General features: G+C 41.4%; 2 protein-coding genes and 1 long non-coding RNA gene across 6 annotated transcripts; 1 reads left to right on the forward strand and 2 right to left on the reverse strand.

The window, feature by feature from the left end:
• The first annotated feature begins 39,002 nt into the window (after positions 1 to 39,002).
• On the forward strand, positions 39,003 to 146,756 carry mkln1 (muskelin 1). 2 transcript variants are annotated; one of them, XM_003220747.4, is made up of 18 exons: positions 39,003 to 39,217; positions 60,313 to 60,382; positions 62,751 to 62,893; positions 63,361 to 63,449; positions 73,733 to 73,842; positions 76,295 to 76,487; positions 83,007 to 83,084; positions 84,885 to 84,950; positions 96,676 to 96,788; positions 109,738 to 109,950; positions 111,280 to 111,501; positions 112,690 to 112,819; positions 126,028 to 126,175; positions 129,298 to 129,412; positions 131,561 to 131,700; positions 134,078 to 134,180; positions 138,091 to 138,145; positions 140,425 to 146,756. In XM_003220747.4, the coding sequence occupies exons 1-18, from the start codon at positions 39,018 to 39,020 to the stop codon at positions 140,544 to 140,546; spliced, it is 2,310 nt and encodes a 769-aa protein (XP_003220795.2). In that variant the 5' UTR covers positions 39,003 to 39,017; the 3' UTR covers positions 140,547 to 146,756. The 2 variants fall into 2 exon arrangements, with proteins under 2 accessions (XP_003220795.2, XP_062839387.1); XM_062983317.1 differs by lacking the exons at positions 39,003 to 39,217; positions 60,313 to 60,382; positions 62,751 to 62,893; positions 63,361 to 63,449 and having other exon boundaries at positions 73,750 to 73,842; positions 76,292 to 76,487.
• On the reverse strand, positions 90,019 to 100,416 carry LOC134299674 (uncharacterized). Its single transcript, XR_010006941.1, has 4 exons — positions 100,308 to 100,416; positions 98,545 to 98,660; positions 98,077 to 98,201; positions 90,019 to 91,902 (listed from the first exon to the last, which is right to left on the reverse strand). It is a non-coding gene; the product is annotated as an uncharacterized LOC134299674 (long non-coding RNA).
• Positions 146,757 to 147,796: 1,040 nt separating the features above from the next.
• On the reverse strand, positions 147,797 to 239,654 carry podxl (podocalyxin like). Of its 3 annotated transcripts, XM_062983320.1 has the most exons (9): positions 239,359 to 239,653; positions 184,046 to 184,152; positions 176,117 to 176,602; positions 174,246 to 174,622; positions 172,595 to 172,666; positions 158,872 to 159,031; positions 155,238 to 155,293; positions 154,892 to 155,056; positions 147,797 to 154,306 (listed from the first exon to the last, which is right to left on the reverse strand). In XM_062983320.1, exons 2-9 carry the CDS (start codon positions 184,104 to 184,106, stop codon positions 154,112 to 154,114), a joined length of 1,572 nt encoding a protein of 523 aa, XP_062839390.1. In that variant the 5' UTR covers positions 184,107 to 184,152; positions 239,359 to 239,653; the 3' UTR covers positions 147,797 to 154,111. The 3 variants fall into 3 exon arrangements, with proteins under 3 accessions (XP_062839390.1, XP_062839389.1, XP_062839388.1); XM_062983319.1 differs by lacking the exon at positions 184,046 to 184,152 and having other exon boundaries at positions 147,797 to 154,303; positions 239,359 to 239,654; XM_062983318.1 differs by lacking the exon at positions 184,046 to 184,152.
• Positions 239,655 to 288,358: the final 48,704 nt, after the last annotated feature.

Here is a 288,358-nt window from a genome sequence, read left to right on the forward strand (position 1 = left end):
ATCAGTGATTGGAATGATGGAATAGAAGGCAGGGAAGGAGATGCCACCTAAACATTAGGAAGAGCTTCCTGGACATGAAGAGCTGTTTGGCAGTGAAATATGCTGTTGCCTTAGAGTGTGATGGAGTCTCCTTCTCTGGAGGCTCTTAAACAGAGACTGCATGGTCATCTGTTGGGTGTGTATTGATTGTGTGTTCCTGGGTGGCAGAATGGGGTGGACTGCATGGCCCTTAGGGCCTCTTCCAACTCTATGATTTTATGATTCTAAGGCAGTGGTTTCCAACCTTTGATCCTCCAGATATTTTGGAGTTCAGCTTCCACAATTCCTAACAGCTGGTAAGATGGCTGGGATTTCTGGGAGTTGAAGTCCAAAAAACTTGGAGGACCAAAGGTTGGAAACCACTGTTCTATGGTCACCATAATTCAACTTGAAGGCACACAACAATAGAAAACTACTTTTAAAAAGTAACCTACAATGCTCTTGAACATATATAAGATGACAGCTCTATTTGATTGAGAAACTGGTTAAGCAAATAAAACTTTTGGGGTCAGCTGATTATTCGGATGTCTTTGATCCACTGAGAGCACTAATATTATTATTATAATAAGGCTTTCTAAACTGGCTTCCTTTGCAATTGGCTGCACAGCTAGGGAGCTGTCCACAGCACTGGAAGACAGACAAAGTGGGGTGACTATTTTGCCTTCTAGCTCTTTAGTAGTTGACACACAGCCTGACATAAAAGGCAAATCAAATATGTTCCATCAGAATGCAGCCGTTACATAGGCATGAGCTGATCAAAGGCCTGCAAAGCAAGATCTTCCTCATTTTAACTTGCTTCTCCAGGTATCCCTCAAGCCTGGCTCTGGCTAATGATGGGGTAGAAACTCTCCCCTTTTCTCTCTCAGCTTTCGCTCCCAGATCTGGATATTCTACTAGTGATTATTGTGTTCAGCAGGTCCTTGGTATCCACTGGGGGTTGATTCCAGGATGCCCAAATATGTATGCCCATGGATACCCTAATATGTAGGTGCCTAAGCCCCAATATGTACAATGGCATAATAAAATTGTGCCCATATATAAAATGGAAAAATCAAGGAATGTATACACACACACACACACACATATATAAACAAAGCTGGGGATAGTTGAATCTGTGGAAATAGAATCTATGGATATGGAGGGCTGGCTCCCATGCTTGCCCAGATGTGCTTTTTCAGGTATTTAATTTTTGCTTTCTTTGCCAGCATTGTTTACATCTTGCAAAAATATTTTTGGGGTGAGGTTTAAAATACTATTTCTGACCTCAAACCCCTTGGAGGTTTGAACAGCAGTGTCAACAGATACAAATAAAGCAACACAAAGTGATATCTATTTAACCAAAAAGGTAACAGAGAAAGTTGCCTTAGACCATTCGTTAATCTAACTCTGGAGTGGGCAACTGTGGAAAGCTAAAACCTCATTATCTCCCCCAAGACCTTGGAGGAGCTCAACGCTTTAACACAATTGCTCTCACAGCAAATTCCAAACTTTCTGCCCCTCTTCATTCCCTCTAGGAACATGATGGACATTTCCTCCATGTTTTGAGTTTACCTGGGATATTGTAGGCCCTGGAAACAACAGGAAATGAGCAGAAGTCACAAGATAGAAGGTGTCCAGAGGAGGACAACCAAAATGGTAAATGGTGGGGAAACCATCAGTCACTGTGAGGAACAGCTTAGGAAGCTGAGTAGGCTTAGCTTAACTCAAGAACAAACCTACATAACCTATCTTGTTCCTAACTCGGGGAGAAGAGATTCCCCTTAAACGCTGGGAAGAACTTCCTAATGGTAAGAGGTATTTGACAGTGCTGGAGTCTAGTCATGTCTCCCATTCGGACGTTTTTAAACAGAGGCTAAATGCCTGTTTGCTGGGATTGCTCTAATGGTGTATTCCTCTGTGGCAGAATGAGGTTGGATTGGGTGCCCTTTGGAGTCCCCCCAACTCTATGATTCTATGATCCTAGATTTATACGCAATAGCAACCCCCATTGAAACGAATAACATCTAGCAGAAGTTTGCTATAGAATTGCACTTTAGGACATAGAAAATGCTTAGAGAGAACACTTAATGATAAATTCAAAACAAGCCTGCCAGTTGAATGCCTGAATTCCTTGCAACTAACGCTGCTCTGACAGATGCTTGTTCAGCTTTTCCTTGAAAACAAGCAAGGAGCGGCTGCAAGCTTGCTTATTCATCTTCGGCTCTTCCCTCCTCCTTCTTTTAAAGCAAAGATGCTTTTTAAAGAAAGGGCCTTCAATAAGATTGAAAGCAAATTATTGCTCGAAGGTACAGGTAAACCAAAATTGCTTTGCCCTGGCAATCCAGCCCCTCTCGACCTGCTGCTAATTCTGCTGCGTCACATAAAGGGGCAGATGAGAGCATTATCTGGTCACAAGATCTGAGCAGGATTAGAAAGTGGAGGAAGAAATGCCAGCGGGACAGCAGCCCTGTGGCTAAATAAAGTTAGGCCAAGGCAAGTCGAGGGGTGCCCCTGCCACTAAACGGGCCCTCCATGGAGGAAAATATCTGCTGTTATTTATATCAGAGCCAGGCTTCTGTTTGGGATGATGGGGGATTGGCACAGAGCAAGGCAGCAGCAAATGATTGCTAGCCAGGGCTAGGACGGCCGATCAACACAGCTTTATCTTATCCTCTCAAGCCAAAACTGCTTCAGGTTTCAGCCAAGAAAGAAGAAGAGGAGGAAGAAAACAAAACAATATGTTCCTGTGAAAAGGACTTGCTCTGGATTTCGTTCTGAGTGCTCAGAGCTGCAAGAAGGGCCTGGATGGGGTTTTTTGTTTCACTCTCGGAAAATAAAATAAATACAGTCCTTGTTATCAAAGCTTTTCAGCCCTGCCTTTGAAACCTATTCATTTGTGCTTGGTTTTTTTTTTAATCGACTGTAGAATGCTACCTGGAAAGGTGCTGAATACACCACAAATGAAGAATCCAGATTGGACAGAGAGGAAGCTGAAATCCAGTCTTAAAAACAGGCTCAGCTTGAGATGTTTCCATACCTGCGGTGCTGGATAATCGAAGCGGCCATCCTTCCCATTTCAGTCTGCAGGGATTAATTGTCAAGAATAGCATCATCTCTAACATTTCCCAGGTGAGGAATTGGGACACATGCTACCAAGCAACATTAAACTGGCAGCAAAGTTATTAATGTGGAAGAATGCACAAGCTAGATGCAGCACTTTGATTTTCTGAAGTTTTTAGTGGAAGGTAATATTCTCCCTCTTTCCCCCCTGCAGACTATTTTTGCATTTTGAACTCTATCTGCAGTAATTGAGATAGGCTGAGGACAAAGGGGGAGATGAAGGAGTGAGAAACTGGGACATTTTAAAAGCAGCTGAAAAAGTGGGATGACAGAGGATTACTCGGCACTGTTCTTGCCAAATCCATACAGTTGGTGGGTATGCAAACATGCTGTCAATACCACCCAAGTGCCAAGTTTAGAAGGTAACAGTGGAGTTTAATCTTAATTTTATTTTATTTTAAAAGGCAGCTGATGCCAGGCACATTGAAATGCAAAGCTGCATTCTCCAGAGGCATCTTGGGAAAGGAATTAGGAAGGGGAAAGCTTTGATTTCTAGCAGCCTGGCAAATCAACATTAAAAAATCAGAATGAACTTCCAAAACTACAGAAGGTATGGGAGACTTGTGTGGGACGCACAAGAAAGTATCTGGGAGAAGCTTATTATTGAGGGAAACCCTGGGAAGCCCAAGATTGTCTGCTAAATCATAATTCACACAGAGCCAGATATTATTATCTTAGAGGCAGCTCTGCTTTGAGGTAAAAGGCAGATTGTAGATACAGTACGAAGGCTGCCAGAATGGAAGATAAGGAGAAATGACTAATGGGCTCAATCCTCTGAGATGTTTTAGACTTCAAGAAAAAGTGGGGGTAAACAATCTGGAAAGAAACTAATGGATTCATTCCCTTACTCCAATCTTGGGGAACATGTTATCTTTCAGACATTGAAAGACTTCAATTCAGTTAGGTTCAGGAGCAAATGAAAGGCCCTCTCTCCACCCCAATTGCCACTGCCCTGGTCTTGGAGGGATTGAAGAAGCAGGAGCAGTTTTCTTGTGGAGGGGTTAATTTATCTCCACAAGACTCCTGCCGATTTTGTCAACTTTTGGCTTTCAAATGTCTCTTTGGACATCTCCATGAATAGTGGGTTGCCATTGCCAGATCTCACGGCTTAGCCCTAAGTCTCTAGTTTTCCTGGGTCATCTCCAGGCAGGAGACAATGCTGCAATTTTGGAGGGTTGTCAGCTACAAGCAAGAAAAAGGGGCTGTGTGCAGATCTTCCATTCAACTCAGAGAGAAGCCAGTTGCTACTCTCTGCAAAATTTAATTTATTTCTTGCCACAACTTGCAAAGACTCTGTGATTTCCTGCTTCTTGGCAGGGGGTTGGACTAGATGGCCCATGAGGTCTCTTCCAACTCTATGATTCTATGATTCTAGGGGAATAACTATTTAGTTATTTTCTTCTTTCTAGTCATTGCGGAGCCAGGGGTCACTCTTTGCTTTGTACCAACCTTTTAGCTATAAGCAAGCAAACTAGATTATTAGTTCCTTTTTCTCTCAGGGAAGGTTGACAATAGAGTCAAGCTGGAAGACCTAGAAATGCTTAGAAAAGGTATTTTTCTCTCCGCATGAATTTCTGGTGGAGGACCTAGAGATTGATGGAAGGAATTTGCTGAGTGATTTCACCTCTGCTAAAATTTCAGATTTGGGGGCCAAGGGTGCCTAGCTTCTCAAAAGGACAAATCAGACACAGACAAGTAGAAGGCAAAAGCAGAGATTTATTTGCAATGGCCAGAGAGGATGTCAGTGGAGAAAGCACTCCAAAGTGGTGGTGGTGGTGATGATGATGATGATGATGATGATGATGATGATGATGATGACGATGATAAAGCAGCTAGATGGTCATCTGCTTTGATTGTCCTTTTCCTGGCAGAAGGAAGTTGGATTGGATGGTCCCTGGGATTTCTTCCAACTCTAGGATTATATTAGTATTATTATTAAGCAGGAGTTGGATGGTCATCTGCCTGAGATGCTTTGATTGTGTCTCCCCTCCCCGCCCAATAGTTGCAGGGATCGCAAACCAATCATCTGCTTAAAAAGTTTGAGGACTCCTAGCATAATTATTCAAGACATGGCAAAGGGCTATATCTAAATCTCAGGTTTTGACCTGGAAATCTCCATGCTTGAAATGATCCTGGCTCCTCCTTGCAATACATAGCCCCTGCATGTAGAAATACAGCATTTCAAACTGAAAGTGACACAGCTTGAATCTTGTTTTGATGTTTGTCCCCTTCATAATCCCTCTTTCTGGACTCCTTGATTCATCTGTATGGTTTGGCAACAGCTTCTGACACCGAAAGGGGACACCAGAATTTATCACAACTTCTGCTCGGCAGAGTCCTGCAAGTGTTTCTGGAGTTGTTTACATACTCAGTTATGCTGCCATAACATCTCTTGTGAGTTATTTCTCCCCTCCATGTGTTTACAGGACAAGAGGTTAGGCTGAGCCTCAAAACAGGATCACAAGGATTGTGTGTATGAGTGAGTGAGAGCGAGAGAGACAGACTGGGAGGGAGAGAGAGAATGAGAGAGAGAGAAGAGAATGAGAATGAGTCAGCAATGCAGTGCAGTTGCACAGAAAAACAAACACAGTACCAAGTTACATTAATAGCCATCAGGCCAATGGAACATTTTCAGAGCAAGCAGGGCTGGTTTCGTGGTGCCTGCATCATGCCCAAAAGGAACTTTAAAAAATTCTCCCGGAGCACAAACTCCCTTCATCCAAACAAACATCTCTCTCTCTCTAGTTTTTTTCCAGTGTTTTGAGCCAGAAGAAAGCTGGTTGAGGACAGCGTTGGCTGGCCAGCATCTGCAACGTCACCAATACAAATCCCCTAAGCTGTTTTGGACCTTTTAAAAAATACAGTCGGTTCTCTATAACCATGATTCAACCAACCATGGCTTGAAATTACTTTGGGGGATTACAAAGGAAACCTTGCTGTTCATCATTTGTTTATCATGGCATTGTATATAATGGGATTTGAGCATCCACATAATTTGGTATCCACGGGAGGTCCTGGAATCACACCTCAGTAGATACTGAGGGACCATTGTATTACATTTTTAGAAATGTTTTATGGTGATGAAAATATAGAATCATAGAGCTGGAAGAGACCACAAGAGTCATCCAGTCCAACCCCCTACTGTGTAGCACACACAATAAAAGCACTCCTGACAGATGGCCATCCAGCCCCTGCTTAGAAACCTCCAGAGAAGGAGACTCCATCAGACTCCCAGGCAGGATATTCCACTGCCAAACAGTTCCTACCGGCAAGAAGTTCTTCCTAATGTTTAGGTGGAACCTCTTTTCTTACACTTTGAATCAATTACTTAATCTCAGGAGCAGCAGAAAAAAAAGCATGTCCCATTCTCAATGTAACATCCTTTCAAAAGACTAAACATGTCTATCAAACCCTGTCTTAACGTTCTCCAAGCTAAACATATCCCTCTCCCTAAACTGTTCCTCATAGAGCTTGACTTCCAGACATTTTGCTACTTTGGTTGTCCTTCTCAGGACGTTCCAACTTATCCATCTTCTTCTTGAATTGTCATGCCCAGAAATGGACACAGGGTTATTCCAGGTGAGGTCTGACCAAATCAAAACAGAGTGAATTTGGAAGTGAGTGATCTCTTAACAGCATTCTTTAAAAGGTTTCTAAAACAAGACAGACAGTGCGGGGATGGCCAAAAATGGGTGACACTGATGTCAAAACCAGTAGTTGCATTTTTTAAGTCTGCCTCTCTTCACACAGCTTAGTTGCTGGGCAAACAAGCCTGACAGTTTCCAAAACCTATATGTAAGATCGGCTATAAATTACAGTGCAGACAGCAGAGGTTTTCAGTGCCAAGCAAGAGAGACTGATGTGTTTCAAATATACAGGATTGGCAATGACAGGTATGTTCCCACAGAGGACAGAAAGCCTTCCAGCACCAGCCGTAATGGGAATGGATGGAGAAGCATCAATGCGCTGGTGAGCAGATATAAAAATTGGAGGAAGCTGGACTCTATAGTGTATAGTGTATAAACAAATCTCATGCCCCCTGAGAAAATTTAATTATGGATTTAGAGAGAAACATTGTACAGACACAGGCTAGTGTTGGGCTGTGTCTGAATTCCTTTGCATAATTTCTTCCTTCCTTCCTTCCTTCCTTCCTTCCTTCCTTCCTTCCTTCCATCCATTTATTTATATCTCACCCTCTCCCCAATATTGAGTCTCAAAGTGGCTTGGAATTTAAAAGTAGCTCACAAGTTTTTTTTTTTTTTTGTGTGTCAGGAGCAACCGGAGTTGCTTCTGGAGTGAGAGAATTGGCCGTCTGCAAGGACGTTGCCCAGGGGACGCCCGGATGTTTTGATGTTTTTACCATCCTTGTGGGAGGCTTCTCTCATGTCCCCGCATGGAGCTGGAGCTGGTAGAGGGAGCTCATCCACACTCTCCCCAGGTGGGATTCGAACCTGGCAGCTTTCAGGTCAGCAACCCAACCTTCAAGTCACTTAGTCCACTACGCCATCTGGGGGCTCCTAGCTCACAAGTATCATGGTACTATACAAACAACTGTTCCATGCTATTAAGTTAAAATATATAACACTAAGATTACCACAATATGAAACACCAGCACATTTGAAACTATTTAAATTTTATTTTAAAATACAATATAGTACCAGCTCACAAGTATCATGGTACTATATTGTATTTTAGAATAAAATTTAAATAGTTTCAAATGTGTTGGTGTTTCATATTGTGGTAATATTTTAACTTAATAGCATGGAACAGTTGTTTGACTATAGGGCCAGGATACTGGGATACCAGAGTTCAAATCTCTGCTTGGCCATACCCACCAGGTGATTTTGAGTAAGTCACAAGCCCCATTACACTGTCATATAATACAGTTTCATAATGCAATTAAATTGCATTGAACTGCATTATATGGCAAGGTAGATGGGGCCACACTTTCTCCACCTCGGAGAAAGGAAAGGCCAAGAAACACCAATGATAAGTCCACCATTAACATCAGATGCCAAACTGTTCATAAGAAGTATCCTGCAATATCTTATTACCTGAGATTTGTAAGATCCAAGAATCTGAGCCGTTTAGATATGCTACCAAAGTGTTTGTCTTGAGGCAAGGATTTAATTTTTAATATGATTGGAGGTTTGATCTGAGCTGTGCTTTGTTTTTTCTCGGGGGTGGAGGAAACCTCTGTTTCAGATGTTGTTACAATTACCTTCAGGTTGGCACTGTAAATTGCATTTTTTAAAATGATGTTGTTCTCTCTGCTTTGAGACTTTGTGTGTAGTGGAAAGCAAAGAATGCATTTTAAAAAAATAATGTTTCAAAAAACAGGCTGCAATATTTAACTGATCAACCTGTTACTTCAGTTGACTTACAGATCTATTCAAGCAAATAGAAATGATGAATAACCACATACCTGACCAGCAGGTATTATTTTTTAAAAAATTTTATTCAGGTAAGGCATAAGTTGCTCTGGGCAGACTTGGCATAAAAGCTAAGAGTTCAAAGGAGCTACAAAGGCCATGTAGAAATATCTAAGCACCCCTGCAGAAATGCTCAGCCATCCTGAGTCCCCTTCGGGGTGAGAAGGGTGGAGTATAAATATAGTAAATAAATAAACAGACCTCTATTCAAACACCTCCAAAGATTGAGTTTATCTGTCCTAAGGCAATCCACTCCATTGTCTAATAACTCTTACAATAAAGAGGTAATTCCTAATCTTTAGGTGTAATCTTCCATTTTCTAGCCATTAGGCCAAAGTGAAACAGGTGCTTCTTCTGCAAACATTGGGAGGTTTATTAGAATCACAGCATCACTGAGTTGGAAGGGACCATAAAGGCTGTGTAGTTCAACCCCTTACAATGCAAGAATACACAACTACAATATTCCTGATAGCCATCCAACCTCTGTTTAAAGACCTCTGAAAATAGAGAGAGTCTATCACTGTCCATGGCAGCATATTCCATTGTTAAGCAGCTCTTACCATCAGGAAGTTCTAATTGTTTAGGTAGAATCTCTCATCTTGTAATTTGGTGATCTAATCTCTGGATTGGCAGAAAACAAACTCAGTCCATCTTCTGTATGAAACATTTTCAGAAATATTTAAAGATGGATGTCATGGCTTTTCTCAGTCATAACTCCTTCAAGCTAAACATAGCCAGCTCCCCAAATTGTTCCTGATAAATTTTGATTTCTAGACCTTGTTGCTCTGCTCCATGACACCCTTTTGCCTCTATGGAAGGTGGCCGTTCAGGACAGACCTTTCTCCATAATGACCTTAAGATTATGGAATTCGCTCTTTTGGGAAGCTTGCCATGTGCCTTTTTCATTCATATCCAGTATTTTCCCCAGTTATGGGACTCAAGCTTTCTTTTAAAAAAAAGTATGCATTAAAACTGTGCAAAATCACAGAATAAAAATATAAGGAGAATGAATAAAACAAATAAATTTTAACATCACAGCATTAAAATTAATTAAAAACAATATAGAAACAAGCACACCATTATAACCCAAAATCCTGATAGAATCAGAATATTTTAATTTGTCGTTGGAAGGAGAGCAAGGAGGGAGCCATGCTGGTCTTTCGAGGGAGGGAGTTGCAAAATATGGGAGAAGTCACCGAGAAGGCCCTGTTTATTAGTCCCTTCATATAAGATTAAGGAATCATAGCATCATAGAATCATAGAATTGGGACCACATGGGCCATCCAGTCCAATCCCATTCTGCCATTCAAGGAAAGCACAATCAAAGCATCCCTGATGGCCATCCAGCTTCTGTTTAAAAGCCTCCAAGGAAGATTCTCCCACCACACTCTGAAGCAGAGACGTCCACTGTGGAACAGCTCATATGATCAGAAAGTTATTCCTAATGTTCACGTGAAATCTCCTTTCCTGTCATTTGAATCCATGACTTCATTGAGTCCTAGTCACCAGAGCAGCAGAAAGGAAGCCCGCTCCTTCTTCCTTTCAAATGTATCCTACATTTTTTCTTGTTGGAATCCATGTTGTTAGTTTCCGCCCAGTTCTAAGGAGCAGGCAGCATGGTGGAGAATCTTCTGAAATCCTTAGAGCTCTGATAGGTTTATACAGGGAAATGTGGTCCTTCAAAGAGCATGAACCCAAGAGGCATATAGGTCTGGAAATTGACCAGCAGCCCATAGCTGTTGCAACCAAGGCTTTGTATGATCCATGTTGCAATTCCTAGATAATATTCTGGCTGCAGCTCTTTGAGCTTTACATAGATTCTTTGAAATCAATGAGATTTAATATTGTCATTACTGTATTATATTGCACAGGTTTAATTGGACTGTTGAAATTTCCGAGTGCTATTCACAAGCAGTCCTTGGTACAGCACATTACAGTGATCTAAATAGGATGTGAAAAAATTATTATTATTATTATTATTATTTTATATTTATGCTATCTGTGAGAGTCATGCTTTCAGCAGCCCAATTAAACCAATGGGATATAATATAGAAATGATTAGTTTCAATCTCATTGATTTCAAAGAATCTACTCAAAGCGTGAGCGAGTTTGATTCAAACACAATGTTTCTATTGATTCATTGTGGTTTCGTTGTTCCACTCCACCCTTCCCCTGTTAGTATTTAGTATTCTTAGTTGACATCATTTAATCTTTGTATCTTGTGTTTTATGGAAACATTTGGGGTCATAAAAGCGGGGCTGAAATATCACATTAAGTCAAGTTTATTATGCATCAGCCAACCAGGCTATTGCATAGATAATACAACATCAAGAAAGAAAATGCTTATAACAGCTACAGAGGGCAAGTGGTTTCTGCAAAGTTCCTTTTTTTGGCCTCCAGTTACCAACATCCCTCAGGCACTTTGGCCAATGGCAACCATCCATAAAAGTAACTTTTCCAGAATAAACACCCCTTTCCGCCTCTGATAGCAAGGAGGGGCCTCTGTGACTCATGTGTCCGTTGTTTAAAAACAAAGTCTGTTTTTTATTAAACTGATAATTGTGTGCGGATTTATGGAGATTTAACTGACGAATTAATCAGCCCAACCCCAAATGATGATTCCACGAAGATGTCAGCAGTTGTAAAAACATTATCAACAACCCCGTTCGACTTGGGGAGAGAAAAGTAGGATGCTTTTATTTTGAGCACACTGTCAACAATGAAGTCAAATGCAGCTCTGTTTACATGCAAAGGGCAGGGTTTATTATTCCCATTCCTAAAATGACGCAGCAGCAGCTGAGACAGGACTTTCATCCACCAAGGAGCGATAAGGGGGGAATAATATTGGCTTCTTCTTGCAGGGTTGAAGTGCTTCATCATCTTTTCGATCGGTTGCAACTTTTCAACTGCTTCAGAACCTCACTCCTGAATATTAGCACTGGTATAGCATACCCTCCAGATGTTCTGTTTTGGCAGGGACAGTTCTGGCTAATTCTCTGTTGTCCCATTCTTTAAGTTGCTTTTAAAATATGCCAGTTTCTCTTTCTTTCTTCCCTCTATCATCCTCCGTCTCCTTCAGTTGCTGCAAACTGTGTTCAGAAAGCTAAATGAATCTTCAATGAAGAGAGAAGAAGAACGGAGAAAGAAATCTCTTGCCCTTCCAGTCATGTCTGGTAAAAAGCAAATTGCTTCAGCCCTTCCCATCTTGCATGTTTCCCATCTTGCATGCTTAATATTTTTTGTTACCTCTTGATGCTACTTGGCCCCATGTACTGTATCTCAGTTTCCATCTGTGATGTATTGGAAAGTATGTATAATTTCCTAAAGTATTTCATCAACACCATCAACATCTTGGATTCAATGCTTCAGAAAGCCTTACTTGATTTCTTTTTTTGGCATGTACTAACAGTCTTGAATCTGTTGCATCAATCAATCAATCAATGCTTGTCAATTATCTTTATTGATAATGAGTTTCACCCATTCTCCTTTGTTGCTGCAAGCTTAGGCTCCTGCTGCACTGTCATACAAAATCCAGATTATCTGCTTTGAACTGGATGATATGGCAGTGTAGACGCATATAATTCAGCTCAAAGTAGATAATGTGGAGTATCTGCTTTGATAATCTGGATGATATGGCAGTGTATATCCAGCCTGAGTCTCATTTGCTCTTAAGTGACCCATTCTGGCAAATGTATATAAAAGGTTTCCAGTCTTCAAATAAAGGATATACTTTCTACTAAAGGATACCTGACAGCTCTATAAGAGATTGGTTTTCTGGACCTCAAATACTAACTGGCAACTCTATGAACCTGTGGTTTGAACTTGGGACAAAGCAGATCACAATTACAACTCAAACCCTCAGGATATCTTTTTGAAGATTTTCCCAATCATTGACTGAGTAATAGAAAACATAGAATGAAAGAAGAGCCTCATAGGCTATTGAGTCCAATACCTTGCTCAGTGCAAGGGTCTCCAGCTAAAGCATCCTCAGCAGACAGCTGTCCAACCTGTTTCTGAATAAGTTCACCATCTCTCTGGGCAATTGGTTCAATTGCCCAACTGCTTTCACTGTCAAGAAGTTCCTTCTGATGATCATAGAATAATAGAGTTGGAAGAGGCCATATGGGCCATCCAGTCCAACCCCCTGCCATGCAGGAAAAGCACAAAGTACCTTTGACAGATGGCCATCCAGGCTCTGTTTAAAAGCCTCCAAGGAAGAAGCTTCTACCAACCTCTGAGGCAGATCTTACAGTCAGGAAGTTCTTCCCAATATTCAGGTGGAATCTCCTTTCCTGTAATGCGAATCAATCTCCAATCAATGTCAACCCAAGAATTAACAATTCAAAATAAAGGGCAGCCTGCAAATATAATTTGTATTTCTAGGACAGACTAATACGACAATGTAAAAATGCACATACAGATTGTCAAGAGTTGTGACAAAAGGATGGACCCTATATTTAGATACTTATAAGCAAATTGAAAATCACAAAAACCTTAAGAGATCATCTAAGTAGGTAGAATTGCTCCAACAAGCCACAGCTGTTCACACATCTGTCTACATTTGGTTAATACTGGTGGTTACACATGAATGACCAAATGCTACAACAGGCACAGCACTCATAATATTCAATCAGGTTTTCCCCTAGGCTTCAGATGTGACCTATTAGAATCAGAAGCCTGGATGGTAGATACCTCACAGAGCAAGGAAACGGCATGTTTACGTTTAGGAGAGAAAAGGAGCCAATATTCATTTACACACAGAGAGCTCTTTGGGGGATGTTTCTTCTCCATCTCTCCCATAAAGCTGCAAGGAAGTAATTAATTGACATGGCTTTTAAGTTTACAAGATGTAATAGTCAGCAGCCGGTGCGTCCCATGTTAGTAGGGCATTGAATCTCTTCTGGATTTTAGCTTGATCTTTCAAGGAGTTAATCAAGGTATTGAATTTGTCAATTCAAAATTGGATCGACTCTTTTGGTTTTAGCACCTTGGATAACTCCTTATAGTTGAGACTAAAACCCAGAGCAGATCTACCACTGCACTGTCATACGAGACACCTTAGAAGTTATATGTTCTACCATGTTACATGTGAGATGAAAAGCTGAATAAACCTAGATGTAATAGTCAGTTGTATTATTATTATTATTTTATTATGACACAGTAAACAAGATAGATATGCTGGATTTCATATCACAAAATCACAAGTCGAACACTTCCCAAGTGTCTAGGACTGTGTGATTATTTTCGGATGATGCGTGCAGATCCCAGTAGGGTGGCCGTTTGCAGTTGGCAGATCGTAGTTTTTATTGTTGTTGTTGTTGTTGTTGTTGTTGTTGTTATTATTATTATTATTATTATTATTATTATTATTATATCCCTACTTTATCTCTCCCGGGGGGCCCTAGTGGTACAGTGTGTGTTAAAGCGCTGAGCTGCTGAACTTGCGGACCAAAAGGTCCCAGGTTCAAATCCCGGGAGCAGAACAAGCACCCGCTGTTAGCCCCAGCTCCTGCCAACCTAGCAGTTTGAAAACATGCAAATGTGAGTAGATCAATAGGTACCACTCTGGCGGGAAGGTAATGGCGCTCCATGCAGTCATGCCGGCCACATGACCTTGGAGGTGTCTATGGACAACGCCGGCTCTTCGGCTTAGAAATGGAGATGAGCACCAACTCTCAGAGTTGGTCATGACTGGACTTAACGTCAGGGGAAACCTTTACCTTATTTTACCTTATCTCTCCCAAAGGAGACTCAAAGCAACTTAACATAAAAGCATTAGTATAAGTAATGCAATGGTTTGAATGGAGGCTTATGTGGAGAAAGGAAATAAAACTGAGACTCCGTTAAAAGGTTAGCTAGGGACAGGATGAAAAAGAGTTAGGAAATGAATGAAAAAAAAGGCTAGCAGAAGAATCTAAGCACCCAACTACAATACCAGAATTGCGTAAGATGGAGCCATGATATTTAAAGTGATGATAATTCTGTAGTATGCAATAACCCAGCACGCGTTTCAAATCAAATGTGAAAATGAAAAAGCCATTTTGGCAATTGTTAGCCCCTCAGGATCCCATTCTATGCATCATAGCTTTGTTACCCAGCAGTTTACAGTTGAAAACCCTATTCTGCAAATCTATACAGTATTTCCTAAATTTACGAACGAGCAGATATTGGTGGAGCTGCAGCTGGGTTACCTAAGACACCAATGCAAATGTGCATCTATCTCTCTGTGTGTGCATGCATGTACGCACACAGTTAGTCTAATATTGAATCTTAAAATAGCTGCGATTAAAACAGAAGAGAGTGGGAGGCAAGCTGTGATGTCTCTCTGCTGAAGAAAAGGCAGAGGATCTGCAAATGGAGAGGTCTGCAGTTCTTAAAGTCGCAACAGTGTGTTGTGAGTACAAGTCAGGTTTTCGTAGCTGTGTTTTGTGCATTTTTGAGATTCATCCAGTTGTGTCATTCGAGCACTCTGTACCTACGGGCAAGATAAATAAAAATGTAGGGGATAATTCATGGCAGCTGTCATTCATGCTGGATGGGGTGAGCTCCTATTGCTAGCCCCAGCATCTGCCAACATAGCAGTTCGAAAACAAGTAAATGTGAGTAGATTAATAGGTACTGCTTTTGCAGGAAGGTAACGTTGCTCCATGCAGTTATGCTGGCCACATAACATAGGAACCGTCTATGGACAACGCTGGTTCTTCGGCTTAGAAAAGGAGATGAGCATCAACCCCCAGAGTCAGACAGGACTAGACTTAATGTCAAGGGGAAACCTTTACCTTTTTATTCATTTATATCAAGGACCAGTATGGTATAGTAGCTTAAGCATTAGACTGTGGCCTCTTCTACACTGTCATATATTCCAGATTATCAGGACCTGAGAAACTGCAATCTATAGATTTCATGAAACTCCTATGAAAATATTTAGAGACTCCAAAACTTAATTCATTTTGTAGCCTCTGGATATTTTTATCCTTCACTATATCAAAAGATCTCAGAGCTGTATATGATACAATCAAATCGATGTTAAAAAAATAAAACATTACAAATAGCCTAATTTTTTTACTATTATTAATAATGGTTTTAAATCTATGTACATTATCATTTTGGTATACATTAGAGAGGTCCAAAGGCTTTAATAACCATCCATGTTTTGGTCTCAAGCCAGTGTTGATGCCAATTAGACATCACTAGGAGGCTTCCCATAACTGGAGTGCCACTGCCAAGAAGGCCTGTCCCACATCTTCATCTACACTACCATAAAAAATCAAATTATCTATGGCCTTTTCTACACTTCCGTATAAATCCAGATTATCTGCTTTATTTATTTATTTATTACATGCATTTATACCCCGCCCTTCTCCCTGAGGGGACTCAGTGTAGTGGCAGTGTAGACTCAGATAATCCAGTTCAAAGCAGATAATGTGGATTATCTTTTTTTTGATAATCTTGATTGTATTGCAGTGTAGAAGGGGCCTCTGTTCTACTGCTGATTTATTATAATGACTCCTGGATTGGCTGATGACCATCTTCTTGTTTTGTTCTTCATCTTGATGGACCCGTGACTGATGAACTGACGTAACTATCCAACAATTCTTGCAATCCAGCTAGTGGTTCTTGGGACAATTCCCAACTGGAGCAAAGGGCCACTTGTATTTGAGGGGTTCCCCACCCTTGATTTATATCTCCTAAAAAGTGTTTTACCATTCTCTAATGTTGTTTACTTTCAAGTCATTTCTGACTAAGGTGACTTCTTCAGCGAAGCTGTCATTGGGTTTTATTGGCAAGATTTATTCAGAGGGAGTTACCTTGACTTTCCTCTGAGGCTGAGAGAGTGTAACATCCCTAGGTTATCCAGTAGGTTCCCATGGCTGAGCATGGATTCAAACCCTAGTCTCCCAGCATCTAAGTCCAACACTCATACCAATATACAACTCTGCTTTTCATTCTGAAATGCATTGACAGGAATGAACAACCACAAAACCTAGAGTGGATTCAGAGCCCCATTGACCTGCGAGCCAACTGGTTTTGCTGCCTGGAGGTCAATATGAAGCCACTGTAGCTCATAGAGGCATCTGTGCTATAAAATGTCTTTCCCTGTTGTTCTGCGTTCATTCTCCTTTATAAAAAATTCCACAAAGTCTTCCACCATGTGAGAATGAGGTAATGCTGTGAAACAGCTGATGTTCCAGTAAGTTGCTAAGAATTAACGCCTTGGTAAATCTTCTACTAAGAGTGACTGGCAGCTATTAGTAATGACAAAGCTGGGCCTTAGGGCACAGAGCAGGAAAGCATATAGTAAATACATCCTAGTTCTTGGGGCATTTGGGATGACAAAAGAGCCAAAGAAGACAAACTACACCAAAAGGGTTTCCATTAAATTTGTATATCCTGTTAGGAATTGTGGGACTTGAAGTCCAAAACACCTAGAGCAGGGGTCCTCAAACTTTTAAAGCAGACTGTTGAGGGGCCGAATTATCATTTGAAAAAAAAATCCAACAAATTCCTATGCACACTGCAAATGTCTTATTTGTAATGCAAAACAACAACAACAACAATGAAAGAACAATACAATATTTAAAAATGAAAACAATTTTAACCAACATAAGCCTATCAGGATTTCAATGGGAAGGGTGGGCCTGCTTCTAGCCAATGAGATAGTCAAGTTAATTAGGATTGTTGTTGTGTGCTTCAAGTCATATCAGACTTTGGGCGAGCCTAAGTCAAAAATTATTTATTTATTCATTTACTACATTTATTTACTACATTTATATCCCGCCCTTCTCACCCCGAAGGGGACTCGGAGCAGCTGTATGTACATACAATAAATTATATTATTAGCATAGCACAATATTAGCATTATATATCATCATGTTGAACTATACCACTATACTGTCATATTATATGTAATATATAACATACTAGCTGTGCCCGGCCACGCGTTGCTGTGGCGAAGTATGGTGGTATGGGAAATAAAGTATTGAGGAATTGGTGGTAGTTAAGGTCAAGGGTAAAGGTTTTCCCCTGACATTAAGCCCAGTCATGTATGATTCTGGGGGTTGGTGCTCATCTCCATTTCTAAGCCAAAGAGCCGGCGTTGTCCGTAGACTCCTCCAAGGTCATGTGGGATGACTACATGGAGCGGCGTTACCTTCCCGCCGGAGCAGTACCTTTTGATGCACTCACATTTGCATGTTTTCGAACTTCTGGGTTGGCAGAAGCTGGGGCTAACAGTGGGGGCTCTCTCCGCTCCCCCAATTCAATCCTGTGGTCTTTCGGTCCAGAAGTTCAGCAGCTCAGCGCTTTAACACGCTGCGCCATCAGGGGATATTATTTCCTAAAGGTTGTGAATATACAATATTTCTGATTGGTTTTGTTTGTTTGTTGGAGGCAAGTATGAATGCTGCAATTAGGAAAAATGATTAGGATGTAATGGCCTTGCAGCTTTAAAGCCTGGCTGTTTCCTCCCTGAGTGAATTTTTTGTTGGGAGGTGTTAGCTGGCCCTGATTGTTTCCTGTCTGGAAACCCTTGTTTACAGAGTGGTGTTGTTTGTGATATTTTATGTGCTTCTACTGTCTGTGGCCCTGAGAAAACAGAGGATTTTCCAGACTTTGATGATAGGAATCCTTTGTTGGGAGGTGTTAGCTGGCCCTGATTGTTTCCTGTCTGGAATTCCCTTGTTTTCAGAGTGGTGTTGTTTGCGATATTTTATGTGCTTCTACTGTCTGTGGCCCTGAGAAAACAGGATTTGCCAGACTTTGATGATGGGAATACTTTGTTGGGAGGTGTTAGCTGGCCCCGATTGTTTCCTGTGTGGAATTCCCCTGTTTATTTACTGTCCTGGTTTTAGAGATTATATTGTTCTGCATTATTCTATCCCAGTAATTATTTCATATTAAAGAAGAATCTCACTTATCCAACATTCGCTTATACAATGTTCTGGATTATCCAACGCAGTCTGCCTTTTCATAATCAATGTTTTTGTAGTCAGTGTTTTAAATTCATTGTGATATTTTAGTGGTAAATTTGTAAATACAGTACAGTAGAGTCTCACTTATCCAACATAAACGGGCCGGCAGAACGTTGGATAAGCGAATATGTTGGATAAGGAGGAATTAAGGATAACCCTATTAAACATCAAATTAGGTTATGATTTTACAAATTAAGCACCAAAACATCATGTTAGACAACAAATTTGTCAGAAAAATAGTTCAGTACACAGTAATGCTATATAGTAATTACTGTATTTATGAATTTAGCACCAAAATGTCACGATATATTGAAAGCATTGACTACAAAAATGCATTGGATAATCCAGAAAGTTGGATAAGCGAGTGTTGGATAAGTGAGACTCTACTGTAAATACTACATAGCATTACTGCGCATGGAACTACTTTTTCTGTCAAATTTGTTGTATAATATGATGTTTTGGTGCTTAATTTGATGTTTAATTGGCTTTTCCTGAATCCCTTCTTATTATCCAACATATTCACTTATCCTGCCGGCCTGTTTACGTTGGATAAGTGAGACTCTACTGTATATTGATAATCTTAAATTATCTGCTTAGAACTGGATTATATGAGGCTCCTTCTTCACAGCTGTATAAAATGCACACTGAAGTGGATTATATGGCAGTGTGGAGTCAAGATAATCCAGTTCAAAGCAGATAATATAAGATTATAAATGGGTTATATAGCTGTGTGGAAGGGCCTTGAGTCTACACTGCCATATAATCCTGTGCAAATTAGATAATCTGTGGAAGAAGCCTAAGTGAGGCCTAAATCTGCCTGTCCCCTAACTGAAGCCTGGCTGTCCCTTGGTTGCTAGGCAACCAAGTGGGCAGAGATTAGCCCTCTAAACTGGCAGCAATTGGATAAAAAAAATTATTGCTCTCCCTCTAATTAGGACTTTATTTTTCTTTTCTTTGTGTAGTATCAACCTTGAGGCGTGGATGATGGGTTGTGTTGTCAAATTTTGAGGTTGGGGGGCCTGTACTTTTGTTGTTTTGTGAATTGCCGTGATGCCATCACTCTTTTATATATATAGATAATTAATATTATTATATGGTATTATTAGTATTATATTGTATAACATAATATTATTATCAATATTATATGTATATACAATATATTATATTATTAAAACTGATATAAAAAAATTATATTATAAAACTGAGGGCAGGGGCCAGGTAAATGACTTTGGAGGGCCACATCCGCCCCCCAGGCCTTAGTTTGGGGACCCCTGACCTAGAGGGCCCAAGTTTTCCCATGCCTGATATAGAATAATGGAATAATTAAGGATCAATGTCTCTTATCTAGCCCACATGTAACTCAAACCAAAGCAGTGCTGGAATGGAAACAGAATAAAACATCTCACTCAAAACAAGGCGGCGGAGACCACTCCCTGGCAAGTGTCACCATCCAGCAGCTGTTGTGTAGCTGTTGCCCTTGAAGCTGAACACAACAAGCACAGGCCTTGCCAACAACGTCTGGCTAAAAAGGTGCTTTTGTTTTGAGATCTGCTGAATATCGGTCCAGGGAAGGGCTTCAAGGTGAAATGTTGACAGAGCGGCTTCACGCATTTCCTGTAGGCATATCGCTTACCTTTTGGAATTGGCTTGTGAACGCTGCCCCATGTTTAACAATCCATTTTTTCTTTATCTTCTACCTTCTTTTTTTTTGTTTTGTTTTTTGCAAATCTGGGGCACGAGGTGGCTCACCGCCTTGAGATTTTAAAAATAGGTACGAACAAAACAAGGCACCCAAGTAAATTCTTCTACCACACAACAAATTATAAGCCAAATATGTGTACAAATAAACAAATATGTATTTGCTGGTGCAAAGAGGGTGTAGAGAGGACTGAACGTCCTGTGGAAAGAAGTCCCATAGTTACAGAAAAGGCTCTCCTGTCCTTCTCAAATAAAGCTGTGAGTGTGTCCAGGGGACCTGAGAAAAAGTCCTCCTGCTAAACTGTAAGACTCGTAAGGTTGATACAAGCTTTTAAATAGTCTGGAACTAAACCATGCAGGACCTAAGTAAAATAGGGCTTTATAGGTCATAACTAGCACGTTGAATTGTGATTGGAAGCAGTCCATGTGTCAAGCTGTTTCAACAAGGCAATTAAATGCTCTCTGATCCGCATTCTGGACCAGCTGATGTTTCTAAACAGTTTCCAAAGGGAGACCCATGTTGAGTGCAATAGTGTAGTCCAACTATGATGCAATCAAGGTATGTCTTATACGGCCTGATCTGATTCATTTAGGAGCAGGCACAATTGGGGTACTAATTTTGATTAGGTGAGTGCATGTTTCACCACTGAAACCTGGGCCTCCAGGTTCTGCGTTGACTCCCAAGATTATGCCCAAACTGCAAATCTGGGGTTTCAGGGGAAATATAATTCCATCCAGCACAGGTTGCTTATCTGTTCTCTGATCTGCCATCAGACAGACAAGGAATATGTTCTGATTAAGATTCAGTTTGTGTGCCCAATCCGTGAGGTGCCAGTCCATTAATCTCTGGTCTAGTAATGAAAAAGTTCCCTTGGAGCTAAATGGAGAGGAGAGACAGAGCTGAGTCTCACCATGCACGTACTATCTTTCCATCATCCTTCCTCAAGGCAGGCATATAAAGAGTGGTAAGAGGTATGCGTGCTAGCAAAATGTGAATACATTGCTTTTGGAGGACTGCAATTCACAATGTCTCCCAGCCAGTATGTATTAGGGAAGACCTGTACAACTTGACCATAAATAAGGGGCCAAAATTAAATAAGTGAAACCTCTTAGGGCCGTGATAGGTTTTTCAGCACCTCACTTTTCAAGTAAAGGTATAATTAATTAATTAAGCTTGTTCTTGTTGTTGCTTCCAATTTAGGTAAAGGTAAAGGTTTCCCCTGACGTTAAGTCCACTCATGTCTGACTCTGGGGGTTGGTGCTCATCTCTATTTCTAAGCCGAAGAGCCAGCGTTGTCCGTAGAGACACCTCCAGAGTCATGTGGCCGGCATGACTGCATGGAGCGCCGTTACCTTCCCACTGGAGCAGTATCTATTGATCTACTCACATTGGCATGTTTTCGAACTGCTAGGTTGGCAGGAGCTGGAGCTAACAGCGGCTGCTCACGCCGCCCCCGGGGCTTGAACCTGGGACCTTTCGGTCTCCATCTCAGTGCTTTTACACACTCCTCACCGGGGCTCCTGCTTCCAATTTAGGGCACCCTTAAAGTGATTCTTTCACTGGATTCCAAATCTAGGTTCTGGCTTCTCTCTTTCTCTCTGCGCTGGGATTTGGAATCCAGGCCTCGGCTAGCTTCCCTCCCTTTCCTTCTCTTTCTAGAGGCATAGCATCAAGGGGATGGGGAAATGGGAGGAAGAAGGCCTGTGTGTCAGGAGCATGGAGCAGATGCTGATGGTGGTGCTGTGCTCTTGTTGCTTCATCCCTCTGTGGTCTGCAACAACTCCTTGTGTGGGCCATATCCAGCTCCCAGGCCACATGTTGTGATTCCTGGATTAGAGGATTCTGGTAACTATAGTATAAAATTGTAACATTCCTCAGGTCTGCTCAGTGGCCAAATGTGATAGAAACCAGCATCAGAGCAAAGCTCTCAAGCTGAGCAGAAAATAGCTTGCCTTTTTATGCTTGAGACACAACCTATTGGGATTTTGCTCCTTTCACCAGAGGCTGGAGAAGGGGGGCTGAGATTCTGAAATTTTGGCTTTTTTCATGTCAGGAGTGACTTGAGAAACTGCAGATCTCTTCTGGTGTGAGAGAATTGGCTGTCTGCAAGGACGTTGGCCAGGGGATGCCCGGATGTTTGATGTTTTATCATTCTTTTGGGAGGTTTCTCTCATGTCCCCGCATGGGGAGTTGGAGCTGATAGAGGGAGCTCACCCACTCTCCCTGTATTCGAACTGCCGACCTGTCAGTCAGCAGTTCTGTCGGCACAAGGGTTTAACCCATTGCTCCACCGGAAGCTGAAGAAGAAGGGCTGAGATTCTGAAATTTTGGCTCTGCAACCTCAGCAGGACAGGCTGCGGGTCTGAGATCCTCCCTGCTGCCTCTCAGGGACAGAACTGCCCATGCAAGGGTTGCTCACCGGCATCATCACATGGCATCTGTGAGTCAGCTCTGCTGCTGGTGGAAGCATGAGCCAAGGCGATGAAATCCATTAGAATAATCAGGCCAAGCTCCAGGAGCCAACGCTGCAGGGAGGCCAGGGAGAGGAGGCGGCCCACAGAGCTGCACCATCGACACAAAAATACAGACAGGCAAGACAGGCAGACAGGCAAGCACAAACAGATTGCGGGGGAAGACTGAAATCCTGAGGCTTTGGCTCAGCAGTCCTGCACCTGAACAGTGTTGCTGAGTGAAAGTTTCAGGATTTCCATCTTCTTCACAAGAAGGCAGGGAAGCATAAATAGTGGGTGCCAGGCAAGCACAACTTAAAAATGCCTTTTAAAAAACTTAAGAAATAATGCGTGAGAAATAATGTACTGCAACTTCTGGTTAAAGTGCTTAAAAACTAACCCATCTGCACTGTAGGATTAATAGAGTTATCCCTCCATGTTTGTGATTTTGGATTTTGCAGATTTGATTATTCATGGATTTGGTTAGAAATGTTCCCTCTAGTAATCTCTAGGTTCTCCAGTGTGAGTCTCTGGTGAACTTCTTCCAGTCATGCTGTCTAGAGACAATGTGGAGAGGTGACTGTACACTTTAACTGCTATGGCGCAATGCTATGGAGTTGTCATTTTACAGGGTCTTTATCCTTCTTTTCCAAAGAACGTTGGTGCCTTGCCAATCTATAGACCCCATAATCCCATAGCATTGGAAAAACCAGTGGTTTTGGTTTTGGGCTGGTTTTGGGGTTCAGGAAAAACCAGTGACATCCAAAGGATTCCATGTTTGTAGGTCAATTAATGTATTTCGGGCTTTGGTCCAAAATTTAAAGGGCACTTCTAAGGGGTTAAACTCCATTTCTATGCAGTTGAATCTTTGTATCCATAGCTTCAAACATCCATGTCTTTGGTTTAAAAAAAAATCTCAAAAGCAAACCTTGATTTTGCCATAAGGGTCTGTATATAATAACATTTGAGCATCCATGAATCTTGGTATTCTCCTAGTCATTCTCATAGTCTATTCTGCTTGTAGTGGTGCAGGCATCTTTCAGAACATGGTTGCCAGTCGGCAACAGCAACATGAACCTGATCCATCCTCTTTTGTCTGTTCTGATGAACATAGGGAAAAGGGGAGGAAGACACTGGTTCATGTGGACAGCAGATCAATTTACACTGGAGACGATCATGCTGCCCACACTCTGCCCAAAGTGTAGGGCTTTTCTAGAGCTTTGATGATACTCTGGAGTATTCCCTGACTTTCCTTACCATGGGCTAAACTGGTTCAACTCAGTTTACCCTGCACTAAGGACCAGTCCATGAAGATCATATAGACATCCAGTAGGATCTTCTGGGCCACTTTGGTTTTATTGGGCTTGTGTAGATAAGAAACTTGTCTCTGGAGCAGCAGAAAACAAGTTTACCCCATCTTCTACATGACATCCCTTTAGATATTTAAGGATGGATATCATGACATCTCTCGGTCTTCTCTTCATCTCGAGAGGAAGCAAAACCTGGTCTTTGATGTTGCTTTTGCCACACTATGTTGCCTCCTTTGGTTGGTCTTTTTTGGCCAAGGTTGGAGTCAGCATCTGACCAAAAGGGAACACCAGGTGAGGCTCCATCTTTTTTACCAGACTCACCAAAGGAAACCTTTGCAGTATATTTACTAAACAAACAGAACAGCCTGTGGGAACCTGCGTTGTCCCCCTTCCTGGGCCCTGAATTATTTAACGTCCAGGAGGAGCACATGAACCCAGCTGAGCAGGCTGTCTGGAGAGCCGCAGCCTTTGATGCAGTAATTGGAAATTTCCATTCTTTTGCTCTGAGAGCCTCATGGAGGTGGTGAAAGGAAAGATATGAAGAACTCAGGCAAAACCTGAAGGCATCCAGAAAACACCCAACAAAAATCACCACCAAAAGCAAAGCCCTATACTGCACAAAACACCTTATCTCCCAGGAAATTTCCATATTGGAAACTTTGATCAATTAGCTGGCTTAAAGCAGATGATGACTTATCAGAAGCTCCCGAGAATATATTATTCGGTGGTTTCTGTTTCATATCCTCCAGCTGATGAAAGCTGAGATGTGTCTGCCCAAACAATATCAGTGTGGCAAAAGCAACATCAAGACGACAGCCGTTATTAATGAGAAAGAACAGGTTGCTTTGGCCTGAGCGTGCTGGGAAGAGCCAGATTATGCTCTCTCCTTTTCCCTGCTGAGTCATTTGAGTGTAAACTACTTTTGTACTTTGAATTCAGTTTGCAGCAATTGAAGTAAGCTGAAGACAAAGCGAGAAAGGGAAGAATAGGGCTAGGCTTCTACAGGTTGAGCATCCTTTTTGGACTTGATATATTTTAGTATCTACAGGGGGTCCTGGAGACAAACCCCACCAGGAACCAGAAATAGGAACAAAAGAAGCCCTTTATGGATCATCTATGAGAGAAGTTGGTTTGAGAATCTTCTCAGGAGTAAGGAAGGCATTGTGTAAAGTACAAGGATGTATTGAGCCCTTTTGTCTTTGCACTTGCAAGCATACAGGCAACACATACCCATTTGGATATCTTGGAGCAGTTGTTTGGACACAGTATTTGTATGTCCTGCATATCTTGGTAACCCAAAAGGCCACCTTCTCCTCTATAAACCCAAGAGAATTATGAATTCCCTTCTTCATCCTAGTTTTAGGCCCGAAAAGGTTTGGACTCTTGTAATGCAGGTCAATGCAGTTAAACTGCATTATGAAACTGCATTAAAAGGCCAAGTAGATGAGGCCTATGAGGAGCTGCCCAACCAGCTTCGATCAGCACCTTAGATAGCTGCTTTATAGGTCAGACTAGAACAGATGTGGGAAAACTTTGGCCCTCTTGGTGTTTTGGACTTCAACTCCCATAATTTCTAACAGTCCATAGGCCATGAGGAATTGTGGGAGTTGAAATATAAAACACCTGGTCCATGGTATGATGCAGTAGCTAAAAAGGCCAATGCAAGAACCCAAATTTCAGTCAAGGATGTCCAGGTTTCCACCAAGAACCCAAAACCTCACTATTTGATGCACACTGCTAAAATAAATCCCATTTATTTGGGAAGAATTGGCCATGTTTGCTTTTAAATAATTCATACGAATTGGAGACCAACCACCTGTGTGCACTCCTTGCCTGAGAAAACAGACTGAAATTCATGGGGTTCCCATAAATCACTTAGAGGAATGTAGACACACACAGAGTGGAACCAAAGACATTAATAATCATGTTCAGTCTAGACTTATGCAATTGGGATACTTTGCATCGGTGGCTAATGGTTCTGCCATTCAGGATAGTAACTCAAAAGTAAATTCCCAATAGACATCAAATCCCTGGAATTCCCTGGCCAGCTTGGCCAATAGCCATATTGACAGGTATGTCCTTCATATTGTGCTATATCCTTGTTGAAGAACTTGTTAGAAGTCTGTGCTTTTTCAGTCCAAAAAAGTAGCTTTTCTAAACTCAGTCTTAAAACCAACATTGGCAAGGAGGTTGGCCACAATATACTGTATGCATATTACTGTTGAAATTGGGCAGTGGAGTGAAAATTGGATTTTAACAGGAGTGGAGATGGCATGACATCATGTCTAGCTGATTCGGATCTTTTATTGGGAGAGGGAGCATCCAATATAAAAATAAGGTAACTGTGCATTGAGGAGACAGAGATCCTATAAATTGGAGATTTGTGTCTTTATGTTCTCCTTATTCCTCAAAAGAGAGGAAAAATGACAAAGGTTAGATCTGCAATGAATTTCCAGACGTTACCTAGGGAAACTCCGTAACCAAGGAAGACCATCTTACATTGAAAAGGATGTTCGCTGGAGCACAAATGATCTGGTGTCTGCGTGCTGCTGTTAGTTTGGCTGATGTGTTACGTTCTGAGGCAAAGGGCTAGTAATAGCAGTGAGGTCAGCCAGCTCTTAGTCAGAGTCAGGGGTGAGGTATAGTTCTAGTTAACGGTGACACAATCCCTTTTCCCCGTAGCCTTCTGTCCCCTGGCTGGCTCATGTTTTTCCTGGAAAATGCTGGTGTTGTGTGATATGCTAATTGTCATTAATGTTGTCATGCCGGCTGGCCACCCAGGCTCCCCAAATCTGCACCGCTTGGATGGCCTCCAATGTACAGTCAAGGCAGAGGCTCGTACTCTAAATTGGTGTCCTCATAACACAACACAACTCATAGTTGGTTTATCCATTGAGCAGTTGGGGGCAATTGCTCCAAATGTCCTTGATGGCATTGCTGGCAATTTGTGATCGTGTGCCTTCTAGTCATTTCTGACTTATGGTGACCCTATCCCAGGGTTTATTTGGGGTACTGAGAGTGCTGGACTTGCCTTAGGTCACCAAATGGGTTTCCGTGGCCAAACGAAGGCTAGTACTCCAAATTTGTGTCCTCATAACACAACACAACTCATAGTTGGTTTATCCATCGAACAGTTGGGGGCAATTGCTCCAAATTGTTGCACCCCTAGTCTGCGTAGGCACCTCAAAACCACACTGGAGCCCCAGAATATAAGCAAACAAGCTATTTATTGAAGGTTGTAAGTATGCACAAGCAAATATAGTTCAAAGTCAACAAAATGGGTTTAAATCCACAAGAGCAGTGCACTTGAAATCCTAAAGCAAGAGTCTAGGAAAGTCACTCAAAGAACATAGTCCAAATCAGATATCGAACTCAGTCCCACGAAAAGCATCAAGAATAGTCCAAACAAGATTCAATTCCAAGGCATGAAACAAACTGGAACCACAGGAAACAAGACTAGAATTCAGGATCAAACTCCAAAGTAATCCAAGGTACCCTGTTTCCCCGAAAATAAGACATCCCCAGAAAATAAGACCTAGTAGAGGTTTTGCTGAATTGCTAAATATAAGGCCTCCCCCAAAAGTAAGACCTACCAAAGATTTGTTTGGAATTATGCCCCCCAAACAGAACACCAGAGCATGCAGGATCGGTAAATGTACGTACCATAGAGTGTTGTACATGGAAATATTAGTACAGTAGAGTCTCACTTATCCAAGCTAAACGGGCCTGCAGAAGCTTGGACAAGCGAATATCTTGGATAATAAGGAGGGATTAAGGAAAAGCCTATTAAACATCAAATTAGGTGATGATTTTACAAATTAAGCACCAAAACATCATGTTATACAACAAATTTGACAGAAAAAGCAGTTCAAAACGCAAAAATGTTATGTAGTAATTACTGTATTTACGAATTTAGCACCAAAATATCATGATGTATTGAAAACATTGACTACAAAAATGCCTTGGATAATCCAGAGGCTTGGATAAGCGAGGCTTGGATAAGTGAGACTCTACTGTAGTAACAAGAAATTCTTGATAGGATTCAGTTTGTCTGGTTATGCTGGTTTGTGATGACAACTACTGTACAGTATATAATAAATGTTCATTTTTTTGTTCAACAATAAATGTGAATTCTTCTTCATGGAAAAATAAGACATCCCCTGAAAATAAGACCTAGCACATCTTTGGGAGCAAAAATTAATCTAAGACACTGTCTTATTTTCAGGGAAACACGGTAATAGAAATCCAAATGGCAAAGTTACTAGAACCTTCAACTGGATTCAAAGGCAAACAAGGCTGGAGCTTGTAGCAAAATCCAAAGAGCAAAGATCTTTCTCTCTTGAATTGCAAAGTTGCCACCCCTGCCATAACAGAGAAGGACCAGGCATTTAAGGAGAATCCAAGGTCTTTCTTTCATGAGAAAATCCAAGGTCTTTTCTCTCATGAGAAAATGATTCATTAGAGTGCTTCAAAAGAAGTCATTTACTTTTCAGTAAACATTCTCATTCCCTCCTTCGGTGAGTTATCACCTCCCTCCTGCCAAACACATTACCCTCCTCTAAACTAGAATGTCCATCTGACACCTGTTGAATTGGCCTTGACTGCAGAGAAGACTGTGGTTCAAAATGCCTGCTTACAATCATTCTGTCTCTGGTCCCAGAATCCACTGGAACAGACTCCGGAACAGATCTCATTATCTTCATGAATTTCCTGATTTCAGAGTCTAGTCCTTCTCTTCCAACCATCTCTTCTTCCCACTGAGCTTTGAACTAAGTTAAGTTTAGTGAATGTCTTATCCTAAACGAGGCTAAATTAAGCTATCTCATCCTAAACTAAACTAAGCTAAGTTTAGTGAATGTCTCATTCTAGATCACTCTATACACTCAAGGCTTGGCAACCCACTAAATGATGGGTTGTTGTAGACTTTCATAGACAGATTCACTGGGCTTCTGTGAGTTTTCCGGGCTGTATGGCTCCGGTGGCTCAGTGTGTTAATGTGCTGAGCTGCTGAACTTGCAGACTGAAAGGTCCCAGGTTCAAACCCGGGGAGCAGAGTGAGTGTCCGCTGTTAGCTCCAGCTTCTGCCAACCTAGCAGTTTGAAAACATGCCAATGTAAGTAAATCAATAGGTACCGCTCCGGCGATAAGGTAACGGCGCTCCATGCAGTCATGCCGGCCACATGACCTTGGAGGTGTCTACGGACAATGCCAGCTCTTCAGCTTAGAAATGGAGATGAACACCAACCCTCAGGGTCAGACATGACTGGACTTAATCTCAGGGGAAGCCTTTACCTTTACCTATGGCCATGTTAAAGAAGCAGTCCCAAAACGATCAATAACAGTCAGGCACTCTTGACTATTTTACCTCAAGTCCATTTCAGGATCTATAGGCCTTTTCACCCCAAATAGGATGTGCCTATAGGTGCTTTCTGCTTTTGAAAAAAAAAGGTCTAAATCGACTAAAATCAGGCAAAGGGGAAGTCTAAAATGGGGGGAAATTGACAGTTGTATCCCTTAGAAGCTTTGAGAAATTCTGTAGTCCACTTTTGTATTGAAATTTGCTTTTCTGAGGATTTTTGGTTGTGTGGATGAGGACCCTGAGAATTGGCAGAGTCCTGCAGTGGTAATGTGCTTCTCTAACCATATGTTTACTTCTACTGCTTTAGTTGCAAGGAAACGTAAAACACTGGGTTGCTGTGTGTTTTCCGGGCTGTCTGGCCATGTTCCAGAAGTATTCTCTCCTGACGTTTTGCCCACATCTATGGCAGGCATCCTCAGAGGTTGTGAGATCTGTTGAGGTGGGCCAGGAACTTATTTAGTTCTCCTCCTCCATGGCTATAAATGGCGAAGTTGTCATCCAGAAATCTGAACCATAAAGTGGGCTTTTTTGTTGCTACTTCCAGTGAGAATGAATTCTGTGAACAGAAAGATGGAGTAACCATGGGGAGCCCTCTCAGCCCGGTCATAGCAAGTTTCTACATGGAACATTTTGAAAAACAAGCCCTAGAAACAGCAAAAAAAAAAAAAAAAAAAAAAAAAAAAAAAAAAAAAAAAAGAAGAAGAAGAAGAAGAAAAAGCCATATATGGCTCAGATATGTGGATGACACCTTCACCATTTGGAGCCATGGAGAAGAAGAACTAAACAAGTTCCTGGACCACTTCAACAGCATCCACCTAAACATCCAATTCACCATGGGAAAAGAAAAGGAAGGAAAACTGCCATTTCTAGATGTTCTGGTCATCCGCAAACCCAATCAACAATTTACAGTTTACAGAAAACCTACACACACAGATAGGTACCTTCATAAAAACTCCAACCATCACCCAAGTCAAAAAAGGAGCACAATCAAAGCCCTGACAGACCGTGCACAAAGAATCTGTGAACCTTACCTCCTCCAAGGTGAACTAAGCTACCTAAACTGGGCTCTACAGGCCAATGGATACTCCACCACGGACATCAGAAGAGCTGCAAGGCCAAGAACAAGCCATGAGAGTCAAGACAAAGATCCACCCATACGTCAAGGGAACTACTGACTGCATAGGCAAGCTGATGAAGAAACACAACCTACAAACCATCTACAGACCCACCAAGAAAATCCAACAAATGCTACATTCAGCAAAGGACAAGAGGGACCCCCTCACCTCTGCAAGAGTCTACTGTATACCATGCAGCTGTGGCCAAATCTACATAGAGACCACCAAATGTAGCATTGCCCAAACACGAATCAAGGAACATGAAAGGCACTGCATACTAACTCAGCCAGAGAAGCCAATCAAGGTGAATTCCAGACAGGAAACAATCAAGGCCAACTAACACCTCCCAACAAAGGATTCCCCCAGCTAGGAGGCAGCCAGGCTTTGAAGCTGCAAGACTAATCAAACTGGCCAATGGTAACATTCACACTTGTCTCAAACAGACATGAGTTCTTTCCCTGGACATTCCACAGATATATATGGTAAACCCCACTTGCCTAGTTTCCAACTGACCTCACGACCTCTGATTATGCCTACCATAGATGTGGGCAAAATGTCATTAGAGAATGCTTCTGGAACATGGCCACACAGCCTGGAAAATTGACAGCAACCCACTGAGTGATCTTAGGAAAGTCACACTTGCTCAGCCCCAAGAAACCCCACAATAGCTTCATGTTAAGGTGGCTATAGGTCAGAAATGATTTGAAGGCAAGCAACAACAACAAATGTAAGGCTGAATCAAGATGTGACCCCCAGCTGTGCCCTGTCCATGTTCAGCCCAGGACCTTCTGCATTTTGTTCCTCTGTCCTTAGAGGAAGGCAATGGCAAGCCTCCTCCAAACAAACCCTGTGATAGGTCTGCCTTAGGGTCACCATGGGCCAGAAACCACTTGAAAGCACACAACAACAACAACAACACATTTCTAAGTAATTGCTTCCAAGCGTTCCCTGTTTCCTATTTTCCCCTCTGTTTGTGTCTGCCCACGCACACACAGGGGAGGGGCGCATTTTTCTTTGTCCTAGCCTTTCTTTCATCAGGCCAATAATTCATCTCCTTCATTAGCTGGACCTTGTTTTCCCTTCCGCTGGATCTCATTCAGTTGTGTTTCTGGAATATAACAGCAGCTGCTTTTCTCTCTCTTAGCCTCCTTCTCCGCTCTCCTCCCGCTGTTCCCTCTTTGCTCTGGCAACTTGCAATGCAAAAAAGCTGTGTCACTTCTGGATGCTTCTGCCTCTCGCTCTGAGTACCTCTGAACAGGATGAGAAGAGAAGATGCCTGCTTTCAAAGGCAACAGCAAACATCTTGTTTAAGTTTTTTTTATAAAAAAATAACAGAGGCATGTATTCTGTCTTCAAGTGAGGTGGCTTATTCCCTGCACTGAAATATACACGGCGGCACATAAATGTCTTCCCACTGGGTTTGGGAAAGCTATAGAGCAACTGCTTGTGACAGTTGCTAATCAGGGACTGAGCTGGCAGCAAAATCTGTGTACAATGCATCCCAGCAACTGCTAGCCCTGGAACACACACTTTGCATCATACCCTGTCTCCCCTAAAATAAGACATCCCCAGAAAATAAGACCTAGTAGAGGTTTTACTGAATTGCTAAATATAAGGCCTCCCCCAAAAGTAAGACCTAGCAAAGTTTGTGTTTGTAAACATGCTTGCCAAACAGAACACCAGAGCATGCAGGATCTGTAAAGGTAACTACCATAGAGTATTGTACATGGAAATATTGGTAGTAACAAGAAATTCTTGATAGGATTCATAGTTTGTCTGGTTATGCTAGTTTGTGATGACAACTACTGTACAGTATATAATAAATGTTCATTTTTTGGTTCAACAATAAATGTGTATTCTTCATGGAAAAATAAGACATCCCCTGAAAGTAAGACCTAGCACATCTTTGGGAGCAAAAATTAATATAAGACACTGTCTTATTTTCGGGGAAACACGGTAGACCTGGCAATAAGGTTGTGTGCATCTGTCAATAACTTCTATCATGAGCTGATCTTTCTTCTTTGATTTCCTAAGGAGCTTGATGTTCAATGCAGATTCAAACCTATTTTTTTTTAGTCCAATCCTGGATGAATACTTTCCATAGTTCACTGGATCCTTCTTTCTCCCTGCTCACAGTTAAAAATGTGTCTATATTATATGTAGTTGCACTGACACAGATAAATAGATCAAAATGATAGATGGATACTTCTGTTTCTCTTGTCGCCCTCTTCTTTTCTTCATATTGAATCCAGACAAGACAGAGGTACTCCTGGTCAGTCGTAAGGCCAAACAGGATATAGGGTTACAGCTTGTGCTGGATGGGATTACACTCCCCCTGAAGACACAGGTTCGCAGTTTGGGGGGTTCTCCTGGACTCACTGCTGAGCCTGGAAACCCAGGTTTTCGCGGTGGCCAGGGAGCTTTTGCACAATTAAAACTTGTGCACCAGTTGCACCCATACCTCAGGAAGTCTGCTTTGGCCACGGTGGTCCACGCTCTTGTTACATCCTGAATAGACTACTGCAACACACTCTACATGGGGTTGCCTTTGAAGACTATTCAGAAGCTTTAAGTGGTCCAACGGGTGGCAGCCAGATTGCTCACCAGAGTGGCATATGGGGAGCACAAAACTCCTCTGTTACGTCTGCTCCACTGGCTGCCAGTCTGCTACTGAGCACAATTCAAAGTGCTGACTTTAGCCTCTCTCTCTCTCTCAGTCGTATAGTCATTTCCGACTCTTCGTGACCTCATGGACCAGTCCACACCAGAGCTCCCTGTCGGCCGTCACCGCCCCCAATTCCTTCAAGGTCAAGCCAGTCACTTCAAGGATACCGTCCATCCATCTCGCCCTTGGTCGGCCTCTCTTCCTTTTTCCTTCCATTTTCCCCAGCATCATGATCTTTTCCAAGCTTTCCTGTCTTCTCATGATGTGGCCAAAATACTTTAGCTTTGCCTCTAATATCCTTTCCTCCAGTGAGCAGCGGGACATTATTTCCTGCAATATGGACTGGTTGGATCTTCTTGCAGTCCAAGGCACTCTCAGAATTTTCCTCCAGCACCAAAGTTCAAAAGCATCTATCTTCCTTCACTCAGCCTTCCTTATGGTCCAGCTCTCAGAACCATAGTTTACTATGGGGAATACCATTGCTTTCACTATGTGGACCTTCGTTGCCAGTGTGATGTCTCTGCTTTTCAGTATTTTATCGAGGTTGGCCATTGCTCTCCTCCCAAGAAGGAAACGTCTTCTGATTTCCTGGCTGCAGTCTGCATTTGCAGTGATCTTCGCACCTAGAAATATAAAGTCTGTCACTGCCTCCACGTTTTCTCCTTCTATTTGCCAGTTATCAATAGGTGTAGTTGCCATGATCTTGGTTTTCTTGATGTTTAACTGCAACCCAGCTTTTGCACTTTCTTCTTTCACCTTGGTAATAAGGCTCCTCAGCTCCTCCTCGCTTTCGGCCATCAGAGTGGTATCATCTGCATACCTAAGGCTGTTAATGTTTCTTCCAGCAATTTTAACTCCGGCCTTGGATTCCTCAAGCCCTGCACGTCGCATGATGTGTTCTGAGTACAAGTTGAATAGGGAAGGTGAAAGTATGCAGCCCTGCCGCACTCCTTTCCCAAATCTTGAACCAGCCTGTTGTTCCGTGATCTCTTCTTACTGTGTTCTTACTTACTATCTTTATACAGATTTCTCAGGAGACAGCCAAGGTGACTTTAGCCTATAAATCCCTAAATGGTTCCAGCCCAGCTTACCTGTGAGAGTCCAGTGTTTCACCAGAAACAGCCTTAAACACAAGGAAAGCAAATAAAAAAGGCTTTACCTCAGCCAAAATAAAGATAATGCCATTAGTAAAACAGAAAGTACATTATTGATGATAATGCACAGTCTTCAAGCAAACACTAAACAGACGTCTTCACAAGCGACAGAAACTAAAGTCTTTGATAAACAGGACTACAAACAGCCAACAATAAAGCCTTCAGAGATCTGATGCTGGAATGAAGACACAGTATTGTTAACAGGAACTCTGCCCGAAAATAGGTCAGTTGCAGCCAGAACTGGTCCCTGACTTTGCTGCTAATTTATAGCCCTGAGCTTCCCAGCACAGCTGACCCCAGGGCGCAGTCTAGATTGCTCAGCGTTTTCTCTGCAAGCCACCTGATCTCCTTCTGACTTCTTTCTCCCTTCAACGCTCCAGAAAAGTAAGGATTTCTGATATATCTGCCACCTCTCCTCCTTTTTCTTCTTCTTCACCACTTAACCCCAAATCCCCAAGTGCTCCTTCTTCAACCACCTGTCCTCCTTCTCCCTCAGAATCAGAACAGCAATCCACAACAGTCCAAACGTATCTCCCTCTATGATCTCTGTGGAGGCCTTGCTCTCAATCCCACCTCCTTCGCAAGCACGACTGGTGGGGACAAGAGACAGGGCCTTCTCAGTGGTGGCTCCTCATCTATGGAACTCTCTCCCAGCGAAATTGGAACAGCCCCCTCTCTCATAACCTGTAGGAAAAAACTTAAGATGTGGCTTTCGGATCAAGCATTTGATCAGTAATGGGAGCAGTGCAAATTATCCACCCACAAAACAACAAAACTACAGGCCCCCCAACCTCGAAATTTGACAACACAACCCATCATCCACGCCTCTAGGTTGATACAACAAAAAGAAAAGAAAAATAAAGTCCTAATTAGAGAGAGAGGAATAATTGCTTTTATCCAATTGCTGCCAGTTAGAAGGCTAAGCTCCTCCAACTTGGTCTCCTAGCAACCCAATAAAAAAATTAAAAAACACTAAAAATTAATACAATAAAATACTATAATAACAGAAAATAACTAAAAATAATACAAGAAAATAATAAAATATAATAAATAGAAATATAACTTACAATAAAATTAATAAAAAATTGCAAATAACGTCAAATAAAAATTACACAACAATTTTAAACTAATACCACCACCACTTTGCCACAGCAACGCGTGGCCGGGCACAGCTAGTACTGTATATACTTGAGTATAAGCCAACCCGAATATAAGCCGAGGCACCTAATTTTACCACAAAAAAATAAAATAAAAATGGGAAAACATTGACTCCAGTATAAGCCGAGGGTGGTAAATTTCAGAAATAAAAATAGATACCAATAAAATTACATTAATTGAGGCATCAGTAGGTTCAATGTTTTTTAATATTTACATAAAGCTCAAATTTAAGATAAGACTGTCCAACTCTCATCAAATCATTATTCTCATCTTCTTCAATGTAAATGTGCTTATGTATCCTTTTAATAATAATAGAGTAAAATAATACATGTAATAATAATAATAATAAATACAGGAAAATAATACATGTAGTAATAAATAGAGTAAAATAATAAATGCAATAATAATAATAAAATGAGACTGAAATAATAAATGTAATAATAATAATAATAAAAATAGAGTAAAATAAATGTAATAGTAGCAACAATAATAGAGAAAAATAATAAATGTAATAATACCAATAATAATAGAGAAAAATAATAAATGTACCATATATTCTTGAGTATAAGCTGACCCAAATATAAGCCAGCTAGGACTCTCACCTGACTATAAGCTGAGGGAGGCTTTTTCAGTCTTAAAAAAAGGGCTGAAAAACTAGGCTTATGCTCAAGTATATACAGTATTTATTAAAGGATTTAAATTGGATAGGAGTCCAGGGTACAGCTGCTGGGTCATCTGGCACTTCTTTGAAACTGAGAAAAAAGTTTAAAAATAAAGAAAAAACATTTTTTGTTCTTAAAAAATAATATTTCTTAAGAACAATAAATCCTCTTATTGTTCTTAAAACTTTGGAAAAAGGGTGAAGAATAATTTGGTATAAAAAGAATACATTATCCATTGGTTGGTCCAGATTTAAATATTTTTAAGGAATCTCATTAACAAATAGCATAGCACAGCTTGAGTATGGGAACAATAAGTCTGTTGTAGATCAGTCACCAGAGGCTGATTCAGAGAGGATTGTGAGCTTTCCTGTGGCACAAAGTGATGGGCCCTCAAGCCTGGGAAATGATGGTTCTCTTTGTGAGAAAACCAGCTCGGAAAGTGCAGGCTCTCAAGGGCATTCAGGGGAGTCAGAAGTAGCAACCGCAGATAAGAAATCGAGGGAAGAGCTGAGTGATAAGGAGGGTTCCTTTGGGAACCCACCTGCAGCTATGGAGACCAACAAGAGTCTTCATTTACAAATCAGAGTCGAAAATAGAGTACGTCATTCAGAAAGATTACGTGGGAAAGTTGTGAAAGAAATTCACAGGAAATGGAATGCTTTCATGGGTGTCTATTAAGCAACAAGTTGTTTACCTTAAGGTCAGTTCAGGCAACACTGTGTTAGAGTGAGAAGCTAAGCCTGAGTTCTCTTGTTCCTGGTTTGATTTTGGATTTAAATATCCTGGAAGTTTTCTATATTCCTGTTCATTTACTCCTGTTCAAGTCTTACTAGTGGACACAACAATATCTTCCTGATTGTGGTTTTATGCTGTATCCGTGATTCCTGGCTACTTCTGGACTTTGTCACCTTTGGAACTTTACAAGACATTTGGATTATTGTTTGATTCTCACCTTTTGCTAAACCTTTTTGGATTATATATTTTCCTTCCTTATTCCTGATTTTTATATGCTTTTTATCTGTTTTTACAACAAACTGTTTGCTTATATTCCTGGACTCTTGTGTGGTGCGATGGTCATAGTAGGTGTTTCCATGCCTGGAGTGCAACAAAGCCAATATCTATATAGATAAAAGAGTGATGGCATCACGGCAGCGGACAAAACAACAAAAGTAAACACCCCAAAACCTCGAAAATTGACAGCACAACCCCACATCCATGCCTCTAGGTTGATACAACAAAAAGAAAAGAAAAATAAAGTCCTAATTAGAGGGAGAGGAATAATTGTTTTTATCCAATTGCTGCCAGTTAGAAGGCTAAGCTCTGTTCACTTGGTCTCCTAGCAACCCACTCAGCCCAGGGGACCTTTTACCTTAACTACCACCAATTCCTCAATACGTTATTTCCCATACCACCATACTTCGCCACAGCAATGCGTGGCCGGGCACAGCTAGTATTCCTATATTCGATAAAGGCAATGAGTAACACAACGAGTGACGTTAATTTTAAATGCTTGTCCATTGTTTCATCTCTGTTTTGTGTCTTTTAATCGCCTTGAGTATTTTAGCCGCCTTGAGTCTCTTTCAGGGTAGAGAAAGGCAGGGTATAAATAAATTGACATGTATTTTATAGAAATACATTTTAATATGTAGCTTTTATAGAAATACAGTAGTGTCTCACTTATCCAATATAAACAGGCCAGCAGAATGTTGGATAAGCGAATATGTTGGATAATAAGGAGAGATTAAGAAAAAGCCTATTAAACATCAAAATAGGTTATGATTTTACAAATTAAGCACCAAAACATTATGTTATACAACAAATTTGACAGAAAAAGTAGTTCATTACACATTAATGCTATGTAGTAATTACTGTATTTATGAATTTAGCACCAAAATAGCACAATGCATTGAAAACATTGACTACAAAAATCCAGAACGTTAGATAAGTGAGACTCTACTGTACATTTTAATATGTGTATGTGTAGCATTTTTACAATGTTTATGTGTTTTAATTGTTCTGTAACCCGGTGACGCAGCAGGTTATGCTCCTGAACTTGCTCACTGAACGTTTGGCGGTTCGAGTCCAGGGAGTGGAGTGAGCTCCCGCTGTTAGACCCAGCTTCTGCCAACCTAGCAGTTTGAACTGAACTTGCTCACTGTACGGTTGGCGGTTCGAGTCCAGGGAGCAGAATGAGCTCCCGCTGTTAGCCCCAGCTTCCGCCAATTTAGCAGTTTGAAAACATGCAAATGTGAGTAGATCAATAGGTATTGCTCCAGCGGGAAGGTAACGGCACTCCATGCAGTCATGCCGGCCATATGACCTTGGAGGTGTCTATGGACAACGCCGGCTCTTTGGCTTAGAACTGGAGATGAGCACCAATCCCCAGAGTCGGACACAACTAGACATAATGCCAGGGGAAAACCTTTACCTCTAACCCGACTCAAGCCACAAAGAGAGGCGGGTAAAAAATATTTATTTATTTAGTCATTATTATTTAATTATATAATTATTTTACAGTTCTTATTTTTTTGGGGGGGTGAAGGACTCAATAGCAATAACTTTGCTAAACACTTGGCAGTTGAATTGCTAAACAACCACTAAACCCTTGGCAGTTGACTATAACCCAACTTGCTAAACTCTTAGCAGTTGAATAGTCCTGGGTATCCAAAATATGCGGCGGGCCCTTTAAGAGCGGCCATTTGCTCCCCTTTGCTTAACTCTTTTCAGTTTCCCTCCTCTCTCTGAAGGAGATATTAACAAATAAAAAAAAACTTCCGGTTCCCAAGCGATAATATTTAAAGGGCCTGCGGGTAGACATTGCCGCCCGTTGGCTTCTAATCTTGCAATAGGTCAAAGCAAGCGAATGAGGCCGTGCGATGGAGGACCGGACGTGTCTGCGCGCGCATGCGTACTGCCGGCGCCCCGTCAACTCTATGGCGAATCCTCTTCGTCGCGGCTGCTGACAAAATGGCGGCGGCAGCGGCGTCGGCGGCGGGGCCTCCCGGGTTAGGCTTTGATTTTGGCCCAAACAGCGCCCTCGAGAGCCGCGTCTTGGCTTACACGTTGCACCGATGGAGCAGCTTCTCCTCCACTTATTTGCCAGAGTGAGTCGAGGGGAAAGGCCCGAGAGGGGAGGCAGTTAAAGGCCTTGGAAGGCTGCCCCGCCCCCTCCTGAGGGGACGCGAAGGGGCTCACTAGGCCGAAGGGAAGCAGAAGGGGCTTCGGTGGGGGAAAGGCAGGGATAGCAGGCATCATTACATCGGTCTTTGGCTGCCTCTAGAGCAGGCCTGGGCCAGCTTGGGCCTTCCAAGTGTTTTGGACTCCAACTTCCACAATTCCTAACAGCCGGTAGGCTGTTAGGAATTGTGGAAGTTGGAGTCCAAAACACCTGGAGGGCCCAAGTTGGCCCAGGCCTGCTCTAGAATGAATGAAGTTTGACACCACTCAAGTCCAATCCTGGGACTTTCAGTATGGTGAGGCAACCTTGGGAAACTACATCTCCCAGGATATCATAGCATTGAGCCATCGCAAAAGGTGTGTGTGTGTGTGTATCCAGCTGCATTATTTTCCCAGTATAGATGTATTTATTTACCCTGTCTTTTGCTGCCCTGAGATGTAGATGTTATAATTGTAATTGTAATATATTGTATGTACGTATGCTTGTAAACCACCCTGAGTCCCCTTCGGGGTGAGAAGGCCAGGATATAAATGTTGCTAATAAATAATAATAATAATAAATAACAAAAAACGAATATTGCAGGTGGGTGCTTTCATATCTGGAATCCTGACACCCTTAACCCTGGTAGTTCAAAGTGGCATTGAACTGCATTGATTCTACAGTGTAATATTATAATACAGTAGAGTCTCACTTATCCAACATTCTGGATTATCCAACGCATTTTTGTAGTCAATGTTTTCAATACATCATGATGTTTGGGTGCTAAATTCATAAATACAGTACTTACTACATAGCATTACTGCATATTGAACTACCTTTTCTGTCAAATTTGTTGTTAAACATGATGTTTTGGTGCTTAATTTGTAAAATCATATCCTAATTTGATGTGTAATAGGCTTTTCCGTAATCCCTCCTTATTATCCAACATATTTGCTTATCAAGCATTCTGCCAGCCCATTTATATTGGATAAGTGAGACTCTACTGTAATAATAATAAAACTTTATTTATATCCTGACCTATCTCCCCGAGGGGACTCAGGGCGGTTTACAACAGATATCGGCAAGTATTCAATGCTATAAGAAGCTGATAAAAGACAAAAATAACCAACCCTCCAAATCCCAAAAAACAAATCCAGATCTATATCAAAAGTAATATCACATTATTCTGCAATATTACTGGTAATATGATATGTAATAATATGCAATTGTTGTAATATATATTATTGTATTGTACTATATTATTATATCACAATATATATTGTGGCATAATGATACCAGTACATTATACTATTAGTATTATATAATATGTTTTACCATATCATAAGTTGTATATAAATTAGGGTGTATATATATACCCTAATATATATACTAATATATTGTACTTTATACAATAATATATAATGCTAAAGAATGCTCAAACTTTTGTACAGTGGCACTTATTTCACATGCCAGTAAGGTAGTGCTCAAGATCTTGCAAGGTAGGCTCCAGCAATACATGGAGTGAGAGTTGCCAGATGTACAAGTTTGGTTTAGAAAAGGCAGAGGAATGAGAGACCAAATTGCCTATATCCCATGGATAATAGAGGAAGGTAGGGGGTTTCAGGGGAAAAAAATCTATTTCTGTTTTATTGACTAATCTAAGGATTTTGACTGTGTGGATCATAATAAATTGTGGCAAGTTCTTTGTGGTATGGGGATATCAAGTCACCTTGTTTGTCTCTTGAGGAATCTGTATAACGACTAAGTAGCAACAGTAAGAACAGAACACGGAACAACAGACTGGTTAAAGATTGGGAAAAGAGTATGGCAGGGCTGTATGCTTTCACCCTACCTATTCAACTTGTACGCAGAACACATCATGCGTCATGCGGGGTTTGATGAATCCAAGGCTGGAGTTAAAATTGCTGGAAGAAACATTAACAACCTTAGATATGCAGATGATACTACTTTGATGTCTGAAAGTGAGGAGGAACTGAGGAGCCTTATAGCCAAGGCGAAAGAAAGGAGAAAGTGCAAAAGCTAGGTTGCAGTTAAACATTAAGAAAACCAAGATGATGGCAACCAGACTGATTGATAAGTGGCAAATAAAGGGAGAAAATGTGAAGACGGTGACATGTATTCACTGTTATAATTGTATATTTATATTACATGCAATATTACTAATAATATTGCAATATAGTCGTATAATATATTGTATGTACCCTGTTTCCCCGAAAATAAGACATCCCCGAAAAATAAGACCTAGTAGAAGTTTTGCTGAATTGCTAAATATAAGGCCTCCCCCGAAAGTAAGACATAGCAAAGTTTTTGTTTGGAAGCATACCCAGCGTCTGACAAACAGAACACCAGAGCATGCAGGATTGGTAAATGTACATACCAGTTATACATGGAAATAATGGTAGTAACAAGAAATTCTTGATAGGATTCACAGCTTGTCTGGTTATGTTGGTTTGTGATGACAACTACTGTACAGTATATAATAAATGTTCATTTTTTGTTCAACAGTAAATGTGAATTCTTCTTCATAGAAAAATAAGACATCACCTGAAAATAAGACCTAGCACATCTTTGGGAGCAAAAATTAATATAAGACACTGTCTTATATTCGGGGAAACACGGAATATATACTTGTAAACCGCCCTGAGTCCCCCTCGGGGTGAGAAGGGCGGGATATAAATGTTGCTAATAAATAAATAAATAAATACATTTCTAGGCACAAAGGTTACTGCAGACGCAGACTGCAGCCAGGAAATCAGAAGATGTTTACTTCTTGGGAGGAGAGCAATGACCAACCTTGATAAAATAGTGAAGAATAGAAACATCACACTGGCAACGAAGGTCCGCATAGTTAAAGGAATGGTATTCCTCATAGTAACCTATGGATGCGAGAGCTGGACCATAAGGAAGGCTGAGTGAAGGAAGATAGATGCTTTTGAACTTTGGTGCTGGAGGAAAATCCTGAGAGTGCCTTGGACCACAAGAAGATCCAACCAATAATGCCCGACTGCTTACTGGAGGGAAGGATATTAGAGGCAAAGATGAAGTACATCATGAGAAGACAGGAAAGCTTGGACAAGATAGTGATGCTGGGGGAAAAGGAGGGAAAAAGGAAGAGGGGCCGACCAAGGGCAAGATGGATGGATGGTATTCTTGAAGTGATTGGCTTGACCTTGAAGGAGCTGGAGGTGGCGACGGCCAACAAGGAGCTCTAACGTGGGCTGGTCCATGAGGTCACAAAGTGTTGGAAGTGACTGAACAAATATACAACATATTGCAACATTATTAATATTACATACAATATACCATCAGTATTACATTATAATGTTATTATTTCTATATATTATTATATTGTATATATTGAGGGGCTCCCAAGTGATGTTGCAGGAAACGTGATGGAGCCCCATATTACATATTACATGTATTACAGGAATTACAAGTGGAGCCTTTTGTATCTGGAATCCTGACACCTTCAGCCCAGACAGTTCAAAGTGCTGTTGAACTGCATTGATTCTATAGTGTAGATGATAACAATAAAAATAACAACAACAACTCAGGATGACTTACAACTAGTAACAAAAAACAATAATACATCAGTGAAATTAACATAACTTACAATTGAATCATTGCCATTACTGAAAGCATATAAGAACATAACATAAGTAGCTACTCTTGCTGGAATAAAAACATAAAAAATGTTAAAACCATTGCTCTTACTAAAATACCTCAATTTTAAGACTGTCTCCAAAAACCTGCTTCCAGAGCTAAGTTTTAAGTTGCTTTCTAAAAGTCAACAAGGAGAGAGCCAATCTAATTTCCTTGGGAAGAGCATTTCAGAGCAGGGGTAGGGCGACCACTGGGACCGAGAGGATGGCCTTCCCTGTGGACCTCAGGGCCAGAGCTGGTACAGAAAGGGGGATGCGATCCAGCAAATAAGCTGGACCCAAACCATGTAGGACTTTATAGGTTTTGACCTGCACTTTGAATTGGGCCTGGAAACAAATAGGCAGCTAGTGGAGCTGTTTTAGCAGTGGAGTAGATGCACCCAGTGATATCAGCTGAGAATTTCAGGATTCCCCATGTGAAATACCCCACCTGTTATGTTCCTTATGTTACAATGTCTCTTCCGGTAATTCTATGCTGGAGAATTAATTCAAAAATTGCCGTTTCTCAATGCCATGGAGTCATGGGAGTTGTCATTTGACCAAGACCCCTTCCACACAGCTGAATAAAATCCCACATTATCTGTTTTGAACTGGAATATATAGCAGTGTAGACTTAGATAATGCAGTCCAAAGCAGATATTTTTGACTTTTTCTTCCATGATATTCTAGGTTATATGGCTGTGTGGAAGGCCCTTAGTTATACAGGTTGAGCATCTCTTACCCAGCAATCTGAAAATACTGACATTGCTTACATTCCACACAGCTCTATAACCCAGAATTTTAAGACAGAATAACCCACAATATCTGCTTTGAACTGGGTTATCCAATTTCAGACTGCCATATATCCCAGTTCAAAGCAGATAATTTGGGATTTTATTCAGCTGTTTGGAAGGGGCCTGAGAGAGCAGCTCCTTTGTTTTCTGATGATTAAAGACCCTTTCACACTGCTCCTATATGCCAGGATCTGATTCCAGATTATCCATTTATCCTAGGTTATCTGCCAGTGGGGACTCATAGGGCCATTCCACACAGCCCTATATCCCAGAGTATCAAGGCAGAAAATCCCACATTATCTGATTGTGGACTCAGACAACCCAGTTCAAAGCAGATATTTGTGGGATTTTTTGCCTTTATATTCTGGGATATAGGGCTGTGTGGAAGGGCCCATAGTTGAATTTGAGGCAGATAATCTGGGATAAAGGTCAGTGTGGAAGGGCCCTCAGTGTACACCATCTTTATTTCATGTGCACAGTTATTTTAACAATATGGAACTTTTCAAAAAGGTAATAAAAACTATTTTTCAGGCTTTTTTGGAGGGGGGAATTTGCATATAGGAATATAATGAGAGATCTTAGGGCCCTTCCACACAGCTATATAACCCAGAATATCAAGGCAGATAATCCACAATATCTGCTTTGAACTGGATTATTTGAGTCCACACTGCCATGTAATTCAGTTTAATGTGGATTCTATGCAGCTGTGTTGAAGGGGCCTCAGAGATAGGACCCAAGTCTAAATATGGAGTTTATTTATGTGTTGTATATGTATGTTCTTAGCCTGAAGGTAATTTAATATGTTGTTTTAAAATAATTTTTGCATGAAAAAAGTTTGTAAATGGAGCCCTTGGAAAGCAAAGGTTTTTTTTTTTAATCTCAGCCACCCATGTGGACAATTTTGTATTTTGGAATGTTTTGGATTTCAGAATTTTGGATAAAGGATGCTCAACCTGTATTTGTTATTCAAGGGTGAATATATATTTTAGGACACTCTGTTTATGCGTGTTTGTATTTGTGTGTATGGTTATGCATGGGCATACATACAGACATTATTTGAGAGGTGGGATAGTAGCTCATACCTTAGAACTGCTTTAGGATAATGTGATACTTTGTTGATATGAATATTTCATGTGGCTATGTATTAATTTTAAATATATTATTTTATATTTAGCAGAAGACAGGATGGAATTTGAGTAGAACAAGAAGTTGATGTAATGGTTTGATCAAAGAAAAAACACATTAAAAACACAACTGTCTTTTCGCAGTCTCAAGTATAGGCCAATTTTGTAATTTTATTGTTTATTGTATCTTTTTTAAAGTGAGCCATAGAGTTAAGTTAAAGTTTTTGTTGGTAGGGATGAGGTGGGGTTGTTTTTGCTTCGGATAATTTTGCTTTGTTTCTCATTCTCTATACCAGTTCAAAGAGATAAGTCCAATATATGGGGTGCCCTTGGAAGGGGGTGATGTTCTTTCTTCCTTGTGTTCATTCTCCCCTTTCCTTGGATTTGCACTGTAATGATGCAGATATGGCATGTCTCTGACATTGTGTTTATGAGCAAATGTTTTGGGAATAGAAAAGGCAGCTTTGTTGGATGTGAGGAAAGGTAGATAAAGCATGAGCAGAGTACAGTAAAATGATAAAAGGTTTTTATAAGCTTTTAAGGAAGGAGGAAATGGCTGAAAAAGGATGAGGATGCCCTGTGTTAAGCACAGGATGTCACTAAAGGAATTGAAAATTAAGATATTTCTTGCAATGGTTTCAATTCATTTTTCCAAAGGCAAACTCGGAAAAGGGTTGGTAGGGACTGAGTGAATATTACACTTATTGGAGTTGTAAAAGAATACAGGAATAAAACTGAGGTAACTCCTCCGTTTTTATCACCAGCTTAAATGAAGCTTCCATAGATGTTTGTGACCCCCTGCATACTATATCTCTCCTCTCTTTCTCTTGGATGACCATCATTATTTTATGTGTTGTCGAAAGCTTTCATGGTTGGAATCACAGGGTTGTGTATTTTTCGGGCTGTATGGGCATGTTCCGGAAGTAGTGTCTTCTGACGTTTTGCCCACATCTATGTCAGGCATCCTCACAACCTCTGAGAGAGACTACTTCCGGAACATGGCCATACAGCCTAAAAACACACAACAACCCATCCTTATTTTCTCCATCACTAACTTTACTTTTCAATATATTTCAAGGGAAGACCTGCTTTTACTTTAGGTTGTTATATAAAGTGACCTCATGCTTTAATAAAAAAAAAATCTTGGCAGTATCTACTGTAGGGAGAATCCACTGTAGTGGATTTAGGGTTTGTATAGGACGTACTCAGGGCTAGAGTATGAAGATATCTAATAATGGAAAAGGTAGAATCTGAAGTCATAGGTGAGCTGGTAAGTTCAGGGCATCTGCAGTATCGGAGTGTGTGTGGAGCTTAAACTGGAAGAGTGGGAAATACAGCATATAGAACTGACATGAAGAAAAGTATGATATTTTAGCATGCCAGGTAGCTGTGCCTCATTGGACATTTGGACAAATGAAGTTATGTAACACATGGAATGATTACTGTTCATGTGGTCTATGCATGGGTCTGATGTGGCTGATTAGTTTTCAGGAGAAAGATTTGACCCCATTGACACTTGAGCTGATCTGGAAGGGATTAAAAGAAGGAAATAGTCATAAAAGGAGGATTCTTGCTTGAACAAGTTTGTTGTTGCCAATAGGCTAGAGACAATGTGCTTTTTTTTGTCGCTCAGTTGTGTGTATGTGAGTAAAGGAGTAAACGCATGCAAGGGACTCTTGTGACACTATTTCACTTTTGGACCTGAAATGAACTTGGACTTGAATGTTCATGTGCTGCAACTGTTTGCTCACATGATGTTTACCGTTGTAAGTGAACTCTGTTCCCTCAAAAGATCTCATGTTATCTGAGGCACCAAAAAGAGTTGAGCTTGCTCTTTATTGGTGAAAGTTTTTAAATGTTAGAAATGATTGCATTCTCCTGGAATTTGCTGATTTTTAGAGGCATTTGTATAATTCTTTTCAGAGCTATTCATCTAATGCTGTTGTAGAAAAATGACAGCATAATGTACACACAAGGTGTCCCTTGATGGGAAGCTAATTTGTACACTAGAAAATTCATCCATTGGACAGGCTGCATTGTTTGGAGTGCTACTTAGCTCCATTGGCTGCCAGTTTGTTTCTGGGCACAAATCAGAGTGCTGTATTTGACCTATAAAACTGTATAGCTCAGGCCCAGGCTGACTGGCAGACTGCATGTCCTCACATGAGCTTGTCTGAGATCCTCAGGAAAGGCCATTTTCTTAGTCCTTCCACTATCATGGTTTGTGAGGTTCTTCTCAGTGGCTGCTCTGGGACAATACCCACTCCCAAGAGTTGTGTGTAAGTCACTGCTGGTTCCTTTTCTCTCCTAAATGTTAACATGCAATTTCTTTGCTCTTTAAGGTATCTCTCTCTACCATCAAGGTTTCTGATTCTAATGGGTCACATCTGAAGCCTAGAGGAAAACTTGATTGAATATTGAGTGCTGTTCTTGTTGTAGCATCTGATCACTCATGTGTAACCAGCGGTAATAAACGAATGTAGATAGATATGTGAACAGCTGTGGCTTGTTGAAGCAATTCTACCCACTTAGATGATCTCTGAAGGTTTCTGTTGCCTAAGATTAGGACTATGTTCAAAGCCATTGGATCTATAAAAGAAAAACAATTTTGAGCTGGCTCAAACATTTTACTTGATAAAGATTTGTAGAGATTAATCATAAGAATGCCCCATCCCTCAAGCTAGGCAAAGTTGAAAAGATTTCAATTGATGGCAAAATTAAGACAAATGCAACATATTGAGAAGAAATCCTTCCTAGAGTAGGCCAGTTGAAATGAATGGGACTTGGTAGTTACAAAGTGGATTTCAGTTTCCTTATGCGTAGACAAACATCGGATCTAACTCATTGTCACTACTTTGGTAATCTGTATTTGCATAATTTCATTGATGCATTAGTTTATCCTAACACAGGTTTTATTTGTAGACTGACCACTCTATATGCCCTTTATTCTGCATTCTTAGTTCTCAGATTGACATGTTGAGCTTCCTTACAAGAGAGCAGATTTCATTTGGACGTTAGAAGTAATTTCTTGACAATTAGAGCTGTTGGGCAATGGAACCTGTTTCCCAGAGGTCTCATTCTCTGGACTTCTTCAAAAGGAGCCTGGACAGCTCCCTCTTTTTGCATTTTTGAGCTAAAGGATTGGCTGGATGACCCTGAGGCTCTTCAAACTTTCTGCTTCTATGAGACAAAAAGAAGGGAACATCTTTGTGGGACTTTTCATTTTATTCCTGAAGTATTTCAGAATCCTGTTTTTCTTCCAAAGGAGCCATCATCACGTCAATGTCAGTTGCCGTTTATTGTGTGTCATTCCTTTTCATCTATCAGTTTTTAAAATCAGTGACAATGTTTAGATTTCTTGAAAGTTCTTGATAAATATAGAATTGCATAGAGCTAATGTAAATGTTAAATCTGAAATTCTAGTAAAATGAGATCATACTACAGTAGAGTATCACTTATCCAACACTCGCTTATCCAACGTTCTGGATTATCCAATACATTTTTGTAGTCAATGTTTTCAATATATCATGATATTTTGGTGCTAAATTCGTAAACACAGTAATTACTACATAGCATTACTGCGTATTGAACTACTTTTTCTGTCAAATTTGTTGTATAACATGATGTTTTGGTGCTTAATTTGTAAAATCTTAACCTAATTTGATGTTTAATAGGCTCTTCCTTAATGCCTCCTTATTATCCAACATATTCGGTTATCCAACATTCTGCTGGCCCATTTATGTTGGATAAGTGAGACTCTACTTCAAAATTGACATTTAAGAATAAGAGGTGACATGTGTTAATTATAGCAGTTTAACTCTCCTATGGTGAGGGTGAGACAACAGGAAGTGAGAGAAATCTACCCCTTGGAAGAATTATCATGTGAAAAAGGTGTCTCAGCCGAAGGTTTATCATCAATCCTTTTTTCCACGACAAGCCATTTTTTTTTTCAAAATTCAATTATCACAGGGATAGAAAGTGAGGTGAAATCTTTTGAATGAGCACAGACAGGAAAAAAAACAACACCACAGGGGTGTTAACCCTTCCCTATGCTCATCATCATAGACTATCACTTGTGGCTGAGCATGATTGCCTTTCATAGAATCATAGAATCATAGAATAGTAGAGTTGGAAGAGACCACATGGGCCATCTAGTCCAACCCCCTGCTAAGAAGCAGAAAATCGCATTCAAAGCACCCCCGACAGATGGCCATCCAGCCTCTGTTTAAAAGCCTCCAAGGAAGGAGCCTCCACCACGGCCCCGGGGAGAGAGTTCCACTGTCGAACAGCTCTCACAGTGAGGAAGTTCTTCCTGATGTTCAGGTGGAATCTCCTTTCCTGTAGTTTGAAGCCATTGTTCCGTGTCCTAGTCTGCAGGGCAGCAGAAAACAAGCTTGCTCCCTCTTCCCTATGGCTTCCCCTCACATATTTGTACATGGCTATCATGTCTCCTCTCAGTCTTCTCTTCTGCAGGCTAAACATGCCCAGCTCTTTAAGCCGCTCCTCATAGGGCTTGTTCTCCAGACCCTTAATCATTTTAGTCGCCCTCCTCTGGACACTTTCCAGCTTGTCAACATCTCCCTTCAACTGTGGTGCCCAAAATTGGACACAGTATTCCAGGTGTGGTCTGACCAAGGCAGAATAGAGGGGGAGCATAACTTCCCTGGATCTAGACGCTATTCCCCTATTGATGCAGGCCAGAATCCCATTGGCTTTTTTAGCAGCCGCATCACATTGTTGGCTCATGTTTAACTTGTTGTCCACGAGGACTCCAAGGTCTTTTTCGCACACACTGCTGTCAAGCCAGGCGTCCCCCATTCTGTATCTTTGATTTCCATTTTTTCTGCCGAAGTGAAGTATCTTGCATTTGTCCCTGTTGAACTTCATTTTGTTAGTTTTGGCCCATCTCTCTAGTCTGTCAAGATCGTTTTGAATTCTGCTCCTGTCTTCTGGAGTGTTAGCTATCCCTCCCAGTTTTGTGTCGTCTGCAAACTTGATGATCGTGCCTTCTAACCCTTTGTCTAAGTCGTTAATAAAGATGTTGAACAGAACCGGGCCCAGGACGGAGCCCTGCGGCACTCCACTTGTCACTTCTTTCCATGATGAAGACGACGCATTGGTGAGCACCCTTTGGGTTCGTTCGCTTAGCCAATTACAGATCCACCTAACCGTAGTTTTGTCTAGCCCACATTTTACTAGTTTGTTTGCCAGAAGGTCGTGGGGGACTTTGTCGAAGGCCTTACTGAAATCCAGGTACACTACATCCACAGCATCCCCTGTATCGACCCAACTCGTAACTCTATCGAAAAAAGAGATCAGATTAGTCTGGCATGACTTGTTTTTGGTAAATCCGTGTTGACTATTAGCAATGACCGCATTTGTTTCTAAGTGTTCGCAGACCACTTCCTTAATGATCTTTTCCAGAATTTTGCCTGGTATTGATGTGAGGCTGACCGGACGGTAATTGTTTGGGTCGTTCTTTTTTCCCTTCTTGAAGATAGGGACCACATTCGCCCTCCTCCAATCTGCTGGGACTTCTCCCGTTCTCCAAGAACTCTCGAAGATAATTGCCAGTGGTTCTGAAATAACTTCCGCTAGTTCCTTCAGTACTCTTGGGTGTAGCTGATCTGGCCCTGGGGACTTGAATTGGTTTAGAGAGGCCAAGTGTTCCTGGACAACTTGTTTCCCTATTTGGGGTTGGATTTCCCCCAATCCTTCGTCCATTCCGTGTTGCTGAGGTTGAAGATGGCTTTCTTTTTCTGAGAAGACCGAGGCAAAGAAGGCATTAAGTAGTTCTGCCTTTTCCCTGTCCCCTGTCGCCATCACCCCATTTCAAGTGTAGAGTCTTGGTGATGGGTCCGTAGGCAACTGTAGAGACCTATTCTGGACCCGCCTATTCTTTTGCAGTGAGGACATGGATTTCCAGATGGAAGGCATTACCGTTGGCATGATGCACCTTCTTCTTGATACGTTTCTCCCTTTTGCCCTCCATTCGTGCCTCTTTGAATTCCACAGCACTGTCGGTAACAGCTGTTCTCCAGTTAAAATGCTCTAGGGCAGTGGTTCTCAACCTGGGGTCCCCAGATGTTTTTGGCCTTCAACTCCCAGAAATCCTAACAGCTGGTAAAATGGCTGGGATTTCTGGGAGCTGTAGGCCAAAACCATCTGGGAACCCCAGGTTGAGAACCACTGTTCTAGGGTTTCCCAGTTCTCGGTGTCTATGCCATGATTTTAAAGGTTGGCTTTAAGCCCATTTTTGCTGTCCACAAACACTCCATTTTCTGTTCTTGAGTTAAGGGTAGAGTAACTGTTTGGCAGATAGTGATGGGGCAGAAGATCATTGCTTCAATGCTGGTGGTCTTTGCTTCTTCCAGAATGCTGACATTTGCCTGCCTGTCTTCCCAAGAGATTTGCAGGATTTTTCAGAGGCAATGCTGATGGAATCGCTCAAGAAGTTGAGAGGGACGTTTGTAGATGGTCCATGTTTCACAGGCATATAACAGAGTTGGGAGGACAATAGCTTTATAAACAGCCATCTTGGTATTTCTACAAAAGACTATGCCACATGGACAACTAATTTTGCAAGCAGGCTGCGCCCTCAGAAATGTTGCAATGCTAACTCTATGTCACAGCTAGAGTGATTTTATCTGGAGTGCAACACAGAACTCAACCAGAAAGTCTCTAGAGTTTGAACTCATAACACCACATGTAATGTTCATCACACATTCCTCTCCCTTTTCCCATGGAGAATGTCTTGCTGTACAAGAGCAAAAGGAGAAGCAGAGTCTGTGAAGCTGGCACAAATATATTCTTAACCAACTTTCCAACACCCAACAATATAGGCAGGCTCAAACAGAGCTTGAAAGCAATAGGGGAACATCAAGAAGAGATCTATATCATTGTTCATTTTCACACATAGATGTAGGATTCTGTGTAATGTTCAAGTAATTTTCAAGCTGCATTGCAAATTATTATAAATTCCCTTTTGGGAAATGCTGACATGCATTGGAGAAGAGCTCATTTAGAGGGTTCTTGAAGGGTATGGGTGTTCATTTTATGTCTTATCTGTCTTTCTTGGAGTCTGTGTCCGGGGGCGATCTTGATGGCCATTGTGGATCTAATTAATGTGGTCTGTGTCAGCAACTGCAGAACCTCTTTAGTAAAGTTAGGCCTCTCAAAAATTGAAATATTGGAAGATAGCTTTGTTTTACCTATGTTACTACAGCCATCAAAAAGTTGCTAGTGAAGTTTATGCACGAAAATTCTAGTTTTCTACCTCCTATCCTCACCCCCCCCCCCCTCGTGTCCATGGCAACTCGGTTCAGATCATTCTAGCCAAACTTCTTTTCAAAAGTTATTATTAGTCTGTTCCCATGAGAAGTGTTTCTAGATGTTCAGGTGCCATCACTGTCTCCCCCTTGATGTCCTTCTCATTTATCCCATGTACTTGGTATGGCTAGAAAGTTATGCACAATGCAATGGAGTTTATCGATTTTTATATGCTCCAGCTTATAGTGACCCAATGATTAAGAAAACTCCAAGAGTCCCATTTCTGAACTAACCTGCTCAGAATATGTAAATTCAAAGCTATGGCTTTCTTTATTGGATCAATCCATTGTAATGTGGTCTCTGTAGTTTTCTATTGCCTTACACTTTCCTAAGCATTGTCTTTTCTGGTGATTCAGTTGTCTTATGACATGTCCAAAAATTTTCAATCTCAGTTCCGTCATCTTACCTTGTATGGCAAGTTCCAGCTTGATTTGTTCTAGGATCAATTGATTTGTCTATTTTAGCAGTCCAAGCACAACTCTCCTTTAGCACTATATTTCAAATGAGTTGATTTTGTTCCCTCTCAACTTTCTTCATTGTCCAAATTTCTCACCTGTACATATACATTAGTATTAATAATGATATTAATAATTCCAGTTAATGATGTGAGTGTGGGAGTGGAAGTCAGAAAATAACTGTGTAGACATGTTGTTCTACTTTTCACCATGCAGTTCAGAACGACATATCCTTGCAACAACTTTTTGAGGTAGACTGGATTGAAATAATACTTTGATTAAATAGAACATTTTGATAAGGTGGGAAATGAACATGAAGTTGTCTCAGTTCTGTAACTGTCACCCATGTTAGCTGCTGTACTGCATTCAAGCTGCCGTTTCCAGTGGTTCCATCATATCTCTGTCCTTGAAAGGCTTTCTCCCTGGCACGTCTTTCTTAGAGTTCCAAGCACAGCATCACAGTGTCCCCTATTTACTTTTTAAAACACGTAGCCAAGGCATTGGATAATCCTTAATGTCTTTGGTTGCTTCTTTCCACACATTTTTATCAGCATGGTGAGTGAGCAGGGCATGTAAGGGAGAAGTATTGTCTGTTCAGAAGGAACAGAAAGGAATAAAAAATGAGGAGAAGAAATGCAATATGCTAGCAATCTGTAATACGTTTTCTGAATTTCCCCCCTGCTTTTCACTATCCTTGCAATTTGGACGAAGGTAACAGGAGTATCTATAAAATGGCATGAAGTGAGTCTCATCTTTGTCCTTTTTAAAGACCAGAATAAATCATGTCAGATTCGAAAGAGAATTTGCTTCTTGGCTGAATGTTTTGCTTGCTCCGTTTTCATCTACAGTGTTGTTGTGTACCTTTAAGTTGCTTCTGACTTAATGGCAACCTTAAACAACTGTATGATAGGGTTTTCTTGGCAGCTCAAAATTTCAGAGGGGACTTGCCTTTGCCTTCCTTTGAGGCTGAGATAATGTTATTTGGCCAGCGTCAGCCAGTGGGTTTCCATACCCAAGCAGGGATTAGGACACTGGTCTCCAGAGTTGTAGTTCAATGCTCAAACTACTACACGTTGTGCTGGTAGTTGCTATGTGGAATGCTCTCCTTAAATCGGTGATCTATGGACTTGTGCTGGTTCATGAGCTATCTACTGGTGGTCCCTAAAGAGTTTCCAGGAAAGAAAGAACTATTTGTCACCAATGTGGTTAGACATGGTATGGGATGGACACCCCCCCCCCCCCCGACACTGGATAGTTTAGGGCATGTGTCTTCAACCTGCAGCCCTCTAGGTAGAGGGCTTCAGTTCCCAGAATTCCTGACCATTGAACAAGCTGTCTAGGGCTTCTGGTAGATGGAGGTCTGAACACCTGTAGGGCTGCAGGTTTAATAAACGTTTTTTTTCAAAACTTTTTAAAAATTGTGTTGTCAAAGGCTTTCATGGCTGGAATCACAGGGTTGTTGTATGCTTTCCAGGCTGTATGGCCGTGTTCCAGAAGCATTCTTTCCTGATGTTTTGCCCACATCTATGGCAGGCATCCTCAGAGTTTGTGAGTCTCACCCCAATAGCTGTAAAAATGACAGAGAAATGAGCCCCAGAAGTTTCTTCAATGCATAACAAAATAGTAACAAAATTTCGTTACTCTCATTACAGTAACAACATTTTCACTAACGATGCTTTAGAAACACTTTAGAAATGGAACACCAGCGCCCCCCCAGTTTTGTAATGATTTTTGAAACATTTTTTATGGATCGCACATGCCTAGTAGCTGAAGGTAATGCTGATGTCATAGTTAACTAGGATTTATTTTTTGTACATAACAGTCACCAATTGTTTCTACGCAGATTGAGAAGATCGTGGTAACTTTATATATTGAATATTGTAATGCTTGTGATTGATCACATCTGATCACGCCATTCAACACTTAAAAAAAAAAGTCAGAAAACTGCAACTGCACAGTTTTCTTCAGCTGTCTTTTTCAAGCTGGAGGGAGAGCTTATTTTCTAGCAATTCAGAGGCCTAAACGCTTTTTCATAGTACACAGCATACACTCTGTGTTCAAGAAGGGAGATGTAATATGATCAAATATACTTGGTTGAATTGCGTATCACTTGTGAAAATACAGTGTTCTATTACCTTATTAACTGTTAGGAGTTACAGATCAAGTTCAGCCAGCCCTTTATAGTTGTATTTTCCCTCTTCATATTATTTCCTCAATGTTATTCTTGGAAGTTTGCCTTTTATTAAATTTTTCTGCCCCATCACCTCTAGCATGTTCAACTGCATTTCATACTAATGCAGTAGCTTCTCAAATATCAGTGGGATCTGGTAAAACAGCAACAACTAAAAAGAAAGAAAAAGAATCAGAAGAAAACAAAACAACACTACATAGGTTTGCAGCTGTGCGGGCCATATTGTAGGAGTCTTATTTCATTATGCATGCTCTTGTTCTTATGTTTTGAGAACAGCAACTGAAGAAAATGATTGCACTCTATTTTAGAAGCATAACTAATAACTTGGCAATAACACCCTTCAGCCAATGATCTAAAAATAATTTGAGAAGTTCCTTCTAGATGAAAGCACAGTATGTTTTAAAAGTACACACACCCTTCTGTTGTTGTGCATTGTGAATAAAGAACTTTAGAAAATGCTCATGAACATGGAATAAAGGCGAACCAACTCTGCAAGGGGTATCTCTGGGTTTCTGTCAATGCATGTCAACATTTCCCAAAAGGGAATTTATAATAATTTGCAATGCAGCTTGAATATTACTTGAACATTACACAGAATCCTACATCTATGTGTGAAAATGAACAATGGTATAGATCTCTTTTTGATTCTCCCCTATTGCTTTCAAGCTCTGTTTGAGTCTTCCTATATTGTTGGGTGTTGGAAAGCTGGTTAAGAATATATTTGTGCCAGCTTCTCAGACTCTGCTTCTCCTTTTGCTCTTGTACAGCAAGACATTCTCCACGGGAAAAGGGAGAGGAATGTGTGATGAACATTGCATATGGTGTTATGAGTTCAAACTCTAGAGACTTTCTGGTTGAGTTCTGTATTGCACTCCAGAGAAAATCACTCTAGCTGTAACATAGAATTAGCATTGCAACATTTCTGAGGGCACAGCATGCTTGCTAAATTAGTTGTCCATGTGGCATAGTCATGAAAACAAGGACTCATTTGGTATATTAGGTCAAGAAGCAATAATCTGTGTAAGATCACAGATGTTTTTGGGAACCTCACACATCAGAGCCTGGAATCAGTAATTCCCCCTCTGACCTGTAATCATTATTTGGAATTCAAAGGTACATATCTTTTAAACTCGCAGTCCCCATGCTGAAAACTTTCAATCCTGTGGAAGCTGTTGACCATTGTCATACTCTGTTTAAGAGAATTACATCTGCCTATTAAACTTTGTGTGACAGAGTCCTTTCTTTTGTCTATTATTGTTGGCTCTATCACTTGGATTGGGTGTCATGAGGTTTACTATCAGTGTTTCACCATTCATAGTATTATAAGTCCTTTTGTGCTATGTCCCTCCTCAATTTTATCTTGTTGAGATGATGCTCCAGGCCTTTAATTCTTCTACCCTTTTCTGCATATTTTCTACCACTGTAATACCCCTTGTGTTACTCTTGATTTGTTTCTACATTTGTTTGATTTCTGATTTATAAGCCATTTTGAGTTATTTGTTTTAAAAAGAGGGGAGAGAAAGTGTTAAACTGCCCACTAGCATTGTAATAATAATAAAATCTTATATCCCACCACATGCAAAGGTGCAAACACACGAAAAACAAAAATTGCCAAAACAGTAAGATAAAACAATAAATAGCCAACATAAATATCTCACTTCACAAAACCTCCTGGTTAAATTTATTAAAATACAGCAATAGCTGCAGGTATAAAACAATAGTAATAAATCTATCTTGTAAAGTGCTTGGTGAAATCTATGGGTCCTCACATATATTCCTTAAAGGAATCTAAATATGGTCAAAGGCTTGTCGAAAAAAACATGTCTTCTATTGTGTGCGGAAGGCTTGGAGAGTGAGGGCCAGCCTGATCTTCCTCGGGAGGGCATTCCAAAGGGGGGGGGGCACCACCAAGAAGGCCCTCTCTTTTGCCCCCACCAACTGCACTTGAGACCGAGTTGGGACTGTGAGGAGGACCTCCCTGGTAGATCTTAGTACCCATGCCGGTTCATAGAAAGAGATGTGATCTTGAAGATAGGCTGGACCCGAAGCATATAGGGCTTTATAGGTAATAACTTGCATTTTGAATTGGGTCCGGAAACTCATTGGCAGCCAGTGGAGCAGATTTAATAGTGTTTGGTGTGCTCCCTATAACCATTATACACAGCAGTTTAATAGCAGCCTTACCCGAGAGGTGAAGAAACTCTCCTTGTGATGTGCAGTATTTTTGCAATAGCAATTCCTTATCAATAAAACTCATTAAAAGCGGCACACTCTGCAGTTTTATCTGATGACTCAGTTTTTAATGGGCAGAGAACTCCAATATAAGTAGGGAGTATTTTGAGGTTTGTTGAAAGATTTCTGGTCACAGAAAGAAATTGCATTCTTGGTCATAGAGGGGTGAACATTTGAAATATTTACTCAGTTGGAGTCTCCCACCTCATGAACATACATAATTTATGTAGTGTATAAAATGCCTCATAAAACTGATAGTAGCACTGTTACCAGCACCATTAGTCTGATTTTCTCTATGTGTACATGTTAATTTTAAGACTGATATTAACTGCTCTGATTTGTTGAAGGGGTAGGGAGAAATAAGAAACAAGTAGTGTTTATGAAATATTCCTAGACATTGGTATTGTTTTTAATGTTACTTGCTGGGATGTTGTATGTTTAAAGTGTAGTGTATTTTAATTTGTAAAGTGCCTTGAGTCCTGGGATGGGGAAAAAGGCATATGATGATCATGACGATGATGAAGATAGTAATATCTGGAGAATAGTACACTAAAGAAAACCAAAAGAACTTATTTGCAGCTCAAGTGCAGGCACTTTAGCATCAAGGCAAATATTGAAAAATAACTGGGTAATATATTGTCTTTGGAAAGAAAAAGATGAAATTCTCTTCTACTTTAACAGTTTATGCAGTAAGATTACAGAGACCTAATACAAGAAATGCCATGATAAAATGGCTGCTGTGATAGAAAAGAAACAAGCATGTGTTCAAGATGTTCATGGTCTTAGATAAACTATATAGGAATTTCATATACCTTTTTAAGTCATGGTAATAACCATAGTTAGTTCTTTTGTGTGTGGGATTTGAGTGTCGCTTAGATCTACAGTACAACTGTGAGTAGCTTCAGAATACAGTAAAAGCCGAAATATAATCCCCAATTCAGCATTCCGTAAATTCACCTATTAATATAAAAGACTGGATTTTAATTTGGCTGCAATGAGATGATTTCGCAAAATGGTGCTTGGCAACAAATAAATTAGAGTACTGTATAGAAGTATGCTTTTACTGTATTCTGAAAAGTACTGTATATACTCGAGTATAAGCCTAATTTTTCAGTCCCTTTTTAGGACTGAAAAAAAAACCTCAGCTTATACTCGGGTGAGGCTCTTGGTGGGCTTATATTCAGGTCGGCTTATACTCAAGTATATATGGTATATTTATTATTTTTCTCTATTATTGGTATTGTTACATTTATTATTTTACTCTATTAATGATTATTAGTACATTTATTATTTTACTCTATTATTATTGTTACTTTTACATTTATTTTACTCTATTTTTATTATTAATACATTAGAATCTCACTTATCCAACACTCGCTTATCCAACATTCTGGATTATCCAACGCATTTTTGTAGTCAATGTTTTCAATACATCGTGATATTTTGGTGCTAAATTCGTAAATACAGTAATTACTACATAGCATTACTGCATATTGAACTACTTTTTCTGTCAAATTTGTTGTATAACATGATGTTTTGGTGCTTAATTTGTAAAATCATAACTTAATTTGATGTTTAATAGGCTTTTCCTTGATCCCTCCTTATTATCCAACATATTTGCTTATCCAACATTCTGCCGGCCAGTTTATGTTGGATGAATGAGACTCTACTGTACACTTATTATTTTACTGCATTTATTATTATTATTACATTTATTATTTCACTCTATTATTATTAAAAGGATACGTAAGCACATTTACATTGAAGAAGATGAAAATAATGATTTAATAAGAGTCGAACAGTCAAATCTTAAATTACAGTTTGATGTAAAGATTCAAAAACATTTAAACTACTGATGCCTCAATTAATGTACTTTTATTGGTATCTTGGCTTATACTGGAGTCAATGTTTTCCCAATTTTTTTTGTGGTAAAATTAGGTGCCTCAGCTTATATTTGGGTCGGCTTATACTTGAGTATATACGGTATATCTTTTGAGCTTACTGTGAAGTTGGTCACACTTACATGATTCATATCTTTTTGGAGAAAAGGAAAAAAGTTTCTGAGCATATTTGTTTAAGCAAGTTTTAAGTAGCTTTGTGGTATGATGTGAACAATGAAAGAGAAAAGATTTAAAAACAGAGCTCTATCTATCTCATTTGTGACCTCTTAACAATAAAATCTTATCTGTCTTTCACACATTCAACTGTGTATGTACAGTCTGTTTAGCTTCTTAAATAAAAGAAAGTGCTTGATTAGCTAACTTGAAATGAACAGGTGCAAAGATGACTATAATATGACAGGTCGTCTTTCAACTATAGTTGTTCTTAAGGTTATTCAAAATGTGACAAGACTTCTGAACTGAGAATGCTCAAATGCAAGAAAGAATTGAAATAGCATTTTGTGTAGTGTTTGTTCCAGCTATGCAAAAACTTGCCAGCTGTGTGGTGAGATGGGACTAGACAGCAATTAAAGATTATCACCTTTTTTGAATTAAAATCATATTTAGTGTAGAGTGGAATTGCTGTGCTGTTATTTCTTTTTTATTCACAAGCTGAAAGGATAAGCAGCCGCCATATGCACTGAGAGCCCATAATTTTTAATGAGCTCAAGGTGAAGACAGAAGCTTGTAGGTGGAGCATTTCATCTGTTTCAGCTGTCTATAAGCAGATGCAAGGAAGATACTTTTTTGATGTGTTGTCGAAGGCTTTCTTGGCCGGAATCACAAGGTGGTTGTGTGTTTTTCGGACTGTATGGCCATGTTCCAGAAGCATTCTCTCCTGATGTTTCTCCCACATCTATGGCAGGCATCCTCAGAGGTTGTGAGATATATACCTCACAACTTCTGAGGATGCCTGGCATAGATGTGGGCGAAAAGTCAGGAGAGGATGCTTTTGGAACATGGCTATACAGCCCAGGAAACACACAACAGCCCTTCTTTTTTGATAATGTTTTTTTTGTAGGGAAGAAGGAGATTGTTCCATTTAAAAACGTAAGCAACTATTGGTGAATTTGTCTGAAAAGCCTTGTCTCCCATTTCTACTCATGTTGAAAAAGCTTGCCGTGTATGTGGGAATAGCTGTATAAATGGTAGAAAAAAAGGGATTTGACTTCATCACTGGAAGAACGATTGCATTTTCATTCATTGTTCTGTGCCTTGAGATCATTTCCAACAATTTTTTCTGCATAAGAACTGTGGTTTGTTGAATGGGACACCCGAAACTAAGCAAGTGTTGTGAACTTCTCTGTATTTGTAGGAATATTTTGGTAGACAAGCCCAATGATCAGTCGTCACGGTGGTCCTCTGAAAGCAACTACCCTCCACAGGTAAGTAATTCTTTCTCCTACCTCATTTTGAATATTTTAAGTTTTACCATCACTACCAAAATGGATTTCTTTGAGGTTATACTCTGCTAATCTAGACAAATCCGTTGTATAAAATTTCTTTTTGTATGTATCTTAGGGTTAGGTTGGTGCAGGAATTTATACTTTGAACATTATCAAGTACTATATATGCTCATGTAGAAGTCTACTTCATGTACAAGTCAAGGGCATGTTTTAGGGCCAAAATTATAGATTTCTATGTGACTTGTGGATAAGTTGTGCATCATTCTGTGGAGAGGGGTAAGCACCAGAACATGAAGGCATTTTCCTGCCTTCAAACAAAAATTGATTGAGTTTACCCTCTTTGTAGGTAAGGGAAGGACAGGTGATGGCACAGATGGAGCTTTATGAAGAAAATAGTTCCTTTAAATGCAAGCCAATTATAATGTTCCTTCTTTCTTGGTAATGAAAGGATATGAGTCCTCACCAGTTATTTTAAAATCTACCAGCCGCAGGTGCGGCTGGTGGGGACGAGGGACAGGGCCTTCTCGGTGGTGGTTCCTCGGCTGTGGAACTCCCTCCCCAGCGATATCCGGCAAACCCCATCCCTCCTGGGATTTAGAAGAAAACTAAAAACTTGGCTCTGTGCCCAGGCATTCAGCGAATAAGCTCATTGGCTGATGTAATTGGGTCGCAAATCTGTAATTGTAGCAGTATTGAATAACTGAGGATGGTGCAACATCGCTGCCTTGCAGCGTTTTAATTTTTGTATACTTTTTATCATGTTTTAATTGTCTTGTTTTATAGTATATTTGTTGCTGGCCCTCGTGGCAGAATGTAAGCCGCTCTGAGTCCCCTCGGGGAGAAGGGCGGGGTATAAATACATGTAATAAATAAATAAATAATAAATACAAAGAGTATAAAATGTATATGGAAGCAGTAATTGTAATGTTCATGGTACCTAGGCTGCTGGCAGTGGTCTGGTCTGTTTATTTTTAGCATTAAGTTTGAGCAGAAATGTATCTGAGTGTTTTCTAAAAAGTGCTCTAGCTAAAAATAACCAGCTAGATAATCATAGTCTATGCTTTCTCCATAGGTTTACCAGATGATTTTTAATACTTCTTCTTGGCAAGAATTGCTCTTGTGATACTCAGCAATTTGATAATGATATGTTAGTGTGCCCGGAGGGTATTATGAAATTTTGTAGTATATAGAGCAATAGAAAACTGAAATGAATTTGAGCTTTGCTCTACAAACTGATAATCAGGTGTGTAGATGACAGCATGATAGCCATTGGAAGTCATATTCTGAAAGTGAGAGTAGATAATTATTAACCTTGATACATCCCTTTCTAAGTGGCAGTAGTTTATGTTCACTTGGAGTAAGAAAGATAGTGGCTTGACATGAATAACATTTCCAGATGTGCAATGGGACAAAAGTAGGATATACAGTAGTTGCAAACGGGCAAACATTTGCTAGCTGTTCCTATGTGTTTCCTTTAGGAAAACTCACACATTTTATTCATTTATTACTAGCATTTTCTACTTCTCTTTTGTTGCAATTCAGGGATACATTTCAGGCTGTTAGAAGCATCTTTTGAAATCTTTATCTTGCAACCAAGGCTTTTAAGGAACCCTTAGGGTAGCTCTCGACAAGCAAAATACATGAAAATATTGCATTGCTACAGTCTCACAAATTAGAAAAAAAAAATTACTGTAATTACAGTTCATAGCAGCCAGCGAATTTCAGCATGAAAGGATCTACACAAAAGGCATGCCAAAACATAATATGTAAATAATGTGCAAAAATTGATGTGTCATACTTTCATCAGAGAGCATGGATTGACTAGATTCTGCTCCTTGTTCTGTGTAAACTCCATTTCATGCCAAGGTTTGCAGCCCTGTAGTTTTTTTTTTAAAGGATCTTTCCCTGGTATTTCATATTGGGATGGTTGGCACCAGTACAGAACATAATTTTCATTTATTTATTTATTTATTTATTTCCCTCATTTCTATCCCACGCTTCTCACCCGAAGGGACTCAGGACGGCTCACAATCTGGCAAAAATTCAATGCCAATATACAATACAAGAAGATAAAACATACGCAATTAAAACAATTGAATATTTTAACAAAATACAATAAATACATTTAAAACCATACAGTATAAAATCCTTGAACCATTTGTCCGCAAAACCATGTACATAAACCTTAATCTGGACCGAGTCGAAGCCAACAGAATACTTAACATACTCTACTTAAATAATCCCTAAATTTGCTAGAAGTTTCTTATTAGTGCTGGTTGTTTTGACATTATTGTCTGACAAATGTAAAACCAAAACCAAGACCAACATCCATCTTTTCACTCTCTAGTATCTCATCTTGAAACTTGAAAGACCTGCCATTGTTCAGAGTATAACATTTGGAAAATATGAGAAGACCCATGTCTGTAACTTAAAGAAGTTTAAAGTGTTTGGTGGGATGAATGAAGAAAACATGACAGATCTATTATCTAGGTAAGAAGGATACTTCAGTGTTTCTAGGCATGGGAACATGCCTTTCTTTGCAGGAATAATAGAAATGTGAACATAAAGTTTTGAATACCCAAATAAAGTCCCATTATATACAGTGGCATAGTAAAATTGTGTCTCTTTTATAAAATGGCAAAATCAAGATTTGTTTATTGGAATTTTGTGTGGAATATTTTCAGACTATGAAAGACAGAATCCATGGATGCAGAATCTGTGGATATGATCAGCTGAATTTAATTCATAATTCAATATGAGATGAGCTTCAAAACTGATTCCCAACATATTTTCAAGATGAGGAAAATTGTTTCCTGATACATTTCCCTGCACTATAAATGTTCTCTGTTTGGAGGAGGGGCATATTTATATTATAGCAGTCAATATAAAATGTCATCTGCTGGTTATCACTAAAATCCTTGGCAAGATTTAATAACCTTGTGTTTTTCTCTTTGCAGTGGCTTAAAGAATGACTATAACAAAGAAACCTTTACCTTAAAGCATAAAATTGATGAGCAGATGTTTCCGTGTCGATTTATTAAGATAGGTAAATATATCCCCTCTTGGTTTTTATTTTATCAGTCCTCACTTGCCTCTATTCATGCTTTTTATTAGTCCTTTTTATTTCACAATCTCTTCAGGCTGATTATCCAGCCAGTTTCAGAGCTTTGAAACTATAATGCATATTGCATACTGCATTATAGTGCTCTTAATGAAACCTTGGAGGAATCTAGAGTGTGTGGTATCTGTTTTGTCTAGAGCAAACTTTCCTGGCATTGCAGGGTCTGTTTTGTTTCCCCTCCCCTTAGTCTTGAAAGCACTGTTGGATTCTTAGTACTTCAAAATGCAGTGTAGGTTGATCTTGGCTCTGAGTGACCTCAGCCAGACCTGGGCTTTAATGTTAGCTTGGACTTGTCTTTGGAAGTAGCAGTAACTGGAAACTTTGAGTAGACATTTGACTACAATTTGTCCTGGTATATGCGAGACATCCGAAGCCGTTGCCTCTTCTTTTGGGATAGCATTGTTGCGTCATTCCCTTTATATTCTCTTACATTCAGGCCTGGATTGCTCTTCATTCTCATAGAGATTATGGTGGGCCAAAAGGAAGGAATTGGGTTCAGATGTGAGAATGTGTGCCTATGATTCCTCAAATCACCTGTTGACTTGTGGTTACCCTGTGCATTTCATAGGGTTTTCTTTGGCAAGAAATATTAAAAAGTTATTTTAGTGGTTCCGTCCTCTGAAATATAACCTCCAATACCTATTATTTGTGAGTGATCTCCCATCCAAGTACTAGATCTTGGATGGGACTAACACGGCTTTGCTTTCAAGGTCAGGCAGGATCTGCTGCCTTTAGAGTATTTAAGTGGGCTCAGATGTGAGCAAACTATAGTCCCTTTAGCTCTTCCAAGTTAAAAACCAGATTTGTGAACTTTGCTTGGGTTATTTTCAGTGAAGTAGTCATGTGTATGAAGCATTTGGAGGAAAAGTGCTAGTCCTAAATAGTTTTCCATATGATGTAAATTATTTTGGCTTTGTGAGGCCTCACTTTAGTGTAAAATAATGTGATGGACACAGAGTCACAGATTTCTGACCTCCTTGCTTGATACTGGCTGGCTGGGTAATAGAAATTATTTCAAATGAGTATCTGTCTTGGAACCTTTGTGATGCTGTGCCAGACATCACTCTCTGGATTAAGGGAATTGGATTTGTTTTCATAATGCCAAGGATATCTCATTTGCTTTGTATTAGAATCGTTGGGTGGGCCTGCCTGTTACATATTACGAACTGGCAAATTTCCCCCTACCTGAGCCATGTTCCAATTATATCTGCTTTAGGTTAAAAGTATTTGCAACACAGATGAATGAGCATGCCAGAAAATGTTCTGTTGTGTAAATGCTATTATTTTCTTAGGTATTTTGCTCTTTGATAGAAATTTACCGCTTCTTTCATACCTTGATTTTACCTACATGGAATTAGATTTTAGAGAGAAACAATAGTTTTTAGAGGGTAATTTCTCTCTCTAGCTACAATGGTAATGTTTCTTTCCTCCTTCAACTAATATGAAGCACATAATTTGCTTTTGAGTCATTGATTACTAAGGTTGTCATTATGATGTCCAAATATACAAGGTGCTTGACACAGTATGACTTTTAGTATCACTGTGCCATAAAATCCTCCACATGCTTGTCAGTTATCATAACAAAATGCTGTCTTCCATGTTCAGAGATAGCACCTGAATATCAGATGTTGAGGGTAAATAGTTGCTTGGGAGATGGGGACTGCAACTTCTGTTGACCTGATCCCAGCTTTGCAGAAGCGTTTGCCTTGCTGCTGTTGAAACTGAAGTGTTAGACATGGATTAATTTTCTTGCCTGTTATGTCAGTGTTGCTCTTGCTGGAAGTGAAGAAGCACCAACACTTTGTATATAGAGCAATTGGGGACAGGGGGAACCCTAAGGTGCATGTCTGCTGTTTTGTTTTTACCTCTGCTTCTAAAATCTATGTAACTCAAGATGTTTTCTTTCCTGCCTGCATGTAGCGGTAACTTACCCCTCCCTCCCAAAAGTCTTTAGAGCTGTATCTGAGAAGGGAGCATCATGGCGTCTCCCTCTGCCGTATTGTGCCTTACACACAGACATGAGAGTCAGCATTAGGGATTCTTCTACCAAGTTAGATAATTTTATTTTGTCTATCTACTCTCTTATCTGAGATGCATTACCTGCAACAATAAAAATAAGTTCTCATCTTTTTAGCCTTACCAGAGCACCCTGAGTAATTTCTCTCCTGCTTCCTACCATAAGTTCATATATAGCATTGGCTCTTCTGCATTGTGCTCTGCTACAGATACCAAATCTTTCCTGCAGCTCTTAAGATGAACCTAGAATTTGATGTATGGGTAGAGAGTTAGCAGAGGCCTTCAGAAGAAAAAGAAGTTCTAAAATATTGATGGAAGTGATGATTTGACAGAGTTCTGTCAATTCAAGATATAGGGAAAGATTTTACCAAGTATGAAAATACCCACTTGAGTTTCTATGGCTCTGAAAACGTTCCAAGCCTGTGACATTCTCAGCACAGCCTGTGAGCTCTCTACGTGTGGTGTGTGGGCTGCAGTGAGAACATGGCTCGTAAGCTGTCATTCCTTCTGTGTTCTTCTGCTTCAGTGCTCTCAGGTCTCAAGTATTAAGATGATGGAAATGTCTTTTTTTCACTAGGCTACTTTACCATAAGCAAATTTCTTTTGAGCAAGTGACCAGAGCAGAGTCATTTTTAATGTCTAAACAAAAATGATCTGTGCAACTCATGAGTTTACTTTTAATTTCAAGGCCAGTTGGCCCAGTAGGAGGGATTGCTCCATTTGCATTTTGTTTTTCAGCTTGGTGAATTGATTTTACTGCAGAGTCGCATTTCTTGAGTTACTTTTATTCAGGGATGGGCAAAGTATGGCCAGCATGTGAGACCTCACCATCCAGCATCTTTTTCTTTCTTCCCCTCGGGATGTATAGGCCTTTTTCCCCCAAGTAGGATGTGCCCACAGGTGCTTTCTGCTTTTGAAAAAAAAAGGTCTAAATCGACTAAAATTAGTCAAAGGAAGTCTAAAATGGGGAGAAATTGACATTTGTGTCCCCTTGAAGCTTTTGGGTATTCTGAAGTCCTTTTTTGTTTTAAAATTTGCTTTTCCGAGGATTTTTGGTTGTGTGGATGAGGACCCTAAGAATTGGCAGAGTCCTGCAGTGGTTATGTGCTTCTCTAACATATGTTTACCACTACTGCTTTAGTTGCAAGGAAATGTGAAGCACTTGTGGTTCTTATCCCTATCTCTTAGACTGAGGCATGGAGGTTTCTTGTCATTTGTCATCTAAGTCTGGATTTTGTCTGGGGTAGCATTAGCAACTTATGGTCACAAGAGTTCCCAACTCATGTTGGGTCAAGCCAACATCAACACTTAAACATTTTTAAGTCTAGGAATTTCAGGATATTTACATGGGGAATGAGTAGGTCCTTTCAGTACTTTTCTAGACTTTTATAGTGTAAGCATGCATAGACATAGTGGGCTGTACAAGGGTAAAACATAATCATCATCACTACTCTTAAGAATTCCAGATCCTTTGTAACCTTGGAAGCTTAGCAGAGTCAGTCATAGTTAATACTTGGATGGTAAACCTCAAATGAATACCAGTTGCTGCAGCCCTATTTCAGAGGAAGGAACTGACAAAACCACTTCTGAATATTCCATACCTTAAAAAACCCTATGCAATTCATAAGGTTATCATAAATTGACAGGTAACGTGACGGAACATACAAATATTCACATACTGTATTTTCCCCTGAGGGAGAAACACAGACAGCAATGTCTAGGCTCTTAGCTTCCTTGTGTTACATTAGTTTGCATGTAAGCCATCATTGGGACCTCCGGTGGCTCAGTGTGTTAAAGCGCTGAGCTGCTGGACTTGTGGAACAAAAGGTCGCAGGTTCGAATCCAGGGAGCGGAATGAGTGCCTGCTGTTAGCCCCAGCTCCTGCCAACCCAGCAGTTAGAAAACATGCCAATGTGAGTAGATCACTAGGTCTACCTTCTGGCGGGAGGGTAACGGCGCTCCATGCAGTCATGCCGGCCACATGATCTTGGAGGTGTCTATGGACAACGCAGGCTCTTTAGCTTAGAAATGGAGATGAGCACCAACCCCCAGAGTCAGACATGACTGGACTTAACATCAGGGGAAACCTTTACCTCATTTCATCTTGTCATGCCACGAGCAGGCAAAACATTACCTGCTGCCCTGTCTCTTTAAGATTCTAAAGGGGCGGAGCTTAGCCTTGGCTCCTGCCAGCCTGAAATGGCAGTTATTTTTTGTCAGTTAGAATTTGTCAGTTGGTGAGGCACTGGAAGGAAGTGTAGGAAGTAAAAGGATCACAGAAATTCACGTCACGTTGGAACTGCATTCAAATTAGATTAAAAAGCCATAGACTACACCAATAGAGAAAGCCATGTCAACATTGCATTGAAGTCATCTCAAAGATACAAAGAATCCAATCATTCCAAGACTTTATACTCTGTGGCAATATCTATCCAGAACTGCATAGACTCAAAGATTTCTTTCCTCACAAGAGAATTCATAGTGGCAACAAGAGGAAAAGAGATCAATTTTGTCTATTAATAAAATATTTGTTTCACCAACTACAGTCTCCAATCTGTCCTTCGTGCAATGGGTCCTTCCAGTTCATTTAGTTAAGCATGGAGGCAGAACAGGCGCTCCATGCAGTCATGCCGGTGTCAGGACCCAGGCTGCAGAGCACCAATAACCTTACACAGAGGCCAGAATCTATCTAATATCTTTATTAAAGAAATATATAAAGTCAATAAAAACAAGTGAAGAATATAGTTCAGAAGCAGACCTTTCAGATGAGGTTAAATATAGTCCAGAAATGTATTGTCCAATATAAGATATTAGAGTTCAAAATTTTAATCCACTTGACCGAAACACACACTTTGCCAAGCAATAGTGTGGGGAAATGACAGAGTCTTTAAAGTCCAATGTAGCTTGACAACAAGGCTGGAAAACAAACTTGATTCTTGGCTAGATCAAAGACTTGAAACGAGGCAAACATGAAGCATGAAACAAGGTCCGTGGCAAAACGTGAAACAAGGCAGGCTTGAAACTTGATCCGGGAAGCAAGGAACTGGGGTTACGAAGTCCACACACGATCTCTCTCCTCAAGCTGATCAATTGACTCCGCAAAGTTCCCCTTGCGACAAACACCTATATTGGGTCTCGTTTTCCCGCCAACAGAACACTTTCCCTAGAGAACGAGAAGCGAAACCCAACTCTGTCCAGATGCATGACTCCTTAGAATTTCCCAAGGGAAGCAGACCTAATCAGCTAGTTGTTTGGCAGCGATTCTCAGGCTCCGGCGATTAGCCTCTCTGGCTCCTCTATCTCTATTATAATTGTCCCTCCGGGAAAACGGGGGGGGGAGTTCTGCCCAAGGCCTGTTTGGCTGAATTCTTGAGGGCAAACATCCTCCAGGTGGAGAGGCTCCGGCTCTGGCTGAACCGGCGAAAATCCCATGTTTTCCTCTTTGTCTGCCACAATATTACTAGGAACAGGACTACAAGGCCCATGAGTCATCACAGCCGGCCACATGATCTTGGAGGTGTCTATGGACAACGCAGGCTCTTTAGCTTAGAAATGGAGATGAGCACCAACCCCCAGAGTCAGACATGACTGGACTTAACATCAGGGGAAACCTTTACCTCATTTCATCATTTCATCAGATTCTTTGGCCATCACGTTGTTATACCTTCATAGTGACTGCCATGAAGATTTACTTTGATCTCTTTGCCTCTTTAACAGGCTTGGTAATAATTAAGACATGTAATAACATCATCCTTTTAAACCATTTAACATAACCCCTTATCCATCATAAGCATCATTGCCATCATGTTACTTTGTAATTTCATAGTTTCCCAGAGTATGTTAAAATATTATACAGACATTTTCTAAAGGGTTTTGTTTGCATGGAATCATGCTCCTTGTATATTCATAATTCTCTTAATGATATAACTTAGTCCATTATACATGACAAAATATAGTCATCAATATGAGGAATTTACAGAGCTTTAAGATACATCTGTGAAACCCTTGCATTTAAGAGTTAATTTTTGAGCATTGTTAATTCTTAACTGCACTAAAAATGTTACATTCCTACACATTGTTTTCAACTTATAGTGATCCAAAGGTCATGCAATTTTCTTGGCAAGATTTCCTCAGATGGGGTTTTGTCTTTGCCTTACCCTGAGCCATTGAGAGTGTCATTCGCCTAGGGTCACTAAATGAGGTTTTTTTTTTTTTGGCTGAGCAGGAATTTGAACCCTGGTCTCCAGAGTCATCGTAACATCCAAACAATACTTAATCTAGCGTAGATTTGTATTTTACCAGCACCAATATACATCAGCATGTTAGTGTGGTATGTTATGCTCCTTTAGGCAAGTTGGAACTTTGTCTTATTCCAAGGAGGCATTGACCACCACCTTCACCCACTCTGCCAGTCCCCCATCTGGCCTGAAGTAGATGTGTTCCTGGGCTTTACTTTGATGGAAAATTTGGTACCAGAAGCAGAAATAACATAGAAAGAATAGGAATGGTTTCCTATGCCACAAAACAGAGGAGCAATTCTACAAATTTTAGCAAATTTTATATTCAAAACCTACAATATGTGCAGATAAAAAGAAACAAACCAGCCATGCATACCTTGTATAATCTATACACATAACAAAAGTGAAAATCTGTTATGTTTGTATGTGGCATGGGTGTCCACTCACACAGACCACCTCCGGCCTCCACAAACAGGCTATAGTTCCTAGTGCTGAGAAGCCACCAAGTCACTCCCTCCCAGGACATTGCAGGTTACAGTGAGCACGTCCCAGTGTTCCTTTCTCTCTTCATTTGCATGACCCCGCCCACTGCCTCTCCCTTAACCCTTTCCTATCCTTTTCTATGGCACACAGCAAACAGAGAAATTGATCAGCAACTGAACATAATGGAGAGGTTCATTGGGGAGAAATCAACATGATTTATAGGAGTTGTAGGGACTGGGATGTATAGTTCCCCTGCAATCTAAGAACCACACCAACAATGGACCTGGAACTAACTTGGCACACAGACCCAAGCTGGCCAACTTTGGGGACGATTGACCTTGACATCCAGGAGTTATAGTTCTCCTGTATTCAGAGAACACTGAACCCAGTCAGTGATGGATCTGGACCATACTTGACACACAGACCCACCATGGGCAACTGTGAATACTGGCAGGCTTTGCAGGTGTTTGACCTTGGCATCAGAGAGTTATAATTCACTCACATTCAGGGAATACTGAATCCAGCAGATAATGGATCCCCACCAAACTTGCCACACAGATTCAACATGGCCAACTATGAATCCTGGCAGGTGTTTCAGGAAGATTACCCTGGGAACCTGGGAGTTGTAGTTCACCCTTATCCAGAGAGCACTGAATCCAGCCGACAATGGATCTGGACCAAACTTGCCACACAGACCCAACATAACCAACTCTGAACACTGGGAGAGTTTTGGGAGGGTTGACACAAGTTTTTTGGGAATAGCAGTTCACCCACATCCTTATGCACTTTCTAATGGGAGCATTCATAAAAAACAAAAGCAAAGACTGAGGCTTTTTTTTCTAAGACATAATGTAATCTATGACCAAATCGATATTATCTAACATCCAAAAACAAAGGAAGCCCTTTTCAAATAACTGGGTACCCAAGCTAGTTATATATAAAATGCATCTAAAGATGAATGTTTTTTTCAACCAACCTTCACTTTCATTTTGTATTTATTTTGTTGGTGAACATTTTATAGTTTTTTTAAAAAATAAACGCAGGCGTTAATTGGTGAGACAAGCTTATCCACTCCCCCCATTACTTCTGCTGCTCATGCATGCTCAGTAAGAGTTTGTGGAAGCAGCTGCTGTTTACTTTGCTTTTTGTGGGTAGGGATGCACAGTTACAGTAACTTCATCTTTTATGGCATCCTGCATTTCACCAGCTCAAGCTGATCTCCCTTTTTCCACCAAATAAGCCTGAGAAGATAGTGAGACAGAAAGTCCTCTACAGACCAGCTTAGAGTTCTAATGGACTATCACTTATTTTATACTGTCATTGAACTCAGATTTCTGGATGTGTGGCTTTACATGTAGTTTCTATCTTGTCTGCTGATGAAGCTCTTTATTTCTGGAATGCAGCTTCTGGGCATCTTGATAAATTGTTGGGTGTAGCACTAGTTTGCCCACATAGTGGAGTGTTACATAAACTGGGAGATACTCTCTAGGATATCACCATCTGCGCACTGCATGAAAAATGCAACAGTGGTAGGTAAGCTCTCTTTCAGGGAATTCTGACCACCATACTGGTCTTACAAATAAACTTGGGAGAAACCCCTAAGGTCACTCAAAGGCACTTGGAGAATTTACTACTCAAGCTATTTTAACAACATTGTTCATTACTAATTTAGATAATGTCTTTACACATGTTGCTTAACTTCATTTAGATCTTCCATTTTTGGGAGACAGTAGAATTGGGAGCTTTGACTGGTTGAGCAGGGCCAGTGGCCCTGTCTTTAGGTGTAACAGCAATACTTTGTTCAAAATTATTGGGAGCTTGATATCAGCAGGATAATTGCTCCTTGCAGGATTGTGGCTCCATGCCTTCCGACCAAATTGAGTGATAAACTGCCTTGACATCTTTTACACATTGAGACACCAGTCCAGATTTATGATGAGACTCCAAGAGTAGCTCTGTTCTGTAAGTAATGTATACATTGTAAATGTTGTTGGCATAAACTAAGTTTTAGTTGTATATCAATCACTCATGCATTTGTCATGGGAGTTCTTTCTTGCTAAGAGGGCAGGGTGTTATGTCACACGCTTTTGAAATAAAAGTAGAATTGGGTTTTAAAGAGCAATCGGAAGTCTATATTTTTCTCAGCCTTTCTTCAAGGAGCTAGAGGTGTTGTGAATAGGTTTTCCCTTTATAACTGTTTTGAAAGCAATTAGGATGAGACTGTGACTAGCCCAAAGATAAGACATTTCTAAAGCTCATAGTTTTATGTTTCCTGTAAAATTACAAAGCATAGCTTAGGGGCCCTTCTACACTGCCATATAATCCAGAATATCAAGATAAATAATCCACAACTGCTTTGAACTGGTTTATCTGAGTCTACCCTGCCAGATAATCCAATTTAAAGTAGATAAGCTCAGTTTTATACATCTGTGTAGAAAGGGGCCTGAGGCCCTTCCACACAGCTGTATAAAATCCACATTGAACTGGATCATATGGCAGTGTGGACTCAGATAACCCAGTTCAAAGCAGATATTTTGGGTTGATATTCTGGGTTACATGACTGTGTGGAAGGGCCCTTAGTTATTGCAATGTGTGTATAATATAATAATACCATGAATATAGGTAAGTATTTGCCATGCACTACAAACATCACTTCCCTTCTTTTTATGCTATATCAGCGTGTCTTAGTGTTAGATTTATGGACTCTGGAGAAACCATTGCAGGTACTTCATTTTGCAGTACTGTTGTGGCATGTAAGGAGATCAAATATACAAAAGGAAGGATGGGATTGTAGTTGGCATTTTAATGGTGCTGTGAGTATAGCTTCAATCTGGGGCTACATTAGACAGGTGCTATATTAATATGTGGGAAGGGATCATGCACTTCTAATTTTCAAGTGAACCTTTAGTGTGGGTTAGGATTGGCTTTACTAATGCATCGAGTCATAATTAATATATTTCTAGGTTGATGGCAATCAATATTGTTAAGTACACTATTAAATTCTGATTTGGAGGAAATTTTGCAAGCCTGTCTTGAAGGCTGTTTTTCTGATTGTCTGTTCCAGCATACAAATTTTGACAATTAGATATACAGATTGCAAGCCGATAAAAAGCAGAGTGGCTAAACACTTTAACTGCTGACTCTATCCAAAGATCTTCAGAGATGAGTTGTTTACCTTGTCCTGTTTTTAATTAGTCAGCATATTATTCTCATTCCTCTACTTCAGATGAACTCTAGTTATTGATATTTTGGGGAATAACGTGAGTTCCTCATTTCCACAATGGTACAGTGGAATGGAACTGGGTTAGATAAAGACACATGCATCCTACCGTCCTGTTACACACATGCTGATTGAGTACAACTGTTTTGTCTTGCTTTCTTGAATGGCCTGTGAGGAGTGGCAACAAATAACCAAAGCTTGAGTCTTGTGTTTAGTAAAATCTCCTCTCTGTTTTTCTTTCCCTTTTCTAGTTCCATTGCTGTCTTGGGGCCCCAGTTTCAATTTTAGCATCTGGTATGTTGAACTCAGTGGCATTGATGATCCAGACGTAGTGCAGCCCTGCCTCAATTGGTACAGCAAGGTAGGATTATATATGAAAAGGCTACAGAATTTATGGGAATGTGTGGGAGAGGAAGAAAGAACATTTGCTTTAAAGGGCCTGATGGAATTTTGCTCAGCAGATAAGTTTCACAGCCGACTCTGTCAGTCAACTACTGAACAACATCTTCAGCAATCTCTTTTTAAAAATATACTTTTTCAGAATGTAGTAGTTTGACATAATTCTTTAGGTTTGGGAGTGTGTGTCTGAATTTGCAGAAAGTGAAGTGCTTTTGGAAAAAAAGTTGCTTTTGGGAAATGCATATGTTTTGAAATGGAAGCACATATATTTTTATAAGAGATCATGTTTATAACTATTGTTTATATTATTACAAGTGTGTGTTTTCCATCTACGTAACCCTGCCAAGACACAAGTATGTGCCTTCTACCTATGCAACTGTGAAGCCAATAAGAAATTGAAAGTTACCAGAGAAGGACAAGAGCTCGAACACTGTTTCCATCCTAAATATATTGGTGTCACCTTAGATCAAACACTGACATTTAGGAAACACTGTATGAATACCAAGCACAAAGTAGCTGCATGCAGTAGCATTCTGCGGAAACTTACTGGCAGCATATGGGGTGCAGACCCAAAATTATTAAGAACATCAGCCCTAGTTTTGTCTTACTCAAATTCTGAGTACGCCTGCCCTGTTTGGCACGAGTCTGTCCATGCGAAGTAGGTGAACATAGCACTGAACGAAACATGCAGAATAATCACATGATGTCTCAAACCTACACATGTTGATAAACCCCTCAAACTAGCTGGCATTGTCCCCCCTGATGTGTGACGGGAAGTTGCTGCTGTGAGAGAAATAAGGTTGAACACTGTGAAAGCCATCCACTGCATGGCTATCAGCTTCCTCCCAGTAGACTCAAATCAAGGGAAAGCTTCATGAGGACCACCACTCCTCTTAATGTTGCCCCAGCAACAGCAAGAGCATCCCTCGGGGCAGCTAAACCAGGAAATCCCAACTGGATGGCCCCCCATGAGGGTCTGCCTCCAGGGACAAACCAAGAATGGGCAACTTGGAAGTCCCTGAACAGACTCAGAAGCGGACTAGGCAGATCAAAAGACAACCTGGCAAAATGGCACTACCTAGAAGGATCCTTCACTTTTTGTGACTGTGGACCAGAACAAACAACTCAGGATCTGTATGCTTGCCCACAATGCCCTGCCTCATGCACAGAGGAAGAACTGTTTAAAACTACACAGAGTTCAGTCGCTGTTGCCTGTTTTTGGTCAATAATTATTTAACCGCCTGTGTTCCCTCTATTTTTATCAGTTTTATACTTATTTATGCAATGCTTTTGATACAAAATAATAGTAATAGTAATAATAATCAGTTTTAAACTTATTTACACAATGCTTTTGACACAAAATAATTAAATGTTTATAACTTGGTTTGGTTACAAAATTGTTAGTGTCTTAGTGCATATTATACAGTTGGTAAGCTAGTTTGATCTGTTCAGAATTGAAAAGATCTTCGGCTAAATCTAACACCACGTGAGGGAATGTCCAATTGTACAGTGGAACATTCTGCCTATTCCCTTCCCCTCTCCATAGGTTTTTGAGCCTTCTGCTAACCTGCCCCACAGGACCTCTTCATCATCTGGAGCAGATTTGGAGGGTTTGCACTGAGAGGGAACAGTGCCACCCTACTCGTAGAGGCAGTTTCCTCAGACGAAAAGGGGAATTGAATTTCATCTTTAGCATACTGATTCTGTAGAAAGTGTCTAATTGCAATCTTGGAAGAGCTTCGCTATTACCAGTCAATGTAGGAAGCATTGAATTAGATGACACAGTTGTCTGACTGCAAATGCTTCTGTAAATTATTAATAGAATTGTACATGGTCAGATGAATGTATATAACTATTGTAACCATTAGTGATTGAAATTGGAAAAACATAGATCAGAAAATATCACTGAACTATCTTTGGATACAATAACTGTTTATTTTAAATAACTTTATTGTATATGGTACAAGGAAATCAGAATTCAGTTCCTCACATACCTTTTATAAAGCTGAAATTGGTTAGACCAGTTGTTCTCAACCTGTGGGTCTCCAGATGTTTTGGCCTACAACTCCCAGAAATCCCAGCCAGTTTACCAAAACCTCTGGGGACTCACAGGTTGAGAACCACTGGGTTAGACCCCCATATACCAACCAAAATTCTTTGGAGAAAGAAGAAGATATAATTTATACATGTTGAGATATAGTGAGCATTGCCTTGTGGTCCTATTAACTTTCTCCCATTCTCAAATCCGTCTTCTTTGGCAGAGAAAAAGTGTGATATAAATACTAATACTAACAACTCCAACAATTCCCCAAGGACTTGTGTCTTCTTGCAATCTAAAACCAAGGCAGATTATTTTAGTGTTCGGATTGGAGAGCTGCAGTGATGTTCTCACAGACTTTCTTGTGTTCCAGTAGTACCGTGAACAGGAAGCTATTCGCCTCTGTCTGAAGCACTTTCGCCAGCACAACTACACAGAGGCTTTTGAGTCTCTGCAGAAGAAGACCAAGATTGCGCTGGAGCACCCCATGCTGACAGACCTCCATGACAAGTTAGTCCTGAAAGGAGACTTCAATGCTTGTGAAGAGTTGATAGAAAAAGCTGTGAATGGTAAGAGCTGTGGTGGTCCTGAGATGTGCTTTCTTATTGACTTGGTGGGCAGCTAGAGAATGGATCCATTGTTGTTCTAGGTGTACTTTTTGAGGATCCTCTGTAACAATTTGGTTTGCTTGCCAGTGAAATAGAACCTTCCTCTAGTTGGGATGATAATGCAGACTTTATCCCTCCTGGCGGCACTGTAGCCTCCCTTGCACTTTGGAAGGCAGCCAGCCTCAAACAGATGTTTAGAACAGAAGTTTTCATGTTAACATTCTGTTGCTTCTCTCAGGGGCATATTCCTAATGCTGGTATAGAACCATTTATGTGTAATCTTTAGAGCCTGCCTGCCAGTCATTTTCATTGTATCAGAAGCGGTCAACTGTAGATGAGGTTCCAAGTGTTGAGACTACCATGTTATAGTATCTTAAAGAGGTAGACAAGTTTGAAAAGGGCCTTGGAGGCAAACACGAATAAGTTTGGAGCTTGAAAAAGTTACAGTACTTTTGTCTGTCACAGTTTCTGGAACCCTCAGCCTGCATGCAGTTACTTGTCCTAGTGGTCGAAAGAGGAATAAGCATGGATAGGTTAGCCAATAGAGAAAGCATGGAAGGAAGATGGCAGCCAGAGGAGACTGCTTTGCCCCAGACCTCTTTGTCAGACCTTTCATCAGTAACTTCTGTCTGGCTCCTTTTGATGCAGTGCCATGGGTAGCCATATTAATACAATTCTTCTGTAGGAGCAATGTCAGATGGGATGACTAAACTGTCAGAACATTTTCCAAAAAATTGAATTTCTATCAATAGGGCTGAGAAAATTTTATCTTTGGTTTCAAAGATACAAATACCCCTAAGGATGATTTTCCTCTAGGTTTATTTGCCAACTCTGGGGGATAGTGGGGTCAGTTCAAACTCTGATTTGGAACAAGCTATTTATATGCATGGTGCTGGAGTAAGAATTATTTCAGGCCTTTGCCATGCCCACACTATAACATGTTGTGTCGCTGGCGTACCACCCAGCCTTTCTTATAAAGTGTAAGATAATATAAGCATACATATTCCTACTCTTTAAAATATGCTACATTGAAACCATATTGGGGTTTACAACTGTTTGTATTTCCCTCTGTAGAATCTGTCCCTAAAATTGGTTATGAACCAGTCCATAGTCTTTTGTAACCGTATTTTGTCTTTGCTGGTTACTTGTATCACTTTGTTTAGTAGTACAGTAGAGTCTCACTTATCCAACGTTCTGGATTATCCAACACATTTTTGTAGTCAATTTTTTCAATATATCATGATATTTTGTTGCTAAAGTCGTAAATACAGTAATTACACATAACATTAATGTGTAATGAACTACCTTTTCTGTCAAATTTGTTGTATAACATGATGTTTTGGTGCTTAATTTGTAAAATCATAACCTATTTTGATGTTTAATAGGCTTTTTCTTAATCTCTCCTTATTAACCAACATATTCGCTTATCCAACATTCTGCCGGCCCATTTATGGTGGATAAGTGAGACTCTACTGTACTGAATTTATGAGACAACCTGTCAGTTATAGCACATACTTTTATTTAGCAGTTAAATGGGACATATTCACCCCTAATAGGTTGAGAGTCTTGTGGCTCTTCAGATGTTGAACTCGCAAGTCCTAGCTGGCATAGCCAATTTTGAAGAATGCTAGAAGTTGCAGTCCAACAACATTAGAGGTCCATGTGATTTATATCCCTGCCTTATATACAGTATTTGTTGGTACAAGGATTCCACTTCTATGCTCATGGAGACATTGGTTCTTATGGTAGCAGTGGATGTGGGTAGCCTTTATTTGGCTGTCTACAGTAGAACAGTTAAATATGGTCAGGCATCCTTAACTTGGTAGGTCTACACCAGGAATTGACAAATTTAGTCTCTCCAGCTGTTAGGAATTGTGTCAGTTGAAGTCCAAAACACCTGCAGGTGGAAGTTTGCCCATGCTTAGTCTACACAAACATAACATAGTGTTGCAGCCTGTCTTCTTTGATTGAATAAAGCAACGTTTCTCAAACTGTGCTTATCCAGGTGTTTAGGACTTCAGCTCCCAGAAATTCCAGCCAATTTACCAGCTTTTAAGAATTGTGGGAGCTGACGTCCAAAACATCTGGAGGAGCACATTTTGAGAAACTCTGGAATAAAGTAATGGGCTTTCCCTCTACTGGCTACTTTTGGTAGTTTAGAAGTATAGAGATCCCCCCCCCCCCCAAATGTGGAATTTGGCTTAGAGGCAAGAGGTTGGTGTCTTGCCTCAGAATGTACTCAGAGTGAACTCCAGGCAAAGGAGTGTTTGTCACTGTTTGGGAAGGGACCGGGAATCCTTTCCACTGGTGTATCCCCCAATCGTCTTGAACTGAAGTCAGAAAAAAATAATGAGATAGCTTTTTCCACGTGACAAAAGCTTGAGCAGCTTTTACATAAACACCTTCTTCTGGTTATATGTTTCCTTGAAGACCTGACTGAGATGCCCAAGTACCAATTTTCCCATAGTTCCTCTGCCAGAAAACGTCTCAAGTGGTTTAGGCTCGTATTTCCTTGATTTAACTGGCCAAAGGTGACATAGAAATGAAGCTCTCTGGAATATTAAACCATGTAGCTCTGTTGGCATTGCACTTCTACTTAGAAATGCCAGATTGTAATTTGTCATGGTATTGTACCAGGAACGAGATCAGGTAAAGAGAAAAGGGATATGAACCTAGGATTAAAGCTGACTTGTATGAAGGAGCGGTTCTTTGTTTTGGCTTTGTTCAAGCATGGCAGACATCTCTTTGCCCTTCATTAACAGATAAAAGTTTTTTCAGTGTATCTTGGCCATCAGCCACACATTCCCCCTGCCACCGCCTCATTTCTTCAGAAATTCTCAGAAAGCGTGTAAATGGAAACTCGGGCAGCTGCCGGATTTCCTCTTGGAAATAACAAAGGTTTCCCTGAATCTCAGCTATTTCAGAGCCGTGACTTAAATACCTCATATTTGGATTAATTCCTGGAGTTTCCAGGCAGCCTATGTACTCTGAGAAGAAAGTTCAGTCTCATATATTAGAAATCTGAACATAGAGTTACTTTTATAATGGTGTTTGAAATGTCTCCAAAATGCAGGCAGCAAGTTCTCTCCAAAACAGAGTTTCCAAAGATTTCTTTGGCCAACTTTGTGCAAATCTGTACTTGTAATATTAACAAAGACCTCACCCATTCCTTTTCCAGTTCGCTAGGCCAACACTGCCCCCCTCCCAAAAAAAACCCCCTCCATATCTCTTGACAGTAACTGACTGAGACCTAATTCTGATGTAATACTTTTCATTTTCCAAGGAATTGAATGGAATGGAAAACTAACATCTGAATGGCCAGTTGCCTGGATTTTCCAGGAAATATCAGTCAGCATAACTAAAGCAGGAAGATAATACCCTGCTTGTTGGCATTTTTTCTGTGAAGATGAAATTGGTTTTCTTTCTGAGGTATTGTTTCTCATGTGTGGAAATTAGTGTTTCTCAAGTGGTGATGGTGGTGGGGAAATACAGAATTGGTGACTTTTCGTAGATCTTGATTGTTTGGGAATGCAGATGCAGCCATTCAAATGTGCCTTGAACTTATTCCAGATGCAGGCTATTCGTTTTTGAAGTTCTGAATTCTTTTATGGCCTATTGCCTTGAATATGCTTGTATGTTTCCTGATTATGCTGTTATGAAAGTACTACCCCAAATGGTATCAGGTGTCCCTGTCCATTTCAAAGAAAACCCACATATCATCTGCTCTCTATTGATTTAAGAATGTTGGGGTAGTTAGGTGTTTACTGAAACATAGTTGAAGTCATTAAAACATGGGCTAAATTGGGGAGGGGATGAAAAAGGAACCAGAGCATATTGTATTATCCATTGAGCTGAGTTAGCATATATTCACTCATTGTACACTGAAGGCATGAGCCATTAGGATCAAGTCCAGTTAGTTTAGTTTTGATACAGACACACCTTAGAAATACAAGCTTTGGAGCATTTTAGACTCTGTGGTCCCATCTCTCTGAGATGATCTGATTCCCACATTGCATATGTAAAGTTTGTAAAAAGTTGCACTGAATTTTTCAGTGCTTTATTGGTAGCTTCTAATGCAGTGGTTCTCAGCCTGGGATCCCCAGCCAGTTTACCAGCTGTTAGGATTTCTGGGAGTTGAAGTCCAAAAACATCTGGGGACTCCAGGTTGAGAACCACTGTTCTAATGTTTCATTATTATTTGCCCCCTGGTAAACAGTGAAGTGAATTTCCCTGAAAATGAAAGACAAAAACTGCTTCTAGAAATAAATGTATTGCTCAAGCACTGCTTGTGACCCAAATCACATACACCAGCAAGATGGAAATTCTGTAGAACTCTGGCATATGGTGGACATGCCAGCCTTCTGCATCATCACTTGTGTTGCACATGGCAGTGGCTAAATTATACACCTTCCACCCATGACTTTAACCATGAAGCTTAAACCTGACAATCTGGCACATGAAAAATAACTTGAAGGCCTTTCAAACAAAACACATGTAACAAGGGAATTCTTTCCAGAGAAGTTTCTTACTTCAAGGAAAGTTGATTCTGGATTAACAATTTTTTTGCTTTCACACTTGAAGATCTGCATCTTATACAACACTTCGATGATTTATAGCTATGTTCACAGTTTGTATCCCATTGCAATCTCATTCTATCCCACAACAAGGGAATTTCTGTTTTCTTGTGCTTGTCAACTCTGTACATATGACTGAGGATGTGAGTTGACATCTAAAAAAACTGATGCTAAAATAAACAAGTTAGGGTAGATTGCTTTCATTCATTCTGCTTTCATTTGAAATTATGTCATTTTGAATAACAGACAAGTCTAATCTAATGCAGACCAGCTCCTGAGCGTGGGCTGCACGGTGCATTGTTGACTCATCTGCTTGGGTGGCTTTGGCTACCTTGGCAAAAGTGCAAAGAATGCAGTGAAAGAAAGCAAGGTGTGTGTGTGTGTGTGTGTGTGTGTGCGCGCTTTCTGCAAGATTAATGTCTCCCCTTTCTCTCCCCCTCGCCCCCAATCACATCCTGCCAGTGTCACCTCGTTGGTGGTTCACCCTCAAAACAAGTCTTTATTGGTTTGTCACACAAGGAGAATGGAACCAGAATGGCTGCCAACAAAGTGATGCTTCTGGGAAGAATCCTGGAAGAACTCCAGGCCAGTGTCACATGCAAGAAAAGTGGGGCTAGACACAGTGGGAGTGGTGGCAGTGATTATGTGTGGCAGACATCATAATTCAGATTTGTTTTCTACAATTTCAGCCCTTTAAGCACTCCTTCCTAGCTTTTAATTGTAAGGTTTAGCCATGATTTCTTCTATACAGTGTTTCCTCACTTATCGCTGGGGTTAGGTTCTAGGACCACCCACAATAAGTGAAAATCCGCAAAGTAGGGACACTATATTTATTTTAATATTTATACATTATTTTAGTAGTTATACACTATTTTAAGTCTTTGTCAACAAATCGTGTGTTGATAAATTGCCTCCTCCTCCTGTTGCCGCTTGGACTCCTTTTCTCTCCCTTTGGCTTCTCCTTCCTCCCTTCCTTAGGCTGTAATTTGTAATTTTTTATGATTTATAATAGTCTTTTAGAGTTTATTGAAAAACAGCGAAACAGCAAATCCGCGAAAAGTGAACCGCAAAGTAGTGAGGGAACACTGTATATCAAAAGCAAGTACAGGCAGTCCCCAAGTTATGAACAAGATAGAGTGGTAAGATGTGTTTTGAATGTTTGGGTGAGAAATGACCTTGGCCAGTGGCTGCTGCCCCCCCTCCCCCGGCAATATTGATGGTCTCCTTTCTGAGGAACAACTCTTGACTTACCCACAGGTCATATTAAAATCCATAATTTTGACCCCAAAATCTGTCCTCGCCATATATATGAGGTCGACCTATGCACAAATACATGCGGTATTTTTTGCCCCTGAAGCTTTATTACCCTCTATTTTAGTAAGACTAATTTAATAAATGCACACACTTGATGACCTTTGTACTGTTAGTTACAATGAGTAGCAGCTTTTCTGGCTGCCCCTCTTCATTCCTTTTCCCTGCAAGATCTTTCCAGGCAGAAGGAAATTGAAGCTCTCTTGCTTCCCATGCATCGTCTTTTATTTCCTGCAGTTAATTCCTTTTTACTACATTCTTAGTGGTTTTAAAGTGCTGCATTTAGTTGAGGACTACAGTCCGGACAATCCTACATAAATATTGTAGATTGCTTTCCTTTGTATATATGATTCCTTTCAACATACCACATTAAAATAAGAGGTGAAATGTAATTTGCTAGCAAAAAAGAGGATAAAAAATCTGTAGCTGATAATACTTCTATTAGGTAAGGTTTGAAGATACTGTGTCAGTGGTGATTATAGAAACATGGAGATTTGGAGATAGCTGATAACAAATTGGTCTGTACAGGGCATTTCTTCAGCATTACTTATGACAGCTATCTTTATGTTTTGTCTTTTTTTCAAACCAACAACAGATGGTTTATTTAACCAGTACATCAGTCAACAGGAGTACAAACCACGATGGGGACAGATAATTCCCAAAAGCACCAAAGGTGAGCCAATACTGTTAAAGTTGGCATATCTATTTTGTATGATATGATCTGTAACAGACTATGTGGGAATTCAAGTTAGTGTAGAATGTAGCAGACAAGATCTTGTAAGCTTGTAGTGCTGGCAGTGAGATCAGCTGCCAATCCCAGTTCAAGTTGTGTTATGACTTTAAAAATTGTAAAATGGCCAGGGCCTGTAGATATATCTCCATCCATTTCAGTCTGTTGTGGCCTTACTCTAGGTCAGTGGTTCTCAACCTTTGGTCCTATTATTATTATTTGGACATAAAATCCCAGAAATCCCTTACCAGCTCTTAGGAATTGCGGGAGCTGAAGTCCAAAACACCTTGGGGACCAAAGATTGGGAACCACTGCTGTCGGGATTATGTTTGCATAGTGTCCTGCTTTGCATAAGTTTGGTGTTTCTTTTGGTGATGCTGTGGCTCCCAGGGCCATTTTAGCAGCATTATAGACCCCTGGGCAAAACTGATCTGGGCCCTGGCAATACAACCACTTACAGGAATAAAAATGTAAATTATTGATAAAATACACTTTTATTTATTGGTACCACATAATAAATCTACAGTTTCTTCTTGCATGGCAGTGTTGGTAGAGCTAATGTTTAATGGACACACACACACCACATTCGCAGATGGAGAACAAACACAGACCCTGGCAGGCTGGCTGACTGGCTATGTCTTATCTTCTTTCATTCTCCCATCAGCAGAGAAGCCAGGCTGCTTCCTGACTAAAGGGTCCCACATTGGCTCCTGCTTGTCCAAGAAGTCACTCAGCTCAACCGATTGACTGGTTAGCTGGCTGAGGGTTGAGAGGGAGCTCGCCTGAAATGGGAAAGTGGGGGATTCCAGGGTAATCTGAGGAAGTATTAAGAGGCTCACGCCTAATTTCTTCCCCTCACTTGTCATATCCACTGCAGGCACCGCAGGACAAGCTAGGGCTGCACATAGATTAGCACGGGGCCTTTCTGGGCTCCTATATGCTCATCCCCCACCCCACTGAGCAACTGCCCTGCGTGCCCATGTCTTAAAACAGCATTGGTGGCTCCAGTCCGGGATTGGCAATGTACATCCATTCGGATAACACTGAGGAGCAATTTACCTTTGCAAGTGTCTATTGGGAATTACAGTGCAATCATTTCTGGCCGGCTGTAAGGAGCCCACTCCTACTCTAGATACCCTGTTTCCCCAAAAATAACACATCCCCAGAAAATAAGACCTAGTAGAGGTTTTGCTGAATTGCTATATATAAGGCCTCCCCCAAAAGTAAGACCTAGCAAAGTTTTTGTTTGGAAGCATGCCCGCCAAACAGAACACCAAAGTATGCAGGATTGGTAAATATACATACCATAGATTGTTGTACATGGAAATAATTGTAGTAACAAGAAATTCTTGATAAGATTCACAGTTTGTTTGCTTATGCTGGTTTGTGATGGCAACTACTGTACAGTATATAATAAATGTTCATTTTTTGTTCAACAATAAATGCGAATTTTTCTTCATGGAAAAATAAGACATCCCCTGAAAATAAGACCTAGCACATCTTTGGGAGCAAAAATTAATTAACACTGTCTTATTTTCAGGGAAACATGGTAGTAGCATAGATATTAGGCCTGTTATTTTCTTTTTGTGGCTGTTGGTGAATATATCATCATAAGCATATTTCAAACAGTCACATCTGTTTCATTCTTGGAATTCATTATCTTTATATCACTTGACATAAAGTACTCTCCGCAAATCCTGATTAATAATAAGATTATTTTCTGTTTTCTCAAAATGGAACAAGGTGATGGTGAAGACAGCAGACCTGGAATGCGAGGTGGTCATCAGATGGTGATTGATGTTCAGACAGGTGAGCACTTCTATTTTTATTTTTTAAATTCCAAGGTGGCACTTCTGCTTCTACATCTGTTTTCAAGGCATTCAGTTTTGTGGGTAATTATTATGAGTTTCTGTTCAGTCTGATGATGACATGCAGAAGAACCCAGAAGAAGGGTAATTGCTAAATATGAGGATGTTGCTTATGATTCCAGGACCATCCTAGTCCTCCAAATATGCAACAGAAAGCACAGTTGTAGGCCAAAACAAAAATTAAACAAGGGTAACTTCCTTGGGAAATTCTTAGGGTCATCTCAGGCCTTGTTCTGGCATATCCGTTCCTTTGTTGTTTGTAGACAGCTTGAATCTGATGACTTGTTGGTTTGTTTTGTTGATAATGTTTTTGTCTCACATTTTTGTGATGAGATCTCATGATGGCAAAAAGATGATTTCATTACAAATTAAAATCAAAAAACAAAATACATGAAACAAACTCAAACCACATGGAGAAGGTGTAAGAATTATTACAGTAGAGTCTCACTTATCCAAGCCTCGCTTATCCAAGCTTCTGGATTATCCAAGCCATTTTTGTAGTCAATGTTTTCAATATATCGTGATATTTTGGTGCTAAATTCGTAAATACAGTAATTACAACATAATATTACTGCATATTGAACTACTTTTTCTGTCAAATTTGTTGTATAACATGATGTTTTGGTGCTTAATTTGTAAAATCATAACCTAATTTGATGTTTAATAGGCTTTTCCTTAATCCCTCCTTATTATCCAACATATTCGCTTATCCAAGCTTCTGCCGGCCCGTTTAGCTTGGATAAGTGAGACTCTATTATTATTATTATTATTATTATTATTATTATTATTATTATTGTCATTAACAACAACAAGTTAAAACACCTTAAAGGGACTGAAGGAGAGGACTTGTACAAGGTTTATCGGTATATTTTTAACTATAGTTTTGAGACTTATAAACAAGTATATATACTGTATTTACTGTAGTCAAATGGTTGCATACATCATTTGACCATCCCCACAGAATAAGTTTTTCTTTTGGGCCTAATTTTTCTTTTGGGCCTTTTCAACCAGCTCCTCCCAAATTTCCTTCTAAGTTCAAAGCCCTGAGGGAAGGCGTTCCATGAGTTGGGCACTGCAACTGAGAAGGTTCTGTCCACCCCTCTCTCTGTCCTTTCTTGCCCTTTGGATCTCTCTCTCTTTACTTGCTCCTTCCAGTTACTTTCCTGATTGGCCCAGTCTGATCCAACCTTCCTGTCTGGTGACCCATTCTGGAGAGTGGAACATCATATGTCTGTTTATAGCTTGAAGTGTTACGGCTTTGTCTGCAGGATTTCTGGTGTTCTTTAGACTTTCGTTCTATGATGTCCTGTTGTTGGGCTTCATTCCAGGGACGGGCTCTGGGGAGGCAAGCCTTATTAGCATCCAGAACGATCATAGTTTGGACTCAGTATGCGATTGCTGATTTGTCACTAGATACATCCGTTGCCCCTAGGGTCCTCTGCCACAGACAAAGACGTAAGATCATGAAGCAAGGAACAGTATTTGTTGTGGGCCAGCACAGAATTCTTTTGGAGTGACTGCTCGATTAGGACCTGATTGTTATGAGGATCTTTTAACTGGATAGATTGACTAATAGTGTTTATTTTTTATTTTTTTTGCTTTCTATTACCTCAACTGGGATAAACATTTAAAAAGGAAATTAGAATCATTGTTTGAAGGGCCCCCAAGGTCTATCTAGTCCTACCTCCTGCCATGCATGAATTCACAGCCAAAGCACTCCCAACAGATGACCATCCAGCCTCTGTTTGGCAGTCTCCAGAGGAAGAGACTCCATCACACTTTGAGGCAGTGTATTCCATTGTCGAACAGCTTTTACAATTTACTTTGAACATCCATCTAATTGTAGTAAATACTTCATTTCAGTAAAATTTTCTGTTCCCCTGTGTATATTTTTAAAAAATAAAGTTCTGTATCAATTTATTATAGTTCTTTAATATTTTGGCCTAAATCCGTTATTAGACCCATTAGATCACTGCGAAGATGGTAAGTTAACATCTATTACCGTAAGTTCCATTGATACACTGGGTCTACTATCAGTTGGATTTAGGACTATATTACCAAGTGCTAGCAGTAGTGTTGAAGAAGTGGTAATACAGTTAAAAAGCACCCTCTAGTGGATTGGAGATATTAATAGGATTTTGAGATCTTCACAATACCTTGACTACATAGGAAATGTTACAGGAAATGTTTTCCAGGCTTGCCTGACACATTAATTCTGTAGAAGAGCTACCTTTTGGAGGTCTATAGTTTGGGCTAATAAATTATTTTTATTGGTCCCAAACACTAGGAGACAGTGTTCATGGTAAGACGTACAAAATGAGCTTTTAGCTCTCCCCTGGAAGTGTCTTAATTTTTTAGAACAGCTGGATGAAAGCTCTCCCTATTGTACTCAGATTTTTTTTTTCATGTCAGGAGCAACCGGAGTTGCTTCTGGAGTGAGAGAATTGGCCGTCTGCAAGGACGTTGCCCAGGGGACGCCCGGATGTTTTTGATGTTTTACCATCCTTGTGGGAGGCTTCTCTCATGTCCCCGCATGGAGCTGGAGCTGATAGAGGGAGCTCATCCGCACTCTCCCCGGGTGGGATTCGAACCTGGCAGCTTTCAGGTCAGCAACCCAACCTTCAAGTTACGAGGCTTTTATCCCCTTGGCCACCGGGGGCTCCTATTGTACTCAGATGAGGTATACTTTCTGCAGTGTATGACTGGTTTTCTCTGTTGTGGTCAAAAATATCCCAGATCAATAGTTTATAAACTTACTTTTGTTCTTTGAACAATAATGGAGTAATGCTTGCAAAATACGCTTATACCCTTCTGCATACTATCAAAAATTCTGTTGATAAGAGTATGGAGTCAGTAGGCTAGGACAGAAGATCCATACATCTCTGACCAAGCTGAGTAAAATAGCTTTTTGTCCATTGCATTGAAAATATAATATCCCAAAGCAAACATTGCCTGTCCTGACAGTATATTTCTAGTAATAATATTCAGTAGCCAGAACAAGTGACTTTGTAACTCCTCCCTGGTTAAGTGTGTGTGAGAGTGGAGAGGGGTGGGGGGTGGACGGACAGGCGAATGGACTGTGGTCCTCACATATTTTGGGATTCCACTCTCCTTCTGCCCTAGGCTACAGCCTACCTACTGGTGAAGAATTGTGGGTTTCCCACCCCAGAACATCTTGGAGGCCTACAATTTACTGTTTTGTTGAATGAGACTGCCTTGGTCTGTGGAGCCTGAAAAAGGGGTTCTTTCTTGTCTCTTATTTTAGCCATCTATGTGGACTATTTTGGAGTATTTCAGGCGAATGGACTGTGGTCCTCACATATTTTGGGATTCCACTCTCCTTCTGCCCTAGGCTACAGCCTACCTACTGGTGAAGAATTGTGGGTTTCCCACCCCAGAACATCTTGGAGGCCTACAATTTACTGTTTTGTTGAATGAGACTGCCTTGGTCTGTGGAGCCTGAAAAAGGGGTTCTTTCTTGTCTCTTATTTTAGCCATCTATGTGGACTATTTTGGAGTATTTCAGCTTCTGGAAATCCAGATAAAGGATTCTCAACCTGTGGTAATATTCAAATTGCCATCTTCCTTTCTCCCCTTCATCTTAAAAATAATCCTGCCCAGTTCTGGATTTGTGAGTGGGTGGACTTCCTCCTTGTTGAATCGTTTGAAAGGGCCCTGGTGACTTTCTTAGCTTAATTCATGGGCAAAGACATAATTTTCCCTCTGTATATACATGCTGTTCTTCTCATTATGGGATAAATTTGAAAAACAGAGACTGCTGCAAGGCAGAATAGTACAGTTCCGGCCCAGGGTCCCAGAGTCAGAGGGAGCCTCCTCCCACAGCTGAGATAAAATGCTATGGCATTATTAGGCTATTAATAGCGACATGGCTTGCGTGGGGATGAATCAGCACTTGGCTTGCGTGTCAGCCGCCTGACAGAGATCCCCGCTGGCAATTGATTGCATGTCTGGTGGGCATCTATCTTAACATTTTGCACAGTACCTTATGGAGCCAGCACCCACCTTGGTAGAAATGTCAGGTATGCAGCACTGTGTGTTTTAGGCCAACAGTGTGATGGAACCGATGGTAGTTCTGGTCAAAGGACACTTACGTAACCACTGAACGGAGCTGCAATTAGCACTGCGGTAACCTGTTTTCATAACCAGAAATCAGACCTTTGTCTCTGGCACCAAATAGGCACAAAACCTAAATATTAAGACACCCAGTTCGTCTCTAGTAGTGCCCCCCCCCCCCCCAGCTGCTTATCTGCCAATTAAACCTTGCTTTAAACACTGGCAATTGCTTTTAGCATCACAGTTTATCTGATAGGAAGTTTCTCGTTTAGTAGATTGAAGAGAGTGATCCCTTGCTTCCGGATATAAATGGAAGTCTGATTTTTTGGTCACTAAAACTGGTAGCATGTGTTGTTTAGTTCTTACATGCTGCTGTGGGCATGGGTTGTGCTCTTGCTTTAATTGTTGTGGGTTTCAGCTTCACTGTTCAGGGAATGTGCTTGACTTAGCAACTGAACATGTGCTCTGCATATGGAAGCTCCCAGCTTCAAGCTCATTGTTGGGCTGCAAAAGAAATCCTGCAGAGCCACTTCCATTGTCTAGATTGGGGTGGGTAAAGGGCGACTCATCCCTTGGGACCCACCTTTCTGGCTTTTGAAGGAACCAGCTGCCCCCAACAAAGTCCCCCAACCCCACTGTTTTTATTTTTAAAGATTGGCTCAGGTGGCTTTGGACCCCAAACCACACAAAAAGTCCGACTTCATGCATAAAACACAAGGAAATACCCCCAGTAGTAAAGAAGAATTTCCTGTTACCGGTTTGAAAGGAACTGCAAAAAAAAAAAAAGCCAGAAATATTTGTTCTTTCTGTGGATACATGACGTGTGGGGGTCTGAGGGGCAGTTGACCCCTGGCCCTCATGCAGTTATCCATTGCTTGTCTAGACAGTATTAAACTAGCTTGAATTGGTATGATCCGGTGGAAGACAGATTTCTATTTCTTAACTGGTTTTTTAATTGATATATTACATAGTACAACAATTTCTTGTAAATATAAGACAGGAAATCATCACTAGCAGGAGATTTGGAATTCATGTCTCTAAATATAGTTGATTCCTTCTCTAGGCGGCAAACAAAAGCATGATAATGTTGTTAAAGTGAACACTTTCTGTCTCGGATGCTTAACTACGTCACCAAACCAGTTAGTCACCGCTTCAAATCAATTTCTAATTTTCTCTGAATGATGTTTGTATTAGGTGTAAATGAGAGTGGAGAGGAGACTGATGGTAGTTGCAAGAGCCAGAATGGCAAACCCCGATATCCAATATAGGTACCTTAGTTAATAAAGCATCTGACAAAGAATGTTCTTTTTATAAAGTCCATTTCTACCTGCCAAGCTCCACTTTATTTCTTTGTCTTCTATCTAGCTGGAAATTTTTAATACCAGATTTGGCATTGAGAGGATGGTGAGAGAGGATAAGAGTAGCATATCTAGAGTAAAAACATCAGTGCATCTAGAGTAAACAGTGTAATAAAATTTGAGCTCAGAAAAAGTAGGTTTCTGCTCTAATAAATGCTTCTGTTACCATGTGTACCAGCCTAAAAGAGGCAAGGTAAACTGCAGAGAAGTTTGTCTCAGCAGCTTCTCCTAGTATAGAACCCATATGTCTGCTCTCCAGAATGGAAACCATGAAAAATGGAAACTTGTGAAAGAAAAAATAATTCCTGAATACATTGTGGAAAAAGACTTCTGGGGTCTCTAGAAGAGTCAAAATGTTTTTGAGTACTTATGCAAAGTTTACCTGACTAGGTTATTTCGCTTCAGATGCATACATTGTTTAGTATTGAATGTTAACTGGAAACATATTGAACTTCTCATCTTTTTTGTGGTTTTGTATCCTGTCCCTATTCCTTCTCTTGTTATTTCTACTTTTAAAAGAAGTAACAACCAGGGACACATCTTCTTTGTTAACTGTACATGTTAATGCATGTACAGTTTTGATATGGTGACATTTAGGGCAAGGAAGCATCTTGCTCAGTCATATTGAAATGGTTAACATAGGGCTTGTTGCTATTTCTAAAGCTGGGAGGCTTTCATAGCTTATCAACTTTGTGGCTGCTGTGTCCTTAAATTGTGAATGTTGCCTTTGAATGTTTAGTATATGCATATGCAGACTGGAGAGGAGTTTTTTGTTTAAGTGATTTATGCCCTGAAACTTGCAGTGATCGCGCGTCTGCAGAAGTACGTGTTCACACTTTGGTCACCTACTTCTCAGATTGGCTAAACTTTCCATTACAGAAGCATAAGCTGGTGGTTTGGAGTTGGAAATGAAGGAACGGGCTGACATAGAAGAAATGCTTAAAGCAGGGGCATAGGGAAGGTTGTGCTTCTGGTTTTGCAGTCCCAGGAAACCCTCTCTGCAAGGCTTCCCAACTGTAAGGAAAATGGGACATGGCAAGGCTACTTTCTATTCCTGGAAGCTGTTTTTTGGCTTTATATTTTGCTTCTTCTTATGGTAAATCAAGGTATGTGAAAATAGCCTACCACACTTGCTCTACCCCTCGCTTGAAGGTATATATCAGATGTATTGTTGTGGAAAATGATAGAGATAGGTTAGTGGCAAAGGTGGAAGATATGAGAATTTTAGTCTGCTTTGAATGTGCTTTGTTTGACACATAATGTGTCTGAGCTAGTTTCAGGATGTGGGGAGGGAAGAAGATGAGACCAAGAATGTTTCAGTTCCATTGTTGATAGATGGTTGAATTCCATAAAACAGATCTGACAAATGGATAATTATTCAAGCCTGGTCTGCCTAGCTCTTGAGCGGGTCAGGAACTTGTATTGGCCACTCAGAATGCCTCCTTTATTCTTCCATGAGCCCTAGTGAGGAGAATAACGTATAGATTCAGAGGAATCCTGAGGAAGATGTTAATAACCTTTAAATAATTTGAAAAAGGCTCAGCAAAGGAAGTACCAGCAGCCACAATACTGTATTTTAATGCTGATTTTCGAATAGATATTGTCTGGAACCCTCGCCATCCCTTAACAGTATAACCATTGGTAAGGGTGCTCATTCATTTATTTATTCATTTAGAGTAGTGGTTCTCAGCCTGGGGTCCCCAGATGTTTGTGGCCTTCAACTCTCATAAATCCTAACAGCTGGTAAATTGGCTGGGATTTCTGGGAGTTGTAGGCCAAAAACATCTGGGGACCCCAGGTTGAGAACCACTGATTTAGAGGTGTTTCAGTTCAATAAAATGTGATGCCCCCCCCCCCCCCAATTGTCCATTTTAAATTTTGGAATTTGACCAAGGCAAGAAATGCATGAAAAAACAGTTCAGAATATTCATTTCAGAGACAGCATTTGCTCTGTAATTCTTAAGTTCAATTGCTCAACAAAAATAGCATTTGTTATTTATAGCATAGTATAAGAAAATAAATGTTGCCCATCAGCTAAGGAACATGAAGAAAAAAGGCAAACATTACTCATTCTGCCAAAAAAGATGGATGACAGGATGGAAGCAACCTTTGGGCTGCAGTACAGCTGGAGAAATTATAACAACGCAAATGTTCTTTGTGTCTTTTAACCTTGAAGAGTTTGGTTCATGGTAGTAGCAATCCACTTTCTCTAGTTGCTTGTGGATTTTTCTTTCAGCTAGACTCCATTAGATTAATTCCCTTTTTGCTATTGACGCAACCTCTCTGGGCTTCGCATGATGTTTTGTCTGAGGCCTAGTAGGGCATGTGGCTTGTACCAAATCTCTCGTGCTTTTTCCTTGGTTATCAATTGGGCCATTGTGGCAAATGTGGGTTTTGTGAGCTGTGAGAACTTAGGGACACAAAAGGACTTGCTGTTTGCAAGGAACATTGCCCGCCCTGTGCTTTCAGAAAGGAAGGGTAATTAAAGTTAATGACCCAAGGTAACCTTTTGGTGGAAGCACTAGGGGTAGCCACCAGCTACTGTAAGCCGAGGTCAGTCTCTCTCTCTCTGTGCTTCTCCCTCAAAAGGAAGCATTATTACATCATTTGGCGACATGGCCGGATGTCTGTAGACTAGTGCATTAATATATTTCAGTGAATAATCCCAGGATGAAATCTTTCTTGTGCTAGGTTTTTTGTTGGTTGATGGTGAGATTTACAGAAGCACTTTTCAGACTTCTGTTAGGAACTGTTTTCTAGATCATCTTGTCTGCTGAGAAGCCTTTATGTATGGCAGGATATTATAAAGACTTTTTTTAGAGTTTATTTATTTATCGTGTCAGAAGCGAACCGAGGGTACAAGTTGTAATCTATTTGATAACACAAAGTTTAAAAAACTTGGCATTATACTAAATGTTTTTTGACCAGTTTTTTGGAGTGCCTCTGGTGTTGCTTTAAGAAGGTCCTCCATTGTGCATGTGGTAGGGCCCAGACTGCATTGTAGTAGGTGGTCTGTGATTTGCTCTTCTCCACACTCGCATGTTGTGGACTCCACTTTGTAACCCATTTCTTAAGGTTGGCTCTGCATTTCATGGTGCCAGAGTGCAGTCTGTTCAATGCCTTCCAAGTCGCCTAGTCTTCTGTGTGCCCAGGAGGGAGTCTGTCCTCCGGCGTCAGCCACTGATTGAGGTTCTGGGTTTTAGCATGCCACTTTTGGACTCTCACTTGCTGGGGAGTGCTAGCTGATATCCAAACAGGGGATGGGCTGGAGATATCAATGCCTTGGTCCTTTCGTTGCTGGCTGCTACTTCCCAGCAGATGTCAGGTGGTGCAATTTCTCCAGTGGTGTGGGCCGTAGACATCCTGTGATAATATAAATGCTGTAAATAAATAAATAATATGGCATGTCTCATTAAGAGCCACATCCACTGTTTTAACGTGGTGGGATGTATTCCACACTGGGCATACGTATTCAGCAGCAGAGTAGCAAAACGCATCTTCACTGTGTCTGGTTGTGATCTCTAGGTTGTGCCAGTCAGCTTTCGTACAATGTTATTTCTAGCGTGTTTGCTTGATAGTCAATAGCAGTGCTTCTTGTAAGCCAGGGCACAGTCCAGGGTAACTCCCAAGTATTTTGTTGTACTGCAATGCTCCAGTGGGATTTATTTCCGGGTAATTCTCAGAGCTCGAGATGCTTGTCTGTTGTTAAGGTGAAAAGCACATGTCTGTGTTTTAGATGGATTAGGGATCAGCTGGTTTTCCCTGTAATAGGCAGTAAGAGCATCTGAAGCTTCAGAGAACTTCTGTTTAACCATTTCAAAGCTCCCTGCTTGGGCGGTGATGGCACAGTCGTCAGTGTAGATGAAACACTCTGTCCCTTCTGGCAGTGGATGATCATTTGTGTAAAGGTTAAACATTGATGGAGCAAGCACGCTCCTCTGAGGCAGGCTATTCTTCTGTTTTTGCCATCTGCTTCTCTGGCCCTGGAATTCAACAAAAAAGCTCCTGTTTTGTAACAGATTTCCTATGAAGCGGGTGAGGTGATAGTCCTTTGTGATATTGTTAAGTTTTTCTCAGGAGAAGGCGATGATTTACAGTGTCATAAGCTGCTGACAGCTCTATGTAGACAACTCCGGTAATCTGCTGCCTTTCAAACCTATCTTCTATGGGCTGAGTCAGGTTCAACACCTGTGATGTGCAGCCTTTGGCTTTCCTGAAGCCATTTCTGTGGGATCATACATGGATCTATTTTTTCCATAATTCTATGCAAATAAGTCTCTTCAGAACTTTGTAAAGATGGCACAATAAGGAGATTGGTCTATAGCTTTTTAGGTAATTACAGTCTTTGCCTCGTTTGAAGATGCTCTTGTTTTCCTCCAGATTTTGGGGAGTGCAGTTGTTCATCAGCTTCTGCAGCCAGCACCTTGCTTTTGGGCAAAAGTTCTTAATTTGTTCCATCCGTAGATTGTCCAGGCCAGCTGCTTTGCCATTTTTACATTTATTGAGGTCCATGTCCAATTCAGTAGATGTAAAAGGTTCATGAAGGTTGTTGTTATTATCTGGTTGTTTGACTAATGGTTTCCTTCCTATTTTGGTGGAAAGATTGGGTTTCCCATTCTTCAGAAGTTGATGCGCTATCTGATTTGCCTTTATGTTGGCATGAGTATTAGTTTGTGAGTGATTATTGCTCAGCCATCTTAACAGCCTCCATGCCTTCTGACTTCTCCTGCCCATATTGACTTCTGTAATCAGCTTTATCCACTGTTCTTTCTTGACTTCAGATGGAGGACAGAATGCTCTGTGCTGCCTTAAAAGTTTGCTCACTAAATAGGTCTTCATGGTGGAGCCTGTAATAGTCTTTTAACAAGGCAGCTGTATCAAGGGTAATGCCCTGAAGGTAGTGTGTTCTGCCGCCTCTCAGTATAGAAGCCCATGAACAGGTTTTTATTATTTTGATAAAGCACTCGTATTCCTCAGGGATTGGGGCGACCAATATGATCGTGTCATCTAACATGTCTGAGAATTTAGACCAATCTGCCTTTCTGAAGTTGAATCTTTGTTTAAATTGAAGTTCCTGAGGCCTTATAGTTGTGCACAATTGGCATACTATTGGCTGATGCTGTGTGTTTGGATATTGGAGCCATCTTCATCCCTCCTCTTCTTGGTTTCTTCCAGATTACATTGTATGTTTCTTCCAGATTTTTTGTATGCTCCTTGCAGATTATTTTGTATGTTGACATCTCATCACAGATTTCACTCTACCCATGATCACCATACTGTTCACTTGATCTAAATGTGAGGATATTAGCGGAAATGAACAATCAATGGCCAAGTACCCATTGACTAAATTCTCCATTACTTCTACATAACTGACATTTTATTGCTTTTCAGCTGAATGATTGTATGAACATCCCTATGAAGACAAACAACAAAATATCAGTTATGTAGAAATGATGGAAAAAATAGGCAGTAGACCCTTGACCCTTGATTTCACACTTCTACTAAAGGATTCTGTGCAGACCACGTTTCATTCATATAATGTGGCTGCTTTCCTTTATCCTTGTTTTCCCATTTGTTCACTCAACTTTTTTCTTTCTCCCTGTGATAGTTTACTTCCCAGATTGTCTAGGAATCAAGGGAAATTGTCGGAAAGATTTGGCTGTATGTAGGCAGAATCAATCCGCCAACTTCTGATACAAAGGGATTTGAACATGTAGTTCTAAATATCTTTCGTCAGAGATTTAAAAAAACACTTTCAAGTGTAGGCTGATGTGGAAATTGCAACATATTTTTTGTGAAAAAGATTTGTGACTGTCTCTTTGTATTTAGTTTTAATCACAGACATATTACAGCGGTATGGAACTAAGACACGATTGCATATGGTGCCATATCTCCATTTTATTTTATTGTCTCACACTTTTAACCTCTTCTTCTATGTGTGTGTATGTGTGTGTGTAAGAATCTTTATAAAGTTCTTCTAGTATAAAAGACATCTACAAAATCATTAAGGGCATAGTTTACATCTTGTCGAAATTGTATTAAAATTAATTACAAGACTCTGCCATGGTTTAAGCACCAATCTTGCTCAATATTTCTCATTGATCATACTTCAGAAGAGGTAGGGTTTTACATTTTGAAGTATTTAGTTGTTGTAAGTAGACATTTTGACAATGCAGTTCTATTTCAAGTTGGTTGATTCACAAACTAATGCCTCTTCACCCACAATTTTGATAGAAACGGTGTATTTGTTTGGAGGCTGGGATGGTACACAGGACCTGGCAGACTTCTGGGCATACAGCGTGAAGGAGAACCAGTGGATGTGCATATCAAGAGACACTGAAAAAGAGGCAAGTATGGAGTCCTTTCATCTGAGTTTGCAATGTGACTGGAGCCTTGTGTTTGCCAGGATAACACAATTTTTAAACACGCCGATTGTAGCTCAGCTTTGAGCCAGGAGTGGAGTCGGAAACAAACATTCCTCTGCCCGCCCATTCTGAGAGAAGATGAAGTCATGACCCTTTTAGGTCTCAAATGTCTTTCATAATAGTTGATGGAAAAGCTGGCTAGTTCCTTTGTTGAGAAATAAACAAGATGCTTTGGCAGAACAGAATGCAAAAAATGCCTAATGAAGGTTTTGGAACTGCTTGGAGGGATTGGTACAGAACGCTGCCACTAAATTCCTCCAGATATACATGCAGTAAAGCACTTAATTAAATGAAACTTTAGGAAGAATAAAGTATTTGGAGATTCCAGAATCAGAAGTGAGTTTAGGTGGGTTTTATCTAGGTAAGCCTTAGATGTCTTCCGACCTGCTCTGGGACTAATTTGGTATGACACAATGACTAAAGTAGTAAAAAATCAGTCAAGGAAATACTTCTTTCAACCCCCTTACTGTTTCTTGGGCAGGGGGTTTTGGGAAGCTCTCTTAAGATTTAGGTTCCTTCCTCCTTAATAGGATTATATAGACCCACTTTATAAGCATTTCAATCAAATTGGTTTGAACCCTTGAAAGCAATGCGTAAATGCCATACATATGAGTATACGTTATATACTTGTATTACATGTAGGTAACACATGTGTTTGTACATGTATGTATGGAGTTCATTTGTGTGTATAATTCATGAGAGTGGGTCTCCTGTTGAAATAAAGGCCCACACTCCTTATTTGGAGTAGTTCCGGGTCAAAAAGCTCAACCTTTTGGTCTTTAGCAAAAAAAAAAAAAATCTAAGGAAAACAGCTAAGGTCACAGCCAAAACGGCATAAATAAACTCAACAGGGGAGATTTCCAATGTTCTTGTAAAAGGAAGGGCAGCATGTTCGTAAACAAGCCACTAAAAGGAACAATCTGTTGTACAGCGTTGCTGAGAATATCAAATGAATTCCAAGAAGAAGAAGAAAGAAGTTTTGGTGTTGCATTCCTATTCTTGCAGAAATCCTAAGCCTAAGCCCTCACAGTTACCTGGGGATAGTGGAACTAACTACTAAGTACAAAGGCTTAACATTGGGCTTGATTATTTTAAAGGTCACAGAAAAAAGGGGCAATTTTCTTAGTATGGCGTTTCTGTGCCGTTCACAAAGCTTTATAATAAATAGAACAGCACTAAAAATAATCCTTGTGATATTTCAAACAAATACCTTGGAATCACTGGTGTATCATATGAGCCTTCACTTCTACTTCGGATCTGTGATGGCATTGATAGTGGCAATATGAGGACCATACATTTCATCAAGGTCTGGGGAACTGGCTTGGATTCAAGCTTCTGTGGAGGCAAATGAGATTGTTTTTTGTCACTACAACTATTTAATGATTCTTGCTTTGTTTTGCTTCATGCACTGTGGTCTGTATGAAGAAGTAAGCTATGATCAGTTGTTCTAGAGTCAATCAAAGAAAGAGGTAGACTAAAATGAGGTAAACAGACAGAATTTTCTTTCATTGGCACCTTCTGGGAACTTCTTTGGACTTCAACGAATGTCCAAAACAAAACAAAAAGTCATCCAAAATCCACTTCTGGTTTTGAAAAATAAACCAGTGTTGCTGTTTTTAAAAGAATACTAAACAGTGCAGAAGCCCTTGCAGCCTATTAAAAAGGCAAGTCACCATACCTGGAGGCTTCTTAGAGAAGCAGTGTATCCTTTTGTTTTGCTAAAGACAGCACTCTGTGGAAGTGTCACAGGCTACGAAAACATCAACAACTCCTTGGAGAACTGCATGCCCAGCCCTGCAGTAAAACAAAATGGAATCTGTATCTTTGGCTCAGGCTCCTTTGTGTAAGGAAAGAACAGCATAAGCAAGCTTGTACATAAAGGCAAAGATGTATGATATGTTGTTTTAAGAACACAACATCCCACAATTCCTTATTTCTAGTGCACAGATGGGGAACCAACAGAGGGTGCAGCAGGAGGGAGAGCATGTACCATAAAAATGGCAAACATTGAAGTCCCAAGGGTTGCGGTATTCAGTGCTACTGGTAAGCTTTGTTGTTGTGTGCTTTCAAGTTGTTTCTAACTTATGGCACTCCTAAGGTGAACCTATCATCAGGTTTTCTTGGTAACATTTGTTCAGAGGGGTTTTGCCTTTGCTTTCCCCTCTTTTCCTCAGAAAGAATATATTATTTGTCCAAGGTTAATTCAAATATCTATTGGTAGATTATTTATGCAGTCTGCATAAATATATTGTTATACTATTATTATATATTAAATTGGTGTCAGAAATATTATGATTAGGGTTTGACATTTGGAGTTAACTGTGTGTATGTGCCTTTAGGTAACTTGTCGAGTTATATCAGGGAGTTGGACTGGATGGCCCTTTTGGTCTCTTTGAACTCTATAATTCTAAGACTCATGAGTTTCACAGGGTTTTCTTAGGCAAGGAATACTCAAGAGGTGGCTTTGCAGGCTGGTAAGCAGGCTGACCCTGCTTACCTTCCAAGGTAAGGCAAGGTTGGGTTCTTTTAGTCATGGAATTAACTGTATCCAGGTAGTTAGCAACTGAGCATTGAATGAACCTTGGTGTATCTGAAAGATAATTGTTTCCAGAAGTGTTGTCTAGCTTCCGACTAGGCCAGTTTCTTCATTACCAAAATAGAAGTGTGACATTATGACGTGAATATGAGATACCCAGAGTCGGCTCCTACTTGGCTGTGAATTTTCGTGAGTAGCTCCAGGCAAGTCTGTCACTCCTGCTTGAGGACTGATTTGTATGCATGTCCCTGATGCCTCTTTGCAACACAGGTTATGGCTGCATATGTGGCACTCAAACGTGTATTGCACAGTGACATTGTAATATTTTTCTGTGATGGTCTGAATTGTGGTGTCTGCCTCTTACATAGTCTGTGGAGGTGTCGCAAGAGGTAGTCAGAATTGTCTGACTACGTCAAAAATATATTAGACTAGGCAGTCGTTTCTTTGTAAACCTAGACTGGATTACTGCAATGCATTCTATGTGGGGCTGCCTTTGAAGACGGCTCGGAAACTATAACTGGTGCAGAAATTGGCAGCCAGGCTACTAACTGGAGCTAACTATAGGGAGCATGCGCTGCCCCTTCTAAAGCAGCTCCATTGGCTGCCGATAAGTTTCTGGACCCAATTCAAAGTGCAGGTTATTGCCTACAAGAAAGTAAGTAAGTAAAACTTTATTTCTATCCCACCCTATCTCCCCATTGGGACTCAGAGCGATTCACAACATAAAATTCAATGCCATACAAAGCCCTAAACGGTTCGTGTCCAGTCCGTCTTTGTGACTGCATCCCCCCTGTGAACTGGCACAGGCTCTAAGTTCTGCCAGGGAGGCCCTCCTCTTGGTCCCACCACCGTCACAAACGTGGTTGGTGGGGACGAAGGAGAGGGCTTTTTCAGTGGTGTCCCACCTGCTTTGGAACGCCCTCCCCAAGGAGATTAGGCAAGCCTCCACACTGTCCGCCTTCCATAAGGACCTGAAGACCTGGATGTTCAAACAAGTTTTTGAGAACGCCTAGCCCTTAGTTGTTCTACACAATTGTTATGCATTCTTGCACAACATTCCATGCTCGCGTCCCATGGTTGCACTTTTGCACTTATTTATTTATTTATGTACTACATTTATATCCCACTCTTCTCACCCCAAGGGAACTCAGAGCTTACAAATCAAATGTACATACAATATGTTATTAGCATAGCACAATATAAGCATTAAATTACTATATTGTATGATATCATTATATGGTAATATTATTAGTAATATTATATTTAATATATAATATATAATTAATATTATTATATTGTATTATTAGTATAATATTGTATTACATTATAATATTATCAATATTATATGTATATGCAATATATTATATATTGCATAGCATGTTGCCTTGGCACAGGAGATGTTGCTATGGCACTTATCCCATTCCCTTGCCCATTATTTACAGCCTAGCCATGTTTACAGTAGATTACTGCAAGATGAACACCATTTTAATTGAGTTTTAAGTTGTTGTTTTATATGCCTACTGTTTTATTTAATCGCATTTTGTATTGTGTTTTATTTTATGCTCTGTTTTTAGGCACTTGTACCATGTGTAAGCCACCCCGTGTCCCTTTGGGGAGATGGTGGTGGGATAAAGGAATAAAGTTGTTGTTGATGTTTTTTTATTATTATTATTATTATTATTATTATTATTATTATTATTATTATTATTATTATTATTATTAAGCCTGGTCCCTTTTTCCAAAGCAAAACTAGTTGTTTAAATATTTGAAAGGATGTTCAATTGAGGAGGAGGCAAGCTTGTTTTCCGCTGCTCTAGAGACCAGGACAAAGAGCAATGATTTAAATTGCAAGGAAAGAGAGTCCACCTAAACATTAGAAGAAACTTCTTGACAGTAAGAGCTGTTCAACAGTGAAACAAGCTGCCTAACAGTCTGGTGGAGGATTTTAAGAAGAGGCTGGATATCCATCTGTTGGGAGTGTTTTGATGGTGTGTTCCTGCATGGCACAATGGGGTTGGACTTGATGGCCCTTGGGGTCTCTTCCAATTCTGTGATTATCAAGAGAGATCCTTTTCTGACTCCCCTTTTGGAACATCTTGCATCCCTCAGCTTTGGCAAAGTTTGAAATGGAAGAGAGAATATTTGGTACAGCCCTCTTGGCCTATTCCATTTTGAATGCAGGTGAAGAAAAAATTCATTATTTGAATGATCCTCTTAAAGGAAAACCACAGAGCACTGGTATGTTGGGAAGAAAGGTTGGCTAGAACATGTCTCGGTGACACACAGCACTTTTTCCTTCCTTTGGAGTTGTTATGCATTTCAAATGTTATCTGAATAGTTGTGCTTCTCCCAAGGCCTGAGGTTAAGGAAGTGAGAGCATGGCTGCTGGAATGTTTGAGATGAGAAGTAAGAAGGAATGGAAAAGGATACATTTTGCTCAGTGGTGAGTGGCTTGTGTTCCAGAGGCAAATGCTTGTTTTTCCAAGGACAGAGCAAAGGCTGATGTTAGTATTGCCTGCTGGTAATGTCTCTCTAGGCTTGGGCCCCTTACAGTGGTAGCCCAACGGCAGCTTTGACTTTGAAGGGGAATAGTCTCGAAAGAGGTTCAGGTCCAGTTGCTGACTCATGTCCAAACATTACATGGCAATATGGTCAAAAATGGAGTAATAGTAGCCCAATAATGAGAAAGCAGGCATGCTCTACCCTTCTTCTCTTACCTCATGGTGGAATTGTATAAGCACGCAAAGAAGAGATAAGAAACAATATGTTTCTGGACTTGGAACAGTTCTGTTGCAAACACCTTGAATCTTCAGCAGGATGCTGCCAGAGCTTGTGATAAGAAGGCCCTTTTAATAAAGGAATTTGGACAGGACCTTTGATATTATAATAAGTACACGGTGATGCTAAATGTTATCCATCAACAAGTTGTTATGATCCCTTTGCCGTTTTACACCTTTAAGCTGCCTCTTTTTAATGCTAAAAGGAACTAGACCAGACTTTCTAATTAGAAGTCGCTTCCTGATCATTTCCTGTTTTAAAAACAAACTCTCCTGGGTTTAAAATGGGGCAAATGTTATTTTGGAAATAATAGGTTTTTTTTTGGGGGGGGGGGGGAATTAACTCCTGAGGGACCACTGAACCAGCTCTGGGGGTTGACTTCTTCCCTCCCTTTCTCTGTAAATTGAATATTGACTTTTACTTAAGAGACATGGAATGCATTTTAAACATGATAAGATACAATGATACAATTTGGTTTGTTTTTAAATATGATATGATATAATAATAAGTTTTGTTGTCATGTCTGGCCAGGTAATGTTACAGTTTGGTCATATAATTGTTACATATTGAATCCCATTTCTTAGAAAAAAAGTTATTGTTACAAATTGATATTATTTAAAAATTGAAAGTGTGGTTTCCTTTGCTGTTCCCATAAAAGTTATGTAGGATTCCATTGACACTTAGTTGCTAGCCTCAATTTGAAGTAGCAGGTTGAGTTTAATAAGTTATTCTTGTCATCTCTTGATTCTAATTTTACTCTGTGGCACATCCTTTTGTGGAAGTTCCTGAGGTGCAGTTTGTGACTATCCTAGGATGATTTAATTGCTACCTCTGTCATAAGGGTTTTTAAGCCAAACCCATCATATGCCCATTGGTGATCAATCTTGGAGACAGTGGAGGAGCTGAGCCCTTGGATCATGAAACAATACATTTGTTCTCTTATTTTGCTTTGGAGTTGCCCATCCACTTCCTTAGCTAACATACAAAGCATCCACTAAAGGGTTGATTGCAAACAACTCAACCTAATTTAATTGTGCTGTGTTTTTATCTCATGTGAATTTGTAGTGATGGTTGCTACAATTTTTGAAAAGGTGAACCACATCACTGTGCGTGAGAAGAGTTGATATTTGATGTTTACATTAATTCACACAGAGTTGTTTCTAGAGTTCTTTTATTTTACAGGCATCCTTAGTTAACATAAAAAAGCTTTTTTTTTTTTTTTTTTTACAAAACCTTGTCTGCTTATATCTCTTTCTCTCCCTGTTCTTTGTCTAGTTAGAAAGATTTCACCAACATCCACTTTGGGAATAATGTTGAAAAAGAACTGAAGATAGACATACTTTCAGTGTTGAATTGCAGTAGCACTGGCAATAAGGCTGGAAGCATGGAAACATGGAATTCTGGTGACTGATCCTAATGTAGCTATGTGTACTTGCCTACAACAGGCAAGGTAAAATGCACCTGACATAAGTATCCTTACTTTAAATGCATGAACAGCAAAATAGAAATGAGGAAATCGTACCAACCTGCTTCATCATCTAATCTCAGAATGTTAAAGATCTATATATTTGGTCATCAAAATGAATATTTTAAGAAAAGTGGAGGGCAATGAATGAAAAAAAATACCCTGTGTGCATTTGAGAAGAAACTTCTATGTGATTTTGGAAAGCTTTGAAATGTTGTTTGATTTCACACATGCATAGTGACAGTTCTGTGTACAAAGTTTGTAGAAAAATATATCAATGGCTTTTCTCTTCAGTTACATAGGGGCATATCACTATTATTTTCATGTTATTTTGTCTCTTGTGCCTATTTTTTTTTTTTTTTGCCAAAGAAGCCATTCTCAGGAACACACCTGTTTTGTTAACTGGGGTATATCTGTGTTTTAAAACTCAATTGGAGTGCTGTCTGCTTCTTTTGTGGGAGAAGAGTAGCAAGATTCTTGGTGATAGCCAGGAAAAAGTCTAACTATAATTGCACCTCTCCTTAGACAGTGAAAGAAAGCTTTCTGTCAGTCTCAGTTCTCTTTTCCTAAAGAATAAGCTTTTGCTTTTTTGGGACCTTTATCATAATAATTGCTATGCTTTACTATGAAAAATGCTGAATTTTTCTATTCAAAAAGCAATAGTACAGAAGGGGGGTTGTGTGTTTATGTGTATAGGGATCTTGCCAAGATCTTTCTCAAGAAGACAAGAATTGTCTCTCAAGATTAGTTCTGTAAGATATCAAATAGGCTCTCTAGATAATACCAACCAAGTCTGCTCCGCTTTATAAAGTTTGGTTAAATTCTTAGTTTACTCTTTTGGAGCATGGTATAGGCCAGCTCTCTGTCCTGTGCATGCTTTTTTTTTTAAGATTTTGGATGATATTTGGTGTAGAGGTTCATTCCTAATTGCCCCCCCCCCCCCCCTGTATCTGGAATGCTCAAGTGTTCTGAGCACAACTGAAGTATTTGTAGTCTCAGAGAGAGTCTCTGTTCTAGATTTTTTTCTGTTCCTTTCTTCTGAAGGTCGATAGCACACTAGGCTTGTAGCAAACCATTACTTGTCACAAAGGCTGTTTTTGTGAATACTCTCTTTCAGCTTGGTTTCAGAATTGTAAAGGCTAATTAGTTCAATAAGTTCAGTTTTCATGCTATTAAAACAAGTGGAAGGGTGTGAAAAGTTGTGGATTGGGAGGAGATGGACGAAAAAGGATTCTAAGGAAGGGTTCTAATGTATCCTCCCTGCCTAAGTTCTCAAACACAGGAAGATAATAAGTCATTTCAGTGTATTGCAGACAGCCTTTCTTTTCATCTTGTTCCTTCATGTTTGAATCGCCAGTGCGGAAAGGACCTTTGGTCATAGCTTAGCCCAATTGTTTGCTTTGGCAAGCACTTGTTAATAGAAGAGCACAAACCAAAATATTGTTGTTGCTTGGGTGAAGAACATCTGCCTCTCGGAAACTTGATAATACGACTTGTGCTTTCATTTGGAGTTGTTTGGAAAGCATACGGTTGCATATACTGTTATACTCTTACCAGTTATGCCTCTTGTTGCATTCTTTTCACAAGCCAGCATCTCCTGCATGTTGAACTATGTCTTCTATCTTGCATAACTAGAGCAGACTGACCAGGATGATGGGAACTGTAGTCCAGTACATACAGAAGGAACCCATATTGAAAATGTGGAGACTTGAAGCTGAGGAGTATTTTTGCACTGAAATAGCTGTATTGGAACATTTTCTCATTCTTCTTCCTAAGAATTGTGTCATTTCTCATGTATGCTATCATTTGCTGTCTCCTTTTCTCTTTTCCTGTTTTTTAAAATGCAAGGATTTTGTAGTAGTAAAGTGGAACAGTTCATCATAGGAGTCTCTGCTTACATGCCAAAATGATGCAGCTCAGACGTACTTTGGCACACTTCAGGGAGAGTTGGGCCTTGGAAACAGAATTTGAAAACAAATTTCCAAAATGAAAAAGAAAATGTCATTTCAGAATTTCCCAGAATCTTCCCTGGTCGTTTAGCTTTTCTGTCATCCAGCCTCACTTGAATCGTTCCTCATTGCAGAGTGAACCGCCTAAACTTTTCTTTCAAACAAGTGGAAGTCGTGTTAGTAGCCCACAGATTCTTCTGGGATTAAGATGCATTTGTAAATGGTTGCTTAGCTCTGTTTTACTGTGAAACAGTGTTGATGTGTACAGTATCTCCGTTTTAAAATCATTGAATTAATTTTGATTGTGGTCAAGGGACAATGATATAAAATAATCTGTCCCCCATTTTTCCTTCAACTCCTGCTATTTGTTCTTTTATACCTGTTTTTAAAATTGGTTCCCAGACTTGACCTACTTGTATTCTTCCTAGCTCATTCTTACCTTAACAGGAAGTATATTGCAAGAAGTTATGAATAGATGTTCCTTGGACTAGTTCTGCCAAAATCCTCCCATGGGAAAATTTTGGAATGATTCCCAGGAAATGAAGCATGTAGAAATATGTTTGTATTTCTTTGAATGAAAAAAAAAAAGATGTTGGAGGGAAAGGTCATTAAGGATGTTCCACGGTATGTCCCTTTATCACGCCAAAACAATTTCATGAGAAAGAACAAGTTGCATTGGAAATGCCTCCAACTTTTGCCTATTGGAAAGTCTGTTCTAATAACACTTCTTAAATATAAGCAGCCAAGCATTGTGTTAAAATCTTACTACATTGGACTGAAGACTAGGCTATTCCTTGTGGAATTTCTTTCACACAGAATGTGGACCACATTCATTTATTTTAGGATTTCTAAGAGATGAATGAAAATATTAGAACAGAATCTAAGATTCTCAAGGCCTGCCTGGTCTGGATTTATATTGCAGATGAGGCTCTACATTATTAGATACACCCAGAAATAAATACAGGGGGCTCTCAGAATCAGTCAGGCTTTGGTTCTAGGATCTCCTGTGGATGTCAAATTCCATGGATGCTCATGTCCCTTTGTATAAATGGCGTAGTAAAGTGGTACCCAGGATATAAAATGATAAACCATTACAATGAAGTTGCAGTACTAGGGTTTTTTTGTGACAGAATAAAACTTTTCATTGTGGGTTTTTTTTCTTTCTGAATATTTTTAAGCCATGGTTGATTGGATTTGTGGATTCATAACCTATGGACATGATGGGGCTGATTGTAAATCCCTGTATGTAGAAGTCAGGCCTGTCAGATGAAAGGTTTCAATTCTTCCTTATCTGACATGTCAGTTTTGTTCATGTGGTGATGCTAATTACATTGGTCTACTGTCTGATCAGGTAAACATTCCACCCATAGTAGGAATTGATCTGGTGTTGACATTGGTTTATTATTTTATACGCTGGTTGTATTTCTGTTGAATATTGCTATGCTTTTTGAAAAAGGATGTCAATAATGATAGTGTTGTTTTTGTAAGAGGAAGAGGTCAAGACAACCTTTCTTGGACTGAAAGGCAGGATATAAATGGGTTTTCTTTCAAAATATGAAGTTGTGTAATGAATAGTTTCAGTATTCCTGTGACCCAGGCAATCAGCCAACGAATTGCATCATCATTATTGGCTGTTTTGACCCAAGGAAGTCTACATCTATGCTAGTGAATGTGAAGGATTCAGTTCAAAGCTCTAGTGAAATGCCTTTCAATTAAAGTCTCATTCTTTGTACCTCTGTGAGTATTTGCTGTTCATAAGCACCTTAAAGACGACCAGATTTCTTGTGACGTAAACCTTTGTGGAATATTTCATGGAAACTTATCCTTGTTAATTTTGTGTGCATTTAAGATGCTTCAAGACTCATATCAGCTTTTATGTTGTTATCAGAAAGGAAGCTTTTGGAGCCTTATGTTTCAAGGCTGGATATGAAATTGTTAGCGCATGTTAATTTGGGTATGCTTTACATAGGCCCGTCATGTCTAATTCTGTTTTCTGTGTCTAGGATTATTTTTTGTGAACCCTGTCAAATTGGTCTCTGCTAAGTTGTTTACTTCAGTAGTGACTTCACTCTGGATCAGAAGCATCTTGATGGATCAGACCAAAAGCTTCTCTAGTCTGGTACTCCATTGACACAATGGATTGTGAAGCCCACAAGTCACAGGTTACCACTCTTTTAGGAAAGGTCACTTTGATTTTGAATTCAAAACCTTGTGCCTGCTGAGCTCAAACAAGCGAAAATCTTTATATAAGTGCAAAACCTTCAACTAAGGAGAAGCTTTCCTTTGTTAGAGGTTTTTAAACAGAAGTACCAAAACTTAGATGTTGTGGTAGTAGATTTTCCTGCATTGGCAGGAAGATAGACTAGATAAACTTTGAGAGCCCTTCCGGCTGTTTGATCCTCTGTAAGCTCATTACTGTTTTGCTGCTGCTGACCAAATCTACCAAGCTGAATTAAACATCTCCCCCTCTGAGGCAGATGACCCCAAGAGCCAGCCTTTCTCCTTCCCTTGGTTTTGTGTTAAGAGCTCTCAAGAGAAATTTAGTATCATATGGCTACTAAGTATATGCAATGGATTTTCTCTGGGGAGTATGTATTTTTCCTCCTCCTCCTCCTCCTACTACTACTGGGATTTTTTCTAAGCATACTAATATCTTTTTCTTGATTCTCAGTAGCTCACTTTGCCTATGTAACTATCCCATTTCAACCTGTTTTTATTTGTAGTCTCTACGTTGATGATATGATAATAGGCAACCTGGGCTATAGATATGTGCAGTTTTGAATTTTTATGAATCATTTTTTAATGTAAGTAGATAGACCAAATATACTGGAAGATTTTTAAATTGATGCTCTGCATTGGGTATGATTTTCCCAAATAATGCTTTAATGCATTATGTAGTCAGGAATGTAGTGGTGGAGACTTAGGAAATGATGTAAAAAATACTTTTCAGAATAAAAAAACCTTGTTACCAGGTGGTAGAGCAATGCCTTTTATAAGACAATGACATATCCATGTGAGTAGTAGAAATTGAACCCCTTTTCCCGTTTCTTATACGATGATTGAGAAAACCCCAGTACTGGTGTTCATAATAATAGAAAGCAAGCTCTGAAAGTTGGCAGTAGACCTTTTAATTTAATTGCATACAACAGTGTCCAGCGTGTTTCTTGTAAAAATTTCTGTGGGTATTAGAACACATACCAAGCGTGACTAAAAACATCTCATGTTAAAGGTTTGTTTCCCGCTTCTGGTGAATCTTTCCGTGTTTAGTGTCATTGTTTTCGTGACTCAGATCTTATGCCCTGCCAAAGCCCACTGTCCTTCAAAGCAGCTGTATTCCTGTAAACTTTGACTCAACGCTGTAATTCTGATTTCCTGGTATTCAGTCTTGTGTAGTGTATCAGGGGATATCAGGGAAGTTTTTATCCTCATGTTAAAGAGGTCCATGGATTTTTGCCATTCAACCAGAGAGCATTAGTTTCACCCATCTTTATAGTATTCTCAAAACACCAACTATGGACTCGATTGAGAATAGCTGAGAGAATAGCAGCGCTTTCAGGGATTGTTGGACTGCAAATTCCAGAGCCCTTTGCCATTTGGCTTTGCTAGCTAGCTCTGATGAGAGGTTTTTTTGTGTGCCAGGAGTGACTTGAGAAACTGAAAGTCACTTCTGGTGTGAGAGAATTGGCCATCTAAAAGGATGTTGCCCAGGGCATGCCCTGATGTTTTTGACGTTTTTACTGTCCTTGTGGGAGGCTTCTCTCATGTCCCCGCATGGAACTGGAGCTGATAGAGGGAGCTCATCTACGCTCTGCCTGGGTTGGATTTGAACCGGCAGCCTTCAGGTCAGCAACCCCATCTTCAGGTCATAAGTCCTGCCAGCACAAACCCACTGCACCATTCGGGGCAGTGGTGAGAGTTGTGAGAATGGTGAGAGTTGCAACTAGCAAAGTCTATAGGGCTGCAATTTCCCTGTTTCTGGTCTAAGATGAGTTTCATATAAGTGTTTCATGCTTGAACCTAGATCTACAATCCTAGCCCTACCATAGGAAAATTCACACAATACTGGCTGTTAGATTTGGGTTTACTTTGATTTGGTGAACTGCCTAAAGGTATTGCTTGCATTCTCTTTCCTCTGTTCACTAGAATGGTCCCAGTGCCCGGTCGTGTCACAAGATGTGCATTGACATCCAGCGAAGACAGATCTACACACTCGGTCGTTACCTGGATTCTTCTGTGAGGAACAGCAAGTCTCTGAAAAGTGACTTCTATCGCTATGATATTGACACAAACACATGGATGCTCTTAAGTGAGGACACTGCAGCGGATGGAGGTCCCAAGTTAGTGTTTGACCATCAGGTCAGTATGTGCAGCCTGTGAACAACAGTGCCCTTTAATTCTTGTGATGATTATCATTATTACTAGGTTTTCATGCCTACATCTATGTGACACTTTAGAAAGAACAAACAGAAAGATCCTACTTTTAGGAATTACAGTCTGGATAGGGGAAGTTGGTGAAGCAAGGATAAACAGGGAGGACCATGCTGCTATTTTAGAAAATCTGCCAAATCTTTGCCATATTACAGTAGAGGTAGGCAATCTGTTTTGTGTCAAGAATCATAGAATAATAGAGTTGGAAGAAGCCACATGGGCCATCTAGTCCAACCCTCTGCCATTCAGAAAAAGCACAATGTTTGGGAGCAGCATACTAGTGATTTGCATAATGCAAGTCGCTTCTGGTGTGAGGGAATCAGCCACCTACAAAGTTGTTGCCCAGGGGACGCCCGGATGTGTTACTATCCTGTGGGGAGGCTTCTCTCATGTCCCTCATACTAGTGATAGCAGAGCCAGATATTGGTGGAGCACACCCTTGCTCTTCCTTTACACCTCCTTTTCCATTTGCCTCTTATCTTATTAATTCAAGGATGGAGAACTTGTGGTTACCCAAGTGTCCATCGGAATTCAACTCCCATTATTTCTTTTTCTTGGTGAAGGGATGTACAATAAACTCCCCTATTGGAGAAGGAAAGAATCCAATGGGAAACTCAAATAGACTTTTGTCATTTTAAAAAAGGTCTCTAATACAGTGGTTCTCAACCTTTGGATCCCCAGGTGTTTTAGCCTATAACTCCTAGAAATCCCAGCCAGTTTACCAGTTGTTAGGATTTCTGGGAGTTGAAAGACAAAACATCTGGATACCCACAAGTTGAGAACCACTGCTCTAATAGATACTAGTAGAATAAAGTAGGCAAGACAGTGCAGATGTTGATAAAAAACGAGTCACACAGACAAACAGGAGAGATCCATTATGTATGTTGAGGGAAAGTCATCATGAGAAACTTTGGGTAGAAATAGAACAGTTAAGAGATATTCATTACTAGAGGTGTTAAGTAGACTTAAAACCACCTCTGATTGTTTCATTGACTAAGAAAACCCTATGAAATTCATGGGTATGTCATAATTTGACAGGTGACTTGGGGACATTTATATAGGCATGTTACTCTCTTGCAATTAGAAGTTTTGAGGCACCATAAAGATTAGTTTGTTGTATCTTAAGTCTTCATGGATGCAGCCTACATCTAAAGGAGTGGACAGTGTCTCTGAAGGCCTGTTATATGGTATGGTAAATCTAAATGTTCTTATTTTATTTTAAAATAGTTTTCAAAGAAGATGTCTTCTTCATTTCAGATGTGCATGGATTCAGAGAAGCACATGATCTACACCTTTGGTGGTCGGATTTTGACCTGCAATGGCAGCGTGGATGACAGCAGGGCCAGCGAGCCACAGTTCAGTGGCCTTTTTGCTTTTGACTGTCGATGTCGGATGTGGAGGCTCTTGCGAGAGGATTCCTGTAATGCTGGCCCTGAAGATATCCAGTCCAGAATAGGGCACTGCATGTTGTTCCATTCAGTAAGAACCAACATTGATCAGGAATGGCTTCTTCAGCCATTTTGTTGGCAACACTTTTGAAAACCAATGTTAAAAGGAAGATTAAAAGCTTTAATAATTAATCAGTTAAAGGGCGAATTAAGCCACAGAGACAGCTAAGGATATGCTAGATTTTTATTACCATGTTATAAAAGAGCAAGATCCAGGAGGATGTAGTGGTCTGAATGTTATATTAAGACATTTGAGAAGAAGGGTTTCAACCCCACTTGATCTTTTGACAGGATTTTTTGAAGAATAAGATAGTGGATATTAGGGATAATAACACTATGTAACAAAATTTTTAAATGTTATTTCCTGTTTAACTGTTCAATACTTTGAAAGTAATTGCTATCCTCCAGAAACTTTGTTTTGGTAGCTGCCATTATTAATCTTTCATATGTCATTTTTGACCTTTTGTGCAGACCACAGAAACAATGTTTTTGCAGTTTAATAAACTTTTCCCATGTTTTTATGATAGAACCAATTAGGAAATTATTTTTATAACCCAGGAACAAAAATTGTGTTACATGGTGGAATTAGAACATTCAAATATTACTTCACTTTCTTGGGTTTGGTGTTATTTTTTGTTGTTGTGTATTTTCTCAAAAGAAGAATGAACCATCTGTTGTCCAGACTTGAAGCCCTTAAACGTAAATGACATAAATCATAGGCTATTCCGTTAAAAGGCCAAAAAACCTCTAACAGTCTTTAATTTCCAGTTTTTCACAGAAAATACACCAAACTGCTCATCTAAAAGTATATTTACTGTAACATTAAACCTGCTCTAACCTCTTTCTTTACCTACTGCGTGCCCCTTATAGTGGTAATTGGCATTCATCCCATTCCTTTACTTCCTTATTCTTCTATCACTAGCATGAATCACAAGATTTGGCCTTCAGAATTTTGATTGACATTTTAGTCTACCAGGTTTGGTTGAAATAAATGTCTCTTCGTGGGTCATGGTGACAGGCACGTGTGCATAATTTTGTTTGCCTATTTCCTATTTGTGGCTGTTTCTCAGTAAACTTTTGCACCATTGTTCATTTCACTGAATTTTAGAGGAAATTTTGGGTTGAGAGTTCCTACTCAGGAAACATAGACTTTGCACACACACTTCTTGCAGGAGAACTTTTAAATCAACTCAGCTGCCTCTTTTTCCTTTTCTTTCAGAAAAATCGTTGCCTGTATGTGTTTGGTGGACAGAGGTCGAAAACATACTTGAATGACTTCTTCAGTTACGACGTGGATTGCGATCATGTGGACATCATATCAGATGGCACGAAGAAAGATTCAGGGATGGGTGAGACACCCTCTTGACTTACATTTTCTCATTTGTTTTGGTAGAAAGATTTTAAAAAGAACAACTTGGGAGGGCGATTTTCACCAAACAGTGGAAAATGGTTTAAGCATCCTATTTGTTACCACTTACTCCACCCAAGCTTCATATTTACTTTGTGAACCTGCCACATCTGCGTTTAATTTTCCTAGTTGCCAGTTGTTGTTTTTTTCAAACGGACATTTGTTATAAAACGGAGGCAGAAGATGACGCATGCAAGGTCACATGAGACATCCTGACTGATTAGGAGCTCTGCTTCCTACCTTTTAAGAAGTTAATTAAAATATAAAATGCCGGAGACATTGCTAGGCATGTCTGTAGCCACAAGGACTAGTAACATCTACATGAAATGAAAAGTGATCTGGCACCATTTTGACAGGTATTGCAGAGCAGAAGTAGTATTTCAGCTTGCTCAGGTCGGGAGAGAGTATTGTCCATGAAAAATTGGCCCATGGCCCCCGTACAGTTGAGGACCCCGTCACTTACATGTTTTAGACCATAACTCCCACTAGATCCAATTTAGAAGGGTCATTGGCTTCAGAGGAAGAGTGTTTGGGAAAGGCTGCCTTACTAGACTCCACAGCCTAAGAAACAGCCTTTTCCATCTCTTCTGAAACTGCCTCTTTCAGGAGCAGCATGTGGCTTCTTGTATTTCTTTTTTAATTGGACACCTGCGATGAGTTCACTTTCAATGGAAAACAGAATCTGTCTTATGGCTCAGTACATTCAGCCATGTTCTCCTGGTCAAACATATTATTTGCACGTTGCAGTTAGACACATGAGAACAGCATAATTAGCCCTCTCTCTTTTCTGGTCCTGCTTGTGCTGAATAGCTGACTTTGTAGGCAACTGACTCATTTAGAAAGCCTGAATGAATAGAATTCCAGTTTACCATCCTCATGTGTCTGAGAAAGTAAATAAACAGTTCAGAACATTTCCCTTGTTTGTGAAGGGAAATGTTGGAATTTGTCTCTCTTAACAAGGGAGAATAAAAAGCCCATTGTGTTTTAAACTGCATGTGCTGATGATGAGTTGCTTCAGTGAGAGGGGTTTATTTTGCAGGGAATTTTTCAATATGGGTGGAGATTGTCTAACCCCTTTGTTCATTAGATTAATCAATATTCCTTATAGTTTGTAATAAAAAGCGATTAGAGAAAAAGGTGTGGTCAGGTAATGTCTGTTATGTGCCATGAAGTCAGTTTACCTTATAAAGATCTTATTCATGAATGACTTCCGAGAGATTGTGTTATCAGTATCCCTGTGTAGGTCTTGCAAACACAGGGCAGCTTTTTCCTTTATTGAGTCAATCCATCTGTCATATGTGTGGAATATGTATGGTCATGTTGTCAACATGTAGCCTTATTATTATCACACCTTCAAATCCCTGCTCTGCTTTCAAGATTACCAGGTGGCCCTTGGCATGTTATTCTTTTCCCAGCCTTAGTAGGCCATTGGATTCCTCAGAAAGAAGGTTCAAGGAGTTCAGGGAACTGGTCAGTTGTGCTTATTAATGCAACTCTGATGTAAGATGGCTGTGTATTGTGGGATATGAGAGATATTTCTAGAGCAGTTGGTTGTGTGGCATGGGATGAATATCTGTTGCTCAGAAGGAATGGAAAATACGATAATTTAGCTGTGGTTAACTGCACAAGCCCATAGTGGTACCTAAAGTGAATTTTTGGCTATCTGCTGTAAAATAAGGGGGTGTCACCTAATTTGACAGCAATAGGATCTGAAGTTAAATGCTCTTTGATTTAGTTTCCTAGAGATTATGGATGTCAGTGCATTTTAGCTACTCTCTGCCTCTATTTACAGGTTGACTTTAAACCCATAGTAATGTCTTAGGTATATTGCAGGCATGGGCAAACTTTTTTGCTTTGGGGCCACATTGTGGGTATGGCTAGAAGGGCCGGGCCAGGCCGGGAGGGATGAAGGATGGTCGGGCACATGCTAGCGAAGCATGAGCCCGCCCGGGAGGGGGAGGGACCAGGAAAAGGCAGGGCCACGATTGGGCAGAGCAGAGTCCGGGTCATCTTCAGGTTGTCCTCACAGTATGGCACCATATCCTTATGCAGGGAGGAAGCCGGGACACAGCTACTGCCCTGATCATCCTCCCCTGATCCTCTTGGCATTATGCCAGTAGGGAAGAGGACGAGACAGGCGGTGACTGAGAATGCTCCAAAGGGCTCTCAGCTACTGTGCGTCATCCTCGGTTTAATGTTTTATCTGATTTGTGCTGTCGTGTCTGGGCATGGCCCCATGTAAGCCACCCCGAGTCCCTCCGGGGAGATGGGGCGGGATATAAGAATAAAATTATTATTATTATTATCCTCGAGCTGTCCTCCCGGCATAAGGACGGGTCCACTTGCTCCATCTTTATGCCAGAAGGACGAGACATGCGGTGGCTGAGTGTGCTCCAGAGGGTTCTCAGCTGCTGAGTGCCTTCCTCCCCCGTCTTTTTGGCATAAGGACGCATCAGGAGGGCCTGAGGGAAGCACCCAGAGGGCTGCATCCAACCCCCGGGCCTTAGTTTGCCCATGCTGGGTATATTTACCTCAGGGAGGCTACAAATGGCCTGATGTTAATGTCCTGAATGGGACTTTAGTAATTACCTTCATTCTCCTACCAGTATTTCTGGGCCAGGCTTTCTCTCATTTCATTGTATTGGTCTTATGTTAAAGAATGAAACTTACTGTTTTATTTTGTTTCAGATACCAGGATACTGGATTAAATTTTTAATGAGAAACGTAAATCTGTTAAGACATAGGAGAACTTACAAAAATACTGCTATTTTAACTTCTATCTATTGTATTATTATTATTATTTGATGGAGCCCCCAAATGGCGTAGTGGACTAAGTGACTTGAAGGTTGGGTTGCTGACCTGAAAGCTGCCAGGTTCGAATCCCACCCGGGGAGAGTGCGGATGAGCTCCCTCTTCAGCTCCAGCTCCATGCGGGGACATGAGAGAAACCTCCCATAAAGATGGTAAAAACATCACAAACATCTGGGCGTCCCCTGAGCAACGTCCTTGCAGACGGCCAATTCTCTCTCTCCAGAAGTGACTCAAGCTGCTCCTGACATGAAAAAAAATTATTATTTGACCGGCATGTGTCATTGTATCAACCCATGCTTAGCACCTGTTGTTCCTCAGTGCAGATTTTTCTACATTATTGTTGTAATCAGAAACACTGTGGCTGGGAATATGCTTAGCCATTTCGATGCGTGAGCCAGAAAAACAGCTGCCTTGACAGCATCTTATTAGAAAAGCATCTGCGACACAGGCCTGTTTGGGAAGTAGGTAGCTTCTCTCTCTTTTTGCCAGTAGCACATCTGCTAGTGCTTTTATATAAAAGTTGGACTGTAACATGTTCAGTTTTTATTAGCCTTGGCAAAACATAAAGGTAGTGTAAATAACATCAGTTCAGAAGGTATAATTTGCACACTCATATCATGTAAACTAGTGGGTGGATGGAGTGAAAGAGTTCTGCATAGTCATTTATTTCTTCAGGATATGCTTTTATAAAAATTAGATCAGTGCAACAGATTCCTTTTTCTCAGTAAAGATAGCATGTATATATTTGCATAAGCCAACCTCACATATAGTTTGAAGGCAGATTTAGGGGCCCAAATTAAGTATTTTGATATGAGCTGTGAATAAGTTGAAGATAATTTCATGGAGGGTTGAAAGTGTCAGTGCCATTTCAGGACGCCACCACTGCTCTCATTTTTCTAACCAGGCATTCAGAAACACCATTTGCTACCCTACTCATAGAAGGGTGTTTAGAAGATACATTCCTCATGGATAGAGATAAGGAGTCCTTTCTTCAGAAGATGCCGTCTGATTCTGATAAATGCTTTGCGTGCACATGACATTTCTGGCATGCAACTTCAAGCACCAGTGTTTTCAGGGCCTCAGAGCTCTTTCTGTCTCTGTTTTTGGATTTCCTACCCTTCTCTCCCACACCATAGACTTACTTGTTGTTGGGAGCTTGGGATATTATTATAAAGAGGTATTGTCCATTGGTGGCATGATAGTAATATGTTCAGTATGAACAGTTGCTTGGAGGTTTTGTTTCTGTTAAATGTGTAAATGTGGCCTCTTTGACCACTCTTTTGGCCACTTAGTTATTGATCCTAAATTGTTACCTCTAACCAGAGCAGGCTCATTGAGTCATAGGATTTACATAGTATTGGCCTCCCAAGTTGCTTTTGATTCATTTGGAATTAGCAGTTGGACTTAAGACTATTTGTATAATATGAGTTTTTTAAAAATTAAAACCATAATTGTTGCTATGAGGGAATGATGCAATATCTCTGCTATGGACGTTTTGCATCTACCTAGTGATCCTTTATGGGCCTTAGAAAGTCTGCATGCTTTAGTGTCTTCATTTTCCTTGTCACCTTCCTCATTCTAGATCTTGAGTGAAACGGAGATCTGCCATCTATATTGTAGGATTTGGATTCTAAAGTACCTTGGGGAACTTGAAATATCTGATCTTTATCTCATTTCCAAACTTATGAAAACTAAATTCATCTTCTGCTTGAGATAGCCACCTTGAAATTTGTCAACCCCAATGTCCCTGCTGGTAAAATACACTTCTGTATCTAGTAAATGGACAGTGCTGGTGTCAGCACTTGTCTGCTCTCGTAAAAGGGATGGTGGATTTACAGGATTGTTACTGTTTTCACCAGGCCTGCATGTATGCGCACACATGTGCAAGCAAATGTACACTCTCACACAGTGCATTTAGCACACTTGTGAGGTTTGGAGCAGTGACTGCAATTTTGAACATGCATCTTTGGACTGTGTCTTAGCCTTATATTTGTTTGCAAGCTGTGGATTTCCCCAGTGGAAGCGGAGAGCCTCTTCTCAAGGTGGCTGGCATTTTGTATGAGCTGCCTCTACTTTTTTCTGTAATCATTCAGAGTGTGTGCTTTGCCAGAGCATGGGAAAGTAACTTTTGAAGGTGTACGACTCATAAGAGCATCTGGCCAGTATAGCTACTGAGAGTGCTGGCTGAGGAATTCTGGTGAAAACATAATAACTTCCCAAGGCTCTGTTTTTTTGCTAAAGAGAAACATACAAGATTTACTTTTGATGTAATCCCATGGTGTGTAGGAGCTCAGTTTCTCTGACTCAAGATTTATGGCCTTGCAAAGAGGAGGTATCCTTGAAAATATCCCTTGTTTGTTAAATGTGGAACATCCCGCTATTGTCGTGTTCTGACCCGGCTTGGCCCGCATGCCTGTGTGTCACATTCCACTTCGAAATGCTGTCTATAAACAGAGTCCTCTCGTGAACTTTGAACTACATTTCTTTGGAACTTATTTGAAGGCAAGGCTACTCCTCTCAGTGTACTGTTTGTATTTTACAGCTTGGTTTTTTTCCATCAGCTGTTCCTCTGTGCTGTTTGACTTTATAAACCCTTGTTTTGAAATCAGTGTATAAAATTAACCTGTTGTTATGTAGAAAAAATTCCAAGCAGACCACACTCTCTTCTGCAGCTACCTAACAAAATGGACAGGAAAATGAAGAAAATAATAGTTCAAACAGCATCTTAACTTGCAAAGGTGACAACAGTCAAAATGTGGACTCTGACTTATTTATTTGTATTTGTTGTTCTGTCTTTTTACTTGCATAAGATCCTATACAGCTTACTTCTAATCTATACACATAATAAAAGTGAAAAATGTGTATGTGTGTATGTGGAGGAGGTGTCCACTTACACAGACAGCCTCCTGCCTCCACAAATACCATTCTGTTCCCCACCCAAGTGGAGGTTTTCATGCGGGTGCAATTTCATCCTAGATGTTCTGTTTTTCCTTCAGAATGGACATCCCAGGGTTCCTTAATTTGCATGGCCCCGCCCACTACCTCTACTTTAATCTTTTCCTACCCTTTCCTGTGACACACAGCTAACAGTATCTGAACAAGAGGTTTGTGGAGAATTCATCATGATTTACAGGAGTTGTACTTGACCTACATCCAGAGCGCACTGTGAACCCAACCAATGATGGATATGGACTATACTTGCCACGAATGATGGGGCTTGCAGTACCTTCACTGATACTGTGACCCCCACCAACAATGATCTGGGACCAAACTTGGCACAGAGAAGTCCCATGACCAATTGAACACACTGCAGGGGTTAGTGGGATTGGATCTTGATTTTGGGCGTTATAGTTCACTTGCATCCAGAAAACACTGAACCTAGCTGACCAAACTTGTCAGCTCCAACATGGCCAACTGTGCATACAGGCCTGCTTTGGGGGCAATTGACCTTGGATCTGGGATATGTAGTTCATCCCTATCCAGAGAGCCCTGAACCCAGCCGATGATGGATCTGGACTAAACATGGCACTGGTGATTGACCTTGGATCTGGGAGTTATATTTCACCCTCATCCAGAGAGCCCTGAAGCCAGCCGACGATGGATCTGGACCAAACTTGACTCACAGACCCAACATGGCCAACTGTGAATACTCGCAGGGTTTGGGGTGATTGCCCTGGGAATCTGGTAGTTGTAGTTCACCCTGATCCTGACAGCACTGAACCCAGCCAGTGATGGATGTGGACCAAACTTAAGTGATATTACCTAACATCCCAAAACAAACAATGCCTTCTTCTAATAACCCGGTCACCACCGGGTCCCCAAGCTAGTTAAAAATAAAATGTAAAAACCATTTGTACAAGAGTTAATAAGCAATTAAACAATTACATTAAAACATATAATTAAAGCAGTTGAAAGCACAATTCAAACATAAGAGAAGAACCTCCATGTTCAAAGGCTGTGCCTGACCTTGGAATACTTTTGAAGAATGTAGCTCTGAGAATCCCACAATCAGTATGGCAGCTGATCCTGCTGATTGAGGATTCTGGGAGTTGTAGCCCCAAGTGACTTTTCCCTTGCTTTTTCTCTGAGTTCCAGTTTCTGGGAGGGAGACAGACTTCAGGGAAATGCCTGGTCTCCTATTCCAGATTGAGCAGGCCTGCTTAGGTGCCCTTTGCTGGTTCTTTGAGTCTGTCTGGGATGAAGGAAGCACCCCTTTTCCCACTGTATGTTGTGTGACCTAAGGGGAGAAGTAATGAAGTCTTCAAAAGTTTATAACATATACAATATTTCTAACTTTTAAGCACTAATTTCCAATAAGGAATATGTTCCTGCTGGACATCAAACAGGAGGAGTGATGATTACAGCAGCTGCCCTGGTGTCATGAGTCCATTGCTATCTTTCAGTTTTTGGTGTGATTCTCCATCTTAGCAGATGTTTCCATTTCCCATGCCTGGGTTCAGGAGTTTTTTTCTTTCCTTAGTATTCCATGTTTCATTTCTAGGAGATTGTGAGCCAGATTTTTCAACTTGTGAGGCCAACAGTTGGGGACTTCTCAAGGCTGTGTCACATGGGCAGTAGTTCTGTTGGAGGTCAACAGTAAAGATTTGGCAATTTATTTGAGCCAGGTTTTCTTCCTGTGCGACATGAGGAGACTGGGGGAAATTGTATATAAACCTAGATCTGCTTTTGATCTTTCCCTGCTTAATATCCTGGGACAAAGGGGCATCTGAACACTTGTTGCTATGCATGAAATGCGTAAAAGTGGCATCATTTTTGTCTTTATCATACAGCTGCACAAAAACTTAAGGAGCCCTGTAAGTAATCACTTGCCCAGTTGGTGGTGCTGAGTAAATCTCCTCCTTGTGAGCATTTAAATTTAATGAATTTAAATATTTGGTCCCTCCCGCCATAATTAACAGTATAGTCTGTGCTACACTTTTAAATAATGCTAATTAAAAATACAGAAAGTCATTCATTAGCCTTTATGTAATTTTTGCAACTCCTATGCAGTAAACTCTTTGAAACTAAGCAGTACAGGGATCCAAGTTGAGTTAGGGTTATGGATGTTGATGACTTAAACATCAGAACGGCGAAATGTTACTGTTCTCTTAATTTAAGGTTTTGTTTAAGTTAAGTAATGCTTAGATAATTGTTGTTAAAGAGGATCTTGAGGAATGTGGCCAGACAATCTGGTGGGAGCTTGGTGGTTGGATCTCTTTCAACTTGTAAGTTAAACATCAACCTCTTGGATGTCTTCTCCCTGTCTGTATGTGTGAGTTCCTGGGCCTGACAATCTCAGACCTTCAATTGATTTCTTTTGCATTCCTAAGGAAGGCGATGGGCTTGTTTATTGCTTCCATTAGGTGGTGTTTGTGGCAAACCCTTCTTATTGATCTCTTCTAACACTAAGACTATTTATTTAATCAAACTATTCTTAATACCATTGCTGTTTATGAATCAGATTAAATCAAATTAAATCAGGCCCCTTCAGGGGCAAAGAATACGAAGCAAGAGGCAGGTTTTTCATCTGCAGTATTGTTTAACTGGAGTTGATTCCTCACCCTATTAGCTGCAATCATTATTTAAATCATACCATGTGGCAAGAGATCTGATATCAGGTCTTCTTCTGCTTCATATAGTTTGGCCTTAGTTCTGGCACAGGTGTAACATACAGACAACAAGAAGAAGCAACACCCTAATTATTTTTTTGCCTTGTCTGATTGTGTCCCTTGCCGTTGATTCTCCTTGCCTTACTTGTTATATGCATTACATAGTCACCTTTTGAGCCTTTGCCCTCTTGCGTTCTGAGCAGCTCAGAGGAAGAAGGGTTTTGAGGTGATGATTTTTCCTCTTGGCTCTGTGCTTGTGTTTTGCCGAGCCCGGCATGCTGTTGAGAACTGCTTAGTCACGGTGCGATGTTTTCCTTGCCTTTTTAGAGTTGCAAGGAGGGGTGGCTGCTTGGCATGTAGCCACAGGCTAGCACGGTTAGGTTATTTGTACGTTGCAAACTCTGCCTTGTACATGGCACGTTGTGTTCTGCATATGATTAGCTGACAAGTATGATGAAGTTTTCTTTCCTTTTGGAATGAGTTTCCTTTACATGCCCATTTCCAGTGTGTGTGTGTTGATGGTATTTACAAGCTGCCTCCATCCCTCTCCCAGCAGTTTGCCTGGGTGCCACCCACCCTTCTCTTCCACCTCTGTAAAATGATCCAAGAGGAGAGAGGAGAAAAAGAGAACAAATACACAAGAGATCACATGCCAGTCACACATGCTTGCTCAAGGGCCGTTGCCCTGGGAAACAGAAACCACGACTTGTCCGGTAAACAATAGGAGCGGCCAATTATTTGATTATGCTTTTTTATGGGAATTATTGTGAAACCTCCAACAATTCTCCACTGTGTTCAACCAGCATCAGGGTTTGGAAATTAAACCAGGACTATTGTGGCAAGGTCCTCTTTGAAGGTTTCTTGAAATTCCCTTTGGTGGGAACTTCTTTTTCTGGGTATACTTAGGAAAGTACAGCAAATATCATCCTGCCAAGTACAGAGGTTCTAGATCAGGCATGGGCAAACTTTGGCCCTCCAGCTGTTTGAACTTCAACTCTCACAATTCCTACCGGCTGTTAGGGCTGAAGTTTGCCCATGCCTGTTCTAGAGCCATCAGCTACTTCTGGATGGTCATATCTCAGCTCAATTCAAATTTTGTGCCAACCCACACATATCATTCTGTTCTCAGAATGTGTACATGCAATGCAAAAGCCTCTAAAACATCACAGTGTCCTGTTTTGTCTGAATTAGAAGACAGTGGTTACTAACTTTGGAACAAGCCAGCATGCTAAAACAGAGTTCAGAATGGTTTCCACATCCTGGCTTGTTCGAAAGCTGGCTACCATTGTTTGGATAGCCGAAGCTGTTCTCGTTGTATTGAGATAAAGAAGAAAATGGACTGCGTGTCTGGACAGAATCCTCATCTTATTAGATGTTATGATCTGAACCAGGTGTGTTTGTGCATTTCTTTGTCCCTGCTTCTATTTGCATCCCTCTGCTCTTCTCTAGTTTCCCTTCCTAAGTTAGACTTCCTTCAGTAGTATGGTACAAGTTTGAACGAGTTGTCAAACAAGGGAAAACAAATCTATTGAAGTAATAATGTGAGACTACAGGCATTGGAGATTTTTTTTTTTTAATAACCCTTCATGTTTCCCCCATATTTTGATAATCTTAGGAGTAAATTGCCTGTTGAAATTGATCTTATTTTAAAAAAGAAAATGCAAACTTTCCCCTGAATTTTCCTAGTGCTGCACTTAAATGTGTATTGCATCCTAACCCACTCCAATTTACCCGCTCCCTGGTTTCACATCTTTCTCTGGCCATCCAGTCCAATAAAAGCACACTATAAGTAATAATAATCTTATCAAAAAGTCAAAGTACTTATGTACGTATATTTGTTCCTCAAAGGCTCCTACATGGCTTGATGGATCTAGATCAATATTGGTACGCATACCTTCTATTATCGAACTTAAAATACTTGTGGAGTTTAAAGTACAGAAATCCAGTCGTTTCAGGACCAGGGCCCCAAAATCTAGACTAAGTTAAAAAAAAGTATGTATGGGTGGATGGATGTACTGCTCAGATGCAACCATCAGATGGCAGTATATAGACAGAAAGGCAACCTCAGGGAGTTCGCAGAAAGATATTCTAGGACAGTGGTTCTCAACTTTGCTAATGCTGCAACCAACTTAATAGTTGTAGTGACCCCAACCATACAATTATTTCCATTGCTACTTCATAACTGTAATTTTGCTGCTGTTATGAATCATAATGTAAATATCTGATATGCAGGATGCATTTTCATTCACTGGACCAAATTTGGCACAAATCCCCGATTCGCTCAAATTTGAATACTGGGGTGAGGATTGATTTTGTCATTTGGGAGTTGTAGTTGCTGGGATTTATAATTAACCTACAATCAAAGAGCATTTTGAACTCCACCAACGGAATTGAACCAAATTTGGCATACAGAACTCCCATGAATGACCCAACAGAAAATATTGGAAGGGTTTGGTGGGCATTGACCTTGAGTTCTGGAATTGTAGTTCACCTCTACCCAGAGAGCACCGTGGACTCAAACAATGATCGATCTGGACTAAACTTGGCACGAATACTCAATACTATATTCCCAAATGTGAACACTGGTGGAGTTTGGGGAAAATAGACCTTGACATTTGGGAGTTGTAGTTACTGGGATTTATAGTTCACCTACAATCAAAGAGCATTCTGAACTCGACCAATAATGGAATTTAACTAATCTTGGCATACAGAACTCCCATGACTAACAGAAAATGCTGGAGAGATTTGGGAGGAATTGACAGTCTTTGGCGACCCCCCCCCCCTCCCGTGACATCCCCCTCCTGATCCCCCCCCCCCAGGGGTCCCAATCCCATGGAGACATTCTAAGGGAGGCCTTCTCAGAGGCTTAAGGCAAAGATGGAGGTGAGCTGGAGAAGGGAGAAAGGAGATCTTATGATGACAAAACTGGTATTCAGCTATTAACAGAATCCTATATTCAGAGCAATGTGCTTTTTATACATGGAGAAAATAATTAAGATGGGTTAATTTGTGGTGAGAAGCTGCATAATGAAACTGATAAGACACTAGCTTATTAAACCAGCGTTGCCCAGATATTTCAGAATATTATAAAACTAAAAATGGGCATTTGTAATTTGTAGCATTAGAAAATACATGCGTGATCAACTCCAGGTCCATACATTTTACACACACACACACTCATACACTCATCGTCACTCTCCTGTCTGCCAGCTGGCAATGCTTACATTTTAAGCTTGTTAAGGATCAGACATAATAATTTCTAGACTTATTTATTTTTATTTATTTATTTCCAACATTTATATCCCGCCCTTCTCACCCGAAGGGACTCAGGGCGGCGTACAAAATTGGCAACAATTCGATGCCTATACATAATTAAAACAGCAATAAAAATCCAATAAAACAATTAAAACAATATAAAAATATAAAAACATATGATTAAAACCCATTCCTCCAAAATCCTCGTGCTATAGCCGTAAATCAGTCCGGGTCGTCATTATCATTTAATCTTCAAAAGCCTGGGCACATAGCCATGTTTTCAGGGCTTTTCTAAAACTCAAAAGGGTTGGGGCTTGCCGTATTTCTCTGGGGAGGGTGTTCCACAGCCGGGGAGCCACCACCGAGAAGGCCCTGTCCCTCGTCCCCACCAGCCGTGCCTGTGAGGCAGGCGGGACCGAGAGCAGGGACTCTCCAGATGACCTTAGGGATCTTCCTGGCTCATAGGAGGAGATACGTTCGGACAAGTAGATTGGGCCAGAACCGTTTAGGGCTTTATAGGTCAAAACCAGCACTTTGAATTGGGCTCGGTAGCATATCGGCAGCCAGTGGAGCTGGCTAAGTAGGGAGGTGGTACGCTCCCTATAAGCCGCCCCAGTTATTAATCTGGCTGCCGCCCGTTGTACGAATTGGAGCTTCCGGGCCGTCTTCAAAGGCAACCCCACGTAGAGAGCGTTGCAGTAGTCCAAACGGGATGTAACCAGAGCGTGGACCACCGTAGCCAAGTCAGACCTCCCAAGGAACGGGCGCAGCTGGCGCACAAGACTTCCTTGACCACAGGTAATTTGATTGAGAGCCAGTGCAGTGCAATTGTTTTACTGTGATGGACTATTATATTTGAATCCCTGCTATGCCCTAAACCCATTGTGTGACTCTGTAACCTTTTCCACAGGTTGGTTATAGGGATAAAACATGATGGCAATGTGTAGTTCCCTCAGACGTTTGGCGGAAGTATATATATATATATATATAATGAATTAAAAATATTAAGGAATTCTCCAGGAAGAACAAGCACATGCTGAACTCGGAATGGTTTTCTTGCCAAGGAGCTTATGAGAACATTTTGTCCTGCTTTTTTCCAGCCGTTGGTCATAAAAGGGGCAGAGACTTTGGTGGTGGTTAAAGCAAAGGGCAGGAAATACTGCCAGTAATTAATTTGGTTCTGTTGTAGAAGATTGTGTGGAGAAGATGCTGCAGGGTCTGGGTAAAACTGGAAATTTTCCTGCACTGAGTATACCAGGTGCATAACAGCAGTTGACCTTTTTATCTGTGGATGAAGGGGATTTAACACCTTCTGAAGACACTGGCTTGGGAAAGGCTAAACTAAAATTTCCTTTAGGATTTGAGATTTTTCTGCCATCTAGTGGTTATCTGCTTTGTTGTTTAAACAGATTAGTTTACTTACCATTATAAAATATGTACTTTACTCCTCCCCCCCCCCCCCCCCCCCCCCCAGTTCCGATGACAGGGTTTACCCAAAGAGCTACCATTGATCCAGAACTGAACGAAATCCATGTGTTGTCTGGACTTAGTAAAGACAAGGAGAAGAGGGAAGAGAATGTTCGGAATTCCTTCTGGATTTATGACATTGTGCGAAACAGCTGGTAAGTTGGCAGAAGACTTTCCTCAGGGGAGGGAGAACGTGTGCCAGCATTATGGCTTTTGACAGGTAAAAGGGTAAAAGTATATACACTTTATTGTGCAAACTTGTGTCTCTCTCTAACCATGTCGAGGCAAAGCTAACTGTGAGTCTCTGTTCCCTTCCTCTCCAACTCCCAAACAATCTTTCAATATGGTTTAACTGTTCTGGATCTGAGTCATCCAGAAAAAATAGCACTTTGCTGTATCCATTGCTAAAGCATTACCCAGAGCCACATAGCTGCAGGTGCAAGCAATTCAACCAGCAGTAATTTGGATGTGTGGTTTATACAGAGACATTAGAAATAAGGTCACCCCAGGGTGATGTTTTGCCATCTTCTGTTTACACAAACATGCTAGAAGATACAGAAGGGAAATGTAGACAAAGCTTCTATAACTGCTCTGTAGAGGTGGTGGTAGTGGTAGAACTTATATAAGCTCCTCTGATTAGATTATCTCAAATGGGTACTGTAAAGACTGATGTGGCAGAGAGGAATCCCTTTTGATCCCACCGCTGCCACCAATTGTAAAGAGGTGAGGTAGAGGAATCCTTTCTGATCCCACCACACACGCAGTTACCACCAATATAAAGATGTCTTATGGATGATGATTTTAATTATATTATTATATGTTTTAACTATCTTCTTCTTCGCTGCCACCAATGGAGGAGATGTCAGGCAGATGACGCTTGTTGTTTTTATGCTTTCTTTGTTTATTTTACTTCAGATGTTGATGTTGCTTAACTTAGTATAGGAGTATGACAGAGACTTAGATGGAATAAATTCAAAACAAGTTTATTGCATGTACAGAGCTTGATGGTTTCTTATAACTTGTTAAAGGCACTTAGCTTAATGGTTACAAATAGATATGAGGTGTTCAAACTTTCAAAATACTTCTTTCTCCAAACTAAACTAGAACCTGATCCTCCTAGATCCACTGGGATTAACTTTCCCTAATCCCCAGCCTCTACAACTAACCCTAAACAAGTCTCCTAACTTGCTTAGTCTGGCCTAATAGAGGTCTGTCCCTCCTGGTTTCCTTCAGTCTTGAAACCAGACTGCTCCCTGTGATTTAAAATCACAGACTGTCTAAAATAAATCACTTTATTTTAGATCTGACTCAAATTCTTTTATTTGAGCCACCCTGATCCTCCACATGAGAATCAGTCTCTTCCCTGCGACTAGAAATCACAGACTGACACTGGGTTTTTAAAACATTCCCCCTTTTCCTTTCCAAATGGCGGTTGGCTCCGCCCCCGTTGTCATGACTACCTGTCCTTCAAAGCTGAGCTGGCTACCTCCTGGTATTAGCAGCTCTAATACTCACCATTTTAAATTAACCAAACCTGACTGTTTAAACAAATCAAATAAACATGTCATCATTAAACAAAATAAAATCATACACTTCTTTACAGGTACAGTTTTAACTTCTGTAGATTTTATTATTCATGGACATGAGACCCAGATAAGTATATATTTAGGAATCTCTAGGTCCTGCAGTATTACTCTGGGCAGCTCTAGTCATGTTGGAGGATTGCTAGAGAGAATATCTGTAGGAATCTCTAGGTCCTCCAATTTTGTATTCATCTTCCAGCAGATGTTGATTATATTCTGGAAGACCTAGAAATTCCTATACATGTCTTTATGTGCTGTTTTTCACTTTCATGGGGGCCCTCTGTCCATAGACCCAGTGAATGTGGAGATCCACTGTATTATCAAGACTGTGTCTGGCAGGATAAAACTGTTATCATTATTGCAATACAGATTTTCTGTCAAATATGGGGGGCAGGGGTCATAAGTGGCCATAACCACCTTGTCTACCCCCATTACCTACCTCTTATTATGTTATATACATGCTTCAGCCTTTGAGAGTAGTCAAGAGGCATGTATGTAGTCTATGCAGTATAATGGTGGTTCATTTGCAGTCTGTATATCTTTGGTCTTTGTGTACACTGTGCTATGGATGTTACAGTCACCTAAATACTTTGTTTTATTACTTATAACTTGTTTTTTTTACTGACATGAGACCCAGATAAGTATATATCTGAAATATATCTGGACTTGAAAGTTTGTCAGAAGGCTTTTCCGTGGGAATGTCTCAGAAGTATTTTCCAAGGAGAAGTGCTCTAGCACTTAAGTACTGTGCAAGGCCCTTCTTAATTTGCCAGACTTTTCAACTCTCTAGGATTTCAGCCCTCTGAAATGTCTGGTTCTACTGTTAGTTTTATTGTATTTGTTTGAATGCTGGTTTTAAAGCTGCATTTTGATGTTATGTTTTCATTTGTTAGTCATCAATCTTTTGCATGCTGCCCTGAGGTTTTTGCTCAGTAGGTGGCATATAAAAGTAATAAAATAAGTTGAAAAATGAGACCTGGAATGTACTTCCTAGATTTTCCCCCCTTCAGGACTAGGACTTTGTGTATTGGCTTTATGTGGAGTCTGGCATAATGTCAGGTATGCTGAGAATCTCAGCGTTTTTGAGAGGAGAAAATGTTTCTGGCATTCTTGCCTTGCTGAAGAAAGTCAAAGGGTCAGTCAGCATTGGCAAACACTGTTCTGTATCTGTTGCTGTCTGGGTGAGCTGCAATAGATTAACAAGGATTTCTGACTCCCAGGTTTTCTCCTCAAAGCAAATGGCACACACCCACCCATTGCCCTGTATTATACTGCTGAATTAAAGACATCTTAGGATAACTTGGGGTGGATTTCTTTGTATGGAAGAACTTTGCATATTCTTACATATTAGCACCCAAAAGAAATTCCACGGCTTGAGGATTTTTACATTCCAAGTATATGCGTTTTTTTTGGCAAACTCCAGTTGCTATGTTTCAGTTAAAAAAAGACAAGTGAACCCATGGATGACTCAGGGCTTCCTCCTCCCACCCCCATTTATCTCTGAATTGAAATGTAATTAATGTATTATTTAGGACAACCCCAGATCCAGGGCAACATTTATTTGGTGTGCAAGCCATCTAAATACACGTGGTAGTGATTTTTAAGCTGTTTCCATACTGGTCTTTGTGAAAAGTGAACTGTGCTAATAATTCTTTGAGGTGGTGTGAAGTGATTCAGTATATCTTCTATTTCAGGTCTTGTGTCTATAAGAATGATCAAGCAGCCAAAGAAAATCCAAGCAAAAGCCTTCAAGAGGAGGAGCCTTGCCCACGCTTTGCACACCAGCTTGTGTACGATGAGTTGCACAAGGTGAGATTTGGGAACAGGGTGCTCTGTGGTTTTGTACCAGGAGGAGAAAAGCAACACTTGATGTGGCCAGGTATCCTTGGCATCACATCGTTCTTCCATCATACGCCACACTGGCAGTGATCCAAATCTCCAAGGAACATTGTGCCATTGTATACTTTAAAGAGGATGGGCTGCTACATGATGCAAAGATCTTTCTCTTTTGTGAAGCAATCTGGCTTCCCTTCTGATGCTTGGGTTGTCTCTAGGTGGACAAAGCTGCCATATTGTAAGCTGCCTTGAGTCCCAATTTTGGGAGCATGGCGGGATGATAGGAGCAAAGTATATTTTGCTTGGAAAAAAGAAGACTGAGAGCAGGACATGTTTAAATACTTGAAATTATGCCCCATTGCGGAATGAGCGAGCTTGTTTTCTGCTGCTCTAGATACTAGAACAGTGATTCCCAAAGTGAGCGCTACCACCCCCTGCAGCGATCCAAGGGGGGCGGTGATGGCACCTATTAGGACATGGAGGCAGGGCCAGAGGAGGGGTGGGGCCTCTTCCTAAGTGCCAGAGACAGGGCTGAGCACCTGAGGCGCCTGTTAGGACACAGGGGGCGGAGCTAGAGGACTGGGCGTGGCTTCCTCCCAAGAGCCTGAGACAGGGCTGAGAATCTCATCTGAGGCGCTTGTTGGGACACAGAGAGTGGAGCTAGGGAAGGGGGCTGATCCTGTATACTTCTCCTGAGGGGCCTTTTAGGACTAAAAGGTGGGGCTAGGGGTGGGGGCAGGGCCTCTTCGCAAGAGCGTGAGACAGGGCTGAACCTCTGTATACCTCCCCTGAGGCGCTTGTTAGAACACGGGGGCGGGTTATAGAGGTTCAGCCCCATCAGGCACTTGGGAAGAGGCCCCGCCCCCTCCTCTAGTCCTGCCCCCTGTGTCCTGGCAGGCGCTCCAGGACAAGGATAGAAGCTCAGCCCTGCCTCAGAGCTTGTAACTCCGCCCATCCCAGTCCTGGTTGCCCATTTGTAGCTACCTCCTCCCAGCCCTGCATCTTGGACTAGGGGAGAAGCTCAGCCCCACCTTCTTGAGCAGGAGCCACACCCACCCCTCTAAGCCACGCCCCTCTTTCCAGGGGGTGCTGAGTAATATTTTTTCTGGAAAGGGGGCAGTAGGCCAAATAAGTTTGGGAACCACTGGACTAGGACATGGAGCAATGGGTTCAAATTGCAGGAAAATGAATTCCACCAAAACTTCCTGGTAGTAAGAGCTGTTCAACAGTGGAATGTGTTGCGAGGGAGTGTGGTATTGTCTCATACTCTGTAGAGGCTGGATGTGTATTTCTCAGGAGTGCTTTGATGGTATATTCCTGCACTGCAGAATAGGGTTGGCCTGAATGGTTTATGATGAAGACAAATCCTACAGACTCTACAGAGATGGTACTATAGTTCCTATTTCAGCCTTAATAGTTGAGTATTCAATTACAACTGCAGAATCCAGCAGAAGTTGACTGTCTCTTTTTGGATGTTTTAAAAGAGAGTACACTCAGAGCCTGAATGGATTATAATTGTTTGTTTTGATGGTGAGAAACAGTTGTATATTTTCACTTATGCACATGTTCTTTTATATGTCTGCATCTATACATCCTTTCCAGGAACAGCAGTATCCTTTGTAATTATTTATGTAAGGAAATGCAGGATTATTGTTACAGGTCTATTTCAGTTAATGAAATTGACCTACCGTATTTTGGGGCTTTAATACTTTAACAGAAAATTTGGTGCCAGAGCCACAAATAATACAGAAAGAATAAGGACAGGTTCCTGCACTCTTCTTAATCATCTTTTAAATGCTGATGTTTTAAAAATGTTAGAAGACCGGAGGATAACGTGAGACTGAGCATTGTAAAAAGATTTTTAGGAAGTAGCTCAACTATCAGAAACTTTACTCATTGAGGTATGGCCTATATTGTCTCTCCACATTTTTAAGAAGTAGAACCTACTCATAATTAGTCTTCTGATCTATCCAAACAGGTGAGCATCGATCATAAGAGGCAGTTCATAGGACAAGTGGTTTCCTTTAGAGTAATGCCTGGAAGGGAGCCTTGGGTGCCTTATCTCCTGGTTAAGCTACTCTGTGGTTTATAATCAGACATTTTCGTTTTTCTCTTTCAAAGGTTCATTATTTGTTTGGAGGGAATCCAGGCAAATCCTGTTCTCCAAAGATGCGGCTGGATGACTTCTGGTCCCTGAAGCTCTGCCGTCCTTCCAAGGAATACCTACTTCGTCACTGCAAATACCTAATAAGGAAGCACAGGTAAGGACCTCCAAGAGAAGACAGAAGTGCCTGTAATTACCTTTGAGCATCATTGTGTAAGAAAGACTAAGTTCTTAGTTACTGTCCTTGAATTTTGTTCTTCAAATCACATACTACCTTTTGAATAGCAATAATTAGGGGCATAGAATTATTTCTATGAAATAGCAGACTTCCCCATCACTTGCCTGTTCCTTGCACAAAAAGCATTTGCACAATTGAATAGTTGACTCTCTACATTTGTGGGTTAAACTTTCACATATTTGATTACACTAGGCAACAAAATTTGAAAACAATTCTGTTCCTGGTTTGAAAGCATTCCTGTGTATTTGTGTAGTACATACTTTGAAAGTAGCTGTTATACTCCAGAAACTTCTTTTGGGGCTGCCACAAACTATTTTGAACTGATTGAGACTCAGTGAGACATTCATTTGAAAAATTATAGTAAAATGTGCTGCAGGATGTTCTACAAAAACAAAGTTTTTGTAATTTAATAAACCCTTTCCATGTTTTTATGATAGAACCATTAGGAAATGGCATTTATAACCCAGGAACAAAAGTCGTGTTACATAGTATTAGTTACAGATTACTGTATTTGTCTCCTTTTTTGTCCTAAATATGTTTTGTGAGGCCTAGAGATATTCACATTTTTCCACTTTTGCAGAGGTCCTGTGTATCTAACCCCAGTGAGAGTGTAGGGCCAACTCTAGTTCTTTCTGTCTCTAGGTCTTTTCTTTACTTTCTATTCACCAAGTCTCTTGCCTCTCCTTTTCCTGTGGCGCAGAGAGAGAACAGCCTTGGGCTTTGGCTGGATGGGACCTTGTTAAAAAAAAAAAACCCCTTTTAAAGTGGGCAAGCCAGTGTTTTTCCTGTTGAGCTTTTGAGCTTTCTGTGTTGTCCCGCCTACCTCAGCAGTCAGCCTAAGAGCACTCTGTGAAATGGCAGTCATTTGGTCAGTGCCAAGTAGTGTTTCATAGCTGATAATCATCTGGTTTATAAACGGGAAATGCCAACAACAGGGCAGGCTTACAGTTGCCCAGCAAGAAGGCAGTGACAAACCTCTTTTGATCCAATCCTGCCAAGAAAATCCTGTGATAGGGCTGCCATAGGGTCACCATAGATTGGAAATGGCTTGAAGGCACACAACAGCAGCAGCAGCAGCATAAAGAAAGTAGACTGGTATTCTTTCGCCTCTTGCAAAGGAAAAAGAAGTTCCACCCTAGTTCTGTGGGTTTATATCTCAAGGGGAACATTTACAGAGCAAAGTGTTCTGATCAGATATATTGTGTTTATTTGGAGAGAAACTGCTTCAAGATGTTGACTCTGGGTCAAGGATGCAGAAAGAATGGCCCATTCTTGAGTCTTGCAGAGAACCACCAGACACCTAAAAATGTTTTCAATAATTTTTTTGTTGAAAAAATGGCACCCTGTTCCATCACACTATTTTAAGTCAAGGAGAGACATTAAAAAGAAGTTGAATTTTTTATCATGTTTATCTCCAGTTGACTTCTTATTTCAAAAATGGTGGTTGGTGGGAATTAGAGCAAGAATGTGGTGAAGGTACCTCTTCCCCTATGGATGTTATTTTGAACAAAAATAAAGTGCCATTTTGGGGGTGGAGGTTTCATGATTGGGGTTCTTTGGCCTTCCAAGATCCCATGGAGATCCAGTGCAGACCCCTCCCCAACTCATAGCAGTCCTTCTCTAAGTGAAGCTTTCTTTGGGGTTCTTGGAACTCAGTTGGGAGGTAGATTATCTAGGGGAATGAAAAACTAAATTTGTTAAAGTAGGGTTATAAAATTAGATATATATTTAATAACTACTTAATAATATAACCACTAAATTCTTTATCCTGAAGAGTTTGCTTTGTGCCATTTTCTGGCCCATCTGAAGATAATTGAAGGATAACAATAAGAGTTTTCCTTTTTTACTAATTTGGCATCTACATTCCTTAAGAACAGACGGCCCTTTAAAATAATTTTATTTTTATGGCTGAGATCTGTGGCTATGTTCTCTCATCCTTTGCACCCACAACTTCCAATGTTTAATTGCATTTGTTAAAGCAGAAAGATGTTTGAAAGTTGTGGATTGCAGTGATTGTTGAATATGTGAGTACTTCTTCCTATCACTGAGGTTTTGTTTTGATTCGGTCAAGTTAAATTACAGTTCCATCCCTCTTAAAATTATTTCTCTGTTCTTCATGGAGTTCAAATTGTATGTTTTCATCTGGCAGCACTACTGAAATTGTGATGTGTAGCTTTGTATCCCTTAAATAGGTGTTGGACTATTTCTTAACATTACCTTTTAAAAATGCAGGACTGAGCTTTTAAGATGGCTTCAACATTTGTACACTAAATTCTTACGTCATGTGTTTCTACAGGTTTGAAGAGAAGGCTCAATCAGACCCACTGAACGCCCTAAAGTACCTGCAGAATGACTTATATGTCACAGTGGATCACTCAGACCCCGAGGAAACAAAAGAGGTATGGGCAGGGATGGGAATTAGCCACCTTTCCCGCTATTACCATAGGCAAGAAAAGAATTGACTTGTGCAGATTTTGGAGCAACCATGCTGTCCTCAATTTACATGTCTGTAAAGCAGCAGAGCACCAAAGTACTGGACACCTGGTTTCATGTTTCTGGCCAGTGAATTTATTTGATTTCTATCCTGCCTTTTTTTCTAAAGGGGACTATGTTTTATTGCACTCATAGGAAAACATAAATGTGCAATGTAGGATGATTTGGTGTCTAAAGCCTTTATTTTTCTTGAACTTATCATGTCCTTGCCATTTATTTTTGATTGGTAGTTCAGGGATGTGGGACAAATCATGTTCTTGCAGGATATTATTTTGGGGAGCAACAGAATCTTTGAGTTGGAATGGATCTCAAAGGCCATCTAGTCTCATCCCTCACTTTACTGGAATGGACAGTTACAGCACTCTTGAAAGATGGTTGCCCAATCTCTGTTTAAAGACCACCAAAGAAGGAGAGTCCACTTCCCTCCCAGGAAGTAGATTCTCCACTGTCAAACAAACCGAATGTATTTAATATTCTAGTGGTTTCTCTGACCTTATTTATGGAAGCAGTAGTATAATGTTGTTTTTCCACATTTGTTGGTTGTATTTGAAACAGATATTGGTCACTTAGGCTGAGCCTCTTGAGTTAATCCACATTGCCTGGTTTGTTTTTAATAAGCAATGTATCCAGTTTCACTTTCTAATATTCTTTTACATTTCATGTCCAAACAGCCACTAAGAGGTAATAAGGAGGACTTTTATTACCATTTTATAGACAAGAAAGACAACTTCCAAAATTTGTATCCAATATTTGGACTGATCGGGTTTTCAGACTTTTATGATAGCCCTCTTGGAATCATGGTATGTGATGAAGATGTCCTTAGAGCCCACAAAACGTAGAATTTAGTAGAGTTAACTCTGGCAAAGGAGAAGGTGTTGCCCTATTGAGCTTTAACAGGCAGAGTGAATTGACACTTTAGCTTTTGGGTGATTGGAATTGGCAACATCGGTTTGAAATAGGCTGGAGCAGGCAGGCAGTCTGGTTTATCCTGGCATATTCATGCTGCATATTGTGTGTGTGTGTGTATACATACTCATAGACATGTTCTAGATTGTATTGCGATGTGAAAAAGTATCCCTGTTGGCTACTGGAAGAGAGCATCATGCCAGCAAGAAAGCTGCTAAAGAGAACTTTCAGGTGCTAGTTTTCTGTGTGCTGGGATGTATTTTTTTAAAAAAATGAAGTGATTTTAGCTGGGTGAAATCACACCTGCACCCCATAGTTTTATGATCCAGAAAAAGTTGTCTGCTTGAATGTTAACTGGACATCAGAGGACTTTTCTTCAGTTTCCTCGATGGAAAGTGGCCTCAGTGGGAGAGGCAGAAAGGTCCTTCCTCCATCCTATTTGCACCTACCATGGCCTCTCTAGGAGGCAAGAAGAGCAAGAAAGCAAAACTTCATCATACCTAGTTCCAGAAGCAGATGAAATGGCCTTCCAGCTGCTCCTGCCCTGACCTCAGAGGGAGAAGAAGAACAGGCAGGCACAGCTTCATCATTCCTAGGCCTAGAAGCAGAGGCAAGGCCCTACGACCATTCCAACTGCCACTATCCTGTGCTTGGAAGAGAAGAGCAGCCAGCATCTCCTGGACTTTAATCCCCTCACTGACTGTTCTCCTTTTTCCCTCCTGCTTCATGCCTTTCAAGATGGTAGGCCTGGAGGCAGGAAATTGTCAGACCAACAATTGTAAACTGCGCTTATAAAGCGCAATGTAAGCTGATGGCACTGTACAAATAAATGGTAGTAATTTCACTGGCAGCTGCTTGCCTTTCCTTTGAATGGCTTGAATTGCAAATGAAAAACTTGATTGGCAATTAGTGCTTGTAAATATAGGGAGAGATATACTGATAGACAAAAATAAAATTATCGTACAAAAGTGCATGAAAACTGCTCTGACTGTTTGGGTGCTGGATGCCAAGTGAAACAAACATCATGTACTGGACAGAACAGCTTATGACCAGATACGTGGTGAACTTCATGTGGCTTAAGTGAAAGCTTGGGAATGCAGCTGAAGTTGGCTCTTTATTAGAATGACCTCTTCAATACTGTTTACTGTTTCTGTTATTGCCAAATGTGAGATTTGCGTGTTTAGCAGTGACTACACCTGAGGATTGTGTTAAAGTAAGCCTGCTCTGTAATGACCAAAGCAAAGGTCAGTCAAGTCCACTGATCTTGGTTACATCAGCCTATCATTGAGTGGGTCTACAGCTGGTTGAGTGCTCCTACTCATCAGTTGCTAATTAATAGCTCAGTATTAGGAATGAGACCTTGAGTGGAGTGCTGCAATGTTCTATTCTAGGCCTTGTGTTGTTCTGTATTTTTTAAATGGCCTGAATGCAGCTTTAGGAGTATTATTAAATTGGAAAAGACACAAAATTGAGATTATCATTGAATACCAAAAAGAACAGAATCAAGATCCAGGCAGGCTCAATGGAACACTAGCCAAAATAAGAATGAGATTCAGCATAAGTTAAGCCTATTTATATGTCTCTCTACCGGACTGAACGATACAAATATATGGGAGAACTGACTTGGTGGCAATACCTATGGAAAGAACTTGAATGTCCTAATAGTTCTTAAGTGGATGTGAATCAGCATCAACACGCAGCAGTTAAAAAACCTAATGCGATATTTAGCTGCATTAATGGAAGCATAGTGTCTGGTCACAAGAGGTAGAAGATGCATTCTGTTATTTTTTAGTCAAGCTACATTCAGAGGTCTGTGGCCATCTGTGAGCATCCCTTTTTAAGAAAGACATAAATAACTTAGAAGAATAGTGTTGATGTCAAGAAATTTGGAGACCAAATTGAATAAAGAATGGTTGAAAAATCTTGGTCAAGAGGATATTAAGAACTGACAAGGTAGTGTTCTTGAAAATCAGATCACCAATGGGTAGAAATTTTGCAGGGAAGGACATCTTACTAGTAACTTCCTAAAAGTGAGAAGTGTTCACAAATGGAGTAGACTTTTTCAGGAGAGTAATTCACTTTATGGGATATTTTCAAACAGAATCCAGAGAGCCATCTATAACAGTTGCTGAGTCTTAATATTATGCAGGTTTACTTGAAGCAGTGTGGTTGGATTATATGTCTGAATGCTTTTCCTTAATTTGTCCTATCCTTCCTGAGTTTATTCAACCAACTTCTTTGAGAAAGCTCTGTGTGTGGCCATCACCTCACCTTGTGTCAGTGATTTCCATGATGTCTATATTTGAAGCAGAAGTAAGGTTTTTGAACCCTGTGAAATCCTTCCTGACTATGGCCTTGAAAGACCAGGCTGGCAAGGAAGATTCCCTTGTGTCATGTCATCCTATTCTGACTTCCTCAGAGGCTCAGAAACGTTTGACATCCACCAAAATTTTAGTGTAGCAACTCATTCCAGGGTCTACAGAGAGCCAGATTCTCAATTTATCCTTTCTTGCTATTTGTTACTTGAAGAAATGGTTCCATGCTACCAGTTGCTGCGTCTCTATCCATTTGAGAGTTGGATTATATCTTTGGACCCAGGATATTTCACAGGGTGCAGTGGTTTTGGCTAAGGGCTCTTTGGCTTTTGTGAATTGCCAAGATGACAACTTTATAAATGAATGCGGTTGGGAAAGGCCTGATCTAAAACCATAAGGGAGTGGATTCCTTTCCAGCAGAATGTGAATCCTCAGTTTGGCCGTATTCGGTCTTGGAAAGCCACCTCCCTGCTGCTCTCCCCACACAACAATCCGCTTCATTGTTGTTGATTGGAAAGCTTTTATTTTCTTTCAGGAACACTGAAACATTTTTTTCAAAAAAGTCTTCTTTTTGTTTTTTCTCTCTCCCTCCTAGTTTCAGCTCCTTGCTTCAGCCCTCTTCAAGTCTGGCTCCACTCTTGCCACTCTGGGTAAGTACAGATTCAGATCATCAGGGATTGCTGTTTCTGCAGCTGTTTCCAAAAAAGCCACCATCTTAAATCCCCAGCAACGTCATGGGATCAGTTTCAAGCTCTCCGTGCGCCAGACACAGTCTGGTGGTGTTAGCTGCATAAGCAGGGAGGCATCGATCAAAACAAATTACCTTCTGCCATGTCATCCTGGTTGAAGGGTGGTGGTGTACGGTAGACGGGTCTCTCCTTGTGATGAACACAGCAGACGTGGGTTATTTCAGACCCTTCTTCTCACTCCTGGACAATTCTCTTCTCTCCTTTGGCAGCCAGTCAAGGAAAACAGCATCATTTTAATTTTTCTCAGAACCAGAAATCCAAACTCCAGCTCCAAGCCATAATAATCCTCCCTTCAGATTCCAAGAATGAAAGAGAGAAACTTCCACTCTTTATATGCTTTTATCTGTGGCTGGGTCTCTTTGGGCTTGCCTCTGTTAAGCAGGGTTTGAGCACGTGGAACCGATTTCTCTCTCCTTCCCCTCTGCCTTCCATCAAGTGACAATATTCAGTTTAGGACAATGACCCTGGCCTTTGAAGCATTGTTATTGCTGGCTTGATGGCTTTAAATTAAAACTTGGAAAAATTAGTTCCCTTGGCCCCCAAGATGGCAGCTCCCACAGTCCCATAGCCAGCGTGACTCTCTGGCCGGTGACCATGGTTTGCTGGGGGATTCAAGAAGTTGCTATCCGAAAAGGAGCATCTTTTCCAAGCTTAAAGGGAAAATGGAAAGCTAGAAACAAAAAGCAGCCTTTGAAGATTAATCCTGACTTGTCTGTTCGGGAAGGAGTCAATTAAGGTTCCATATTGTAATCTATAGGAAAGGCTCTTTTATTAGTTCAACTTACGCTGCAAGGTCACAATAGGCTGTGTGAGCAGAGCCTACGGTGGAAGTCCTGGCCATGAATGGTTCCCCTGATCAATCCTGGCTGCCTGACAGCTGGCTGCCTTATCTGTACAGTTGCAAGATCCCATATTCCCAGCAGTGCTGCAGAATGGGAACTGCAGCAAAGCATCTCCTATAACTGCACAGTAACATTTCAGTTATTAATTTTTTTTGAAAGGCTAGTTCTGGGACTATTTTCAGCAGAAGGATCCCTCACATAATGTACCCAGTACAGTGCAAAACGTAGCTGCAGCTCCCCAACTGCTTTTTCTCATTCAGGATGCCCTTCACATGCCTTCAGGGCAGCAGCACCGCATAGGCAAGTTCTAACTTCGTGAAATACCAACATTTACTTGGGCAAAATGCCGTAAGTCAAATTCAACAAGCTTGCAAGAACATGGCGTAGATTACTACCTTCTGAGAATAAACTTTACATATAGTTTAAGAACATAGATTGCATTTAAAACTCATTGTTTTGCATGCCTTAAAGTTACTTCTGACATGACAATCCCATGATGAAGCTATCACAGCATTAGTTCAGAATAGGTTTGCCTTTGCCTTGTTCGGGAGCTGAGAGAGTGTGACTTGTCCAAAGCCACACAGTGGTTTTCCATGGCTAAGTGGATAATTGAACCCTGGTCTCACAAGAGCCCCATTCTAGCTCTAAAATCACACTGACTCGCACATAAAATTATAGCTTCTGACATTGTACAGAAGGCTCATCTCAAGTCACTAGCTGCGGATAGCTTTTGTTCAAGAAAAATATCCCAAAGATATTTGAGATATTATCCCCAAAGATCAGGCTGTGATAACTATATATTCTGCTTTTCCACTGTATCAGCTGTATCTTCACAGTAGCCCTACCGAGTAGATTAGATCAGGGTAGAGCAACTGTGCAAAACTGCATTTTCTGTGCAGGAAATGACATCTTCTGCATGTAGATAATATTTTGATGTATTAATTTCTGAACAGGAAGTGCAGTTCTCAGCACAGAAAATGTTATTTTCTGTACAAATCATTCATGTGTAAATATTATGCAAAATAAACCCTGAATTATAACATTATAAAGCTTCATTTTCTGCATAGGAATTCCTCTTCCTGCTTTCCATGCAAAATATGCTACCTCTTCTACAGAAATTGTAGGGGTTTTTTTGCGAAACAAGCACATGTGAATTTTGCTCTGTTTTACTCTTTAACTGCAAAAATTCCCATCAATTTCTCAGCTCTTTAAAAAAAATTCCAGCCATTTTTCAAATATTTTTCTTTTTACCAGTAGACACAGCTTTTAAGAACTACTCCTTTCAGCCTCTGAACCGTTTGATTTCTCTTCCTTTGTTCTCATTTCTCGCATCTCCAGGGTTTTCCGATGTGGATCACATTTACGCCCAACGAACTCAGCTGTTTGATACTTTGGTGAACTTCTTCCCCGACAACATGACGCCTCCAAAGGGCAACCTGGTCGACCTCATCACTCTGTGACAGGCAGCTTTCAGAGGTGGAGACAGAGATGTTCAAGGAGGAAAAGAAGATTTTGGCTTCCAGTATTTTTTTAAAACGAATTTTGTGTGCACACGCATTGATTGGAGTGACTGGTGGACTTCAGCGATTGAGGACAAGCCAGCTTTGAAAGGGGCTTTATGGGTAATGCCAAATGGGACTCAGCTAATAATAATAATAATAATAAAAATAATTGCCGTACATCTGAAGGAGAAAACAAATTATATATTTTCTGACTTTGGGTTTTTAAAGGTTGATGAACACTGACCAGAAGAAAGGAATTGTGTGGTCATCTGAGTTGTTTATACTGTCTTGGGGTCCCTGGTGTGCTGCATATCCATGACTTTTTTATGTGGGAGGGGGAGGTCTTTTTGGCTTTGTAGTTTTGTCCCAAGAATCGTTTTTGGTTGTTTTCAGCTTTACTCTCTGTGTGTTTTCACCAGTAGCAGACGACGCTGGTGTTATGTGAGGGTTGTGTGTCTCTGTGTATGTCTGTCTCTCTCTGTCGACTCAAGTCTTGTAACTGCAGTGTGACTGTGTGTGTAGAAGAGCTAAATTGTGGTCCATTCACCATAGAGAAGGCAAACAGTGCCCTCTGGCGGTCCTCAGATCTGGCTGAGGAGCCAAATCATAATGCTCTGAAGGTAGCACTGTACTGAAACTATCCAACCAGATGATGAAAGGAGGCTCACTCCATGCTTGGTGAATAAAGTAGTAGTGGACACACAGTAGAAGAAACCTGTGGCAGGGGAAGAGCCTGGCAATAAACCTCATGACTCTCTTTGAACCGAATAATAGAAGAAGGTATATACAAACTCTGAAATGCAGCTTTTTTCCACCTGTCTGATTTCAGATTCAGGGAATAGCAGAAACGATGCTGGCAGAGAAGAAAGGGAAAGCATGTTCTCTGTGTAGAATGCCTTTCTTTTCCAAGCCTGCCATCACTGTTTTGTTATAATAGTTTGCTTGGAAGGGGATATGTTGTGAGCACGCATGATGTCTTCCCTTGTTCAGTGGTATTTTTGCTCAGCCAATGGCAGCCTGTTTCCTCTTCAGGCCCCTTCTTAACCATCTAAACCAGGCATGGGCAAACTTTGGCCCTACAGGTGTTTTGGACTTCAACTCCCACAATTCCTAACAGCCTACTGGCTGTTCACCCATGCCTGCACTATAACCTCTGAATTTCTTTATCATTTTCTGAGCTCTTTTCAATAAGGGACTTTGACGTAGGTAAGCTGCACTTAAATGGTTGTGAGTCCCTAACAAGATGCAAGCCAGCATCTCCCACAAACTATATGGATCAGGATTGGGCAAGGTTGCAGGCCTCCAGCTGTTTTTGGACTATGATTTTCATCTGCCCTAGCAACATAGGCCATGGTAAGCAAAGCTGGAAGTTGCTCTCCAACAACAGCAGGAGGGCTACACTTCACCTGTCCCTGGCCTTGCTACTATCTGTCTTATCCTGTTTTTGTCATACTCTTCAGACTGGCAATTGTGGCTGTCCAGATGCTGCACTGCAATTCCCAGCCTTCCTCTCTATTGGCTAATCTGGCTAGGGCTGACTCCAACAGCAACAGGAGAGGCGTGTATTTCTCACCCTGTCCTGGAGACATTCACACAGGCTTTTTCGATGTGGGTTTTATTATGCTCTCAGTGATGTCAACTAAATTGAGGTGAGACCTGGCTTCTTTTTTCCTCCTCCTCCATGCTTGCCTTCCCCTTGATCACCAGCCTCAAGCATTTCTATAATAGGAAAGGAAGGAAGGTAATGTCTGAATTTACCTGCCCATGACAATTGAAACCAGTGGCTCTCAAAAAGGTTGCTTTTAGTTAAATGAAATAGATTTCTTTCACAATAGTGAATGGCGGAAACCACAAAAGACTGCAGTGTACGCTTGTGTGTGTATGTATTTGTGTGTTGTTATGTTGCTTATGTTTTAGGACAACTGTGACTTCAAATGAAACCTTGAGCTGCCCGACCTTCTCCAAGGAAATCTGTGGAATGCACATTGGACTGGAATTTATTGAAAAGAGTGTGTGATTTTCTAAAATTGTGTGCCGACACTTTTATTAATAGTGGCTGATACAGCTGGGTTATCAACCTTCAGGTGCTGTTGGACTGAAACTCCAAGCAGACTAGCCAGTTGCAAGGAATGCTGGGAGTCTCAGTCCAGAATAATTTGTAACCGCATCCTGCGGAAACATTGCTTCACTGATAATTTATATAACTTCATTGTGTGTGGATGCCTTTTTAGTGGGATGATTTGCTGAAGAACAAATTCTAGTTGGTGAAACCATCTTTGTGTGCTGAACACCTAAATTCAATGGCTCTGTGGAAGTCCCATGTTTTGTGACATTACACAATTGTGTTTGGACATCATAGTTAACTATGACTCATGGCAGTCTTCCTCAGATGGATGTTCTCCAGATGTTTTCTCTATCATTTGTCATGCTGATGGGAGATAACTTTTGGAGAGAATTATGGGAGAATGGCTGGCTTTTGGTGGCATTCATAAACAATAATGAACTCCTGCCTCACATCTCCCCATCATACTCCACTAGCTGGGCCTTTGGAAGCTTTTCCTTTTCCTTTTGGTTAATGTCTGTTTGCCACTGGATCTGTCCAGGGATTGTAATTTATGGAAATAAGCTAGCTTCACATAAATTAGGGTTTAAAGTTGGCTTGTTGGTTTGTTTTGTGCTTGTGTTAACCCACAATCTCTGGTTCAGGCAAAGTGCAAAGCTTGGGGACATATTAAATGAGAAACCTTCCTAAATATTGGTGGACCAGGGGAAATTTAAGGTAAGAGCAGTTTGCTGGTTTATCACGATGACTGGATTGGACTTTGAAGTGATTGACCTGCAACAGAGAAATCAGGTGACGTAGTGCCTATTTTTAAAACAGCAATTTTTCTCTTCCTCCCTTTCTCTCTCTCTCTCTGCATTGTGTGGACCTTAGGTAATTTTTTGAAACTTTTTGTATTTAAGATAAATTTTGCATTTGTCAAGCGTGTTGCGTGTACTTGCCAGTATTGCTTTTGACAACTAGACTGTGTTGCGAAATTGTTTGTATCTTCACCACTGAAGCATTATTGTGTGGGAAGGCAGGAAGGAAGAGTTCTCTTTGATCCTAAAATATTTGTCCAGTTGCTCCTCTGAGGATATTTTTCTCACTAGTGAGAGACTCTTGGCATGGCATGAACCCACATTTTATTCTCAGTAATATGCATGTCACTTCATAACATATTCCCTTTCCCCATCATGTATGTTTCCTTCTGTAGAGTGAAAGATTAATTTAAAGTTGATTGCTGCTCTTCCTACAAAGCAGTCCTGTTCCTTTGGGCAAAGACTGATTGGGCAAAAGCAGGCCTCTGGACTCATGATATTGCTCAAAGATGCCTGTTGGTACCAGTTTAGGGGGGTATAAACCAGATGGCATCTTGGTGTCATCTCCAAGACATGGTGGGATCCCAGACTTACTAACATCTTGGAGAACGTACTGGTTTGGATTACAGCTCTCAGATTCTCCTGGTCAACGTGTGGCCAGGCTGACTGCAGGATGCTTAGAGTTGTAGTCCAGAAACTACAGCTACTCCTTTGTAGTTTAGAGCCAAAGGCCTTGGGATTTTCTGAAATTCATTGGTGGTTCACAAAATGTAAGACCAGGCACTTGCAATAAATGACAAGATGGTTAAAAAGGCAGGGGCCACCATTTTGCTTCCATATTTTACCAGGAAGCTTCCAGAGATGTCTAGCATCTCTTCATTGTTGGATGCCAAATGCTAGTCTAGATGGTCCTCCACTTTGGCAAGGAGGTTCTTGGGATTACTGGGTGGCTTGCCAGGAGTCCTTATCTGTTGGCATAAGTGTGAAAAACCACGGAAAATGGCAATGCCTGGTGCCTGGATGTTGGCACCCCGCCACCAGCTGAGTTTTGTCCTGTACCAATGTCCATTAATGGTCATAATTCTTTGGATGGGGAGCAGTTGATGGAAGGATTTGGGTACAATGGTTGTGAGTCTTAAAAAGGAAAATGCCACCGGAGGTGAAGGAACAGCACCCACTGTTATCCAGAGGAGTGTGGAATGAGAAAAAGAATTAGGAAGTGAAATTGTGGGAGCTTAGCAAGGACTGAGGTACAGAAGATACTAGGAGTGATTGAATAAAATTCAAACTACCTGCTAAGATGAAAAATTGAGAAGTAGAACAGGGTTGGAATAGTTTGGGTTGCCCTCTAGACATCCTGGGCTGTACCGTTGGCATCCTTTACCTGAAGGAAAAGAGGACTACATGGAAAATGCCCTGGACACACCATCACCATCTTCTTTCACGACTGCTAAACTTTCAGATAGAAACAATTGATTTACAAGGTGTGCACCTCATTTCTATGCTCCTCTACACTTCTGATGCAGTTCTATCCATGCAGTGGTTAGAATTGCATTAAAATTGCAGAGTGGATTTCGTAATTTGGTCATCTCAGCTGGCTGGCCTTGTAGTTTAGGAATGGTTTGGATGCCTCCAATTATTATTATTATTATTATTATTATTATTATTATTATTATTATTATTATTATTATTTCAGGAATTTCTATACCGCCTTTCTCCCAGCGGACCCAAGACGTCTCACAACATAATTAAAATATGCGAAGTATCATAAGACCATTAGCTAAAACAGGCCATAAAAGTTGCACAATGCTTCATAGTATCATCCATCTTATAAACAGTTAAATTACATTAAAATCTTGCTAAGACTCCCACGTGCATCTAAAGTGCTAAGACTCGGTTAGAATTCAATTACACATCCTTCTACCCCTTAAATTCTGCTCCTGAAAATGCTGCAACCTCTGGCTTCTTGTGGCTTGGCTGTAGGACCAGTAAGCCTTTGTTCATTCATAGCAGTTGCTCCTACCCATTCTGTGGATTTCTCACATTTCTCACATTTTCCCTATTTTTATTACCTATGCTGTGAAATAGAGAATTGGTTTCTAATGAGTGTTCAAGGTCTGGGAACATAGATCACGTACTACAATGTATGTCTATACTCATTTGCTACTTTAACAGACTTTCCATCTTTCCTTAGAAAATTTGCACATTCAGTCCCAAGCCTTTCCCCAGACTCCTATGATTTCTTTGGTGTAAGCAACAGCACAGCAATGTAAACTTATATAATAACTTCTCATGTAGGCATGCCTTTTTGGCAAACATATCTGGCTATTTGCCTGGCCTTTTTCTAGATCTGCTCCACTGGTTCTCAACCGCAGATCCTTTGGAGCTCAACTCTTAGAATCAGTCACCATTGACTCACTGGTGGAGGCTACTGAGAGTTTAAATCTAAAACAATTGGAGGAAAAAAGGTTGAAAACCCCAGACCTAGACCGTAGTTAAAATCCAAAGAAACTGGAGAATCATAGTTGAGAAGGCCAAAAAAGGAGTTCACCAAAAGTACATAAAGATCCCAATTTGTATGCAACTTTATACTTAAAAAAGATTAAATTGAGGATAGCTTTATTGGATAATGCTTCCTTTCCTAGATATGTTGACTAATTTCCTCTTACACAAATATGGTGTGAGGTGTACCATCTGTAAGCTATGAAAGATGCCAATTGGGCTCTGTAGAAAAGGAGGCATTCCCAAAAGATCATTCACCATGGATCAGGTCCACTTGCCATTTTGTTTGTTGCCGTTAAGCACCCTGTTTTCTACCTCCGAAATCCTTGCACCCCTTGACTGGGCCGTCATTCGATCCGAGACAATGACTCCTGTGACCAGAGCATTGCATGACTGTTGTACCTCCTTTGCCCTGGGAGAGCGGGACTTAATTAGGAATGTTTTGATGACTTGAAACTTTCTGCATGGAGTGTGGGGCAGACTTTCTTCCTACAGCGTCGTTTCTGATCATCCGAGATAGAGAGGTGCCTCGAGGACAGTGTTGTGCCACTCTCGCTTCCCTGATGTGTCCGTCACTTTCCGTTCTCCATTTGCAGTATTAATGGCACCCTGCGTTCTCGGCCCCTCTTGCCCCTCCTGTCTTGATGTGAGGTGAATGATTGTGATCCCAGGTTGAAGTAGTCTGTAACAATTCCTTTGGAGCGACGAGAGGAAATTACCTATGTAGAATTACGCTGTATGTAATGTATATACGGAGAGAGAATGTATTTTGTTCATTTTTTTCTTAATAAAAAATCAAGCTAGTCTTGTGTGCTGGTCATATGAGTTGCTCCAAGCAAATGGGAGAAGCTTGGTTTTGCTGCTTAGTTAAGATACTTTTAAGAAGTGTGTATTGCTTGCAAATTTCATAAGCTGCTACACCATATTTATATGAAAGTGAGGCATTCCAGTCTAGTAGAAGCAGATATTCTCATTTGGAAGAGTTGCTTTGTTGGCTCAGATTAAGAGTTCCTAACCTAGCCAATCCTTTTGTACAAGGCCTTCTGTCAAGACCTCAAATGTGGCATGAGATTCTGCCTAATTTCTATCCACATTAGAACAGTACCTCTTTAAGCATTTTACCTCTATAGATATTGATGTTGAACTTTCCTCCTCCCTAATATTGTCAAATCCACCTTTTAATGTCTTCTTAAATGGGCCTCTGCCATAATGGTTTGTGGTGTATTTGGAAAATATTCGGCATGTCCTGATTCCATTGTCAATTTCATTGTATTTCTTGTCACCCTCAATTATAGTCGATAGGCCCTTGGTATCTGCAAGAGTTTTGCTCCAGGACCCCCATGGATACTAAAATCTGTGGATTATCAAGTCTCATTATATACAATGATGTAGTAAAATGGTTTCCCGCACATACAATGGTAAGGTTTTTTTTCCCAAAGTAGGAACCTGCCCCTATTCTTACCATGTTATTTCAGCGTTGAGTCCACGAATGTATCTCTCATTGATATGGGGGATTGTACTGTACTTTAATTACATGGGGGACTCTGTGGTCAATTACAAGTGTCCCCCCCCCCCCCCATTAACCAACAGAACATTTATTTGAAGCATTTCTTTCCAGCCCTCCCTTCTCACTTCACAGTGAACCACCCTGGAGAGAAAGACAATGGACAAAGCCAAAGCCATTGTGATGCCCAGATTTTGAGCTTGAGATACAGACCGGATACTAGGAAGCAGCAAGGATGAATGCGTGCTAAATTTGGAGCTAAATAGAGTTCAAACAAAAGAATAACTACAATATCAGAAGGCAGATCTTGTATGCAGCAAAAGTGAAATACATCAGCAGCTCACAAAAGAAGCTTTTCTTTATTGCTGGAAATAAAGTGGTGTCTTCAAAATATACTTTGTAGGAAAATGCAACAATAATATTTAAAATCCAGTTCCTTGTTAAAATTCCAGTGTATAGTAGACTCCCTGTTTCAGTGCACAAGAGCACTGCAGAAACCTGTACAATACATTTTACAATCAGCAGTAGAAGGGGTAATACATACATAATAGCACAGTCCAAATTACGAAAACAGTCTTCTTTTGAGGACCAGCAAAGTCTTGTACTTACATGTTGGCCCTGAACGTGAGAGAGAACAAATGTCTTCCTGCTGAGACATGAAGGTTGTATTGCAACCTGGGCACAAATCACACATTTTGCTCTTTCACTGGCTTCATACTGTGGTGGACTAACAGATAGATGGGACCTGAAACACTTTGTACAAAACAGAGAATGAAAATAGCAAATTAGAGCCAAAAATCATTAAAAAAAATTCTTCAGGGCATTCAATGTGCGTTAGAGGGATTTCCAAATTTCAATTTCACAGTGAGTATCACCCTTGAATGGGGAATTGACATCTAATAGATGTGGGCGAAACGTCAGAAGAGAATACTTTTGGAACATGGCCATACTGCCCGGAAAAACCCCTGTCATCCTGGCCATGAAAGCCTTCGACAACACATTGACATCTAATGTTTTCATAAAAGTTTTGAAAACTACATGATGACAACTTCATTGCCTTAACCAGAACTTGACATGGCTTTGCACAAGCCTCCCCACTCAATTTGATAAGTGGAAAGAAAATTGAGTATTTTTACACATGTTTCTAAACCCTTGGGCAAACTGCAGGGTCTTTCCACTCTTGAACTGCTCTTGAAAGACAAGTGCAGGAAAACCCAATACCTCCCAGTTCGTTGGGGGTACATCTTTAGCATCTTGACCATCAAGCTGAGTCTAATGTAGGAGCTGAATTTAATGTAATACAGCCCTCTAGCCTTCCGCTTTTACACACTCCTACTGAATAGTTATAAAATAAGTCCTTTAAATATGGCTGGGCTCTGCTTTCCTTACAAGTTCCACCCATTAATGCTCATTTGCTAATGAAAGGAGGACTAGAAGTGGTCTTCACCATCTTCATAATGACACTTTGGGAATGTGAACTACCATGTGTCTCTTAAACCTTTTAAGGCAAAGTCTTCCCAATTATGCCCACCATTTGTGACAATATATACCTTCAGGACTCTTCTGCCATATTGGTGGCCTTCTTATAGACACATTTGTTTCTAAATCTTTCTAATACAGAGGACCAATATCAGCAATGCTGCAAGTCTTGGGCTCTCATTATCAGGACAACCTGTATTTATGCAGGAAGATACGGCCACATGGACCTAAACACCCATAAGGTTCCTGTCTGATCTTGGAGGCTAAGCAAGGTCAGCACTGGTGAGTACTGGGATGGGAACTACTAATGAATACCAGGTGCCCTAGGCTGTATTTCAGAGGAATGAACTATCAGAACAATTCATTGCTTAAGAAAACTCTATGAAATTCATGGCGTTGTCATAAGTTGACAGGCAACTTGAAGGCATCTATGGCCACATTTCTGTGACGATGCTCTGGCTCATCAGTCAGGCTAAGAAAAAGATGCTATGTTTCCTTCTCTCATCGCTGACACAACAATCACTGTGAAATGCTTAATGCATGGCTTTGCCAGTGTTTGAGGATCCGACTATACTGTCCTAATCACCGCTTCATTGTCCATTGATTTGTGGTGGTGGAATCAAATGTGCCCTTTCTCTGCCTTAAAAAATGCTTGTACTTTCTCAAATCAGAATGACTCTCATAAATCTCCCTGCAAAATAAAGGAACGATCTGACATCCACCCATCCTGTTATCTCACACTTTCCCTGTTCATTTGGCCGACTCACGAAAAAGGCCATTTTGGTGTCTTCTATTAACGGAGCTTAAAGGAATTTTATCACATTCTTCATCTTTCTCTCCTGAATAGGGACTGGGTTGGGTTGCCTTTTGAGCAACTTCCCTTTGAAATATTTTTCTTGGCAAGCCGGATGAGAGAGAGATTCGCAACACTTTCCTGTATGGTATACAAGGAGACAGAAGGCAATGCCAGGAGATTTGGAAGAGGCAGACTTGTGCTCTTGGTCGCCTTAAGGCTTTGCTGGGAAGACCAAATAAGCAATCCTTAATCCTTATCAAATGCAATAATGAGGCTTAAATCATCCTTGGAAAGGGATGCCTGAAGCCTCCCTAGGTTTGGGCCGAGGCAGAATTTGCGAGTCTCCAGCAATGCGTACAATACTCTCTTCTGATGAAACAACAAACTGAAATATCCTGCTGTGTCTCCTTAGTGGTCAATTGCATTTCTCTTAGACAACAAACACTTGTCTTTGGAACAATCCTTATGCACACCCAGAGCCACAATTCTTACAATTAAAACAAAACAGTGCACATTTGAATCCCCTGTTTTTAAAGAAGAGGTCTTCTAGTACAGATTTGGGTTTTTTAAAGCCTTCTTGGCCTGTTTTCTGGCTCTCCTGCTTCTGAGTTTCAATTTAACCAATGTGAACGCAACATGCAAACTTCATGTTTTTCCAGTTTTATGGGGAGAGTGAAGCCGCCGGTCTGCAGCAACAAACACAACCAAGAGCATTACGTAATCATAACATTTGAAAAGACTTTGTGACTGCTTTTCAGCACGACTTCCCTTTCTCTTTGCCCTGTGCATTTAAAATGGCCATGATCCCAAAGCAACAGGGACCAGTCCTCCAGCGGGTAGACTTGACTTCGCTGTTTCAAAAGCGTGCGGGTTTCAAAAACCTCCCTGGCCTTGTGTGCACCTCAAAAGGCTTTGCACCAACTTCATCCAACTGTTGCCTTGACATTGCATCGGGTTCCTTGTGTCTAATTCACAGAACTGTACAGCTGGGAATCTATATTTGGCTCAGACTAACAGCTATACAGCATGAAGCTCAAATGTGTAGGTGTCTGGGTGCGCACTGGAGTGCCATGAGCCATAGGCCATCAGTCACTCTGCCATTGTGCAATGGAATGAATTGCCCTAAGTAATCTATATAATCATGTATAAGTATAGAAATGTTAGTCAAAAACGACCCCCAAAATCTGTCAATTTATCCATGGGCCACTTGAACTTTTCCCTCTTCAGGGAATGACTCTCAACTTATCCGTGGGTCATATAAAAATCCATAATTTAGGCCCCCAAACATGCCCTTGACTTAGATATGAAGTCATCTTATGCAAGAGTATACATGGCAGTAACATCACAACAACCTCAGGTGAATACAAACATTGTGAAAATACTCAATTGTATATCTTATAAAATCCACTTATAAAGACACAACTCTCATACTGAATTCCAGCCCACTTTAAAAAAAAACAAAAACGTAACAGCAAAGAAGAGATTTGGGGTGTGCCACATACTTGGGAGTTAAATCGAATGTCTCCGGCCTCAGCCATAATTTCCAAATTTATCCTCAGAAAAAATGCTTGGGAGGGAAGAGTTTAAATTCTCCTTTCTGCTGTACTGGTGAAAGTTCTCTTCCCAGAAGTAGTTTGTACCCATGCAATGCATATCATGATTTCTTATTATATATACAGTGAAATGGGCTGATGGATTAGTCGGGCATCTCAAAGGCACAAAATCTTTGTCTTCGGAAAGCAAAAGGTAGCTGATATTGCTGTAGCTTCTTTAAAAAGAGCCCTTTTAAAAATCAAATATCACAGCAAATTATTTTGAGGGCACATTAAATGTCATTCTCTTAGATGAATTTATACTGATTTGGCCCCAACACATTTTTTGGGAGGAGGCAGTAATGTTGGCAATTTAACTTTGGACAGATCTGTGGCAGAACGGAATATCTCATTTGCTATTTGTCTCACATGATTCCTATCCACAGGCAACTCCATCCTCCCAGCTGTGAAACAAAATGAAGCCACCAACTGGCTAATTCATCATTTATATTTTCTCTGGGTTTCCTGGAATTTTCTCTCCAAATTGATCCAAGAGAATGGCAGAACAACAGAGTCCTACTGGGTGAGACCAGAACCTTCTCTTTGACTCAATCTTGAGCCAGTTGAGATCCTACAGAAGCACACCAGCAGCCATGAGTAACCTCAGCTTCCATTCCATCTTCTTCAAGAACTGATCTACAGGTTCATGATGGAAGTAATAGGTAGCCATCCTGACTCAAAATCACAGATGATTGCTATAAACGTTCTCTACCTCCATCTAAATCCATCCCAATGAGCAGCCATTAGTTTCAGCCACATCCTGTGTAAGAAAGTCCTCCCTATCTCTCCTGAATCTATTTACCTTCAGCAGATGATCCTGAGTTTTAGTATTATGAGATGCAGAATTGCTTCTCCCTGCCATGCATAATTTTACATCTCTCTTCTAATCTCTCCACTTATTTGCCCTAAGAGAAACAGACCCCAATACTGTAACCTTAAAGAACCATGGTTTGAGTGTTGGATTGGGATAATGGTTCAAATTGCCTCTCAGCCACAGAAACCCGTTGGGTGGCCTTGGGTCAAGTCACTCTCCCACATCCCACAAGGAAGGTAATGGCAAACCTCCTCTGAAGAAATCTTGTGGCAGGTTTAGCTTTGGGTTGCCATAAGCGAGAAACAACTTGAAGGCACACAACAACGATGACAACCTTTGCTCATAGGTTGGTTGCTCCATTCTCTTAGTACTTAATTCTGTCCTCCTTCTGCAACAAAAATGACCTACACATCAGGACTTCTTAAGCTACGAGACAGGACTTATCAGTTATTCTTCCCAATGGGCCATGGACTGGTACCATATTTGTGCCCACTGAGAACAACTATTCCTCTTTAGTGTTGTCAGAGGCTTTCATGGCCAGGATCACAGGGTTGTTGTATGTTTTCCGGGCTGTATGGCCCTGTTCCAGAAGTATTATCTCCTGACATTTCACCCACATCTATGGCAGGCATTCTCAGATACCTCACAACCTCTGAGGATGCCTGCCATAGATATGGGCGAAACGTCAGGAAAGAATACTTCTGAAACATGGCCATACTGCCCGGAAAACATACAACAACCCTATTCCTCTTTTCTCTGGAGACTGGCTGCAGACTGCCACCGGTTTATGGTCTTTGAGTATCACCAATCTGCAGTAAAACTTATGAGCACAGTGCAGAAATGGGACTGTATGTACAAATGCATGTTGATCCATGCATGCCAGTCAGTACAAATCTCAGGTTGCCAAAAATGCTGCTTTGCTATGACCTCAAGCCTGGCCCAAAGATCAGGGATGTGACAGGGCAAATTGAGCTCTATATCTGTGGCCTTCATTGACAGCAGACACGTCAAATGCGAAAACAATGCCCTACCTCTGTTCTAAGAGAGGTCTGGAAGGGAATGAGAAGTTTATTTTCTACACCATTGACAACAGGCACGGGCAAACTGGGGCCTTACAGGTGTTTTGGACTCCAACTCCCATGATTCCCAAACACCTGGAGGTCCCAAGTTTGCCCGTGCCTGATCTACAATGACTCCGTGGGGCTTTAACATGCCGAGTTGAACATTTGCTTACATCTTTTATGTGCCTTCCTAGGATTCCCTCCGTCACGTCCCTGAGTGTGCAAACAGAAAGAGAAAATGACGTTCTTGGTCTGAACTAATCTGTCCTATTGCCATATTCAACGGTTCCTGAAAGGTGTCAAAAGCCATCGCTCCAGTTATGTGTGCACGAACTCTTCGGATTGTGACATTTTGCATATAAGGTTTAGCTTTGCATAATGTGCCCTGGTCCCACCGAACTGACCTCCATCCTCAAAACCCTTTCCATTGCTGGGATTCCCTTCCTTCGCTCTGCAACCACAAGGCCTAAAAGGAAACAGCTTTCGATCGATGGCAGGAAAGACAGCCTCCCGGTGGGTTGTGCCAATCTATCCATGTCCCTTTGCATCCACAAAAAGCCCTTTTTAACCCTTCTTGTCTGGTCTGGATTGTTCAGTTCTGAACCTTCCTGACGGTCCTAACCAACGTTTAAATAGGAGGCACTGTCTTCAATATATATATATATATCTATACACATACACATAAAAATTTGCTGGGAAAGCCAATGAGGTTTACAAACAAAACGAAATCGGCCACGGCGGACGCCCATCGTGAAGCTTTCTTGTAACCGCGATACTTCCTTTCCGTGTCGGCACTTGTGGCTGCAAGTTTTGAGTCTTCCATTTTTCAAATTTCAATTTTTTTGCTTAGTATGAAGTTCATCCTCTCCTTCTCTCTCCGACTCCCTTCTCTCCCGGTGTCTCTCTTCTAGGATTATAAATGCGTGTCCTCTTCCTCCTCCAGGTCCTCTTTCATCAGGCTGTCCATGGGGACGATCCAGCTGTCGGCAAGCTCCCCGTTCAGGTTCACCTTCTTCTCTTGCATTTCGGCCGAGGTCTCCATCACCTCCAGCGTCGGATTGTCGTGGTAGCCGTTCTCCATCGTTTGGAGCTCTTCCGTCAGGCGCTGCTGTGGAACGGAGAGGAAGGGACAGAAAAATGGTCTTTCTGGGAATTTGCAAGGTCTTCCGAGTTATTTTAGAGTGGAATTCCGACAAAGCAGGCATGGGTCAACTTTGGCCCTCCAGGTGTTTTGGACTTCAACTCCCACCATTCCTAACAGCTTCAGGCCCTTTCCTTTTCCCCCTCAGCCGCTTAAGCTGCTTAGCGACTGGAGATGGGCGGAGCCAAAGTGACAGCAAGTGGGGTTTCTATATGTGTGGAATAATATCTGGGTGGGAGAAAAAAGTCTTGCCTGTTTGGGGCAAGTGTGAATGTTGCAGTTGGCCAGCTTGATTAGCACTGAATAGCCTTGCAGCTTCAAAGCTTGATTGCTTCCTGCTGGGGGGAATCCTTTGTTGAGAGGTGTTAACTGGCCCTGATTGTTCCTTGTCTGGAATTCTCCTGTCTTTTGAGTGTTGTTCTTTATTTACTATCCTGATTTTAGAGTTTTAACTCATCCCAACAGCCTGGAAAACTCACAGCAACCCAGATTTTTAATTTGCCAAATTCACAACTAAAAATGGGCAATTCCTGGGAATGGTTGAAGGGTTACCTGGTCCTTCCTCCGGGAAATGCGCTGGTGGCAACAGCCATAGATAGCGGCCACGAGGAGGAGAGAGGCCGCCATGCAGACGATGGTGATGATCAAGGGCAGGCTGAAGGGGTCATCACCGTTGTCCAGGGGTTTCCCAGCATAGGTTAGGTTGGTCAGGCCAAGCTGTTGAAAGAACACACAATGAATGGGAAGGAGTGACAGAGTGGCCAAAGCGTCCGTCGTTATGACGTCTAAAGCCACAGCTTTGAGTTGGGACTCAAAAGAGCAAAACATCTGGAGGTCACCCACCGTGGGCTTAGGAATGGGGGATACATTGAGAATGGTTGCCCTCTTCCCAGCTTACCTTCTCCAGTTCTCCAAGGACCAGAGATTCTGATAATTCATCATCTACAGAGTGTGCTAATGGAGGAGGGAAGGAGAAGAGAAAAACAACAGTTTTATCCCAGATTTTTATAGTTTTTCAATGAATATCTCATAGAATCTCAACCAATTCAACATAGTTTGTGGCACCCACAAAAATTAAGTTTCTGGAGTATAACAACTACAGTAGAGTTGCACTTATCCAAGCTTCACTTTTCCAAGGTTCTGTATTATCCAAGGCAGTAGTCATTGTTTTTGTAGTAAATGTTGCAATGTTTTGGTGCTAAATTCATAAATACAGTAATTACATAACATTACTGTGTATTGAACCGCTTTTCCTGTCAATTTGTTGTAAAACATGATGTCTTGGTGCTTAATTTGTAAAATCATAATGTAATTTTATGTTTAATAGGCTTTTTTCTTAATCCCTCCTTATTATCCAAAATTTTCACTTATCCAAAATTCTGCCGGCCCGTTTATCTTGGATAAGTGAGACTCTACTGTACTTTCAAAGCAAGTACTGCACAATTAAACAGGAAATAACACTTTCAAACCAGGAACTGATCCCCCCCCCCCCCAGATTTTTGCTCCATAGTGTAATGGACCTCTTCTGAAGACATGATCAAGCCAAGACTTCAGGAGACAAGGCTTCAAATAAGTTCTCAGACATAAAAACCCACAGGTCGTACTCTTTCAGCATTAGAGGAAGGTGTTGGCAATCTTCTATCTATAGAAATCTTGCAAAAAAAAAACTGTAATAAGTTTATGTTGTGGGAGGCTTTCATGGCCAGAATCGCTGGCTTGCTGTGAGTTTTCTGAGCTGTACGGCCATGTTTCAGAAGCATTCTCTCCTGACGTTTTGCCCACATCTATGGCAGGCATCCTCAGAGGTTGTGAGGTGTGTTGGAAACTAGGCAAGTGGGGTTTATTTATCTGTGGAATGATGTCCAGGGTGGGAGAAAGAACTCTTGTCTGTTTGAGGCAATTGGCCAGCCTGATTAGCATTGAATAGCCTTGCAGCTTCAAAACCTGCTTCCTGCCTGAGGGAATCCTCTGTTGGGAGGTGTTAGCTGGCCCTGGTTGTTTCCTGTCTGGAATATCTGTGGAATAATGTTCAGGGTGGGAGAAAGAACTCTTGTCTGTTTGAGGCAAATGTGAATGCTGCAATTAGCAACCTCGATTAGCAATGAATGGCCTTGCAGTTTTCAATAAACAAAGAACACTCAGGAACCAGGAAACAATCAAGGCCAGCTAACACCTTCCAACAAAGGATTCACCCAGGCAGGAAGCAGCTAGGCTTTGAAGCTGCAAGACTTTTCAATGCTAATCAAGGTGGCCAGTTGCAACATTCACACTTGACTCTAACAGACAAGAGTTCTTTCTCCCACCCTGGACATTATTCCACACATATAGAAACCCCACTTGCCCGTTTCCAACAGACCTCACAGCCTCTGAGGATTCCTGCCATAGATGTGGGCGAAGCGTCAGGAGAGAATGCTTCTAGAACATGGCCATACAGCCTGGAAAACTCACAGCAACCCAGTGATTCTGGTCACGAAAGCATTCGACAACACATTGGTTCAGATTTTTGGAGAGAAATGTGTGCGAAACGTCAGGAGAGAATGCTTCTGGAACATGGCCATACAGCCTGGAAAACCCACAGCAACCCTATGATAAGTTTGTCACAGGGCAGTCATATGTCAGAAATAACTTGGAGAAAAATATCAACAGCAAGAGGACATGAGGGTGGAGGAGACAAAAACAATGCACATGAAAAGTCAAACCAGGCATGGGCAACCTTCAACCCTACTGTTAGGAATTGTGGGAGTTGAAGTCCAAAACACCTGGAGGGCTGAAGTTTGCCCATGCCTGCCCTATATTTTGAGAGACAGCAGTATATCCCAAACTGTGGCTGACCACAAGGGGGCAGCAGAGCACAGGAAGAAAAGCCTCCCCGAAAAAAATCTATTTGTCACCTGTTGCAAAAGAGGAAAAGAAAGGGTGATTCCACCTCTATTCATGTACAAACCTCTACTCAACCTGTTGCTCTGAGTCTCTTTTCAGAGAGTAATAGTGGGATATGAATATATATATATATATATATATATATATATATATATATATATAGTGCTTGCAAACCTAAACCTCTTTCTATGCTACTAATAGGACATAATCCTTTATTGCATCTGATGGCAGCAAAGCAGTTTAGTGGGAGAAAAACTAGCCACAAAGCCTTCCAACTCTCCTGGTTTGGCAGGGACAGTCCCAATAAATTATACTTATTTATATCCTGCTTTTATCTCTTCATCAAAGGCTTTCTTTCGTGTCAGGAGTGACTTGAGAAACTGCAAATAGCTTCTGGTGTGAGAGAATTGGCCCTCTGCAAGGACGTTGCCCAGGGGACGGCCGGATATTTGATGTTTTAAACTTCTCCCATGTCTCTGAGCTAGAGCTGACAGACAGGAGCTCATCACGCACCCTGGATTCGAACCACCGACCTTTTGGTCAGCAGTCCTACTGGCACAATGGTTTAACCCTTCGTGCCACTGGGTGCTCCATCAGATGCTTTAATAATGTCTCAATTTCTCTCCTCTGACACTTAAGCAGGAAATAACACTTTCAAACCACGAACATGATTATTTTTTTTGCCTTTGCGTTAGGTAGGTAAAGGTAAAGGTTTCTCCTGACGTTAAGTCTAGTCGTGTCTGACTCTGGGGGTTGGTGCTCATCTCCATTTCTAAGCCGAAGAGCCAGCGTTGTCCGTATACACCTCCAAGGTCATGTGGCCATTGGCATGACTGCATGGAGCACCGTTACCTTCCCACTGGAGCGGTACCTATTGATCTACTCACATTGGCATGTTTTCAAACTGCTAGGTTGGCAGAAGCTGGGGCTAACAGCAGAAGCTCACTCCACTCCCGGAATTTGAACCTGGGACCTTTCAGTCAGCAGCTCAGTGCTTTAACACACTGCGCCACCAGGGCTCCCAGAACAGAGGTAGGGCATTGTTTTCACACTTGACATGGCTGCTGTCAATGAAGGCCATTGATCTACTCACATTGGCATGTTTTCGAAGTGCTAGGTTGGCAGAAGCTGGGGCTAACAGCGGGTGCTCACTACGCTCCCCGAATTCGAACCTGCGACCTTTCCATCCACAAGTTCAGCAGCTCAGTGCTTTAACACGTTGTGCCACTGGGATCTTTGCATTATCGGAGCAAAAATAGTTTGCAGTCCCATATACAGTGTTCCCCCGCTACTTTGCAGACTCGCTGTTTTGTGGGGAAACGGGGGTGTATTTAAACATTATTTTAATTGTTATGCAGCCTTTCTCCCCCAGTCCGGAGCAAGGGCCCAGCCGGCGCTGGTAGGGAAGGGTTCACTAGCTCCCCGGGGCTTGCAAGGGGGAGAAAGGCCACATAACAATTAAAACAATGTATAAATATTAAAATTAAAATAGTGTCCCTACTTCGTGGATTTTCAGGTCCTGGAACGGAACCCCCGCGATAAGTGAAGGAACGCTATACTCTAACACGATTCCCAAGAAAAAGCAGCAAAGCACAGATTTGGAAGTTCTCAATGTAAACTCAAGAGCCCTCGACGTTGCCCAAGATACCTACTTGTGACAGACACGCGGAGGACGGCCAGTTTCTTGGGGTCATCGGAGACGGAGGCGAAGCTCCCCGTGCAATCATCTCGGCTCTTGTTGAAGTTGGACTTCACGGCCCGGCAGAGTTCGTGCAGGAGGGGCTCCTTCAGCGGGCTGCCTTCCAGGCTGCTCTGCAAGAGGGAAACACACTCATCCTGGTCAGGGCTCCTCTCATGACAACCTGCTTGTGTCTGGCTCACAATAAACCCACGAACCCCTTTTCTCAACATCAATGATAGCCTTCAAAGAGGCCAGGGAATGAAATGTCATGAGATGAGACATCTCCAGGTAAGTACAGAGCAGTTACGAACAAATAATTGTAGGTTATATACACATACCCGCAGAACCTCTAATTTGCAGTTTCACTTACCCAAATTTGGGGGGGAATTTGTGAGATCCTCCAAGGGATTTCTATAGTACGCTTCCCCCAGAGGTTATTAAAGAATTGCCCTGGAAGACCTCACAAGTGTCAGAGCATTTGCAGCACAGCGGTAGTTGGATGGAAGCAGTGGAACGCAGAACGAGGAGACACTCAGAGACGTTGGTAAAACTATTTACAAAGTTTTGCTCTATGCAGCAGTAATCAACACAAACAGACTTGCAGATGACAGATGAACACAGGACTGCTCTGTTCTCCAACAGAACTTGACTCGAACTCTAGGCAGACAGAACTCAACTAAACAGAACTGAACTGATGTAATCGTTATGCACAAACACTTGTGTCAGGATACTCCCTAGTTCCAGCCACACATCAAGGTCATCCTAGCTTCTTGGCAATTAACTCTTTCCACATTATGGTACATTCTGGATGATGCAATCAGTTGCAATACAAGCATGGCACAAACTGCATTTAAACACTATCAATACACAAATCCCACATTAACAACAAGTTCCTAGAGAAGATGGCTAGACTAGATGGACCTTGTGGTCTCTTCCAGTCCTGAGAATCTCTAGAATAGATCATCCAGCACAACTCTTCAGTATGCTGGAAATATTAGCAAATTTAATGGTGTTTGGTCACATCCATAGTTCCACTGAACTTCCAGCAAAGTATCCCTCATGCATACAGGAGTTTCATTGGATTCTCAATTGTCCAAAATCCTCTAATGAAAAAAGAGAGATGTAAGACTTGAGAGGGCAGTCATGAAGGATCTAGTTCAGGCATGGGCAAACGTTGGCTCTACTGACTGTTAGGAATTGTGGGAGTTGGAGTCCCTTGGAGGGATGTTGAAACATGGTAGGATTGGTGTGTGATGTATAGTTTTTTCCTTTCTCAATCATGCCCTCCCTATGCTGCTGTGCACCAGACTGTCTCAGAGGCAAGCTAGAAAAAAATCAACCCAAACATTGCAGAGTCTTTATTGGTTCTCAGCAGTTTTTATATCACAGCCTGACCTTATGCCTCTAACTGTTTAAGAAAACGCTTTCGTTCTGTTTTCATCCAAACTCATACTAGAGGGTTATAATCTTGACACATTGCTTTATCTGCAGCTACTCAGGATCCCCGATCCCCTATCTGTTAAAGGCATATACAGAGATATACCCATGACGGTAACAGATATCAGCAACAGATGTTCTGCAAGAAGCAAGAGAATCATGGCAAGAGAAAGAGCACGTGCTTGCTGCCTTCTTTTATACCCATTGCTCCTCATCAGCCAGGGACAAAAATGAATGATACAACCCTCAACATGCCTGTCACATTGTCATGACTCAACGTCTTCAGTATGTCCCTCAAATTCCACATTATCACCCACTTAACTCTATCAGTAGGTGTGCGACCACATGTCCATTAGAACTGCATTTTCCACCAGTTTTACACAATGAGGTTACACCCAATGCATTCCTATCTAACAGTGCATTATCGACCTAACAAAAGTTTTCCCATGCTTGATCTAGTCCCTCAAGTGCAAAAATATATCATTACATACCAATGTCAACTGAAGTCCTGCCATAGCATTTTCTATTTCTAGGTATGGTTGTGAAAGCTGGGTAGTGAAAATAGTTGTCAAGAAGGCAATCAGCACATCCGAAATGTGGTGCTCAGGAAGGATTCTGTGGATCCCATGGACTTTTAAAACACCAATGAATGCATCTAAGAAGAAACCAGGTCTAAAGCCAAAACGCTTACACTGAGGCTATCGTACTTTGGGCATAAACACACCACGAAACAACATGACTCAATGGAAAAGACAATAAGGCTCTACAAAGTGGAGAACAGTAAGGAAATAGGAAGACCCCTCTACAGGTGGATTTATTCAATCCAGTTGGAAGACCTAAGATAACCCAGTCATAGGATTGTCAGAAGTCAAAGCTGACTTGACAGACAGCAACTACAACTAATTATTTAAAAAGCATCCAAGAAGGGAAAACTCACATGTTTTCCTGGTATAGTTTCTGACGGTTTTATTTATTTATCGTGTCAGAAATGAATTGAGAATACAGTTATAATGTATAGAAAAACCACAAACAAAGTTCAAAACTTGGCCGGTCACCCCTCCCCGCAGCTGCGCATTGTCGCCAAAACACTGCGTTGAGGATGCAAGTGGCAGAGTTTTGTGGGGAAGGAGTTGTCAAGCTCATTCATCACTATGATAAGTGCCTAGATTTGAATGGCGACTATGTTGAGAAGTGACATTTGGGTGTGGCTTTCAACTGCATATGGTAAATGTTTTTTTCCTATACTTTGTTCATTTTTAATTCCAAAACGTAATCTACTTTCTGGATAACCCTCGTACATAACAAATAACTAGTGGAGCCTTGAAGAAGGTTGCTATTTCCAACATCTCCTAGGATCCTAGGCTGTAAAAGTTATTAAAGTCATGAGAAGGTTGAGAGTCTGGGGGAGAAAAACATTCCCCAAGTCGAATGTCTGACAAAGATTTACTTCCTAGGGCTATATTATTTTTTTTTTCCTATTTCCATCCACAGGCTGTTTGACCCAGTTGTTGGGGAGCAAAAGTCATAAAGAAACCTCTATTTAAAATTTGGAGCTCGATCGGTTTTGGACAACGTCCTCACCATGACATCCCTACCGCTCTTTATCGAGAGGCTGCAGCTTGGAGAATTACAGGAATAGCAACTCCCATGAGGATCCGTCACGGAGCAAGGGAGGGGCCGCTTCCTTGCTCCCCTCAATGTTCATAAAGGTCACGTTTCCAAAAAAAGAGACACGGGAGAGGGTGTGGGCTGGGATCACAATAAAGCCGGACTTTCCCTTTTTCTTTAGCGGCACATGAATGATAGCACTGGTTCAAGGACACAAGGAATGGACAAACTTGGGCCCTCCAGGTGTTTTGGACTCCAACTCCCACAATTCCTAACAGCCTACCGGCTGGGAGTTGAAGTCCAAAACACCTGGAGGGCCCAAATTTGCCCATGCCTGGTGTAGATCGAGGGAAGTCAATAGTCCCATTCTATCTGCTTTGGTCAGACCTTCTGGGCACCAAAAAATCAAGAAGGATATGGACAAGCTGCCTACACCCAAAGTTACGTTTCCAAGCTCCTTTGTCTCTCCTGGCACTTTCTGTCCCCGGGATGGAGGGGAGGGATGTCGGTGGCTCCAGATCTTGTCTAAATATTTTGCAGAAAGGCGCTGGGGAGGAGGAGGTGTCGAGGGAAGGGACAGGAAGCAGGAAGGAACAGACTCCCCAGGCTGTATTGTTAAGCCTGGGTTGTTCAAGGGAGGGTGGGCGGGGTGGCCAAAAGAAAGAAGCAAGAAAGGTCTCCATGAGAATAGAGCCGCTTCGGAGTAACCCTTCGGCCTCACAAAGATGTTCTTGTGCTCCTGTGTACCTTCAAGTCCCCTGTTGACTTATGGAAAACTTCATAGGCTGTTCTTAGTCAAGTATTGCTCAGTAATGGTTTTGCCAATTACTTCTCTTAAACTTAACCTAGAGCATATTGCAAGTCTAGAATACCATTATTAACCAAAGCTGATCTTGCTTAGCTTCCAAGACAAGAGCTTACATTCCCTTCTAAAAGAAAAATTGGGAGGGAAAACACCTTGATTATACAAGGGTTGAATGAAAAGTAATGCCTCCACCTTCGTAACTCCTCAACAGATGGCAGTACAGTGTTCCCTCACTTATCGCTGGGGTTAGGTTCCAGGACCACCTGCAATAAGTGAAAATCTGCAAAGTAGGGACACTATATTTATTTTAATATTTATACATTATTTTAGTAGTTATAAACTATTTTAAGTCTTTGTCAACAAATCGTGTGTTGATAAATTGCCTCCTTCTCCTCCTGTTGCCGCTTGGGCTCCTTTTCTCTCCCTTTGGCTTCTCCTTCCTCCCTTCCTTAGGCGGTAAATTGTAATTTTTTATGATTTATAATAGTCTTTTAGAGTTTATTGAAAAACTGCAAAACAGCGAATCCGTGAAAAGTGAACCGCGATGTAGTGCTGGAACACTGTACTGGTATGTGGCAGGTAGATTCTCCTCTACAGTTCCATTTGGTGGAAAGCCTTAGCATTGAACGGTTGTGTTGTTAACATGTGAAGTATAGAACCCTGTGCAGACGGTTGGTCAATGCGACGTAAGCAACGTGCAGTTATTGAATTCTTGACAGCAGAAGGTGTCACCCCAAAGGAGATTCATCAGAGAATGCAAGCTGTTTATAGTGATTGTGTTGATGCGAGTCCTGTGCGTCGTTGGGCGAGTAAGTTTAAAGATGTTGAGGTGGGAACATCTGACTTGCATGACAAAGAGTTGTATGTCCTATGACAGAAACCACCAAGTTTCACAAGCAGAAGATTGACAGATTGATTCAGGACGATTGCCATATCACTCAGAGAGAAATTTCTTTCAAATGATTTTTTATTGTGATTTACAACAAACAAACAAACATATATTAACACTAAAACAATACAACAATAACTGTGTGGGGAACGGGGGGGGGGGGGAAGGGGGTGGAGGGGGGTAGGGAAGGGAGGGGGTGGGTGGGTGAGTTGACTTCCATTTTTGGTTCTTCTTAAATCTTTAAATCAATCTTTACTTGTTTGTATTTTATTCTTTAAATAGTCCTCAAAGTTGGTCCAGTCAGTAGCTTTCAATGTCGTTCCATTCGTTCTTTTGATCAGAAAGGATAGTTGATCCATATTTTTGATTTCCAATATTTTATCTAACCATAATTCTTTTGTTGGTGTTTGTGTAGATTTCCAGAATCTTGTGATCACGAGTCTTGCTGCGGTAATAAAGAAAGTAAAAAGTTTGTCTGTATTGGGATCAATCTTATCTTTGGGGTCATATAAACCTAACAGGAGCAGTTCTGGTTTTTTAACAAATTTAGTCTTTAAAATTACATTACTCTCCTCCAGGATATTAGTCCAAAATCTTTCTAATTTTCTACATTTCCACCACATGTGGAAGTAGGAACCTGTTTGGGTTTTACACCTCCAGCATTTGTTATTTGTATTTTTATACATTAGACCAACCTTTTTTGGTGTTAAATACCACCTATGTATGAGTTTGAGCCAATTCTCTTTCAGGTCTACGGCATATGTATATTTGATTTTTTTATTCCAAATTGATTCCCATTCATGCATCTGAATAGGTCTTTCTATGTTTCTTGCCCATAGTATCATTGCATTTGTTACTGTCGCCGTCTCAGTATCCCATGACAGTAGATTATTGTACATTATAGTTATATTTTTCTTGTCAATAAGGATAAATTTATCCCAGAATCCCTGTTCTTGCTCAAAACCCACCAGTTTATCTCTTTTGTAAGCCTCTTTAATTTGGAAATACTGATACCAGGACACGTTTTTGTTTATCGCTTGTATTGTTGTTAGTTCCTTCAATTTTGGCGGGGTTTTTTTATCATTTGCTACAATTAACAGTTCTCTATATGTCGGCCAATTCCTCCAACCCAAAAATCTTCTGTGGTCGGCTTCTATTGGAGATAGCTATACTCAGAGAGAAATTTCAAGCATAATTGGTATTTCACAAGAACGTGTGGGTCACATTATTGCTTTGCTTGGCTATCGGAAGATCTTTACTCGATGGGTCCTGTGAGACACTGGTTGCGGAAACAGAGTGTCGACTTCTTCCGTGACGGCTTCAGAAAACTTGTTCATTGTTGGCAGAAATGTATCCAATTGTCTGGTGATTATGTGGAAAAGTGAATAGTGTGGTGTCGGAGGCTTTCTTACCATACATCAAGGGAACCACTGACCACATAGGCAAACTGAGGAAGAAGCACAACCTACAAACTATCTACAGACCCAAAAAGAAAATCCAACAAATGCTACGGTCAGCGAAGGACAAGAGGGATCCTCTCTCTTCTGCAGGAGTCTACCAGATACCATGCAGCTGTGGACAAGTCTACATAGGGACCACCAAACGCAGCATTGTCCAAACAAGAGTCAAAGAACATGAAAGGCACGGCAGACTAATTCAACCAGAGAAATCAGCCATAGCAGAGCATTTGATGAACCAGCCTGGACACAGGATATTATTTGAGAACACAGAAATGCTTGACCACTCCAACAACTATCATGTCAGACTACACAGAGAAGGCATTGAAATCCACAAGCATGTGGACAACTTCAACAGAAAGGAAGAAACCATGAAAATGAACAAAATCTGGCTACCAGTATTAAAAAACTCAAAAATCAGAACAGTAGATGGGAAGCAACACTCTGAGGGCAGAGGAGCCCCAAGGATGGCTAATGACTCTGAACAAAGGATGCCCCCCAGGCAAGAGACAAACCTTTCCAATGCTGGGTTGTTGTATGTCTTTCGGGCTGTATGGCCATGTTCCAGAAGTATTCTCTCCTGACGTTTCGCCCACATCTATGGCAGGCATCCTCAGAGGTTGTGAGGTATGGAGAAACTAAGCAAGGAATGTTTATATATATATCTTTGGGAAGTCCAGGGTGAGGGAAGAACTCTTGTCAGTTGGAGGCCAGCGTAAATGTTCCAGTTAATCACCCTAATTTGCATTGAATAGCTACATCTACTAGCTACAACATACAACAACCTAAAGTGAATAGTGGTAGTTAAAGAGCACATTCTAAGGAATATTTCTGCACTTGATTTATTAAAATATTCCCATCCAAACCCAAGTCACGAAGGTGGAGGCATTACTTTTCATTCAACCCTCATATACACTCCACTTGCCTCACCTCCAACAGAACCTCTGAAGATAGGCCCGGGCTGTGGCACAGGCAGGAGAGCAAGCCAGTGCAATTAACTGCAATGAATCACTCTGACCAGGAGGTCATGAGTTCGAGGCCCGCTCGGAGCCTATGTTTGTTTGTCTTTGTTCTATGTTAAAGGCATTGAATGTTTGCCTATATGTGTAATGTGATCCGCCCTGAGTCCCCTTCGGGGTGAGAAGGGCGGAATATAAATACCGTAAATAAATAAATAAATAAATAAATAACAGCCACAGATGCAGGTGAAACGATAGGAGAGAATGCTGCTGGAAAAATGGCCATGCAGCCCCAAAACCTCACAGCAAAAGAATGTACTGTTCTTGAAAACAACCCAGCAAAGGCCACCCTGGTAATACAGCGTGCCTATTTTGCATTTTTAATACATAAAACTTGTTTTGGAAATCTGAATATAGGTCTGGAGGGAAATTAAGTTCCAGGAAGGGTCATTTTAAGTACACGCTGGGGACACAGATGAGGGACAGTCGTAAAGGCAGTGCTTTCCAGCCGGGAGTAGCAATGCCGAGTCCGTTCCTGGTCTGACTGGACGAGGCCCATTTCCCTTCGTATTTCTTCCCGCCACCACCACTTTGCACCCTTGTAAGCCTTTGAAGTGCTTCGCATTCTTTGGCGAGACTTAACAGGCTCTGACAATCTGAGCTAATCTCCTTCCCACACTGGCAGGAACCTAAAACTAACATCCCACCCCAAAATGAGGTAATGGCACTTGAATCAACAAAAGGGAGTACGAGACAGATGTAACATAGGCATGGGCAAACTTGGGCCCTCCAGGTGTTTTGGACTTCAACTCCCACCATTCCTAACAGCCGGTAGGCTGTTAGGAATGGTGGGAGTTGAAGTCCAAAACACCTGGAGGGCCCAAGTTTGCCCATGCCTGGTGTAACATTTGCAACATTTGTAAGTAATCGCCTTGCTGGTTTCCAAGAAGCAGCTGCGTGCAAAACAGCAGGGAAAGCAAAGGAGGTCAAGGAAAGGGAAGGCACGGACGAGGCAGCTCTGAAATGATGAATTATATATTTGCAACAGGTGTTGGGAAAGTCATTGGAGATGCTCTCCGGGTGATGCTATCGCACAGCGGGAACATGAAAGGAAGCAGAAATCGTTCATTCAGTCACCGAGGGGTGCCTCTTCTTTTTTGCCAGGGAACCGGGATACAATGACACCATACAATTACATTTCCAGGAGGTTTAGGGACACAAGATTGTTGCCAAAGTGGAGACATCACGAATAAAAACACCTCCTTGAAATGAGAGGACATTCTTTAGAAATCTCTAGATATTTGTCACGTCAAGAAAATTGGGAATACAGCTATAATGTAGAAAGAACCCACAAACAAAGTTAAAAATTTGGCTAGATTTTCTTTGACCAGAAGTTTGCCACTTGGAGTGTATCTGGTATTGCTATATGAAGTTCCTCCATTGTGCATGTGGCCGGGCTCAGGTTGCATTGTAGTAAGTGGCCTGTGGTTTGCTCTTGTTGTGGACTCCACTTTGTAGCCCCATTTCTTAAGGTCTCTGCACCTCGTGGTGCCAGAGCGTGGTCTTTTCAGCACCTTCCAAGTCGTCCAGTTTTCTGTGTGCCCAGGAGTCTCTCATTCAGCTTCAGTCATTGATTGAGGTTCCCGGTTTTAGCCTGCCACTTTTGGACTTTTGCTTGCTGAAGTGCTCCTGTGAGTATCTCTGTAGATCAGTGGTTCTCATCCGGTCTCAGCCACTCATTGAGGTTCCGGGTTTTAGTCTGCCACTTTTGGACTCTTGCTTGCTGAAGTGCTCCTGTGAGTATCTCTGCAGATCAGTGGTTCTCATCCGGTCTCAGCCACTGATTGAGGTTCCGGGTTTTAGTCTGCCACTTTTGGACTCTTGCTTGCTGAAGTGCTCCTGTGAGTATCTTTGTAGATCAGTGGTTCTCATCCAATCTCAGCCACTGATTGAGGTTCTGGGTTTTAGCCTGCCACTTTTGGACTCTTGCTTGCTGAAGTGCTCCTGTGAGTATCTCTGTAGATCAGTGGTTCTCATCCAGTCTCAGCCACTGATTGAGGTTCTGGGTTTTAGCCTGCCACTTTTGGACTCTTGCTTGCTGAAGTGCTCCTGTGAGTATCTCTGTAGATCAGTGGTTCTCATCCGGTCTCAGCCACTGATTGAGGTTCTGGGTTTTAGCCTGCCACTTTTGGACTCTTGTTTGCTGAAGTGTTCCTGAGAGTATCTCTGTAGATCGGTGGTTCTCAACCAGATGTTTCTGGCCTTCAACTCCTAGAAATCCCAACAGATGGTAAACTGGCTGGGATTTCTGGGAGTTGTAGGCCAAAAACATCTGGGGACCCCAGGTTGAGAACCACTGCTGTAGATCTTAGGAAGCTGTTTCTTGATTTAAGGCATTAGCATGCTGGCTGATATTGGAACAGAGGATGGGCTGGAGATGTCAATGCCTTGGTCCTTTCATTATTGACTGCTACTTCCTGGCGGATGTCAAGTGATGCAATACCAGTTAAGCAGTATAATTTCTCCAGCGGTATATGGTGTAGGGTTAGGGTTAGGGTTGATAATGTCTCATTAAGAGCCACATCCACTGTTTTATTCCATACTGGGCATGGGTATTCAGCAGTGAAGTAGCAAAGCACAAGGGCAGATGTCTTCACTGTGTCTAGTTGTGATCCCCAGGTTGATATCTTATGATATTATTTCTAGCACTCACTTTTTGCTTGACAGTCAAGCAGTTCTTCTTGTAAGTCACAGGATGGTCCAGAGTGACTCCCAGGTATTTTGGGAATGCGCCAGTGGGATTCCTTCTCTAAATGAGTCACTATGATCAACTACCAGTGGAAGTTGACTACAGGTTGCACGGGAGGACCTAGAGATATCTAAAAGAGACTATATGAATCAAATCTGCCTACAACCAAACCTGTTAAATGTAAACCTGCAAATGTGATGGACCAACCATATTGGACCACAAGAAGATCCAACCAGTCCAAACTCCATGAGATAATGCCCAATGGCTGCTCACTGGAGGGAAGGATATTAGAGGCAAAGATGAAGTTCTTTGGCCACATCATGAGAAGACAGGAAAGCTTGGAGAAGAGAATGATGCTGGGGATATTGGAAGGAAAAGGGAAGAGGGGCCGACCAAGAGCAAGAGCGGGGCCGACCAAGAGCGCTGGGCTGTGGTGCAGGCTGGTTAGCAGCCAGCTGCAACAAATCATTCTGACCAAGAGGTCATGAGTTCGAGGCCAGCCCGTGCCTGCGTCTTGTCTCTATCTTTGTTCTATGTTATGGCATTGAATGTTTGCCTTTTTGTGTGCAATGTGATCCGGGGACTCAGGGCGGAATATAAATGCTGCAAATAAATAAACAAATAAATAAGATGGATGAATGGTATCCTTGAAGTGACTGGCTTGACCTTGAAGGAACTGGGGGTAGCGAAGGCCAACATGGACTGGTCCATGAGGTCACAAAGAGTTGGAAGCAAGTGAATAAATAAACAACAACAACAACCATATCGCACTTTGATACCATGTTTGCTGGTATCAAACACTGTGTTTCACTGTGTTTCTTAATATCTAATTGCATATGTTTCTATGCTATTCTGATGCTTGTAAATTTTATGTTGCTGGTCATCGACCGTAATAAATAAATAAATGTTTGCGATCATATGTCCATCTGAAGGAATTGTAGGATTTATATTGTCAGAAAGTATTCAGATTTATCTGCCAGGTATCTTTGGAGCCTCAACAAAGTACAAATTCCAGAACTCCTTAGGATGCAGCCATGAAAGCTGGTTGCATCAAAGTGCTATAATGCTGCACTGTGAAAGAGACCAGGATAATGTCCTTTTCCCTCCTTTATCATCGACTATACACCTGCATAGATAGAGAAGACCTTCATCTGGAATGGGATGCTTTCAGTCTTCATTGTTTGTTGTGAAACACATACAAAAAAGAGTCATATGTCTTGTGATATCCACTCCCTGAGGCAGAGCTGGGAACTGGAACCGAATTATTATTATGGTTGTATAGATAATGATGAGAACTAGTAAAAACAAGGGGGCATGAAACATCTCTATGTGTTGCATTAGTATCCGTTTTAGAAAAACAATTACTATGTTATCATTAGCATTTCAGATTGGAACTATAACCCTATGGAAATAAAAGCTGCAGATGTCCCGGCTTGGCTGCCAGAATGATATCGCAGCTGCTGTAGCTGTAAACACTAGGAAGGAGAACCGAAAGAAGCCGGGCATATTTACACACTCAGGATTAAGCTTAGTGGGGGATGCAGCTCAAAACGTGGAATGCCGTTGGGAACAAGTAATGAGATAACATTAGCTCTATTGCATTTTAAAGCAGTAACATGTTTCAGCCTGAGAGTCCTTTATCCAGAATTTGAAAATCCCTAAATACTTGGAAATCCAAAACTGCCCACATGAGTGACTGAAATAACAATAACTTTGGCTTTCTAGTGGTTCAAAGGATACAAACTTAGATGCGCAAAATTATTTAAAAATATCGTATACAACTTCCTTTAGAGGTGATGTGTACAAGGTGTATTGAGACCCCGGTGGTGCAGCAGGTTAAACCACTGAGCTGCTAAACTTGCTGACTAAAAGGTTGTAGGTTCGAATCCAGTGAGCAGGGTGAGCTCCACTGTTAGCTCTAGCTTCTGCTAAGTTAGCAGTTCAAAATATGACAATGTGAGTAGATGAATAGGTACTGCTCTGGTGGGAAGGTAACGGCACTCCATGCAGTCATGCCGGCCACATGACCTTGGAGGTGTCTATGGACAACGCTGGCTCTTTGGCTTACAAATGGAGATGAGCACCAACCCCCAGAGTCAGATAGAACTGGACTTAACGTCAGGGGAAACCTTTACCTTACAAGATGTATATGGAAGGTAAATAATTTCATATTTATTCTTAGGTCCCATTTCCAAGATATTTCATCATGTATGTCTGTGCAAACACAAGTATGCTGAAATCCAAAGGAAATCTGAAATCCAAAACCTTGCTGGTCCAAACTAAGGCCACTTCTACACTGCTATATAATCAGATAACCTGGATTATATAGCAGTGTACAAGGGGCCTTAGTTTGGATCAGCAAGGTTTTGACAGACAATCCACATTATCTGCTTTGAACTGGATTATCTGAGTCTACACTACCATATAATCCAGTACAAATCATCTGGATTTTATAGGGTAGTGTAAAAGGGGCCATAGTTCTCTTTATGCAAAACTTACGATACATCTCCCGATTTATGTTCTCCATATTACAGACAACCTACATATAGGAAACAATCAGGGCCATCTAACACCTCCCAACAAAGGATTCTCTCCAGGCAGGAAGCAGCCAGGCTTTGAAGCTGAAAGGCTATTCAATGCAAATCAAGGTGGTCAATTGCAATGTTCACACTTGTCTCAAACAGACAAGAGTTCTTTCTCCCACCCTGGGCGTTATTCCACAGATACATAACCTCCACTTGCCTAGTTTCCAACAGACCTCACAACCTCTGAGGATGCCTACCACAGACATGGGCAAAACGTCAGGAGAGAATGCTTCTGGAACATGGCCATACAGCCCGGAAAGTTCACAGCAACACAGTGATTCCATGAAAGCCTTCAACAACAGAAACCTACATATAATTGACAACCTTGTTTCTTCAGGAAGTTAACAACAACAATAACAACAAGAACACACACACACAGGGCTACTTGCACCACAGTTGAGCCTGTTTACCTTCCAAGCCCTAGACTGGAACACTGTTGCTGATAATACCAATTTTCCAAGCTTTATAATGCATGCCTTCAAAGTTGACTGCCTAATAATTGTCCCACACTCTATTTTTACTTGAATCGTAATACATCCTCTAATTTATTGGGCATTGCTCCAAGCACTTTACAGGGTGATGATTTATGCAGAGCAAACACATGAAATGATAAAAAAAAAATCCCAGCTGGACCAGTTTTGAGGGGATGCCAAGAATTCAGAGCTTCCAAGCCACACGTTGTAAGTCGAAATTGAAACCCGAAAATAGCAGCTCAAGAGATGAATGCGTAGGATTCCATTAACAAATTGGATCGTGTTGCCATTTAGACTTAAACGACTTGCCCACTTCAGAAAATAATTGTCTCTGTGATGACTACACATATTTGTCATGGATGGCTGCTACTTGGGCCCCTTCTACACTGCCATATAATCCAGATTAAGCGGCTGAGGGGGAAAAGGAAAGGGCCTGAGGCTGTTAGGAATGGTGGGAGTTGGAGTCCAAAACACCTGGAAGACCAAAGTTTGCCCATGCCTGCTAAAGACGACTTCTTGTGACCTTGTGTCTCCTTCTGGCTGTTTATTTTTCCAAACTGCTTTAAACTCTCTGATGCAATAATCGAAGAACCTGGTAAGAATGATTTACATGGAAACATCATTCTAGGTAGGCAGCTTCCGCTGACATTTATTCTCATGATTGCCATGATGGGATCTTGTGAAGACAAGTATTTTTTTATGAAAAGAGAAGGTCCACCAAGATGTACTTACGCATGGTGTGGAATCATTGAAGGTCAGAATAATTCCTGGGTATTCAGATGGAATCGCCTTCTCACAAACAACCTGGAGACGGAACAAAAAACCCCGAAATAGAAAATCTTAGAATTGGAAGAAGCCACGAGGTTCATCTAGTCCAAGTATCTGTCATGCAAAAAGTATATACCAAAACACCTTTATAAAGTGTCTATCTAACCCAGGCATGGGCAAACTTTGGCCCTCCAGATGTTTTGGACTTCAACTCCCACCATTCCTAACAGCTGGTAGGCTGTTAGGAATGGTGGGAGTTGAAGTCCAAAACGTCTGGAGGGCCAAGGTTTGCCCATGCCTGCACTAAAGTCTTCTGAAACACAGTTTGGAAAGTTGTGCTTCAGATATTTAAAATGAGGCACCTGGGTTCTGCCTTGGGTCTGTTGTTCAACCTTTCTATAAAAGACTTGGATGATGGATTGGAAGGCACATCAAATTTGCGAATGACACCAAATTAGGAGGGGTAACTAATATCCCCAGAGACAGGTTCATGATTCAAGACAATCTTGACATCTACATTGAGCCATGGTGTCAAACAGTATTGATTCACAACTGTGGCCCAATGCAATTACATAGGAGCCATGGTGGTGGCACAATGGGTTAAACCCTTGTGCCGGCTGAACTGAAGGTTGGGTTCGAATCTATGAGACAGGATGAACTCCTGTCTGTCATCTCTAGCTTGTGGGGACATGAGAGAAGCCTCCCATCAGGATGGTAACACATCTGGGTGTCCTCTGGGCAACGTCTCTGTTGACGGCCAGTTCTCTCTTACCAAAAGCGACTTGCAGTATGTTCTCAAGTCGCTTCTGACACAATAAAAAAATGTGATGACATTATAATACTCATTCACGAAGAGAAGGTCTTTCAAGCAGACTGTATCCAAGCCGTATAGGGTTTTAGAGATCACAAGCAGCGCTTTGGCCACTCTTTTGTTCTCTCATATTTATTCTGCACATTTTATTTATTTATTTATTTATTTATTTACAGCATTTATATTCTGCCCTTCTCACCCCGAAGGGGACTCAGGGCAGATCACATTACACATATAGGCAAACATTCAATGCCTTTTAACATAGAACAAAGACAAACAAACATAGGCTCCGAGCGGGCCTCGAACTCATGACCTCCTGGTCCGAGTGATTCATTGCAGTGATTCATTGCAGCTACTCTCCAGCCTGCGCCACAGCCCGAGCCTGTTTTCTATCTTCTGTTTTCTACCATAAACTCATATAATAGCACTGCCTACATTGCAATCTGCTCTGCTATGGATAACAAATATTGCTCCACTTGGATAGTACCTTCATAGTTCAATCCCAAATAGATGCAATGCTTGGAAACGGCTGTTTTTTAAATGTGTGGATGTTGGTGCACAGCCAAGAGGAAGGCACGTGAAGCCAACCCTGACTGGGACCACCTTCCACCTGGAAACAGATGCTCTCACTGTGGAAGAACATGCAGGTCAAGAATAAGGCTCTATAGTCACCTACGTATCCAAGACACTACACTTGGAAGGCCATCATACATGGTCAACGAGGGATCACCTAAGTAAGTAAGATACAATGCCTCATTGACATTGGAGCCAACATTTCCAACCCCATTGAGTCGTAATGTTTACCTTTGTTTGGGCTTGAAACGGAGCCTGAATAGTCCCGCTGGCAGGAGGTGGAGAATGGTGCTCTGGAGACAGTGTTGGTGCACGAGTGGTTGCGGCAGCCGTATGGGTTGAATCTGGCGTGGGCGGTGGTGCTCCCAACGGAACCAATGTAGTTGCACTGTCTTTCTTTCCTTCGTGTTTTGTTGCTGTTGTTGTTGGCACTGATCCCTTGGGTGATAGAGGCCCTGGCTTTGCGGTGGTTGTCACAACGGACACCGTAGTGGGGCCAGTCGTTTTCTCCTTTGTAGTAGCGGCACTTCCCGGAGGCACAACACTGCTACCATGTCCCGGAGCTGTAGTAGGCCTGTGACTTGCAGTTGCACCAGGGCTAGTTGGCACTTTCATGAAGAGGAAAGTTTGAAAGAGAAAAATTACAGCATGGCAATATTTAAAATGCTATCACTTCTGCATCAACATAACAGTAAGACCCCAATAACAGTGAAACCCGTATTTGCGGTTTCATTGACCCGAGCCCAGAGGATAAATGGTCTCTCTAGAAATTTGCTATATGGTATATTTTCCCCAGAAGTGACCACACATCTGCCTTGTGGGGCCTAAAAATTTCTAGAAAGGATATCAATCTAGGAATCTCTAGGTTCTCTAATACAACCTTATGATATCTTGGGAATGGAAGTGCGGCAATTCAACTGTGTTCGATTTTGCATTAACACAGTCTAGTGGGGACCATTATCACCCATGGATAAGAGGATCCTACTGCGAGGTTGTTGTGTGTTTTCGGGCTGTATGGCCATGTTCCAGAAGTATTCCCTCCTGATGTTTTGCCCACATCTATAACAGGCATCCTCAGAGGTTGTGAGGTATATGGGAAAACTAAGCAAGGAAGGATTCCGATGCTGAGGTAAACGGTTTTAACTGCCACTTTCATCTCGGAGAGGGAGGAGAGCGCTGACTGAAAACGGTCAGGGAGGAAATGGCTGCCATACTCTCTGAAGCCTAGTTATTTATAAGGCAAATGAGGCATATTTAAAGAGACTATTTATTCCTATGTTCTCTGTGTGAATTCAGAAAGACTGTTATATATTTTGTTGCCCTGTTTGAACTTTTGAACTAAAGTAAAGATACTGTTACTTGTTGCACATGCCTGAGTGACATTTTATTATACTGCAGGGTTTATCTTGATTCAGAAACTGTGGTAAAGCTTCTATTTATCTATTTACTAGCTGTGCCCGGCCACGCATTGCTGTGGCTTATGGGAATGCTTTGTTGGCCAGGTGGAATAGCAGTGAATAGCCTTGTAGCCTCAAAAGCCTGAACCCTGTCTGTACCTTGGCGCTATTGTGGCCGAGGTTGCTAGGAGATGAAGTGGGCGGGGCCTAAAGGGGGCAGGGCCTACCCTTCTGACCAGCAACCAGGGTTGGAAACGGCTCTTCCTCATTCCTAATTTGGACTTTATTTTCCAGGTTTTTTTGTTTGAAAGACATAGATTGGATGACTATGTCTTTTGTGGCCAAATTTGGTGTGATTTGGTTCAGTGGTTTTGTTGTTTACTCAGTCCTACAAATGTACATTACATTTTATATATATTTCTACAACTGTCATCACCAAGTATCAGGTGTCAAAACCACAAATGTGGAGGGAGGACTGTACTTTAAATAGTAACAACAATTGTGACACATGGGCATTGATGTCCCTCCCCGAATCCAAAATGTTACAGTCCACCCTGCTCCATATTCTGCTACACCCGAGTCAATGAATAAGTTTGCTTCCCTTTGTTCCCTGGGCAATAAAGTATAAGCTCCATCAAGAATACATGGGAAGAAATGCCAACAGAGTTTCTCAGCATGTTCAATTTTGACTCAGTGGGGAAGTACCTTTGGCGACAATAGGAGATAATGTGCTCTTCGATGGCGAGGACAGAGGGGGTCTCGTCGTCGTTGTCCCTTTGCTAGATGAATCACTGCTTGGCAGAACGGATGGACTTGCTCCTTTTGGGCCAGTGGGAGATGAAGTTGGTGGGGCTGCGGGAGGTTTAGAAGCAGTTGTGACACTCATCACCCCAGTAGTTTTGCTCGACACAGATGCAGAAAGTGGGTTGATAGAGGACGGTGCTGATGCAGCGGGTGCTCTTGTGGAAGCAACCAAAGTGGTTTTCAGTGTCTCTTTTGTGGTTGCAGCAGGGACACTCTTAGCTGTCGTCATACTGGCCGTCGTGGCGAGAAGAGTTTTTGAAGTTGTTGGTTTGAGTGTCGAAGAAGCAGGGATTCCAGAAGGTGCAATGCTGGGCTTGACTGTGGTTGCTGCTGCTGCTGCTACAGACCCACTTGGTGTAGTTCCAGTTGAAGGAGTGGAGGCATCTCCTGAAAAGATGCAAAGTTTCAATAAGGAGAAATTTATGGTGCTACGCTTAGGCAGAAAAAAATGAAATGGCCAACACCTGGATTGAAAACAATAAGTGTGAAAAGGGTCTAGGGCAATGATGGGCAATCTTTTGCACTTGGTGTGTCAAAATTCACCAAAAAACCTAGCATGACTTGGGTGGTGTGTCATTTCAAGAAAAAAAAAACATAATTTCACAATATATATAGTTTAAATAATATAATTGTAACTATATATATTGTGAAATTATGTTTTTTTTTTCTTCCATACTTTGCCACAGCAACGCGTGGCCGGGCACAGCTAGTCTATATATATAAAAGGGTAATGAAATTTTGGCCTAGGACAAAACAACAAAACTACACATCCCAGAAACATTAAATGTGTTTCTGGGATGTCCCCTCGGGGAGATAGAACGGAATATAAATAAACTATAGTAAGGTAAAGGTTTCCCCTGACGTTAAATCCAGTCGTGACTGACTCTGGGGGTTGTTGCTCATCTCCATTTCTAAGCCAAAGAGCCAGCGTTGTCCATAGATATCTCCAGGTCATGTGGCTGGCATGACTGCATGGAGTGCTGTTACTTTCCCGCTGGAGCAGTACCTATTGATCTACTCACATTTGCATGTTTTCGAACTGCTAGGTTGGCAGGAAAATAAACTATATTATTTTTATTTTTATTATTATTATTGACACAACAACATAGTATGACACAGCGAACAAGATAGATATGCTGGATTATTATTACTCCTCCTCCTCCTCCTCTTCCTCCTCCCCGGATCTGTGCATTTATCTATTGCAGGTCATTCAAACTAATCCGGGGAGAGCGTGGATGAGCTCCCCCTGTCAGCTCCAGCTCCATGCGGGGACATGAGAGAAGCCTCCCACAAGGATGGTAAAACATCAAAACATTTGGGCATCTCCTGGGCAACGTCCTTGCAGGCGACCAATTTTCTCACACCAGAAGCGACTTGCAGTTTCTCAAGTGGCTCCTGACACGAAAAAAAAATTCAAACGAATACAGATCAAGAATATATATATATTTTAAGTGGTCCCTTCCCATCCTCCTCCACCTTCGCCCACTCATTTTGGGGTCCCTGCTGTTGGGAGTTTATTCCTTGTCCAGGAATGTTTCCTTTCTGGGGAAGGACTTCCTCTCGCTCCAACCACCTTGGTGACACAGCTTAAGACAGGCTCAGAATCTATTAATAGGGGGAAAGGGAAATGCAAAAGAATAACTTCAGGAAATACCGGGGGACACACCCCGGCCACTCGACACAGGCAGGCATGTCCCTGGCAAAGAGCCACAGCCCGGCTCCCAAAGCGGACCGAGAAAAGCCGGACGGCGGCACCAACACGAACGAGCCGGAGGAACTAAAGTCTGAGAGTATTGCAAATGCAGATCAACTTGTGCCAAACCAGGCATGGGCAAACTTTGGCTCTCCGGGTGTTTTGGACTCCAACTCCCACCATTCCTAACAGCCTCAGGCCCTTTCCTTTCCCCTTAAGGCTGTTAGGAATGGTGGGAGTTGGAGTCCAAAACACCCGGAGAGCCAAAGTTTGCCCATGCCTGTGTTAAACCCTCTGAATTTCTGGAACATGGCCATACAGCCCGGAAAACTCACAGCAACACAGTGATTCCGGCAATTAATGTCAGAGCGATTTTGCTAGGCACACGCGCAGCAGAAGTCACTGACAAGAAAACACTAGATAAATGATGACGCTGGAGTCTTCAGCTCTCTATCAAAAGTTTACTCACGAATGGAATTCCACAAGACAATACACAGCTCTCACGTAGGCACACACGGGAAGGAATCCAGAGAAGAGGAAAAAAAGATAGGAAGCAGAGGGCAATTTATCCCAGACTCTGCTGTCTGATGCAATCCAAGTTTGCAGGCACTTAACCCTTTACACACTGGCATAGTAAACTGTACACAGTGCATGATGCAATCTCCAGCACATATTGCACCACCATGACTCAATTACATTTAAACAATTCTATATACAATCATTCCTACTTTAACAATTAAAACAAACAGCCACCTAACCCCACAACCAATTGCCATCAAGCCATCAGAAGATGTGCCATTCACCCAGCCGCAAAAGGGACAACCAGACGAAAATGCGTATCCTTTTGTGGCACGGTGATGGAAAGCCGGGCGATCTTCCAATCTCTCCCGTCCTGCAAAGAACACTCTTCTGCTCTTATCACCTCCGTTCAGACAGGACTCAAAGGATAATGGCTCACAATGAGCCTCACTTTATGATATTTGGAAGCGGCGCGGTTAAGGGTATATAGTTTGACGGATGCTGGCAGCTTGATAATCTGTGTCGGGATGGGATTGATGCCCACCAAGGGAATAAATGACCATGAAAAGCAGCACATTGGTAGCCCTGGAAACTAAGAGCCCATTAACCAGGCTTGCAGCATGGAGTTGCTCAAGTTGCTCCTGATACGGAAAAAAAAGCATGGAGTGAGTATCTGTTATCGTTTTCTGTTGATCTATACCTCCCCCTTGCTTGCTCCAAATCTATATATATAAAAGGGTAATGAAATTTCGGCCTAGGACAAAACAACAAAACGACACATCCCAGAAACACTAAACTTGGCAGCACAATCCCTCATCCATGCCTCTACGTTCATACAACAAAAATAAAATAAAAATAAAATCCTAATTAGAGGGAGAGGAATAATTGTTTTTATCCAATTGCTGCCAGTTAGAAGGCTAAGCTCCACCCACTTGGTCTCCTAGCAACCCACTCAGCTCAGGGGACAGGCAGAGTTAGGCCTCACTTAGGCCTCTTGCACACTGCCTATAAAATACAGATTATCTGATTTGAACTGGATTATATTGCAGTGTAGACTCAAGGCTCTTCCACACAGCTATATAACCCATTTATAATGGACTTAATGTAAGGTAAAACCTTTACCCTTTACCTTAACTACCACCAATTCCTCAATACTTTTATTTCCCATACCACCATACTTTGCCACAGCAAAGTCTAGTCTATATATATAAAAGGGTAATGAAATTTTGGCCTAGGACAAAACAACAAAACTACACATCCCAGAAACACTAAACTTAGCAGCACAACCCCTCACCCATGCCTCTACGTTCATACAACAAAAAGCCCCAGCTACTCCAGAAAACGGCCAGGCTTTGAGACTGCAAGGCTATTCACTGCTATTCCACCTGGCCAACAAAGGATTCCCATAAGCCACAGCAACGCGTGGCTGGGCAAAGCTAGTTATTGTATATAAGGACACTTGAGCATTGTTTGTGTATTGTGGTATCCATGGTGTGTGTGTGTGCTGTTGGAACCAAAGCTTAGTAGATATCAAGGACCCAGTGTATATACATTCAAATATGTTGTCAAAGGCTTTCATGGCCGGACTCACTGGGTTGCTGTGAGTTTTCCGGGATGTATTTATTTACAGTATTTTATATCCCGCCCTTCTTTCTCACCCCGAAGGGTTGGGAGTTCAAGCCATGGGTCGGGGTGAGTTCCTGCCAGCAGCCTAGCTTCTGTCTACCTAGCAGTTCGAAAACAGTAATATGAGTAGATAAATAGGTACTGTTTTGGCGGGGAGATAAAAAGCACCCCTGAAAAACATGTCAGTACTTCGATCAGGAAGGCGTCCATGGACAACAAGGTTCCTCAGCATGGAATAATGAAACAACAGCACCTCCCCATGGCCGGGCCGAGCACAGCCTCCAGATGACAGAAATGAAAAAAAGAGGGAAGCCTTGCCTCTGTTTATGTACTGTCTGTCTTGTCAATTGTATAACGGCATTGAATGTTTATTTATTTACTTACAGTATTTATATTCTGCCCTTCTTACCCCGAAGGGGACTCAGGACGGATCACAATGCACATATACATGGCAAACATTCAGTGCCATTAGACATACAACATATATAGACAGACACAGAAGCAATTTAACATTTTTCAGCTTCTGGCTTCATGAGGGTAGGTTCGATTCCAGCCACTTCACCGTCCACTTGTGACACTGAGTCCTTTATGGAGTACTTCCTCATTCTTCCACTTGCTGCCAGAAGGTTTTATGGTGTCATAAATTTGTTAAATTAGCCTCCCCACATAAAGTGGTACCTAAATTTTCTACTCGACAGGTGCAACTGTCTTTCGAGCTGCATAGGTTAACAGCGAGCTAGGCTATTAATGGTCTGGAGCTCACTCTGACCCGGGCTGGCTTCAAACTCATGACCTTTCGGTCAGTAGTGATTTACTGCAGCTGGCTACTAACCAGCTGTGGCACAGCCTGGCCCAATAAAGAAATACAAAGTCTGTCACTGCCTCCACGTTTTCTTCCTCTATTTACCAGTTATCAATCAGTCTGGTTGCCATTCATCTTGGTTTTTTTGATGTTTAACTGCAACCCGTCCACTTGTGACACTGAGTCCTTGATGGAGTACTTCCTCATTCTTCCACTTGCTGCCAGAAGGTTTTATGGTGTCATAAATTAGTTAAATTAGCCTCCTTACACAAAGTGGTACCTAAATTTCCTACTTGGCAGATGCAACTATCTTTCGGGTTGCTTAGGTCAACAACGAGCTGGGCTATTTTTAATGGTCGGGCGCTCAATTTGACACGGGCTGGCTTCCAACTCATGACTTCTTGGTCAGTGGTGATTTATTGCAGCTGGCTACTAACCAGCTGCGCCACAGCCCAGCCTTCTTTCATTTTGCTCCTCCTCACTGTCATCTGCATATCTAACGTTAATATTTCTTCCAGCAGTTTTAACTCCAGCCTTGGATTCATCAAGCCTCGCATGTCGCATGATGTGTTTGTTCTACATACACTGCTTCTATGTTCCCGATATAGAATCTTTACTCTTAAGAGAACCCTTGAAATTGGAGATCCCTGGGAATGACCTTGGGATTTTTTTGTTCCAGTGAATCCACAAGCTTCACCACTGAACTCTATCCCTTTTCCTTATGACTGATTTCCTGGGGAAAAAATAGCATATAGCAAATGCAGGAAATTGATTCACTTTGAGAGAGAGAAAGAGAGAGAGAGAGAGAGAGAAAAAAATCTCTCCCCCTCCCCTAATAGCTCTGTGATGTTAAGGCCATTATCGTGCCTTTGTATTTGTTGACTTGATGCCTAGTTTCTTTTTCTTTTCTGCCTTTAATCTTCTGCTGCATCTAGTTCAGAGAGATGTATCAAGCAGGGGAAGCTAGAGGTCGACAAGGTGAGTGGAACAAATCGTCTTCCACTTTTGAGTGGAAAACAAGCGATGGCAAAACATGACGAGGCAAGGGACTGGATGGATATGTTTTCTCACACATTTGCAAGATAAAGAGCACTCTCAGATAAATACACCTATATTTGGTTATTACCCCCCCCTCCCATAAATGAATTCCCAGCGAACCCTGGAAAATATGTCCTGGGCTACTGGTGTGAGAGAGGTGGGAAAAAACGATTCACACGCAGCAGGAAATGAGATAGGAGATGAGTGCAGGAAGAGAAAGGAATGGAGTCCAAGTCTAAAACAGATGCTGGGATTTGACTTGGCTCCATGCAGTCAGGTGCCGTCCGGTGAAGGCCTGGGACCTAGATGTCATAGCAAGAGCAAACTCCTCTAAATGTTTGGACAGATTTGACTTAGCGCAGGCATGGGAAAACTTCGGCCCTCCAGGTGTTTTGGACTGCAATTCCCACAATTCCTAACAGCTTCCAGTATTTTTTGCTGGTCATGGAAGTTCTGTGTGCCAAGCTAGTTCCAGGTCCATTGTTGGTGGAGTTCAAGAGTGCTCTTAGATTGCAGGTGAACTATACATCCCAGTATCTACAACTCCTATACATCATGATGAATTCTTCCCAAACCTCTCTAGTATGTTCAGTTGCTGATAAATTCCTCTGTTTGTTGTGTGCCATAGAAAAGACTAGGAAAGGGTTAAGGGAGAGGCAGTGGGCAGGGTCATGCAAATTCCACACCAATGGAGAGAGTCAGATGACTGGACCCAAGGCAGTGAAAAGACCCTTGGCTTACCTACAGGTGATATCAAAATCCATAATTTTGTCTCCCTGAAATCTATATATATAAAAGAGTGATGGCATCAGGGCAGCGGACAAAACAACAAAACTACAGGCCCCCCAACCTCAAAATTTGACAACACAACCCATCATCCACACCTCTAGGTTGATACAACAAAAAGAAAAGAAAAATAAAGTCCTAATTAGAGGGAGAGGAATAATTGTTTTTATCCAATTGCTGCCAGTTTGAAGGCTAAGCTCCGCCCACTTGGTCTCCTAGCAACCTACTCAGCCCAGGCACAGTTAGGCCTCACTTAGGCCTCTTCCACAGATTATCAGATTTTAACTGGATTATATGGCAGTGTAGACTCAAGGCCCTTCCACACAGCTATATAACCCATTTAGAATCTTATATTATCTGCTTCGAACTGGATTATCTTGACTCCACACTGCCATATAATCCACTTCAGTGTGCATACTAAACATAAAGACAACCATACAACAGACATTCAATACCACCACTACCTCAACAATTTCTCACCAACACCACCAGACAACGCCACAGCAACGCGTGGCCGGGCACAGCTAGTATCTTATAATAAGATTAACTTTATGATTTATTTATTTACAGTATTTATACCTCACTCTTCTCACCCTAAAGGGGACTCTGAGCAGCTTACAGAACACACATACAATAAACATTCAATGCAATTATACAATTAACAAGGACAGACAACACAAACAGAGGTAAAACAGTTTTTCCCATCTTATTTCTGGCATCTCAGAGACTGTGCTCGGTCACGGGAAGGTGCTGTCCCTCCATCTTCCATGCCGAGGAGCTTTCCTCTGATCGATGTCCTTAAGGGCACCTTTATAACCTCCCTGCTAAAAGCAGTACCCTATGTATCTACTCGCATTTCTGCTTTCGACTTGTTAGGTGGGGAGTTGAGCTGGGGCTGACAGTGGCTGCTCACCCCCAACCTGGGTTCGAACTGCCAACCTTTCGATTGGCACGATTTTTCTGCAGCACAGCAATTTAGCCTGCTGTGCTAAAGCCCGGCCCCAACTAATATACGAATGTAGTCTATTTTAATGAACAGTTCCTTACTAGCTCATCAAAGTAGAACTTGCAAGGCAGTCCCATGTAAAATGTACTGCAGTAGCCTTAATAAGTAGCCTAAATAGCCAAGCGATCAAATTGTACTTCACTGATTAAATGCAAGGTCCATGTTAGTCCTTTGTTTATGGGAACACAATGGAGGAACACAGGCACCTGCATCATATGCCTTGACGTGGGGTGGATGTTTTTTCCATTGCTATATTTTTCCATTTTCAATAATACATTGTTTCATAAACAATCAGTACTAGTACGATAGTGAATTGATATAATATAACTTGAATGGAGTAAATAGAAATGGGCATAGTACCAGTCAAGTCTAGGGCAGAAGTTGTCATTCTCAGGTGGCTGCTGCCTGTGGGAAGCGCCATTCTTTGTGCATGCCAGCATCGGTCAGCGCCTTCCTGCCTCCAACTCCTGGAGGCAAAAACAATGCCAGGGAGGTCTGTGTTATTATGTTGTCATGGCTCAAATCTACATGCAGTCCAACAAAATAATTCCCAAATAAGAGCTTGAATTTGTTTTGAGAGTAACAAATAAATAATGCCCAGTAGAGATGTGCACATAATCTTTTCCTTCTTTCCTTTGTGCTATCGTTTCATTTTGACCGTTCATCTAGACAAAATAAATGATGACATTTTCGTAGGAAACGAGAGGTGACACGAAAATGAAAACTGCACAGTCATCGTGCTTGCTTTCGTTTTCCTTTCGTTTGGTCCCGTAACCATAAGCAGGTGCTGATAGAGGGCTGCTTTCCCGTTACAGCTGATATGTACCAATGGGTGTTAATAATATTAATATTACTATTAATAACAATAGTTATTCTGGGACCCTAAGCTGAGTCTGGGAGAGAAGTACTTCCCCATCACATCTGATGTGGACCAATGGGTGTTAATAATAATAATATTAATATTAATAACAATAGTTATTCTGGGATCCTAAGCTGAGTCTGGGAGAGAAGTGCTTCCCCATTACATCTGATGTGGACCAATGGGTGTTAATATTAATATTAATAACAATAGTTATTCTGGGATCCTAAGCTGAGTCTGGGAGAGGAGTGCTTCCCCATTACATCTGATGTGGACCAATGGGTGTTAATAATAATAATAATATTAATATTAATAACAATAGTTATTCTGGGATCCTAAACTGAGTCTGGGAGAGAAGTGCTTCCCCATTACATCTGATGTGGACCAATGGGTGTTAATAATAATATTAATATTAATAACAATAGTTATTCTGGGATCCTAAGCTGAATCTGGGAGAGAAGTGCTTCCCCATTACATCTGATGTGAACCAATGGGTATTAATAATAATATTACTATTAAGAACAATAGTTATTCTGGGATCCTAAGCTGAGTCTGGGAGAGAAGTGCTTCCCCATTACATCTGATGTGAACCAATGGGTATTAATAATAATATTACTATTAAGAACAATAGTTATTCTGGGATCCTAAGCTGAGTCTGGGAGAGAAGTGCTTCCCCATTACATCTGATGTGGACCAATTGGTATTAATAATAATAATAATAATAATATTAATATTAATAACAATAGTTATTCTGGGATCCTAAGCTGAGTCTGGGAGAGAAGTGCTTCCCCATTACATCTGATGTGGACCATTGGGTGTTAATATTAATAATATTATTAATAACAATAGTACTCTGGGGAAGACCCAAACGTTTTAAATGTTGGTGGGCTAAAAGTGGTCAAAATGCCCTTCATGTGTGGCGACTTTCACCCCTTTAGCCCAAAAACTGAGCGGGGGGGGGGGGGGATGAGCCTCGGAAGCCCTCCCATTGCAGCCAATGGTCCAAAAATTTTCGTTTATTTTGTAAGCCAGATGAAAATTTTATTTGCATAGGCGCCCCATTTTCATTAGTGGGACACGAATATGAAAATGAGACAACATGAGTGAAACTACACAAAACGAACAGCAATTCCATATGAAAGCACAACACTAATGCCCAGGATGCATTATTGTTCTTATGAGAGTCAGTGCAGTGTAGAGGTTTGCGCACTGGACCAAAAATGACTTGATGGAACACAACAAACCCTAAGTTGATTTTTCATGCGGTTTCATGACAAAATGTAATATCTTTTCCTTCCTTCAGGTTCTATATTGCCCTTCAACAACATTGGGAAAACTCCTGAGATCATTATCTCCACTGTGCCAAATTACAACGATATCCTTCCAAACAAAGCTTTGTTTGCTAAATGTAACAGTCCAATAAACACATTGAGTTCACAGATCTCAATCTATTTAGGAAAAGGGCAGGCCTTTAATGTTTAAATTATGAGGCAGAATGGTTCAGCTGTCCCTCCATATCCACAGATCCTGCATCCATGGATTCAACCTTCCACGGCTTGGAAATACTTGATGGTACCACAGGCCATCAAAAAGATAAATACAGGAGACCAAGAGCAAATCAAGTCTTGACTTTCACTTAACCAAAAGGACTAAATTGAAGCTGTGATACTTTTGATTATATCGTTAGATGACATGGTCAAAGGAGAGCTCCAAGTCTCCGGACTGCTAAGTGCTTTGCTTAAGTCCTGCAAGTTCAATGCCTGGTTTCTTTGACTGACTGTGTTCACCTGCAATGCAGTCTTCCTTCAGTGACTCATTAGAAAGATAACTGTGTTTGGGAAAGTGGAAGGCCGTAGGAAAATGGGAAGCCCAGACAGTGCAAGACCTGAGCTGAACTAACTGCTGTGTTGTTATTGTTGTGTGCCTTCAAATCGTTTCTGATATATGGTAACACTAAGTTAAATCTATCACAGGGTTTTCTTGGCAGAATTGGTCTCTCCAACACACTCAAGTCTACTGTTGAACAGCTCTTACAGTAAATATCTTATTCTTGGTGTTTCAGTGAAATCTCTTTTCTGTGTGTTGTCGAAGGCTTTCATGGTCAGAATCACTGGGTTGCTGTAAATTTTCTGGGCTTTTTTTCGTGTCAGGAGCGACTTGAGAAGCTGGTGTGAGAGAATTGGTTGCCCAGGGGATGCCCAGATGTTTTGATGTTTTTATCATCCTTGTGGGAGGCTTCTCTCATGTCCCCGCCTGGAGCTGGAGCTGATAGAGGGAGCTCATCCACGCTCTCCCAGGGTTGGATTCGAACCTGGCAGCCTTCAGGTCAGCAACCCAACCTTTAACCCACAATGCCACTGGAGGCTCCAATATTTTCTAGGCTGTATGGTCATGTTCCAGAAGCATTCTCTCCTGACATTTCACCCACATCTATGGCGGGCATCCTCAGAGGTTGTGATGCCTATTGGAAACTAGACAAGGGAGGTTTATATATCTGTGGAATAATGTCTAAGGTGAGTGAAAGAACTCTTATCGGTTTGAGGCAATTGATCAGCCTGATTAGCATTGAATAGCCTTGCAGCTTCAAAACCTGCTTCCTGGCTGAGGGAATCCTTTGTTGGGAGGTGTTAGCTGGCCTTGATTGTCTCCTGTCTGGAATTCTCCGGTTTTCTGAGTATTGTTCTTTCTTTACTGTCCTGATTTCAGAGTTTGTTTTTTTTATATAAAAAAAATGCTGGTAGCCAAATTTAGTTCATTTTCATGCTTCCCTCCTTTCTGTTGAAATTATCCACATGCTTGTGGATTTCAGGCAGGAAGCAGCCAGGTTTTGAAGCTGCAAGGCTATTCAATGCAAATCATGGTGGTCCATTGCAACATTTACATTTGCCTCCAACAGACAAGAGCTCTTTCTCCCACCCTGGATGTTATTCCACAGATATGTAAACCCACTTGCCTAGTTTCCAACAGACCTCACAATCTCTGAGGATCCCTGCCATAGATGTGGGTGAAACGTCAGGAGAGAATGCTTCTGGAACATGGCCATACAGCCTGGAAAACTCACAGCAACCTATCTCTTTTCTAGTTTGACAAGGCATTGTTGGAAATTTACATGGTGCTGTAGTTCATAATGAGGTGGTCTGTAAAGGCTCATCAGAGTAGCAAAGGGAATACTAGAAGTCACTGAAATCTATGGCCAGTCCCACCAAATAGTTTTAATTGGGAGATCACAGGATTCAACTGGGAAAGGCATTCCCACTGTTTTATTTAGCTTTAAGAGTGATTAAATCACGGCTCAGCATTAGGGGAGGGATGTTGGGGTCAACTTCAAGAAAGCATCCAAGCAATGCGGCTTCAAGTCTCCATGTCTCGTTCCCACCACTTTGAACAACAGTGGGATGTTGACACAGTCTGTGTTTGAGCATTTCCCGCCTGAAATTCGAAGGAATGTAAAGTGGGCAGCAGGCTGTAAAATAGTGGTGCTGCTGACTTGTCACAGTTGTGACGTTTGACAAAGGCTTCCCCAATGGTAGAAGCATTAGACGTAGTAAAACTTCTTGGTTGCCATGCCAGTCATGGGCGAGATATCCACTGTAACTCACAAATTACACGGAACCAAGAATGGACAAATTATGGCTCAGATTTTGTATGGTGCTTTTCTTATGATCTTACTCAGAGTCTGAGCAGATTTGGGAGTTCAGCAAGCTGGAAGACATGATGGTGCCCTTGCTTTTTCTATTTCAACATACAATACAGGGAAGAGGAGGAAGCGGCATACAATAAATGTCCTTTTGTTGGCTGGACACGATCTTTTTCTTTTTAAGCTTTCCTTACTATTGAGGGAAAAAAAACTTCTGGTAGACTTCTTGTGGTATACTTGCCTAGTTTCCAACAGACCTCACGACCTCTGAGGATGTCTGCCATAGATGTGGGTGAAATGTCAGGAGGGAATGCTTCTGGAACATGGCTTGGAAAACTCACAGCAACCCGGTCCTCCAACTTTTTAAGCAGAGGCCCAGTTCATAGTCACTCAGACTGTTGGGGGTCCAGACTATCGTAGTAGTAGTAGTTGTTGTTGTTGTGTGCCTTCGAGTTGATTAAGACTTAGGACAGCTCTTCATCTGAGGCTGGAAGAGTGTAACTTGGCCAAAGTTACCCAGTGGGGTCAGAGCCATAGCCCGAGGTTCAAATTTATGAAATCCTTTCCTCTTTTTTCCTACCTACCTTTCTTTGTCCCTTTTGTTTCTTCCTTCCCTCCCTTTTTCCTACTTACCAACCCATCTCCCTCTCTTTCCTTCCTTCCTTCCTTCCTTCCTTCCTTCCTTCCTTCCTTCCTTCCTTCCTTCCTTCCTTCCTTCCTTCCTTCCTTCCTTCCTTCCTTCCTTCCTTCTGTGTGTGGAAAACCAGCCCAAGCAAAAGGAATAACTCTTCTAGGTTTCCAAGGTTTACCTGGGAAGGCTTCCATCCTTCTGATCTGCAAAGATCTTTCAACAAAAGTGCCGTGTGCCGCCTTGCCAGTGGCTGAGATTTGCAAGCAATACACATGCTCCGTCTTGTACACACACCAGAAATGCAATAATCTCTACAACCTGAAAGCTAATGTGTCGACAAAGAACTGGCTGGCTCTCTCCCTTCGTCCCCATAATGTGTAGAAGCTGATAACGGGAAACAAAGGATCGAGTCTTCAGGGAGAAGCTTGTTAATTTCAGACACTGATTTTCTGTAGCGAAAACAAGATAAGCCCATCAAAGGCTGAGCCCAAACCCAACGCAGTAGATGAATCCGGAGGCCCCTCTATTTAGAAATAAAATAAAATAAGAGAAACGGAGCAGCGCAAGCCAGCTGGGCATTAGCCTCCTAGCCTTCATACTTTCTAGATGCCGGAGGGCTGAGGAGGAAATCGGCTTAGTGCTTAGTAGATCTGCAAGCCCCGGAGCCAATGGTCCTCCTCTCTTCCCAGCAAGGCCAATGGGCAGAAAGGCTTAGTCCAATTCTCATGCGCATATAGACGCAAAGAAAAGGATAGAGAAACAGACAAAAAAATAATCCTAGTGTAACAAGGGGGGAAGAAAGATCTCATTCCTTCCACTCTGTTAGAACACAAACAAGAAGCAAAACAGCTCCCATTTTTGCAATAATATCCCAAAACTACTCTAAATGGACAAAGAGCAGTTTGTCCCCAACTCTCAGTAAAAGCCAACATGATACACTGAGGCTATCATACTTTGGACATATGGCAAGAGACTATGGCTCATTAGATAAGGCTAGGAAAAGGTAAAGATTTTCCCCGACATTAAGTCTAGTCGTATCCATCTCCATTTCTAAGCTGAAGAGCCGGCGTTGTCCGTAGACTCCTCCAAGGTCATGTAGCCACCGGTATGAATAAATTTATTTATTTATTTATTTATTTATAGCATTTATATTCCGCCCTTCTCACCCCGAAGGGGACTCAGGGCGGATCACATTACACATATAGGCAAACATTCAATGCCTTTTAACATAGAACAAAGACAAGACAAACATAGGCTCCGAGCGGGCCTCGAACTCATGACCTCCTGGTCAGAGTGATTCATTGCAGCTGGTTGCAGCTGGCTTGCTCTCCAGCCTGCGCCACAGCCCGGGCCTGTTATTAGATAATGGAGCGCCGTTATTAGATAAGGCTATGATCTGGTAAAAAAACGATGGCAAAAGGTAAAAAACTGCATTACAGCTGGATAGACTCCATCCAAGGAGCTATGAGGTTGCTATAAGTCAAAAGCAAGTGTCAGAGGGTTGGACTGGATGGCCCTCGTAGTCTCTTCCAACTCAATGGCTTGATGGCTTGGTGGCACATGGCACCCACAACAGGAGTGACTTGAGAAACTGTAAGTGAGAGAAAATTGGCCGTCTGCAAAGACGTCGCCCAGGGGACACCTGGATGTTTTGGTGTTTTTACCATCTTTGTTTCTTTCATGTCCCCGCATGGAGCTGGAGCTGATAGAGGGAGCTCATCCGTGCTCTCCCCAGGTTGGATTCGAACTGGCAACTTTCAGGTCAGTAACCCAACCTCCAAGTCAGCAGTTCTGATAGCACAAGGGTTTAACCTACTGTTCCACTGGGAACTCCACTCATATCTAGCCCGCCACATCATTTTATGTGGTCCACAAAAACATTTATCCAGACACCTCCAAAGTCATGTGACCGGCATGACTGCATGGAATGCCGTTATGCGGGGAGGCTAATTTAACTAATTTACGTCACCATAAAAATGTCCAGCAGCGTGCGGAAGAATGAGGAAGTACTCCATCAAGGACTTGGTGTCACAGTGGAAGATGAAGCAACAGCTCCCCCTGTGGCCAGAATCGAGCCGGAAGCTGGAAAATGTTAAATTGCCTGTGTCTCTGTCTGTATGTCATATGTCTAATGGCATTGAATGTTTGCTATATATAAATACTGCAAATAAATAAAGAGTGATTTCGGCCTTCCAGGTGTTTTGGACTCCAACTCCCATCATTCCTAACAGCCTCAGGCCCTTTCCTTTTCCCCCTCAGCCGCTTAAGCGGCTGAGGGGGAAAAGGAAGGGGCCTAAGGCTGTTAGGAAAGGTGGGAGTTGGAGTCCAAAACACCTGGAAGGCCCAAGTTGGCCCAGGCCTGCCTTAGAATCTGCAATTTGTCTATGCCAAATTACAGTTTTTGAAATATTGTTTTCATTGTATTCAGGTGTGAGGAAGGGTGGGTCAAGACTCCAGCTTTACTAGAGGGAAGGCCCTTATTGTCTTCATGTTCTTCCACCTCCGAGATGCCCGGCTCCCCCAAATGACCCCAGGAAACGCCTTTCCTCTCCAGCCACCGCCTCCTGCTGCCTTTTCTATTCGAATCTCCAGCACTGCCCATTTCCTGGCTCCTTTTCTTCAAACACAAATGCATCCACATTAACAATTAAACTAGGAACCCCCAGTGGCGCAGTGGATTAAATAAACCCTTGTGCCGGCAGGACTGCTGACTTGAAGGTTGGGTTGCTGATCTGAAGGTTGCCAGTTCGAATCCAACCCGGGGAGAGTGCGGATGAGCTCCCGCTATCAGCTCCAGCTCCATGCAGGGACATAAAAGAAGCCTTCCACAAGGATGGGAAAAACATCAAAACATCCGGGCAATGTCCCCTGGGCAACGTCCTTGCAGACGGCCAATTCTCTCACACCAGAAGCAACTTGCAGTTTCTCAACTCGCTCCTGACATGAAAAAAAATTAAACTATTGCTCAAGGGGTGGTTGTGGTCTGGGTCAAGAGAACCATTTCAGATCAACTAAGCAAAAGAGCTTCCTTTCCAATGTTTGCTGTTCAGAGGTCTGTTGGAAGTGAGGCAAGTGGGGTGTATATATACCTGTGGAATAATGAGATTTCGGCCATGAAAGTGAGTGTAATTTTATTGGTATCTATTTTTATTTTTAAATTTACCAGTAGATTCTGCATTTCCCACCTTTGGCTTATACTCAAGTCTATAAGTTTCTCCAGTTTTTTTGTGTTAAAATCAGGTGCCTTGGATTATATTCGGGTCGGCTTATACTCGAGTATATATGGTAGTTATTATTTTGTAAATAAACCTTTTGTAATTATAAAGATTGAACTCTGCATGTTTGCTTCCCAAGCTCTAAATTCTTTACAGCCACATACGTAGCACTTCACGCTCTGCTTGCTGTGAGCTGAATGCTCAACCAGGTTTATATTTTCAGATGCTCTGCTGTATTTTTTGGAGAATTTTCCCTAACAGAAAAATCCTAACATTTCTCTTCCCGAAGGAACTCAGGTGGCTTCCTAAGACAAAAATGGCAATCATTCAATGCCACATGCAATGACAAATAGACACAATACAGAAACAAATGAATCGTTAAAACAACAGTGAAAAAATAAGCCAATAAAACAACCTGACGCTTCACCTGCATCTGTGGTAAGCATCCTCAGAGGTTTGTTCAGAGGTCTGTTGGAAATGAGGCAAGTAGAGTGTATATATATCTGTGTAATAATGTCCAGTTGATACAATTTGTATAAAAATATGAAAGTATTAATATAAAACATGGCTCTCCAATAAGTTAAGGTCACATAGTCTATGTCATCATCATCAGACAAGATATGTAAAAGCAATAAAAGCTAAACTCAGACTATTTCCAAGTCAGGGCTGCACTTGCATACTTGAATGTAAAAGAAAAAGAAAAGACACACATCAGAAATGGTCTTAAGTGGGATGCCATTCATCAAATGCAATAGTGTGTGGTTTAGCTCTACGAAATGCTCTTTTAAGGAGCTGATTTCATGCTCTAGGTTTTTCACGCATTACAATTATTTTAGCCACGCTTGTGCTTTACTTCTGTTTTATTGGGAGCTGGTGTTATAACTGGCACTGTTTGTTTTGATACTGAATGTCCTCCCGCTTCAGTGTTCTGGCAACCCATGTGGCAGGATATTTATTTTATTTAATCACTCAGATCAAATATAAATATACCTTCCCAGGCTCGGTCAAAAACAGAGCCCAGGACAAATGGTTAGACCCTGGTGAAGAATGACTCCTGGGATTTTGGGGAAAGGAGCGGGTGGGATGAAATAGCAGAGAAACGGCAGAGTGTCCAGGAAGGGCTATTTGGGGCTGGACAATTTCTCAGTTCAGTGAACATATGCTGGGGCTTCTTTCATTTCCAAACAAGAAGCCAAACACCAAACCTGACCTGCTACGTTCCCAGCCTCTTTTGTTAGTGATCCGTATGCCTACAAGCAAACTCACCCAACTGAGTCATGTCCCAGGTTTGAAAGGGTACCCAGAAATGACTCACTTCTAAATTAGGAGTCATGCAGAAAATATGGCAAGTGTTGTGTGAGAGTGACTGATACTGAGGCATCAATGTGATCCTAAACGTAGGACGAGTTTTGTTGATGAATCAGGCCAATGATGCTTCTGGGAAGCCAACAAAGAAAGTTGTTTCATACATCAAGGGAACCACTGACAGCACAGGGAAGCTGGTGAAGAAACACAACCTACAAACTATCTACAGACCCACTAAGAAAATCCAACACATACTATGTTTAACAAAGGACACCTCTGCAGGAGTCTACTATAGACCATGCAGCTGTGGACAAGTCTACATAGGGACAACCAAATACAGCATTGCCCAAACACGAATCAAGGAACATGAAAGGCACTGCAGACTAAGTCAGCCATAGCAGAGCACCTGATGAATCAACCTGGACACATCACATTATTTGACAACACAGAAATGCTGGACCACTCTAACAATCACCATGTCAGACAACATAGAGAAACCATTATCTCTCTGTTAACCAAATGATGACATACTGCTTGGAAATCCTGACTATTAGTATTACTACTACTACTACTACTACTACTACTATTTTATTTTCCAACTGTCGTACTGGAACAACAATGAATGTTTAGTTTAACTATAACAGTTTTTGGCAGTTCTTTGTTAGAACATTACCAATGTCAGCTGCCTCTAACCTAGTGATTTTATTCGAAGTGTTTAATGCCAGTGCTAATGCTTTTTGCTTTTGCTTTTTGGTGTTTCTTTGCCAAGTACTTTTACATTTTTATATCGCTATTTGTTCAGATTTTTTTCTCTTTTTTATGTAAATATGGACATTTTAGCTTTGTTTTTGGTTTTTGGTTTTTTCTCACTCTCTCTCCCTTTTTGTTCCTTTTTAAATCTCAGTTTTCCTACTTTCTATGCAATCAAATGTTCTCACTCTTTCAATGTTAATTTACTCTATCTTATAAGGTAAAACTTCAATAAAAATATATTTTTTTAAAATAAAAAAAATAAAAAGAGAAACCATTGAAATCCACAAGCATGTGGACAATCTTAACAGAAAGGAGGAAACCATGAAAACCTGGCTTCCAGTGTTAAAACACTCTAAAATCAGGACAGTAAATGAAGAACACTCTGAAAACAGGGCGACAAAAATAAAATAAAACAAGGACAGCTAACACCTCCCAACAAAGGATTCCCCCAGGCAAGAAGCAGCCTTCTTTGAAGCTGCAAGGCTTTTCAAGGAGATCAAGTGCAACATCCACACTTGCCTCAAACAGACAATAATTCTTTCTCCCTCCCTGGACTTTCCACAGATATATAAACCCCACTTGCCTAGTTTCCAACAAACCTCACAACCTCTGAGGATGCCTGCCACAGATGCGGGTGAAACGTCAGGAGAAATGCTTCTGGAACTTGGCCACACAGCCCGAGAATCTCACAGCAACTCAAAGTTGTTTCTATTAGGAAGCATATATATCTCCACTGCCTGCCTCTAGTCCAATACTTTATTATAAGTACAGCAAAGCACATACAATTAAAACAACCATACATTCTTCTCCTGGTTTCCCACGCCTCCCTATCCTTCCCTTGCTTTCCCAAGCCTCCTTTAACTTCACCTCCTGTTTTTTCCCCTACATCTGCTTTTGATTGTATATCAACTGGTGCAGAAGCCTGTGAAATATGTTTCTTTATGAAGTTCCACAAACAAAGATAGAAGGCATGAGTTACAATTTGTTGTTGTTCCCCAGAACATGGTACTAGGACTTCATCTCACACATTAAAATCGGTGTTTCTACACATTTAAGAAACAGCAACCCATGGTGCCTTTACACGATGCAAACTTTAACCATAGGGCTGAAGTATTTTGCCATTTCTAAAGTGTTAGTTTCCCTAACTATTCCTAAGTTGGTGGCAACTGACTTATTTTTAAATTTCCCACATATAGAAGGGCAAAATGGCCAATTTCCTCATGTGATGTTAGATAAATAAAATGATGTGGGGGAGCTAAAATGCCCATGTCCCCAATGTTAAACAATTTCCTATGATTAGCAATAGAGAGGCTTGGGGAAAGATCAGGTTTAATTTAAAACCACTTCCTATGATTTGGGGTGATGTTTTTATTTCGAAAGATAATCATAACCTTAGAGGGACAATGGGAGGAAACAAATCTCTACAAACCGAGAGATCAAATGGATAAATCCTAAATAAAGCGGAAAAAAGGAGAAGGTAGGAAAATCACCTGTTTAATTTTCGAATGAGGTGTTGTGAAGCTTAAGCAAAAGCCAACAATCCCAAAAGATTTACTTATCCCATGGGATGAAGTCCTAAGAATGTAAGAACTGCATTGGATCATACCAATGGCCTATCCAGTTCAGAGTTTCATTTGTATAGTGGCCAATCACTTATTAGGTGAAGCTTAACTATGAGGCATGATTTGGGTTTAAAACAGAAGTTTCCCAAAACTATAAATCAGACATCAGTGCCCCCCAAAAATTCTTCTGCAGCTCAAAACATAAAACCTAAACCATGGTCAGACCTTACCTGGAAAACTGTGTTTAGTTCTGGGTAACACAATTTAGGTTGGATTTTGACAAGTTAGAAAGTGACCAGAGAAGGTGGACCAAATAATAATGATAATAATAATAAGATCTTAGCCAGTACTTGAAAACATTCGGCACTGACAAAATTACCATCTGTCAGTTGCAAAAGGCTACCCTACTCAGATCTGCCCCTATTATTCGTCGATACATCACATAGTCCTAAATACTTGGGAAGTGCCCAATGTGTGATCCAATACAAAAGCCAGCATAGTGATCTTGTTTGCTGTGTACTCATCTTGTTCTGTATCAGATAATAATAATAATACCCAGTCTACTTTTACAACCTCTCCATTTTAATCCATGTTTTTATTAGTTTTTGTCATTTGTTTTTATTGGGTAATGTTTAATTTTTTATAATTGTGCATTTCTCTTGTCTATTGTTGTGTTTTATATTGCTATTGTTTTTATTCGGGTTTGGCCCCATGTAAACCGCCCTGTCCCCTTTGGGAAGATAGAGGCAGGGTATAAAAATAAAGTAGTAGTAGTAGTAGTAGTAGTGGTAGTAGTAGTAGTTGTTGTTGTTATATACTTTATTTGTATTCCATTTGATCTCCCAGAGGGGACTCAGATCAGATTACCAGTACATATATGGCAAACATTCAATGGATTTATACAATTGACAAAGACAGACAGTACATAAACAGAGGCAAGGCTTCCTTCATTTCATCTTCGCCATCCGGCTGTGCTCAACTCTACCATGGGGAGGTGCTGTCGTTTCATTTTCCAGCCTGTTGTTTATGGACTCCTTTCCTGGTTAGATTTTTGCTGGCATGTTTTCAGGACGCCTTTTACCTCCCCACCAAAGCAGTACCTATTCATCTACTTACATTGTTGTTTTTGAACTCCTAGAAAAGAGAAGTTAGGGCTGATTGGGGGAGCTCACCCTGACCTGCGGCTTGAATTGCCAGCCTTACAGTCGGTAAGATTTCTGCAGCCGATAGGCTGTTAGGAATTGTGGGAGTTGAAGTCCAAAACACCTGGAGGGCTGAAGTTGGCCCATGCCTGCTCTAGAACAAAAACTGTACAAAATTCTGAATCCTTTTCAAGAGATACCCAAACCAGGTACCAGTTCAGGTCTAAATTTTTTACTACATACTTCATTCTTGCTATTAAATAACAAGTCTGGTGACTCTGTGATCAAGCATATATGTCATTGCTGCATAATAGAGTGTATACTAGTATAGATGCAGCTGCAATTATTGCCTCGATTTTTCCAGGCAAGCAGTTATTGAGCACAGCCTGTGGGTTTAATAGCAGAGCAACATTAACAACCTATTATGTGATCTAGTATTTAAATTACTTGCAAACACTGCTATTCTCCTCCAGCCTTCAAAAAACCAGCCTTGCAGTATTTTTTTAAAAAGCTAAATACAATAAACACAAAGATCCTATGGCCATTTTTATTTAAAATTTCCAACTTCCCTGTATTTGGCTCTGCGATGGGAGAGGCCATTTCCGACCTTCCTGCTTTTTTTAAACTATGAAGGCAAACACCCTTCTGATTCAGTTTCAGAGAGAAAGAAACTTGTCTGTTTTTTTCTCAGAGGTTGTTACCTCACAACCTCTGAGGATGTATGTGGGTGAAACGTCAGGAGAGAATACTTCTGGAACATGGCCATACAGCCCAGAAAACATACAGCAACCCTGTGATCCCGGCCATGAAAGCCTTCGACAACACAAACTTGTCTATTTTTTTTAAGTGAAGTAATAAATTAATAAACAACTGAACTAAAAGCTTAAAAAGTGGTCACTCCAATAAAGAGCCGTTCCGAACTACAGAACATCCTTTCATCTAGGTGTATCTTTGACCTCCGCATAGTAAGACTCCAATTTCTTAAGTACTGACTGAGAATGTCAGCCTGGCTAATTAGAGGAATAACTCAAGGATACAGATTCAATATCCTTCCGAACAAAGGGCACCCAAATCCATTTTAATCTCAACCAAAGACCAATCCTACCTTCACCATCTACTCTAATAAGTCTTGTTTTTCAAACTCAACAACGGGGAGTACTGTTTCCCTATGTTCAAAATAGTTTCTACTCCAGAAAGAGAAAGTGTGCCATAAGAGTCAAACCTGACATCCTTATAATAATCTATCTATATATATAAAAGGGTAATGAAATTTCGGCCTAGGACAAAACAACAAAACTACACATCCCAGAAACATTAAACTTGGCAGCACAACCCCTCATCCATGCCTCTACGTTCATACAACAAAAAGAAAAGAAAAATAAAGTCCTAATTAGATGGAGAGCAATAATTGTTTTTATCGAATTGCTGCCAGTTAGAAGGCTAAGCTCCGCCCACTTGGTCTCCTAGCAACTTACTCAGCCCACCCAGCCTCTCAATAATAATAATAATAATAATAATAATAATAATAATAATAATAATAATAATAATAATAATAATACGATCCTAAGGTTAGCAGATACCCCTAAGGGCCATTCAGTTCAACTTCCTTCTACCATGCAGGAGGACACAATACAACCACTCCTGACAGATGCCCATTCAATATCTGCACAATAATAATACACATCAAATCATAGCATCAGACAGTTAGGAGACACCCCTAAAGGCCATACAGTCCAACCCAATTCTGCCATACAGGACACAATCCAAGCACTCCCAACAGATAGCCACCCAGCCTCTCAATACTAATACTACTACTAATAATAATAACATCATCATCATACAATCCTAAGGTTTGGAGTGATCATCCAGATCAACTTCCTTCTACCATGCAGGATGACACAATCCAAGCACTCCTGACAGATGGCCATCCAGCCTCAACAAGTTCTCACCAACACCACCAGACAACACCACAGCAATGCGTGGCTGGGCACAGCTAGTCTATACATATAAAAAGGTAATGTGCATTTTTACCATGGAGTAAACAACAAAACCACCGAACCAAATCACACCAAATTTGGCCACAAAAGGCATAGTCATCCAATCTATGTCTTTTAGTAAAAAAACCCTAGAAAAATAAACTCCAAATTACAGAGGATGGGGAAGGGCCATTCTCCTCCTAGCTGCCAGTCAGAAGGGTAGCCCCCCTTTAGGCCCCGCCCCCTTCATGTCATGGCAACCTCCTCAGCCACAATGGCACTAGGGGACAGGCAGGGTTCACTTAGGCCTTTTCTACACTTCTTATAAAATACAGATTACCTTATTTGAACTGGATTATACGGCAGTGTAGACTCAAGGCCCTTCCACACAGCTATATAACCCAGAATGCCAATGTATATTCACAAGCTTTAGGAAATAACATATACTAACTACCACCAATTCCTTAATACTTTATTTCCCATACCACTACACTTCGCCAAGCAACGCGTGGCCAGGCACAGCTAGTCTACCTATAAACATAATAATAGTGAATATGTGTATGTGGTAGAGGAGTCGGCTTACACAGACAATCTCTGGCCTCCACAAACAGCTACCCACGGTGCTGAGAAGCCACTAAAAGTGCTCCCTCCAATGCATTGCAGGTCATAGTGAGCTCCATGAACATGTCCAAGAGCCCTGCCAATGTCTTCCACAAACACCATACTTTCCACCACCCAAGTGAAGGCTTTCATATGGGGACCATTTCCTCCTAAATTTGTTGTTTTTCCTCCAGAATGGATATCCCAGGGTTCCTTTCTCTATCCCTTGGTGTGTAATTTGCATGATCCCGCCCACTGCCTCTCCCTTAACCCTTTCCTATAGCATACAGCAAATGGAGGAAGAGGTTTGGGGAGAATTTACCATGATTTAGAGGAGTTGTAGTTCACCTATATCCAGAGCACTGTGAACTCAAACACCGATGGATCTGGACCAAACTTGGCACACACACCTGATATGTTGAAATTTGATTACTGGAGCGGTTTAGGGGGAACTGACCTTCCTCTCCGGGAGTTGTAGTTTACCCACAACCAGGGAAACTGTGACTTCGACCGATGATGGACCCGGACCAAACAAAACCTCCATGACTAACTCAACCTACTGGAGGAGTATGAGGGGACTGACTCACTATAGTGGGAGTTGTAGTTCACCCTACAGCCGGAGAGCACACTGAACCTCACCAATGAAGTATCTACAGCAAACTTGCCCAACATAACATACTTTAAGTACTGATAGAGTTTCTCAGAATTAACCTGGCACGATGTGAGTTGTAGTTCACCCATAACCTTATGCATTTTGTACAATTAAAAAATGACTTTTTCAAATAACTGGGACAATGCCAGGTACCCAAGCTAGTATATAACAACAACAACAACGATGATGATGATAATAACAATAATAACAATATACTTTATTTATATTCTGCTCTATCTTACCGAGGGGACTCAGGACGGATTACTGAAAACACATACAGCAAGTATTCAATGCTGTTCTACAATTAACAGGACAGACAATACAGAAACAAAGGTCAAGTCATTTCCTATCTTTTTTTTCCAGCATCTTGGAGACTGTGCTCAGCTCTGACCACGGGAAGTGCTGTTGCTACATCTTTCATGCCAAGGAGCTTTATCATCCTTAGACGTAATTTTGATTGATGTCCTTAAGGATGCCTTTTATTACCTCCCTGCTAAAAGTGGTACCTATTTATTTACTCGCATTTCTGCTTTTGATCTACTAAGTGGGCAGGGAGCTGGGGCTGATGACGGGTGCTCACCCCTACCTGGGCTCGAACTGCCGACCTTTCAATCAGCAGGATTTTTCTGCAGTTAGCAGTTTAGTCCACTGTGCTAAGCCCGGCTCCTTAGGGTGCTATACAAGTGGTGCTATACAACTGGTGTCTTGGTACACATATTATTTGTTCATGTATACAGAATATAAATGTTTGAACACAATGAACACAGCTACTGAAGACCATTCATGGCTAAAGAAGACATGAAATGTTGTGACAGCAACGTACACAGCTGCTGTCAAGGATGGTAGCCACTATAACTAGGAGTTATAGTCTATATAACTATAATTAGGAATTATAGTCCCCAAAGTAACTTTTCTGTTAAAGCACTGAGCTGCTGAACTTGCAGACCAAAAGGTTGCAGATTCAAATCCGAGGTGCGAAGTGAGCACCTGCTGTTAGCCCCAGCTTCTGCCAACCTAGCAGTTCGAAAACATGCAAATGTGAGTAGATCAATAGGTACCTCTGTGGCGGGAAGGTAACGGCGTCCATGCAGTCATGCCGGCCACATGACCTTGGAGGTGTCTATGGACAACGCCGGCTCTTCGGCTTAGAAATGGAGATGAGCACCAACCCCCAGAGTCGGACACAACTGGACTTAACGTGAGGGGAAACCTTTACCTTACCTTTACCTATTGGAAGGCCTAGAGATTCCTAAATGAAAAAGTGTAAATTTTTAAGTGACTAAGTATAAATTTGGGACGTGTTCTCTCCCAAGAAGCATTTTGGATCAAAATAAGTCAGAAATGCAGCTATCCCTTGGGCCAATTTATGAGCAGCAACACCAGCCGTATTCGTTCAATTCAGTGTCAGCACAAATTCACATTTAATTAACGTGGTGTCCCACCAAACCACCCTTAACAAACATGCAATCTTACCTAATTTTGGAAGCTAAGCACTCAGTTGAATCTGGTTAATACGGGTTATGGGACCGTAAGGAATAGTTGGACAGTGAAAAGAATAATGCCTGAAACCCTGGACAGCTATTGTCAGGACAGATTAGTCAAGTATTTAAATAAAACAATAGTTCCTCTCTAAGCCACCTAAGGTCACATCTACAGTATAGAATTAATGCAGTTTGACACCACTTTAACAGCCATAATGGAATCCTGGGAGTTGTAGCTTTACAAGATGTAGCTTTTTACTCTTCTCTGCAAAAAAATGTTGGTATCTTTCTAAACTTTATCTTAGAGGATTTCATAGCATTGAATGTTTGGCAGTTAAAAGTGTTGTTAGACTGCATCTAGACTGTGTAAATGCACCCTGTAAGAGAGACATACATATACTACCATAAAGCAGTATGAAGGAACAAGCTAATGCGAAGATAATAGTGGCTTGTCTAAATCTGCCAGCTGTGTTTGTGTCTGAAATGCAAGAATTTCCCTGCACAATATACAACAGATTTTCAGCAAATAACCAGCCAACCGGGCAGCCAAAGACAACAGATTAAGCCAGCAGATCAACCAAGGGAACAAAATAAGATTAAAATTAGCAAACAAAGAGCTCTCTTTAGTTTTCCACTTTCTCTACACTAGGCATGGGTAAGCATGGGCCCTCCGGGTGTTTTGGACTTCAACTCCCACAATTCCTAACAGCCTACCGGCTGTTAGGAATTGTGGGAGTTGAAGTCCAAAACACCCGGAGGGCCCAAGTTTGCCTATGTCTGATCTATCCCATCTGCCACTGCCCTACTGCAATAGGATGGAAATCATGCTGCCCTCCAGATGCTGTTGGACTACAAATCCCAGCATTCTTTAGACTTGGCTATACAAGTTGTGGTTGCTGGCAAACAAAGTTCTGCGATGTCTGGAGAGTCACATGATTCCTGACGCTGACATACATATTTTCGTTTTCTGGGCACTACAGTTCATGAAGGATATAAACAAACTGTAAACCTGTCCAGAGAAGGACAACAGCCAAGATGGTAAACGTTAGCTAGATAAAGCATTGGTTGTAACCCTATTGTGTAAAACTGGTGGAAAATACAGTTCTAATGGACATGTGGTCTCACACCTGCCGAATGATTATGTGGGTGGTGATGTGTAACTTAAGGGACATGCTGAAAAGGCTGTCATGGCAGTATGGCCAAGTTCCAGAAGCATTCTCTCCTGACATTTAGCCCACATCTATGGCAGGCATCCTCAGAGGTTGTGAGGTCTGTTGGAAACTAGGAAAGTGGGCTTTATAAATCCGTGGAATGTCCAGGGTGGGAAAAAGAACTCTTGTCTGATGGAGGCAAATGTGAATGCTGCAACTGGCCACCTTGATTAGCACTGAATGGCCTTTCAGCTTCAAATCCTGGCTGCTTCATGCCTGAAGGAATTCTTTGTTGAGAGGTGTTAGCTGGCCCTGATTGTTTCATGTCTGGAATTGCCATGTTTTCCGAGTGTTGTGCTTTATTTACTGTCCTGATTTTAGAGTAGCCAGGTATTGTTCAATTTCATGGTTTTCCCCTTTCTGTTGAAATTGTCCACCCGCTTGTGGATTTCAATGGCTTCTCTGTGTAGTTTGACATGGTGGTTGTGAGAGTGGTTAAGCATTTCTGTGTTCTCAAATAATATGCTGTGTCCAGGTTGGTTCATCAAATGGTCTGCTATGGCTGACTTCTCTGGCTGAATTAGTCTGCAGTGCCTTAAGCAGACATCCCACAGATATATAAACTCCACTTGCCTAGTTTCCAACAAACCTCACAACCTCTGATGTGGGCGAAACATCAGGAGAGAATGCTTCTGGAACATGGCCATACAGGTCAGAGTTTTTTTTCTTAAACAGTGAACAGCACAAGGTCAGATGATGCAGTTATACTCTGCTAACAACTGAGAAGCACTCTGCTATGTATGGGTTCATTTCGGCTTGCCTCTGAGATATTCAGTCCATTGTGCAGCGTATCCAGGGAGGGTGTGATTGGGAAAAACTATAAATCACACACCTATTCCCCCTCAACAATAAAAAGTCTGCAAACCAAGGAACATGAGGAACATCTAAGGGAGATGGATAGGTTTAGTTTAGAAAATAGAAGAATGAGAAGTGGTTACTGAAAGCCCTCCATTTTCATAAGTTCTGCATCCATAGGTTCAACCAGCCATAGCTTGAAGATATTTGGGGGGGAAACAAATCCCTAAAAGCAAACCTACACTGTTCCATAAGCTGATAAAAAAACTGCAGAAGGGTGAGTAAGGTTTGATTTTTCTTTTTTTCTTTGTTTTTTTTTTTTACCCCAAAGGATGATTTCTCCAGGAGGTTAATTACAGCAGGGAATTTGATCGGTAGCTGAAGGCAAAATTGCAACCTACGGGGAGAAACAGAGGCAGGTTGGGTTCGCCTTGGTGCCGGCCTCTTCCCAGCAGATTGTGAATGTTTGCAGGCTGTGTTTTAGCCGAACGGGTTCATTGCAAACTCTAGAGACAAGAGATGCCCTCGGAGCTATCATCTAACCTTTCATTTAGCTCCGAGCGCTGGCACCAGGAAGGTATTTTAAAGAATTTATTAACATTTGCCCAGAATGCTGGAAGGACTCTGTTGTCGAGTTTATAAACCAGACACTCTTTTTTTTTTACTACTGGGAATTTTGCTCAGAGTATTTTGCTTCTGCAGCAACTAAGGTGTATACTTAATCTTGAATTGTGCAGCAAGAGCTTTAAAGATCTGCACTCAAAATGAGTTACGCAGCTCAAATGCAGTTACACACCTCTGCATCATAGTGGATATGTTCCCAAACTTTGTGTGGATGCATATCATTGCAAGTAATAGTCAATCTTATTTTGTACGATAGCCGTGGATATATAGCGCCGCGGGTTAAACCACCAGCTACAAAAGATCTTGTCAGCTCCCGCCATCAGCCTAGCTTCTGCCTACCTAGCAGTTCGAAAACAGCAATGTGAGTAGATAAATAGGTACCGCTTTAGTGGAGAGTTAAAAGGCGCCCCTGAAAAACATGCTGGCAGTTTGATTGACAGGCTCCTTGGCATGGAAGAACAGAACAGCACCTCCCCATGGCCGAGTCAAGCACAGTCTACAGATGCTGGAAATGAAAGAGGGAAGCCTGCCTCTGTTTATGTATTTTCTGTCTTTGTCAATTGTATAATGGCACTGAATGTTTGCCATATATATGTACCTACAATCTGCTCTGAGTTCCCTCTTGGCGATAGAGCAGAATATAAATAAAGTATATTATTATTATTGAAAAGCAAGACTTCCAGCTCAAGAATACAACAGTTATGTTAGAAAACCAAGAAAAAAATACTTGCAGGCGGAATATTTTGTCAGAAATTGATAAATGAAACAGATATGAAGATGCAGATACGAAGGTCATAATGTACAAAGAATGATCGGGCGGGAAATGTAAGCACAAGTTGAGAAAATGCAGTTAGTAAGTGTTCTTGTTTTGGACCACAACTCCCAAGAATCGCTATAAATGTTGGCAGTTTTTTTCAATGATTCTAAAAACACAATTCATTTTTTTTACAGCAGACATACACTGAGCCAGTGTTAGCATAGTATAGTTTAGTATGGTAGAGTCAGAGTTAGAAGAGATCTCCAGAGTCATCCAAGCTGAGCCCCATTCTGTCATGGAGGAAAAAACAATCAAAGTACAGTAGAGTCTCGCTTATCCAACATAAACGGGCCGGCAGAATGTTGGATAAGCGAATATGTTGGATAATAAGGAGAGATTAAGGAAAAGCCTATTAAGCATCAAATTAGGTTATGATTTTACAAATTAAGCACCAAAACATCATGTTATACAACAAATTGGACAGAAAAAGTAGTTCAATACGCAGTAATGCTATGTACTAATTACTCTATTTACTAATTTAGCACCAAAATATCACGATGTATTGAAAACATTGACTACAAAAATGCGTTGGATAATCCAGAACGTTGGATAAGCGAGTGTTGGATAAATGAGACTCTACTGTATTCCTAACATATCATAGAATCATAGAGTTGGGAGAGACCTCATGGGCCATCCAGTCCAACGCCCTGCCAAGAAGCAGGGAAATCACATTCAAAGCACCCCCGGCAGATGGCCATCCAACCTCCGATTAAAAGCCTTCAAAGAAGGAGCCTCCCTCTTTCCTATGACTTCACTTCACCTCTTCATCCATGGCCCTCATCATGTCCCTTCTCAGCCTTTTCCTCTGCATGCTAAACGTGCCCAGCTCTTTCAGCCACTCCTCATAGGGCTTGTTCTCCAGACCCTTGATCATTTTGGTTGCCCTCCTCTGGACACATTCCAACTTGTCAAGTTTCGATGCCCCGAATTGGACCCAGTGTGATTCCTGGTGTGGTCTGACCAAGGCAGAATAGAGGCGAAGCATGACTTCCTTGGCTCTAGACACTAGACTCCTATTTATGCAAGCCAAAACCCCATTGGCTTTTTTAGTTGCAGCATCACATTGTTGGCTCATGTTTAACTTATAGGCATCAAGTCTTTGTTTAAACAACACCAAAGAAGGATATTGTGTGTCCTGTCGGATTGGATAGCCCTTCCAACAATACGATTCTATGACTCCACCATACTCCGAGGCAGCATATAGTCATTATACAATTCAAGAGGACACCAAGATCTCTTTCCTGATCAGTACAGGAAATCTCAGGTTATAACCATCCAACTTACAAACAACCCATAGTTAAGAATGGGGCTGAGACAACAGGAAGCAAGAGAAATCTCCCAATTCTTACAGGAATAGAAAGTAAGGGGAAACCTCCTGAACAGGGGGACAGATAACAAAACAAACTTAAATCTATTGTCTACAGACTTGACCAAACCACTGTTCAGTTTTAACACAAGATTGCCTACGAAGAGTTTAAAGACACCAGTTCTAATGCAGAGCCATGGGGGACCACGATTTTTATTCCCTCCCATTGCGAGAATCTGGCATCCAGAAGGACATGCAGCAGGGGAGGGAACCTAATATTAATAGCTGTTGTCAAATTCATCCCAGGTTCAAGATGGAAGGCCCATTAGTAGCCCAGTTGGGGATTCATGGTCCAGTGCTTTTTTGTTTCTCCTCATTTTAGTTTGCAATTTTGGATGCTTTCAGATGAAAGGATCTCCATGCCTCTGATCAATGTTCTTTCTCAGAAGTCAACGAGCAGAATTATTCTGGAGAGGCCAGTTTGCTTGCCTACAGTTCTACGGTATCTCATACACTCTCCAAGGTGACGTGGTTCAGAGAATACATTGAGAAGTTCCTTCTGTACTTTGGCATGTAATTTATCTGACCCTACATATTTGAACTTTGGTTAGTTGGGTGATTTCTGACAAACTCCTTCTCAATCTTGATTTGCGATCCAGACTTATCTACAACTCCCATGCTTAAAAACATTTAGTTTAAAGGCTTTTGATCAAACTTCTAGTTTTTTGAGGTGAGACCATCTGCAGTCAGTAGTCTTGTCTAAGAAATTAAAACTGTGATCCCAAGATGCCACGCTTCTGTAATCTACACCATTTACATAGAGAGTCCTTCACTTTTAGGATTCCTGTTTAGTCCTCCATCCTTCACTGGAAAAATTGATAAGAATGCCACTTTCGTCTCAAACCCTGATCAATATCTTGCCCAAAACTTCATAGTCAAGAGATTATATGTTCAAAGGTGTTCTTTGCCATGTTCCTGGTACAGAAATAAATAAGGAGAAAGGGGTACTGATTTGTGGTTTTGATAAATTTTAGAAAGATGTCTGTGACAATCCTAGACATGTGCACTAGGAAGACAAGATACTTTCCAATTAATTTTGTCGTTGTTGTAGTCTGGCAAGCATCAGAGGATTCAGAGGATGAGGGGTTTCAAAAGGAAGCATCTGAGAGTGTTCAGGTCAGGCTGACCTGGCTGATGCTTGAATTCTTTAGATCTTTCCATGAGAAAAGGCCTTGGGAAGATGAGGTCGAGGAGGTTTCAAGGGAGTGTAGATTAGATCTGAGAACACAGGGAATGAAAGACAGGCAAACTAGTTCTTCCCAGCGAATCTGAGATAAGGCCCTGAAATCCATGTGCCGTAGACATGATTTCATGGGAACCTGGACATCTTAAATTAAGTGTTTTGGCCCAAGCATCACAGAGGAGACGAAGTTGCTAACGGGGAATCAATCTTCTGTTCATGTTTCCAAGTTCCTGGATTGTCAAGATTCTTGTTTCATACTCCTGTTTTTGCCTATATACCTTTGAAGAGTCTACCTGGGAGAGATTTTTGTGTTTATGTTCATGGAAATTATCTTGGATTATGTTTTTGGATTTCTTGGTTCTGAGATTTTTCCCTGGCATTTTTGAATTACTGCTATTGAGCTTTGGCTTATTTAGTATATTGCATATTATATTCTGTCTGTCTATTTTGGATTTCACCTTTTTCCCTTTTTATAGTCTTTTCTCAATAAATGTTTGTGTTTTTTTTACTGGATGTGGTGCTGGGTGAACGGCTGCCTCAGTACTAGGGTGCATCAGTCAGGATGGCACACTATTGCTTCTATACTGCTAAGCAAGAAGTCCCCAAACCACCATCTTCCTTTCCTTGTTGTGGTTAGTGGTTCCATTGACTCCTTCCTTGGTATCCAGTCTGCCTTGTTGCTGGTTCCCTTTTTAAGCATCTTTCATTGCTGCTATCTTTTTGACGACGTAGGAAGCAAGTGCTTCGTTCAAGAAGCTCTGAATCACTTCTGGATGGTCTGCTCGTGACAGTGACTTTCCCGCAGGGTGTTTCCGCATTATCAGAGGCCTCGATATTTTCCTTGGCTGTTTCTCTCACTTTAGTATCAATTCTCTCTGTGTTCTATCAAGGAAATTCTCATGTTCTCTGACGCATTGAAAGGAATCGCCACATAACTGTCACGCAATGACCTTTTCTTCCAAGACTGCTACCAATTTGCACTCACTGCAGGTATAGTTGAAGTTTTCTAGCAAGAAAAGAAACACTGCATATACACTGCACTAGTCAACTACTGCACTAGTCCTTCTGCTTCCATCTCTGCAGTTATTTCTCTGTCTTTCCTCCCTTCTCTACAAAGTCACACTGCTTCCCAGTTTCCCCATATTCCTTGAAATGTTCCTTTCAAACAGCTCCATCACTCCTATGAAATATAAAGTATTGATCCAATTGCTCCAGGACTATTGTTACTGGGATGGCATGCCGGGGTTAAAAGGAAAACTATAGTGTCTGGCTATACCCGGTGGCTATCTATATAACCTCTGATGTTCTTCAGTTCTTTAAAATAAAGACTCTTGAGGCAGGATAAAGTTAACCAAATAAGTTTACTGGATCAGAGCTTCCCTGAAAGGCTTTTCTCTCCTTTATTCTGTGTCAAGAGTTTTAGAGAAGGCCAGAAATTGCCTGGGTTCCTTGGCGATCCAGACAGGCATCCTTAGCACATATTTTACCAACATAGCTTAGAGTACCTTACCATATAGTCATCATAGTCCAGAATTTACCATAGCAAAGTCCAGTATTTTACCACCAAAATAGTATTTTACCAATATAGCTTAGTGTACTTCACCATAGTTCTGAACTTTACCATCTTAGTTCCGTATTACATCTATAGCCAAGTATTGCCAACAATATATTTATTTATTTACAGCATTTATATTCCGCCCTTCTCACCCCGAAGGGGACTCAGGGCGGATCACATTACACATATAGGCAAACATTCAATGCCTTTTAACATAGAACAAAGACAAACAAACATAGGCTCTGAGCGGGGCTCGAACTCCTGACCTCCTGGTCAGAGTGATTCATTGCAGTTAATTGCACGGGCTTGCTCTCCCGCCTGCGCCACAGCTCGGGCCCAATATAATCCAGTATTCTACCTTAAATAGCCGAGTATTTTACCAAGTGACTTACCACCATTATAAGTAAAGGTAAAGGTTTTCCCCTGACGTTGTCCATTCATGTCCGACTCTGGGGGTTGGTGCTCACCTCCATTTCTAAGCCGAAGAGCCGGGGTTGTCCGTAGACACCTCCAAGGTCATGTGACCGGCATGACTGCATGGAACACCGTTACCTTCCCGCCAGAGCGGTACCTATTGATCTACTCACATTGGCATGTTTTCGAACTGCTAGGTTGGCAGAAGCTGGAGCTAACAGCGGGTGCTCACTCCGCTCCCGGGATTTGAACCTGGTACCTTTCGGTCTGCAAGTTCAGCAGCTCAGCGCTTTAACGTACTTCGCCACCGGGGCTCCACCACCATTATAGTCAAGTATTTTACCTCATATTATATGAATATAGTCAAGTATTTATTACCAGTGTAACTAAGTTCAACCAACAAATTCGTCTTTGTAATATATTATTTGCCTTTTCAAGAACCCTGACTGAAGTTAACTTTGTCTTTTGTTTCCAGTAAACTTGTTTGGTTAACTTTATCCTGCCTCAAGAGTCTTTATTTTAAAGAACTGAAGTACATCAGAGGGTATACCGATAGCCACCAGGTATAGCCAGACACTATAGTTTTCCTTAGGTGTCTAAGGTGGATTTTCGCACTGGGTTTTTAAATCTTCAAACTGAATACGAATACCTTCTTGCTGACCCAGAAGAAACCTCTTTGCCTTTTCCTCTGAACGAGCAGCCCAGCTTTCTACCGCCGTAGGGAGTCTGGACTCATGCATGAAAATGCTTGATCTAAGCAAACTAGACTTGCTGAAACACTTGAATTCATAATACCGCTTGCAGGCCTGGCTCACTTATTATATAATCGTATTTAAGACATTATTTTGGGAGAGAGAAAGAGGCAAGAGTAAGAAAACCAAATTACCTGGATATTCCAGGATCCCAGCAATTCAATAAGGGCTTGGAAGTAGGTCACCTTTCTCCAAAAAACAGAAGATTAAGGAGCCCGGCGAAGTTACAGAATCCACTGGAGATGGACAATGTGTGCAAGAGTCAATTTAAACAAAACATTTGGCAGAGTGAAGATGCTTTAGAGAAAGCTCAGGCAAAACAAGAATCCCCACAGCACTCTTGATTAAACCAATAGCTGCAGGATTATGGGAAGGAATTGGAACAGGAGTTCATTAAGCAGGTTGAATCATGACTTTGGGTTGCAGTGAATTGTTCGGGCTGCATGGCCATGTTCCAGCAGCATCCTCTCCAAACGTTTCGCCTGCATCTGTGGCTGGCATCTTCAGAGGTTCTGTAGGCAGTGAGCCAAGTGGGGTGTATATACTGTATCTGTGGAAAGTCCAGGGTGAGAGAGAGAACCCTTGTCCGCTTATTATATTATTTGAGAACACAGAAATGCTGGACCACTGACAACCACCATGTCAGACTACCCAGAGAAGCCATTGAAATTCACAAGCATGTGAACAATTTCAGCAGAAAGGAGGAAACCATGAAAATGAACAAAATCTCACTATCAGTATTAAAAAAAACTCCAAAATCAGGACAGTAAATAAAGAACAACACTCTGAAAACAGGGCAATTCCAGGCATGAAACTATCAGGGCCAGGTAACACCTCCCAAAAAAGGATTCCCTCAGGCAGGAAGCAGCCAGGCTTTGAAGCAGCAAGGCTATTCAATGCTGCAACATTCATACTTGCCTCAGGCAGATAAGAGTTCTTTCTCCCATCCTAGACATTATTCCACAGATATATAAACCCCACTTGCCTAATTTCCAACAGAGCTCACAACCTCTGAGGATGCCTGCCATAGATGTGTGCAAAAGGTCAGGAGAGAATGCTTCTGGGACATGGCCATACAGCCCGGAAACCTCACAGCAACCCATTTCAATAAGGTTTGCTATTGTTTATGGTTTTAAGTCCAGAAACATTTCCCTTGAAGATGTAGAGGTTGTATAGCAGGCATGGGAAAACTTTGGCCTTCCAGGTGTTTTGGACTTAAATTCCCACAATTGTGGAAGTTGAAGTCCAAAACACTTGGAAGGCCAAAGTTTGCCCATGGCTGCTGTGTGGTATAGTGCAGGCATGCTTAAAAATAAAGTAGAGTCTCACTTGTCCAATGTTCTGGATTATCCAACACATTTTTGTAGTCAATGTTTTCAATACATCGTGATATTTTGGTGCTAATTTCGTAAACACAGTAATTACTACATAGCATTACTGCATATTGAACTACATTTTTGGTCAAATTTGTTGGATAACATGATGTTTTGGTGCTTAATATGTAAAATTATAACCTGATTTGATGTTCAATAGGCTTTTCCTTAATCCCACCTTATTATCAAACATATTCACTTATCCAACATTCTGCTGACCTGTTTATGTTGGAAAAGTGAGAATCTACTGTAGTTAAATCAGTTATCCTGTTATAAACTGATCTAACATTTAAAAGAGTGAGAATAAAAGGACAACACTCTCCAAAACATCCAGATAACAGCCTAAAAGCAGGGGTTGTTGTATGTTTTCTGGGCTCTATGGCCATGTTCCAGAAGTATTCTCTCCTGATGTTTCACCCACATCTATGGCAGGCATCCTCAGAGGATGTGAGCCTAAAAGCAGCCTAAATAGTGGCAGAAAAAGAGGAAAGAGGAGTAACCTGGCTTCCTTTGGGAGGGACTTCCCCATCCTGGAAGGCTCAATCTCTGGTCCATTTATGGCCAATTCATTAAGTACTGCAGGGCGAGAAAGGATCTATGAGAAAGCAGCCCTCCCCCTTCTAGTGATGGCAGCAATTTCTGTCTGTCGGAAATGAATGTCCTTTCTTTTTCCTTTCCGGTTGCACATCCCATTTTGCATTGAGATCATACAGATGCGTGCTTCCTCCACACCTCTGTGGCTTTAAGCAATCCCTTCTGAGCTCCCAGCAAAGGACATAAACATGGTCAGCAGCAGACAGCTGTATTCCCCCCTCACTGGCTGGCACAGATCTGAGCTGGCCTTTCTGACTAGTTGGTGACTGAATAAACAGGCAGCTATGGACTGCATAGGGCCAGAGAAGCTGCCCGATGGGGATTCAGCGTACTTACACAAGCAACCCATTTGGAAGCATGGCAGTGGAAGGAATACCAGCAAGACTGAGTCTTCTGAACAATTCCTTCAAATGCTGACGAAGAATGAAGAGAAGGTTGAAAGTCAAGAAGCCTCCACTTCTGAATCTACTGCAACACTCCTGTTAGGGATTCCTCTTCTTCAGAAGAGGGAGGGGAGCAGGAAAGTGTTCATGAATCAGAGGGGCAGCTGGAATCTGAGTAGGAGATTTTTCAAGTACCCACTTTTCAGGAGAGGCAAAAGGAAACAGAGCAGAGACATTGTTCAGCTAGGACAGCTGCCAGAAATGCAGCTGAGTAATTAGGAACTGTCCTAGCAGCTGTGAGGGGACTCAGGGCTATAAAGCAGAAGCAGGTGCAGCCAGCTCTTGCTGGTAACAAACTGACTCTTCGCTCCCCTTGTGCCTGCTTCAGGTCTGCATCTGGGAAACTGCTCTTAAAGATTTATTGCTGTTTCTTTGTCTGAAGTAAGACTGCTATTTGATTTGGGAATTTATCAGAGACAAAGAACTGTGTTTGCCCTAACACTTCCTTGCTTTCTTTTGCATTATTCCACTGAGTGTGCTGTATTTTATGTTTTGCTGAAATAAAGCAGTTTTCATTTACCTACCACAGTGTTTTAAGGCTGTTCTTGAAAGACAAAACAGGACAACTACAAACCCTGACTCAGATTGGAAAGGAAACTGGTGTTGGCTTCAACTTATGGTGTGTGTGTTTTGTTGCTAGTTTACACCTTCCAGGTCAAAGTGTGGACTTGAATGCAACTTGCAGTCATAAACCACACACACCGCCTTTATTGGCATGCAACAACAAAATCACAACACAGGTATATACAACAAGAGGGAGTCGGATAGAAAGAAAACATACCTAAAAGTTACTAATTTCAAGGATAAAATTTGTTGTTGTGTGCCAATAAAGGCCATGTGTGTGGCAATAATAAGCCCACAAATTTGTGAGTTTAAGATCCATTCCAAGCACTGTCCCTCAAATCAGGCATTTAAACTTTTGGAAAGGCATGAACTTTTAGAGACCATAACCTTTTGGAAAACCAGAATCTCCATATCCTTTTGGAGAAAAATGGCATCCAAGAAAAATGGGCCATCCAAGGCCTGGGAGAGACATTTTTTAACATCAGGATGTCAGAAGTCGTCACTTACTGCTCATTTCTTGTTTCCCCCAAAAGTTCTGTCCTGGGCCAGAGGTGGACATGGCATGGCAGAACGTCTGCTATAGAGGATCTTTGGGGCATTTGTTTTGACTGCTGGGAAATATTGGGGGCTGCAACATCAGCCATGGAAGATTGGCAGCACCATCACCAACCACCGCATTTTTGTTTGATGGGGAAAAATATGTATCTTTCATAAATGTCTGACTACATGCTGATCCTGCCTAGACTTCCATAACATAACCGTATTTACTTGAGTCTAATGCGCCATTGAATCTAATGCACACCTCAATTTTCAAAACTGCAAAACAAAAAAAGTATTTGCTGGCAAATATAATGCGCAGAGGCAAAAAGTGCATTCTTTGTAATTTGGCCAAAAAAGGTGCACATAATAGCTGCATGCTTATAATTCCTTCTTTAAAAACAAAAATGTTAGAATACTGTACCAAGGCTTTCAGCAATGGAAAAGAAAATCCTCAATGTGCATCTATGCTGTGGAATGAATCCACTTTAACTGTCTTGGGTCAATGCTATGGGTCCATGGGGCTATAGTTTGGGATCATGGTGCTGTCAAAGAATGCTGATGCCTCACCAAACTACAAATGCCAGGATGGCATGGCATTGAGCCACGGCTATTAAATTAGAGATGACATCCCTCATAATGGAGCTCCTGAAGCAGCTTTGGCCTTGGCTCAGTACTAAGATTATCATATGACGCGGATCTAATGCGCACTCTAATTTTGGAGATGTCATTTAGCCAAAAAAGGTGAGCATTAGATTCAAGTAAATTTAGTGTACTAGATAAGAGTATGAAGTGTGGTGAAGTGTGTAAAAGCACTGAGCTGCTGAACTTGCAGAGTGAAAGGTCCCAGATTCAAATCCCGGGAGCGGAGTGAGCACCCGCTTTTAGCTCCAGCTCCTGCCAACCTAGCAGTTTGAAAACATGCCAATGTGAGTAGATCAATAGGTCTGGCAGGAAGGTAACGGCACTCCATGCAGTCATGCCAGCCACATGACCTTGGAGGTGTCTACAGACAACGCCGGCTCTTCAGCTTAGAAATGGAGATGAGCACCAACCCCAGAGTCAGACATGACTGGATTTAACATCAGGGGAAACCTTTACCTTTGATAGAGTACCTATCTAACCTGACTTCATCTGACATGGCAGAGGGGAGTTAAGAACTTGTAAAATTGCAAGACTGAGCAATGGCAGTTAACGTGGTGTCAAATTACATTAATTCTGTAATGTAGAATGCATTTTAAGCTCTAGGAGAAAAGGCAGAGGAGTATTGCCATCAGTGGTATCGGTGGCTCTGCTCCAGGTTTTAGTATGAATGTTAAATAATGGAGCTATGCAAGGCATTGAAACTATTGGTTGTGCATGTAGGGGTGTCAGCACCTTGGCTATCAACTTTAAAATTAATCTTAAACTCCCAAACAGTGTTATGGCTTCGTGACATGGGGACCACCAGCTGCAACGTATCGCAACAAAGCAAAACAGTAAGTGCTAGTCTCATAAGAAAAACAAAAGCAATCCTGGGTGCTTTCAAGATAGCACTCAAACAGCCCTTTGCTATTAAAAGCAACTGCTTTATTGCCTCCAAATACAATGTGCTATTGCTTGAGGAGCAATTCATTAATTAAGCCTTACAGCAGCGCAGTTGGACATTGCCTTCCAGTGAGGAAAATGCAAAGTTAAGCAAGACACCCAAGCCAGCAGTGAGAAGACGGGAGAAAATTGGTTCCTATTTCATTGCTATATAAACACAAGGCATTTTCAAATTAAAGAGAAGAAACTGTGTGTGAGCACAGAGAAACACATAGGAAAAAGTCTAAGGATCGCTTACAAATTCTTCCTTTCCACGGGTTTTGCTACTATGAGGCCAGGAAATGTTCACAGACATTATGTATCACCTAGAAAGGAAGAGCACTGGAAAAGTTACTTTTAAAATGACAGTAACTTTTCCAAGTTATGCAACAGAGGCAGCCGTTTTAAGAGAATGTCAGTCTTAGCTATAAGAATACCACACTTGGGTCTTCCGAAGACCCAAAGACCTCAACGGCGGAGCAGGCGGAGGATAACATGGTACATGTTACAACGGCTGTGAAGGCGGAAGAAGGCTGCAACAGACTGAGAAGCCACTGTCGTTGTGTTAACCACACCACTGCTGGAACCTCACTCTGTGAAGACTGTGTGTTGACCGGCCGTGCACCGACCTCCACACATTAAAAAAAATCACGCACAGGCGTCTTCCAACAAAAATAAAAACAAACCTACAAAAGTCCCATGGCGATCAGCGAGTGGCGACGGGGGCAGGACTGTGAAATCTGGAAGCCCCTAGTCACAGACTGGCACATGGGCGGTGGATATGGACTCAGTCGTTCTACCTCAAGGACCGAGGCAGTTGAGTAGTCCGGCAGCTGTATCCATGACTGAGCAGCCCTTTTTAGGATCCGCTCTGCTCACCCCACACGGGGAAGGGGCTAGAAAAGGTGCCCTAAACATAGTCTGCCTCTCCTACCCTGACTGGACTGCCGCGTCCAGAGGGGTCACCACTCTGCGGCCAAAAAAGAAAAATGAACTTTGGAACATGGAACGTACGGACATTGTTAGATAACACTGACAGCGAGCGCCCCGAACGCAGGACTGCTCTCATTGCAAGAGAGCTGGGACGCTTCAAGATCGACATAGCAGCCCTTCAGGAGACCCGGAGAGCAGGAGAGGGGCAGCTGAAGGAAGAAAAGGGAGGCTACACCTTCTTCTGGAAGGGACTACCTGAAGAAGAGCGAAGAAGAATACACGGAGTTGGCTTTGCTATCAGAAACGACCTGGTGAAGCACCTGACTGAAGCACCCACTGGCATCAACGAACGACTTTCAACCCTCCGAATTAACCTTGCCAAAAACCAACAGGCAACCATCATATGCGCCTATGCACCAACTCTAGATGCTGACGAAGACATCAAGGAAAAATTTTACTGTCAGCTGGATACCATCCTATCGGAGATACCTAAGGAGGACAAAATCATCCTCCTGGGGGACTTTAACGCAAGAGTCGGAAGGGACTCTGACCTGTGGCCAGGGATCATAGGAAAAGACGGGGTCGGAAACAGCAACTCGAATGGCATCTTGCTTCTCACCAAATGCGGAGAGCACAACCTTGTCATCACCAACACGCTCTTCCGCCAGAAAAACAAGCTCAAGACATCATGGAAGCACCCTCGGTCAAAGCATTGGCACCTCCTGGACTATGTTATCACACGTGCCAGAGACCGCCGCGATGTGCTTCTCACAAGAGCCATGACAGGTACTGATGACTGCTGGACAGACCACAGGCTAATCCGATCCACGATGGCTATCAAGATCGTCCCCAAACGCAGACTCCAAGGAAGAAAAACAAGGCGAAAAATGAACACCCAAGCCCTTCAGGAGCCCTCCAAACGAGCCCTTCTCCAAACAACACTCAAAGATCATCTACCCACAGAACACCCCGAAAATGTTGAGGAACATTGGAACAAACTGAAGACCTCCATCATCACAGCCTGCGAAGAAAGCATTGGATACCTAACTAAGAAACATCAAGACTGGTTTGATGATAACGACAAAGAGATCCAACAGCTGATTGATAACAAAAGGAAAGCCTTCCAAACATGGCAGAGAGACACCAACTGTGCTGCCAAGAAAAAGATCTATGCCAGAGCAAAAGCTGAGGTCCAAAGAAGGACCAGAGAACTCAAGAACATCTGGTGGACAAAGAAGGCTGAAGAAATCCAACACCTTGCAGATACCCATGACGCTCAGGGATTTTTCAAAGCCACAAAGATCATTTATGGACCAAGAAACCATGGCATACAGCCCCTACGCTCATCAGATGGAACCAAAATTCTGAAGGACAAAACATCAATTGCACTACGTTGGAAAGAGCACTACCAGAACCTGCTGAATCGCAGCTCCAATGTGGCCGAAGAGACCCTCTCACAAATCCCGCAACAACAAACCAGGGATGAGCTTGCAGCACTGCCTAGTTTGGAAGAAGTCAGCAATGCCATCAGCCAACAAAAAAACAACAAAGCTAGCGGACCTGATGGGATTCCCGCTGAAATCTTCAAAGAGGGTGGACCTGAGCTGATGCAACAACTCCACCAGCTCATTGAAAAGGTGTGGATGACCGAGAAAATCCCAGCAGACTTCAAGGATGCCACCATCATCACCCTTTTCAAGAAAGGGGACAGAACAGACTGCGGGAACTATCGTGGTATCTCCCTTCTAACCTCCGCCGGGAAAATCCTCGCAAGAATCCTTGCAAACCGCCTTCTCCCTGTCTCAGAAGACACCCTCCCAGAATCCCAGAATGGCTTCCGCCCCTCCAGAGGAACAGTGGACATGATCTTCACTGCTCGACAGCTCCAAGAAAAATGCAGGGAACAAAACCAACCTCTGTACATGGCATTCATTGACCTTGCAAAGGCATTCGACACAGTGAATCGCAGCGCTCTCTGGACCATCCTCCAAAAAATCGGGTGCCCTGACAAATTTGTGAACATCCTGCGGCTCCTCCATGATGACATGATGGCAACAGTCTTGGACAGCAACGGCTCCCAAAGTGACCCATTTAAGGTTGAATCAGGTGTCAAGCAGGGATGTGTTATTGCCCCCACCTTATTTTCCATCTTCATCGCTATGATACTTCACCTTGTTGATGGGAAGCTTCCCACCGGAGTGGAAATCATCTATCGGACAGATGGCAAGCTATTTAACCTCAGCAGACTGAGAGCCAAAACCAAGGTCACCACAACATCTGTTATAGAACTCCAATATGCTGATGACAACGTAGTCTGTGCGCGTTCAGAAGAAGACCTACAAGCCACTCTAAACACCTTCGCAGAAGCATACGAGAAGCTCAGCCTCTCACTGAACATCGAGAAAACCAAAGTGCTCTTCCAACAGGCACCAGCTAATCCCTCTGCAAAGCCAGGAATACAGCTTAACGGTGCAACATTAGAAAATGTTGACCATTTCCGCTACCTTGGTAGCCACCTCTCCACAAAAGTCAACATCGACACTGAAATACAACACCGCCTGAGCTCTGCGAGTGCAGCATTTTTCCGTATGAAGCAGAGAGTGTTTGATGACCGGGACATCCGTAGAGAGACCAAGGTGCTTGTTTATAAAGCCATTGTCCTCCCAACCCTGCTCTATGCCTGCGAAACGTGGACTGTGTACAGACGTCACACCAAACTCCTGGAGCGTTTCCATCAGCGTTGTCTCAGGAAAATCCTGCAAATCTCTTGGGAAGACAGGCGGACAAATGTCAGCGTGCTTGAGGAAGCAAAGACCACCAGCATTGAAGCGATGCTCTTACGCCATCAACTCCGTTGGACTGGCCACGTTGTCCGAATGCCCGATCACCGTCTCCCAAAGCAGCTCCTCTACTCTGAACTCAAGAATGGGAAACGGAATGTTGGAGGGCAGGAAAAGAGATTTAAAGATGGGCTCAAAGTCAACCTTAAAAACTGTGGCATAGACACTGAGAACTGGGAAGCCCTGGCCCTTGAGCGCTCTAATTGGAGGTCAGCTGTGACCAGCAGTGCTGCGGAGTTTGAAGAGGCACGAACGGAGGGCTTAAGGGAGAAACGTGCCAAGAGGAAGGAGCGTCAAGCTAACCCCGACCGGGACCGCCTTCCACCTGGAAACCGATGTCCTCACTGCGGGAGAATATGCGGGTCAAGAATCGGTCTCTTCAGTCACCTAAGAACACACGCCCAAGATACCAAGGTTGGAAGACCATCGTCCTCGAACGACGAGGGATCGCCTAAGTAAGTAAGTACCACACTTGAGACCAAGGGAATAAATAAGTTTTAATTTAGAGATTGGGAGAATTGAAGAAGGAATATGAGAAAATCTCACAGTAGCCTGAGGACATGAAAGTCTCTGCACAAAAAGAAGGAAGGAAACGAAACAGAGAAGCAGGAGGAAAAAGACAGTAAGAATTCAATTAAGTTCCTTAGGATGGGAACTATTGAAAGCAATTTGTGTGAAGATACAGGACGGGTTGAGATTCACGCATGATAAGTATTTGGATACAGTCCTTTAGCACTTAATACCATAAGTGGAATAATGTTTTATTTTTTACACTTTGAGCTTTTCATGAATAGGAAGCTCTACAAGTAAATTTTCAAGGGTTTTCCTGGGAAAACTCCTTGAAGCCCCTTAATGGTCTTGGCCAACCAAACTGCAGCATAAGAAACATGTAAGCAAGTGGGTTGCTGTGAGTTTTCCAGGCTGTATGGCCATGTTCCATATACATTTTCTCCTGACGTTTCGCCTGCATCTATGACAGGCATCCTCAGAGGTTGTGAGATCAGACCTCACAACCTCTGAGGATGCCTGCCATAGATGCAGGTGAAACGTCAGGAGAGAATGCTTATGGAACATGGCTATACAGCTTGGAAAACTCACAGCAACCCAGTGATTCCGGACATAAAAGCCTTTGACAACACATTAAAACATGTAAGCCTTTGAAGCTTCAATGGCTTAAACTTCTTTCTCTTTCACCCTCCACTTTTATAAGCTTTACACTTTAGTGGTTTACTTTATAAATGTATGCATTTTTGTTATAGATGTATGAGGGAAACTAACCAGCCAGGCTGTGGCGCAGGCTGATTAGCAGCCAGCTGCAATAAATCACTCTGACCAAGAGGTCATGAGTTCGAGGCCAGCCCGTGTAGGGCACCTAACAATTAAAAATAAAATATAGCCCCTGCTATAGTTGCATCTATCAAGTAGGAAATTTAGGTACCACTTATATGTGGGGAGGCTAATTTACGATACCATAAAAATCACCCCATTGGAATGAGGAAGTGCTGTCGCAGTGGATGATAAAGCAGCTGTTCCCCCTGTGGCTGGAATCAAGCATACCTTCAGGAAGCTGGAGAAGGTTTAAATTGCCTCTGTGTCTGTCCCTGTCTCCATTCTATGTTTATATGGCATTGAATGTTTGCCTTACATGTGTACAATGTGATCCGCCCTGAGTTCCCTTTGGGGTGAGAAGGGCGGAATATAAATACTGTAGATAATAATTATAATAATAAATAAACTAGTGTTAGGATTTTCTGTTAGGGAAAACTCTCCAAAATACAGCAGAACATCCAAAACAAAAAAAACAAAAAAAAAACAGGATACTTATCGTTGAGCATTCAGCTCACAGCAAGCAGAGTGTGAGGTGTCATGTGGCTGTAAAGAATTTAGAGCTTAGGAAACAAACATGCAGAGTTCTGTCTTTACAAATACAAAAGGTTTATTTACAAAAATAATAACTACATTTCTTAATAGTAAAGAACTGGGTCCTAGCTACTCTATAATTCCAAAAGAGTGGGGGAAATCTCTAATCACTACATCTCTCCTGACACATAAGCAGAGAAAGGTCTCAATACACTCAGCACACACCAAGACGTAAAAGCAGAAGTCAAAAGAAGACAAAAGTACCTGCAAAGTATCCAAAGTAACCAAGCAGAATGAGAGCAGAAACAGAGAGGAGAGAAGAAATAGATTTCCCTCAGCCTATTCTAAAGCTAGCTAACTTCCTCATTGAGGACTAGAGACTTGGGCAGCGTGGGATTGAATTCCAACAATTAGTGAGGGGAACTTATCTCTTCTCCTCCTTCCTTTCTGCTTTGGTGTGTCATGTACCCTCAGTAAGAAACCATACAAACCATTGGGTTGTTGTATGTCTTTTGGGCTGTGCAGCCATGTTCCAGAAGTATTCTCTCCTGACGTTTCACCCACATCTATGGCAGGCATCCTCAGAGGTTGCCCTATGAGGATTCCTGCCATAGATGTGGGCGAAACGTCAGGAGAGAATACTTATGGAACATGGCCACACAGCCTGAAAGACATACAACAACCCTGTGATCCCGGCCATGAAAGCCTTCGACAACACATCATACAAACCATTGTTAGAGCAGGCCATGATTTACAAACTCATTGCAATCAAGCATTTCCAAGTCGCTCTTCTGTTTCTAATCACCATTAGACGATTCAGTTTACCTGCCAAATCGTAGTTTTCCTTAACCCTGATTCAATGTCAACAGATTCAGAAAGTTTCTAAAAAGTTTAGAAAAACCTAGTACAAAGGATGGGCAGGCATGAAGGGGATGATGAAAGTAAACAGATGACTAAGGATTCACCTACATTGTAGAATTACTGCAGTCTGACACCACTCTAACTCAGTGCTATGGAATATGGGAATTGTAGTTTGGTGAAGCACCAGCACTCTTTGTCAGAGAAGGCTGAAGTCCTCACAAAACTACAACTCCATTGACTCCATAGCATTGAGCAATGGCAGTTAAAGTGGTGCCAGACCATGAATACGGTGTAGATCAGGTATGGGCAAACTTGGACCCTCCAGGTGCTTTGGACTACAACTCCCACCATTCCTAACAGCCGGTAGGCTGTTAGGAATGGTGGGAGTTGTAGTCCAAAACACCTGGAGGATCCAAGTTTGCCCATGCCTGGTGTAGATGCACCCTTAAGCACTTGAGCACCTTCAAACAGAAAAGATGTTTTATTTACCTGTATAACATTGCAGAGAAGCCAATAAATGTATTTCTAACCCTCACTAATTTATCATGCTGATGGAAAGATGATCATTTGGCGACCTCTCTGAAGGGCCTCTTGACCTGACGAAAAAGGCGGTGGGTCCCTCTGAGAACGAAGATGGCTTAATTAGCCTAAGCAGTGACTATGCACACAAGGCGATCTGTATTAATCTTTCTGTCTGGCTGCATCATTTCCACTTGCAGCTTCTCTACAGCATATTCGGCATGCGTCAACAGATGGCCTGGCCTTGTAAAAACAAGCCAGCAACAGAAAAGAAAAGAAAAGAGAGAGGGTGGAGATTTCCTTCTGCTTCACCCTTTCCACAAGAGAAATGCATTATTCGCCTGGAGTTGCCATTGCTTTCCCTGATCGTGGCTCCTGTGCTTTCAAGAGCACATCCATGACATCGAGATGCCATGATTTAGGGCAATGGTCTCCAACCTTTATTTCTCCAAGTGGTTTTGGCTTCCAACTCCCAGGAGCCCCAGCATAAAAGGGAGGGCTCAAGGTCAATACAGGAGGAAGGAGAAAAATAATGAGGAGTCCTGTTGCAAGCCACTAGGTTATCCTTCCTCACATTTTCATAGAAAGTTCTTAGTGGGTGCCAGGTCTGTTGGAAACAGATGAAAAGCTCTTTTGTTGTTGGTCCAGATCCTAGGCATCTCATTCAGATATAATGGAAAGTGGAACCGTGCATTTATAAATAGGCGGTTAGGAATTGTGGGAGTTGAAGTCCAAAACACCTGGAGGGACCAAGTTTGCCCATGCCTGTTCTCAAATATGAGGGCTGAGTGAAAAGTAATGCCTCCACCTTCGTAATTCCTCAACAGATGACAGTACTGGTATGCAGCAGGTCCTGGCTTGTTCAGGAGACTCTCCTCTACAGTTCCATTTGGCGGGAAGCCTTAGCATTGAATGGTTGTGTTGTTAAAGTGCGAAGTGGGGAACCCTGCGCAGACGGGGAAGCCTTAGCATTGAATGGTTGTGTTGTTAAAGTGCGAAGTATGGAACCCTGCACAGACCGTCAGTCAATGCGACTTAAGCAACGTGCAGTCACTGAATTCTTGACAGCAGAAGGTTTCACCCCAAAGGACATTCACCAGAGAATGCAAGCTGTTTATAGTGATTGTGTTGATATGAGTATTGTGCGTCGTTAAGCGAGTAAGTTTAAAGATGTTGAGGTGGGAGCATCTGACTTGCGTGACATACAAAGAGTTGGACGTTCTGTGACAGCAACCACCAAGCTTCGCAAGCAAAAGGTTGACAGATTGATTCAGGACAATCGTCGTATCACTCAGAGAAAAATTTCAAACATAATCGGCATTTGACAAAAACGTGTGGGTCACATTATTTCTTTGCTCGGCTATCGGAAGATCCGTGCACAATGGGTCCTGTGAGACGCTGGTTGCAGAAACAGAGTGTCGATTTCTTCCGTGACGGCTTCAGAAAACGTATTCATCATTGGCAGAAATGTATCCAATTGTCTCGTAATTATGTGGAAAAGTGAATTGTGGTAGTTAAAGAACACATTCTAAGGATTATTTCTGCATCTGATTTATTAAACTATTCCCATCCAAACCGAAGTAACGAAGGTGCAGGCATTACTTTTCATTCAACCCTCGTATATAATATCACACACTATTATAAGTTATACCTATTCTCATAATCCAGTGTATTTTGGAAATGCTTGATCCCGAGTGAGCAAGAACCACTAAATTTGCAAAAGCCGTACCTTTTAGTGGTCAATTTACTGCATTTTGGAACTTTCCTTGGGGGTTGTGTTGCACTTCAAGTTTTGCAACTCCACTATCAAACCTATTGTTGGCTGATACCAAAGCAATTCTGGAAAAGTTGCCTGTGATTTTCAGGAAAACTGGCACCAAGTTCTTGAAAAACTGCTCCAGAGAGAAATGGGAGCCAAATGCCTAAGTAATGATATGATCAGGACGTGAGAATGAAGAGGTGTGATGGGATCAATATCTGGGAACTGGCACAATCCCGAAGAGTAGCTTGGCTTAGAAGAGATCATACTCTTGATCAGAATTTTTCTTTGGAAGTTTGACTGGTTTCTATAAAGGAGGGGGGGCTTTTTGTCCCAGTCCTGTACAACAAATGAAACTAAGAAAAGAAAGAGGCAGCATCTTTAAAACTATTTATCTTTTACTTTAGCATGAACTTTCATGGATAGATAAATCCACATGGGTGTATTTCATAGATTTATATGCATGAAAGCTCATGCTAAAACACAAACCAGTTGGGTCTTAAAAGTACTGCTGCATTCCTCCCCACTTACCTCCCAAAGAGTTGCTTCTCAGGACAATAGCCCCAAATTCCAAAACAAATATGACTACTTCTTGCAGAGACTGAGAAAGGCTGTTAGGAATTGTGGGAACTGGGAGTTCAAAACACTTGGAGGGAAGGACAATGTTTGCACATGGTGCATCTGTACTTTCAACATATATTGGCTACTTTCTATACTTATGGATTCAACCATCCATGGCTTATAAATATTCACACAAACTTTTTGAAAGGCACAACCTTTTAGAGATCATAACCTTTTGTAAAACTAGAATCTCCATAACTTTTTGGAGAAAAATAGCATTCATAACCATTTGAAAATCATAACCTTTTGTAAAAGTATGATCTTCCCAAGAAGAGCCAAAACTCGTTTGAGTAAAATCTTCTCTTCAGTGGTATATATCCACATGTACTTATGCAAGGCAATTTGGCTTTTCAATTGTTAGACTGATAAACCTAGTTGTCTTTGATATGTTAGGAACACAGATTATGCCAATGCACAAAATATAGCAGTTATTTAGAAGTGCTCTTTTCAGTGCCTAAAAATATCTACTCTCCCATAAAATATCTTGTTTCTATATCATGCTCTCAAGAGACAAAAAATAAAGTAGACTTTGTTAAAAGACTTGAGAAACTGCAAGTCAGGTCTGGTGTGAGAGAATTGGCCGTCTTCAAGGACGTTGCCCAGGGGACACACTGATATTTTGATGTTTTACCATCCTTGTGGGAGGCTTCTCTCATGTCCCCATATGGGGAGCTGGAGCTGACAGAGGAAGCTCACCCGCTCTCCCTGGATTCGAACTGCTAACCTGTTGGTCATCAGTCCTGCTGTCACAACCCATTGCGCCACCAGTCAAAAACCATTAAAACTAACTCGTATAAATATTAACATAAAATTAAACATATAAATGTTCAAAATACAAAAGCAATAAAACCATCAAACAAATCTATTAAATTAGATAAAACACACCAACCACACCCCTGGATATAGAGTGGGGGATAAATATTCACACAGATAAATAGTTTGCAGTGATTTTGATGCATTGGGGAGCGTCACCCAACTTGCACTTTGCCTAACCCTATCCTAATAGAATTTTTGATACTAAAAATAAAGTAGACTTTGTTAAAAGTAACATATCTGGTTTACTCACAACCTTCATGTATTCAGCATACAGGCACATAACTTGTCAATCCAGTTACAAATAGGTTTGAAGTAGGGTTGTTGTATGTCTTTCGGGCTGTGTGGCCATGTTCCAGAAGCATTCTCTCCTGGCGTTTCGCCCACATCTATGGCAGGCATCCTCAGAGGTTGTGAGGTATACCTCACAACCTCTGAGGATGCCTGCCATAGATGTGGGCGAAACGTCAGGAGAGAATGCTTCTGGAACATGGCCACACAGCCCGAAAGACATACAACAACCCTGTGATCCCGGCCATGAAAGCCTTCGACAACACAGGTTTGAAGTAGTTTCTCTGTGCAGATAACACAGGGCATCTTTCTTATAATTAACAGCAACATGAGTTTGCTCTTAACAGTCCAAAGTCTCATGGCATCTCTGTGTTCTAAAATGGAGTCTGAGCTCCGAGCAGTCCCAGATCTGATCATGTGGTCCCACAATCTCAAGAAACATAGAGTAAAGGAAAGCTGCATACCAAAACATATGTATACAATACAGTAAGAAAACAGAATCATATACAAAACAAATTACTAATGGAGGCTTGAAGGAGGTTGCTATTTCCAACACAAACTCACCCAAAACATCCCAAAAGCAAATGTTGCCAATTTCTACAAGGAATGGACACAATTTTATTATGCCATTGTATATAATAGAAATTGAACATTCACAGATGTTATATACTCACAATTGGTCCAAAACCACCCTGCAACAAATATCAAGAGGCTACTGCTTTGGCATATATGTTAAATAAAGCACCTTTATTAATTATTATTTTTTCTATGGGGAAATGAGCATCTATCTCCAAATGACTTAAGTTGTGAGAGCATTGCATTTGATATGTCTTAGTTATTATACCTGCTCATTAATGATGTAAGTTAAAAAATAAATAAAGGAAATAGTGCACTGGATTTTATCTCTAATACATTTGCAAGTATTTCGCAAAATAATTTATTTATTTATCTATCATGTCAGAAGTGAATTGCGGTTACAGTTATAATGTATTTAAAAAACATAAACAAAGTTACAAACTTGGCATTATACTAGATTTCCTTTGAGCAGAAGCTGGCCACTTGGAGTGCCTCTGGTGCGAGAAAGTTCTCCATTGTGCATGTGGCAGGGCTCAGACTGCATTGTAGCAAATGGTCTGTGGTTTACTCTTCTCCACACTCGCATGTCGTGGACTCCACTTTGTGGCCCCATTTCTTAAGGTTGGCTCTGTATCTCGTGTTCAGCGCCTTCCAATCTGCCCAGTCTTCTGTGTGCCCAGAGGGGAGTTTCTCATCCAGTCTCAGCCACTGATTAAGATTCCAGGTTTTAACCTGCCACTTTTGGACTCTCATTTGCTGAGATGTTCCTGCGAGTATTTCTATAGTATTTCTATAGATGTTAGAAAGTTGTGTTTTGATTTAAGGCATGCTGGCTGATATCTGAACAGAAGATGGGCAGGGGATGTCAATGCCTTGATTCTTCCATTACTGGCTGCTACTTCCCGACGGATGTCAGGTGGTGCAATTCTGGCTAAATAGTATAGTTTCTCTAGTGGTGTGGGGCATAGACATTCTGTGATAATGTGGCATGTCTTATCAAGAGCCACATCCACTGTTTTAACGTGGTGAGTTGTATTCCATACTAGGCATGTGTATTCAGCAGCAGAATAGCAAAGCGCAAGGGCAGATGTCTTCACTGTGTCCGGTTGGGATCCCTATTGCGGCATATGATAAATATATATATATAATTTATAAATATATAATATATTGTATATACGTATAATATTGATAATAATATTATAATGGAATACAATATTATACTACTAATAATACAATATAATATTAATTATATATTATATATTAAATATAATATTACCATACAATGACATAGTACAATATAGTAATTTAATGCTTATATTGTGCTATGCTAATAATTTATTGTACGTTCATTTGATTTGTAAGCTGCTCTGAGTCTCCTTCGGGGTGAGAAGAGCGGGATATAAATGTAGTAAATAAATTAATAAATATGCATGTATTTGACTAAGTTTCTGTGGGATTGCCACTTTGTGTGTGTGTTAAGGGAAAACACCTGGTTAATCACAATTCATAGCTAGAAAAATCAAGGAAAATGAGCTTGAACTACTCCCTGAATGGAGTATAACTTGGGGAATGTTTGTAATGCATTTTGGGACTTACTGAATCACTTGCTTCAGAACTTACTCAGAGTAAGTTCCTGGCTGAGAACCTACTATGCTTGTATCCTTGCACCATTGAATGAAGAAGAAATCTCCAAAGAAGATGCATGTATGCAAAGAACTTTATGTGAGTTTGTTGTTCCAGATGGACTGAGTTATTTTCTGTTTTGAAGCTACTTGTTTAATTTTCTCCTTGAATCTGCTACTTAAGAGTAAACATAGAATCATAGAATCATAGAATAGTAGAGTTGGAAGAGACCTCAAGGGCCATCTAGTCCAACCCCCCGCTAAGAAGCAGGAAATCGCATTCAAAGCACCCCCGACAGATGGCCATCCAGCCTCTGCTTAAAAGCCTCCAAAGAAGGAGCCTCCACCACGGCCCGGGGGAGAGAGTTCCACTGCCGAACAGCCCTCACAGTGAGGAAGTTCTTCCTGATGTTCAGGTGGAATCTCCTTTCCTGTAGTTTGAAGCCATTGTTCCGTGTCCTAGTCTGCAGGGCAGCAGAAAATAAGCTTGCTCCCTCCTCCCTATGACTTCCCCTCACATATTTGTACATGGCTATCATGTCTCCTCTCAGCCTTCTCTTCTGCAGGCTAAACATGCCCAGCTCTTTAAGCCTCTCCTCATAGGGCTTGTTCTCCAGACCCTTAATCATTTTAGTTGCCCTCCTCTGGACGCTTTCCAGCTTGTCAGCATCTCCCTTCATCTGCGGTGCCCAAAACTGGACACAGTATTCCAGGTGTGGTCTGACCAAGGCAGAATAGAGGGGGAGCATGACTTCCCTGGATCTAGACGTTATTCCCCTATTGATGCAGGCCAAAATCCCATTGGCTTTTTTAGCTGCCGCATCACATTGTAGGCTCATGTTTAACTTGTTGTCCACGAGGACTCCAAGGTCTTTTTCGCACACACTGCTGTCAAGCCAGGCGTCCCCCATTCTGTATCTTTGATTTCCATTTTTTCTGCCGAAGTGAAGTATCTTGCATTTGTCCCTGTTGAACTTCATTTTGTTAGTTTCGGCCCATCTCTCTAGTCTGTCAAGATCGTTTTGAATTCTGCTCCTGTCTTCTGGAGTGTTAGCTATCCCTCTGAGTTTGGTGTCATCTGCAAACTTGATGATCGTGCCTTCTAACCCTTCGTCTAAGTCATTAATAAAGATGTTGAACAGAACCGGGGATGTTGAACAGAACCGGGAATGGGAAAACTTTGATTTTCCCATTTTCTTGACTTGTATTTGCACACTGTGGATGCACAAAATGGCTGGACAAGTCTGGACAGGACTGCACACTTTTCTCTCTCACAAACCCATAACAATCCCCAGGTTGTGCCAGTCAGCTTTCATATGATACTAGCTTGGGGACCCGGCGGTGCCCGGGTCATTTGAGAAAGACAATGTTTGCCTGTGTTTCAAGTGTAGTCTCGATGCAATGTCAGCTGGGGTCAGTGGGTGTGGATGAACTACAACTCCCATATGGAAGTCTATCATCCATGGTCCATGCCACTCCAAACGGTGCCTGGATGTATAGTAGGTCATGGGGACTGTATGTGTCACGCCTGTTAGAGTGAGTAGGCTGAAGCCTGTTGGTGGTAGTTTTTTGCCTCAGTGAGGAAAAAAAGTACCACGAACGTAGGGAAAAAACTCAGAGAGGTGGGTAAGGTGGGGGGGGGGGGGGGGGGAGTTTTCATAAAGAGACACAAAACCATCCTTAAAAGGAAAGATTAAAAAGATAGTCATTATTGAAGTGCTAATTCATTGGAGGTGAACTATAAATCCCAGTACCTGCTACTCCCAAATGTCCAGGGCAATTCCCCTCCAAACCCATCAGTAGTCAAATCTGGGCATATCAGGTATGGATGGGAAATGTGGTCCAGAGCCATCATTGTTTGGGTTTGTAGCGTTCTGGGTGTAGGTAAACTATAACTCCTATAAATTCCCCAGTAGGAGTCACAATGCTTTGACTTGATGCAGGCTAAACTACAACTTCAATCTCCCAAACTCCTGCAGTAAGTTTAGTTGCAGCTCAATTTTGTTGTTTGTTTTGCAGACAGATTTGAAAGGGAAGGGCAGTGGGTGGGGTCATGCAAATCCCACAGCAATGGAGAACCTTGGGATGCCTGCCTGTAGTGGAAGAAATAGCAAAATGTAGGATGAAATTGTCCCCAAATGAAAGCATTCCTTGGGTGGTGGTTTGTAGTGTTTGGGGAGGACATTGGCAGGGGTTGGGCTACATGTTCATGGTGCTCGCTGTAACTGTAATGTCAGTGCAAAGAGGTGACTTGCTGGATTCTCAGGCCTGGAAAGTATAGCCTGTCTGTGGAAGCCGGAGGCTGTCTGTGTGAGCAGACACCTGTGCCACATACACACATATGGGTTTTCACTTTTATTATGGATTTAGATTTAGATTAGATTTAGATTAGATAGATTAGATTAGATAGATTAGATTATTTCTAGCACTCACTTTTTTCTTGGTAGTCAAGCAGTGCTTCTTATAAGTCAGAGCATGATCCAGAGTGACTCCCAAGTATTTGGTGTGCTGCAATGCTCCAATGGGATTCCTTCCCAGGTAATCCTCAGGGCTTGAGATGCTTGTCTGTTCTTAAGGTGACAAGCACACGTCTGCATTTTAAATGGGGTTTGTCTCTCCCCAAAATAAGGGGGGGGGGGGAAATGATGAGAAATCCACAGCGTTTTAATGGAAGTGCTCTCAAAGCCGTTAAGGCAGGACTAAATGGAACGAGGCAGCTTCTGTAGAATAATATCAACATCCCCCAAGGCTTCCTCCTCCAGCATATTTTTTCAGAAGTACTTTCCTACTGTAAGCTATTTCTTCTAGATTTTGCACCCCTGAGATACAACTAACGCCAGAACATTTGCAGTTTCCCCATGGATTGTTGAGTTTATCGTGCCGCCCCGTACAGAGAAGTTTTAACCCAAAGCACCATAACATGATTATTTATGACGAACATCAAAACATTCACTTGGTGGAATGGGCAATGAACCGTCTTTCGCTGCACTGCTCTCGACAAAAAAGGAATCCCTTTTAAAAGGAGGGATGAGTCTGGATTCAAACGGAGAATTCAAATCAGTTTTCTTTGCACCAGGAGGTCCCAAATCCCAGACATACGAGGAAGAATATATTGACTGACTACAGCAGGGAATATACATAGCTCTTGAGTATCAAAAATTCTATTAGGATAGGGTTAGGCAAAGTGCAAGTTGAGTGACGCTCCCCAATGCATCAAAATCACTGCAAACTATTTATCTGTGTGAATATTTATCCTCCACTCTATATCCAGGGGTGTGGTTGGTTTGTTTTATCTAATTTAATAGATTTGTTTGATGGTTTTATTGCTTTTGTATTTTGAACATTTATATGTTTAATTCTATGTTAATATTTATATGAGTTAGTTTTAATGGTTTTTGACTGGTGGCGCAATGGGTTGTGATGGCAGGACTGATGACCAACAGGTTAGTAGTTTGAATCCAGGGAGAGTGGGTGAGCTCCCTCTGTCAGCTCCAGTTCTCCATACAGGGACATGAGAGAAGCCTCCCACAAGGATAGTAAAACATCAAAACATCTGGGCATCCCCTGGGCAACATCCTTGCAGACGGCCAATTCTCTCACACCAGAAGTGACTTGCAGTTTCTCAAGTTGCGCCTAACATGAAAAAAATAATAATCCTGTCTTAATGTTCACATACAATAGAGTCTCACTTATCCAACATTTGCTTATCCAACATTCTGGATTATCCAACGCCTTTTAGTAGTCAATGTTTTCAATACATTGTGATGTTTTGCTGCTAAATTCGTAAATACAGTAATTACTACATAGCATTACTGTGTATTGAACTACTTTTTCTGCCAAATTTGTTGTATAACATGATGTTTTGGTGCTTAATTTGTAAAATCATAACCTAATTTGATGTTTAATAGGCTTTTGCTTAATCCCTTCTTATCCAACATATTCGCTTATCCAACGTTCTTCCGGCCCATTTATGTTGGATACGTGAGACTCTACTGTATTTGCATATTTTAAATTGTTATGCCGATGTGTTGTTGAAGGCTTTAATGGCTGGAATCACAGGGTTGCTGTGTGTTTTCCGGGCTGTATGGCCATGTTGCAGAAGCATTCTCTCCTGATGTTTCACCCACATCTATGGCAGGCATCCTCAGAAGTTTTGATGTCTTTTGGAAACTAGGCAAGTGGGGTTGATATTTCTGTGGTGTCCAGGGTGAGAGAAAGAACTCTTGTCTGTTGGGGGCAAGTGTGAATGTTGCAATTGGCTACCTTGATTAGCATTGAATAGCCGCGCAGCTTCAAAGCCTGGCTGCTTCCTGCCCAGGGGAATCCTTTGTTGGGTCGTATTAGCTGGTGATCTTGATTTGTAAAACCAGTTATGTTGATCCATCTTGTTAATGCTGCAATAGTCCCCAAGCAAAATTCTAACTAGGACTGACATTACAGTAGAGTCTCACTTATCCAACACTTGCTTATCCAACGTTCTGGATTATCCAACACATTTTTGTAGTCTATGTTTTCAATACATCGTGATATTTTGGTGCTAAATTTGTAAATACAGTAACTACTACATAGCATTACTGCGTACTGAACTACTTTTTCTGTCAAATTTGTTGTCTAACATGATGTTTTGGTGCTTAATTTGTAAAATCATAACCTAATTTGATGTTTAATAGACTTTTCCTTAATCCCTCCTTATTATCCAACATATTCGCTTATCCAACATTCTGCCGGCCCGTTTATGTTGGATAAGTGAGACTCTACTGTATTACATTTATTTTACTCTATTATTATTATTATTATTATTATTATTAATACATTTATTATTTCACTATGATCTTACTATTATTAATACATTTATTATTTTACTCTATTTATTATTACATGTATTATATTCCTGTATTTATTATTATTATTATTATTATTATTATTATTACATGTATTATTTTACTCTATTATTAAAAGGATACATAAGCACATTTACATCGAAGAAGATGAGAATAATGATTTAATCAGAGTTGGACAGTCTTATCTTAAATTTGAGCTTTATGTAAATATTCAAAAACATTTAACCTACTGATGCCTGAATTAATGTAATTTTATTGGTATCTATTTTTATTGCTGAAATTTACCACTCTAGGCTTATACTTGAGTCAATGTTTTCCCAGTTTTTTGGTGGTAAAATTAGGTGCTTATTTTCTGGTCGGCTTATACTCGAGTATACACGGTATATAGAAAGAGAGACAAAAAGAGTGCCAGCTGAACTCCTGACCTGAAGGCTGGGTTAGGAATGGTGGGAGTTGAAGTCCAAAACACCCGGAGGGCCCAAGTTTGCCCATGCCCGCATTAACTCTTCCCTATTCTATCCAAACCATGGGACCCAGAAGAGTTTTGGATTTTAGATTTTGGATATACATAATGAAATATCTTGGAGGTGGGACCCAGGTATAAACACATATATTTACGTTCCATAGACATTTTTATATGTGTAGTTTGAAGGAATATCATTGTATACACACCATTTTTAAATAATTTTGTGCATTCTGAAGAATCAGAAAACAAAGATGTCTCTACCTTGACCACTTGTGTGGACGCTCTCTGGATAGGGGACACACAACCTATAAACACTGTGTTTGTTGGAATCTTCCTATTTAAATGATAATGGAGAAGGAGGGAATATAATAACAGAATCACAGAGTTGGAAGAGACCTCATGGGCCATCCAGTCCAACACCCTCCCAAGAAGTGGGAAAATCACATTCAAAGCACCCCAGACAGATGGCCATCTGGCCTCTGTTTAAAAGCCTCCAAAGAAGGAGCCTCCACAATTCACTGATGTTTCATATCATCATCATCATCATCATCTATTAATACCCCGCTGCCAAGAAGCAGGAAAATCACATTCAAAGCACCTCCGACAGATGGCCATCCAGCCTCTGTTTAAAAGCCTCCACCACAATTCACTGATGTTTCATATCATCATCATCATCATCATCAATTAATCCCCCACTGCCGAGAAGCAGGAAATTCACATTCAAAGCACCCCCGACAGATGGCCATCCAGCTTCCACTTAAAAGTCTCCAAAGAAAGAGCCTCCACCACAATTCACTGATGTTTCATATCAATATCATCATCATCTATTAATACCCAACTGCCGAGAAGTAGGAAATTCGCATTCAAAGCACCCCTGACAGATGGCCATCCAGCCTCTGCTTAAAAGTCTCCAAAGAAGGAGCCTCCACCACAATTAACTGATGTTTCATATCATCATCATCTATTAATACCCCACTGCCGAGAAGCAGGAAATTCACATTCAAAGCACCCCCGACAGATGGCCATCCAGCTTCCACTTAAAAGTCTCCAAAGAAGGAGCCTCCACCACAATTCACTGATGTTTCATATCAATATCATCATCATCATCTATTAATACCCAACTGCCGAGAAGTAGGAAATTCGCATTCAAAGCACCCCTGACAGATGGCCATCCAGCCTCTGCTTAAAAGTCTCCAAAGAAGGAGCCTCCACCACAATTAACTGATGTTTCATATCATCATCATCTATTAATACCCCACTGCCGAGAAGTAGGAAATTCGCATTCAAAGCACCCCCGACAGATGGCCATCCAGCCTCTGCTTAAAAGCCTCCACCACAATTCACTGATGTTTCATATCATCATCACCATTATAGTCATAACCATCATCATCATAATTTATTAATATCCCACTTTATCTCGCCTGAAGGAGACTCATAGACACTTTCTACACATAACTGCAATGATGACGACGATTATTATAGTTATTTCTATCCCACTATTATCACTTTATTGAGACGCCAAGTGGCCCATGACATTAAAAAAGTACAATTTAAAATTCATAACATGCAAACACTAAAATAAACAAATCAGTCAATTAAAATTCCTCCTTTTTATAGACTGCTTTTTAATAATGTTGTGCATGAAATCGGGTCTATCTAAATGAAACTAAAAGAAAGTGGGGATGTTAGTCTTTCAGCCACACGTACGATAGTTTTGAAGTAGTACATATTTCAGAATTGCGGATAAGGGATGCTTCATTTATTATTATTACAGTAGAGTCTTGCTTATCCAACATAAACGGGTCGGTTTGATAAGTGAAAATGTTGGATAATAAGGAGGGATTAAGGAAAAATCTATTAAACATCAAATTACGTTATGATTTTACAAATCAAGCACCAAAACATGTTTTTCAACAAATCGACAGAAAAAGCAGTTCAATACACAGTAACGTTATATAGCAATTACTGTATTTACGAATTTAGCATCAAAACATCACAATGGATTTAAACCACTGACTACAAAAACATTGACTACTAAAAGACAGACTGCATTGGATAATACATAATGTTGGATAAGCCAAGGTTGGATAAGCAAGACGCTATTGTAGTTCATATTTCAGAATTGCGGATAAGGGGTGCTGCATTTATTATTATTATTATTATTATTATTACATTATTATAGGAGCCGTGGTGGTGCAATGGGTTAAACCCTTGTGCTGGCTGAAATGCTGACCTGAAAGTTGGGTTGCTGACCTGAAGGTTGCCGGTTAGAATCCAGGAGACGGGGTGAGCTCCCATCTGTTAGCTCTAGCTTGTGGGAACATGAGAGAAGCCTCTCAGCAGGATCGTAACAAACCCGGGCGTCCCCTGGGCAACGTCTCTGTAGACGGCCAATTCTCTCACACCAGAAGCGACTTGCAGTATGTTCTCAAGTCGCTTCTGACACGATAAAAAATTACATTATTATTTCTTCATCTCCAAAACTGTCTGTATGGACTTTGAGATAAATTAAAAAAAACCTTTGCCTTCCGATGCACCATTATTACATGTATAAAAAAAACAGAAGAAAATCCCAAAGGGGAAACTGCTATCCCACGACAGGCAGTCCACCTGATGATATAGTTATATACAATTATTACTATATTATCATTTATATCCCAGTTTCATCTCTTGATCAAGACCCAATATAGGTCTTCCAATATCTGTGAGGGGTACAAAAAAATTCCAAAAATGCACATCTTGTCCCAAGGCTTTTAAAATAAGGGAAACTTCTTAAATCCCTTCTACACAGCTGTATAAAATCCAGATTATCTGCTTTGAAATGGATTATCGGGTAGTGTAGTCTCAGATAATCCAGTTCAAAAAAGATAATGTGGATTATCTGCCTTGATATTCTGGGTTATATCAGCGTAGAAGGGCACTTAGTTACACCATAAGAAGCCAAAGGACATCGCATGATGTACTTAAATGCCAAGTAAGGGATTCCAAATCTGAATGAAAAAATAATATTTTTAAAAGTAATGTACATTATTAATATATTATTATTGTTATTATATTTATTTATACCCTGCTTTATCTCCCCCGAAGCGGCACAACATAAAAGCATTAGGACACAATTTAAAATATACAAATATACAAACATTAAAACAGAATTAAATATAAACAGTATTAATAAATTCACAGTCGAAAACCATATTCAAACATATTCAAAGTTAAGTTACGTACACATTCAACTAAAGATCAAGCCTACAGAAGCTATCTTGTTCGTAACTCGGGGACTGGTGGTATATGCAAATAGAAGATATACAAGAGGATATCTCAGGATGTGCAGCCTCGGTGGCGCAGTGGATTAAAGTGCTGAGCTGCTGAAATTGCTGATTGAAAGGTAGGCAGCTTGAATCCGGGGAGTGGGGCGAGCTCCCGCTGTTAGCCCCAGCTTCTGCAAACCTAGCAGTTTGAAAACATGCAGTCATATCAGTGGCCACATGACCTTGGAGGGGTCTACGGACAACGCCGGCTCTTTTGCTTAGAAATGGAGATAAACACCAACCCCCATCCCTTTATCGTATCACAGGATGCAAGTATATGCAACTACAGGCAGTCCCCAAGTTGCAGCTAAACAAATGCAACGGGGGGTGTTAACCCTTCCCTATGCTATCCAAATCTCTATCTATCTATCTATCTATCTATCTATCTATCTATCTATCTATCTATCTATCTATCTATCTATCTATCTAATCTACATATCTATGTATGTATCTATATGCTTATCTATGTATTTTTTTATGTATCTATGTATCTTTATATCTATCTATGTATCTGTATCTACATATCTAAGTATACTATCTATCTATGTATCTTTGTATCTGTCTATCTACGTATCTACATATCTATGTATCTACGTATGTATCTTTGTATCTATCTACGTATGTATCTATCTATCTACGTATATATCTATGTATCTACGTATTATTTATGTATTTATTACAAGCATTTATATCCTGCCCTTCTCACCCCTGAGGGGGGACTCAGGGTGGCCTTACAATTAGCATCATTGGATGCTGAAAACCAATATAAAACATTATATATGAAAACCATTACAATTAAAATAGATAGCATTAGTTAAAACCTCCATATAAATATACATTCAAGGAGACATCCATATCTATCTATCTACATATGTATCTATCTACATATGTATCTATCTACGTATCTATCTATCTACGTATCTATCTATCTACGTATCACTCAATCTATCTACATATCTTTCTATCTACGTATCTATCTATGTATCTTTGGCTGGAGTTACACTTAAGCCATGACCTGTTCTGACTTACATAAACATTCAACTTCATAACAAACCAACAGAAGCTGTCTTGTTCAGTCACTTGAGCACTGCTTGTAGATGCAAAGAGAAGATATACAAGAGGATATCTTGGGCTGTAAATATGCAACTGCAGGCAGTCCCAGACTTGCAGCAAAACGGATGCCAATGGGGTGCTATCCCTTCCTTGTGCCATCCAAAACTATATCTGTGCATCTGTCCATGCAACTATCTATGCATCTATCCATGTACCTTTGGCTGGAATTACACTGAAACAATGTTCCTGTTCTAACTTACATATACATTCAACTTTAAGAACAAACCAACAGAAGCGATCTTGTTCATTAACTTGAGCACTGCTTGTACATGCAAAGAGAAGATCTACAAGAAGGCATCTCAGGATGTTAAGGACATGCAAACAGAAGATATACCAGAGGCTATCTCAGGATGCAAGTACAGTAGAGTCTCACTTATCCAACATAAACGGGCTGGCAGAATGTTGGATAAGCGAATATGTTGGATAATAAGGAGGGATTAAGGAAAAGCCTATTAAACATCAAATTACATTATGATTTTACAAATTAAGCACCAAAACATGTTATACAACAAATTTGACAGAAAAAGTAGTTCAATACGCAGTAATGTTATGTTGTAATTACTGTATTTACGAATTTAGCACCAAAATATCACGATGTATTGAAAACATTGACTACAAAAATGTGTTGGGTAATCCAGAACGTTGGATAAGCGAGTTTTGGATAAGTGAGACTCTACTGTATGTTGTAATTACTGTATTTACAAAGTTAGCACCAAAATATCATGATATATTGAAAACATTGACTACAAAAATGCGTTGGATAATCCAGAACCTTGGATAAGCGAGTCTTGGATAAGTGAGACTCTACTGTACATTCAACTTTAAGAACAAACCGACATAAGGGATCTTGTTCATTAACTCGAGCAATGCTTGTATATGCAAACAGAAGATATACAAGATGGTATTTCAGGATGCAAGTACAGTAGAATCTCACTTATCCAAGCTAAACGGGCCAACAGAAGCTTGGATAAGTGAATATCTTATCCAACATCATGTTATACAACAAATTTGACAGAAAAAGTAATTCAATACGCAGTAATGTTGTTGTAATTACTGTATTTACGAATTTAGCACCAAAATATCACGATATATTGAAAACACGGACTACAAAAATGGCTTGGATAATCCAGAACCTTGGATAAGCGAATATCTTATTATCCAACATCATGTTATACAACAAATTTGACAGAAAAAGTAGTTCAATAGGCAGTAATGTTATGTTGTAATTACTGTATTTACGAATTTAGCACCAAAATATCACGATATATTGAAAACATTGACTACAAAAATGGCTTGGATAATCCAGAAGCTTGGATAAGCGAGGCTTGGATAAGTGAGACTCTACTGTATTTGCAACTAGAAGTAAGATGAGGGACTGGATCCACTGCAGGGAACCAAAGGCGCCTTTTTCTCCCCAAAATCTGCAGAAAGCGAGCCCCAAAGGGAAGGCTGCTTCTCCCTTGTCCCATTCCAGAGATTTGAAAACACATCCCAACTTCGGATGCCAAGCTCTTCAAGAGACCGGGTTGCTGCGAGTTTTCCGGGCTGGATGGCCATGCTCCAGAAGCAGCGCTTCTGCCTCTTTCAATGGGGAAGGAGGAAAGGAAACACACTATCTTCCTCCCAAATCTCTCGGTCCTTACCCGGGCAGGAGGAGGCCAGGAGCAGCACCAGCAGGAGCATCAGCCGAGGCGGCGGCGGCGGGCGCATGGCTGGTCGCGTGGCGTGGCCTCTGCGCATGGGAAGAGCGCGCCAGCTCGGGGCGGAGTGGGATGGAGGCTCCTTCCTTCTTTCTTTCCTTCCTTCTCTCCCCTTTCCCCCCGCGTTTCTGGTCTTCTCATCCAACGCGGAGCTCTTCTCCAGCACCCGCTCTTTCTTTCTTCCTTTCCTTCCTTCCTCGCCAAGCGCCTGATTCAGACTGAACTCCCGCAACGCTGCCGTTCAGGTACGGGAGGTCTGCGAGGGGCGTGGAAAGGGCCAAAAACACCCCCCATTGGTCCTCCCTTCTCTCCCTTTGGCTTTCCCATTGGTTGGAGCACCTGCCTGTTTGGCTCGGGTCCCACCCACTCCTCTTTATAAAGGACTAGCTTGAAGACCCGGCGGTGCCCCGGTCCTTTGAGAAAGGCATTGTCTGCCTGTGTTGGTGGGCAGGAAAAGAGATTTAAAGATGGGCTTAAAGCCAACCTTAAAAACTGTGGCATAGACACTGAGAACTGGGAAGCCCTGGCCCTTGAGCACTCTAATTGGAGGTCAGCTGTGACCAGCAGTGCTGCGGAGTTCGAAGAGGCACAAATGGAGGGCTTAAGAGAGAAACGTGCCAAGAGGAAGGCCCGTCAAGCCAACCCTTACCGAGACCGCCTTCCACCTGGAAACCGATGTCCTCACTGCAGAACATGCGGGTCAAGAATCGGTCTCTTCAGCCATCTACAGACACCCCCCCAAGATGGAAGACAATCATCCTCGAACTATGAGGGATCGCCTAAGTAAAGTCAGTTTAGTCTAGATCCAATGTCAGCTGGGTTCAGTGGGTGCAGGGGAACTACAGCTCCCATATGCAAGTCCCATCATCCATGGTTCACCCTCCTCCAAACAGCACCATGATGTAGAATAGGTCATGGGGGTTCCATGTGCCAAGTTTGGTCTTGATCAGTCAATGGTGGCAGTTGCAGTGGTCTCAGGAAGTGAACGAAGGTATTGCAAGTCCCATCATCCTTGATCTGTCCTTACCCCAACTGCACCAAAATGTGAAGTGCAGCAACCCAGTGATTCCGGCTATGAAAGCCTTCAACAACATTTTGCAATATTATTATTTTTGTTTAAAATGCATATAAAGTTACCTTCATTATGTACCAAAATTTCATTTATCCAAGAACATATCTCCCCTGCTGACATTTTCTAGCTCCTCTAGTATGACTCTATTGAAACATAGAATTGAAGGAGTTCCAACCCCACGGTCATCCAGTGCAACCCCATTCTGCCGTGAAGGAACCCATCATCAAAGCCCTCCTGACAGATGGCCATCCAGCCCGTGCTTTAAAATCTCCAGAGAAAAAGAGTCATTTGGCTTTCCATGCAGCATATTCCTCCATGATCAGCTCTTACCATGAGGAATCTCCTAATATTTTGGTGGAATCTCTTCTTTTCTGCAGTTTGAATCCATTGCTCTGTATCCTAGATCTCGGCTGCCTCAACAGAGCATTCTTTCAGAGCATTCTTGATGATGATGATGATGATGATAATAATAATAATAATAACCGACGAAACCATTGATCATATCCTCAGCTGCTGTAAGAAAATAAAGACTGAAGAAACCATTGATCATATCCTCAGCTGCTGTAAGAAAATCGCACAGACAGACTACAAACAGAGGCACAACTCTGTGGCCCAAATGATTCATTGGAACTTATGCCTCAAGTACCACCTCCCAGCAGTAAAGAACTGGTGGGATCACAAACCTGCAAAGGTCGTGGAAAATGAACTCCCAAAGATACTGTGGGACTTCCGAATCCAGACTGACAAAGTTCTGGAACACAACAAACCAGACATCACAGTTGTGGAAAAGAAAAAGGTCTGGATCATTGATGTTGCCATCTCAGGTGACAGTCGCATTGACAAAAAACAACAGGAAAAACTCAGCCGCTATCAGGACCTCAAGATGGAACTTCAAAGACTCTGGCAGAAACCAGTGCAGGTGGTTCCGGTGGTGATGGGCACATTGGTGCCGTGCCAAAAGATCTCAGCAGGCATTTGGAAACAATAGATATGGACAAAATCACGATCTGCCAACTGCAAAAGGCCACCTTACTGGGATCTGCACGCATCATCTGAAAATACATCACACAGTCCTAGACACTTGCGAAGTGTTCGACTTGTGTTTTTGTGGTACGAAATCCAGCATGTCTATCTTGTTTGCTGTGTCATACAATAAAATAATAATAATAATAATAATAATAATAATAATAATAATAATAATAATATAACTTCATTTGTATTCCGCCCTGTCTCCCCAAGGGGACTCAGGGTGGATTCCAACATGCAATGGCAAACATTCATGGCTTTCAGATCCCTCTTAGGCTTCTTCCCAGACTTAACATACCCAGATCTTCAAACTGCTCCTCATAGAGGTTCATAATTGGCAAATATTTGACCATTTTGATCACCCTTCTCTGGACACCTTCCATCATCCTCTTGAATTGCTTTGCCCAGAACTGGACACAGCTTTATTCCAGGTGAGGTCTGACCAAAGCAGAAAACTCTCCTTGATCTAAATGTTATACTCCTGTTGATGCAGCCTAGAATCACATTGGCTTTTTTAGCTGCTGCATCACACTGTTGACTCATTTCAGTTAAGACTCCTAGAACCTTTTCACATGTTTTCAAGCCAGGTGTCACCCAAGCTATCTCTGTGCATTTCCTTTCTTTCTGCCTAAATGTAGGACCATGCATTTCTTCCTGCTGAAAATTCATTTTGTTAGCATTGTCCCAGCTCTCTGGGGAGTTGCCTTTTTGATCTTTGATCTTCGAGAAGACAACAGGGCTTCTTTGAGCAATGGCACCCCCGAGGCTGCTACAAAGGACACATTTCTAAATCTTGTATCTAGGCCATCTCTTCTCTGAGTTTCACTGCTGCATGGCATCCATGCACAACTTCTGCATTTGTAGATTTAAGCAAGGCAACAAAGAGGAATCCAGCAAGGATCCAAACTCAGGTAGTGGACTCCCCAAACTTGTCTATTCCCTTGTTGACTTATGATTATCGAATAGTAGAGTTGGAAGAGACCACTCAGGCCATCTAGTTCAACCCCCTGCCATGTAGGAAAAACACAATCAAAGCACTCCTGACAGATGGCCTCTTAAACAGAGCTTAGGAAGGAACTTCCACTGGACTCTGAGAGAGAGAGTTCCACTGCTGAACAGCTCTTACAGTGAGGAAGTTCTTCCTAATGTGTTGTCAAAGGCTTTCATGGCTGGGATCACAGGGTTGTTGTGAGTTTTCCGGGCTGTATGGCCATGTTCCAGAAGCATTTTCTCCTGACGTTTCACCCACATCTATAACAGGCATCCTCAGAGGCTATGAGGTCTGTTGGAATCTAGGCAAGTGGGGTTTATATATCTGTGGAATGATGTCCAGGGTGGGAGAAAGAAATCTTGTCTGTTCGGGGCAAGTGTGAATCTTGCAGTTAGGCACCTTGATTAGCATTAAATAGCCTTGCAGCTTCAAAGCCGGGCTGCTTATTGCCTGGGGGAATCCTTTGTTGGGAGGTGTTAGCTAGTCCTGATTATTTCCTATCTGGAATTCCCCTGTTTTCTGGATGTTGCTCTTTATTTACTGTCCTGATTTTAGAGTTCTTTAATACTGGTAATTTAATGGTGTTTAATGGTCATATTCACCTCTGAGGATGCCTGCCATAGATGTGGGCGAAATGCCAGGAGAGAATACTTCTACAACATGGCCATAAAGCCAGGAAAACAAACAACCGTGTTCTTCCTAATGTTCAGGTGGAATCTCCTTTCCTCTAATTTGAACCCTTTTCTGCAAGTCCAAGGACCCTTCCAGACAGGCCCAATAGCCCAGTATCTGATCCCAGGTTTTCTGCTTTAAACTGGATTATATGAGTCCCCAGTGCTAGATAATCTGGGATAAATAAAAGACCTGGGATTAGATATTAGGATATACGGCCTGTCTGAAAGGGCCCCTAATCTACATCAGCAACTCTGATGAAAGGAGCAGACCAATGCAACGTTGTCTCGTGAGTCTTAAAATGGGTCTCTTGTTATCACCAGCTGTATCATATTGGGATGGCATGATCTGGCCAGATGTTGATGATCTTTTCTTCAGACGATGCCAGCAGTATCAGTCTGTGTAAAGCAGCGACAGTCTTGGTGCCAAACACAGGGCTGGTTTACTGTCTCAGGGTGCAGCTACACTGTGCAATTAACTCAGTTTGACATCACTTAAACTGCCATGTCTCAATGCTATGCGGAGTTGTAATTTGTTTGGGGTAGCAGCACTCTTTTGCAGCGAAGACTGAAGAGCTCTCTGCATTACATAGCAATTAAAACAATGTTGAACTGCATTAATTATGCAGCATAGATGCATCCTAAGACAAGTAAACCAGTTCGGAGTTTAAGAATGAACTGTCAAGGAGACGTGCAAGTGCTGAGTTTATTAATGAAGTTTTAAATAAATGGCTGGGCTACGGTGTAGCTGGTTAGTAGCCAGCTGCAATAAATCACTACTGAACGAGAGGTCATGAGTTCGAAGCCAGCCCGACTATTAAATAGCCTAGCTAGTTGTTGACCTGAGCAACGCCAAAGACAGTTGCATCTGTCGAGTAGGAAATTTAGGTACAGCTTTATGCGGGGAGGCTAATTTAACTAATTTACGACACCATAAAAATGTATAGCAGCATGTGGACTATTAAATAGCCTAGCTAGTTGTTGACCTGAGCAACGCCAAAGACAGTTGCATCTGTCGAGTAGGAAATTTAGGTACTGCTTTATGCGGGGAGGCTAATTTAACTAATTTATGACACCATAAAAATGTATGGCAGCGTGCGGAAGAATGAGGAAGTACTCCTTCAAGGACTCGGTGTCACAAGTGGACGATGAAGTGGCAGGTCTCCCGGTGGCTGGAATCAAGCATACCCTCATGAGGCTGGAAGCTGGAAAATGTTAAATTGTCTCTGTGTCTCTGTCTATAGGTCGTATGTCTAATGGCATCAAATGTTTGCCATGTATGTGTACATTGTGATCCTCACTGAGTCCCTTTCGTGGGGAGAAGGGCGGAATAACATTCTGTAAATAAAAAAATAAATAATTTATAGACTTTTTGAGCAATCATAATCTAATGATATTATAATTTGGGATTACAGTTATTAGCACTGATGTCAGGTTTGACAGTTGGATCCATGATGGAACAACAATAGACTATTTTTCCCAATGATTTTGTTCACTACATAGTGATTGGGAGTCAGAGTTGATTAGTGTTTAAGTTAGTTACTTTTAGAGTTTCAGATTGTTTTAGTTCTAGATTAGTTTAACTCTAGATTAGTTTCAACAACAACAAAACTTTAATGTGTTGTCGAAGGCTTTCATGGCTGGAATCACAGGGTTGTTGTGTGTTTTCCAGGCTGTATGGCTATGTTCCAGAAGTATTGTCTCCTGACGTTTCGCCCACTTCTATGGCAGGCATTCTCAGCGGTTGTGAGGTATTATTACAGTCCACGACCAGCACAAAGTTTAGTTTCAGATTTGGTCCTGTGCATATGCTCGTATATATGTGCTTGTTTTAAAACAGGCTTCAAACATTTCTTACCTACGAAATTGTGTCTTAAAATTGTTTTTAAAATCTGCTTTTAAAGAATTCTTTGTCTTGTTTGTTTTGCATCCTTTTGAGAATGCTGTTAAATAGAAAATAATTGTTGTTGTGTACCTTCGAGTCATTTCTATCTTATGGCAAACATAAAGCAAACCTATCATGGCTGAGAATGTGTGACGTGCCCAGGGTCACCGAATGGATTTCCATGTCCCAGGATCTCATCACATTCAGACTTTGCTCCATTTTTATATACTTTAAAATCGGAGTCCTGCAAATGGCATGAAATGATGCAGACTATTTCAGGGGTTAATCATGACAGTTTTTAAAGGGTTTAGAAATTGAGCAATTTTGGAGCCAAATAGATAGGTATCGACTCCAGTCGTCTTCATGCGCTTGGAACAGGTATGGGCAAACTTGGGCCCTCCCGGTGTTTTGGACTCCAACTCCCACAATTCCTAACAGCTGAATAAAATCCCAAATTTTCTGCTTTGAACTGGAATATATGGCACTGTGGACTCAAATAACCCAGTTCAAAGCAGATATTCTGCCTTGATATTCTGAGTTACATGGCTGTGTGGATCACATGTCCACTTTCCTTAACTGTTCAGTGGATGTGTTGTGAACACATATGCATTAGAATTGTATTTTTCCACACACTGAAGGTACATGCAATGCATTCTTATATAATACAGCATTTTTTCTACCTAACATATCCAACCAAGTTTTTTTTCTGCCTCAATATGGAAGGCGCAGTGGGTTAAACCACTGAGTTGCTGAACCTGCTGACTGAAAGGTCAGAGGTTCGAATCTGGGGAGTGAGGTGAGCTCCCGTTGTTAGCCCCAGCTTCTGCCAACCTAGCAGTTCGAAAACATGCAAATATGAGTAGATCAATAGGTACCACTCCAGCAGGAAAGTAACAGTGCTCCATGCAGTCATGCCAGCCACATGATCTTGGAGGTGTCTATGGACAATTCCGGTTATTTAGCTTAGAAATGGAGATGAGCACCAGCCCTCAGAGTCAGACATGACTGGACTTAATGTCAGGGGAAAACCTTTACCTTCACCTATGGAAGGTCTATTCCCTGTATCTTCTTAGCACCTCGACTGGAGTGGGATTTCTAGCAGCATTGAAAGAGATCTAGAAGGGAGAAGAAGAAAAAAGCCTGACATTGGATTTGAGCCAATAAATACATTTTTTGGAGGAAGCCGAATTTCCCGGAGGCTTCAATGCACTAGATATCTCTCCCCATCCCTATTAGGACTGACTGCAGAAAAGAGATGTGAGGCAACGAGACAATCCATCAGGCCAGGAGGTCTTGGAGTGAGGAGCTGGGATAAAGGAAAATATCATTCTGTTCACATTTTTGCAAGAAATGATCCAATTTGTACATGTCAAGCCAATATGTGAACTGCAAGACAGTTACCTTTGCAAATGTTCCTGGTTCTATTTTTCCAGGCGATGCTCTGAATTAAAATGGCCTACATGATGCGTATGTTATTTAAGAAACTTGCTTCTCCAGCTAAAAAACTGTTCTTGTACTTCTTCTTCTTAATTACCAATACGTACCTAGTACATTTAACATGTTGCTCCCATTTTTCTGTAACAAGACAATAAATGATTCACAATCCTTCAGACATATCCGTTTGGGCAGCCAATCCTCATTCATTGGAATTCAATATTTTAAATTTTATGTGCATACAATAGTCTTTCAGCTATGGTCATACACTGCATATATTAGTGCGGAATATGCACACGAAAATGCATATGAATGTTCACATTGTTTTTTGAAGTTGCAAATTAATGATTAGAAGGGAAAAGTATTGTTGTTGTTGTTGTTGTTGTTATGAGAGAAATTAATATTGACCAGGTTCCTCTCTTAGCTTACTCTATGGGTAGTTTTTTTAATCGTGTCAGAAGCGAATTGTGACAAGTTGCTTCTGGTGTGAGAGAATTGGCTATCTACAGAGACGTTGCCCAGGGGACCCCCAGATGTGTAACCATCCTGCTGGAAGGCTTCTCTCATGTCCCCGTATGGGAAGCTAGAGCTGACAGATGGGAGCTCACCCCATCTCACGGATTTGAACCTTCAACCTTCATGATAACATTTCAGCTGGCTCAAGGGTTTAACCCATTGAGCACATTATACTATGAGTAGTGTGCTTGGAGGACAATCTGATAAACCACAACACAATAATTGTATAGTGTGGAAGGGCACCTAAAGAAATACCATTTCCCCCATTGCGTCAGCATTCCTGGATATTTTATGTTTGTTCCCATTTGTTGTAGTGCAGTAGTCCCCAACCTGTGGGTCCCCAGATGTTTTGGTATTCACCACCTGTCACGCCCGTGGCAACGGAGCACCAAGAACCGGACACGGAGGCCAATATCTATCTAATATCTTTATTAAAGAAGTATGTAAGAATAATATAAACAAGTAGAAAATATAGTCCAGCAACAGACCTTTCAAGAAAGGTCAAATTTAGTCCAGAAATGTAAAGTCCAATATATTATATTAGAGTTCAAAGTTAAATCCAAGAAACCGAAACACACACTATTGCCAAGGAATAGTGTGGGGAAGCGTCCAGGGTCTTTCAAGGTCCAAGGTAAAAACCACAACAAGGTCGAGAATAAAACTTGATTCTTGAAGCAAGGTCCGTGGCTAGGAACAAGGCAAGGCAATTCTTGAATACTTGGATAGGCAAAGCAAGGTAACTGGGTTTGTGGACTTTGCGAAGTCCACACTAGTCTGGAAACATGAAATCACTCCTGAAGCTGCTCCGTTGACTCTGCACGGAACCTACCGTGTCAGGCACCTATATCTGGGCCCCGTTTTCCTGCCAAGCAGGTGTCCAGCATTCTCTTTCCCTAGAGAACAGGAAACGAAACCCAGCTTTCTCCAGATGTGAGACTCCCTAGATTTTCCCAGGGGAAACATGGCTAATCAGTGTCTTGTTTAGCTGCAATTCTCAAACTCCTGCGAACCTGTTCTTTCACTCCCCTGTCTGCAGTATAGGACTGTCTCCTAGCAAAAGGGGGTGAGAGCTGCTCAAGGTCTGTTTTAATGGGTTCTTGGGCAAAAACATCAACATCAGGCATCTGGAAAGATTCCGGCTCTTGCTGAGCCGGCGAAAACCCCATGTTTTCGTCTTCATTAGCCACGATGGCACTGGGAGCAGGACTACAAGGCCCACGAGGCATCACACCACCCAGAAATCGTAACTGCTGGTAAACTGGCTGGGATTTCTGGGAGTTGTAGGCCAAAACACCTGGGGACCCACAGGTTGAGAACCACTGTTGTAGTGGATGAAAACACTATGGATATAAAATCTGATTGCAAGTTCTGTTTGCTTAAGGATTCAAGTGTCTCATTTGCTTCAGGCAGCAAAATATCCTGGGATGGCCTTTGCAGGGTCTCCTTTTTCTGAAAAAGAACCCACTGAAATGTAAGTTCAAGATGAGAAGAAGTTTCCAAATGCCATCCACGTTTGTTTACTGCAGTCTTGAGTCCTGTTGACATCTCTAGGCATCCCAAAAGGATCACTTTTGGAACAACAAAAACACCTCATCTATCAAATCCTTCAGATCTGTGACAGCCCAGGCTGACATTTCTGTCCCTTGATGAAGGTACTTGGATGCCCTTTTAGCTGGAAATCCTTTGCTGGAGGTTATTGCCATTGCTTCCCCAGACATATTCGCTTGGCCGAGTTTTACATATTGAACCATGAAAGATTCAATTTTGGAAAGATTCGACTGTGGCATCACTGGGGGATGATGTGATTCACACCAGGTGACACAATCAGAGGGAATGACAGCAACATTTGCGTGCAGTGTTTTAATATAAATGATATGTGTGTGTGTGTGTGTGTATATATATATAGAGAGAGATTAGGGCTGTGCAAAATTTTCATGAATTGTTGTAAGACCGATAAAATTCGTTAAATTCATACTTATGAGGCGATATCCGACACGTGGGTGTGACCCACACCAAAAACTTAAGAATCAAAATTTACCCAATACTTTTTCATTCGAATTTTGTAAACACCAGAAGCCTCCCAAAGTTAGTTTCATTTTTAGAGCAAGCAAGCAAAACAAAGCCAAAAAGGCTGCCCCTCTTCAAATGAATGGCGTTTTGCCATTGGGAGAGGGAAGCAGCAGGGAGAAAGCAGAATTCACTGGGAAAGAGACTGAGAAAGCACATAATTCTGGGGAAATGTAGTTTGGGAAGGCGAGGAATCCATGCCAGAGAATGCAAAAGGTCCTGCCCTACACTACATTTCACAGAATTCTGTACAGCATCAGAAAGCCCCAATCAGGATAGGAGAGAGAGGTGTCCCTCCGTTGCAGTAGCCAGCCAGAGTTCAAATAAATTGTTGAATCTGCAAAAAGGAGGACTGACTGTTACTTCCAGTAAGTGCTGGGCTGGGAAGAAATCTCCAAATCGAAGTTCTACTGCTTAATATGAGAGACATTCAATGAGATAGTTATTGTGGCTTTTAGAAAGGTTTTAGTTAAAATTCTAAGACGATCCCTAAAATCAGTAGATATATGCATGAATATTTCTAAACATTGGGGGGGAATGATCCGGTGTTATCTTGCGTCATAGAAAATTCAAGGAGATAGCTCTTGTTGTTTTTTTAAATGTTGTTTATCTTTGAAAATTCCCCAAAAATCCATGAATAAGCGAAATGTTCTGAAACTTGATGGGATAACAGTGGTAAATATGTTCTACTACTGTAGCAAGTTTCACCACAATAGCTGCAAAAATGAGGGAGAAAGGAGCCCCTGAAATTTCCCCACTTTCACAATTACTATAATGAAAAGGTAATGAGATTTCGTTACTCTCGTTATAGTAACAAAATTTTCACTAACTATACTTCAGAAACACTTTAGAAATGAAACGCCAGCACCCCCTAATTTTGTAATGATCGCACAGCCCTAATATTTCATTTATCGCACAGCCCTAATATATAGTACTAGCTGTGCCCGGCCACGCGTTGCTGTGGCGTTGTCTGGTGGTGTTGGTGAGAAATTGTTGAGGTAGTGGTGGTATTGAATGTCTGTTGTATGGTTGTCTTTATGTTTAGTATGCACACTGAAGTGGATTATATGGCAGTGTGGAGTCAAGATAATCCAGTTCAAAGTAGATAATATAAGATTCTAAATGGGTTATATTGCTGTTTGGAAGGGCCTTGAGTCTACACTGCCATATAATCCAGTTAAAATCTGATAATCTGTGGAAGAGGCCTAAGTGAGGCCTAACTGTGCCTGTCCCCTGGGCTGAGTGATTTGCTAGGAGACCAAGTGGGCGGAGCTTAGCCTTCTAACTGGCAGCAATTGGATAAAAACAATTATTCCTCTCCCTCTAATTAGGACTTTATTTTTCTTTTCTTTTTGTTGTATCAACCTAGAGCCGTGGATGATGGGTTGTGTTGTCAAATTTCGAGATTGGGGGGCCTGTAGTTTTGTTGTTTTGTCCGCTGCCCTGATGCCATCACTCTTTTATATATATAGATGTAAAATGCTGTTTTTGCTGATGCTTTGCTTTTATACTGGCTGGTTTTGCCAAATTTTATGATATTTATCAATGAAATTATTCTTGTATGGTCTGGTACAGGCGGCGGTCCATAGGGGTGACACCATGAGCTACAGCACCAGGTGACACCAACCCCAGTGATGCCATTGGATTCAACTCCATTTGCTTAATTTCTACTCATCTTGGCGAACTGGTTGGTCCAGGAAGGGGCAAACTCCCAAATTTGTCAAAAGAGACATGACAGTATTCTTTCTAGGAAACAAGAAGGGTTGGATCGCCTGGACTTGGATATAGTAACAGTTGTGTTAACAAATATGATGCATCTCTGAGTATGCCTTCTTTTTTTTTTGACTCATTATTTTTTATTTTGTAAAGAAACATAATACATCGAAAGTGGTGTAAAAATAAATTGATAGGAAAGTGAGGGAGGTGAAAGGGTTCTGAAAATAGGTGAAGAGAGAAAACCGGAGGGGGGGGGGGGGGGAAGAAAGAAAGAAAAGAAAAAAAGAAGAAAGAAAATAATAATAATAATAATAAACAAATTGGTTGACTTCCCATCTTGACCTCAGAGTTTTCTCTTTCGTTGATTACATATTGCTATTTTCCCTTAGTCTCTTTTTGCTTAAACCGTTTTATATTGTTGATAAGTCTATTGTGAAGTCCATTCTTCTTTTTATCAAGAATTTTATGAAGTTTGTCCAGTCTGTTTTATTTTTACCCTCTCTTATTTTTTGTGTTAGCTTATCCATTTGTATCATGTCCAAGATTCTGATTAACCATTCCTCGGGAGAAGGAAGTTTTTTCCCTTTCCAGACTTTCGCTATTGTTAGTCTGGCCCCTGTGCTTATGTAGAAAAATATTCTGTCCTCATTTTTTAAAAATTTTGAATTTGTAAAGCTTAGTAAATACATTTCAGGTTCTAATTTAAATTTGATTCCTATGATTTTCTGTGTTATTTGATGTATTGTCTTCCAAAATTCTTTTAATTTCTCACAACTCCACCATTGAAGATAAAATGTTCCAATTTTTTCCCCCACATTTCCAACATATATTAGATTTCTTTTTATTAAATTTTGATATTTTTTCTGGGGTGTAATACCATCTGTATTGCATCTTGTACCAGTTTTCTTTAATATCCGTTGCAGTTGTATATTTTAGTTTCTCTTTCCAAATTTTTTCCCATTGTTCCAAATTCAAACTATGGCCTATGTCTTTTGCCCATTTTATCATACATTCTTTTATGTATTCCTCTTCTGTTGAGCATGCCTTCTTTAATGGAAAATTTGGTACCATAGGTAGAAATATTATGGGAAGAATAGGGACAGCTTCCAAGTTTACCCCAGGTATGGGTAAACTTGGGCCCTCCAGCTGTTAGGAATTGTGGGAGTTGAAGTCCAAAACACCCGGAGGGCCCAGGTTTGCCCATGTCTGCTCTATTAGAATTTGATTGCTGCTTCCGTTTTATATTAAGCTTCTGCTCAAAACCCTTCCTTGCTTGGCTACCTCCTTGGTGTCTCTCTTTCCTTTGCAAAGTTGGGGAAATCCATCAACTTGACATCAAGTCTGTTTTCCTTCCTCCACCCCATTCTTCCCTCCCTAAAAACAGATCTCTGGTTGTCCTGACCCTGGAGGCAACCTGCGTTCTTTATCTTTTTCTGCTCCCTGCCTAAAGTAGGTGGTGCGGAGGCCGATGTCCTTGTGATTGTCTTCCCCCCTTAATCCCACGTTTGAATTCCAAACATTATTACTTTGGGCTCCCTTGCTCTTTACTGGGGAGGTGTTGACATTCAATAACATAGGATTACTGGAAAACTCAGACAGGCGGTTAAATGAGCAGAGCCTGGAGCCCAGCCCAAACTCCAAGCTTTGACACTGGGCAGGTTTTGTTTTTGAGGTCCCCCCCCCCCCATTAGCTCTGGGGCAGGCCTGGATTATGTAACTCATTGATGTCTCTTCTAAAATCCAATTAGTTAGATAGAGATTCTTAACAGTGTTGTCCCATGCCTCTGATAGACCTCACGTCCTCATTAGATATGTTTAGGATTATAGTCCTGGGTTTTGTTTTAGAATCATAGACTTGAAAGGGACCACAAAGACTGTCCTGTTTTGTCTTTCAAGAACAGCCTTAAAACACTGTGGTAAGTAAATGAAAACTGCTTTACTTCAGCAAAACATAAAGTACAGCACACTCAGTGGAATAATGCAAAAGGATGCAAGGAAGTCTTAGGGCAAACATAGTTCTTAGTCTCTGATGATTTCCCAAATCAAATAGCAGTCTTACTTCAGACAAAGAAACAGCAATAAATCCAGATGCAGACTCGAAGCAGGCACACGGGGAGCGAAGGCATTAGAGTCAGTTTGTTGCCAGCAAGAGCTGGCTGCACCTGCTTCTGCTTTATAGCCCTGAGTCCCTTCACAGTTGCTAGGGAAGTTCCCAATTACTCAGCTACATTTCTGGCAGCTATTCTAGCTGAATGACGTTTCTGCTCTGTATCCTTTTGCCTCTCCTGAAAAGTGGGTACTTGCAAAATCTCCTCCTCAGATTTCAATTCACCCCAGATTCACGAACACTTTCCTGCTCCCCTTCCTCTTCTGAAGAAGAGGAATCCCTAACAAAGACCATCCCATTTCAACCCATCTTCTGCCAAGCAGGAAAGCACAATCCAAACCCTTCTAAAAGATGGTCATCCGGCCACTGTTTAGAAACCTCCGGATAAGGAGATTTCATTACACTCTGAAGCAGCATATTCCACTTTCACCATTTGGAGTCATGGAGAAGAAGAACTAAACAAGTTCCTGGACTACATCAACAACATTTACCATGGGAAAAGGAAAATGAATGAAAGCTACTATTTCTAGATGTCCTAATTGTCAGCAAACCAAATTGACATTGGGCCACACCATTTACAGAAAACCTAAGCACACTAATATGTAGATACCTACACAAAAACTCCAACCATTACCCAGGCACAATTAAAGCCCTCGTAGACCATGCAAATCCCACCTCATCCAAGGTGAACTGAACCACCTAAACTGGGCTCCACAGGCCAATGAGTATTCTATGACAGACATCAGAAGAGCTGCAAGACCAAGACCAAGTCACTGGAGCAAAGACAAAGATCCATCCAGAGGAAAAGTGTTCTTGCCATACATCAAAGGAACCACTGGCTGCATAGGGAAGCTGATGAAGAAACACAACTTACAAACTATCTACAGACCTACTAAGAATATTCAACAAATGCTATATTCGGCAAAGGATAAGAGGGATCCTACCGTGTTCTGTGCAGCTGTAACAAGTCTACATAGGGACCACCAAATGCAGAATCCAACCACGAATGAAAGAACATGAAAGGCACTGTAGACTACTTCAACCAGGGAAGTCAGCTATGCATTTGATGGACCAACCTGGATACAGAATATTATTTGGGAGCACAGAACCGTGCTCACAACCACCATGTCAGACTACACAGAGAAGCCATTGAAATCCACAAGCATGTGGACATTTTCCACAAAAAGGAGGAAACTGTGAAAATGAACAAAATCTGGCTACCAGTATTAAAAAAACACCAGAATCAAGACAGTAAATAAAGAACACCACTCAGAAACAGGGGCCATTCCAGACAGCAAACAATAAAGTGCTAGTTAACACCTTACAAACAAAGCCCAACCTGCCTCAGTGCATATACCCTCACTGATTGACTTTGTAGCTTCGTGGCTACTCATGCTATTCAAGCTTTCTAATTGCAGCATTCACATCTGCTTCAACAAACAAGAGTTCTTCCTCCCACCCTTGACATTGTTCCATACACTCCACTTGCCTCACTGTCAACAGAATCTCTGAAAATGACATTAGCCACAGATGCAGGTGAAACGTCAGGACAGAATGCTTCTGGAACATGGCCATACAGTCCGAAAAATTCACAGCAACACAGCATATTGTACTGTTGAACAGCTCTTATTGTCAAGATTTCCCCCCAAATGTTTAGTCATAGTCTTTTTCCTGTAGTTTAATACTTTGCTCTGTTTCTTAGTCTCTTTGGCAACAGACAACAATCTTGCTCCATCTTCAGTTTGAAATCCTTTCAAATATATATAACATGCCTGTTGTGTCCTCTCAGCCATCTTTTCTCAAAGCTGTTCCTCATAGGCTTTGGCTTCCAGACCTTTGACCATTTGGGTCACCTTTCTTTGGATGGTTTCCATCTTGTCTATATTTTCCTTGAATTGTAATGTCCAGAACTGGACACAGGATTATTCCAGGTGAGGTCTGACCAAAGCAGAATAGAGCAGGACTATGACTTCCCTTGATCTAGACCAAGCATGGGCAAACTTGGGCCCTCCGGGTGTTTTGGGGTTCAACTCCCACAATTCCTAACAGCCTTCCTCTGAGGCCGAGAGAGAGTGACTTGCTTAAGGTCTGGACTCCATAGTTGTAGTCCAATGCGCAAACCACAACATCACAATGGCTCTATTTTTAAAATTATTGTGAGGTTGACCTTCAACCTGAAATAGCATATATTAGGAGCTCTTTTAGTTTCTGCTGAAGATATAAACTAAGTCCTACTAAACACTGGATACATCCAGAATCTGAATTTTAGCTCTGGGGAAGAAGCCCCTTTCTCTGAATACATTTTATTGCCAATGTCTGAGGTCAAATGGTAAATCAAGTCCAGGTAAGAAGCATCAATACAGCTGTGTTTTGGAAATACAGACGCCAAAACTCTTCTGAAAAGAGGTTGGAGCGAACTCATTCCAACAAACTGAACACTGTCATGTTTTGTGTGTGCAGCTTTCTTTTAATGCCTGCTGAGCTTTTAGCACTGCTCTACGAACAGAACAGAGTCAACAACAAGGCAAGGACACATCAACATCAAGCCCAAAGCACATTTTTGTTTGCATGCTGGGTGCATCAATTCTATAACTCTTTAAGTGATCCAAACACATTCATACCAAAAACAATGTCTATGGGTTGATGTGAGTTTTCGGGCTGTATGGCCATATTCCAGCAGTATTCTTTCCTAACATTTCACCTGCATTTGTGGCTGGCATCTTCAGAGGTTCTGTTGGAAATGAGGCAAGTGGAGTATCTATTTATCTATCTATCTGTGGAATGATGTCCAGGGTGGAAGAAAGAATCCTTGTCTGTTTAAAGCAAGTGTGAATGTTGCAAATAAGTAAGTTTGAATAGCATTGATTACCCGCAAAGCTGCAAAGTCAATCTGTGAAGATATCTGCATAGAGGTAGCCTGGCCTTTGTTGCCTGGAGATATCCTCTGTTTTGGGAGGTGTTAACTAGCACTTGATAGACTGCTTTCTGGAAATGCAACTGTTCTCAGACTTGAAATAATATTTAGTTGCGAATTATATTTACGGCTGGTTTGCAGTAACTTTGAAATAATGTAGAAGACATTAGAACAAGAATCAGGAGCACACATTTTACTGATAACATTGCACGTTTGTCCGCACTGGGACTCCATTTGGATGTACTGCTATTACTTAAAAATGCCTTGTGTAATGAAGTACGAATTTTGGTTTACAGATATTATGTTTAATTGTGTGTTTATGTTTTAAAAAGATAAGTATTACAGTTATTGCATCTCAGCACTCAGAGGCTGGTTGCCATGGAGAAGTAGGTGGAGCCAAATGCCGTTTAGTTGAAGAAGTGCAGAGTTTAAAAAAGAGGTTCAGTCTCTGCTCTGAGGAGGTGCAGGGAAGATTGATTCCAGGTTGATGGGATCAAGGAGGCTCAATTGTTCATTTTGAGTTGGTTTTTAAATAAGTTTGGTGACTTATTTAATGTAGTCTGTGACCAGGTAAGGCACAGAGAATCTGTGATAGTGACTGTGGTTTGAAGTCACTGGATAATCCAAGTTTTGAAGTAACAGTTGGAAAGGAGTAGAGGAATAGGTTTTAACTACAGTAGAGTCTCACTTATCCAACATAAATGGGCTGGCAGAACGTTGGATAAGCAAATATGTTGGATAATAAGGAGGGATTAAGGAAAAGCCTATTAAAAATCCAATTAGGTTATGCTTTTACAAATTAAGCACCAAAACATCATGTTATACCACAAATTTGACAGAAAAAGTAGTTCAATACACAGTAATGCTATGTAGAAATTACTGTATATATGAACTTGGCACCAAAATATCACGATGTATTGAAAACATTGACTACAAAAAAGCGTTGGATAACCCAGAATGTTGGATAAGCGAGTGTTGGATAAGTGAGACTCTACTGTACTTTGAGTAAAGAAGTGACACTTTAGAGAGTTTAATTCATCTAATTCGAATATTGTAACTGTTAATAAGAATACCTCTATTTGAGAAACATCATTGTAACCACTAAGCTTTGTGCCTGAATAAACTTGTTATTGTTCTTTCAACATCTAAGCCTCTGTCACATATATTCTAAACCAAGTTACGCTACCCTTCAAAGTAAAGAAGAAGAAAGGAAAAAAAGGTAAAAGGTCTCCTCCCTGAGTCTTTGGTGGTTTGCATCCTTTACAAATTGAGATAAAAAGATTCCCCCTATCTAAAAGAACCTTGGTCCTTCATTACATCTTCACACCTTGAAAGAAAATACGTCAAAAATTCTCAACTAAAACAAGTGGTAGTTTAATTTTTTTCCAGTTTTTCTGGAAGGGACAGACACAAACCCAGGAGGAATGGGATCAAGAGTGAGGGAATTAGATAGGGAAATGGGAATATGTGGTCCCTGCCATAGCTTTTTCTGCCTATTACTTAGCACGTGTTGTCAATGAATTTATTTTTTTTGTGTCAGGACACTTTCTTCATACAAAAATCCATTCACAGCATCCTTCTATGACTTTCTTCCTTTCAGTAGCTACAACTCATTTCATCTGTATCAGTCAGGCAACTATTCAGTTCTGGGATAACTTTAAAACTAGCTATCCAAGGTTGTGAGCCCAATAGGCTCAATTCTGGGTTACCACCATTTTCCTCCAACTTTATGGACCATGGTGGCGCAATGGGTAAAACCCATGTGCTGGCCGAACTGCTGACTTGAAGATTGGCAGTTCGATTCCGCAAAATGGGGTGAGCTCCCATCTGTCAGCCCAGCTCCCTGCCAACTTAGCAGTTGGAGAACATGCAAACGTGAGTAGATAAATAGGTACCACTTCAGTGGGAAACGGCAAGGGATGCTTGAGGGAAAAGGAAGGGGCCTGAGGCTGTTAGGAGTTGTGGGAGCTGGAGTCCAAAACACCTGGCGGGATGAAATTTGCACATGCCCGATGTAGATAAACCTTTAGTCTGAATTTTAAAGGTGCTGTTCAAAGTGCTGAACCCTGTACAACCTACCCTTTATTGAGCCCAATTCCAACAAAGACTAACATTAAACAAGGAGACATAGTTCCAAGCCTGTTCTTGGGTGCCCAGATCCTTGTTTGCATATCCATAACAGCAAAACAGAAAGATCTTAGTTCAAAAGCATAGGTAGCAGTCAGTTCTGGCCAGTGCCATGCTGTGGCTTAAAAGTAATCCATCTTTGAAGAGCCGTGCCATGGAGCAGTTGTTCTGTTCTTTCATCTAAACAAGAATCTCTCGTTCAAGGTCGATTGCGATGGAAAAAATTTCCAAGTAGTGCTGAAAAAAAATTATGTTCATTTTCCCCTTTACAAAGGCTCTGCTTTAACGGCAACAAGAAGAAAAGTCGCAGAGGCTCCAAAGCTGCCAGGGCTTTGGAAAAAATGAAAGATAAATGATTTTGCTTTTCGCCTATTCATTTTAATTTTTCTTTGGGAGAAAGAAGAATCCAGCTGACCTGCCAATGGTTTGAATGGGGGCTGGGGGATTAGCTGGCCATTGAACAGAGAGTATTTTTTTTTGTATCCATCTTTTCCATGCAACTGGGGGAACTGTGCCTCCCTTTCGGCACAATGGATTCAATAGTTTTCCTCCTCCTTTCCTGGGGTTTGCCTGCAAAATGCCAGGGAGTTGCCAGGGCAATCTCAAAACCCTCCACTCCGTCCGGGCCATTCTTTCATCCTGACAGAAGACCGGAGGAATTTGGCTATTTGTTTTAAGAGAGAAAAGCTGCAGGCTTCCCAAACATTCTTGCCCAATTTCGCTCTCCATTAGCTACGTTCCTTCTGTCACAACAAAGGCAGGCCCAGTTGTGTGAGATGGAGCAGGGAGGAGGCTTCGAGCTGAGAGCAAAGCAGGAGCAGCAAGGTAGTGGTTGGATCTTGTCTCAAAGCTTTTCAGGGAGAGATCTGTAGGCCTGGGACCCTTTTACACTCATTTTGCTCCTAACTGCTGTGGCTACATCCTTGTCAGCTGCAGACCTTGGCTGTCTCCAAAATAAGTCCAACTTGAACACATAAGAGCTTTATTCAAAAATGGATTATGAGTTACCCCCTTCTATTGTTGTCAGAACTGCTGCAAGAATACACACTTTATTGGCTTAGTATTCAAACATTTGATGTGCATAAACTTCATTGGTCCCAAGGAATCCCTCTGTTAACCTTTTCCTGGTCTTTCTGTCACACACACACACAAATATGTGTGTCTGCCTGTCTGTGTACCACAAAGGCTGTTGCTACCCTATTTCCCCTAAAACAAGACATCCCCAGAAAATAAGACCTAGTAGAGGTTTTGCTGAATTGCTAAATATAAGGCCTCCCCCGAAAGTAAGACCTAGCAAAGTTTTTGTTTGGAAGCATGCCTGCTGAACAGAACACCAGAGCATGCAGGATCGGTAAATGTACGTACCATAGAGTGTTGTACATGGAAATAATGGTAGTAACAAGAAATTCTTGATAGGATTCACAGTTTTTCTGGTTATGCTGGTTTATGATGACAACTACTGTACAGTATATAATAAATGTTCATTTTTTTGTTCAACAATAAATGTAAATTCTTCTTCATGGAAAAATAAGACACCCCCAAAAATAAGACCTAGAGCATCTTTGGGAGCAAAAATTAATATAAGACACTGTCTTATTTTTGGGGAAACACGGTAGGTGAAGTGGCCCCCCAGTGGTGTCACTAGATTGGCTGTGGCTACAGAGAGATACAGGAAGCCCCCGGTGATCCATTGGGTTAAACTGCTGAGCTGCTTAACTTGCCGGCCAAAAGGTCGGCGGTTTGAATCTGGGGAACAGGGTGAGCTTCCGCTGTTAGCCCAAGCTCCTGCCAACTTAGCAGTTTGAAAATATGCAAATGTGAGTAGATCAATAGGTACTGCTCCAGCATGAAGGTAATGGCGCTCCATGCAGTCATGCCATCCACATAACGTTGAAAGTGTCAGGTGACTGCGCTCCATGCAGTCATGCCGGCCACATGTCCTTGGAGGCGTCTACGGACAGTGCCGGCTCTTTGGCTTAGAAATGGAGATGAGCACCATCAACCCTTAAAGTTGGACACAACTACACTTAATGTCAGGGGAAAACCTTTACATTTTTACCTACGGAGAGATACAGAACTCTTTCTGCTAAGAGAGAGGAAAGTAATCCAACTCGGGAGTCTCAGCCTAAAACCTGTTATGAAGGGAACACAATCAAAGCACCGGCAACAGATGACTATCCAGCCTCTGTTTGAAAACCTCCAGAAAAGGAGATTCCACTAGACTCTGGCAGCAGTGTATTCTGCTCATACCATCAGAAACCTTCATAATGTTTAGGTGGAACCTCTTTGTAGTCTGAAGCCAATGCTCTGTGTCCTTACCTATGGAGCAGCAAAAACAAGCTTGCTCTATATGACCTCCTTTCAAATATTATACATGGCTCAACTATCACGTCTCAACCTTCCGTTCTCCAAGCTAAACACCTTTAGCTCCCTAAGTCACTCCTCATTGGGATTCATAGTTTTTCAACTTTTGATTGTTTTGATCTCCATTCTTTAGACGTTTTCCATCTTGTCCATACCCTTTTGAATTGTGGTGTCCAGATGAGGTCTGACCAGGAATAGAATTGCCTCTTTCTCCATATTCTTCACCTTGTGCCAAACTTTAGATTGGAGGTTTAAGTCTGGTTCACACTACACATGCCACGCTTCCCTTGTTATCATTATATCAATGCTGCGTAGAAATCTCCAGGTTTTAGTCTGAAATGCAAAAGTGCCAGCCAAGGTGCTGAATGCATTCTGTGGGTTGGCCTTAGCAACTGGATTTCCTTGTAAAATTCATACGAAATCCCAAAGTGGATCTCTTCCCCATTAGCATGGAAGACACCAGATATTTTTTTCACCCTAAATTCAAAGTAATTGCAAGTTTGACTAGCATCTGTATGAGGAATAGGGTGGAGATACCTTATTGTCCATGTAGATGTGATTTAAAGTTTCCTGGGTCCAAAATGAGGACCAAAGCCATTCCAGCAAAATAAATTCTGCAGAAGAAACCAATCTTGAAAATTTAAATTTGTTTTGCGGGAAGGTGCATTCATTTGATGTTACTTTATAAAGGTAACAATTGGGGGAAATTGCAGGAAACCAGGAATGACATTGGACCAGGTCCAGCGTTTGTGTTTGCTGGAGGCCAAGGTGGGAAAAGCAACTCCCTACAATGCACTCCGCTAAAGCTTCTGTTGCTAGGAGGAAATTCTTATTATATTCATGTATCCTGTACGCTAATAATTGAAGACGTCTTTGAATGAGGCGGCAAGCAAAGGCTGCGGAAACATACCTTTGAAACAATCCCTAACTTTCTCTCCCACCTTGAAAGTTTAACTATAGTTAACTGGATTACATATGTATTCTTTGCTTCTTGGTTGTCTATGGACTCTGAAGTCACTAGGGTCAGGCCTGGAAGGGCAATAAGCTATAATTGAGGAAGATAATAGAAAACTAGTACTTCTGAGTATTTCTAGTCATGGTTTGCAAAGGCATTGTGTTATCTGTGTTAACTGAAAAATGAAGTGCATGAAGCCGATTGGCTGAGCCTGCAAAGACCTGGGGTTTGATTTGATACTGTTTCTGTTCTGCTGCTACAGAACCAGTTTAGACAAGTTTTTCAGTGCTGGCTGATTATTGCAAGAGAGCAGTGGGTACTCAGGGAGGCCTTGCTATTTTGAGGCCTGTTTGCTGCTGACAAAACAGGGAGAAGAACCAGGACTGTATTCTTCTCTGTGGACCGAGAAAGGACTGTTTATTACTGTGGACTTCTGTAAATGATCAAAGGGACCATTGTAAATACTACTGTTTTTGATCTCTTGGAATCAGTAAAATTCCTGTATTTTTGTTCTGAAAACCTGAGTGGCATGTTATTATTCTGCGGGTGACTGTGGATTGTGGGCACACACAAGAGCTTCCATTTATCATCATCAATCTGTAGCATTTCTTGCCTTATAAACACTATTTTTTGTGTCAGGAGAGACTTGAGAAATTGCCAGTCACTTCTGGTGTGAGAGAATTGGCTGTCTGCAAGGACATTGCCCAGGGAATGCCCAGATGTGGGAGGCTTCTCTCATGTCCCCGCATGGGAAGCTGGAGCTGACAGACGGGAGCTCACCCCACTCCCCGGAGTCGACCAGCCGACCTTTTGGTCAGCAGTCCTGCTGCCACAAGGGTTTAACCCATTGCACTACCGGGGCTCCTATATAAACATTATGAAATTCATGGGGTTGCCATATATCAAGAGTTGATTCAAAGGCACCTCCTTAACTCCTGGCCTCTTTCTCCATTTTTTTCCACTTTGTGCCAAAGTTTAGATTACACTATGTAACAAAATTTGAAAAATGTTCTGTTCCTGGGTTGAAAGTGTTATTTCCTGCTTAATTTTGCAGGACTTATTTTAAAAGTAGTTGTTATACTCCATAAACTTCGTTTTTGTAGCTGCCACAAACTATGTTGAATTGGTTAAGACTCAAAGAGATATACATTGAAAAACTGCAGCAAAATGTGCTACAGGATATCTTGCAAAAACAAAGTGATGTAGTGTAATAAACTTCTTTCAAGTATTTATGATAGAACCAATTAGGAAATGACATTTACAACCCAGGAACAAAAGCCATGCTACCTAATGTTAGAGGTTTAAGCCTGGTTCAAGTTACACAGTTATAACACTTTGATGCCTCTTTTAACTGCCAAGACCATTCTGGGACTCAAAGTTTGATGACAGAATTTTATTTGTTAGAAGAATACAAAATGAAATTACATGTACCAAAAGTGATGTATCTATTTAGTACATAATTCAGGTATATAATGCCAAAGGCTTAATTGGGCAATTATAATATCATACCAAATATATGCAATATGGAAACAGTTCATATCTATTTTTAAAGAACTATAATGGGGTTTGATTCCAAGAATCCACAGTAGATATTGAATCCATAGATGCTCAAGTTTCATTTCATAGAATGACATCATATTTAATTAAGTGATCCCTCATTGTCCAAGTATGATGGCCTTCCAGGTGTAGTGTCTTGGCGGTGGATATGTAGGTGACTGTGAAGCCCTATTCTTGACCTGCATGTTCTTCCACAGTGAGGACATCGGTTTCCAAGTGGAAGGCAGTTCCAGTCAGTGTTGACTTGACACACCTTCCTCTTAGCATGTTTCTCCCTTTCGCCCTCCATTCGTGCCTCTTCAAATTCCACAGCACTGCTGGTCACAGCTGACCTCCAGTTAGAGCACTTGAGGGCCAGGGCTTCTTAGTTCTCGGTGTCTATGCCACATAAATGACATCATAAAATGGTATAGTAAAGGTAAAGGTTTCCCCTGATGTTAAGTCCAGTCGTGTCTGACTCTGGGGGTTGGTGCTCATCTCCAGTTCTAAGCTGAAAAGCCAGCATTGTCTATAGACACCTCCAAGATTATGTGGCTGGCATGACTGCATGGAGCTCCATTACCTTCCTGCCAGAGCGGTACCTATTGATCTACTCACATTTGGCATGTTTTCGAACTGCTAGGTTGGCAGAAACTGGAGCTAACAGCGGGCGCTCACTCCACTCCCTGGATTCGAACCTGCGACCTTTCTGTCTGCAAGTTCAGCAGCTCAGCGCTTTAACACACTGCACCACTGGGGTTCCACTTATAAATGGTATACCTTATATAAAATGGGAAAATCAAGATTGGCTTTTTGAATAAGATTTTCAAGCTGTAGATGGTCAAGAAGTCGAAGACCTGGCTATGTGCGCAAGTGTTTAGTGAATGAACTCAGTTAGCGTTGACATGGATTGGATTAAGACTCTTGCACAAGGTCTGATGGATGATTGGCATATATATTCGGTGTTGCACTGTGTTAAATCTTTTATATATTGTATTTTATTATGTTATTTAACTATTTTAACTTTTATTATTTTATTGTATTATGATATACTGGTAGTGATCCTGCCAGTTGTGTAAGCTGCCCTGGGTCCTCTTGGGAAGAAGGGTGGGATAGAAATATCGGAAATAAATAAATAAATAAATTTGTGGATGCAGAATCTATTTGCCTCAACATCTTGGAGAGCTGCTTCAAAATCTGGAGTTAAAATCCACCGTTCCTAGTTTGAAGACCTCCAACAGTGATTTGCACAAACTGCCCAAAATTCGTCCAACATAATTTCACAAAGATATGTAATGAATGGTCCAGAAGCTAAGCTCTTCCTAATTCTGGTGTATTTCTGCTTTCTCTCTAATAGCTTTCAGTGATAGAACTTGTCTTGTAGATGGCTAACTTCATATTTGTTGACGTCCATTCAGTGATGCCAGGTCTTTAGCCACAGGAGTTCAATTGCTGTCCTTTGTGTGAAGGCTTTGGAAACAGATGTGGCCATACATTTCCAAGCAGTCAATCGATTGAAAAAGCCACATTCTTCACAGGACTCCAACACACCATTCCTCAGGCTTAGAAACACTTTGGTCTCTTCATTTGCAAAGTCCGATGTTTTAAAAATAATTCACATTAAGCCATCAGCACAAGCCAAGCTTGCAACTGTGCCTCCAAGGTGTTGTGAGGCAAAGAAATCATGCCTTGTGTTTCCTTTCCATCGTCAGGCTTGAAGGATTGAGTGATATACTGATTTTGCCCTTCATCAGAGCCAGGAAGGAGATAATGAGACTTGGTTTGGCATCTCCTACGTAACTTATGCTAGTGCAGTCTCAGAATAGTATTTTTTCCAGTGTTGTGCAAATAGGTATCTAATACATCCTTACACAACAATTGTTCAATGGTAGCTGGACAAACATGGATGCAACTCTCATTCCCAATGTAAGATCTCAGTCCCTGTTTGCTCAGTCGTCTCTTATCCATTTCATTACATTTTGAGCTTCTTTGGGTACCAATATTGGGAAAAAGCTGGGAGATAAACACAATAAATTGTAAATACACAAATAAATGAGTGTGTTTGGGTGTGCTTTCCACTCAGCTGTTGGATTATGAACTGTATCAATTTTCTTAGGCAAGGAAATCTCAGAGGTGGGCTTGACAGTTCCTTCCTCTGAAATATGGCCTTCAGCAGCTGATATTTATTGATGGCACCCCATCCAAACACTAACCAGAGAAGATCCTGCTTAGCTTTCAAGATCAGATTGTGCCTTTATTTAGACTCTACAAAGATAATATCTGAGTAGGACCTTCCCAGAGATTATTACTATTATTATTTACTTCATTTCTATCCTGCTCTTCTCACCCCGCAGGGGACTCAGAGCGGCGTACAACATATATTTAGGCAAAAATGCAATGCCACATTATATAAAGCAAATAAAACATAACAAAAAATCAATAGAAACAATCAACACATAAATATAATTTAAAACCATTAACATTAAGATATTAAAACATAAGATATTAAGAGATGAGCTGGCTCAAAAAGGTCTGTCCCAGACTTTCAAGTCGTCTGTGGATTTATGGAAACCCCATGAATTTTCATAGGATTTTCTTCAGCAAGGAATCTTTAGAGATGGATTTTCTAGTTCCTTTCTCTGAAATCTATTAATTGATGTTCTCCCATCCATGTATCAAACAGGGCTTCCAAGAACAGGCAGGATCTGGTGCCTTTAAGGTGGTTAGTTGGCAAGAGAAGGAAAGGATGATACAATTTGACTCATCAAGATAAAAAATAGAGTGTTGAAAGGCACGGCAGTGATCCTTAGTTCTTTGGAAAGGGCAGAAACTTTACATAAAGTGGTGATAGTGGGAAGTGATGGGATAAAGGGAGGGAGGGAGGGGGGAGGAGGAGGGAGGAGGGAGCCCTGTCATGTGAAGTTTCAACTGCGAGAGCCTTGCTCATTGTTCGGTTCAGTGCACAGAAACAAAGGCAACAAAAATCCTAAGAATTTCCAAGGGTCTGCTCAAAGCCCGCTCTCTCTCCCTCTTCTCCTCCCCTTTCCCTCCCCATCCGAGCCCAGTGCCAGCCTCTTCTCCAGTCTCACCATAGCTGGCTTTGGGGAGAAAGAATGATTGCAGGGTGGGTGTGCATGTGCACCCATGGCAAAGGGCACAGGGTTGGTCTTGGCAGGGGTTTTGCCATTCCAGAAAGGCAAGAGAAGAACTACGAAGGTTAATCGGTCAGTAAGGATGAGCCAAAAGGGATTTTTTTCAGCTTGGAAGTAGAGGCCCCTGCCTTTTCTTGTTGTGTTTCCTCAAGTTCTTTTTGGATTATGACCCTATCACAGGGGCAGATATAGTGCTGGGAGTGTATGACTTACCTAAGACCATCTACTGGATTTACATGGCTGAGTGGGCAATCAAACCCCGGTCTCCAGAAACATAGTCCAGTGCTCAAACTACTACCTGATCAGGACCTTATCACATTAGAATCATAGAATTATAGAGTTGGAAGAGATCTCACGGGCCATCCAGTCTGACTCTATTCTGCCAAGAAGCAGGAAAATAATAATAATAATAATAATAATAATAATAATAATAATAATAATAATAATAATAATTGTGTGGTTATCTGGCATTGTGTATTTCTGCCGCTTCTGGGACTGTTCATTTGGGTTTTGATGATTCCGTAGCCCACTTGTCGATGGATGTCCAGAATCAGCAGCATCCACCGCGGTCCTTTTTATCCTGGGCGACGACCGAGCCAGTATAGACTTCGTTTGGGTTTGATTCTCCATAATGCTAATGGGTTAGGTGCTCTTAGTTCTGCTCCTCAGCTGAGGCCTCTCTGGCTTGGTTGGACCTGCAGGTAGTTACACTACCGCCAGCACAGCCCTCAGTCATCATTGGAGCAGGTAAGCCCCCCCCCCCCCCCCACGTCAAGGTGGCACCTTGAACTGCAAAGACTCTGGCAGAAACCAGTGCAGGTGGTCCCAGTGGTGATGGGCACACTGGGTGCCGTGCTGAAAGATCTCAGCCGGCATTTGGAAGCAATAGGCATTGACAAAATTATGATCTGCCAACTGCAAAAAGCCACCCTGCTGGGATCTGCACGCATCATCCGAAAATACATCACACAGTCCTAGACACTTGGGAAGTGTTCGACTTGTGATTTTGTGAAACGAAACCCAGCATATCTATCTTGTTTGCTGTGTCATACAACGTCGTTGTGTCAATAATAATAATAATAATAATAATAATAATAATAATAATAATAATTTATTTATACCCCACCACCATCTCCCCATGGGGACTCGGAGCAGCTCACACGGGGCAAAGCCCAACTAGCACAATTTACAAAAACAACAGCATAAATACATTGAACAATATACAAAAATAATAAAACATAGTAAGACAATAAAACAAGAGTTAATACAGCAGTAAATCAATCAACCACCAAGTACAATTCAAAATAACATTCAAAGAACCCCCGACAGATGGCCATCCAGCCTCTGCTTAAAAGCCTCCAAAGAAGGAGCCTCTACCACACTCCAGGGCAGAGAGTTCCATCGCTGAACAGCTCTCACAGTGAGGAAGTTCTTCCTGATGTTCAGGTGGAATCTCCTTTCCTGTAGTTTTAAGCCATTGTTCCGTGTCCTAGTCTGCAGGGCAGCAGAAAACAAGTTTGCTCCCTCCTCCTTATGACTTTCCCTGACATATTTGTATATGGCTATCATGTCTCCTCTCAGCCTACTCTTCTGCAGGCTAAACATGCCAAACTCTTTAAGCCACTCCTCATAGGGCGTGTTCTCCAGACCCTTGATCATTTTAGTCGCCCTCCTCTGGACACTTTCCAGCTTGTCAACATCTCCCTTCAATTGCGGTGCCCAGAATTGGACACACATTAGGATATAATCCATTTATATCAGTATGCATCTTGTATTTTTTTTTGGATGCATATTGCATTCAGATGGGATGCATACTTGCCCCATTATACTCAAATATTATGATTCCCACGATTTCAACACATTGCCCTTTGACTCATCACACCACAGAAGGCTAGCTTCTCCCAATACATTTGAATACCTCTCGACATTGCGTCTTTTATTTTTCTAATATTGCATGCTGACGTAGCCTCGAAGTCTCGAAATGCCATTCTCATGCAATTTTAGCTGACAGTGCACATTGATTTTCAGATCACATGTAAAAACAGCACCTCAGCAACGTATAAAATCACAATCAATCAAAAAACATGATTAGAATCCCATATGCAATTACAGTAGAGTCTCACTTATCCAACATAAACAGGTCGGCAGAACGTTGGATAAGTGAATATGTTGGATAATAAGGAGGGATTAAGGAAAAGCCTATTAAACATAAAATTAGGTTATGATTTTACAAATTAAGCACCAAAACATCATGTTATACAAAAAATTTGACAGAAAAAGTAGTTCAATACGCAGTAATGCCATGTAGTAGTTACTGTATTTAAAAATTTAGCACCAAAATATCACGATATATTGAAAACATTGACTACAAAAATGTGTTGGATAATCCAGAACGTTGGATAAGCGAGTCTTGGATAAGTGAGACTCTACTGTACTATGTTTCTGGAACGTTTTGCAGATAGATTCTAATGGAATGGAGCAAACTTCATGTGCTAGGACTCGTTTGGAATAGTGTTCAAAGAGTCTCAGAAATGGAATATATCCCAATGTGACAAGGTCCCAAGACAGTAGTGGGTGATTCTTGAAACTTAATAATTGATAATATATTATTATTTGTTATCTGCCTCTCCTTGCAGTTCAAAGCAGGATACACTCAGATTAAAACAGAGAGATAAAACACAACACAATAATAATAATAATAATAATAATAATAATAATAATAATAATAATTTCAGAAGATGCAGTGCTTTTAAAACTTTGAATAGGTTTTAATGGCTTCTAAGTGGGAATTTTAAAATACTCTTTATATTTAACTCTTTAATGCTTGCATATTTGTATATTTTAAATTGTATGCAGATGCTTTTATGTTAAACCACTTTGTGTCTCCTTTGGGAGAGATAAAATGCAGGTTATAATTCACAGTTTAAAACTGACTGGGTAGAATTGACTTGAAATGTATACTACTCAGATCTGTGATTGCTTTCCGTAGGGATTGTTAGAAATGTTAGAAAATGCTAACCATTTCCGTTATCTTGGCATCCACCTCTCCACAAAAGTCAACATTGACACAGAGATACAACACTGCCTGAGCTCTGCGAGTGCAGCATTTTTTTTGAATGAAGCAGAGCATGTTTGAGGATCAGGGCATCCATAGGGCGACCAAGATGCTTGTTTCTAAAGCTATTGTCCTCCCAACCCTGCTTTCCACTTCGAAACGTAGACTGTCTACACTCTACAGACATTAACTCCTGGAACAATTTCATTAGTGTTGCCTCCGACAAATCCTGCAAATCTCTTGGGAAGACAGGTGGACAAATGTCAGCGTTCTGGAAGAAGCAAGACCACCAACACCATAACGATGCTCCTATGCTATCAACTCTGCTGGACTGGCCAAGTTGTCCGAATGCCTGATCACCATCTCCCAAAGCAGCTACTATACTCTCAACTCAAGAATGGAAAACATAATGTTGGTGGACAGGAAAACAGATTTAGAGATGGACTTAAAGCTAGCCTCAAAAACTGTGGCATAGACACCGACAACTGGGAAGCCCTGGCCTTTGAGTGCTCTAACTGGAGGTCAGCTGTGACCAGCAGTGCTGTGGAATTTGAAGAGGCATGAATGGAGGGCAAAAGAGAGAAATGTGCCAAGAGGAAGGCGTGTCAAGCCAACCCTGACCGGGATCACTTTTCACCTGGAAACTGATGTCCTCACTGTGGAAGAACATGCAGGTCAAGAATAGGGCTCCATAGTCACCTATGTATCCATCGCCAGGACACCACAAATGGAAGACAATCATACTCAGACAATGAGGGATCATCTAAATAAAGTAAAGGTAAGGTAAAGGTTTCCCCTGACATTAAGTCCAGTCATGTCTGACGGAGGGGGTTGGTGCTCATCTCCATTTCTAAGCCGAAGAGCCTGCGTTGTCCGTAGACACCTCCAAGGTCATGTGGCTGGCATAATTGCATGGAGCGCCGTTACCTTCCCGCCGGAGCAGTACCTATTGATCTACTCACATAGGCATGTTTTCGAACTGCTAGGTTGGCAGGAGCTGGGGCTAACAGCGGGCGCTCATTCCGCTCTCGGGATTTGAACCTAGCACCTTTTGGTCCGCAAGTTCAGCAGCTCAGCGCTTTAACACACTGTGCCACCAGGGGTGTATAGGTTAAGTAAAGGATTTCCCCAGACATTATGTCTAGTTGTGTCTGACTCTGGGGGTTGGTGCTCATCTCCATTTCTAAGTCAAAGAGCCGGCATTGTCCATAGACGTCTCTAAGGTCATGTGTGTATACCGTATACAAAATACACAGGTCTTCTATAAAGCTAATGATTCTTGCTCTTGCTCATTCAAAACCAAGGTAGACTCAAATATTTTAGATTACAAAACAATACACACTTGCTAGTAAAAAAAAAATCCCCTCCAGTTACTATGCACATTGCATTTAAACTCCGACAGAACAACAGAATCCACAGAGCAGCCGATGTCATAGTCCCTGTTGATCTACAAAAACTAGGGCTGTGACCCTGCATATCCCAGCTCTATTAAACCAATTATACATATCTCCCTGCCATTTCAAGTTGTTGGGATATTTAATAGAACCTGGCACTACCATCCTAGCCTCTGTTAAGATTTCGTTTCCGCAGGCATGAGGTCAACAAATCTACTTTTATGTTGTTGTTTTTTTAAAGCCCAAACCCTGGGACCAATAAGTTGCCACCTGATTGTGTGTCAGATACTGTCTGGAAGACATGGGTGGGCCTTTACTGAAAGAGAGACAAAAAGCCCCCTTTATCTCCACTTATTGCATTCCTGCTTGTCTTCTTTCCTCTCCTGTGTTCAGCCGGTTATTCACTTAATTGGCATTTGAGTTGTGTCGCTCCAGACCTCCCCATGCCGCCCCCGCCGCCCCCGGTGATTTGCATGCCAAAGGCACAACGGCATCATTATCGACTGGCAAAGCGGGTCCATTTGGGCTTCTCTTCCCCTGCCCTGTGGTCTCTCTGCAAAGACTTCCCTATGAATTCCTAATAAAGCAGAAGAGGGAAACATCTGCCAGAATTACAACTAAATCCAAAATCCACGTAAGAGTGATACCCTTATTGGTCAACCAAAATGTAGAAAATATATCCCACCCCGAACTTTCCACAGATATATACCCCACAGCCTCTGAGGATGCCTGGCATAGATGTGGGTGAAACATCAGGAGAGAATGCTTCTGGAACATGTCCATACAGCCCGGAAAACACACAACAACCCTATATCAAAGTACTGCACATTAGCAGTGGCTTCTTCATTAGGTAAAGATATTACAAATTGCATCTCCCAAGACTTCATAGCATTGAGCCATGGCAATTAAAGTGGTATCAAACTGCATGAATTCTACATGAATTGTGCAATGGAATCTGATGATAGTTTAACAAGAAATGTAATGGGGTTGTTGTATGTCTTTCGAGTTGTGTGGCCATGTTCCAGAAGTATTCTCTCCTGACTTTTCACCCACATCTATGGCAGGCATCCTCAGAGGTTGTGAGGTATGGATAAACTAGGCAAGGAAATATATATATATCTGTGGAGAGTCCAGGATGTGGCAAGAGTCCTTTGTAACGGGGATAAAATGGTGAATGCCATCTAGAAATGCTTGCTCCAATTGGTTTAGGAAGGTCTGCAGGCTTTCCCCCATATTTTTCAATAAATTGGAATCTGATTGTTTATTACTAAATCAGGATTGAACCTCATCTGGAGCGGATCTCAAGGAAAGACCTAGTCAGGCTGATCTCTCCATTGCATGCCGTGCGGGCCAGCAACAGAGAGCTCTTTGATGGAGATGGGCTTGAGATGAACAGACACATGCTAAGTGGGAGATGTATGGCTGCTATGAAGGGCAAAGAATGGGGCCAGGGTGAGGGGGAGAAGCATGTAGGTCTGGACAGTGTCATTCTAAACTCTGCCCTTTGTTTCTTGATAGCATCGATAGCTAGCATCAGAGAGCATCCTTCTGGGAGGGAGAAAAGCAGCCATGCATGAACCATAAATAAAACAGAATCCCTTTCTATAAATCCATGGCAGAGCCAGATATGTAGCTAAGGGGAGTGGGTGGGCAAAAGGAAGGTATCACCTATCATCCTCATAATTTCTGCCTATGTCCCCATTCGGTTATGCATCAACACTATTGAACTAATGCAGCTTGACATTACTTTAACTGCCATGGCTCAATGCCATGGATTTTTTAGGTTTTAGCCTTCCCTGCCAAAAAGTGATGGTGCCTCACCAAACTGCAACTCCCAGAACTCCATAGCATTGGGCGATGCAATTAAAGTGGTATCAAACAGCTTTAATTCCACAGTGCAGATGCACCCTAGGACTCCAGGGCATCTTGAAATTATTAAACATAGTTAAACTCACAGCATGCAAAAATGAAAAATTAATCAAATTCTTTGAAAGCTAAAGACTTTGCAAAACTACAACTCCCAGGATTCCATAGCATTGAGCCACAGCAGTTTAAGTGGTGTCTAACTCTGCTAATTCTACAGTGTAGATCCGTGTTTCTCAATTTGTGGGTCCCCAGGTGTTTTGGCCTACAACTCCCAGAAATCCCAGACAGTTTACCAGCTGTTAAAATTTCTGGGACTTGAAGGCCAAAACATCCGGGGACCCACAGGAATTGTAGGAGTTGAAGTCCAAAACACCTGAAGGGCCCAAGTTTGCCATGCCTGTTGTATATGCAAATACAGATTTTCCTACATCCACAAAAATATTGAATTCAAACATTTATGGTCCTAGCAATTTTGTATAAGGGATACTCAACCTGCATTATTTCCTTTCTCTTGCATATGGTCTGGATCCCACATATTGGAAAATGCTTCTTTCCCTTCTGTCCCATGGTGCAATAACAACCAAACTTTTTTCACTTTGCCATATCATTTTCTTCCCTGAATCCTCCCACAAGGTGTTTCCTTTCCTGTTTTTGATCATGGAAGTTCAGAAGTTATTTTAGGCTCCATGCTTGTTGGCTCAGCTTTGATGCCACACTGCAGGTGTGGGGGGAAACACCCTATATTTGATCCACAAACATGTTTCTAATTCTCTTAGGTTTGAGAAAAGATATAACATTAAAAGTGTGGCAGGATTCAGTATGAAGATATGTTAATTGCATGTTTTGTTCTAGCAGGTGAAGACAATTAATTCATACTATTTTCTTTCTGTTGTGGGAGAGAATGGATATTTCTGCACACTTTAGCACATCCCAAATGGCTTGGAGAAACCATTCGGCACTGAAATGCCCAATAATAAAAAATCAGGGAGTTCCTCCAAAATAGATTTTTCTTTGCTTGAAGGTCACACAAAAAAGACTGCTTTTAGAAATAATAATAATACACTTTATTTATATTCCACCCTTCTCCCCAAGGGGATTCAGAGTGCATTACATCATTTACATACATAGGCACACATTCAATGCCCTTGCAATCCTATATAATGAGACACACAAACACAAACAAAGGCAGAGGCTTCGCCTTTCATTTCTGGCTTCTGGAGGAGGTGCTCATCTCTGGCTCTGGGGATGCACTTTTCTCCATTTTCAAGCTGAGGAGCCTTCGTTGTCATCTCCTGGTTGTATGGCTGGTAAGATTGCTTGGAGCGTCTCTTTGCCTTTTCCCACCAAAGCAGTACCTATTTATCTACTCAATTTTGCATGTTTTTGAACTGCTAGGTCAGCTGGAGCTGACAGATGGGACCTTACCCTGTCTTGTGGATTCGAAACTGCCAACCTTCAGGTCGGCAGTTCATCAGCACAAAGGTTTAACCCATTGGGCCACTGCGGCCATCTAGAAACAAACCTTCATGGTGCAAATAATAAAAATAATTTTATTTTTTACCTGCCTGTCTTCATGGCTCGAGGTGGGTTACAGAATAGTTAAAACACATAAATATTGTAAAAATACCACAAATACATACAGTAGAGTCTCACTTATCCTACATAAATGGGCTGGCAGAACGTTGGATAAGCGAAAATGTTGGATAGTAAGGAGGGATTAAGGAAAAGTCTATTAAACATCAAATTACATTATGATTTTACAAATTAAGAACCAAAACATCATATTTTACAACAAATTAGCAGAAAAAGCAGTTCAATACATGTTAACGTTCTATAATAATTACTGTAATGACTTTAGCACCAAAACATTGCAATGTATTGAAAATATTGACTACAAAAACATTGGCTATTAAAAGGCAGACTGTATTGGATAATACAGAACATTGGATAAGCGGAAGTTGGATAAATAAGACTCTACTGTATTACAAAGTGTATTTCTATAAAATATTGGTATGGATTTTTTTAGTGATATTGTATGGGATTTGGGTGGATGCTTGTGGTTCCCATGTGATTTCGTGTGCATCCACTCTAAGTCCGAAGCCTGAATTTTTATGTGCTATCCAAGGTGCTGAAATTATTTTGAGGATAAGGCACAGGGTTGTTTGGATGGTGTCTCAAAAGTTCGGGCTAAAATACCGAGTAGATTTGTAGCCCCTTTGATGTGAAAACCAACAACTATCACTGCTGTGCTGGTGCCCATCTTAAGTTGCTTTCAAAGGATTTACACAGATTTGGGTTCTCAATGGATCACAGTCATGATGCACTGTCTCCAGGATATGATCACCAATTGCTGTGGAGTTTATAGCAGAACATTGTTGTTTTGTTCATATTTTCATGTAGGCTTCACATGGGCATTTGGTTGGCCATTGTGCAAGATGGGATACTGGATTAGGTAAGGTTTGACGTTATCCACCAAGGCTCTTCTTCTTCCCTTCTTCTGTTAGCTGGAATCTGAAGTTTAGTAAATAAAATAACAATCCTGACAGATTGAAAAAGGAAGCAGGAAAGATAGGAATGTAGGTGTCTCCAAAACACACCACCTCTGCTTTGGCTTTGGGGTGAGTCATACGGCCATTTCTCATTTTCTTTATCCTCCTTTTTGGCTTTTCATTGACGTCAAAAGGCATTGACCTAAGCCTGAGAGTCTGTGAAGATCATGCACAGAATTACAGATGAGTCTTGTTTCTGTTACAGTGGTAGCATAGATCATAGTGATGGAACAAGGGAAATTTGGGATGACGTTTAAAAACCCATCCAACATACTTGTGTTTAGCCAGTTTGCAAGGCATTTGCTGCAGCTGCTGTTGATGAGTAGAGTCTGGGAACTGTAGTTCAAAGAGTTTCTTTGCAAATTTCTACTGACTCCTGGGAAAGATTTTTGACAAACTTTCAGAAGGGGTTTGAAGTGTGACCACCAACATCTAGTTTCCTGTATGCTGTAGTTTATCGGCAAACTAGATAGGTTAAAAAAGGGCTCTGTGGAGCACAGTTTGAGAACCGCTGCTCTAGGGCAAGGGTTCTCAAATGTTGTTCTCTAGGGACTACAATGCCCAGATTCCCTGAGCATTGGCTGTACTAGGGGAGATTTATAGGAACTGAAGTCCAAAAGCACCTGGAGACAGAAGTGTGAGAACCACTACTTTAGGTCTCAGTGATGAACCAACAGTGTGGTGAAGAATCTTGGGATCTGCAGTTCAACGACATCAACTTGGTTATGGAAACCTATTGACTGGTCTGGGGTCAGAAACACTCCCTCCATCTCTGAAGAAGGCAATGGTAAACCTCCTCTGGCAAATCTCAATAGGAAAACCCTGGGATAAGTTCACTTACGGGTGACAGCTTGAGTATCCCTTATCCAAATTGCTTGGGTTTTTTTTCCAGATTTTGAATGCTAGAAAATCCATAATGAGATATTTTGCAGATAGGATCTATCTAAACCTAATATTCATTTACCTTTCATATAAAGCTTATGCACATAGCTTGAAAGTCATTTTATATACACTTTTAAAACATAACTTTGTGCATGGTCAGAGCAGAGGTTGGTTTACCTTCCATAAGATCCCGCATTCACTTCTCCCTATATAACTATTGGAGAATCATAAAGGATTCCTCAGCTAGGGTTTCCCCAAAGCTATGTTTTGAACATCTATCTGAATGCAAAGTTTGGAGCTCAAAACATCAGAAATTGCTGAAAATATACCCTACCCTGTCTCATGAGCCTTCAATCCTGAGTTCAAGAGAGAAGTTGCATGAATACATTTATAACCAAGGTATTCAAATGGACAGACAGGCTATTAATAGCTCTAAATTCTCAACATGGTACAAATTATACAAACTCGACCATGAAAGGGCTATGTATCTAACCAACCTTACATTCCCTAACCTCAGACAAGCTTTTACAGCTCTACGATTCCAAAGCATGCCCTCAGCAGTGCTGGATGGTAGATACTCGGGCACTCCTTTGGCTAGCCGGATATGCGTATGCGGGGCCTCAGAAATTGAGGACATGCCCCACTATTTGTTTGCCTGCACTCTATACTCTGCACCAAGAAATAAATTCTTAGGGCCTATTTTATGGTACCTACAATCAAACACGGCTGCAGAAAAGATCTTCTACCTTTTATCTGATACCAACTCCACAATCATGTATAAGGTCTCTCTCTTTACCTTGGCAGTAAATAAAATCAGAGAAAGACTGATTGCGGACATTGCAGTCGACTGCGCCGGGGATGCTTTTATTTAGTTTTTAACATGACTGATATTTTATACTGGCTTTTTACCTGTTATATTTGTAAGCTTTGTTTTATACTCCATGCATCCTGCTTTTAATTGTGGAATTTTACAGTGCTTATATAGATGCTTGGTTGATATTGTTACTTATGTTTTTTAAATGACTGATCTTATATATTGGCATTTTACCGGTAATTGTGCAGTTCCCAGCACATGTTGCACTTGTGCTGCTGCACCTCACAATGTATATTTTGCATGCTCTGTTTTATCCTGCTTGCATCCTACTTTTAAGTGTTGGATTTTACAGTGTTTTGTATAGATGTTTGTTTGATGTAGTTTCTGTAAAGGCATATGACCATTGGTTGGAGCATTAATAAACTGATTGATTGATAACTTTGTGCATGGCACAAAACTTCTGTCCATTGAACTATTGGGAACAAAGATTTCACTATCTGAGCCACCTATGTTGACAATTTTGCAACATTTTGGATTTCAGAATTCCAAATAAAGCATATTTGACTTCTATTTTCTACTAGAGACCTTTGGTGTAGTTGTTCGTGAAAGAGGGCTCTAACGCTCTCTCGGAAAAAAAATTCCAAATTGCTCGCCAAACTGCAAATCCCAGGAAACTGTACAATGGAACCACGATAAAGGATATCAGGATGTTATAACTGTGAACTGAAATAACGCTTTCCTCTTCCAACCCACCCTTCCTTTTTGGGTTAACTTTAAGCTTGACTTATCACCATATGACCATTAGCAATGGGGAATGTTCATTGAAGTAGGTGAAAAAGACTCAGCCTTGGAGAACAGGGCTGGGAATCTTGCTTGCTGGCCAATGAAGCTTCTATGCCATTTTGGCACCAAGGATGCCACCCAGAGCCAAGGCCTGCTAGCAGCTAATTAAATATGATGGCTCTGATATAAAAGAGGCAATGGATCAGCCTGCCAGGGATTCTCAGAGGACAGGAGAGAAGGAAATCACTGCTCAGCAAAAAGAAATACATATGGACTGAAACTGGGATTCAGTAATATTTCAGAGGAAGGAACTGGCAAACTACTTCTGAGTTTTCCTTGCCTTTGAAAATCTTATTATAGGGTTGGCATAAGTTGACAAGTGACTTGAAGTTACATACACACAAAACTAGTATGCACACAGGTATGTCTCAGCTAAATAGATATGTTCCAAGACAGGATATGATACTAGAAGCAGAAATAAGATGGTAGACATCCTGTTTTTCTACTAGTGAAGTCAATTTTGAAAAAGTATGTAATCTACTACTACTTTTGTATACCTTATGCATCCTATAATTGTGAGGGAGTTAATCTTCAAAACCCACAAAAGATATTTTATTACTGTTGTCCCTGCAACAGATAAGATATGGGTTTCCAGGCTTCTAAATAATTATCTGTTGTCTTTTCTTTTACCAACATGGCTAATCTATCCAATTCTTACATTTCAATTTTTCTTTGTATCCAACTATTTCCACAATTGTGTATAGAGTACTCTAGCTGTGGTGACAAGATATACAGTAGAGTCTCACTTATCCAAGCTAAACGGGTCGGCAGAAGCTTGGATAAGCGAATATCTTGGATAATAAGGAGGGATTAAGGAAAAGCCTATTAAACATCAAATTAGGTTATGATTTTACAAATTAAGCACCAAAACATCATGTTATACAACAAATTTGACAGAAAAAGTAGTACAACATGCAGTAATGTAATGATGTAATTACTGTATTTACGAATTTAGCACCAAAATATCATGATATATTGAAAACATTGACTACAAAATGGCTTGGATAATCCAGAAGCTTGGATAAGTGAGGCTTGGATAAGTGAGAGTCTACTGTATAACAAGATCTGTTATTGCAGCTGTTTTACTTGACTATTTAGCATTTTGGCTTAAAGGGTATTTCAGATTTTTAGTACCCTTTATATTTCTCTGTGAATTTAGGGTCTATTTCTGTTTGGTATCAATTCTACGTGGATCCAGACATGTCCAAGTTCCACTGAAGTAATGCACAAAAGAAAAGCCTCAATGTGCAATTTCTCCAAAGTTTCCTTTTTTATGGCAGTGCAAAACTTTGAGAAATGCAATTACCTGAAGGACAATCATGTTTCTATCCACATTTCACCCAAAATTGCAAATTAGATCTCTGTATTCAAGAACTCAGACAAAACAATATTCTTGCATATTTGGAGAAATCATGTCAAGATGGGTGTTCTTAGTATAGAAAGACAACATTGGGGGAACAGTTTGTCTCTTGAGGCTGTTTTATAAGTTGAAGCACTAGGAAAGAATGTGAATGGGAGGCAGGAGCGGCTGTTACCTGCATACCAGGAGCCTGAAGCAAACTCTGGCTGAACCGTCCCGCTTATCACTTGGGAGCTGGTACCAAGTGGAACCCTGTTTAGACGCAAAGCCCACTCGGTGCCTGCAAGAAGAAAGGTGAGCATAAATTATACTGATTGGGAAGCTGGCACTTTGAGGACGGAGGAATGAAACATGACTCACACCAAAGAACTCCCCAATGGTCTCTGGCTTTGGGAGGTCTTCTTCTTGACTTGTCTGCTTCCCTCCCTTTTCCATTTGGTATGGCTCTAATTAAAGGCCGGAGAGGCAGCTCAGGATGGGACTAGTAGTCATTGGGGGATTTCATGTCAAGGGAACTGTGAATCAACTCTGGACATTTATTCAATCCTTCCAGAGAACATCTGAGAGTGCTAAACCTTGTCCGCTGTGCAGGTTTAGAATCATAGAATAGTAGAGTTGGAAGAGACCTCATGGGTCATCCAGTCCAACCCCCTGCCAAGAAGCAGGAAATCTCATTCAAAGCACCCCCCGACAGATGGCCATCCAGCCTCTGCTTAAAAGCCTCCAAAAAAGGAGCTTCCACCACAGTCCGGGGCAGAGAGTTCCACTGCTGAACAGCTCTCACAGTGAGGAAGTTCTTCCTGATGTTCAGGTGGAATCTCCTTTCCTGTAGTTTGAAGCAATTATTCCATGTCCTAGTCTGCAGGGCAGCAGAAAACAGGCTCACTCCCTCCTCCCTATGACTTCCCCTCACATATTTGTACATGGCTATCATGTCTCCTCTCAGCCTTCTCTTCTGTAGGCTAAACATGCCCAGCTCTTTAAGCCACTCCTCATAGGACTTGTTCTCCATTTTAGTTGCCCTCCTCTGGACGCTTTCCAGCTTGTCAACATCTCCCTTCAATTGCGGTGCCCAGAATTGGATGCAGTATTCCAGATGTGGTCTGACCAAGGCAGAATAGAGGGGGAGCATGACCTCCCTAGCTCTAGACACTAGACTCCTATTTATGCAGGTCAAAATCCCGTTGGCTTTCTTAGCAGCCGCATCACATTGTTGGCTCATGTTTAATTTGTTGTCCACGAGGACTCCAAGGTCTTTTTCGCACATACTGCTGTCAAGCCAGGCATCGTCCCCCATTCTGTATCTTTGCTTTCCATTTTTTCTGCCGAAGTGAAATGTCTTGCATTTGTCCCTGTTGAACTTCATTTTGTTAGTTTCGGCCAATCATCTCTCTAATCTGTCAAGATGGTTTTGAATTCTGCTCCTATCTTCTGGAGTGTTAGCTATTCCTCCCAGTTTGGTGTTGTCTGCAAACTTGATGATCGTGCCTTCTAACCCTTCGTCTAAGTCGTTAATAAAGATGTTGAACCAAACCGGGCCCAGGACGGAGCCCTGCTGATGGCACTCCACTCGTGACTTCTTTCCAAGATGAAGAAGACACATTGGTGAGCACCCTTTGGGTTCGTTCGCTTAGCCAATTACAGATCCACCTAACCGTAGTTTTGTCTAGCCCACATTTTACTAGTTTGTTTAGCACTTTGGATATCTCCATTAAATTTGGCACTAAAACCTAGACTAGATTCAACACCTCACCAGCACTGAAGTCACCATAAGCTTTGGACAACTTCTGTACTGCTTTGGCTGTTGGAGAATATGTGTTTTATTTTTTGAACTGAAGCTTCCAGAATCCCCTAGCCTTCATGTCCAGTGGTGATGCTGGTTGGGAGATTCTTGAAACTGTAGTCATAAAAAGAGCAGCATCCTCAAGCTTTGCTTGGATTGGAGCTCCCATTCATTCCTAAGATAGAGAAAAAAGGAATAAGCAGTATCCATTTTCACTTTTCCTTCTTCCTGGCTCATCTCTAACCTGTGTTCTACCCAAGTCATCGATATAAATAATGACTGGAATCCTGTTGGTGTCTTCAACACACATTACATTCTCTGATGAGTGTGATGGTATCTTTTTGACTAATACATAGAACCAGTATTCAGTTGAAGCTATGAAAACACAATCATGTATATGGTGCCCTTGCACTGTCTTGAGCAATGAACAATTTCATATTGTTACACATCATGCATTGACTGTATGGTTGCACATTGTGGATCAAAGCACATTTGCCTGTGTAATGTCACAATTCTGTAACAAGGGGCTGTTGCACAGCTTGTGCGATATGTGATGTCTCCTCCATGCTTTAAAGAACATGGCTCTTGGTGCCACCAACAATGGTAGCCATTCCAACCTGAGACTGTCCAGATGTGCTGCACTACCACTCTCATCCATAAACATCCTAGTAAATAGCTGCAATGACTATGAATAATGGGATTGGTAGTTTCCCCACACAGCCAGAGAACCTGAATCTGGGAAAGCCAAAGAATAGTAGTGTCTGGCCATCACTCTGTAAGGTATGGATTTGGGCAAGACATTCTGAATCATCCAGAGATTCAATTCCTAGATCAGTGGTTCTCAACCTGTGGGTCCCCAGATGTTTTGGCCTTCAACTCCCAGAAATCCTAACAGCTGGTAAACTGGTTGGGATTCCTGTGAGTTGTAGGCCAAAACACCTGGGGACCCACAGGTTGAGGAGCACTGTCCTAGATAGACAACCACTTCAAGAAAGTAATGCTTGAGAACTTTCTTGTCTCCACCCCTGACAATTATGCAGCGGCATATGTTTCCTTTTATCCTCCATGACATGGAATTGCTGAGTGAGATCATCTGCAGATTCAGAGTGAGCTGTCAGCAGTACACTTGCTGACACTTCATTCTCTTCTCCTTGTCATCAAATTTCACTTGCAGATGTGGAACTGATGGTGGACCAATGTCTTCAGTTGGCTATGGGTGGGATCAGGACCAATAAACCAAAGCTTGGTACAGATTATGATTATATTCATTATTTATTTTAATCCTGCCTTTCTTCCAATGTAGGGACTTAAGGTGACTATAAGCTAGAGATCCTCTCATTAATATGTTCTTCTGCCCTGAGAGGTGGCATTCTACCTGTTTTAGATATATATATATATATATATATATATATATATATATATATATTTAAGTGCAATTACTGTACATGGTGCATTATAAGTGAAACAGTTCCTTGCCCTTTGGTTTATAATGTAGTAACCCGCCTCGAGCTGTGAAAAGAGGTGGGTAAGAAAATAATAATAATAATAATAATAATAATAATAATAATAATAACAATAATAATAACAATAATAATGTAAAGCAAAGTGAAGAACATGCTTTGATTGAAGTCAAAAATCAGAAATTCCTCAAAGCACAGCAGATAAAAAAATCAGTACAAGAAAACCGCACTACAAACTAAAGCTGACAGCTGGCACAACAAAACATTGCATGGAAAGTTCCTTGACAAAATTGAAGGAAAAGCTGATAAGGAGAAGACCTGGCTGTGGCTCACGAATGGGACCCTGAAGAAGGAGACAGAAGGCCTGATCCTTGCAGCCCAGGAGCAAGACATCAGGACAAAGGCAATTAAGGCCAAGATCGAAAAATCAGCTGATGGCCCAAAGTGCAGACTGTGCAAGGAAACCAACGAAACCATTGATCATATCCTCAGCTGCTGTAAGAAAATCGCACAGACTGACTACAAACAGAGGCACAACCATGTGGCCCAAATGATCCATTGGAACTTATGTCTCAACTTATGTCTCCCAGCAGTAAAGAACTGGTGGGATCACAAACCTGCAAAAGTATTGGAAAATGAGCACGGAAAAATACTGTAGGACTTCCGAATCCAGACTGACAAAGTTCTGGAACAAACACACCAGACCTCACAGTTGTGGAAAAGAAAAAGCTTTGGATCATTGATGCTGCCATTGACGCAAAACAACAGGAAAAACTCAGCTGCTGTCAGGACTTCAAGATTGAACTTCAAAGACTCTGGCAGAAACCAGTGTAGGTGGTCCCGGTGGTGATGGGCACACTGGGTGCCGTGCCAAAAGATCTCAGCCGGCATTTGGAAACAATAGACATTGACAAAATTACGATCTGCCAACTGCAAAAGGCCACCCTGCTGGGATCTGCGCACATCATCCGAAAATACATCACACAGTCCTAGACTCTTGGGAAGTGTTCGACTTGTGATTTTGTGATATGAAATCCAGCATGTCTATCTTGTTTGCTGTGTCATACAATGTTGTTGTGTCAATAATAATAATAATAATAATAATAATAATAATAATAATAATATACCTCCGGAGCCCTCATGGCATAGTGGGTTAAACCGCTGAGCTGCTGAGCTGCTGAACCACTGACCGATTCAGTGGTTTGAATCCAGGGAGTGGGGTGAGCTCTCACTGTCAGCTCCAGCTTCTGCCAATCTAGCAGTTTGAAAACATGTAAATGTGAGTAGATCAATAGGTACCGTTCCGGCGGGAAGGTAACAGCACTCCATGTAGTCATGTCAGCCACATGACCTTGGAGATGTCTATGGACAACGCTGGCTCTTCAGCTTAGAAATGGAGATGAGCACCAACCCCCAGAGTCGGACACAACTAGACTTAATGTCAAGAGAAAACCTGACATTACTTTTACCACGTAATACCAGGGATATTCAAGGAGGGCTGGAAGAGCATGCAGCCTGAATCCGGGACCGCAGCATTAATAAAATGGAGCTAAATGATCCACTGATCCAACTGAATATAAGTCAGCTTCCTATTGCCTGGAACAACTCACTTGCCTAGAGTTTGTTTATCAATATACCCATCTGACAAAACCAAAGATAGAGACAAATGGTCTTGAATCACCTGCTAGGGATTAAATGTCCGCACACTCCCTGGCATATTTGGAATATTTTCATCTTAATTTTCACTAGGTCTGTTTGTTGTTTTCTACCTCTTTGCTTGAAGTGATTGATTTATTGGACTATGTCCTCTGGAGAAGACTCAAGTGAAACATTTCATTCCAAGTACTGAATGGGAGTTGTAAGTGCCTTAGTGGATCTGACTTATCAAAGCAGAAGTGAGCAACCTGTGGCCTTTCAGATATCACTGCTCTCTGACTCTTGGTATTTCTTTTAGTATTACTATTGCCAGAATATAAAGAAGTTTTATGTGACCAAACTTGAGAGGTTGGAAGTTGAGATCACATACCGTGCATAAAAGGCTAGGTACTTTTGTCCAAAAATACCAAATGTGAATTTTGCACAGAATGATTCCATTTCCTAAACAGGGAATGGTCTTCAAAAAAAGTTACAGCATTTTTGAAGACTTTCTCTCAGTGGAAAGAAAATTGTTAAAATTACTGGTCACTTCCTTCAAGAACAACATGAGTGAAGAATTATATCTCCACGTATTATTAGGCTAAAAATATCCAACTTATTCAAGAGGGACTTGCTGGCTAATGATAAGCTTCTAGAAAGTGATTCCCTTTTGATGTGAATATTGAATTTTCTTCTCAGTTCCATCAAAGATGGAGTTTACACTAGCCCTATGTTATGAAGATGCAGAAGTGAAATTATGTGGATTGACCATGATGTCTAGATCGAAGGAAACCACTATTCTGGTTTGGTCAGATCTCCCATAGAAGACTGTGCCTACTTCTGGGCACCACAATTCAAGGAGGATATGGACAAGATGGAAGGTGTCCAGAGGAGAGTGACCAGATGTGGACAAAGGTTTGGATGCTATGAATCCCTCTGAGGAACAGCTTAGGGAGCTGAGTCTGTTTAGCCTGGAAAAGAAATGGTTCAGAGGGGGACATGATGCCCATATTTAACTATATTGAGAAGGAAGCAAGCTTCTTTCTGTTGATTTAGAGCAGTGGTTCCCAAACTTATTTGGCCTACTGTCCCATTTCCAGAAAAAATATGACTCAGCGCCCCCTGAAACGGGGGCGTGGCTTAGAGGGGTGGGCGTGGCTCCTGTTCAAGAGGGCGGGGCTGAGCCTCTCCCCTAGTCCAAGATGCAGGGGTGGGAGGGGAGGTGGGCGGGGCCACAAATGGGCAGCCAGGACTGGGATGGGCGGAGTTAGGAGCTCTGAGGCAGGGCTGAGCTTCTATCCCTGTCCTGCAGCACCTGCCAGGACACAGGAGGCGGGGCTAGAGGAGGGGGTGGGGCTAAACCTCTAGACCCCACCCCCGTGTTCTAACAAGCACCTCAGGGGAGGTATACAGTGGCTCAGCCCTGTCTCAGGCTCTTGGGAAGAGGTCCCGCCCCCACCCCTAGCCCCGCCCTTTAGTCCTAAAAGGCCTCTCAGGAGAGGTATAGAGGCTCAGCCCTGTCTCGGGCTCTTGGGAAGAGGCCCCGCCCCCACCCCTAGCCCCGCCCTTTAGCCCTAAAAGGCCTCTCAGGAGAGATATAGAGGCTCAGCCCTGTCTCGCACTCTTGGGAAGAGGCCCCGCCCCCACCCCTAGCCCCGCCCTTTAGTCCTAAAAGGCCTCTCAGGAGAGATATAGAGGCTCAGCCCTGTCTCGCGCTCTTGGGAAGAGGCCCCGCCCCCACCCCTAGCCCCGCCCTTTAGCCCTAAAAGGCCTCTCAGGAGAGATATAGAGGCTCAGCCCTGTCTCGCGCTCTTGGGAAGAGGCCCCGCCCCCACCCCTAGCCCCGCCCTTTAGCCCTAAAAGGCCTCTCAGGAGAGATATAGAGGCTCAGCCCTGTCTCGCGCTCTTGGGAAGAGGCCCCGCCCCCACCCCTAGCCCCGCCCTTTAGTCCTAAAAGGCCTCTCAGGAGAGGTATAGAGGCTCAGCCCTGTCTCGCGCTCTTGGGAAGAGGCCCCGCCCCCACCCCTAGCCCCACCCTTTAGTCCTAAAAGGCCTCTCAGGAGAGATATAGAGGCTCAGCCCTGTCTCGCGCTCTTGGGAAGAGGCCCCGCCCCACCCCTAGCCCCGCCCTTTAGTCCTAAAAGGCCTCTCAGGAGAGGTATAGAGGCTCAGCCCTGTCTCATGCTCTTGGGAAGAGGCCCCGCCCCCACCCCTAGCCCCGCCCTTTAGTCCTAAAAGGCCTCTCAGGAGAGATATAGAGGCTCAGCCCTGTCTCGCGCTCTTGGGAAGAGGCCCCGCCCCACCCCTAGCCCCGCCCTTTAGTCCTAAAAGGCCTCTCAGGAGAGGTATAGAGGCTCAGCCCTGTCTCGCGCTCTTGGGAAGAGGCCCCGCCCCCTCCCCTAGTCCAACCCTTTAGTCCTAAAAGGCCTCTCAGGAGAGATATAGAGGCTCAGCCCTTTCTCGGGCTCTTGGAAGGAGGCCCCGCCCCCTTCCCTAGCTCCGCTCTCTGTGCCCCAACAAACACCTCAGGAGAGGTATAGATTCTCAGCCCTGTCTCAGGCTCTTGGGAAGAAGCCACACCCACTCCTCTAGTTCCGCCCCCTATGTCCTAACAGGCGCCTCAGGTGCTCAGCCCTGTCTCCGGCACTTGGGAAGAGGCCCCGCCTCTCCTCTGGCCCCGCCCCATGTCCTAATAGGTGGCATCACCGCCCCCCGGATCGCTCCAGTGCCCACAGGGGGGCGGTAGCGCCCACTTTGGGAATCACTGCTTTAGAGACTAAGACAGAGACCAATGGAGTGAAAGAGTGGGGAAGAGATTCCATATGACGGTAAGAACTTCTCCAATGGTGGGGTATGCTGCAGCCTGGGAGTGTGGTGGAGTCTCCTTCTCCAGAGGCTTTAAAATAGATAATGGATGGGCAACTGTTGGGATTGCTTTGATTGCGTGTTCCTTTGTGGCAGAATGGGATTGGACTGGATGCCCTTAGGATCTCTCCCAACTCTATGATTCTATGAAGACAAGGTAAAGGTAAAGAGTAAAGGTTTTCCCCTGACGTTAAGTCCAGTCGTGTCCGACTCTGGGGGTTGGTGGTCATCTCCATTTCTAAGCCAAAGAGCCGGCGTTGTCTGTAGACACCTCCAAGGTCATGTGGCCATACGCATGACTGCATGGAGCACTGTTACCTTCCCGCCAGAGTGGTACCTATTGATCTACTCACATTTGCATGTTTTCGAACTGCTAGGTTGGCAGGAGCTGGGGCTAACAGCAGGCGCTCATTCCGCTCTCGGGATTGAACCTGCGACCTTTCGGTCCACAAATTCAGCAGCTCAGTGCTTTAACATGCTGCACCACCGGGGGCTCCTCTATGAAGACAAGGTGGGATTCATTAATTTTCTTAAAGAATGAAAGAGCTACCCCATATCAAACCGTGCTTCCTTGGGCATGGGCCAGTTTCCACAAACCTGCTGCTTGTTTAACCTTTCCAAATGAAAAAGGGAAGCGGAGGTTCTGCAGATTCAGCCAGCCTGGAGTGCATTTCTGCCTTTGACCTTTGCTCTCATGGGAATGGCAGGGAGCTTAGAAATGACCTCCCAGCCCATTCGAGATGGGACACCGAGCTCTGCTTGGATACAGGGATATTTTCTTTTAATTATGGAGAGACCACACAGCTGTCTTTAGGCTTTTGCTTACCTCCTTGATGCAGTGGGATCCTTGACAATTTCTTTGGAGGCACCTTACAGAACAGCTGGCTTGTCTCATTCGTTCATCTAATTAGCGTGTCAGATACACAAGGCCTGGGCTTTACAGGATTTTTCTGTCCATCTATTGGGGTGTGTGTATGTGTGGAGAACATTGTGCCTACTTCAGCAGAAGCACTTCTTTTTTGGATATCCACAAATGGTGCTGTCAGCAATAAGAAATGCTTGCTGTGCAGAGAAGGGGTCCTGGATCTTTTAGACAGGATCAGCTAAGACATCAAACTGATGCACATAAAGGAAAATAATTCAGTAGAGAAGTAGATTAGGGCCCCTTTAGCTGTATAAAATCCACATTGAACTGGATTATCTGGCAGTGTGGACTCAGATATTGCAGTTCAAAGCAGATATTGTGTATTATCTGTCTTCATATTTTGGGTTATATGGTTGCATGGAAGGGCCCTAGGTGTCAACAGACAGCCCAGATAGGTTGGCAAGGGTGCATCTACACTACAGAATTATGTAATCTAATCTAATTAATTACTTAATTAAAATTTAGTACTTTAGAATTCAGTGATATACTGTATATACTCGAGTATAAGCCTAGTTTTTCAGCCCTTTTTTTAAGACTGAAAAAGCCCCCCTTGGCTTATACTTGGGTGAGGGTCCTGGTTGGCTTATATTTGGGTCAGCTTATACTTGAGAATATATGGTACATTTATTATTTTTCTCTTATTATTGGTATTATTACATTTATTATTTTTCTCTATTATTGTTGCAACTATTACATTTATTTTACTCTATTTTTATTATTATCAATAATACATTTATTATTTCACTCTGATCTTATTATTATTGCATTTATTATTTTACTCTATTTATTATTACATGTATTATTTTCCTGTGTTGTTATTGTTATTATTATTATTGTTGTTATTACATGCATTATTTTACTCTATTATTATTAAAAGGATACATAAGCACATTTCCATTGAAGAAGATGAGAATAATGATTTGATCAGAGTTTGACAGTCTTATCTTAAATTAGAGTTTTATGTAAATATTCAAAAACA

Source organism: Anolis carolinensis, chromosome 5 (assembly GCF_035594765.1).
Source record: "Anolis carolinensis isolate JA03-04 chromosome 5, rAnoCar3.1.pri, whole genome shotgun sequence".
Lineage (NCBI taxonomy): Eukaryota > Metazoa > Chordata > Lepidosauria > Squamata > Dactyloidae > Anolis > Anolis carolinensis.

Coding starts and splice junctions, on each gene's coding strand:
- mkln1 (XM_003220747.4), top strand. CDS start 39,018: ATGCGTACTGCCGGCGCCCCGTCAACTCTATGGCGAATCCTCTTCGTC. Junction 63,450..73,732: donor GTGTCGATTTATTAAGATAG/GTAAATATATCC, acceptor TCCCTTTTCTAG/TTCCATTGCTGTCTTGGGGC. Junction 96,789..109,737: donor CAAGAGACACTGAAAAAGAG/GCAAGTATGGAG, acceptor TCTGTTCACTAG/AATGGTCCCAGTGCCCGGTC.
- podxl (XM_062983318.1), bottom strand. CDS start 239,455: ATGCGCAGAGGCCACGCCACGCGACCAGCCATGCGCCCGCCGCCGCCG. Junction 172,667..174,245: donor CGTTTCAAGCCCAAACAAAG/GTAAACATTACG, acceptor TTCCGTCTCCAG/GTTGTTTGTGAGAAGGCGAT. Junction 155,057..155,237: donor TCCTTGGAGAACTGGAGAAG/GTAAGCTGGGAA, acceptor TTCTTTCAACAG/CTTGGCCTGACCAACCTAAC.